This window comes from Takifugu rubripes, chromosome 7 (genome assembly GCF_901000725.2).
Source record: "Takifugu rubripes chromosome 7, fTakRub1.2, whole genome shotgun sequence".
Lineage (NCBI taxonomy): Eukaryota > Metazoa > Chordata > Actinopteri > Tetraodontiformes > Tetraodontidae > Takifugu > Takifugu rubripes.
The window spans coordinates 12661990-12899758 of NC_042291.1; the positions used below are offsets into that span (position 1 = coordinate 12661990).

The 237769-nt window shown below is 46.0% G+C and overlaps 21 protein-coding genes and 6 long non-coding RNA genes across 64 annotated transcripts in view; 13 read left to right on the top strand and 14 right to left on the bottom strand.

The window, feature by feature from the left end:
• Positions 1-3183, top strand: part of fcgbp (Fc gamma binding protein) — a 12624-nt gene extending 9441 nt beyond the window's left edge. Inside the window, exons 17-23 of the mRNA XM_029838847.1 lie at positions 1-224; positions 301-868; positions 950-1149; positions 1279-1659; positions 1757-2043; positions 2750-2790; positions 2892-3183. The exon at positions 1-224 is cut by the window's left edge and continues 375 nt beyond it. Of these exons, the coding sequence (XP_029694707.1) occupies positions 1-224; positions 301-868; positions 950-1149; positions 1279-1659; positions 1757-2043; positions 2750-2759 (1670 nt within the window). The 3' untranslated portion in view covers positions 2760-2790; positions 2892-3183. The remainder of the gene's footprint in view (positions 225-300; positions 869-949; positions 1150-1278; positions 1660-1756; positions 2044-2749; positions 2791-2891) is intronic.
• A 3633-nt stretch (positions 3184-6816) lies between these two features.
• LOC101063646 (FXYD domain-containing ion transport regulator 6-like) lies at positions 6817-11861 on the top strand. 11 transcript variants are annotated; one of them, XM_029839172.1, is made up of 9 exons: positions 6817-6946; positions 8333-8389; positions 8849-8875; positions 10024-10041; positions 10134-10157; positions 10333-10407; positions 11308-11344; positions 11456-11484; positions 11565-11861. In XM_029839172.1, the coding sequence occupies exons 2-9, from the start codon at positions 8335-8337 to the stop codon at positions 11567-11569; spliced, it is 270 nt and encodes an 89-aa protein (XP_029695032.1). In that variant the 5' UTR covers positions 6817-6946; positions 8333-8334; the 3' UTR covers positions 11570-11861. The 11 variants fall into 11 exon arrangements, with proteins under 11 accessions (XP_029695032.1, XP_029695038.1, XP_029695028.1 ...); XM_029839168.1 differs by having other exon boundaries at positions 6825-6946; positions 10021-10041; XM_029839170.1 differs by having other exon boundaries at positions 6880-7050.
• A 2658-nt stretch (positions 11862-14519) lies between these two features.
• Positions 14520-21171, bottom strand: nfkbid (nuclear factor of kappa light polypeptide gene enhancer in B-cells inhibitor, delta). Its single transcript, XM_011605790.2, has 12 exons — positions 21046-21171; positions 18027-18163; positions 17909-17942; positions 17482-17717; positions 17228-17406; positions 16856-16961; positions 16636-16782; positions 16384-16435; positions 16139-16296; positions 15858-15974; positions 15591-15755; positions 14520-15512 (listed from the first exon to the last, which is right to left on the bottom strand). The coding sequence occupies exons 1-12, from the start codon at positions 21059-21061 to the stop codon at positions 15441-15443; spliced, it is 1419 nt and encodes a 472-aa protein (XP_011604092.2). The 5' UTR covers positions 21062-21171; the 3' UTR covers positions 14520-15440.
• Positions 21172-24472: 3301 nt separating this feature from the next.
• On the top strand, positions 24473-28176 carry tyrobp (transmembrane immune signaling adaptor TYROBP). 2 transcript variants are annotated; one of them, XM_029839263.1, is made up of 5 exons: positions 24473-25386; positions 25465-25485; positions 25559-25693; positions 25767-25834; positions 25920-28176. In XM_029839263.1, the coding sequence occupies exons 1-5, from the start codon at positions 25350-25352 to the stop codon at positions 25974-25976; spliced, it is 318 nt and encodes a 105-aa protein (XP_029695123.1). In that variant the 5' UTR covers positions 24473-25349; the 3' UTR covers positions 25977-28176. The 2 variants fall into 2 exon arrangements, with proteins under 2 accessions (XP_029695123.1, XP_029695124.1); XM_029839264.1 differs by having other exon boundaries at positions 25770-25834.
• An 830-nt stretch (positions 28177-29006) lies between these two features.
• Positions 29007-33385, top strand: LOC101063201 (casein kinase II subunit alpha). Of its 2 annotated transcripts, XM_003966116.3 has the most exons (15): positions 29007-29148; positions 29902-29993; positions 30305-30381; positions 30518-30646; positions 30728-30839; positions 30929-31030; positions 31117-31167; positions 31248-31307; positions 31380-31463; positions 31548-31658; positions 31763-31864; positions 32038-32138; positions 32233-32381; positions 32451-32540; positions 32618-33385. In XM_003966116.3, the coding sequence occupies exons 4-15, from the start codon at positions 30546-30548 to the stop codon at positions 32731-32733; spliced, it is 1179 nt and encodes a 392-aa protein (XP_003966165.1). In that variant the 5' UTR covers positions 29007-29148; positions 29902-29993; positions 30305-30381; positions 30518-30545; the 3' UTR covers positions 32734-33385. The 2 variants fall into 2 exon arrangements, with proteins under 2 accessions (XP_003966165.1, XP_029694362.1); XM_029838502.1 differs by lacking the exon at positions 29902-29993 and having other exon boundaries at positions 29051-29148.
• A 502-nt stretch (positions 33386-33887) lies between these two features.
• On the top strand, positions 33888-37316 carry LOC101062836 (serum paraoxonase/arylesterase 2-like). The gene is made up of 9 exons (XM_003966114.3): positions 33888-34056; positions 34184-34254; positions 34326-34381; positions 35082-35244; positions 35931-36057; positions 36158-36361; positions 36432-36513; positions 36737-36865; positions 36949-37316. The coding sequence occupies exons 1-9, from the start codon at positions 33980-33982 to the stop codon at positions 37108-37110; spliced, it is 1071 nt and encodes a 356-aa protein (XP_003966163.1). The 5' UTR covers positions 33888-33979; the 3' UTR covers positions 37111-37316.
• Positions 37317-38111: 795 nt separating this feature from the next.
• Positions 38112-42036, bottom strand: LOC101066263 (potassium channel subfamily K member 5-like). The gene is made up of 5 exons (XM_029838501.1): positions 41605-42036; positions 40988-41099; positions 40559-40725; positions 40322-40490; positions 38112-40242 (listed from the first exon to the last, which is right to left on the bottom strand). Exons 1-5 carry the CDS (start codon positions 41788-41790, stop codon positions 39614-39616), a joined length of 1263 nt encoding a protein of 420 aa, XP_029694361.1. The 5' UTR covers positions 41791-42036; the 3' UTR covers positions 38112-39613.
• A 4541-nt stretch (positions 42037-46577) lies between these two features.
• LOC105416717 (vicilin-like seed storage protein At2g18540) lies at positions 46578-53112 on the top strand (the record flags this gene model as incomplete). Its single annotated transcript, XM_029839215.1, has 2 exons — positions 46578-46735; positions 52247-53112. A coding segment is annotated over exon 2 (858 nt), but the record flags the coding sequence as incomplete, so codon positions are not given.
• A 164-nt stretch (positions 53113-53276) lies between these two features.
• LOC101066037 (protein 4.1-like) lies at positions 53277-70451 on the top strand. 13 transcript variants are annotated; one of them, XM_011605755.2, is made up of 31 exons: positions 53277-53535; positions 54450-54728; positions 54822-54926; positions 55011-55129; positions 55283-55501; positions 55599-55686; positions 55992-56144; positions 56573-56670; positions 57028-57200; positions 57271-57387; positions 57972-58223; positions 58380-58511; positions 58612-59280; positions 59362-59580; positions 59661-59894; positions 59955-60188; positions 60312-60488; positions 60574-60798; positions 60909-61064; positions 61154-61348; positions 61471-61668; positions 62213-62418; positions 62601-62669; positions 62799-62840; positions 63442-63501; positions 64964-65143; positions 67342-67728; positions 68223-68351; positions 68531-68644; positions 68753-68833; positions 68928-70451. In XM_011605755.2, exons 1-31 carry the CDS (start codon positions 53488-53490, stop codon positions 68955-68957), a joined length of 5388 nt encoding a protein of 1795 aa, XP_011604057.2. In that variant the 5' UTR covers positions 53277-53487; the 3' UTR covers positions 68958-70451. The 13 variants fall into 13 exon arrangements, 11 of the variants coding, with proteins under 11 accessions (XP_011604057.2, XP_011604058.2, XP_011604059.2 ...); XR_003889055.1 differs by lacking the exon at positions 68928-70451 and adding an exon at positions 68026-68056 and having other exon boundaries at positions 53345-53535; positions 68753-68780; XM_011605756.2 differs by having other exon boundaries at positions 53345-53535; positions 59958-60188.
• A 47-nt stretch (positions 70452-70498) lies between these two features.
• On the bottom strand, positions 70499-73233 carry LOC101062616 (casein kinase II subunit beta). 2 transcript variants are annotated; one of them, XM_003966113.3, is made up of 7 exons: positions 72823-73233; positions 72460-72535; positions 71913-72015; positions 71596-71711; positions 71442-71517; positions 71144-71333; positions 70499-71049 (listed from the first exon to the last, which is right to left on the bottom strand). In XM_003966113.3, exons 2-7 carry the CDS (start codon positions 72529-72531, stop codon positions 70959-70961), a joined length of 648 nt encoding a protein of 215 aa, XP_003966162.1. In that variant the 5' UTR covers positions 72532-72535; positions 72823-73233; the 3' UTR covers positions 70499-70958. The 2 variants fall into 2 exon arrangements, with proteins under 2 accessions (XP_003966162.1, XP_011604056.1); XM_011605754.2 differs by having other exon boundaries at positions 72460-72538.
• A 152-nt stretch (positions 73234-73385) lies between these two features.
• On the bottom strand, positions 73386-74692 carry LOC101062397 (allograft inflammatory factor 1). Of its 2 annotated transcripts, XM_003966112.3 has the most exons (6): positions 74391-74534; positions 74239-74300; positions 74086-74152; positions 73953-73994; positions 73652-73817; positions 73386-73557 (listed from the first exon to the last, which is right to left on the bottom strand). In XM_003966112.3, exons 1-6 carry the CDS (start codon positions 74407-74409, stop codon positions 73470-73472), a joined length of 444 nt encoding a protein of 147 aa, XP_003966161.1. In that variant the 5' UTR covers positions 74410-74534; the 3' UTR covers positions 73386-73469. The 2 variants fall into 2 exon arrangements, with proteins under 2 accessions (XP_003966161.1, XP_029695076.1); XM_029839216.1 differs by lacking the exon at positions 73953-73994 and having other exon boundaries at positions 74391-74692.
• LOC105416711 (uncharacterized) lies at positions 74685-76333 on the top strand. Its single transcript, XM_029839213.1, has 7 exons — positions 74685-74918; positions 75004-75303; positions 75379-75681; positions 75748-75951; positions 76018-76056; positions 76141-76187; positions 76272-76333. The coding sequence occupies exons 1-7, from the start codon at positions 74762-74764 to the stop codon at positions 76296-76298; spliced, it is 1077 nt and encodes a 358-aa protein (XP_029695073.1). The 5' UTR covers positions 74685-74761; the 3' UTR covers positions 76299-76333.
• Positions 76328-78700, bottom strand: LOC105416710 (uncharacterized). 4 transcript variants are annotated; one of them, XM_011605749.2, is made up of 8 exons: positions 78562-78700; positions 78130-78402; positions 77764-78048; positions 77453-77692; positions 77113-77367; positions 76745-76849; positions 76640-76665; positions 76328-76564 (listed from the first exon to the last, which is right to left on the bottom strand). In XM_011605749.2, exons 1-8 carry the CDS (start codon positions 78653-78655, stop codon positions 76463-76465), a joined length of 1380 nt encoding a protein of 459 aa, XP_011604051.1. In that variant the 5' UTR covers positions 78656-78700; the 3' UTR covers positions 76328-76462. The 4 variants fall into 4 exon arrangements, 3 of the variants coding, with proteins under 3 accessions (XP_011604051.1, XP_029695071.1, XP_029695072.1); XR_003889057.1 differs by having other exon boundaries at positions 76336-76564; positions 76745-77007; XM_029839211.1 differs by having other exon boundaries at positions 76328-76665.
• Positions 78701-78872: 172 nt separating this feature from the next.
• cyp21a2 (cytochrome P450, family 21, subfamily A, polypeptide 2) lies at positions 78873-81480 on the bottom strand. The gene is made up of 12 exons (XM_029838965.1): positions 81372-81480; positions 81090-81281; positions 80912-81001; positions 80677-80831; positions 80496-80591; positions 80311-80421; positions 80132-80218; positions 79925-80005; positions 79730-79843; positions 79443-79609; positions 79255-79358; positions 78873-79181 (listed from the first exon to the last, which is right to left on the bottom strand). Exons 1-12 carry the CDS (start codon positions 81469-81471, stop codon positions 78934-78936), a joined length of 1545 nt encoding a protein of 514 aa, XP_029694825.1. The 5' UTR covers positions 81472-81480; the 3' UTR covers positions 78873-78933.
• Positions 81481-81739: 259 nt separating this feature from the next.
• On the bottom strand, positions 81740-89183 carry tnxba (tenascin XBa). Of its 3 annotated transcripts, none has more exons than XM_029839414.1 (16): positions 89048-89183; positions 86960-88209; positions 86755-86886; positions 85748-86682; positions 84550-85699; positions 84356-84478; positions 84114-84257; positions 83878-83997; positions 83642-83797; positions 83457-83569; positions 83248-83380; positions 83013-83164; positions 82839-82935; positions 82600-82761; positions 82224-82387; positions 81740-82137 (listed from the first exon to the last, which is right to left on the bottom strand). In XM_029839414.1, exons 2-16 carry the CDS (start codon positions 88149-88151, stop codon positions 82039-82041), a joined length of 4872 nt encoding a protein of 1623 aa, XP_029695274.1. In that variant the 5' UTR covers positions 88152-88209; positions 89048-89183; the 3' UTR covers positions 81740-82038. The 3 variants fall into 3 exon arrangements, with proteins under 3 accessions (XP_029695274.1, XP_029695273.1, XP_029695272.1); XM_029839413.1 differs by having other exon boundaries at positions 84550-85651; positions 85700-86682; XM_029839412.1 differs by having other exon boundaries at positions 84550-86682.
• A 1435-nt stretch (positions 89184-90618) lies between these two features.
• Positions 90619-101064, bottom strand: c4b (complement C4B (Chido/Rodgers blood group)). The gene is made up of 41 exons (XM_011605748.2): positions 100904-101064; positions 100563-100752; positions 100307-100487; positions 100161-100231; positions 99976-100064; positions 99823-99905; positions 99641-99728; positions 99339-99462; positions 99106-99247; positions 98920-99032; positions 98690-98845; positions 98445-98612; positions 98179-98370; positions 97843-97986; positions 97642-97765; positions 97035-97106; positions 96745-96957; positions 96556-96670; positions 96373-96443; positions 96159-96298; positions 95873-96088; positions 95414-95465; positions 95185-95274; positions 94872-95078; positions 94618-94696; positions 94349-94541; positions 94182-94277; positions 93863-94025; positions 93518-93711; positions 93294-93452; positions 93149-93208; positions 92990-93080; positions 92786-92927; positions 92620-92710; positions 92452-92526; positions 92277-92379; positions 92097-92186; positions 91900-92004; positions 91714-91797; positions 91507-91639; positions 90619-91423 (listed from the first exon to the last, which is right to left on the bottom strand). Exons 1-41 carry the CDS (start codon positions 100972-100974, stop codon positions 91282-91284), a joined length of 5112 nt encoding a protein of 1703 aa, XP_011604050.2. The 5' UTR covers positions 100975-101064; the 3' UTR covers positions 90619-91281.
• Positions 101065-102653: 1589 nt separating this feature from the next.
• Positions 102654-105602, bottom strand: LOC101065132 (macrophage mannose receptor 1-like). 3 transcript variants are annotated; one of them, XM_029838395.1, is made up of 6 exons: positions 105296-105602; positions 104844-105203; positions 104756-104770; positions 104432-104659; positions 104112-104360; positions 102654-104035 (listed from the first exon to the last, which is right to left on the bottom strand). In XM_029838395.1, the coding sequence occupies exons 1-6, from the start codon at positions 105330-105332 to the stop codon at positions 103674-103676; spliced, it is 1251 nt and encodes a 416-aa protein (XP_029694255.1). In that variant the 5' UTR covers positions 105333-105602; the 3' UTR covers positions 102654-103673. The 3 variants fall into 3 exon arrangements, with proteins under 3 accessions (XP_029694255.1, XP_011604049.2, XP_011604048.2); XM_011605747.2 differs by lacking the exon at positions 104756-104770; XM_011605746.2 differs by having other exon boundaries at positions 104432-104770.
• Positions 105603-105753: 151 nt separating this feature from the next.
• Positions 105754-110634, top strand: rxrbb (retinoid x receptor, beta b). 3 transcript variants are annotated; one of them, XM_011605745.2, is made up of 11 exons: positions 105754-105892; positions 107020-107087; positions 107179-107332; positions 107435-107614; positions 107705-107865; positions 107948-108077; positions 108426-108552; positions 108629-108670; positions 108753-108844; positions 108915-109020; positions 109098-110634. In XM_011605745.2, the coding sequence occupies exons 3-11, from the start codon at positions 107206-107208 to the stop codon at positions 109243-109245; spliced, it is 1113 nt and encodes a 370-aa protein (XP_011604047.1). In that variant the 5' UTR covers positions 105754-105892; positions 107020-107087; positions 107179-107205; the 3' UTR covers positions 109246-110634. The 3 variants fall into 3 exon arrangements, with proteins under 3 accessions (XP_011604047.1, XP_011604045.1, XP_011604046.1); XM_011605743.2 differs by having other exon boundaries at positions 105763-105901; XM_011605744.2 differs by lacking the exon at positions 105754-105892 and adding an exon at positions 105930-106139.
• Positions 109910-166907, bottom strand: fhod3b (formin homology 2 domain containing 3b). The gene is made up of 27 exons (XM_011605742.2): positions 166773-166907; positions 166412-166687; positions 162546-162649; positions 156716-156780; positions 131298-131365; positions 130732-130837; positions 122966-123060; positions 122275-122386; positions 121836-121930; positions 121527-121670; positions 121198-121448; positions 119819-119881; positions 119104-119202; positions 118864-118995; positions 118530-118580; positions 118020-118213; positions 117210-117707; positions 116220-117139; positions 115859-116017; positions 115251-115433; positions 114981-115100; positions 114279-114440; positions 114013-114203; positions 113744-113936; positions 112287-112473; positions 112047-112208; positions 109910-111967 (listed from the first exon to the last, which is right to left on the bottom strand). Exons 2-27 carry the CDS (start codon positions 166574-166576, stop codon positions 111885-111887), a joined length of 4602 nt encoding a protein of 1533 aa, XP_011604044.2. The 5' UTR covers positions 166577-166687; positions 166773-166907; the 3' UTR covers positions 109910-111884.
• A 328-nt stretch (positions 166908-167235) lies between these two features.
• LOC105416709 (uncharacterized) lies at positions 167236-168680 on the top strand. The gene is made up of 2 exons (XR_964678.2): positions 167236-167358; positions 168504-168680. It is a non-coding gene; the product is annotated as an uncharacterized lncRNA (long non-coding RNA).
• Positions 168681-169256: 576 nt separating this feature from the next.
• Positions 169257-173351, top strand: LOC101064473 (solute carrier family 40 member 1). Its single transcript, XM_029839082.1, has 9 exons — positions 169257-169364; positions 169692-169797; positions 169875-169942; positions 170055-170214; positions 170327-170442; positions 170629-170755; positions 170860-171120; positions 171258-171935; positions 172338-173351. The coding sequence occupies exons 2-9, from the start codon at positions 169695-169697 to the stop codon at positions 172595-172597; spliced, it is 1773 nt and encodes a 590-aa protein (XP_029694942.1). The 5' UTR covers positions 169257-169364; positions 169692-169694; the 3' UTR covers positions 172598-173351.
• A 2718-nt stretch (positions 173352-176069) lies between these two features.
• Positions 176070-189959, top strand: LOC101064245 (rap guanine nucleotide exchange factor 5-like). Of its 2 annotated transcripts, XM_011605741.2 has the most exons (18): positions 176070-176420; positions 179460-179590; positions 180210-180310; positions 182719-182797; positions 182931-183075; positions 183159-183256; positions 184539-184569; positions 184713-184791; positions 185377-185526; positions 185672-185769; positions 185852-185974; positions 186061-186254; positions 186448-186538; positions 186629-186679; positions 186831-186918; positions 186994-187058; positions 187142-187196; positions 187301-189959. In XM_011605741.2, the coding sequence occupies exons 1-18, from the start codon at positions 176241-176243 to the stop codon at positions 187417-187419; spliced, it is 1878 nt and encodes a 625-aa protein (XP_011604043.2). In that variant the 5' UTR covers positions 176070-176240; the 3' UTR covers positions 187420-189959. The 2 variants fall into 2 exon arrangements, with proteins under 2 accessions (XP_011604043.2, XP_029694941.1); XM_029839081.1 differs by lacking the exons at positions 176070-176420; positions 179460-179590 and adding an exon at positions 179602-179876.
• Positions 176284-181969, bottom strand: LOC115250465 (uncharacterized). Its single transcript, XR_003889014.1, has 4 exons — positions 181933-181969; positions 177593-177677; positions 176940-177127; positions 176284-176381 (listed from the first exon to the last, which is right to left on the bottom strand). It is a non-coding gene; the product is annotated as an uncharacterized lncRNA (long non-coding RNA).
• Positions 189960-190928: 969 nt separating the features above from the next.
• On the bottom strand, positions 190929-194588 carry LOC115250456 (uncharacterized). The gene is made up of 3 exons (XR_003889006.1): positions 194458-194588; positions 193385-193558; positions 190929-192698 (listed from the first exon to the last, which is right to left on the bottom strand). It is a non-coding gene; the product is annotated as an uncharacterized lncRNA (long non-coding RNA).
• A 7250-nt stretch (positions 194589-201838) lies between these two features.
• LOC115250510 (uncharacterized) lies at positions 201839-204925 on the bottom strand. 2 transcript variants are annotated; one of them, XR_003889077.1, is made up of 6 exons: positions 204826-204925; positions 204323-204446; positions 204080-204207; positions 203332-203462; positions 202512-202737; positions 201839-202440 (listed from the first exon to the last, which is right to left on the bottom strand). It is a non-coding gene; the product is annotated as an uncharacterized lncRNA (long non-coding RNA). The 2 variants fall into 2 exon arrangements; XR_003889076.1 differs by having other exon boundaries at positions 204037-204207.
• A 2327-nt stretch (positions 204926-207252) lies between these two features.
• Positions 207253-217644, bottom strand: LOC115250512 (uncharacterized). The gene is made up of 3 exons (XR_003889079.1): positions 217561-217644; positions 207495-207682; positions 207253-207414 (listed from the first exon to the last, which is right to left on the bottom strand). It is a non-coding gene; the product is annotated as an uncharacterized lncRNA (long non-coding RNA).
• A 9276-nt stretch (positions 217645-226920) lies between these two features.
• On the top strand, positions 226921-229645 carry LOC115250511 (uncharacterized). The gene is made up of 3 exons (XR_003889078.1): positions 226921-227048; positions 228741-228818; positions 228958-229645. It is a non-coding gene; the product is annotated as an uncharacterized lncRNA (long non-coding RNA).
• Positions 229646-237769: the final 8124 nt, after the last annotated feature.

The following is a 237769-nucleotide window of genomic DNA, read 5'->3' on the forward strand; positions in this document are numbered from 1 at the left end:
CTCATTACATTTCCTTTGATGGAAGACGCTTTGATTTCCAGGGTACCTGTGAGTATGTATTGGCAAAAACATGTGATATCGACCCAAACTCCCTGACAGCATTCACAGTCACCCAAAGAAATCAGAGATTTGGCAACGGAAGAGTGGCTGTTACCAAGACGATCACTGTGCAGGTCTTCGGTTATGAAATAACCATCAAGCAAGGAGTGCCATGGAAAGTCAATGTGAGTTTCAGACCTCTTCAGAAAACAGTTAGTCCTGAATGACTGTTACCTTACCAAAATTCTCTTTTCTTTTCAGCTGAATAATGAACTCGTAAACATTCCGCTCTCCCTCGATAACGGCCGTGTGCAAGTCACCCAACAAGGCCAAAACATAATTGTCCAGACAGACTTTGGGCTCAAAGTCCTTTACAACACAGTCTATTATGTTGAAGTGATCGTGCCCTCTACATACCAGGGGAAGATGTGCGGTCTCTGCGGTAACAACAACAACAATCCCCGTGACGACTTCAAACTTCCCAGCGGCCAAAACACAAGAGATGTCGATCAGTTTGGGAAATCGTGGGCATTGGACCAACATACCGATGAATGTGGAGGGTGTGGCAAACAATGCCCAGTATGTCCAAAGGCCAAGGAAACCTTGTTCAGTAAACCAGACTCATGCGGCATTATTAGCGATCCTAAAGGGCCATTTAAAGCCTGTCACACTGAGATTAACCCTGAGCCATATTTGTCTGATTGTGTTTTTGACGCCTGTGCAACGGGTGGCAACAAAGACACACAGTGTAATAATATCATGGCCTATGCGCTGGCATGTCAGGGGGCAGGAGTACAAATTGAGCCATGGAGGACCACCTCCTCATGCCGTGAGTTCCGTCCAACAACATGTTAGCTAAGCTGTCGTAACACATTCACTCAGCATCTTACGATGTTCTCTTCTCTCGTAGCTGCTTCCTGTCCTTCAAACAGTCACTATGAGCTGAGTGGCAGCACATGCGGAGGGACCTGCGCTAGCTTTATAGGCCAGTTTGCTTGCTCTGAAAGAAGATTTGAAGGGTGCCAGTGTGATCCTGGCTTTGTTTTTGATGCTAACAAATGTGTTCCCCTGGAAAACTGCGGTTGTGTATTTAATGGAAGATATCTGAGGGTAAAGTTGATTTTTAATTATTATTATTATCACCATTGCTGCTGTAACTATTCTTTTATTTCTGTTAGAAAAACAATATAATATATTCACTATATTCTTTAAAAATGCACAACACACAATGTTTTCCAGGTGGGTGAGTCTGTAATATCCAGCAAGTGTAGCTCTAAGTGCACTTGCAAGGCCTCTGGGATGACCAGTTGCCAAGAGGTATCATGTGCCAGTGGAGAGGAGTGCAGTATAAGAGACGGGACCAGAGGCTGCTTCATCAGACAGAAGAAATGCAGCATCAGCAGAAAGGGCCACATCACATCCTTCGACGCCATGTCTGGAGCAATAGCCAATAATGGAGCATTTGAGCTGGCATCCCTGTGTGATGAGAGTAACCAGCAGTGGTTCCGTGTGGTGGTGGACATTAGGGTCTGCAGCACAGGGTCATCCCCCACTGTCGCCATCTTATACGTTTTCTTCAAAGACACCACTGTGGCAGTGAACAGTCAACACGTAACCTGGGTGAGAAGTGCCGGGAGCCTTTAAATAGATGCACAAAACGGTTTCCAAGTGTGCTTTTTCGCTCATGTTTCTTTTCCTGGTTCTTTGTCCAATTCAGGTAAACGGCAAGAAAGAGTCTCTTCCCAGCAAAATGGCTAATGAACTTTCCATCCAGCTCTCAGAGGACACTGTGGTCATTGATATAACTCCTGCTGTGAGGGTCACCTACTCCAGGGCTCAGGAGGTTACTGTCATTGTCGACGATACCCTGACCAATAAATTGTGTGGCGCCTGTGGCAACGGCAATGACGACCCCAAAGACGACATGCAGACCGCAAATGGAAAAGTCACCAACAATGTGGCTGAAATTGTGGCCTCCTGGAGGGCCGGGGACTTCTCTAGATGGTGGGTCATTTAATCACAGTGGAAGAATTCCAACATTTTGTGCCATGAAACATTCTTTATTTTGTGGTCCCATCACAGTTACCTTTTAAAAACTGCAACTCTGGGACTTTGCTTTAACCCTTCCCTTCCTGCAGATGTGTTAAACCTCAACGTTGCCCTTGATTGTTCAAGCATCGACTTAATTTGAGGCAGAACTAATCGAGTACGGATCAGAAAGAGATGGGATGGCGTTACGTCTATCCAAGCACTTGTTCTCTTTACAGCAAGAACAAGATGAGGAGTCCATAGAATCCTTTAAAAGGAATGAGAATGTGGCTTTTAATTGTATTTGGTCCAATTTAATTAGGAAATTCCAGAGAATCTCCTAAGGTAATTACTGATTAAAAACGGGTAAAGCTGACAGCCATGGCCATAAAATGCTACCAAGCTTGTAATGCAATCATTGTTTGTCCTCCAAGGACATTTAAGGCTCATGGGGTGCAATATTAATTTCCGGGAAGTTCCATGTTCACATTTAAGGCAGTCCCTCTGAGAGAGGAGTTTAATTATACGCTGTTCTGTTTAGTTAAGACAGCGGGTAACACCGATTTTTCCCCAGAACCTGCTCTCCTTCCCAGAATCTCTCTGCTTCTTCAGTCAGTTGGGCCCGAGTGACTACAAATTTATTTAGTAAAAATGTCTAAACTACCGTTTCTTTTCATTCCAGTGGTCTGTAGAGAGACTTCGAAAAGAGCACCTGGGAATAAGGTAAAAATTGAAGTTTTTTTTCTCCAGGAAGCAACTGATGGTTCTCCTGAAACGGTTGCACAGACTTGGCTTACATTCCTGCTTTTTTTCCCCTCGAACAGAAAGAAGAGAATGAACTCACTCGGCTCAAGTTTCTTGTCTTCATCTTCTCGTAATCACCATTTTTGAAATTGTTTTAGCTTATTGATTCTGCTCATTTCTATCGTGACCTGGGTTAAAGGAGCCCATTTGTGGCCAACATCCATTAGAGGAGGAGGACATTATAACACGCATGAAGTTCTGTCCAGTTTCATTTTCTGAGTTTCCTATGTCTGTTACCACATTTTCATGCTTATTTCTTTAATTCTAATCAAAAACGTTGTGAATCAATAATAAAGAAGCAAATTAAATGTAGTGGCTTCATTAAAATTTTGGCTGCTGATGAGGAGTGGAGGGGAAACACTCACGCAAATTCCATGAAAGTTCTTCCTGTCAGCAGTCTGGGAAGATATTTTGATCAGAAGATGATAAAGATTACACTGCTCAGCTCCTTTGTGTGAGAATCTTTCCATTTCTGGATGCAGACAGAGTTCACTAGATCTCAGTGACACCCTGGTGACCATGAAAGAGCCCCGGTTTTCTGTCCTCAGCACATGATTTAGCACCAGGTGTATTTGCATGTTACTCACAAAAACATTGTAGTTAGACGGAAGTATGCAGAAAGTATGAATTAGTTACTCCTCACACACATACATCATTATTCAGCAGCGCCTCCTATTGGAGTGCCACTACAGAACACAATGTCCTGCAGCCCCTTTAGCGCTGGACAAAAATCCTTCATTGCACCATGTCAACACTGATCTTTTCTGGAATCTGAAAGGGTTGTGGTGGCATTTTGTCCTGGGTCAAATGACCCTGCAAGTGACCTGGGAAATCTGTGGCTCTGCCCGCTTCACCTGCAATTTGAAAGGAGTCCGCAGTTGTCCCACTAAACTCCTTGATGTTAATGTACCTGCCTGTCCTATTCCTGTCTTTGTCACCGTCATTGTGGAAGCTGCAGGGCTCCAAGAGCTGCTCACTTAGATCTCAAAACAAAAAGGTTGTGGTCCACTCCCATAAGATCAGTCTTCCTGTTGATCTCCCCAAAATGCGCATACATGAAGTCCATCATGCTTGGGTAATCCCACTGATCAGGGAATGTCGTTATACTTACAGCTTGTGTAGCCACATGACATGGTCCACCTTTTTATCAATCAGGGCAGCGTACTGGCAACTGGGATTAAATTCAGCAGCAGACTTCAAGCACTGTGTGGGACAGTTATTTATGGCCATATTTCCAACCTGTTGGACCTGCACTCGTTAAACACTATTCTCCCATAATTCCCTAACTAGAGATCCACTTTGACATCCTCCCACTGTGGAAAATATCCCAGACAGTGGCGCTGCTCTCCTGCTCACTGTTTAGAGAGTCAGTGTGGGACTTTGGCAGTTTGCTATTTAAAACTGGCCTTTGTGGAGCTTCAGCTGGCTCTCATGTGGCCCTGCTCGTGTTCCAAGTGTCGTATAACAGAACTGATGTGTGTGTAACCTCCCTACCAAACAACAATCCTGTAATACACACATCAGTTCTGTTATAGGACAGATTTGATTGATTTATCAGTTTGAAAAAATCCAATGAAATGCCTGTTTGGAGATTCCAAAAATAAAGCCTTTGTTATTAAAGTCGTTGCTCAGACGGCCACTCTAATGATGCAGCATTGTGTCTACCTCTCATGTGTTAATACTTCACTGGTAAAACTGGAGCGCTCCTGTATTGAAAACATGACATACTCTCACATTCTCACATTGCACCCGTGAACATCCAGGGTTTGGACATTGAGATCGTGGAGGAGTACAAATCCCTGGGTGTTCATCTCAACAATAAACTGGACTGGACTCATAACACAGACGCCCTGTACAAGAAGGGCCAAAGTCGTCTTCATCTGTTGAGGAGACTGAGGTCCTTTGGAGTGTGCAGGTCACTGCTTAGGACTTTTTATGACTCTGTGGTGGCATCGGTGATCTTCTACGCTGTGGTCTGCTGGAGCTGTGGGAGCTCAGAGAGGGACAGGAAGAGACTCAACAAGCTGGTCAGACGGGCTGGCTCAGTCCTGGACTGCTCTCTGGACTCCATTGACGAGGTGGGTGAGAGAAGGATGTTGGCCAAGCTGACATCAATTATGGACACCCCCTCTCACCCCCTACACGAGACTGTGGGGGCCTTAAGCAGCTCCTTCAGCAGCAGACGGTTACACCCACGGTGTAAAAGGGAACGTTACCGCAGGTCATTTATCCCAACTGCCGTCAGATTGTTCAACATGCACAACACTTAACTGTAGCACCAATAACCCAGGGTTGGCATATTTGCACTAACTAATCACCCTACCTCTGGAAGGTCTTATTTGCACATCTTATTTGCACCTTCATTTTTCTTCACACTGTCCGACACTCCTTCTGTACATAGTTTTAATTTCTGTATATACTGTACAATGTACATAGCAATGTACATAATATAAGAGTCTTTTTCTTTTTTTTCTTTTAGTACTTTTCTGTATTGTACACCACGGGCTACTGCTGTAAAGTGCAATTTCCCCGATGTGGGATTAATAAAGTCTTTTATCCTTATCCTTATCCGTATACAGGGGGAGACATGAGATGAGTTTTTCCACTGGTTTTCCACCGGTCACTTTGGCCATCCTTGTCACTGTCACCCCTAAAAGTTAATACAGTTCATGATTTAAAATAAGTCCTTATTGCTTCTGTTTCTGCTGTTTTTCTTTCAGATTACGGGTCTCTGAGAATTGGTGGCCTGATCTTTGCTGTTCTCCTCTTCCTTACGGGCACTGCAACATTACCGCAACCAGAGCGAGACAAGACTAAGATATTGGGAGGTCAAGATCCAGAAAAGACCATGATATGAAAGTAAAATCATAACAATATCAAAATGTGAGAAAAAGTTTACTTTAATAAATATAACAAAAACTGTCCCATGGCACAATGGGAGCCCCAGTCGAGTAGGTGCTAAAAAACTATTATTATTATAATTATTGTTATTCTGCACTTTCTATTAATCCACATTTAACAGTACACCAGAAGATTCAAATATTTTCCTCTATTCACCAAAAGTCCGTTTAGGAAATTTAATTTGTTTCAGTTTGTTTTATTAACTTTGTTTGCTTCAAGGTCTTAGGTACGTGTTTTGATATAACTCTGGACAATAAATATCTAAATCTATTTGTTAATGTATAGCTTCGTTGGTGGAGTTCGGAGAGTTTGTTTTCACTAATTGTCTTTGGATGGGGGCTGAAATGTGCCGAGACTAGTAAACTTTCCCAGTGGGGTTTTTAGCTGTTGGCCTGTGACACAGCAGCTTGGGTGGGAGTCATTACTGTACCCACGATTTTAATTTATTAATCTTTCTAGTCGGGATGGACAAAAAGCATCAGCGCTGGTCTCATTAAAAGGTCCTGAGTCCACCCAGACCAAGACCCTCAACAAAATTGTGTAATGGCGCCTGGAAATACGGTAAAACGGAAGTTGCCCACACGACCTGGGTCTGAAGGCCAACACCCCCACCTAGAGGAGGAGGGCATTATAACACGCACGGAGTCTGCTTTTATTATGTTTTCATGGCTGTTACCACGTTTTCATCGCTTGTTGTTGTTTTTAAATAATAAAGCAGCAAATTAAATGCAGCAGTTTCATTAAAAAGTTGGCTGTTGCTGGGTAGAGGAGGAAAACAGTCACGCAAATTCCATGACAGCTTTTCCTGCAGCCTGGGAGGATATTGTGATCACAAGATGATAAAGTTTACACTGCTCAGATCTTGGTTCCTCCAGGCAGACAGGCTTCTCTAGATCTCAGTGACAGACTGAGACCATCAAAAAGCCCCAGTTTTCTGTCCTCAGCAGCCGGTTTAACCATCCCCCAAACCCGCTGATGGCACCGGTGTGTGCTGCAGTTATCCGAGTGGTTCACCTCTGCACGGTCAGTTAGGGGAGCTGGTGTCGCCCACAGCAGCACCCTGCCCCCACCCTCCCCCTCATTCCTGAGACCAGATGAAGGAGGAGCGGACATACGTAGTAAAGGGGGGGTCGAAGCAGGCAGGGGAACTTTCCCACAGTCTTCCAGAGTTTCTGTAAGTTTAAGGAGGAAGGATTGTTGTGCACCGTGTGTGTTTGTGTGTTTGTGTCACCGCTGCAGCCGGAGACAGCAAAGTTGGGTTCACTGGGCGGAGAGACGGTAAGTTGGCGAAACGCGCTCCTCAGAACGCACGCGTGTGCTTGGACACATCTGAGCCACCCGCAGCCTAAACATCTTATATGAAAGCTGGCGGTGCTGTTTTGGTGATTAGGTTTCCGGTTTCACCCTCCACTTCCCGTTCAAATTCCTTGACAACACGTGCAGGCAATTACGCACAGACGCGCACTTGCTTCCACACAAACATGTGAGGATCTATTGATACGCGGGAGTGGGTCAGTGTTTTCGTTAGACTGGGAGACGCAACAGTGGGATGAACTGGGAAGTCTGGAGTTGTGTGGCAAACACAGGCCACAATGAAGACGTTCTTCTCTGGCGGTGGAGAGAAGCCTAAAGCCGCGGAATTACCCAAAACTGGGCCTTTGTTATGTCCTTTTCTTTGCTATTCATTGGTCAAAACATCGAGGTAACTAGATGCCCTTGGCCAGAAGAATTTCTAGGATTAAACCAGATTGAATGGTGATTCCTGTTAATCCTATTTCTGGAGTTAAAGTGTAGGTCTTTCTTTCCTCTTGCTCCCAGGTGTTTGCAACTGCATCGTTCGGCAAATTGTGGAGGTTTGAAGACAGAGGTCACAGAAACTAGAACCTCCCTGACCTGAGATCTGTTGATAGCCTGTCAAAGGTTTTCATTTGATTTAAACAATGTTACACTGCAGAAGAGCAGCAAGAAACCCCCTTTAAAAAACAGTGAAAACAAGGCCCCTGGGTCGTGAGAGCCCCCCCTCCCAGTATGATCCAGGAAAACAGTCTCAAGATGTTCATGTTCTAAATTGGATGACTAAAGCAACCCACCAGCCTTACATTCCACCCTGACCCTACCAGCTTTGATGTGCTGGGCCTGAAATAGCCCCCGTCTGACCCCAGAGCCAGAGGACGGTGTTATTCAGACGGATCCCCTGGGGCCCTCAACTGCACGTACAGAGGAGCTAACTTAGAGGGGGTGGGGTTGTTAATGCGGCTTATCCTGCGGCTAATTGAACAGAAACACTGCTGTAATTCATTCCACTTGTCATTAAGAGTCGTTAATCATCTGGAATTCAGTGTCAGTTCAGAGGAGCGTTGAAAGTTTTGGGGGAATGACTTCATTTATCATCATTCATCCGCCTTTTTCCGCTGGAAGAGAGTGAAAATTGGCTCAAAAAGCGGCACTAAAATACAAACACGGGCTTTCTATTGGCGTAACTGTTGTTTGTGTCTAATGCTCCGTGTTAATAAGTCTCTTCTGTGATATTGAGACTCATTTGGGTCTTTTTCCCCGACAGGTATGATGGATCTCGTGGTGTTGGTGGCATTCAGCTGCTGGCTGGCCCCTGCACTCGGTGAGCACTATTCTCCATAATTCCCTAACTAGAGATCCTCCCACCGAGGAAGAGTTAAATATCCCAGACAGTTCTGAGTTCTTTCTCTTCTCGTGCACGTTTATAGCATTAATCTCTGCTGGTCATTAACCCTCACAAATTAAACCAAATAATGGAGAACCCAACTAATGTTTTTACATCTAAATCACATCAATATTAGAACATTTTTTTGGGGGTTATGCTGTAATAAGTGTTGTAATAACGTTGTAATAACATTTATTTGCCCTATGGGGGTTCATTGCTGCGCAGCTGCACAACGTGCTGCTTAAAATCCTCTCCTGCTCACTGTTTAGAGAGTCAGTGTGGAGCTTTGGCAGTTTGCTATTTAAAACTGTCCTTTGTGGGAGTTCAGCTGGCTCTCGTGTGGCCCCACTTGTGTTCCACGTGTCGTATAACAGAACTGATGTGTGTGTATAACAGGATCAGCATTTGGCAGGGAGGTTTCCGGTAAGTTTCCTGCATCCGGGCGCAGCATGGCTACTCCAGTTATTGGTTCCGCTGCCTACGTTTGCTGTGGCTGCGTTGCTTGTTGGTGAAAGGCGTGCGACGCTCCCAGTTTCTGTTACTGGGGAAGTGTTCCTTTTCCACGTCGGGCTGCTCCTCATTTGTGTGTTTGGCTGTGACAAAAGGCCACATGTGACTGGTGGAAATGTTTCCTCGTCCGACGGGGTTTGAAATCCTTCGTTCAGACGGCTGCTGGGGGGTTTTTGTGCGTCCTGCCTGCATCAGCACACTCGGCTCAGGCTCTTCATCTGCTGAGGCTCATGTGCCTGCAACACTATGTGAAATCACTGGTTCCCTCATAAAAAGGCGGAAATTGCTTCAAAGGACAAATCCCGTTTAACAGATTTTGTTTAAGGCGTTTTACTTTCTTTTTTAAATGTATTTAATTAATACCTTTTCCTCGACCCTTACCCACAATGAAGTTGTTCTTAATCTTTGTTACATTTTACTGAAATTGTAAAACACCTCAGTCCTCTTTTAAATGATCAGTTTGACACATTTTCAAATCTGCGCAGATTGTGGAATAAAACCAACGAAATGTCTGTTTGGAAATTCCAAAAATAAAGTCTTTGTTATTAAAGTCGCTGCTCAGACGGCCACTCTAATGATGTGTCTACCTCTCGTGTGTCTATAATTCACCGGTCAAACCAGAGCGCACGTTAATCCTGCTCACATGTTTTCATTTTTTAGTCTCCATGTGACCTGAGAGGGCTTTAAAACAGCAAAGCTCGATCCATTTTTTCTGAACCTTAGGATGATTACCTTATTTCTAATTCTTGGCACCGTAGGTCACCACAGGTTTAACTTCCACTGAGGTTAAGAGATAGCCAGGATTTAATTAAAAACTCACAAAATGATGAACAGATTTTAAGGAAATGTTGCTAACGGCTGAAGGAAGAGCTCATTAAATATTGGTGAACATGAGAGCTGAGGGCTTTGATCGTAACCTTTGACTAGTGATCACATTGTGATCTGATGATGAACGTCAGCGTCTGAACCAGGTGTGCCTCCCCACCAGGGGTAGACGTGCTCATGTGGCGCTCAGACCAAAGCGTTAATGACTAACGATGTTTCTGTTGCTCCCACAGCAGCGTCGGCTGATGACAAAGGTGAATGTTGCTACCGCTGAAGCTTTTGGACAGACATTTCATCTCCCTCTTTAGTGTCTATGGCTTTGATTCCTCTCTCTTCTCTTCTGTAGACTACGACAGTGATTTTCACTACGGTGAGTCCGAGCGCCGTTTTCACCGCCGTCACCCCCCCCCCCCCCCCAGACGGGAAAGGCGTGAGACGAGTTGGCGTCTTTCACTCCCTGTGGATCCCGCCCCGTAAAAGTTAATAAAGTTGCTGATTCCAAATAAATCTTTAATCCTGTTCCTACTCTGTTTTTTTCCTTTCAGATTACGAGTCTCTGAGAATTGGGGGCCTGATCTTCGCTGTGGTCCTCTTCCTCATGGGCATTGCTCTCATCGTCAGTAAGTGTTTGTCTACCTGCCGCCGAGTGTGTGTGTGTGTGTGTGTGTGTGTGTGTGTGTGTGTGTGTGTGTACCTCGTACCCCTCCCCGCTGCAGCACAAACGGGCTCTGTGCGTCTCCGCAGCTCCTCCCGCGGCCTGGGCTCTCACACCAACCCAACTATTTGCCCTTCGCAACTTACCCCTTCCTCCTCTCGCCCCTGAGCCCGGGTTGTTGTTGCCAGCAGCCTTGAAACTAAAAACCAGACGGTAAAGAATCCACTGGATCCTATCCAAACGGGCAGATTCTGCTGGTCCTGGTCAGCGCAACCAAACGCTCTCAGCAGAAACCATGAAGAAATATGTCTAAGGTGTTTTAAGGAACATTTGTGGCCAGAATATAACTGCGGATTAGGATCAGCTATCGTCAGGAAATGAGCGGGTGGGTCACGAAACCGACTCACTGTTGCTTTTTCAGGCTCCAGGCTGATTATATAAGACACATTTTCCATTATAAACCGCTCGGACCGGGGGAAAAGAACTGCCAAAACAGGAAGAATTTATGGGGCAATTTTTAAAATGCTGCCCTTGCCTCTTGGGAGCGGGTGATTCGCTGAGCGTCAACTTTCAAAACGCTTGCATGTAGGTCAGTCTTTGCGGGCTGCTTCTGACTGGGTTTACCAGCTGTTTCGGGCACATGCACAACATAACACATGCTGCTGTAGGTCAGGTTTCGTGCACAGGATGTACCATTATGTTACTAAGTGTGTTGCTCTGGTTCTCGTCTTTGGCTCAAGTGTGATTTAGTGCACTTGGCTCCAAAACCAAAGCCATTCGGCTGGACCTGCTGCTCCATATTCATGTTTATTTTGATATTCATTATAACTGGCTGTCGTTCTTATTTCTCTCTCACCACAAACAGCTCGAAAATGCAACTGCTCCAAGAATAACAAGTCAAAGTAAGTTGAGGTTTTTCTCGCCAGCAAATACTCCTATTTAAACCGCAAAGTTCTAGTGAGTTTTGTCAGCCACCTGTGAAATTCTGTGAGTAATTGTGTTGTTTTTCTAAGCCCCAGAGGTCCTGATGCTGCTCAAAGAGGTTAATAGTTTTGGTTTATTCCTCAACAGAATAAGACGGTTAATGCTTTTTTTTTTGCTAATCTGTGACTATTTCCACAGTTTGATGAAACAGACGAGCGGAGGAGGCTGGTGGGTGTCTCACAGACCTCAGTGCTGCCTTTTTTGTGCAAACAGTTGCAAAAAAAAAGAACCTTAGCTTTCTTTCCCCGCAATCGCGTGGCGCTGCCAGCAGGAGGCAGCAAATATCGATCATCTTTTTCTACAAGCTCCTTTTAGAAACAAACTGTGATCCATTTCTTTTGTTTTTACTCTGTGTCTTTATTGGTAACGACAATCTGACTATGTGTGTGTTGTGCCGTTCAGATTACATAAAATAAAATATATTAAATCAAAAAAGTCATCATTTTGTCCTGTAAGTAAACACTGTCCCTGTGGTGCTGCATTATGCATGTGCAGATGCCGCAGTCAGCCCAGTCACACATCCTGCAGAAATGCAGCAGCAAGGCAGTGATGTATGTGCTGCATGGCGTCACTCCTGCAGAAGGTTGTTCAGTGAAGAACTGCTCAGTTGATCATCTTTGCTTCTGGTTTTATTGAGATTGTTGAGCCACGATGTCTCGGGCAGCCTCTGCAAATATAAAACCTGTGTAGGCTTTGTTGTCTAAGCAAAGAAAATAATCATGTTCTGCAGCTAAAACACGAAGCCTGGAGGAAAACGGGGAGCACAAAGTTGCATTTAGAATAAATAGTGTAGTTTTGGAAGACATAAATGCTTGTGTTCATACATTTTTAATAGTAGCATATATTTAGTGATCTTAAATTAGCTAAAGGGGCAACTCCTTGGCACAACTCCGCATCTCTAAATGCAACGTTGGGCTGCAGCCACCAGGGGGCGTCGTCTGCTGCGTCCAGCTGTTACCAGGCAAAGCCATCAGTAGGCTGCATTCAAAACCTGGAAATCAAGCTCCTCAGTATCTCTACAGTGCAGCCATGGCCACCACAGGTTTGATCATGTTTATTACCTTTTGTTACATTATTTAGGTTGTTGAATGCATTGATGTGTTTTAAATTGCCCTCATTTGTGGGTTTTCATTGGGATTTATGGCATAAATAGTTTTACGTGAACACACAGGTTAGTTCAGGCTGCTGCATCTCTGCTGCAGAGGCTGCTGATGCAACATTAAATGGGCGCTGCAGCCAGAGAAAGTTACAAACTCCACAATTTTACAAAGATGTTTATCGCTCAGAACAGCATCTCACTGACTATAAGAAAATAACAAACCAAAAAAGGACTGAATGAAAACTGCCAACTCAGCTTGGACGCGAGCGTTCAGCGGCATCGCTGCAGCCCCCATCGGGCTGGGAACCTTAAAGACGCTACAGGACGATTAGTTTACACCAGAGCTTGTTTCAGTCATTTTGACCTGCAGATCACAACATGTTTCAGCGTTTGGGCTCTGATGGGATGTTAACTGTCCTGTTCCAGGCTGCGAACCCACTTTTTGTGGGTGTCTTTTTCTGCTGAGCAAAGATGCTGCATTAAGTCTCAGTGGACACGCACACACACACACACACACACACTCCCACTCCCGAGATGGCAGAGCCTGCAGATCTGAAAAGCTGTTAAATTCTCCTGTCAGAGCCTAAGTAGCTCACTCCTGAAGCTCTTTTTCTCCCGTTCCTCCTGCAGAAACGATGTTTCCAGACCAAAGTGACTTCAATTACGGTGAGACTTCAAAATGTGGAATAATCACCATGATGCTCAGCATTCTTAAATAAAGTCTGGAACCCTTTTGTCCCCTGTAGACTACGACACGCTGCGCACCACCGGGGTCATCCTCGCTGCCATCATGTCCATCACTGGCATTGTAATCGCCCTGAGTAAGTGACCCCACGACCATCTCCGCGCCCCTGCTATCATGCACATTCCACATTGTAACTGATCCGTTGTCCCTCAAACAGGTAAAAAATGTACAAAATGTGTAAACTCCTCCTCCAAGTAAGAGCTGCAAGGCCTGATGGATGATCTGCCTGTGCATGCTGTATGACTTGAAGGGGATGCCCCACTTGTGTGGGGAAAACCTCTATTCCAGTATTGCTTTTTGAATAAAACTGAGTTTCCTCTTTTTTTTTTCTAACCCTCCCCTGGATGCATCTTCTGCATATAAACACATTTCCAACACATAGTTTGCAGAGAATCCTGGATGACAAATCCCACGTGGGTTGTGTTTTCATGTGCCTGCTCTGTGCCTTGTGGCTGCGTCACGCCCGGCGTGCGCTCCTGAAAGATCCATTTAATGAGATGTTTTCTGTCTGTTTTCTTCAATGACCATAACTGCTTGTTTGTGTTGCTCACTTTCTCTTTTTGCATTTCCAGCTCGTCCACTTCCCAAATTCCCAAAGCAGACAGTAAGTCCACTTCTTGTTCAAGTGTCGTCACATTCCTCAGCTCACGACTGAATCTGCTCGTCTTCTTTTTTCCCAGCACCTCAAACTGTATAGAAAATACAGAATATGCGGGAATATGGAAGGTTGCCTCAGGGGTCACGCTTGCGGCCCTTCCTGGATTATCAACAGCAGGGGGTCCCAGCCTGTTTCCCCCAGTCCTCTATTTTCCGTCTTTGGGCTGATCATATTTATTTGAGTTAAAAGAGTAAATTAAGGACAAGAAAATAAATGTCAGCACTCTACTTAGAACCAGGTGTCTCCCCTTCATTTTATTTCTCTGTAACAGTCACATTTTGACCAAAATGGGACAAAAATAAGTCGGAACGCTTCCATCAATCATCTGTTTTTAATAAGTTAACTGAGGAGAGTAAATGTTTCATTGTTCTGCCGAAAAAAAAGTAAAAACAAAAAAGAAACACACCCTGAAATAAATAACAAGGAAAAGAAAAACACACAATAAATAGCAGGGGTCATACATGTTTCACGTAACTTTAGAATTTGCCAAATGTAACAGATCAAAGCTAACATTGGTTGGAGGGGTTTTTACTCCAACAAAACAGAGATTTAAATAAAGGGTGACTGTAACCTTTCAGGGACATTGAAACAATCATCTGGATTATGCATTTTGCTGTTGTGGAAGAATGATGAAAAGAGAAATGCTTGTCTGATTTTGGAGGGCGCTGTCCTCGCCTTCCTGCTGGTTGTGTGGTTTTACTTTCTCCGGTGACTCACGACACAAATCAACCGTTAGTCAGACTGTTTATCATCTCTGTTGTGCTTCGTTCAGAACCAACATCCATTTTTACACAGTAAACTTTCCATATTTCCAAGTGAAAATAACACTGAAGGATGACACATATCTAAAGAAAGGTGCCAATGTTCTCAACGTGAGCTGGTCTGTCATCAGTCATCACCCGGTGTATCAATATGATAACCTTTGGTGATGGGGGGGGGGGGGGGGGGCTTTTGACAAGTGAGTCAAAGGTTTTCAGGGACAATTTCACAGAAATTAACTTAAATCTGGGATTGTAGCCTGTTAGAACTGTTGCTCTTTAATGTCTCTTTAATAGAAACTAAGAATGAAGTCTCTAGGGGATTTTTACATGACCGTAAAAATCTGATCAGAGTTAGAGATTATTCATCTGATAATGCAAACAGCAGAATAATATATGGTGGATTATCAGATTACCACATCAGGGTTTCTCTGCTGACTGTGGGCTGGGATTGAGACCCTTCTTTTGCAAGACTCGTGCGATGTACTTCAAAAGAAAATGCAAAATGGACTGAAACACATAAACTATAGGGGTTTTTTTTATTATCACATCATTGGAATTAGATTTTTTTTTTAAACTAGCAGGCCTAAATTGCACGGCCACACCTTTTTGTATAATCTGATTCAGATTAAACTGGGTCGGTTACGGCAGCTAAATTTATGAACACAGACTTCTAACGCCACAAAACTTTCAATCCCCTTTACAACAGAGGAAAATGGGTTTGATTCATTCCTTCCAAAAAAGGAAGAAAAAATTATTCCAGGTCCTGCGAGGACATGATACGACGACGGGAGGAGGTGCTGCGTCTCTTCAGCATGAGTTTGAGCTGGTAAATTTAAGGTAAAAGGTGAATTTAGGATTATACTGAGTCGGATAGGATCAAAAATCAAGTGGGGAAGCTCACCTGCTCCCCCTGGTGGCCGCCCTGCAGGAGGTGAGCCGCTTGGTCGTTCTCCAGGTTGCGGATGCTGGGGTCAGCTCCTCTGCTCAGCAGCAGTCTCAGGATCTCCTCCTGGTGGGGGTTACCATGGAGACCAGCTGCCATGTGCAAAGCTGTGTGGCCGTGAGCCTGTAGCACAATGGGACAGGGCGACGTGAGTCAGGTATGTAGAGAATCCTGGATATACTGAGGAACAGGTTTAAAAGCCAGAGGGGGGTGAGTGATTCTCACCTTCAGGTTAACAAAGTCCTTCATGTTGGCCAGGGGGGTCCTCAGCAGAAAATGGACCAGCTCCACGTTCCCCTCCTTTACAGCCAAATGGAGCACAGTCTTGTTACTTTTGAGTTCCTGGAATTGAAGAAAAGACACAAACTTGGTATAAATTGAAACCCACAAGATCTCTGGCACCATTAATTTCATGTCACATTCATCTCTTTGATACCTCAAGTTCCCAAATGTCCTTTAGGTGGTAATAATGTAAATGTGGCATATGTGGCAGAGAGCTGCGGTACCTGGCTGAGCAGCGATGCACCGCTGCTGAGGAGCTTCTGCACACAGGAGAGCTTCTCTACAGCTTTGCCCTGCAGAGCAACATCTGGAAGCCCACCGCTGGACAGAGCCTTCATGGTGGCACAGTGGGAAATGGCTGCGCAGTGCAGAGCGGTCATACCTGAGGAGATGGCAAAGGCACGTTTGGCGTTGAATCTTGTTTCTAAGCTGTCATTACCCTCGTTTCAGGACAGCGAAGCAAAAATACCTTCAAAATTCCTGGCCTCCAGGTTGACAGCTGGCTTGTTCGACAGAATTGCCTGTGAAAAAAACATATGCTCTTAATATTTAGGGCAGGCATGCCCAGACCAGGTCCTTGAGGGTCAAAATCCAGGCGGAGGCTCTGTCTGCCTGGTGGGACAGAAAACCCGGCTGGATTACGCCCCTCAGAGACCTGGTCTGGGCACGCCTGGTTTAGTGTCTTTCACTAATGTCACAGAATCCTCCAGTAGATATTTACCTGCAGGACCACAGGGAAGCCGTAGTGGGCAGCCAGGTGCAGGGCGGTCTGGCCATTAACGTCGCAGGCGTTGATGTCAGCCTCCAGTGACAGCAGGTCTTGCACGATCTCCGGCTGGTTGGCGGCCACCGCCACCAGCAGAGCGGTCTGCACAAACCCAAATCCATTACGTTTACAACAAGGTTAAACGGGCCGCTTTTTGGAGGTCGCCGCTCCGCACCTTTCCCTTGTGTTCCTTGGCGTCCAGTCTGCCCACGGCCCTCAGCCTCTCCGCAGCTGCGAACGCGTATTCTCTCAGCCCCTTGGCGGTGTAGATGTGCAGAATGCTGCTCGAAAAAAGGAATGACTTAGTCAGAAAGGGTGGAAAACATTCATAGACGTCCCAGTCGCAGTGGAATTTGTCTTTGCTTCTTCTAGTCTAGTGGGTTCTAATCAGAGCCTGACTCACTGACATCTTCCTCGTCATGCCAGAATTTGTGGTAAACGAGAGTCACAATTGTTGGTTACTACTGAAAATGAAACTTCTTTTGTTTACAATCTTCGGGGATGATTAAGACTCTAAAAGTTCTTTCATCCACACAGAAGCACCCACGTGTCTCCATCTTCATCCTGCTCGGTGGCTCGGCTGTAGTCTAGCCGGCTCAGCACCATCCTGGCCTCCTCCAGCTTGGCCATGTCCATGGGGGAGCCAAAGAAGACCTGCCCGCTTTGACTGGGACCCATCCGTGACCAGGATGAACTCTGAATACTGGGATCTGCTCGCTGGCACTCCTGCACAAATTAGCACGGGACGTCATGGGCAAGCTGTAAGGGGCAGAAAGATCTGCAGTGGAGGACTCTTCTTACATATGTATGACTGATGGCGTCTCCAAACACAGAGAGCTGCTGGGCGCTGTATTCTGGCGTGACCGGGAGGTCGTAGGCGGCGCCGTAGCCGGGCTCTATGTTGATGCTGGGGTAGTAGGCCTGTAACGACTCTGCCGCTGGGGCCCACTGCTCGTAGCTGACGGCCATGTCTGAGTAGCTGCTGGATGCGCCTGCAGGTGAGATGCTGGGCTGTGGGTGGTGGATCGCAGAAGAACCTGCTCCAACAATGATACAACAGAGTTGGTTGGCACTTGCTCCTGCTTTATTACCTTAGCAGCATTCAAATATGTTGTTTTAGGGTGTCATAGCGCAGAAGGATGCAGTTTTTGGACCCATTTTAGCCTCATTTGGCCACAAATACATTATCAGCCTATTGAAGTAACAAGCATGGTGCAGCTGCTCTTACCTGTGCAGGTGAAAGGTTCTGTAATGGAGAATTGCTGTGAAGAGGAGAGAACAGGGAAGTTAGAACCAGCCGAAAATCTGCCAACACTTGTGTCTGGAGGCAACTCTGTATCCCTGACCGGTGCAGTCGAGGTGTGAGCCGGGCTGATGCTGGCGGAGGTGCAGGACGGCGGCGCCGTGGACGTCTCACGCTTCCTCTTCTGTTCCAGGAGTTTCTTCACAGTGGGCAGAGTGCAACACGGCTTCTCCTTTGGTGCTGACGAGACAGAATATGTTCAACCACCGGGTCGTTTGAATGAGGTAGGTCAAACCTCACGCTCTATAAAAATACCACCGAGAAAAAAAAACAAAAAAAACTGACATGGTGGTGATCTAACGAATGACACTGTAAACTCTGAGCAACAAGTTCTGTTATGGTGATTATCTCATCTGCCATGAATGCTATGAACTTTTTCCTGCTGGTGCAGATTTATCATTTCCATTAATGGTATAAAGGTGATGAGAAAGTGAGGGGGAAAAAAAGACAAAACAAGAGCTCTATTCTTTCCCAGCCTAAAGGTTCTGACCACACAAGGCTGTTTCCTTAAAATCAACCTCCACCCCTCCACCACAGGTGACATTTCCACCTAGCTTGTGGAACCGGAGAGCAGAGATAAAGGCCCGCAGAACCTCCTCCATTGTGAACATGCGTTTTGCGGCCGTGCAAATCAGACGCGATCGTCAGAATAGGGTTCCGGAGAGGGACTGCCACTGAACATTTTCTATGACATCTTCCTGTCTCGCTCCGTTACGCTGAGGGTTTTGGTGAAGCTAACCACATCTTCCTGCCCTCGACATGTCGGAGCTGCGTCACCATCAACACGTGCTTCCTATTTCACATGCATGTCCGGGAGGAAGAGCAAAAGAAGAGAGGCTCGTGTCTTTTTGTAACTGTTCTGAGCGCAGGGCTGCTCTCTCTTCACAAAACTTTCAAATAAATAAATGAATCAGTTCCGATTTTGAATATTTAGCACAGTGGAGACGGACCTGCTGATGAGACTGAAAAAGTACCAAAATTGCATAGATGAGACTACTTAGAAAGAAGTGAAAGTCGTACATACTGTACAAAACATGGAAGGTGTGCTGGTAGCAGGAGAAGGTGCCAGAACACCGTCAAAGGACTGCCGAGGTACCTTTGAGCAAGGTACCAAACCCACAAATGCTCACATAGGGCCCTGCAATGAACTGGCAACTCATCCAGGTGGACCCTCCACCCAAACGTGCCCCCTCCCCGTGACCCCGAAATAGATGGACGGACGGACGGACGGACAGGCAGGCAGACATAAAGATAGATAGACAGACAGACAGACAGACAGACAGACAGACAGACAGACATAAAGATAGATAGACAGACAGACAGGCAGACAGGCAGACAGACAGACATAAAGATAGATAGATAGATAGATAGATAGATAGATAGATAGATAGATAGATAGATAGATAGATAGATAGATAGATAGATAGATAGATAGACAGACAGACAGACAGATAGACAGACAGACAGGCAGACAGACATAAAGATAGATAGATAGACAGACAGACAGACAGACAGGCAGACAGGCAGACAGACAGACAGACAGACATAAAGATAGATAGATAGATAGATAGATAGATAGATAGATAGATAGATAGATAGATAGATAGATAGATAGATAGATAGATAGATAGATAGACAGACAGACAGACAGATAGACAGACAGACAGGCAGACAGACAGACAGACAGACAGACAGACATAAAGATAGATAGATAGACAGACAGACAGATAGACAGACAGACAGGCAGACAGACAGACAGACAGACAGACAGACAGACAGACAGACATAAAGATAGATAGATAGATAGACAGACAGACAGATAGACAGACAGACAGACAGACAGACAGACAGACATAAAGATAGATAGACAGATAGACAGACAGACAGATAGACATAAAGATAGACATAAAGATAGACAGACAGGCAGACAGGCAGACAGACATAAAGATAGATAGACAGATAGACAGACAGACAGGCAGGCAGGCAGGCAGACAGACAGACAGATAGATAGATAGATAGATAGATAGATAGATAGATAGATAGATAGATAGATAGATAGATAGATAGATAGATAGATAGATAGATAGATAGATAGATAGATAGATAGATAGATAGATAGATAGATAGATAGATAGATGATTGTTGTTGTTGGGCGTTTTCTGATTATGTTGCTGAACCATAAAAATATAATAGTTGTAAATTAACTGCTGTCAGACAGGCAGAGACATTTGTAATAAATAATTAATTAATTAAATAAATAAGGTGCAAATAAAATGAGGGGAATAGATTTTTTAAAAGCCTTGCGTAACTGCTCCCTACACCTGTAACCTTTCACCTTTTCGAACCTGTCAGCACAAAAGTCCGTCCCGCTGGACTCACATTCAGAAAAAGGTCAACAGTAGTAGTTGAGGTCGGTCTGTCGGAAAACCCTGAAACGTGTCACCCTGCATTACTTGAACCTGACGCTCCAATCTGAGACCAGACAAGCGTAACAGTGCAAGGTGGGGGGGTGGGGGGGGGGGGGGGGGGGTCAGTCTCGGTTCACGCACGGTCCCACGTTACTCTTGCGACCTGTGGAAACCCCTGGACACGCGCGTCATGCGCGTAGGAGGCCGGGGATTCCGACGACCTTTCCCTTTCAACTCGGTCGAGAGCAAGAGTGCGGAACCGGGTTCCTCATTTTGGCTTCGAACAGGCTGGAATCCCAACAGAGATGTGTGTTTTTATAAGATGAAAACAGAAACGAAAGTTCCTGAATAAGGGTGGATGCACGTCTGGGCTTCCCCGCCGTGTGTCCACTGTCCTGGAGTCACTCACATCTCTCTCACATAAGACCCGAGAGAAACAGTATCAGTATCGCTGCATCACACGCGTCACAATGAATGAATGAATGAATGAATGAAAACACCCTTCATAACAACCAAAAAATAAAAATGCCACTCAGGTTCGGGGTCTAAACCCATCCAAACCGGCACAAATCTAACCGAATAATAAACTTGACATCAGCGAATAGCCCGGTTGGCTAAAGAACAGATCAAAGCAATCTCCGGTGATCTACTCACATTTATCAAAGTGCATGTCAGAAACGGGTTGTCGCTCTGGAATCCGTTACAGGTCCTCTTCTTGTGCTGAAATGATGTTTTGATCCTCCTCTCCGCCGCCGCTTGTATACACAAAGCACGTTGTTCCCCATCACCACGCCCCCCGCGGGGGGAGCCACACAGCTCCCCCCACTCCCCTGACCACAGGCCACGCCCCCCGCGGGGGGAGCCACACAGCAGCGACACCACTGGCTGAGCAGCAGCCGTCACCCATCTGGGCTCTTTTATCTTTGTTAAACAAATAGAAGCGACCTAATACGCGGGGGGGCTCTGAAAATATCAGCCTGACACATCAGTAGTTCAGGTATGTGTCATAGTTTGCTGCCTTTGCTGTGTAATTACGAGTCGGATTAACCCCAGATTATCCACTTTACAATTTAAAGTCAGGGTGAACTCTGCTCGGGTTGGAGTTTAGATGTGTTCCAACAGATGATCTACGTGAGGGGAAACACGCCAGTTAACTAAAGAAGCTCCTCTGAAGCTCGTTTGTATCTTCATGGCTTCGACCTCATCAGGACTTTGATAAACTGCTCAAATATCAATTGAATAGAACAGAATTTCTGATCGTTTGTTTCACGATGACCCAAAAAAAATCTCTTCAATTGTTCTAATTTCTACCAATGGGACAACCCATATCTTTTAACAACAATCATAATAAAAAAAACAATATACCGTAGTTTCATTTTCATTCGATTGTTTTAAAGGAAACATTATAGTTCCACATTCCATAACGGTGTTTTGTTTAGAAAGATCAAAATAACGATTCAATCAGTCAGTTTTTCCCCTTTAGGGCGGCTTAGATAACCCGTTTAACCCATTGATGCCTGGATCCATATACAGTCCCTTTGAAAGAAAACATGATTTAAGATTTGCTTTCAAGCAGATGCAAAATAAGTGGAAATTGTTCATTTGGGAAATCAGTGGAGAAGCCCGGTTCCGTTTGGGGGAAATTCAATATTTGGAATAGAGGTGGTTCGAGATGATATCTCAATAGTTGTCATGGGGACAAAAACTAACAGGCTTCTGTAGTAACTGGAGCTCTCTTTGGTGGACCACACAGAAAACCTGCAATAGTATTATATCATATCATAATCATACTCTGAGAAAAAAAGCAGGTCTGTGATTCGCCTGCCTGTTATAGATATGAGGTTTTTGATTTCTGCCGGTAGATGAAGGAGCTTCCACACTGGGGGGCTCCTCCATGGGCTCCTGGAAATGTTCATCACTCAGTTCTGTCAAAACACTAAAGTCAAGCGTCATTTTTACTCGCTGGAGGTGAGTCAGTTCCAAAGAAGCACCCATTTCTGGGTTGGATGACGTCACGTGCATGCCAACTGTCCCCCCTAATTTGTGGTTTCATGTCGAGGGTCCCTGCGGCTCTGCTGAGCCACCCAGTCTTTTTAAAGGCAGTGTGACAGCGCCCCCTGCCGGAGCTGCCAGGCTTGTGCGTGCACAGTCAATCAGGCTGGCTGAGACGGCAGGAAGGAGAATTTAAATGTTTTTTTTCTAACTATTTAATGTGATTGCGAGTAGGTTTGTTCAGTTGATGGGCAGTTTTAGTCAACATAGCTGAAAACATGTTCCAAACTTTACATTCTGGAAGAATTTCAACATTTGCCTCAGGTAAATACAGACAGTTGGCTTTTCAAATGTGTTTTTTGAATAGATGTGTGTCACCTTTTGAGTCACTTTGGTTGATTTAGAATTATGGAGGAGAATCTAGCCTCAAGCCAGTTTGTTAGATTTTAAGCCCCTGATGACACCAGCTTTGAAACAGACTTTCCACTGCCACCAACCCCACCGCCATGCTCTGCAGAGGCAGGAAGAAGCCGTGACTATCGAAACAGTTTTGATTGGAGTCACATCTTCTTTTGGACCCCAGCGGAGCAACAGCAGGTACGCACACAGCTCCTCTTACTTTCCCTCTATGTTGTAGCTGTCAGACGGGATCCTCTGTGACGGTTACTCACAAATAGATTTGTGTGTGATTTTAGTGACAAATGATGGATTGTTTCACTTTTGTATTTGTGTTTTTAACCCACCCCCACCCCCCCCCCCCCCCCCACCCACCCCAACTAATCAGTTCAGGATGCTTTTAATCTGTTCAAATCAGTGGTTTTCTGGTTCACAGTGTTTTCATGAAATACAGACCTAAAATAGTAGCAATTATCCAGCTGATTTGAATATAAAAGCGTAAAATTGTGAGACATAACTATAATTGGTTATTGTTAAGTACAGACTTTTTAAAAATCTTCTTTTTTCTCCCAAAAGCGTTGCATTGACAATGGCGCCCGGCAGATCTTTGACCAGTGCTTTTATTCTTTGCAACATTCTCGGTATGCATGTTATTCTGTATTTCACACCCACACTCACTCCCTCACACACACACAAACACACATACACATACATACACATAAATACACACCTCACAGACACACCGAGGGGGTCTGACAGGAAAATGCAACCACAGATATTTTATAGCACGAAGAAACCTAACTGACATCAGCAGAGGTGATGATTCTCTTTCCTTTCCCTTCTCGAAGGACTGGCGGCGGCGTCTACAGGTACGGTGACCCACAAAAGATGCAGTCGGCTGGATTTTAATGATTGATGTTTCAAAATAAAAGAACCAAGAGGCTAAGCCCTGATATTTTCCACCTGTCCGCCCCTCCCCCCCCAGACAGCTCTGTGTCTTGCTACAGGATTGAGCCGTGGACGGTAGCCGGCGTCATCGGGGCAGATGTGGTCCTGACCCTCATCATCGTCGCCATCACCTACAGATGTGCGAGCACTCGACAGAAGGCGATAAAGAGCGGTGAGGCCTGAGATTTGTCTTCCACGGGCGGCAACTTTGCCATTAAATGTGCGACCTGGTTTCTCTCCTCACAGCTGACAATATTTACATGAACACACGGGCCAACGTCAAGAAAAACAACAAACAACCGCCAAAATGGAAGAATTCTGCAGAAGAAGGGGTCAAGAGGTCAAGAATGTAGAGAGACAGCCCCATTTTAAGCAGAATTACACCATATTAATGCAGTTTTCCATCCGTATCCCCTCTCAGCTGTCTTTTTAGTTCATATAATATTATTAAATAAGAAAGTAGATTTTTATTTTATTTTTTTAAATGTAGCAGATAAAACATGAAATATCTTCTTATCGTCCTGCTTTTTAAAAAACTTTTATTTTGATGATTTTTTTTATTAAAAATAAATGTTTGTGCTTCTTGGCCTTTGAGAGCTCATAATTTAGAGCATTTCTGTGTTTTTGTCCTAGAAACATATTTGTGTGACCTTAGAGGTGTGTGAAATTATTGTGTCCTACAGCAGCAGCTGAGACATGTGGCCGACTGGAGCTTATTATGGGATGCTGGTCTAAACTGTTGACTGTTAAACTGTTTAACAGGTTGACTGAGCCTTTTTCATGTCAGTGGCTGATTCTGTGTGTGTGTGTGTGTGTGTGTGTGTGTGTGGGTGTGTGTGTGTCTGTGTGTGTGTCTGTGTGTGTGTGCTTATTAGATATATAAATATATACACAATAGGAAGTGGAACAGGAAATTCTCAGTTGGTTGATAGTTCCCATTTCAAAGAAAATGCTCTTCATATTTGACGCCTCCATGAAGTTTTAAAGGTTTTAAATCATTCTAACTACTTTTTTTTAGATTTGTATAGTGGTAATGGTATAGGATATAGTAATATATAGTCATAGTATAGTTTTATACTCTAGTAATATATATAGTAATAGTTTTCAGCACTAATTTTGCTGGACTTTTCCCAAGAAGATCAGAGACATTTTGAATTTATAACAGCAGAGTTTCTATTCACTAGAATAATTTTGTCAATAGACTGGGATGTATTCACACTGTGGCAGTTCAGGCTCAATAAAAAGTACCTTTTTGACTTCACATTACTTTTACAGCTGTGGTTTACCAATGGAGTGACCTAAATAGTCTGCACAAACCTTGAGACCAGGGGAAGAGGAGGAGGAGCACTGTCCTCCCAGAAGCATATCACACCTAACTCTCAGTGCTTTCATTTAACGCTGCGACAGTTCTAAGAGCAGGCCTGGATCCCAGTCTAGCTCTTGAGACCCCGAAACAGAAGTCACATCCACTTCTTCTTCTTCGCCGGACCCCCTCCAGACTCCCACCAGACTCCTCTACATCCAACATGTCGTATTGAGGAGGCGACGTCGCATCCACTTGAGAGAGAAGAGAGTTCTCAGCCTCCCCCCACCCGTTTCCACCAGGGAGCGACGCAGCGAACATGTCCGACGGCCTGTGTGTTGTGGGCCCCTGGTTTGGTGAGTGCCGTTGGGGCGACTGCGGGAGGCTCTGGCTGTGGGTGGTGTTGTCTGAGGTCTCTCTCTCTATCTCCGCAGGCTCTGCTGAAGGACATCCAGGCAGGTTCAGCAACTCTCGCTGCTGATTTCCAGCCTCTGTGCTGCAGTGTTCAAACGTCTCCTCTCTTCACAGCTTGTGGCCATTGTTATGTCATCAAAACGTGGGTACTGATGGCCGTTATGATCACCGATATCCTCCTGACCCTCCTCATCACCGCCTCTGTATTCTGCCTCATGACGAAGCTCAAGAGACGGAGGGACCCTGACAGTGAGCGCTGCCTTCCTCTTCCTGATGGCTCCATTTTACTTCACACACACATGAAAGTGGGTTTTTATTTAAGCAGGTAAAAGAACTGCCACATCAAGAGCAACGACATCAGGGTCAGAGGTCACGGAGTCACCCTACCAGGTAAAAACCCTCCTTCGTACATCCAGCTTTCTGGGTTATGTATCAATTGACTTCTTTTTGGGAATAAATTGCTTTTATTTTGTAGGCGTTACAGGGAGTCCAGTCAGACGTGTACAGCGAACTAGAAACTTTTAGCAAATGAATGAATCCATCCCATAAAGAAAATCGGGTACTTGTCCGTCAATATTTGATGGTAAGTTGTTGTGTCCCTGCAGCATTAAAGCTCAAGATCTGAAATGTGTAACACGGCTTTTATGGAATCTTTTTTTCTTTGCAATTGATTTTTACTTTATTTGCTGACTTTTTATGTCCTGTAGCTCTTAAACTTCCAGAAAATGTCGTTTAATTTATGAGGAAACTTACCAAATGGATACATTTAAGATGGTAAAATGAAAAAAAGGCTGCTTTTATTTTGGTTTTCTTATTTATTCGTTGAAGAGAGTCAAAACATTAATGAAATAACTGTATTCCTTTCTAAACCTGGGGGTTATAAATGGTCCGATTAACTCCACCGTCTCCCTTCCGTTTGTTCACACAACACACAAAGAAACATTAGGTCAAAAACATGAAAGAACCTCCCAGAGGGAAGTGTGGGTGGAAGGATCCGGTCACAACCCGATGACTCCACGGATGAATCGCCACTGAATCAGGATGGAGAGACGAAAGGAAAAATAACCAAGTCATCGCTCCCCTGAGCCCTGAACCCAGCTCGGTTAAATCCACCATCTTTTAATATAACAGCACCACAACGAGACCAAACACACCTCCGCGTCATCTTCAGGGCCTCTGGCTCTTGGTCGGACCGGATGCTCTCCGCTTGTTCTCCGGAGGAGCTGCACCTCCAAAGCAGACAAGCTCTGAAATAACATTCCGATCATCTCGGTCAGCGTGTTCCTCTACTCACCCGCCGGAGACCTCGCTGGGATCTCCAAGTCTCGGCCTTCTGAAGGGGAGAAGGAAGATCATTAGTGCTCAGAACCTGTTGGAAAGCCCTCCTGAGAGACCCGGGCCTCTTCGGTTACCCGCTGGTGCTGGTCTGCCGCAGTTGCCCTCCGGACTGTCCGGGTCCTGCAGGTCCCTGCTTTGATCATCACTGGCTGGTTCTGCCGTCCTGTCTGGGCAGAGCGCCTGAGCTCCTGAAGGACTGGGGTGTTCTTCGCTGTCAGGATCGTTCCTCTCCCTGCTGCCCCGCTCCTGCGCCCACCTCCTGATCATCTCGTCTACGGCTGTCCTCCTCTTGAATGGAGGTTTCCCTGCTTGCATGGCCTTGGAGGACGGGATCTCCTGACTGTCGGAATCTTTCAGGACAGTCGTTAGAACATCTGACCAGGAACTAAAGATAGATGATCTCCATGTTCTACATGAGGAAACGCCACCTACCCGTCATCTTCTCTTCCGATGCTGCTTCGGACACGTCTGTGATGAGATTTATGTTATTTCTAATGGACTCAGACAGGTTCTAACCCCTAACCTGGGCCTGCAGCAGGTCCCCAGTGGAGGCTCACGTTCTCACCTTCGGAGTCTGGCTCTACCTCTGCTTTATTGGCGGGGTTAGGCTTCCTGTACGCTGCAATAGCAAATATGATAGTCAGCAGCGCGTGAAACATCGACGACATCTGCTAGTGTGGATTTCAAGCACAAACCTGCAGGGGTCGACACCACCGTCTTCTCCGTAGTCATGGCCAGGGCCTCTAAAAGGACAGACGGAAGTGGGTGTTGATGTTATTAAAATGGGATTTGTAGCAATGTGTGTCTAGAAATGGCATCAGATGGATCCTCTCACCATTCAGCAACATCAGCACGCCTCTACGGGCTGGATAGCAAGGACAGAAAGGTGCTACGTCCACTGGCATATTTGAAAAAATAGCTCAATAGTTTGGAATATTTCAGGTAACTCACCTGTGACTGGCTCTGCTACCACTTCCCCCAACAGAATCAAGATGTATATGCTGAAAAAACAAAGCAAAGTCAGTTTCTACAGGTTTGAGGCAGGTTTAAAGAGATCTTTGACTTATTTCACATGTAAAAACCTACAGCCTCATTGCTGACGTCGGTCCAGAGCTGCGTGCACTGTTGGGAGGCTCAGCCCTTCCAGCTTATATCGACTCCTTATCCTAATGTTTCATCTCTAACAGTTCTCGCACTCTTTAATTATAGACCATTCTGAGCAGAAGTATTGGATTAGGTTGCGGCGAAGGGCCTGGCCTATTTCTGCATGATTAATAGTGCGTGACTCCCGAGCAGGGGAGCAACAATCAGGCTCTGAGAGTGTTTACAAGAGCCTATTCAGTGTCCACATGTTCGGAACGTGCAAATGCAAATAAAGGATGGCTCTTATCTTATCTTTGTCTTGCAATGATTACAGGCTACTTCAGGAAACTGTCCCTGACTTATCTGTCTTTCAAAATGCCTCCTTCCCCCCCGCGGGCCCTGTATTTTACCTAGACAAAGACCTTTTTTATAACTGGAAGGGCTTGTTTTGAAAGGCCATGAACCTATGGAACTATCCAGAGACAGAAAGCACAGTTTGATGCACTGCAGCACGTCGTTGTGGAACAAACCTGTGTGCTTATGACAGTGTTCCCTCTGTACATGAAATTGAATTATATTTAATTCAATCCATGTGACCATTAGGCCTTCAGTAACAAACAGATGTTGATTAGCAGATATAAGGATAAGGACAAGGATAAGGATAAAAAACTTTATTGATCCCACATCGGGGAAATTACACGTTACAGCGGTGTACAATACAGAAAAGTACAAAAAGTCTCTTCTTGTCCCTCTCTGAGCTCCCACAGCTCCAGCAGACCACAGCGTAGAAGATCACCGATGCCACCACAGAGTCATAAAAAGTCCTAAGCAGTGACCTGCACACTCAAAGGACCTCAGTCTCCTCAACAGATGAAGACGACTTTGGCCCTTCTTGTACAGGGCGTCTGTGTTATGAGTCCAGTCCAGTTTATTGTTGAGATGAACACCCAGGTATTTGTACTCCTCCACGATCTCAATGTCCAAACCCTGGATGTTCACGGGGGCAGTGAGAGAAGCCTTCCTACTGATATGTTGATTTAAAAAAAAAAAAGTTGGTAAATTGCGGTAAGTACAGCACAATAACTACTCAATGATTAAGTTTAAATGGTTTTAAACCGAAATAATTCCGTTGGGTGCACCTGAAGCACTCCCCACATTAAGCTCTCGGGCGCCCCCTACAGGATGCTCCCCTGAGCTCTCGGGCGCCCCCTGCAGGACGCTCTCCCCACATTAAGCTCTCGAGCGCAAGCGTCGCCATATTGACGTCCCAACAACGCTGAGAGGTAATCGCGTTATTTAACCACAAATCGTTCTTGATCGCGAACCCCCGCTGGATGTTTCTTGTGCGATGAGAGACGGCGTACAAGTGACTCCACCGCGGTATCATTCTACTGCTCGATCACAGCGTTTGTAGGCTGAAATTTTCGAGGCGTTGTCAGTCAGTGTGCCTCGACAGCCAGCAGGCTATTCACTCCCCGAGCCTGCTAGCTTAGCACTTTGAAGCTGGAGGAAATATGTTTCTTAAAAGCATATATACGTATGTGTCGCTTCGGAACTCGCGATATGGTGACACCGAGGGGGAGATGAGTCGTTTGGATTCGGGCGTGGCCTCATTTCATGCATTTATTGCGGTTTTAATCTTACAATTAGGCGACGAGCTAGTTGTGACTTTACAGCCGGCTTTTCCCACAGTCGATCACAAGCTAATGCTAACTAGCTGACCACCTTCCCGGTTAGCCGTTAGCTCCATTGCACTTGTTTAGGCCCTGCGCCATAGGGGTTGTGCGTAGTATAAACTAAGATTTTTGATTTAAGAGGTAATCCGGTAAACTCGCTACAAATGAACGGCTCGGTTTGAATAAAAGTGATTATTTGTCGATTAGCTTATTTTGCTTCTGATAAACCCATTCATTTAATGTAGCTCAATACCCTAGCCTAGCTATCTTGGCTAACAAACCTTTTTTCCAGTTTACGCGTGTTAGCTTATTAGTCTATATTGATTTTTAATGATCGGACTTTCTGTCTTGTTTCAACAGGAAACATTGCCGTGTTGTAGCCCCCAGTGATGACTGTATTGAACCCTGTACCTCCTGATTAGACTGGTTGGATGCCCCCATTTAGCATTCAGGTTTCTACATTTCACACGCTACCTTTATATATAGATACACACACACACAGGCACCTTTTAGCTGCATTCTGTGGCAGCTTTTCTTCGGGCATAAGCGTATTTCATCAACATTTTGCAGCTTTCATCCAGTGCACGTAGTATATTTGTGATTTCACTTGATGAAATCTAAGCTGATCACTCGGATCGATCGATATTCGGTATTAATAAGCATGGGAGAATGTCCTCCTCATTCTGTGATTGATATTCCACGTCCAGTGCTCACGTTAAGTTCACCTGATGACCTTCATGTGTGTGTTTCCATGTGCGTCTAGCTTTCACGTCACAAAGGCACCTCGGCTTGTCCTGTTCCGATTCATCCATCGCAGCGTTCCTGGAGGAAACCTCCCAGGTATCACGATGCCTCCTAATCACATTAGCTGCTTCCTTCCGCCTATTTTTAGCGGCACCAGCAGCCATTTTTGACACTTTATTGTCGTGGATTCACGTGAATTAACCCAATTTTCTCCTCCTGGTTCCGACTGAAGGAGATTTAGAGAAGATCTTGTGTAGAATATGTCTGGCCCTGTTTCAAGCCGCGCTCGAGTTTACCCAGATGTAAACACACAGAGACCTCGGGAGTACTGGGACTACGAGTCCCATGTTGTTGAGTGGGGGTGAGTCGGTCCGTTTGGTGTCTTAAATGTCCTCGTTATGTTTCCCGTTCAGTTTTTAACCCTGTTTCCGTTTGATGTCAGGAACCAGGATGACTATCAGCTCGTTAGAAAACTGGGACGAGGCAAATATAGCGAAGTGTTTGAAGCCATAAACATCACAAACAATGAAAAAGTGGTCGTCAAAATACTGAAGGTATGGAGATCAACAGGTCGATGCGGTGAAACACCACCGGGGACGTCCCGTCTGTTGGACGTCTCACTGACGAGTGTCTGTCTCCGCAGCCTGTTAAGAAAAAGAAAATCAAGAGAGAAATAAAGATTCTGGAGAACCTGAGGGGCGGCCCAAACATCATCTCACTGTTAGACATCGTCAAGGATCCCGTGGTAACTTTAGATTCCCTCACACACACACACACACACACACACACGGAGCTCTCCGGCATTAACGTCTCCTCTTTTCTTGTCTCCAGTCCCGAACTCCCGCTCTGGTCTTCGAACATGTTAATAACACAGACTTCAAGGTAGCTGCCGGTGATCCGCCGCCACCTTCTGGTAGATTCTCACATTCGAACCACTCACATTGTTGTTTTCAACCCCGCAGCAATTGTATCAAACCTTATCTGACTTTGACATCCGCTTCTACATGTATGAGATCCTAAAGGTAAGCGTGGCGTCGCTCCTCTCCGAGCGCTAATCCAGGTGTTGACCCAGTGTTTTCTGTGTTTTCCCGAAGGCCCTGGATTACTGCCACAGTATGGGAATAATGCACAGGGATGTCAAACCGCACAACGTGATGATTGACCACGAACACAGAAAGGTACCGCGCTGCTGGCGTGACCCCATCAGGTGACCCACGGCATCATGTGACTAAACGCTCAACACCTTCCCTCTCTGCTGGCAGCTCCGGCTCATCGACTGGGGCCTGGCGGAGTTCTACCACCCCAACCAGGAGTACAACGTGAGGGTGGCGTCCAGGTACTTTAAAGGACCTGAGCTGCTGGTAGACTACCAGGTACGGCCCCGCCCCCTTCCCCCCCGCCGCCGCCGCCGCGCGTTGACTGAGAACAGACCGATGAAGAGTCGGTTTCCTGCTCTAACGTCGCCTTTCGCCCGTAGATGTACGACTACAGCCTGGACATGTGGAGTTTGGGCTGCATGCTCGCCAGCATGATCTTCAGGAAGGAGCCGTTCTTCCACGGCCACGACAACTACGACCAGGTAAAAATGGCCGCCGCTTCGGCGCCGAAGGAAACGGGACGCTGGTTCTGTTCCCTGGTTACAGTTGTGAGGCCTTTTCTTGGCTAAAGCTTCCAGTTACAGCAGTTAACCACAGGAAATATGAAAGGTGAATTTAAAGGCTTAAGCTCCGCCCACTCTCATCCACCGTGCAGCTCGTGCGCATTGCAAAGGTTCTGGGCACAGAGGACCTGTACGACTACATCGACAAGTACAACATCGAGCTGGACCCACGCTTCAATGACATCCTGGGAAGGTACCGCCTCCGTTTTATGGCCTCGCTCTGTGAGCTAACGCGGCGTCTGCTAACGCAGCGGCGGCTAACGAGGCGTCTTCTGCTCCTCCTCCAGACACTCCCGTAAACGGTGGGAGCGCTTCGTCCACAGCGAGAACCAGCACCTGGTCAGCACGGAGGCTCTGGACTTCCTGGACAAACTGCTGCGCTACGATCACCAGGCCCGCCTCACGGCCAGGGAGGCCATGGATCACCCCTACTTCTGTGAGATCTCTTCCTCTAGAACGTTCCGTGTTCCGTCTCCAGATCTAACCGAACCTCTGGTTCTTCCAGACCCCATCGTTAAGGACCAGGGTAGAGGGGCCACTCCAGGAGGAATGGCGGCCAGCTCCACGCCCGTCAGCTCCTCGAGTATGATGGCTGGTGAGTCGCCTTCTGCACACACACACACACACACACTCACACACACACTTAACGAGACCCCGCCTCCTCTCTTGCAGGCATCACCTCCATGTCCTCCTCGCAGCCTCTGGCCAACATCGCCGGCTCTCCCGTCATCTCTGCTCCCAACACTCTGGCCACACAAGTCCCCGCGGCCACCGGCGCCCAGCCCTGAAGCCCCGCCCTCACCCGCGTCCGTGCGGCCACGCCCCGCTCGGCTCGCCGAGGGGCCGCGGCTCCTTTTTATGTTGAAGATAACAAAGATTTAAAGTTGCTTTTCACATTCAGTTATATTTTGACACCTGGACTTGACAGACACGTATTGCTGCACCTGTCAGGATTATTAGAATGAATTTGGGTGTGTTGACGATGTTTAGAACCTCTACTGAGATGTAGACATGAAGAGAATGGATAATAAACTTTATTTTGTATGTTCCAAATATTCAGTCTTGCTTGAAACTGTTTGGGGATCCTGCTGTAATACACTGTGAACCTTCCCACACCTTCAGGAGAGGAGCGTCGAGGAGCCCGCAGGACGCCGTGCACGGAGCCGCTGGGGCGTCCACGTTGGACGCTCTCAGTCTTGAATTGGACTTTAGATATTCTCCAGTTATTGGCAGGTTGCATGCACCAGAATGGCGGGGGTGAAGAGTTGCCAAGTCCATGTTGCTTTTCTCTTCTCTGTATGTGTTCATGTTTGTTTTTTATCAACTATCTTACATGAGTTTTCAATACAAACACGATTTTTGTAACTGTTTTATGTTGGGAGGCGTCATCACCCACGGATCCAAGTTAAGAAATAAACCATTTAAACAGGGTTTTCCAGACACTGCATGTGATGTGTTGAGTAGATGCGTGACCCCCCCACACACGTGCACAAGTCTATACATGAGCTGTGCGCTGGCGCGGCACTAAATGGGGAAAATGCGACAGGTGACGCGCATCTGGAGCCTTAATGGTGCCGTCTGAAACTTCTACTAGCCAAAATTGTATTGGAATTACCTCAATAAATCAATAGGAGCGGAGTGGAGGCGCATTTTTATGGTAACTGATGCGAAACGTGCAACAAAATCAGATTAAAGCGACTCGTCACGTGGTGTGGAGTGTAATGGCTCCAGTGGTACGTTCACTGCCTGTGGGAAAGCGCGCCATTAAACCATATCGTATCGAGTCACCCTGAACCCGAGTCCAATCTACACATTTAGAGTGAACCGCCTGTACATGCGGCTTCAATCAAACGTGAACGCGGAAGAAACCGCTGCGACAACTAGCGACGCTCAAATAAATCCAAGCGCAGAGCTGTTATTTCCGAGCGTTCTTAAAGGCGTCGCGGCTGCACCAGCACGCCCTTTACCCCGCGGGCGGCTGGAGTTGTCTGACCTGTTGGTAGTTTGCGCGTGTGGCACGGATCGTTTCTAAACATGGCAAAGCTCGTGTGCATCTCAGTTGTAATTGCTGCCTTGGCTGCTTTGCTCGGAGAGAGGACAGTGAGCTTCAGGTGAAACGTCGAAACTCTTCCCAACCGCTTTAGTCACACATTCTAATGTTTTTCTTTTCTACCCCCCCCCCCCCCCACACACACACACACACACACACACACACACAAAAAATAAACACCACTGCAGAAAAAGGGTTCTTGCGTCAAACGAGCTGGTCCAGAACCATCTACCCAACTGTGTCCTGCTGAAGAATGTGGGTAAGTTGAAATGTTTGCGTCAAAAATACGAGTTGGAGAGGAGATCGAGTAACTCTCGACTGGTGTTGCAGAGGACGGTGCAGAGGATATAACGATCCTTGGAAATGGGCGTGCGTTTATCAGCAGTGTAAGTATGAAGTCTGAGAGAAAGTGGCCCGAAATAAAACCTTCAGGTGAGCAGAACCCGAGTGTTGGATCAGGCATCGCGTGACGTTTTATCTCAGTTCTTTTTTTGGGGGGGGGGGTCCATTCCTTATAAGAACAACTTTTATCAGTTTGTAAAGTTCAGTTTATGTCAGTGAACCTGCATAATTCACAACGTTCGGGCCTCAGAACTCTTTGCCCTCTCTGCACCTTTAGGATTTGCTTTTTTCCTGTCGAGGTCAGGGGTCATGGACCTTTCTCTGCTATCACGGACACTAAAATCTGCTTAAATGAGGCGTTTTGGTTCTCCCACATCGCCGTGTCGCTCAGCGTTAAATGAGCCGTCCAGCAGGAAGTTTAAGTACGTCAGCGCGACCATTTCCTGCAGCACAGACCCTCACGGACGGACGTGTGTAATTTAGTCTAGACAACCAAGTCCAGGAACCCATTCAGAATTAGGGAATTAGATGGCGACATTTGCCGACAGTCACGGCTGCTCCTGGTGTGGATTTGTGTGTTTCCTCTTACCGGTAACTTGTGTAGAACCTGCGGCCTAAAGGTCTGTGACGCTTGTTTGGGAATGATCTGCTGTCTTTGTGGATCCCTCAGATCACAAGTTCATCACCAACGATTGACCTTTTTTTTTTTTTTTGTCCTTAACTTTAATTTGTTGTGATCTGAAGGGCCTGAAATATCCTACGCTTCCATTCTCGGATGTTCCGGGGAAGATCCTCTCCCTCGATCTGCAAGATCCCCGTTTAAAACCAGTGGAGCTCCGCATGCCCCGAAACTTTGATCTTGAATCGTTTAACCCTCACGGCATCAGTGTGTACGAGGATCAGAGTGGTGAGTCTCCAAACGTGTTGTCGTACAGCTTGAAGCACGTTCTGTAGCTCCACACCCTCCCTAGCTCCATACCCTCCCTAGCTCCATACCCTACCTAGCTCCATACCCTCCCTAGCTCCATACCCTCCCTAGCTCCATACCCTACCTAGCTCCACACCCTCCCGAGCTCCACACCCTCCCGAGCTCCACACCCTCCCTAGCTCCTTACCCTCCCTAGCTCCTTACCCTCCCTAGCTCCACACCCTCCCTAGCTCCACACCCTCCCTAGCTCCACACCCTCCCTAGCTCCACACCCTCCCTAGCTCCATCCATTTGGAGTTCATTCTCTTCACCTTGCTGCAGTTTCAGTTCAACTTGGCGTCTCTTTAAAACAAATAAACCAGCAGAACACGTTGCAAAACTTGCATTGCAAAAAAATAAATAAAATCCCGGACTGTTGGTTTTGGCGTAACTCGAGTATCGATCAATTGTTAACATCATCTCTAGCTCGGCATATTGCTGACTGGGGTGTGTGGGTCGTAAACTACAGCATTAATGACGACATTGAGTGAACTAAACAGGGAACAGCTAAGCTCCCTTATTGCGACAGCCCTATGGAATGGCATACACCTTAGTACACTATATAGGGTGTAAGGGGTTATTTTGGACAGGTTTTTTTTACATTTTTCACATTTGTCCTCCATCAGATGACACCGTTTACCTGTTTGTCGTCAATCACCCTCAGCACCAAAGTCAGGTGGAGCTGTTCAGGTTTGTGGAGGACGACCTCTCCCTGGTTCACTTGAAAACCATCAAACATGAACTCCTGCACAGGTAGAACCTCTTAACTGCCCCTTCCCCCCAGCTGCTGCACTCTTTGTAGGTCGTGTGATGAACATGGTCATCTTGTTCTCTCTCTGATCGGTCCCTCCAGCGTGAACGATATCGTTGCCGTGGGGACGGACTCCTTCTATGCGACCAACGATCATTACTTTACCCAGAAACTCCTGGCGTCTTACGTGGAGCCTTTTCTGGGCCTGGCCTGGTGCAACGTTGTTTACTACAGCCCCAAGGAGGTCAAAGTGGTCTCTGAAGGATATGACTTCGCTAATGGAATCAATATCTCGCCAGACAAAAAGTAAAACTGTAAAATAGTTATAACATAGTTATTACGTTTTTATACCTGCCTCATTTATTATTTTTTTCAGACATGTGTATGTGGTGGATTTGTTTGGCCACAATGTTCACGTGCTGGACCGGAATGAGGACAACTCCCTGGTCCCTGTGAAGGTCAGTGATGATGATGATGATGATGATGATGATGAAGTTCTCATATCTTTGCCAACATATATAAATAAACCAACATTATGGGCTTGTTTCCATATTCACGGGTTCAAACGGAGCGATGCTGCTAAATGCTAACAGGCTCAGTCGCGTTGTTGCTCATCGTTGTCCAACTGCTGATGGAAAGCAAAGCAGCATGATGCTAAACGCCGCGTCGTCTCCCCCCCAGCGCGTGGATGTGGGCTCACTCTGTGACAACGTGGAGGTGGACCCACAGACGGGCGACCTGTGGTTGGGCTGCCACCCCAACGGAATGAAACTCTTGATGTATGACAGCATAGACCCACCCGGCTCAGAGGTGGGTCCCGTTAGTGAATCTGATCTGGATCACGTGGATTCGGCCTCTTCTCTGGCTCCTGCTTAACCTTCCGCCTTCTCCAGGTCATCCGAGTCCAGAACGTTCATTCTGCTCAGCCGGAGGTGACGCAGGTGTACGCCGATGATGGAGGCGTGCTGGTCGGCTCCTCTGTAGCCGCCGTCTATGGTGGAAAACTGCTGATCGGCACCGTGTTTCACAAAGGCCTGTGTTGTGATCTGAAGTAGGCGGCGACCATTGGACGTCACGGCGAGATGATTGTCGTCAGCGCAGCGCTGATTTGGGATCTCGTGGGTTTGGGGCAGGAGGAGGTCGACCCGATCAGCTGTGTTTATTGTGATCGGATCAAAACCTCTTTGTTGCTGGTAACCTGAAAGCTGTAAACATGCACTATTTAATGTGTTTGGATGTGAATAAAGGAGTTGAGACTAGTCATGTTTGTGTCATAACTCTGGACCTTTGAACACATTCTGTGATGGAGGTTCTGTTTTTTGCACTATTTGGTGTGAATAAGGTAGATTTTGTATGTTGAGTGAGAAGCAGCTGAAAAATCCGAAAAATCTGTGATCCGGAGAGAACGGCCGACTGAACAGTTGCGTGTAGCAACAAGTCATATTTTGTTTCTCGGCCTACAAGAAAAGCTGGTTTGTTCAGTTCTGCGACACAGTGTTGCTGAATCTTATCTGCTGTTTAGACCAAAGTATTCAAGTTGCCCAAAAAACGTTCTGTGTCGTAGGGTTGGATTAACGGAGGCTGTAACGCTGCTTCCTGTTGTGCAGCCACGCACACACCGGCGTGACCTTTGACCCTTAAACATGGAGCCATGAAGATATCGCTGCTGCTGCTGCTTTTAAAACGTTTGTCGCACACAGATTCCTGATTCTGTCGCACACCTGACCTGTCGGTATCTGGAGTATCCTGGTAGGCCCGAGTGTGGAGCGGAGGATATGACGGTACTGAGAGACGGGCCGGCGCTCCTGAGCCCAGTATGTGACTGTTACTGGGACCAGAGAGGAGCCTCAGTCAGAGAACCAGTCAGCAAAGTGGCTTTTGGTCTCCACAGGGGTTAAAGTTCATTCTCAGAGGAGCCTGGAGGCTGCATCCCAAACCCAGTTCAAAAGAGCTGCAGGTCAGGAAACCTGGACCTGGACTCCTTCAACCCTCACGACATCAGCGTACACACTGATGACGCAGGTGACCCACGAATCCTGGAAAAATCCATCACTTCCCCTTCAGCAGCTTAGTTATATTTAGTATTTTCATTTTCTTTATACACACAATTTTCTATTGGAATAGTTTTGTTTATTCTAAAATATTGAGACAACAAAGATTGAACCACATGTCACACACATTAGACTGGTCTGAATCACGAGTCAGGCGTTATCATGCTGTTGTCACTTTGTTTTAAAGATCTGCACGTGTAAAGAAAGAAAGGCGAGACATTGTTGTACAGCAGACATCACACAAAATCACCATTGTGGGTTTCAGATACGGGTTTCGTACCTAATGAGGACTTTAGTCACTTTTAGCGGGCTGACAGTATTTTTCCGGACTGTGACGCTTCCGCAGGAACGTTCGGATCATCAGAGTTGCCGCCATCCCAGCAGAGGTCCCACTGAGAACCACCCAACGCGTCAGCGACGTGTCGGACGACTCCATCGACCTGTTTGTCATCAATCACCCTCAGCACCTGAAGCTCTTCGCCCACCCTCTGCTCCAGAGATGCCCACACCCTGCCCACGTGAGGAGCCCCCTCCCAACACGGCTGCTTTTCACTCTCTCTAAAAGTTTTCTGAACCTGTGATGCACCTGTAGGTACATTTATATTGACCAGGACATAGAGACAAGACGGGAGCGGTTAGCTTATCTCAAGCTAATGAACTGTTAAAAAACTGGCTACATTTCACATTGAGGGGACTATATATATACAGTATATATATATCCTCATCATTGATAAAGAGGCAAATCACCACCGGTGGGACGGTGCCACAGTGGACAGACGGGTGTCAGTTGTGCCAAAGAATTCTGTAAGTTGCTCCCAGTTTGTTTAAAATTACTGGCTGTAATGTTTGTGACCCAGTCTGTGTGATCATGTGGAGGTGGACCACAGGACGGGTGACTTGTGGCTCGGCTGCCATCCAAACGGCCTCAAATTTCTGAAGTACGATCGTGGGGATCCTCTGGGGATCCTCCGGGGATCCTCCAGGGATCCTCTGGGCTCAGAGGTTAGTGATTTCTTTGATTTTTCCTTTTGATGGGTGAGCTAATGTGGTATGTTCAGGTTGTAATGCGGAATTTCCCGACTTCTCCCTCCAGGTCATCCAGATAAAGAACCTTCACTCAGAGCGACCTCTGCTGAGCCACGAGCACGTCGATGACGGTCATGTGATCACAGCCGCCAGCGTAGCAGCTCCCCATGAGGGGAAATGGCTCATAGGCGCCAGTATCCACAAAGCTGCTCTGTGATCTTAAATAATCAGCATATTCAACCCGTTAACCAACGTATGGAGTCATGTGACCTCAGCTCAGGATTTGCAACATTTCTGATGAACGGTACCTTTGTAGCTCATTTTAAACTTAAGACCAATAAAGTGGGTTCGTTTTCTGTCTGATTCATCAAACCTGTTTTACCTTTGATCCTCCTCATCTGGCTCTTTTCTTTTGTCGTCTTTCGATTTGATCAAATCTTCCTCCGTCACCTTGTAAATTTGGAACCTGAGCGCTTTGCCATTAGAGCGCTGCACGCTTCTGTCCTCTCGCGCCTCTTTGGGGGGGGGCAGCAAGGCCGACGGGGGAACCCCCGTCCTCAGACGCACCGCCCTCCTTGTGCTCCTCGTGTTCCGTCCTTGAACACTCTGTAGTTTCAGTCGTGCCGCTGCTCACGCTGGTCAGACCGTCCTCCTCTTTCTCCTCGCGCTTGGGCGTGACGGAGCTCATGAACACCTCGCTGATGCTGATCAGGCGTCTGTGCCGGGGGGAGTGATCCAGGGTCAGGATGTTCGTGGACACGATGTCGCTGCAGCTCTTGGAGCGATTCATGTTGTCCTTGCTCTTAGTTTCCTGCGCCGCGGCTCCAATCTGCTTGATGATGGTGCTGTAGTCGACCTCCTTCGGAAAGTTGAAGATGTCTATGACGTCGGGATTCACCCCCTGTGTGTCCTTGTCCTCCGGGGGCTTGGGCTCCTCCTGGTAGAAGTGCCTGTGCCTTTGCCTCCGTCTTTTCTTCAGCACTTTGTGAGCTTCCACCACCATGTTGACGTTCCAGCTGAAGAACAGGGAGAGCCAGGCGAGGCCCATGTAGATCCACAACTCTGCAAATGCCCTGTACAGTCTGGGATAGTTCATCTTTGGGTTTACACCTGTAACAGCGGGTAGAGCGTCACCTTAACGACCTTAACAAACAACACCAGAAGGTTTGGAGCCTGAAATGAAACCAACCTGCCACATAATCCCCAAAACCCACTGTTGTCAGTGTGATGAAGGAATAATAGAGGCCTTCCAGGTAACTCCAGTCCTCCATGTACATGAAAACAACAGGAGGGAGCACCAGGTGCACCAGCAGCCCCCACAGCAGGAACAAGGCCGTGCAGGTTAACTGGACCCTTTTCTGAAAAACACACCCAAGGTTCAGCCCAGGCCAGCGTTTCACACCAATCACTTGAGTGGGATTCGCACCACTGAGACGCCTTTACGGATCAGGATTCCAGACAGACGTTTGGCTCGGTCTCCGAAGAATGAGCCCAGTTCGCTTATCCACACCAGACACAGGGGGATCCCGCACAGCCCGTACAGGATGCAGAAAACACGTCCGCTCTTAGTTTTGGGAGCAACATTGCCAAAACCTGCAGGTGACAGGAGACGTTAAGACGAATGACGGAGCCCTTTTACACCATTTTGAACTCACAACGCCTGAAGTGTAGAGAAAACTGTTGTTTACTGTCCCACTCCGACACAGTTCTGACTAATAACTTCTCAATTCCCTTTTGGAATAAGGTTTTCTTTATTCCTTCTACTGCATTCAGTCTTCAGTCATGCAAAAACTCACTCCGCGGGTTTCTCCCTTTTATCTGAAGCTACATGGAAATCACAAGAGCTCGTGCAAACCGATAGTCGTGACAATGGTTGATGCAAAGATGACGGAGTTCGCCCAGTCCCACGTGTTCCGGTGGATGTCCCCAGCGATGGTCACGCCTTGCCCCGCAGCCTCTGACACTGTCTGGGTAGAAGAGAACCAGTCAAGGACCCGTCTTGGGGCTTGCTCTAACCTGCACCATGTTTTTTTTCCCCCGCCAGGTTTCTTTTGCCAGTGACAGGAGCGGAGCCGTGGCACGCCTTGCGCAAACACGTCGGCTCTCACATTGTTTCAGTCACGAAGCCCAAACGGCTACAGCGTAAGAATGAGAAGAACTCTGTTCACACCGAGTCTTCCGATTCCATCCAAACGCAGGTTAAATTCATTTATTCCACGAGAATTTGCTGTTTCTAGGCGCGCGTAATTTCACCGAAGACGCAGACCCCACGTTCGGCCACCTCCTGCGTGTGTTTAAAATACATTTGTTGGAAAGACGAGAGAAATGCCAGCTCGTCTATGAGATATTATATATAAATAAATATATACAAAGTTACCCGAGTGAAGCTTAATAAGGACACATAATCTCAGTCATGACTTCGTGGCAGGATTAAAAAACCAAAAGCCAGAAAAAAACAAAACTCGCTCGTACCTCCAAAATCTCATCCAGGTCGGCTTTAGTGAGGCACTTGTACTTTTTCACGATGTTTTCTTTTTGAAGGGTATACCTGTCCCTGGCCGACTGCCAGTTCGGCTCTTCGAGAATCTGGAAGATCGCGGCCCCGATCGACAGGTAAAAAATAATACAGGAAGTTAGAAACGGTCCCTTTTCAGCCATATTAAAACCATAACTTCAGGCCAGGCGTAGAGCTGCTCCTGTCCTCCAGCGGACTGGTGTCACCCTCCTCTGCTGTCTTCCTGTTGCAGCATAATGGCTCGTTCTCAGGCACAGATAGAGCTCTATTGTTCGGGAGGATCATTCCCACTCACATTACGCAAATGTCCCGGAAAACCTGCCCTACCGCGGTGCCAATGGTAACTTCAAAATTCACCAAAGCGAATGTGTTCCACAAGTGAAATGAGGTTATATTCCCCCCCCCCCCCCCCCCCCCAAAAAAAAAAAAAAAAATCACTAAATGGTGCTTTCTTAATTAAAATAAAAACTATTCAAATCAATTTGCCTCGCTTCAGAAGTAACTCTAACTACTTTTTTTGGCTTTTGGTGGGTTACTGTTTCCTCACGATGGCAGAGCAGTTACATGCAATCATAGAAATACTCGATAAGGGAGGGGGTGGGGGGGGGGGGGGGCATGCCTTAGTTACCCCGGCTGGGGTGGGTTTTACGCCCTTCTGTCAACTATGTAGCCAACAGTTGCTGTTATCTTCAAGGGTGAGTCCAGACTGGGAGACTGGGAGGATCCTCGCTGCTCCGTGTGATAATGAACCAGAGCCATTATCTATCTATCTATCTATCTATCTATCTATCTATCTATCTATCTATCTATCTATCTGTCTATCTGTCTATCTGTCTGTCTGTCTGTCTGTCTGTCTGTCTGTCTGTCTGTCTGTCTGTCTGTCCGTCCGTCCGTCCATCCATCCATCCATCTATCTATCTATCTATCTATCCAGATGTTCCAGCTGTGGGTCAGGTTTCCATGTCACACACTTCAGGAAGTGTGTGTATCCTGAGGTGTGTAAACACACACTAACCCTGCAGTTTTGCACTCTTGTGGCACCGATAAGGAATTCCTCTTGCCAACATGCCGTTAAAGACGGAATTTGTTTCACTTTCATCACCAGCTGCCCTCTTGGCGCTTGGTGCGCTCGCGCGACTCAAAGAAATAGAATAAACTTTAATCAAGCATAGCAAAAAACAACAACAACAACAACAACAACAACAACCCCAAACCCACAAAACACAATGCATCTGTCTTTTTTAAAAACCTATTTACATTTAATGCTACTACTGCACGTTGCTTTACTACTTTTCCTGAATGAAAACAGAAATGAGAATGAAAAAGTGACGCCCCCCACCTCCACCTCCACCCCCACCTTTGCTCTCCACCCATCACTTTAGTGCTGCGTCACAGCTGCGACACCCGCCTGTGTGAGCAAACCTGAGCGACGCGCTCCAAAATCCACCCAGAGGGGAACCAAGTGGGATCATGGCGTCAGATCAGGAGAGACACCGCTGAGGGGACGTGTTGGCCCAGGTAGGACTCATGCGCTCACGCGTTGGCGTTGGGTCGTGGCGCACACCTTTGCGCGGTCGCATTATTAAGAAATCCGATATGTCTCCGGTGCTTGGGGCGCCGGGAGTTCACTGACTTTATCCACAGATTGTGTCTGATGCCGGAATCCTTTATTTAAAAACGAACCACAACGGGAAAAAAATAAAGATGAGTTGAAGGTCAAAACTGCCGGATTATTTGTGGTAATGAGAAAATTCTGCTGTGACTCTGAAAGGCTGCGTCTATTTTATTGGACAGAACAGTTTAGGACAATTAAAGCAACAGTATAAACACAAGATTAAAGCAGTTTATGCATTTTTTCGGTTATCTGTTGTACTATTAAGTGCATTTTTCCTCTTGGGGAGTTCTTTATGTTCTCAGGATACCTGAGCAGTGTGTAATATTACTTTTTAATGTTACTGTTTGTACTTAATAATGTTTTCTTTCTCATGTATGTACCATTTATCTTCTTTAATCTGGCTTGATCGTTGTGGATCTACGTGACCTTCTACCACCCTTTGATGTGAGTATCATCATTTTAATAAGTTGCATAGTGAAAACTATTAGTATTATTTATTTTGGATTTTTTTGTGCAGACCTGACCGACCTCATATATAAAAGGAAAATGCACAAAACAGGCCTCTCATAAGTTTGATCAGGATACAAACTGATCAGATAACTATTTATGTTGCATTTAGCCACACCATGCATTTCCTATGCAATGTACAATAACTCTGAAGATACTTTGCATTTCACTGTTACCTCCTGTTGGTAGTTGTTATCCACCTAGATGCAAATATAACCTGTCGTTTGCTGGCAGGTTTAATTATTGAGGGGAAAAACATGGAAAGGCAGCTTTCTTTCGACCTGTCGGCGTCCACATCAGGCTAGTTTTGGGAGGGGTAGTTTCAGTGTGTCACCCTGAGGCTCCTGGATGCAAACACCTCTTTATCTGCCACCAACACATGCTCTCAGCAGGCCGTAAGCAATGGTTTACGTAGATTAGTCCGCTGTGGGATTCCCTCTCTTTTTACTAAATACTACATTTTCATATATCATATCACACCTTTATGATGACGCTTAAAAAACACAAGTATCCTCAAAAAAAAAATCAATTAAATTTTGTAATCCAATATCATGTTTTGCTCCAAAGTCTGCAGCCATAACTGCTGTCGTAAAAAATACAACTGTTTTCTGAACCTGTGCCTAATCAACAGTAAAAAGATTTATGAAACAATGTCTCTAAAATGTACATAACATTTATTCGAATGCGCCTCGGTGCAGTTTGTAAACTTGCATCAAGTTAAGTTGTTACCTGTTAGCACGCCTCCTCGCCACCAGGGGGCAGTAAACACCAATAAACGTTAGTCTTTCCTGCAGCGTCGCCGCATGAAGCGCAGTGTTGGATGTAGTTAGGTGGCCCAGAATGTCCAAAACAATCAGCTCAAAATCCAGTGAGCTCCGAAAGAAATGCCTTTGCAAGAAACCTCGGATGACATCCAAGTGCTTGCATATTAATAAGGATTTAATCTCTACATGTTACTTCTACAGCAACTTCCTCAATGCAATTAAATCAGCCGCAACATTTTTTCTTTGTTGTTGTTGTCAGTCCTGTTCTATTTTCTGTACAGCAATTCAGGATGCACCTTGTATACGACAGGATGTCCTGACCTCTGCAACTTCAGGATGTGTAACGTAAATTCTCTCTGGTGTGTTGGAGAGAGAGAGAGAGAGTTCAGTCATGGCCTGGAACGGGATGGCCAGACAACATGTCTGCCTGCAAGAAAGGGCGCGGGCAGAAACACGGGACGTTCCTGCTTCATTCATAGTTTATAACTTAATGGTGCATCATGAATATTGATGTGCTGTTGCCATCCATGCCTTTAGTGCTTTTGAAAGCTCACATGTGCCGCTCAGATGACACACTTACAAGCTGTGCTTGTCTTGCATGCACGCGACGGCGGTATTCTGAGCCTTTTCAATGCTGCTCAGGTTGTTTTTACAGAAAGATGCACGAGGGAAGGCGGCGCGGCATGTGTCCGGTATCCAGATGCGGCATTCAAAGTCGCAGAGATGAATTAGGATGTGGAATGGGCCATTATGCAATCACTCTGTGATGGAGCCAGAGAGGGATAAAGCTGTTCCAAACAAACATAACCCCCCCGTGCACCCGCCAGTGGCGGCGCCGCTGCGTGTGCGTGTCTGCCCCGCTTCTGAAAAATGATGGAGAAACAAAGCGTGTGTCGGTGTTAAGGGTGTGTCTGGCCAGAGCCTGTGGTTTGGGTCTGTCACGGTCTCCAGGGACTGTGGTTCTGTAAGTGCTGCTCTTCTTCTCCTCCCACTCCCTCTCTCTTTTTCTCCCTCTCCTCTGTCTCTCCGTCCTCTCTTGGGTCCACCTCAACACCTGCTCCTTGCAGCAGGGCAGGGCAAGGCAGGGGTTTCCAAGCAACTAAAGGCTAGGCTAGCACTTTAGCCTGTTTCTCTTGATTATTTCTCATACATTTCTATTCCATGAGATTTTATTTTTTCCCCTCTGTCAATGAATTACAATGCTAAACACTGCAGCAGTTGTGCCCGCCGTGGCACCACTGTGTCACCACTGTGTACAGTGGCCAAAGTCCACCAAAGAAAAAGTGATTATCAGCTGTTATTGCACTAAAGGAAACGGCGCAATACTCATGAAGCCTCTGCTGAACTGTAAAACACGAGCTCGGTAGGTCCGTTCACTCTGGAAATCATTTTCTTTTTCTGTTTTCTGAACTGTTTGGCTGCTTAAAAATTATGTGAGACCGCTGTGCCTGTGAGACAAAGGTGGTGATTCTATTCGCCTGTGGGAATAATGAACTCCGCTACCCCCACCCCACTTCTCTTGGCGTATGAGCCGTATGGCCTTAATGGGGTCAGGCAGATGGGTGGGGACCGTGCCGGGGGTCCATAAAGACAGCTTGATTGGACGCACATGTGACGTGCTGGTTTGTTTTTGAATATGTAGATAAGATGTGTGTGCTGAGGGGGGGGGCATTAGCTTTAGCCTTAACTTTAATCGTTAATAAATAGGAGATTGCTGTTTATACAGAAGAGGACAGTATGCTGATGATTGTAGGCAGTTCTCTCCGTACCCCTGCCTTTTTTGTGCAACTGTCCTGTAACTGGACGTTGGACCGTGTTAATATTTGCCCACCTTATTCCATATCTGGGTTTTGTTTTATCTGGCACTACCGTGTTGTCCTGGACAGCGGACGTCCTTGGAATTAAACTTCAAGTTTTGTTCATCTATTCATGTATTCATCGTCCATATTTTCCCTGAATCTCGGGAAGAGGGAGCTCCCATATCGGACGTGTCCATCACCTCCACCTTGCCTGCCCGCGTGGGGCGTGGCCATCGCGCGGTGCCTCGCGCGGAGGCTCCGCCCCCTTTACGAGCATCCACCTTCAGCACAACAAAGCATGTGTCGCTGTGCAACGCTGTTTCTGCTCTGAACGTGGATCTTTTTCAAGGTTTGCTCGACTTTTGCGACGTTTGTTGACCCATTGATGCGCATCCTATCGCAGGTAAGGCGGATGTCCGCTCCTCGTCCTGGGGGTGACTTCATATTTATTTGTTTTGTCGGTCATTCGGCGCCATTTTTATACTCGGATTGTTTAAATACCCCGGCACGCTGGCTCGATTGTGTGGGCAAAAGTTGGACATTTGACTGTATTCTGAACTATTCCCACTTGCATAAATTCAGTGATTTAGTCTTCCAGCAAAATGAAATTGTCCATTTAAAATTTGTCCCGTTTGCGTTCGTAAAACACCCACTTATATTAAAAGCGGGCTCAACGTTACTTTCTTAAGATAGACTCAGTGTATTAGTAATAAACCTCTAAATTTAGCCTGAATCTAAAATATCGAATGGATAATCTTAAATGAGTGGTTTGGTGATGTTGAGAAAAATCTAGATGTATTTAGATAAATGGTGTTTAAATCGAAAGCTCGCTAACAGCGCGTTAAGATGAATCGATTTATCTGTTGGAAAACAAATCCACAAGAAGGGATCCGATGTTTAACATCTGACACATTTGCTTCTAAATCCAGATGCACTTGTTATTCCTGCATGTCCTGACGCTCCTAGTGCAGCTGGTTATCTGAGGACTGTTCCAGCTGTTTCCAGAAATGGCTCAAATTTTCAGAGAGCTTTTTTTTTTTTTAAATTTTTTTTAATTTTTTAATTATGCTGTCCGTGTTTTGATTTTTCTGCTTTAGAAGACTTCTCTTGCCCCCTTGTTCTTGGGGCTGCATGGTTACGATCTCCATCTTCCCCTGGAGGGCAGCAGATGTAAATGCCCTGCCCATAACGCACTTAATAGAAACCCATGGAGTAAGCCAGATCTTCATTGATACTGCTGGATAAATATAGTCCGATAATCTTTTATGAGGCGCTGCAGCTCTGACGCAGAGGATGGAGGCGATGGCTTTAATGCAGCAGAGCTCGCTGGCTCTCCAGACAGATGTTAACAGACAAGAAAATAAAGATAGGAGCAGGCTGTGCTGGGGGGCTCCTGTACTGCTGAATCAGGCACGGAGCTGCTAAAGTGATGGAGAAGGATGTTTTTGGCTCTGCAGTGTGAGAGTGAGGTCACAGAGGTCCTGGTAGAGCTCACTGGTGTTAATCCTCTTTTGGGAGTTATGATGCATTTGTGTTGTGAGTGTACCACTCCGTTGTGTGACTATCACTCAATAATCAACCGGATCTGTCTGTTTCTCTTCATGAACGACGGACTCTTGAGTTTTACTACCTCAAAAAACAAGCAAAAATAATATATTACATCACGATCATGCTGTAAAATTAAAATATTGGTATTAAAACATCATGAATCAGGTTGATGAAGATCTTGGAGTAAAAAAAAAAGTGTCTTTAATAGTGTCTAATCTTTAGTCGCTAGGCTCTGGCAGATGCTTTCAGAGGAAGCCACACTAAATCAATCAGGCTCCTTCTTTCTTTTCCCATGTCAGTTAATGTTACAGCACCAGGCTCGTGCACCATCTGTGCGTATTGATTAGTTTAGTGGAGGGTTTTAGGTTTTCGCAGGGGGCTAGACTGAAGAGAGATGTGTTCCGCATCACTCAGGACTGCAACAAAGTAGATTTTGCTGCCAATATCTCAATAAGTGCCTCAGAGACAGAGACTATTTTAATTTGTGAAAATTGTTTGCTGTAAGTGCCTGTGCACGCGAACAACTTCAATCATATCCATGGCCTATTTTAGACGTGCGCCATGTTGCTGGGCAGACTGATGTGAATTAACTGAACGTAGGAAGAGTTTAGCCACGCACGTGTTTGCTTGCGTGCCGGCATGTGTGTCTGTGTTTACTGAGAGGTTAATAGGAGCCACCGTGTGGCCACTCAGAGGACTGAAAACTGGCCTTTCAGTTCAAATCTGATCATTTTCAGGCATGTAGGTGGGGCTCCATGTAAACCATGACTCAGCACGGCAGATTCCAACTTGTGCAACTTTCTCTCTGTCCTGCACACACACACACACACACACACACACACACACACACACACATACATACATACATACATACATACATACATACATACATATAGAGAGACAGACATCTCTACCATCCATGCATAGATGGATGGTAGAGAGATCCACTAGGCAGGTAAATAGATAGAGATAATCTCACTTGGTCACTTGAGGGCTGATTAACTCTAAACTCCTCCTAATTCCTTAAGCCTGCTCCCTGTACCCAGGAAACATGCTTTCTTTTTGCCCGAGCTTTCCTGCCACCCAACAATATTTCAGAGCTCCCGTTGCTTGGATTAAAGTGAACGCACTTTATGCAAATTCAGTTTCTTTTTGCCCTTTTAAACCCGTGAAATGCATTCAGAGGCTTTTGTCTTTGCCCACGTGTCTACAAATGCGCATCAGCACACGGTGAACAGAAATAGATATTAGCGTGTCTGTGAAGGACTAATTAATGGCTCCCTGCACCTTGATGCTATTTATAACACACACCTCCTCCTTCTCTGCCAGCCCTTTCTCTGCCAGCCCTTCCACATCCACCACTCTTTTCATCACACATAGGCTGAACAGCACAGAAAGCCAGGATGGGATTTTGAGGCATTGGTATTAGTCGCTGTATTTCTTAGTTATCAGAGAAGCATCAGTTTGTGCTGGAAGTTAGTCAAACATTTAAACAAGCCACATCAATTAGTTCTACTTTTGGTTTCCTTCTACTTAAGACAGACATGGTTGCAAAATTGTGATAAGGGGGACTAAATTGGATTTATTTAAAAATCGCACCACAAGCACCCCTGTGGTGCCCAATTATCCGCATGACTGGCCGGTAATTGCCCGCGACAGTTAGCAGTCTGTAGCATTTGCAGTAGCAGGGGGCAAATCTCTGTGTTTAAAGGGAAAGTCCCTAAATGACTGCACAACAGCTACAGGACTTTACACACAAAATCAACTCAATACATGGACATCTGCTGCAGCTCCATCTTATTCCAATATGCCTTTTAAAAGTGTAGTAATGAGGGTGGAAGTATGCCTGAAGGTTCTCAGTTATCCATCTCAGGGTAATGCTGGCAGGCTCATCAGTTCTGACAGTTAGGAACTGATGAAGCCTCTTGGATGAGAGGAGACACGTCTTTGTGAAGCTCAAACAATCCAGTTGCTATGGTTCAGCTACCAGAATGAGGGTGGAACCTTTTTAAATGGTGCTAAAGAAGAATACATTTGTGTAGATTGGGGAAAAAAACACGATTGATTTTCAGTGTTTGCACTTGGTCTCACAGTCTGCTTGTTGGAGGGTGTCCCACTTCATTTATAATTTAGCTCTTTAAAGGCAGTAATTATGCAGGACAGAGGGCAGGTTTTTATATAACACAGTAGTAATTCATCTACACCTGTAGCCGTCGGGTGAAGCAGATTCCGAGTTATTGATAGTGTATTAGGAACCCCTCTAAAGTGGCGGCTGCTGCCGTCCCGGCAACCTCGGTGCAAGTCTGTCCAGCTTAACTGTCCGACAGACGAGATGTTAGACTGGACACAAAATGGAGGAGGCAGCAGACACAAGCTCAGCTGGTCCATTAGTGACATGTCTGTTTCCTGACAGTTACAATTGAGATGACGGAGCATTAAAAAGACCCAGAGGAGCCTGGGAGCACTGATGCATAGTGGTGTGTGTGTGTGCTGACCTAGGGAATACGCTGGTGGGGGGGGGGGTCGGGTGCGGATGGATTAGTTATAGTGTGCGGCACAGTTATTGGTCACTGGACACAAACAATGGGAGGGCTAAAGAGGATTTGGGCTGTGCACACACCCCTCCTCCTCCTCTCCTGCTGTCCTGTAGTGCCAGTATGAAGCGCATCGTATAGAGGGCTCTGCTGCACCCTTTGGGGGGGGGACATACATCTGGAAGATCGGCCTGTCTGCTTGTCTAGCAGTGCCCCTCCCCCACCAAATAAAAGGGAGGGTGGGACTTGAACTACATATGGAAGAGAGAAACATTTGTCACCATTCAGATGAGGTCGACTCCAGACATCATGTGGACATTTTCAAATAAATTGATCACCCCCCAACTTTGCAGAGAACAGCTTAGACATTTCTAAATATAACCTGTCCCCCTTTGTAGTCACACGAGTGAAGAGAATAAATCAAACAAAATTGGTGGAACAGAAGCAGCCCTGTTCTCACATAATTCCACAGCACCATCATCGGGCCCATCTTTCTGCCGGTCTGGACCAGGAATGAAAGATCGGTCAGAATCAAAATCCCAGTTTGGACTAAAGCTGCAACAACTGTGATGAATCGTGAAGTTCGTGACTACTGGCATGCAAACTCATGCATAAACCAGCATGCTTTGTCAGACAGTCATAGTTTCTGGGGAAATGGCAACAACAAAGGAACTTAGAAGCGTCACGCTCGGTTATTACAATTAAAATGAGCTGAATTTCCTTTTACTGACTTTGCAGGGTGTCGGGTTCCCGCTCCAAACAAAGCTCACTGCTATATCGTGGCTTTACCTGGATTCTAAACTTGCCTTTAGGTTTCTGTGATGTAATATGAGCACAGTGATACAAACAAGCCCCGTCTGGCCACAACCCCAGTGACCTCCAAACATGGTGAATCCTGGTGCAGCCTGTTGTAGATGCCGTGAATACCTTAGGTGACCCATGCAGGAGGAGCTTGTCTGACATGAAGATGCATGCAGTAATATGCTCGGGAGCAGAATGGCCTCTTTGTATGTTTAATGAGTGTGTGATTAAGCTGCGCTGTGATTATACACACATTATACACAATGGAAGTCTATTGTGTGACAATGGAGTGTTTGTGTGTTTGGGTTTGAACATCGTGTGTGTGGCCGTTGGCTCCTTGTTGTGTAGAGGAAATCTCATTCTTCTCAGTGGGCAGCTCACAATAACTTCAATTAAAAAAAATGTAATTTGTGATTTGTAACCTTAAACATTCCAAATCTGTTATTTAAATGAATTTAAGATTTGTGTCTACTGGTTATTATTTTAGCTTCATGGTAACTTAACTGGAAGTAATATTGTAATAACACATTATAATTGATAAATCTCTCCTTTTTGCCTAAACTTAACCTGCAGAATGAGCCGCTTTTCTGCATGTCGTTGCTTGTTTATGTAAAAACCCTCGTTATCAGTATCAAGTGACCGGACTCATCAGCAAACACCTCCACATGCTGCCTTTGTCCAAACGTGTTCCTTGATTAGCATCTTGCCCATCTATTTTAATTTTTTCCCAGCTGAACAATAGTGTGAATTTTTAATATCGTGACCCAGGAGTCATCTCAAATGTATCTGATGCATGAGCAGTACAAAGATGTCTCCATGTCTGAGGAGGCGGGTGCAGGCTAACAATTTTGACACACACTATTAATTGACATGGACAAAATGGTTGGAATAAACTCTGAATCTCTGGTTTGTTCCACACAGACTAACAGCTCACCCCTCCTGTTATTCTTTTATGCCTCAGGTTTAATGTTGCCAAATAGTGCAGCCTCGTGACCTTTCACCATCGCTGACTTTTCTGCTCTTATTCCCAGTGGCTACCATGACAACAGAAGCGAGTGCAGTGAGTGACGCGGATACCGAGGGCAAGCAGAAGGCCAGTGCTGCCGCTGAACCAGAGACGGAGAACAAGACTCCCGAGGCGGCTACATCAGAGCCAGAGGGAGAACAGACCAACAAGAAGGTCGAGGAGCCTGGGCCTGCTGATGTAGCTGCCTCTCTTGAGGAGGAACAGCTGAAGCCCCGTACCAGGACCTCTGCTGGTAAAGGCCTGTCTCGACTCTTCTCCTCATTCCTCAAACGGCGCTCGCAGTGTTCAGAGGACGACGGCCCCGAGGCGGAGAAGGTCAAGGAGGAAAAAGAACACGCGGACGAAAAAGCAGATGATAGAGAGGAAGAAGGGAAAAGTGAGCAGAAGGAGGCAAAAGTAGACGAGGAAAAAGCAGAGGTAAAGGACAAAGAAGAGAAAGAACAAAAAGAGGATAACAAGAAAGAAGAGGAAAAGATAGAAAAGAAAGGGAGTAAAAAGAAAAAGAAAGAGGCCAAGAAGAAAGCTGAAAAAAAAGACGAGGAGAAAGTAAATGAGGCAGAGGTGAAAAAGGAAGAGGAAAATGTGAAAAAGGAGGCGGAAAAGACAGATGACAAGGCAGAGAAGACTGTAGAAAAGGAGGAAGAAAAAGTAGAGAGAAAAGAAGACCCAAAGAAAGAGACTTGTGACGAGAAAGAAAAAGGATCAGAAGAGGGAAAGAAAGAGACTAAAGAGGAGGAAAACATCGACAAGAAGGTTGCCAAGAAAAAAGAGAAGGAGGATAAGATAAAGAAAAAGGAAGAAGAAAAAGCAAAGAGGAAAGCAGAGGAAGAAGACAGGATAAAAAAGAAAGAAGAAGAAAGGGCAAAGAAGAGGGAGGAAGAAAAGGCAAGAGAAGCAGAAAAAGCCAAGAAGAAGGAGGAGGAGAAGGCCAAAAAGAAGGAAGAGGAAGAGAAAGCAAAAGAGGAAAAGACAAAAAAGAAGGGAGAGGAAAAGACAAAAAAGAAAGAGGATGAAAAACTAAAGGATTCCAAAAAGAAAGAAGAGGAAAAACCAAAAGAAGTAAAGAAGGAGAAGGAAAAGGAGGTGGAAAAGCCAGAAGAAAAGAAGGAGGAGGAAAAGGGAAAGAAAAAAGATAAAGGCAAAAGCAAAGAAAAGAAGAATGTGAAGGAGGTGGAAGGCTTGAGTGAGGAGCAGCTTAAGGCACCGATAGCAGCTCCAGAACCGGAGCTTAAGACCGAGCCAGACATGGAGCAGGCCCCAGACCAGCGCTCCGTCAGCAGCGCAGAGATGCAGGTGAGAGGAGCTGCTGCACGCTCTCACCAGCAGAATCACATCTGCTGCCTCCAAGGTGGAGGTTCCAGATACACCACCACACCAGAACATGAGCAACATCTTCTCTGGCTGCCTGTCATGCCTCTAATTGGATCAGCATTAAATCACCGGGCCTGACAGAAAGCAACCAATCAGAGAAGGCGTCACTGATGGGGTGTCAATCATTTCTCGTGAGGGGGGGGGGGGCACAATCCTTGGGCTCCAGACGCCAAAACCATGGTGGAATAGCCATCAACTGCTTTTAGCACAGAAAGTTGCTGATTAATAAGCTACCAATCAGTCAAACGTAACGTACATGTCACTAACTTTGTAGCTAGAGTTGCCAGTTAGTTTGCTAGTTACATTAATTCTGATAGTGCCTTTTTAACTTACTAGTGTGTGCTGTCGTGTGCACCCCTGCCCTGATATACACCCTGTTAATGTTCCTAGCAACCCCTCACACAAATGAAACTCACCAGCATGCTAGTCCAATTCCCACAGAAATGGGATACGGCACACAGAAAGCTGTTGGCCCGGGTTCTGTTCTGTTACCAGTTATGAAGTTCATCGGCACCGGTGAACAAGACCTGACGAAGTTGTCAAAGTTAGATCTGGACACCAGACAGTGTGTGAGAAACAAGCCCGTGCTAGCGGTTTTAAAACCAAACAACTTTAAATTCAACAGAATCTGTACATTAATCAACATTTTCCAAACAAGCATATCAGTAAATAAAAGGCAACATCAGCCACGGAGCCTCATAAGAAACCTGCCGACATGAACTTGTGCAGCTGATTGGATTTTTTGATAGCTTATTCTAATTTAAATGTGGGGAAATAAGAATGCTGTCGTAACCTCGCACTTGTTCATCTCTTTTTGACCTGTTTTCAAACTCCAGCAGCCACCTCAAGAGGAGCAAAAAGAAGCTGAGAGAGAGGAGCCCAAGGAGGAGGCCGAAATTCAGCCCGAGGAGGGAGAGAAAAAAGAGGAAGAACCAGCAGAGAAGGAGAAGGAAGACCAAGGGGAGGAGAAGGTGCAGGAAGAAGGGAAGGAGAAAGCTGTGAAAGACAAGAAGGCTGAGAAGAAGTCAGAAGAGGCTAAAGGCTCCAAGCGTCAGAAGACCATTCAGTGCAAAGTCATCATGCTGGATGACTCCCAGTTCGAGTGTGAGCTCGATGTAAGACAAGTCTTGGATGAGAGTGTGTGTGTTTGACAGCTCTGAGCAGACTCATCAGCATCTTTTCTTTTTCCATCTCTCTTCTTAATGCAGAAACACGCTAAAGGACAAGAACTTTTGACAAAAGTGTGTGACCATATCAACCTGCTGGAGAAGGATTACTTTGGCCTCGCCAACTGGGACACCCCAACTAACAAGGTGGGCTGCTCGTGTTGTAACTTGGTGATGGAGCTAAAAACCTCGGAAACGAGAGCAACCCTAATCAGAGTCTCATTTGTCCAGACGTGGTTGGAAACCACCAAAGAGATCCGGAAACAGGTCCCGGGAGCTGTGTACGAGTTTACCTTCAGCGTGAAGTTCTATCCTCCCGATCCAGCACAGCTTTCTGAAGACCTCACCAGGTAAACGATGTCAACACAACAGAAAAAGTAACGGTAGCATTGAAATGAAACCCGTCACAGTGGCATAGGTAGAAGGATGTGACAGCTGCCCTGACTCCTGTTGTCTTTAAACAGTCAGGAGTTTGTAACTTGACGCATCTGTTCCTTCTTCAGATACTACCTGTGTCTCCAGCTGAGGAAGGACATCATGCGTGGGGCTCTTCCCTGTTCCTTTGTGACACTGTCCCTGTTGGGCTCCTATGTAGCCCAGTCGGAGCTTGGAGAGTATGACCCCGAGGTCCACGGGACCGACTATGTGAAAGACCTGAGCTTGGCACCTGGACAGAGCAAAGAACTGGAGGAAAAGGTGATGGAGCTGCACCGCACGTACAGGTAATCTGTCTATGGGGAGCCTTGGCTCTTTATTTTCAATCCATCTATTAAATATTATGTACACTGTCTCTGAGACACCAATTTCTGTGTCTTTTAGGTCAATGAGTCCAGCACAAGCTGACATGCTGTTTCTGGAAAACGCCAAGAAACTCGCCATGTACGGGGTTGACCTGCACCAAGCCAAGGTAGGTGTTGATCCAGGGTTTTAAATTAAATCTTACAAATGTCCAAACTTCAAACACGCGCTGTTTAGTGCTGGGTGCTCTTTTTTATTACATAAGGAGCAGAATTTAATTATAAAATTGCTGTTGACCACGCCTTTCAGAATCAAAAGAGATTAATGCAACATTTTTAAACTCCCTGACCTGAAAATCTTTGTCCTTGCCGGGACACTACGCCCCCCAGTGGCGCATTGTTGTAAGTGCGGGTCAATCGGACGGTTGCGCTGAACAACTAGACTAACTTTGTGCTCTTTCTGTTGTGCCTGTAGGACCTCGATGGTGTCGACATTACACTCGGGGTTTGCTCCAGCGGCCTGATGGTTTACAAGGACAAGCTGAGGATCAACCGATTCCCTTGGCCCAAAGTTCTCAAAATCTCTTACAAACGCAGCAGCTTCTTTATCAAAATCAGGGCATCAGAGGTATTTCCATTTATTTTTATTTGTATGTTGACGTGGGCTAGTATTTATTCATCTCCTATCCTTAACCAAATCCAAGATGCCATTTTCTTCGTTTTAATCCGGTAATAACTGTTAATTTTATTCAGGAACTCATTTTATTTGTTTCACTGGACTTGTATCACTCTCACACAAACAATTTCTGACATTAACAGTTGCAAGTTAATTTGTAGATGATTAAGTAAATAACTGAAATAATTTGTAATTGTACATTGCAGTTTTGTAGATTTGCAAGCTTATAAATTTTTTTTTTTTTCTTAAACTATGGAAACAAATTTAAATCATTTCTATATATTTCCTAAATATACATTTACACCGTATCATATTTGACTGTAAAGTTCAATATTTTATACATAGACTTCCTGTTTATTGTTGTTTTGCTTCACTTAAAGCAAGAGCAGTATGAAAGCACGATCGGCTTTAAGCTACCCCACTACAAAGCATCAAAGAAGCTGTGGAAGGTCTGCGTGGAACACCACACCTTCTTCAGGTAAGACAAGGTCATTTCAGCCTTATTCTGGTCGACCCCTGTCTGCTTGGAAGTGGAGGTCAGGCTCAAGTCCTGCCTATCTCCTGGATAATTGGCTAACTGCTCTCTGCAGCTTAAGGCCTATATCAGCTCCCTGGCACTTTATTCACAGCAGGAATGCTGCGTACCCTTGGCCTTGACCTTAAACTGACCCTCATGTCCTGTGCCTGCTCAGTCAGATGAGGGTCAAAATTGTTCTGATTTCATAACAATAATGTTTCACAGTAAATTTTAAAGTTGTGTGAAATGCACTAAATGAATTTGGCTATTTTGTCAATCTGTCGTGCTGTAGGTTTTCAAAATGTGCCTGTCTCGTAGGGTTCAGACAGTGGATCCCCCCTCATCGCGTCGCTTCCCTGTCTTGGGTTCCAAGTTCCGGTACAGTGGACGCACTCAGGTTCAGACTCGTCAGGCCAGCTCCATGATCGACAGGCCAGCCCCTCGATTCACACGTTCTGCTAGCAAGAGGTTGTCCCGTAACCTAGACGGAGGTATGTGTAAGTCTCTGATATGACGACGCACAAGTCCTAAGCTGCTTTCTGACGTGTTCCGACGTTGCAGCTGGAGATGAAACACTCCAGTTTCTGCAGCGACTCTCAGCATTGACCAGGTCTGAATGTGATGACTGGTCGATAATGCTAACCTCTGAGAAGCCTCAGGCTTCTCCGGCATTCTCAGGTATTCTCAGGCTGTGTGAATCTGCATTTGTGCTTTTTGACAGCATACTTATTTTACTCTTGCTTGCAAACCGCTTATTTTTTTTTCATATGTTCCATGCCCGGCGTGTTTGGCTCATTTGCTTGTCTCAGTTGTGAGACGGACTCTCACCTTTCTCTCAGTTGAGCATCCATGTTCAGTCTCAGCTCCGGGAGAAAACATTTAAAGACAACAGCAGTTTTCTTCTGTGAAATTGCTGTTCTTCTATTTCATTGTTTTCAGAAGCTTGATACTGGCTGCAGAGTGGATTAGCATGAACCTTATTGTCCAGTTCATCGTCTTGTTCTTCAGCACTATGCTGGTTGTCATGAAAATCTCATTCAGTCAACAAAAGCTCCAACATTCATTCTTATCTGCTCTCACTTTGAAGAATGACAGGCTTTTGCTTGACTACTAACCTCAGTGCACTGACCTTATTCTAGCCAAATGCTTGGCTTCTGACCTTCTCCACAAAACATGCTTGAGGCTGTGAAGCTTTCCCTTTGGCTGCTGTCTGTTTAACAGCACCGTTACATAACTGGACTCCCCTCAACATCTTTTCACAGCCAGAGGGCAGCCTAATAACCAGCCTTCTATTCAGCTCTGGGAAGAGGGCCAAACTGTTAACATTGTCACAGGAAACTGGCAGGACACTGATTCTGGGCTGCCTGGCTCCCAGACCATGGCCCAGACAGCCAGTCAGCCATGGCTGGCAACTGAGGAGCAGCAAAAGACAAAGAAGGATGAGTGGTCAAATCTGTTTCTTCGTTCTCCTGCTTTTCCATTCATCCCACCGTACAATGTGGTGAAACAGCCAGGTATGCCGAACCCTGTCCTCCACCTTTGATTATAGTTTTTTAGAAGAAATATATTCCTGTCCTAGTGAATAATTACATTTATTCTTTAATTTTTTCTACTAGCATGGATGTAACGGTTTAAGAATGCTTGTTCATGTGGATTTTTGATGTTGTTAGTTACGCAGAGATCGGCAAAAAGCCAAACTATGGACAGATTATTACAACCACCACTGAAATTGCAAGATGATTGGTACCAATACTTGGACAAAATCCTCACTCTGTCTTTACTTGGACAGGATGAAATCACATGTGAGTTGCTTTATGTGAACTGAATGAATCAAGCCTTTAGAATGGAACTTTCTACCTCGCCATTTGCTTTCTCATTTACTCTTTATGGTTTCTCCCATAGCCCCATTCCAGGATGAGGATGAAAATATAGTAGTGTCAGAGACGCCAGAAACTATTGAAGTCATCGAGAAGTTGCAGGAAACTGTGGCGCTGGTAGACATGCTAGGAGAGAGGGATGATTTGGAAAGGAGGCTAAGAGAAGTGAGAGATTTAGAGGAGAGACTCCAAGAGGTGGATGAGATGGCAGAAATACTTCAGGAGGTACTAGAGGAAGGGTTGGGTAAGGAATCGGTAGATCAGTTAAAAGGAGAGGAGGATGAAGAATCAGGTTTACAGAGACAAGCTGTGGTTATAACAGAAATGGTAATAAAAAGGGCCGTGCAGACTGTAGAGATGAAAGAGGATGAAGTAGATGAGCTAGAAGATGAGATTAAAAAGGTGTTTTTTAAAGGTTTGCTGCCTGAAGAGGAAGAGGTTGAAGCAAGCCAGGAGGGCAGAGATGAGGCGGCAGACAGCAGTCTGTTAGATGACGATTTGAAGATGCTGTATCAGATAGAAACAGAGGGGAACCTTAAGGTGGAGAACAGGACTGCAGTAGAGATGATAGTAGGAGAAAAATCAAGAAAATCAATGGATGATGAAGGGCAGCGTACCGCACAAACAGGAAGAGATGATGACTGGTTTGTGTTGCTGGATGTTAGTCCCAGAAGAAGCTCATACGTACCCCCAGGTATTCGAAATTCTTACTTTATTTTGTGCTTTGCTGCCACTGTTGATTAACTCCCGGGACTCTTACTGTGACTCTGCTCAGTTGCACTGAAGGGGACAGATCCGGTTGAGTCGGACGGGTTTTTATCTGATACTACAGCCAAAGAGTGGATTAAAGAGGTAGCAGCAGCAGAAGTAAAGATAATGGAAACGGCACCAGTAGTGCGTCAAGAAATCCTGCAGCAGCCTGTGAGAGACAGAGACGACGACTGGTTTGTTTTGCTGGATGTTGCTTCTAGAAAACTCTCTTTTGTCCCACCAGGTATTCCTCTGCTTCATTTGTGTTTAAAGCAACCATTTTTGATTTGTGTTTGATATTATTTTCATTTGCTTTCATGTCAGATGCTCTTTCACAAGGTGCCCAAGTGCCTGTGGGCGATAGTGTCCCCGTGGTTAAAACTGAGACCACTGAATGGAAAGAACAAACAATAGAAGCTGCGTTAGATGAAACTAAACTGGAACAAGAGATTTTTCTTCCTCAGACTGAGAAAGAGGATGTGTGGTTTGTTCTGCTGGATGTCCCAAAGAGAGAGTCGCTCTTTGTGCCGCCGGGTATGGAACCTTTGCTCATTCCAGGTGTGTTTTCTACTGTCTGGCATCAGTGTTGTGACAGTGGTTGATTGCTGTGTCTGACAGTAGTTGCCATGGCTGACTATGCTGAGGCTGATCCTGGTGAAAGCATTCCTGTGGTGGCACAAAGCGTGTCACCGATGCTGGAGGTTGTTGTTGAAGAGATGGTGGTGCAGGAAAAGGACCCGGTGCGTCCCAAGTCAGCTGTTCAGGAGGTGAAACGGTCATTCAGAGAAAGAAGTGATGACTGGTCTCTTCTTTTGGATGTTGTTTCCAGAGAAACAGCCTACGTCCCCCCAGGTATCTGCTTCCATCAGCGGTCTTTACTTCAGATGAAAAGTGTCACACAGTTGAAACAGGATTAAATGTTGATACCTTTAGCTGAAGCTGAAGTCCAGCTCAGGTTTTTACTTGTTTGTTTAGTTTCTCCGGCTGTTACAAGTGTCCAACCTGGAATTGACATAATAAGAATGGATCAAAAGTTGCAGCCGGTTGTTGCCCGACTAGAACTCAAGCCTTCCCGACCGCTGCGAGAGAGGGATGATGACTGGTTTGTGCTGTTTGAGGCTTTCCGGGAAGAGCCAGTCAAGTTCCCAGCAGGTATCTAGCATTCATAAAGAAGCTACTTTTAGGGTTCTGCATAAATCTGCTGGATCTAAGCTCAACACGTGACTGACTGTGCCAGGTACCTCAGAGATTATTACCAACGTGAGGGAGTCGTTTGAGGTTGAGATGACAACAGAGACAGCAACATGGACGAAGATAATTGGTGTGGACAGCAAGCGAGATGAAACTTGTCCGGCTGGAATTAGACCGAGCCAGGCTGCAGTGACGGCACAAAGAGAATTTGAAGAAGATTGGTTCAAATGGTTTGATGCCATTCGTGAAAAGCCTGTTGTCGTGCCACCAGGTACATCTGCTTGTTTGTATGATCTATAAAGCCCCAATTCAGCAGATGCTAAGCTGACCTATTACATCAATCTACCCCAACACTAATCGTTATTTATTTTTCCAAACAAGTTGCTGTAATTGAGCCTGTTGTTGCTACGGGTGGACCAAAGCTCATCGTGGAAGATGAAATTGCCCCTTTGAAAATGGTAGCAATTAAACCTCCAGGTCAACGCCAGGTGGATGATGACTGGTTTGAGTTGCTCGATGTTGCACCAAAAGCTTCAGGTATTTATCGTGTGGATTTTACTATAAGGTGGAATCGTGTAGAAATGGCGATGCTGAACACGGACGGCCTTCTGTGTGTTCTTCATTAGCAACTGTGGGACAACGTGTCCACCCTGATGTCCAACCAGCTAAACAGCTTCCAGCCATAGAGCAGAGAATCACAGTAGAGACTGAGACATGGAGGAAAGACACAGTATTCCAGGAGAAATCCCTTCCAGCAGGGAGAGAGCTGGAGGACGACTGGTTTATTCTTCTGGATGTGGCCACAAAGAAATCAGTTAGAAGTTAGTCTGTTTACGTACAATTTAATACTCACATATTAACGTGGTTTTCATCATCTATTATGTGCTCCAATGTCATATTTCTGCTTTTCTTTTGGAATAATATATGATATTGTATCTGTTAGTAATCCCACCTGAGAAGACCCAGTACCCAGCAGAGGTGAGAGCCCCAGTGGCTGTTGCCAGATTGGAGCCTATTCCCAGCACAAGACCAGCGTTTGATAGGCGAATCCTGCAGGAAAGACAGCCTCTTATGTACACACTCGCTGATGCTGATGATGATGATTGGTTTGTTCTGCTAGACGTTACACCTAACGAGTCAGGTATTTGCTTCTATTTTCCCGTGTGGGGGTTTTGCAGCTGTTTTTGCTCCACGCTTTCGCGGCTTGTTGAAGCGAAACGCCGAAGTCACTTTAAGGCACAGCGTGTCTACAGACGGCAGCGGTCATTCGCTCTTGGTCCATGGCCCAAGCTGTTCTCATCGAGTCTTGAAGCTTTATATTAATATCAAGCGTTCACCTGCTGAACCGCTCAAAGCTTTGTGAGCCACCTGCAGCCTAACATCATCTGCTTTTACATCCATTGGTTTGCAAGAAGAGCTAATGTGCTTCTGCTGTCACTTCACTTTGCGGAGTTTCACTCCACTTCTACTCTTGATCTTCGAAGAGAGACTACAGGGGTAGTATTTTCCTGAAAGTGTGGGTTCATCCGAACAAATCAAGGCGGGAGACTGTAAGTATGACGCGGCTTATTGCAGCTACGCCTTTGTATGTTATCCAACGTGTGTGTGACATCCCTCGCTGACGCCGACCTGCAGTAGGTTCTGTGTTACTCATGTTTCCATTTTTTCTGTTTTTTTTTGTCCAGTGGTGGTCACACAGAGAGGCACCCGTCCTGTCAGTGCTCCGGTCTTCTCTCAGACTGCCCTGGCAGAAGCAGGGATTCCCATGGCCCCTTTTGACCAGCCTCAGACCTCCACTCCCATCAAGACCACCCGCAAGGAGGAGAGAAAGCTGGAGGTCACAGTAGAAGCTGTGGAACCCTCAAAAATAGAGTCTGTGGGGGAAGTCAAGGTATTTATAACAGCTTTTCAGCTTTTTTCGTTTAATCTTTTAAAATGTAAGAATTTGTCCTGAAATTGTGTCTAGCTCTTGAGTGAAAACTAAATAATTACTTGGAGTAATCACTTGTGAAGGCAGCTATACCACATTGGTACTAAATTAGTGTTTCAACTGTGTCTCTCTTGCTGCTGTAGACAGCAGAGTGGAGGGACCAGCGAGAAATACACTCCTCGCTGGTATCCACCATCAATGGGGACTCCCAGGTTAGTGTCAGACGTGGACCTCTTGCACGTCACCACTCAGTAGACAGTTTCTCTGCTTTGGTCAGAACGTAAGTGTTAAAGCCATCAAGCAGAGGATGCTGACGTATCCTTCTCTCCTCCCCGTGGTAGCACGAGTCTGAGACCAGCACGGAGGTGGTCCGATTGCGCAAGGTCAGAGTTTTAGCCTCGTCTTTGTCTCTGTAGCCATTTTTTCAGCTCCTGGGGTCAGTCTTTCTCAAACAAATGGAGCTTCTGGTTTCACCCTCTTCTCATGTTGTGCTTCCATACAGCTAAGTCTTAAATGAAACCTCCTCATCAGGTCCGATGAGCAAACAACCTGTTTTGAGAGGTAGAATAGACAGAATATTCAAAAGTGAATATATCATCACTTTAACAGACTGTGCTTGCTTTACTATATGGTTTTTCATATACCGGTATTATGAACGATTATAGAAGGCAACCATTTCTTCTCATGCTTGCTAGACTCTGGAATGCACACGTGCATGTTTATAGAGTAAATGATCAGTAGCACTACTGTCCCTATTTTACCATATCTGTTGCTCCCACCTTCCTTTCTTTTTTTTTCATCGTTACAAAAATAAAAATCTTCCTTTCTTTATTAGTGCCCTGTATTAACGATGCATGCGTGTACTGCACTGTGTGTAACACTTACGGAGATATTGATGCATGTCCACGGTGTGGCAGTTAAATGCCAACACAAAGGGAAACTGAAACAAACCCACACTCTTTTTTTGTTCTTCATTTTTCACAGAAAAGAAAGAAAATTGAGGGTGACTCAATTTATATCAGACATAGCCTTTTAATGTTGGAGGTTTGTATCCCGTTTGGAGGCGCCGTTCTCCAAACGCTTGTTTACGTTTTCGTTCTCTTTGGCACAATGGCTTCTGTTTTAACACCACGCTTCCGTGTGGCCTGCTGCACATTTTATGCATCAGCACAATAAACGACTGCACATTCACATTGTGTTTGGTGTCGCAGCTCTGATTCAAGGAGAATGCTGTTGAACAAGTCACATCGGCCCTGCGGCTGGGCTGGTTATCCTTAGGAAACAAGAGTTTGAATTTCAAGCAGGCTCCATTAGTGGATCCATTTGTCGTCTCACAACACCAGTATTCTCCTGTGTCTGCTTTCTCTCGCTCTTTTCTAACCTGCTAGTCGTCATTCAGCAGCTCGCTAAAGCAAATCGTGGCCACAGAAGAGTAAAATCTCTGTATTGATGAATGATGTGGGCAAAACAATTAAAGGTGCACGATGTGACCTGGCATGGTGTCAGCGCCATTTCATTTGTAGGGTTGTAGGGTCGAGGACCCACTCCCCTCGATCCGCTAGCTGCCCGCACCTGAATACAATGTAAAAAAAACAAATGTGGACTTAGGAAGGGACACGGGAGTCGGAACAGGTGGCACTCCCAAGCGTAAACCCCAGCCAATCACACGTCCACTCTTGAGTTTGATGCACGTTCACGACAGTTACGGAAACATGGGGGTGGAGGACGAGCTTGCTCTCTCTACTTTTGTCTTTACTTCGATCGTCACTGTAAACGACACCATGCAAGATCGCCCAGTGCTCACTGAAGTTGCTCTGAAGCACCACAGTAAAGCGACACTTAACAAGACCTGATTGCTGTCTGCAGCACCAGTGGTCTAAAGTTCTACTAAAGGTTCTGAACAACGATCCACTCGGTGTTAAGTGTTGCCAGATGAGTGCTGCCACAGCTACTTCCATCCATTCGTGTAAAGTTTTCCGTTTGGACCAAGACTTCATGTTTGACGTGTAGCCTCGTCTGCTGTGATTTCTGTGCTGCTGTTTGATTTGCATCTGGTTTTTACTCCGTTTTGAGCCTAATAGCTCCTCGATGTTGTTTTTTTTATCCTTTATATGTCCTCTCCGCCCTCCGTAATCATCCTAAATGAATCAATGACTCCTAAGATTCTCTTGTCTTCTTAATTTAAAAAAAATCAGGACTTTTTATTCTAAAAAGGAGTCACTGATCACCCATCATTAATCAACATCGAATGGTCACCTCCATTAATGACCCCTCTAATTTGTGTTATCTGTTTAACCTGCTTCTGCTTGTTGATTTAACTTGCAGCAACTTGTACAGAGACCGAACGAAGCATTTTCTGACACTTCTTCTCCCTTCTTTATCTCTCCCGTTTTGGAACTTTCTCCATCTCCCCTTCCCTCCCACCAATGTTTCCGTTATATTTTCACCTTTGCCCCTTCCTTCACATCCCGTCTGCACAATCTTTTCCCCTCCTTGCTCTGAGCAGGACTTTGATAAGCCCAATGAGGAACTGGTGAAGCATCACGCTAGCATCAGCGAGCTGAAGAGAAACTTCATGGAGGCTGTTCCCGAGCCCAGACCCAGCGAATGGGAAAAACGTCTGTCCACACACTCTCCGTTCCGTAACCTGGGTATCAACGGCCAGCCGCTGTCCGGCGCAGACGGGGTGAGTGCACCGCTGAAGCTACTCTACTTGTTATGTCTCTGAGTTGATTATTTTGACTGTGCTAATGTGTCTTTAATGGAACATAGACTGAGTTTTTTGCACGTGACCCGAAGATCTGGATTCTGTTTTTACGCGACTGTTATATAGAATAACAGGATCGAGTGTGCATGGCAGTACTGGCTGCATGTGCTGTGCAACACGTGCATGTGATGAATGCAGAAGGACTCGACAAACCGGCTCTGCACATTTGTCATTTCCCACAGTCGAGCGATGTGAGGCGGCAACATTTGGACGTGTTGTGTACTCGTCCTGGCGTTTGACGCATGACTGACAGACCCGACGTTTAACTGGCAACTGCATGATTACAGACCATTTTGAGGATTCCTTTCTTTGCCTGTTGTGAGCAGAACGCATCATTCCCTCTTCTCTCCTGTCCATTCTTCAGTACTGAGCTGTCTTCCCCCTCCCTTGAACTTGCTCCCCCCACTGCTGTCCTCTGTCTGTTTGGGTGTTTTCACGCAGAAACCTCATTCACAGTTGTACCAGCAGTCCAGCTCTGACTAAAAGTGATCATGTGACAAGTCTTGAAGACTCAAAATCTGAACTCGCACATCATATTGTCAGGGCGCATTAGTGATGCAGAGAGATCAACGTTAAACTCGTCTGACAGTTCTGTCCGTAATGAGATGAGTCAGAACACATGTACCACAGCACCACACTTGTTAGGATGTCCTAACTGAAGTGGGCCCGAGCTGCTTATTTTCAGGATTACTGGCTGATTTCCCAGTGCAAAAAGGAATAGTTAGTATAAAAATTGCAGATGTTGATGCACATTCAAGGGCCAAAAAGCACAAGACTAGTTAATACTGGCAGAACAGGTATTATAAGTTATTTTATTACATTTTCTGTGATAAACACGGGGGAAACTTCATCTGTTGGTAGGATACAATTGTGGATGGATTTCTCTGTTAAGATGAAAGTAACCGCATGGAAAAGATGAAGCAAACGCATGTCAGTAATTCTTCCATGTCCCAGAAACCATCCTTGTCGTGCTGGTGCGTCTCTAACTGTAGTCTTCAGTCAGTTGTTGCACCAGAGTTTGGAACAAAAACAGAAGTAGAACATTGTCATTGCAAACATTTCAATATTCCTCCCTCTCATCTCTCTCCCCCCTCCTCCTCCTCAGTTTGTCACCCGCCTTCCACGCGGCCCCCTGCTAGACTTCTACTCCAAACGCAGCTGAGGGGCCGTCTTGACCCGGGGGAACCCCCCCCCACACACAGGTGTGAGCCCTGGAGACCACAGCTCTTCGTCTGTTTTAGCTTCTCTTCCTTCCTCCCTCCGCCTCCTCTTCAACATCACTGTTCCATTCCTCATCTTTCATCCGCTCAACCTGAGGAGCCTCTCTTTTTTTCCCTGGAATCTTTAGAAACGAGATTTACGTCCCATTTTTCCATCTGCAGCCCAGTTGACTCAGAGCGGTTCTCTAAAGACTGTTCATGACCCTGATTCTGGCGTTCCCTGTGATGTCACTTGGACTAGAAATGAACTCATCAATCACTGTTAAAGGACTGTTGACTTTCATGCCGACTTGATCCATATTGTCACTTTGAGTCTGATTTTATACACATTTTCGTGCATTTATATCGTCCGATGATACTGTTTTTGAGATCTGATCACTGTGTCGTGGTTTTTAAATCCAGATTTATTTCCTTTTGGCCTCCTGAAGTAAGCCGCACTTATACTGGGACGTTTCCTAATATTGATTCAGTTTTATTGTGACACACGGAGGCAGCTCTTATTACTCTTATTAATCCTCGTCTTCCACCAGTATTTTGCAAGAAGACGCTAGTTAGCAAGATTCCTTGTTGCATGACATTTTACAAACAGTTTTGACCAAAGAATAAAGAATGAAAGGAAAGATTAGACACTGACACGATTGTTCTTTCCACATTCCACCTACATCTCACATCAGCCGCTGAGGAATTTACAGTGATCAACTCCAAAAAATGTCAAAATGAGACAGAAATGAGAGTTTTAAAGGTAAAAAGAAGGATAGAAGACGTCTGTGAGCTGTTGTCAGACTAACTGCTTCACGCAGAAGAACGTGTCCATCACGAAAGAACACGTGCACACACACACACCTGACTGGGATATCACCACCGACCCATCTCATGACTGTCTTGTGTCTCTTTTAGAGTGTGTGCATTAGTCTTTTATGCAATGGTTCAGAGACAGAGGTGGCACACGAGGGACCCAGCAGCGCTCCGGCCGTCTCGTACGCGCCGAGCTCGACCGCGAGCCGCCAGAACCAGCCTGGTGGTGTTAAAGTCCAACACGCAGGTGCTCCACTGGCAGAGGAGTCACGCGATCAGGAAGAGGTTGTAGGGTCGAGGACCTTGCTGGTGCCGGTCGTGGAGGTGGAGCGGGCGCAGCTGCCTCCCTCCCCTCAACCCGGCTGTAGAGCTTTAGGTGAGACCCAGAGGGACAGAGGATCGAGTCCCGAAGCGTCGGAGAGGATAATTGGACCTTCACCTGCTGCGTATTTCAAGAGCGATGGTCCTCGGGTCATACGCTGCTTCCAGGTAGCCTCCTGAGCCCCCCTGGATGCTGCTGATTGTGTCTCTGCTTGGCCTCTGCATGATTTCAAGGCTGCCACACTTGCTCACTCCTTTGCAGCAGCATTTCAGATCCAAACATGTCAAACGTAGCGTAACGGCTGTCCAATGCGTCTGTCATTAAGTGGCTGCTGCAGAGGTGTTGCACAGTGGTGTGCTCAGCTCTCACGCCGTTGGGTTGCTCTGACACTTGGTTTTCTCCCCTCTACGAGACATATTCACTTTCTTACAGACACTCTTTTATTTCCCTTTTTTCTTGTACAGCACTTGGTGGTAGGGGAAAGGCAAAAAAGAGGTGATTTTTTTTTTTTTAATGCTTCCAACAATCATAACTAAAATCAAAAAGCACTGTTGCATTCATCAACATCCAAAAGAGCGAGAGCATGGTGGTGAGGGACGGAGTGATTGCAGTGAGCTGTCTGGTTCAATAGCTGCTTATGGGGCTATGCTCCCATCCACAGCCCCCTCTGGTGCAGACCCAGACAGTCACCATCACAGCAGAGACCAACTCCTTACCCAGTGGCACCACCACCACCACCACAGAGGTCCCTCTTGTACCGACCAAGACCATCATCTATGAGTCTTCCAAGGTAGGGGCTCTGGCACCTGCTCAGCCCAGATCTGTGAAAGCATGAGTGCAGAGAAGAGCAGGTCAGGGAGGACCAGGCCCTGAGGCTCCGGACTGGACCTGCCGCACGGCACCTAGAGCAGCGCAAACCGAGGGTCCCGTTCATTCAAGAAGCTTTAAATCGGTCGTTTTTGTTGGCAGGCGTCTGACGAGGGGACGGACAGAGACAGTACGACTATGTCCAGCTCCACAAGCGTCACCTCGGAGACCACCAGCGGCACCACCGTCACCACGACCACCACTCACATCTCAAAGGTGAGAGGTCAACTTTGAGAGGATGGATACGTCCGTGAGGGTTGACGTCATCTGGGGTTATTTCTTCCTCTTGTTCCTAAAATGACCAAAATATTCTGGACCTCGCAGGTTGTGAAAAGTGGCTCTACGGAGACTCGCGTGGAGAAGAGAATAATCATAACGGCGGACTCGGACGCCGACCAAGATAAGGTAAACACCGGACCGCAGGAACGTTCCCCGATGAGACAAGCGCCGTTGTCTTGGTCTCAAGGCTAATCCAGGTGCACGTCTGTCTGTCTTGCAGGGGAAAGATGGAGGATCGTCAGCTTTGTAAATGTCTCACCGGCCTGATTTATTGGTTTCAGTCAGCACCCCAGTCAGTGCAGGGTTCAGGGGGCCAGCTCAGTCCTCACACACACGCACACACACACACACACACACACACACAATTACAAACCTGCAGTTCAAGCCATACATCACCGTGTAGCTGACCTTAGTCTAACCCCTCTCTTTATTTTATTCTCTTCTTTTTGGGTGGGTGGAGGAGGCTTCCCCTTTGGTCAAGTGTAACCACCCAGGGGTGCAAACTTTAGATACAATTTTAGTTCAAAACGGCATTTCCAGTGAAGTGATCTCAGTTCTATTTCAAAATGCTTTTATGTTGCTAGTGGTTTTTACATAATTCTGCCGTTTTCCACAGTCCGCCCTGGTTTAGCAGCGTGTATCGTTGGGTGCTGCTGGGGGAACGTTGAGGCTCATTCAGGGGGAAACTGGTCATGGACCGACATACCTCACATCACGTGAACACAAATATTCTGTGCTTCTATTTGGACGGCTTTGTTCACTGCTCAGGTACAAAATCAGAAGGAGCGGAAGCGTTTCTTCCCTGACCAGCTCAGAACTCGATGTAAAGTTTGACTCAAAATGGATCTATTTTATAGAATCGATGCTTTTATAGTATTTGTACAAATTTGAAGTTTTTAAGTTATTCATATCCATCTGCACAGAGGTTTGTGGGGTGCCACTGTTGTTTACGGAGGTCTGAGGTCTGCGCTCGGACCCCAAATCGTTCTCGTTGCTCTCCACCACCGGGAAACGTGTTTCGCGTCGAGCACCACGGCGGAGCGCGCCGCTCAGGCCGCCGTTTTTGTTCAGTAGCATCGTGGTCGTGATCGCTTTGAATATACTTGGGCAATTGAGTTTTACAACTTTTTGGTCTGTTTATCTCAGGTTTAATGTTCTTTAAGACTACAGACCTCCATGATTGTATGAGGAATGTCCATGTATGTGTATCCACCCCGTCAAATGTACATTTCTGTTCAGGCAGTTCGTCACAGCAGACGCGTGTCAGATGGAAAGGCAGCTGTCCCAGTATATGTGGCTTCTCTCATAGGCGCACAATTCTTTTTTACATGTTCTACTATAAAGTCATTTATTTGTATAGTAGCAACTGTCTTGTGTGATTTGCGGTACTGTGATGTTCCAGCACGTGCAGGCTCCCACTAGTGACGTCACTCTCACACATTCTATCCACCTTCAGCCCAGTTTGTGAAGCCTTTTCTCACATGTAGCGCGCCCTCTGTATCTTCCATAGAAGTTTGAAATCTACGAACCTCTTTTTAGGTAGCATGCTCCTGTAGCTGACTCTTTTTTATCCCCAAACAAAGCCATTGATATTTTAGCTTTATGGAAAAAAAACTTCAGAAAACTCTCCTGCAAGGAAATGTAGAATTTCACATGAAAATAGTTTTTAGACATTGGAAACGTTTGTTGCTTTGTGACATGATCCCTGTCTTTTTATGTAAACAATAAAACATGCATTATTTTGCATTCTGGTCCTCTGTGTGATGCAGAAGAACAAAAGGAATCGTGGTAAGAAATAAATATTTAATGCATTCACTTATTCCACAGTAAATATTGCTGTTGCTTGTTCAGAACTAAGTTTCACATCTGAGTTTCAACACTAAAAACATGAAAATAATCCTTGAGATTCAACATGCCTTCACCTCCCATTTCTGGATTTCCTGAATAGCGCCTGACTACTTTCAAACATACAGCTCTTTAAAAAGTAAAAAAACCAAACCAGGAATATTCAAAGATCTATTCTGCAGCAGGTTAAAGATTCTATGGCAGATAAGTAAAAACCTGTGAGGATGTGACATTTGCATTTATTTATAAGGAAGCAAAAAACTGGATTTAACGTCATCGGATGAACCAGTGAACACCAATTATGATGGCTCTGGAAACATGGACAGCTGTGGGCTTACAATCATTCACTGAATTACATGAAGCTTGTGTCACTTTAAACAAGTAGTCACTAAAATCAGAGGCGGATTTAGCGGATTGATTTCACGGGGCTCTTGAGACTGGACGCGGCCTGAAGTTGGAGTTGATAAGCCATGGGGTGAATTTTAAAACCATATAACCTGAAACCAAAACAAACAGGGTTTTATCCAGATGTGTAAACGTGCAACCAAAAAAAAAGCTGATTATGCCAACAGTAGTGTCACGTTAACTCACCTGGGCACAAACTGGTTGGCAGGACGCTTGGAGCGATACTCTGGGTGCACCATGAACAGCATGTGGGGGAAACCCGTCCCAAAATACGCTCCATCCGTGTGGTGATGTCTGGATAACTTTGGGGTGTAAACGTCCATGCATTTTGGACAATAAAGCTTCACCATAGCTTCTCCTGGGATGTCTGATAAGCCTACAGAGAAAAAGACGTCATTGAGGTTTGGCGCGTCTTCATGAACATCTCAACATCAATGTGGAATAGCGTAGAAACGGGCTCGGGAATTCAAAATTCCCAACTTGCCTATCGGAAGCGTGGATTGATTCTCACAATAGACCCTGGGACAGCACCCAAAATCCCCTTGCTGATACTTTTCCAGCTACAGAGAGCAAATTCAGAAAGGATTGTTTCTGGAGAAGAATTCTGTAGATATTTGACAGTAAGAAAGTGGCGTTACCATCTGTGCAATGCCTCTGTTTGTCAGGATGTAACGTGCGTGTATGAGCCCGTAAAGCATCTCTGCTGCTTGTTCTATCAGGTCATTCTGGTTGGGGTTATCTTCAAGTTCCTCATCTGTCAAATCAAGTAATTGTATCAGTCATGATTTAGACAAAAATCATCTTTTTTTTGCCAGTTGACCTTCCATCTTCTCTAATAAGTAACAGACCACACTTCATCAGAAAACTATAGTGAAGCTCCTGAAACTAATAAAATGGCTTTAAAATATTGTTTTTTTTTTATTGACATGATGTGGATAGTATTTTATTTTTTTACCTGGTTCCAGGTCAAGGATCATGTCCAATGCCTGGCGATAGTGAGGCACCTGCTCATTCAGGCCCGTCAGGTTAAACTTGTCCTGTATGTAGTCTTCATCAACCTGTAACACAAAATCGAGGAAGCTAAAGCACTACTAATAGCATTAATTAAGGCTCACTGCCAGAGCTTCCAATGTGGAAGCATAACATAAGCACTTAAAGGGATTCCACAGATGCTGCTACTAATGAAGAAAGCGAGAAGTTATATTTAGAATCAGATTGCGTGAGTGCTATCCTACAGCATCAGACACAACTGCAGGTTATACATTGAGGTCTAGTATTTATATTTACTGCCCTGTTAAGCACCTCATGACTTAACGGAGCAGATTAAGTAACAGTACATTTGGGTAATGAGAAGTCAAGGCGCTCCAATCGCTCCAGAAATCAACCCATTACGTAATAACCCCCCAATGAAAATAGTGGGTCCCCGGGAAATTGTATAATCTGCAGTATAGTCATGGAAGGAATCTGGGACTTTAATGGCTTCACTGTGAAGCAGGACTAACCTCGCAGAACAACTCATTGCCCCTCAGACCACAGAACCAGGATATCCAGGACACTTCCTCTGAGCTGCTCATGGTCCTGCTAACCACAACACAGTCGCACCATCAGTTATTGAACATGCAAACTGCTAGGTTAAGAGCTAATACCCCCCCAAAACCATTTCAAAAACTCTGAACAAAAACGTTTTAGCGTATAACATTTTATTTGAGTTCTTTGCTAGCTCTCGAGTATGCGACTGCTTATTAATTGACATAATTAGCATAACCAAAGATGATGTGGTAAATTCTCAATGTAGCTGAGTTGTTATTTGTGAGTATTGTTTCCCTTATATTGTTTATTTTGTATAGAAACGTATCTTTACTCACCCTTTTCTATAAAAGTAAAGACATCAACATCTACGCTAAGCTAATGTGTCCTCTCTCTAGATGACAAATTACTTCCGGTAAACGCTTCTTCTTTTGTACAATAGCGTTGAGCAAAAAGACAGAATTATGTTGCTGCCACCCTCTGGACAAAAATGATATTGCAATACTTAAGTGCATTACCTCGTAAGTGTGCTGGTATCACATTTATTAAATAAAATAGTCTAAGATAAATTATTCCCTGGCCCTGTGTTTTGCAGAAGCTGCATATTTTATCATTCTACAGACCAAATAATCACGTCGAATCCTGCAGATCCTAGATGATATAGAATTTTAAAAAGAATTCAAACAACTATCCCTTTTAAAACCACTGACTACAGATGAAAAATAGCCTCTTGGCTAACTTTGGCTCATTTACAGCAATGTTATTAATGTACTCTGTTCCCGTTGAAAGAAGAAAAAAATAATTAACATATTCTCTTTAGCAAAGATCCGTTGTAGTTAAAAGATTTAATTTGCCTTTAACACTAAATGTGCACCATGGCAGTGACCTCAGAAGACTAAAATTCCCCTTGTTTCTATTTTTATTGAAATAAAAATGAGAAACATTTCATTAATTTACACAGTTTGTGGTGCAAATTGGATCCCATTCAGGGCAGGTCTGAAAAGGTTTTGCGACCAGGTGGACCAACGACTTTTGACTCCTGCTCCTTCCCCATTCCTTCAAACATCAGGATCCTTCAGTGAGAAAAACAGTAAAGGATATTATATCATGTACATGTCGTCACTAGAAACCCACAGCTTCTTTAAGGTAGATGGCGTTCGTACTCACAGTTTGAGAATTGCATTTCTTTTCCCCAGCATCATATTTAGGAAGTCGTGGTAGCTGATTGTGTCTTTCGAGGCCCCACCAATCACCTCTGACATCATCTTTTTCAGTTCTAGGTGAGTCTTGGCCACTCCAAGTTTTTCAAGCATCCGTTTTAACCCCATTATGTCTAAAACAGAACAAATGGATGTTTTTGTTTCCGACCTGGGAAGGCAGCTTTGCAAGTCAGTGAAGGTAAAAATGTAAACAGTAGCTGTGTTTAAAAATAGTCTGGTTGCTAAAAATAAGACGTGTGCACGCGTACCTATGTCTCCTTGATCATTGAGATCAAACTCCATGTATTTATCTGTAAAACAGGGAATTGTGATTCTAAAAGCTCTGCCTGAGCACCAGTTCTGAAGCACTTATTTAAAACACCAGTAAATTGAAGCGCTCACTTTTAAACATTTCAAGTTTGGAGCCAAGGTCCTCCTCTTCGGCATATTGAGGATCTGACTGAAAAGCCTTGAAAAATAATAATCCAGCAAAAAGATCACGATAAAAAGCATGTTTTGTTTTTAAATATTTCCAATAAACCACTGGAGTTTCACCTCATTGATCGAGTTCAGTTTCTCTTCCTGGTGACTTTTGAGAAGTCCATACGCTTTGCCTCCTGCGACACAAGGAAACATCTCATGAATCAAGTCCCAAATCACTCAGTACAACAGTAAAACACACACCCCATTTTAGTTTTTAGCCAAACCTTGAACATTTTTCTCCATTTCCACGCGCAGTGGCTCGCTAACACCACCTAGAACGTGCCAAAACAACTAATGGTATTTCTGTCAACCCTCAAGAGGAAATGAAGTGTCAAAAGTTTCAGTTACCTCTATTCTGGTTCCTCTGTAGGCTGCAACACGCACGAGGACAACGTAATTACCCAGAGGGGGAATTACATATTTACACTGAACAGAAAAAAGTGCATTTACACTGAAAATATAAAAAAGTGCACCTTATTGGCTAAGGGGCCTGTAGTGTGCTACATGACTACCTCACCTGTGCTGCTGTGACAGCTCGAGATCTCTACTGGCCAAAGGGAAGTGCTTTGCTGCCCTGTGGTTAAAAGGCAGGTTCATGCGGCCGTGGAGTGAGCTAAAAAAAGAGCTGCATATAAATGAAACTGCACACAGTTGGGTCGTGTTTAGGTTCCTTTTAGTTGGAGAGACAATGGAATGTTTTCCTCTGTTTGTTCTGGGGCTTATGGTGCTGGTGGCCAAATCGCAGGATACCGGTGAGTCAATAGGTCCGTTTTTCTCTTCACCACCTCCTTCTATGCCGACTGTCCTCTCTTATGTTTTTCTTGCTTCATGTCGCAGTGATTGCAGTCTTAGACAGAGACACGGTTCTTCACTGCGCTGATTCTGAGGTGAATCTAGAGAACTGCCACAGAGTCAGATGGGTTAAATATTCTAAACACGCCAGGCAAATCCTCCTTTCCAAGCCTAAAACGCTCAACTTCCCTGATGCTGAACGAGTGGAATGGAGGCCTGATGGAAAGAGAAACCTTTCTCTTTGGCTGACCAGGGTGCAACCATCAGACACGGGGCTTTACAGCTGTGAAATCTGGCGAGGCTGGGAACGTGTTAACGTCCGAAACACGTCTTTAACATTCAAAGGTCAGATTTACTGCAACCCTCAACACTCCTTTGTGGATAAACCATGCGCCTTGAAAAGAAACGCTCCCCTTCCAGAGTGCAGAGGCCTGCCGGCTGTGAGGGCGGTGAAGGGCGCCTCCGCCAACCTGACCTGCCCGCTGGACGACAAGATGGCGACCCTGCCAGGACCCATAAACGTCTCCTGGGTGATGCTGAAAGTAGCCAAACCTTTACCAATCGCATCAGAACGGGCCGAAGTCAACGGGATGTCGCTGTCCTTCAGGTCTGTTGTTGGGAAGGATGCAAGCTGGTATAGATGCAACTACACGCTGGGAGACGGTCACCGCTGCTATGACATTAATCTGCAGGTCCAAGGTCAAGTGCTGAGCCATTACGAAGGTCAGATCTCTTTATTTCAAGGCCTAACGAATAACAAAACATATTATCACTATGATCGTGCATCAGATTCAGAGCTCTCCTCAACGCCTGTGATGGAATCCAGGGAGCAGGAGGATGAGGAGGTGAAGGAGGTGCAGCAGAGCATCAAACCTTTGGCTGCCGCTCTGACCGCCATCGTGGTCGCCATGGCTGCCGCAGCGGCTGGATTTTTCATGTACCGCAGACGCAAGAGTCACGCAGCGGCACCAGGAGCTCAGGCCTTCGAAGCAGGTCTGAAGGCTTCACTCACGCAGTCGTGCGGCAACAGCAGCGTTACTGTGCGCTCTCTCCGCACAGGTGCCCACACCAGCTCATACGACGAGTACGAGAACGCGGGTGAGCAGAGCGCCGCAGCCCACTCTGCTGCCAATGTTCCGCTCTTTTTATGATCCGCTTTCATTTCATTTTTTAATCTTGCAGACTACACAGTCTACAAACACAGCAGCATATATCAAGAGGCTCCTCAAGTATCTTTATTAAAATACTGTAAAAACATCACATTTGGGTTCACGTCACAAGAGGTGTAATGTTGTTTTCTTCCTCTTTTGCAGGTTGGCATTAATTCTTTCAGTTACTGAAAAGGTTTCCCTCCTGAGCTGGACCCCCCCCCCCCCCCCCCCCCCCCCAAAAAAAAAAAACCCTGGCTTATACCTTTTGAATTGCTCTTCAAAGAATTCTGTGAATTTTCCTCTTGAACTTTGGTGGAAAAACAGCAAAACAAACTACAGTTATGGTTTGAATTCTAGTTGACAGGCTGCAATAAATGATAAAAACTCTCAGCGGCCTCTTGTGTTGGTGGTTCCGGTGACTCATTTTGATCCTGACAAACTTCATAAATGTGAACCTGCAAAGAGGAAACGCAGTTAGTGTGATTTTCAGATAAAGAGCAAAGGTTCAAACCAAGGGTGTCTCTTCTCACCAGTCCGAGATTCAACTGTGCGTCACCTAAAAAATGGAGATGGAGTTCAGGCTTCCTCATTTGCTGATGTGCGTAAAGGTGTACTCACTGATCCAGTTTCAGTACCGGATTCTGCGTCCTGCTGTCGCCTCCAGTGCACGTAGATTCCTACAGCAGCGGGAACCGTGAGCAGAGTGAGGGGAAGAAGAAGCCACGCGGGCGACCACGGGGCTGAAAACAGTCGGCTGTTAGGTTCAACTCTGCTCCTCTCCCCTGTGGTTGCCATGGTGATGATCTCTCCTGTTCTGTGCCAGATTGCGTAACAGGCTGCACCTCTAGTCTTCTGTGTCCTCATATTTTGACCTTGCTTTACCCAAACTGTGCTGATTCTATTGAAAAACCTCAAATTTGTAATTAAACGACCCATTTATGGTGGCTCCGGTCCACCGGGGGTTCCGGCTCTGCCCCTGAAGGCCAGTTGGAGGCGTACTCACAGTTAATGGCGCGCCACTTCGTCGAGGCCATCACGACGCCATCGCTGAGCACCAGGCAGGTTAGATGATCCGCTGCTGCCGATGAAACGGGCAGAACCAGTCGGTTCCTCAGGGTCCTGTTAACACTCACTGATGCGTTCTGCCAGCCGTCTGCCCCGCCTCCCCTCCAGGCCAAACTGGAGTCTCCCTTGCACTCTCCGGCACAGGTGAGCACGCAGGTCAAGGCGAGGTGCCCCCCCCCTGACTCGGCTCTAACTGTACGGACACACATGGGAGAAGATGTAAAAGGTGGGAAGGGCGGGGCTCAATTCTGGGTTCGGGCCCACGTTCTCACACTCACCCTCCAGGGTTTGCAGGCTAATTCTGTTAAAGACCCTCTGCCGATCAGCGGAGTCGAGACACCGGTACTCCCCAGCATGGACGGTGCCGACCTTTGCAATGATCAGGGACGAGGAGCCTCTGCTCAGCGCCTCCCCGCCCAGGTCCCACTCCACGCTCCCACCCATGCCAAGAGAGGAAGTGTTGTGACAGGAGAGTGACACTGACTCACCCACTGAGGCAAACACTTTCTCAATACCATCTGAAAAAGACACACGGCTGCTTAGGAGTTCATTCTGCCCCCTTTTGGGGGGTATTTCTGGACTTTACTACCTCTCACTGTTGTTGTATGAGTGATGGAGGCTTTCAGCGTCCCGTTCTGGTACATGCAGCATTTCCATTTTCTGCGATGGTCAGTCGGTTTAGTGTTGATGAGCAGTTTTGAGAAGCACTCAGAGGGATTTTCTATGTGAAATCTTTTCCCGCTTGACAGCGTATCATGTTCAGATCTCCACTCCACATGAAAACCTCTGTTAATACAGCGTCTGTAGCCCTGATAGGTGTTTAGGAAACATTGAAGCTCTATGGTGCCATCTGCTGGACGGGAGCTCTCTGTAACTGGGACGTTCAAATACATTATAAAAATATAGTTAGCGGCCTAATCAAAGATATGTTTTGTAAACAGGATATCTCACTCACTTTCAATAATATAAAGCGAAACATTTGAATGAATTCCGTTGCTGTGGCATAAATATGTGCGTGCATCGGTCAAAATCAGATCATTAATCTTCAGGGAGCAGTCCTTTAGGAGTCTAAATCTGGGCATGTATGGATCCATCACCGTTCCAGCGTTCACCACTGCAGATACGGACCCAAACTCCCCAATCACGTTCCAGCTGACAGAGGAGCAGGTGTTAACGGTTGGAACTCCGCACGGCAAGGTCACGTCATCTCCCCTTAACACAACCTGATCTGCGGGTGGTGACAGCAGAGCTTTTCAAATGTATTCTGTCGAAATATCATTTGATTAAAGACTATTTGGAAATGGAAGGAAGAGTACCATCAGTCCAGAAGTTCCACTAAAAACTGTACACTTAATAGAGGATTTTTTTAATTTCCCCCCATAATTACCTGATTTTTGTAATCCTGCCCGTGTCAAAGAAAGAAGACAGAGTAGCGGTAAAGACAGAGAAGTCGTCGTCCTCCTCCCTGAAGCCATCTTCATTTTGGCATTGATTGCTACATCCTCTTCCAAGCCCACTGCAGCAGCATTTGCAAAACACTTTTTCAGGAAATGAGAGTGATGCAACTCTTTTTCTCAGTGCACGAGTGGTACACTGCAATTTTTGCATTTCAATCATTTGAAAAACACTTTAGCCACACAAAACGCATGCGCGTCTGCAAAGAAACCATTCGAGATTTGGATAAGATGTATACTTTTTTTATTTCCAATGTTATTTACATTGTAACCTTGTTTATCTGCACACATAATGTCCAACAAGATTAAGGCCCAGTCCGGGGACGTGCTATGACTGTAAAGGACTTGATTTTAAGCACGACGCTAGCCACCCCCCTCAGGTCGGGCAGAGGTGCTTCACTGTCGGGAAGGACAAAGCAAAAATCTCTCAGCAGGTATGCAGTGAAGAGAAAGAGCTCCATCTTAGCCACAGTCTCCCCCAGACAGAGTCGCGCTCCGCCTCCGAAGGGGATCAGGGCGCGGGTGGAGCCCCCTCCTCCCTCCAGAAAGCGCTCTGTAACAGACAGAGTGGGTTTAAAGAAATACTTCAACAGGTATGAAGAACAGACCCCTGAAGAGAGTCGCACCAGGTTTGAAGCTATATGGGTCCGACCAAACTTCGGGATCGTGGTGAGCTCCAAACAGATTAGGGATGATGATTGTGTTTCTGGGGATGAAGTAACCTGCAATACTGAACATCAAAGTCAAAACAATGTTAACAGGAGAAGCTATTTTTAATAGTTTAACACATTCTGTGGGCCTTAGTCCTTCTGACCTGCTGTCTCTGATGGCTTTGTGCGGCACCGCCAGTGGGGCGACGGGCCTGAGCCTGAGAACTTCATGTATGAGCGAGCAAAGGATGGGGAGCCTCTGTCTGTCACTGTATTTGGGGTAACGTCCCTCCAGCACCGTGCACAGCTCCTCGTAGACCTTTGTCTGAAACTAAAGATGAGCAAGGGAGACGATGAGATCCAGCCCAGGGTGTGTATATATGAACGTGGTTGTACAGTGGGGCGGAAAGGGGTTGTGTGTGTGTGTGTGTTTTTTGGGGGGGGGTCGTACCTCTGGTCTGTGCAAGAGGAAAGCCACAGTCCAGTTCAGCCAGGCTGCAGTGGTCTCGGACCCCCCGATGAGAAGATCTACAGTTGCCATGTGGACATGCATGTCTGTCAGGACCTGGAGACATCGACAATGGCATCCAGGTCTTTAAGACCCCAACAAAGGAACACACACTGCAGCGAAGAACGGTGATCTCACCACTCCAGGTTCTGTCTGATGCCTGTCAACCCCTTCAAGGAGAGATCCTGTGATCACATCTGTCCTTCTGTGCCCCTCTGACTGCGCACAGCACAAAACACACTGGTTGATTTAACAGAAACACTCCCCAGTTCAAGTCTGATTTATTTTTTCGCTCATGCTCCCGAGAACCATCCAAGGAGCCTCGCTGATGGGTCTGAGCTTCACCTTGAACTGGTTGAGATGTTTCCTGATGATTTCATCTCTCCTGCTGACCTCCCTCAGGAGACGAGAAAACACGGGATTGGGGAATTTCTTGTGGAAAACAGACAACACAACATAAGCCGTCGTGCTGCAGCCAGTGTCGGCCTGTCCTAATACTGCACAGTGGAATAAACAGCACTGACTCTGAGCAGAGGGAACGTATCAAGAGCAGAGATCCAAGTGGAGCCCCAGAGAGCCACAATCTCATTCAGACAACGGTGCAGCTGTTGCAGCTCTGAGGAGCTTTTGTCGTACTGTAAAACACGGAGAGCAGTGTTTAAATCAGGATTCCTGGACTCGGAATGCCACGAGGACAACAAATACTCACTTCTTTTCCAAACACCAAAGTAATGATGACGTTACTGGCGGCCACAGTAAAATCCTCAGACAGATCCACGGCGCCGCCCCGATAGTCAACCAACACCTGTAAACAGTTGCATTCCGATATTTTATTTTATTTTATTTCCAGCTGTTGATCACATGATGGGAAGCTCCTCGTGTCCTGTCACCTTTCTCAGTTGGAGCGCTTGTCTCTCTATCACATTGTGCAACGAGTGCTTGCAACAGCGCTGCAGGGCGCCGTGGACGAGGCGGCGAAGGGCCTTCCACTCCTCTGTGTAGTCCCCCAGAGAGATGTTGCGCCCGCCGCCGGACACGATATCAGCTTACAAAAGGTTACGAAAGGTCATGAATGCCATCGTGCGGCTCACAGGAGCAATGCTTGGGCAAAATGAGTGGTTTTACCAGTGTATGAGACAGCTCTCCCAGCAAAGTCGGACCATTTCTTCACCAGCGCCTCTCTTATGATGTCGCTGCTGTTGAGCACAATCATGGCTGCAGAAAATCACAGAAGAGCATTATGAGGTTTATGAACTATAGAGGAGAAATCGCTCTTTCTGAATATGCAATTCCGTGTGATTACTTGTGTTTCCACATTTAAGGCGGTAGATGTTCCCGTACCGCTTTGCCAGGTTGGTCAGGTGTATCGGCAGGTGGTCGTGCATCAGCTCCGTCATGTTGCCGATAAGAAAGCGACAGGGAGGACCAGGGATGGGAGGAGATGAGGGCCGGAGAGGGAGCTGCCAGAGGGACAGCGGCAGGTTCCGTTTCACAGCTGGAGGAGCAGAGAAAGACGAACAAAAGAGGAAAGAACACATTCGATCAAGGTCAATCAAGTGCTTTCCAACCATAACTCAATACTCACTTTCCTCGTGGTATTTCTTAACACATTTGTCCCTCAGTAACATCAGCAGCAAAACAAGGAGGGCCGCAGCTCCGATAGCTGCAAGTACTTCCACTGACATGTTCCGTCTTCTTGCTTAATCCAAATCTGAAAAAGAGGCTCAACACCCTCCTTCCCTCATTTATAGTTCTCTCTTACACCACTGAGCTTCGTGGATTGTTGATGTTTTGACTAAAACCAAGGACATCCACATATCTACGTAGATTAAAACGGATGTGGCCTACATGTAACAACAGACGGCCCCATAAACACGGCGAAGGGCACGATAACATATCAGTGTGGTTGAGCATTGGCAGTCGCTATAGTTTATGTAACATTTAAGCATATCTGTGAGGCAACCAATGTAGAAAAAAAGAGAGACAAGCGTTAGACCCACATTAGCCACATTTATTTTAATACAATGAGACAGTGCATATTTCAATACAGTAGCTGTGAGGTGATGTACCACGACATCAGAGGCACAAGAGTAGAAATGTATACAACAGGGAACTGGGCGATGTGCCCCGTTCTGTTGTGATATTTCCAGAGGGAAAAAAAACATACAAATCGAGCTAAGGGTGCTGAAAGTGGAACTATGTGACAACTGTCAGGGTTTAAGGTTGAAAAACCCGCAAGGACTGCTGGGTGCTTAGCCATGAGTTGCAGGAGAGAACCTTGATGGTCTGACCTTCATCTCAGTGAAGGGAATGGAGACATCTTTCCCTTTCCAGTCTATCCAGACGATTCCCTGTGAAGAACACAGAAAGAAAAGGTGAGAACAATCACTGTTGTGGTGGGTGACAGAAGGTCACCTCTGCAGGGGATCAGCCGTACCTGATTGTCATGGTTGGCCCCGTAAATACCGTTGAGGTTGGTCTTGTAACAGTTCTTGTACCACCAGCCTCCCATGTAAGACCTGGCACAGTGGATTCCCAGAGGATCAGGGTTCTTGTCCCAAGATGAGAATGGACGACTGTTATGGTACCTCATGGAGTCACCTGACAGAGCAAAAGAAAGATTATTTCTCCTCTTCATCTTTCCTTACTTCCACTGTGGCTCATGTACGTGGGCAATAATGCATCAGTTATGTTCCAGAATATAAAGCTAACCGGACTTCTAACCAAGTTTCTGTTCAACAGCCAGGGGTGGTAGTGCATTACTTGGCCTTATTATTTCTACCATTGGGTGTCTTCCTCACTAAAATTGTCACCTGCATTTCCGGTGTAACCAGACACTGTCAGAGTGTAGTGCCTCTCCTTTGAATCGATGGAGAAGTTAGCATAGTGAGCATAAACAGTTTTATTTCCATATCGCATATCCACTCTCAGACTCATGGGGCCGACGCTGGTCAGGTTGTAGAGAACATCATTTCCTGAAATAGCCGAAAATAAAGATTTAAAAAAAGAAAATTAAAATGATTGAGATAAGAAAATCCTGCATCAACTTTACCGAGCCAGAATTCTTCACTGAGGTTTCCGAATCCGGCACTGTACTCAGTCCAGGTTCTGTAGAAATCCGTCCTTCCATTCATCCTCCTCTGGAACACCTAGGAACACACATCACATCGTCATTCTTCCACTTTCTTCCCATTCAAAGTTGAAGAATGCAGCAGTTTGTCCTCACTGTCCAGCCGCCTCCATCGGTCTCCATGTCACAATACACGCGGACCGACCGTCCCTCTTTTCCCTGGGGGTAGATGTCCACCTCCCCTGACTCCAGAGCTCCGTTTAGTAGCTCCTGGGAGCAATCAGTAGGGAAGGGGAACCGTAGTTTGCCTGAACGACAAAAAAGCAAACAAATGAAATATTACGGAGATACTGATAATTTAATTTTTAATTAAAAAAAAAAAAAAAGATACCAGTGATGAATTCTGTTGTGACTATAGATGTGTAGCGGCCATCTCTCTCTCCCTGAACCAGAACAATGTAACGCGACATTGGCAGCAGGCCTGTCAGCTTATACTCTGTCATGGTTCCATCCAAGATCACCTCCTGAAGAAACAGGAGTTAATCTACACTTCTTTCTATCCTTTACTGCACTGGTTAGTGCTTCTGCTTAGACCTTCACCTTTGTCTCCTCTCCAGCCACCTGGTAGATCAGCCTGTAGCTATGGTAGACGACTGTGGAGGTTCTCCAGATGATCACTGCGTAGCGGGCACTGACCTCACTGGCTTTGACCACTGAGGAACATAGAAGCAAAAGTGTTTAGCTGACACATCTGGTAGAAATGTTCATCTCTTCTTTGATCTTACAATTAGCAGTGGTAAATGTGGTTGAGACGGCCATGCTCTGGTGACTGTCCTTCTGACTCAGGACTTTAACTGTGTACATGGTGCCTCTCTGCAGGCCTCTCAGCTGGTGTTCCACCGAGTTCCCAGACAACATCACAGTCACGGTCACATTAGGAGCTGTGGTAAAAGGAGAGTTCATCAGACTCGGCTTTTCCGTTCACGTGTTTTCATTAACTCGTTTCATCGCCCACACTCACTCTTGGAGGACTCATAGCTGATGATGAAGCGATCTACTTTTCCCAAACTGGGGGTCCATTGCAGCAGAGCTTTGGTATCTGTCACGTTGACGACTCTAAGATGTGTTGGAGGGGCGGGTACTGCCAAGAGAAGAAACACAAGGCTAAAATTGTGCGTTGTAGCTACCTGACTACACAAGTACTTCCTGAGTAAAGGTTAACAGGTCTGTCTACACTGTAAACTCATGAAAGTGTACCTGTGGTTATGATGGATGTTAGAGCATCACTCTGGGTTCTGCCTTGTGTAGCCATGACAGAAACTATGTAGGAGGTTCCAACAGATAACTTGGTGAGAACCACATGAGATTGCTGAGAGCTCACGGTCACATAATGGTACTCTCCTAATCAGCACAGGTAAATAAAGACAATTAGTATTTGTTGATTGATCAATTATTGAGTGTTTTGTTGTATCTCGGGTACTGTCAGCATTCGAACAGACCTGTGACAATGTTGGTGTATGTGATCCGGAAGGCTGCGTACGTTGTCTTTGGTTTGGACCAGGAAACACTGAGGGAGGACTCTGTCACATTACTGAAAACCATCTCTGTGGCTGGTTCTGGACCTGGAGAGAGAAGAGGGGACTGTTTCCATCTGCATTGCTGACCTATAGTGAACAACATTGACAGACTTTACCTGTGACTGTGGTTACTCTGTGGATCTTTGACCTCCTCTGTGCTGCACTGCCGTAGATTTGAAGGACATACGCTGTGTTTGGCCGAAGGTTGCTGAACTCCACAGAGCGCACGTTTCCAGGGATCACCATGGAGATTCTTCTGGTTTCAGCTTTGCCTCTTGACTCAGACACCACAGTGGTGTTGCTGCTTTCAGTCGGTACCTGGACTCTAGCCGTTGTGTTCTTTATCGTGTAAGTCTTGACTTCTTCAAAAGTCTCCTCCTCAAACTCCTCATGATCAACCTGGGTACCTTCTGTCAACGATTCTGTCCTGATCAATGTGAAGTTTTTGAACATTCCTTGTGGTGCTGACCACATGAGAGTGAAGCTGTAGGAGGAGACATTGGCAACCTTCACCGAACCTAATCCAGATCCTCCCAGAACCCTCACACTGCCAGAGCCTTGCGTTGTTGTTTTGTCCCGCGTGTCCTGTCCCTCACTCAATATTGACACCCCTGTACCATTAACTAAATCCTGACTCCTCTGTAAAACTTTGTCTTCTGTGTCTTTTACAATTTTGATAACTTCAGTGCTTTTGTTGTCAGTGGATTGCGAAGGCATTGCATCTCCTTTGACCTTCTTGATGTTTTTCTGGCCAACTGATTGAACAACACTCTTCTCAGGTAGAGTAGAGTGCTCCGAAGACTCCTTCTCTACTTTGTTTTTTTTAGTTCCAACACTTTTGGACAGAGTTATCAAGGTTTTTGAGGAACTAGTTGATGTCTTTACATTACTCTGGGTTCTGTTTGTTTGAGGTTCATCTTTTAACTGTTCAGAATTAGAATATGTTTTGCTGGTAGTTCCAAGTTTTACTTCAGGTTTTTGTACCTTTTTAGAAGCTGTCACTGTTTTTTCTTTGCGGGATTCCTCTTGGTTTCCTTTATCATGCTTCACTTGAACCTGAGAAACAGTTGGGTGAGTGGTCTTTGCTGCTCCAGAGTCTTTAGTAGGTGTTTTCTTTGTCGAAACTTCTTGCTTTGTTTGTGTTTTACTGAGACTCAGTTTAGTGAAAGTTCCGGTAGTCACTTTGGGTTTAGCATCAGCATCTTTGATTTCAGTAACCTTCTTCTGTTCCTTTCCCTGCAAAAGAGTGCTCTCTCCTTCCATAACCTTCTTCTGTTCCTTTCCCTGCAAAAGAGTGCTCTCTCCTTCCATAACCTTCTTCTCCTCCTTTCCCTGGGAGATAGTGTTCTTTCCTTCCATAACCTTCTTTTCCTCCTTGCCCTGTGAGAGAGTGTTCTTTCCTTCCGTAACCTTCTTCTCCTCCTTTCCTTGCGAGAGAGTGTTCTTTCCTTCCATAACTGTTTTCTCCTCCTTGCCCTGCGAGAGAGTGTTCTTTCCTTCCATAACCTTCTTCTCCTCCTTTCCTTGCGAGAGAGTGTTCTCTCCTTCTGTAACCTTCTTCTCCTCCTTTCCTTGCAAGAGAGTGTTCTTTCCTTCCGTAACCTTCTTCTCCTCCTTTCCTTGCGAGAGAGTGTTCTTTCCTTCCGTAACTTTTTTCTCCTCCTTGCCCTGCGAGAGAGTGTTCTTTCCTTCCGTAACCTTCTTCTCCTCCTTTCCTTGCGAGAGAGTGTTCTTTCCTTCCGTAACCTTCTTTTCCTCCTTGCCCTGTGAGAGAGTGTTCACTCCTTCCGTAACCTTCTTCTCCTCCTTTCCTTGCGAGAGAGTGTTCTTTCCTTCCGTAACCTTCGTCTCCCCCTTTCCTTGCGAGAGAGTGTTCTTTCCTTCCGTAACTGTTTTCTCCCCCTTGCCCTGCGAGAGAGTGTTCTTTCCTTCCGTAACCTTCTTCTCCTCCTTTCCTTGCGAGAGAGTGTTCTTTCCTTCCGTAACCTTCTTCTCCTCCTTGCCCTGCGAGAGAGTGTTCTTTCCTTCCGTAACCTTCTTTTCCTCCTTGCCCCGTGAGAGAGTGTTCTTTCCTTCCGTAACCTTCTCCTCCTTGCCCTGTGAGAGAGTGTTCTTTCCTTCCGTAACCTTCTTCTCCTCCTTGTCCTGTGAGAGAGTGTTCTCTCCTTTGGTCTGGGCACTGCTTTTGTCTTTTTCTCCTTGCACTGTCACTGTCTTCCCTGTTGATTTGGCCTTTCCTTTGACAGCTTCTGAAACAGCATTAATACATGTTCCTGTCAAGGACTCTTTAGTAAATTTAGATGATTTTTCCCCCCACTTACTTTTGATGCACTCAGCTCCTTGGGCACAATTGCTGCAGTCTGGCCCCATGAACCCCTGCTGGCAGACACATTTCCCCTTCTGGCATTCCCCATTGCCACTACAGTCATTTGGACAGTTGACAGAACACGGACCTGCAAAACAACAAAAGTAAGTTATGAAATGATCGTATAAAAAGTTGGATCTAATAGAACCAGAATATCCTACAGTTATCCTTTAGGGAGGACATCTCTTTTTCCAAGCGGGCCACACGCTCCTTCAGGGCACTCATCTCAGTCTCACACCCCCCTGAACAGCCACCGGGCAACAAGCTGATCTTATGGGTCATAACCAAAGGAGCTCCGGGCTTCAGCTTCAACTCCTGCTCCTTAATGTTGACTGACTCACAGCCATCACTGATGACCACCTGGATCTGTTGTGCTGCGGCAGGCTTCTCTTTTGGAGTTATGTCTTTGCTGTTTGAAGCTGCTTGATTAGCAGATGTTACTGCAGAACCTCCAGCTGTTATGTTCTTTGTTGGAGCAGCTGGAACTGCTGCAACCTTCTTTGCGTCGCTGCTGGATGGAGATTTATCTACAACAGTCTGATTGACTGAGGGTGCTGACTTGTTTTTGGCAACTTTCTGACCACTGGCAGGGTCTGTCTTTGGAGATGTTGACTGAACATTTTGAACCACAGGGGGGGCGGGTTTGTCTTTGGCAGTCTTCCCATCACTGGTTGAAGAGGATTTGACTGTAACGGTCTGATTTAGCACAGGTTGGAGTTTGTCTTTGGTGGTTTTGATGCTGTTTGTTGATGCAGACCTTGTGGATGCTGACTGAAGAGTTGGACCTCCAGTGGGGGCAGTCTTCTCTTTTGGAGACTTCCCATCATTGGCCAAGGGAGGTTTGACTGTAACGGTCTGATTGAGCACAGGTTGGAGTTTGTCTTTGGTGGTTTTAGCACTGTGGTTTGAGGCAGACTTTGTGGACGCTGACTGAAGGTTTAGGGCTCCAGCGGTGGCGGGCTTGTCTCTGAGAACCTTCACATTAGTAGCTGAAGGGGATTTTGTGGAAACAGTTTGATTAACTGCTACTGCATGCTTGTCTTTGTTGGCGATGGTGCCACTGGCGGGAGTAGACTTTACTGCTACTGACGGAGTGGTTTGGATTACTGATGGGCTGGGTTTGCTTTTGGCGGTCGCAGGAGCAGGCAAAACTGTTTGATTGACTGTGCTTGGCTTTAGGGTTGTGGGAACGGCCTGTTTGGGGGGGGCCGCAGTGGTTTTCGGTTTCGACGGGGTGAAAGCGGCATTAAGTTTGGTCACATCGCTTCCTGTCGGGTTTCTCCTCTCATTGGATGTGGATTGGAATGATGGAAATGGGGTGAGAAGGAGGAGAAGTCCAAGAGTAAACAGCATCTCGGGCTCAGAGTGAAATCCAGAGACAGAAAAATTAGGAACTCCTTTCTAAAGGACTCTGCAGAAAAACAAACAAAAGAGACACAAAAGTGAGGTATGGGTGCATCAAGTCTATCAGATCTTTGTCAGGTCATCTTTTGTTGCTTTTTTTTAACAAAATGGATCCTGCTGTCTGCTCCTTCTCAACCAGCTTCACATTCACAAAGTTCCCATTTTTAATTAAATCTTGAAAATCAACATGACAAAAGCTTAGTATAATTAAGGCTTGCATCCATTTATGAAGCTGTAATAGAATCTAGAGTGAAAACGTGTTGAAACTGAACAAAATAATGGATAAAAAATCAAGTTGCAATGTTTTCAGTCAATGGTTTGACTTTAAACAGGAAGGAAGACGGCGACTCGAGTAGGAAGTACCAGGCGTCTACAGGCAACAGTGTATCACTGTATAGAACCGTGAGACACTGTATGTCTTTCACTATACAGAAACTTATATAATCCTCTCCACCCGCAAGTCATAAAACCGCTCACAAAAATATTTAGAGTCTGAGAGGAGTCAATCAGCGAGACTGCAGATGTATTCAGATGCTGCGTGTCAATTGCAAGGCAACTTTAAATGTGTTGCCTGAAATAACGGACTCACTGGCTGTGACAAAAACTGAGATATTAAAAAAGAGAGATAAAAATGTAAACTGTCGCAGTAGCATCTGTCTACCTGGACGAGAAAATAGTAGATGAATCAAAAGGATGTATCCCTTTTACCTGCCATTCGGAACCGTCCACTGCTGAACCAAACATCAGATCTTAAACACATTCATCACTGCTGAAGCATCAGCACACACAGAATTCCAGGTCCAGCTTAAACGGGTCAAGTTGACCACATCAAACCTTCCACTTACCAGAACGATACTCTGCTTCTCGGCTTTGTCTTCGTGTTTGTGTCCATCCGACTGCCTGAACAGCTCGAATAAATATGATGGGATGTGATCTGAGAGGAGAGATGTGAGAGAAAGGACGACACTAGAAAGGAGGAGAGTGATAAAGTGAGTGCCTACTTAAGACCCCCCACCCACCTCCCCACCCACCTCCACACCTACTGGCCCCACTCGCTCAACCACCAGGGAAAATATTTGCATTGAACCCACAAAAAGACTGGAATTTTACACGGATTTGCACGTAAAATTTAATCGCCGGCATGGTTACACCCTCTTCAGGTACCTGCAGGTCAGTTTTTTGACAAGTAATTAACAATTCCACTGGTGCAAACATTTGGAATCAAAACAATAAAAGGACTGTCACCAATATTAAACTGGGGTTTTATCCAAAAGTAGCTGAGACGTGTTCCTTTTAGGATCATAGAGTTTGAATGGTGCAGCTGTTGGTTCTGAACCAACTTGTCTCAACCTTGTCACGTAGGTGCAGTTTTGATTGAATCAATTCCTGCCTGAGAATCATGATTCAGCTGGAATGGCTCAACACTGCGAGTATTCAGCGCCAGTTCGAGTGGACGGGAACCTCTCGCCATATGAATCAGCCGTCTGTTGGAAGTAATGAGATGTAACAACATTGGAGTTATGTAAGTGACCAAATATCAAGCGGATTTAAGGAATGGTCTGTGAGACCTCTGGATCTTTGACCAGGGGGCCACCCACCATCCCACCTTTTGTAAACCACATGAGGAGAATAATATTAAGGGTTTAACGCAAATCAGGCAGAAATGCCATTTCACCTCAGCTTTCCTGCTGAAAAGACATCTATGAAAGCATTTTAAAGCTATATATACATACTGTATATACAGTACACCCAACAAATAAAACTCCTCTAGCAACATCAGTAGGAGGATTACGCAATCACATGTTGGATGACCTTTAGTACTGACTGCAACCATTTAGTTAAAAATGCCCAAACCTTTCAAACTTCTCTTCTAATGCACATTTATTACTTTGTCAACATGGTTGTGGGTCAATTTAAAAAGCTAAAGTAACTTCTTTGGTTAATCAGAATGCCGTAGATTTTTGAACCCCCGTCCTTGCATACGAGCAAATACTTCTTTTTTAATGACACCAACGTGGCTGACATTTTTTTATGCACCTTTTTCCTGCATTTTTCATTAAAGTTATAGCTGCCTTGGTATCAGGAAGAAAAGTGAGTGATTGTCAGGGTAGCCTGGAGCGGATATTGGGTGGTCCTGTTCCATCAGAGCCTCCATCTGCTGGCAGTTTCACTCCACACCTTCCAGCACCGTGGACCACCCTCAAAGGGCTGACCCTGCGCTGGCCTCTAAAAGAATGACTGGAGGTGCACCTTCTGCAGCTCAACCTAACAAAACACACCTGGTGGTGCAGTTCAGACTTCCTCAGAATGATGCTGAGCAGGCACATCAGGTCCGTCAGAGGTGGTGAGGCTGTGGGGCGTTGCTGTCACTGAGCGAGTAATAACGCATTTATTACAGTTCAAAAAGCCACCAGACTAGAAGGTAGAAAATCTTTTTTATTTATTTACTACATGAGCGGTTACCGTCAGCTGCTCAGAACTCACTAAAATGAGATTGTGTGGCTTTTTTTATGTTGCTGTAATGAACTGTCCAGATGCAGGAGCTGGAAACAGTGGCAGCACTGATCCGGCTGTGATTGAAGTGATGGTCAGTACTCCAGCGTTGCTTATGTTGGACCCGGCCTCAGAGATTGGAATAATATACTGTAAGTGCATAAGCCCTCGCCTGTTCCTCACCACCCCACCCTCACAGTATGAACCTCACCCCCACCCAAGGCTCCCTTCCTTCTCCTTTTTTTTTACCCCCTTTCCTTCAAAATTGTCTGCAACATGTCTAAGTGGAAAATCCAGCTCCTGTCCAACTGGGCTGCTTCGTTCGTGCATTTGGGAACCCCAAACTACTCAACCACTCATCTCTTATTCAACACAAGGATGTTGGATTACATAAAACAAGTTATGAGGATAGTTTTATTTAAACATGAATTATTAAAGGCACATTAATAGACTGATTGCAAATCACACTATCAATTGTGGGCTGGTAGGAGGAGGAAAAACACAGTGATGTGAGCACAGCTCAGTGCTGAATACAAGAAACAAGCTACAGACTGAAAAGGAAAGAGCAAATTCAGACTTCGCTGTCTCACTGTCTGCAGCCATTTAACTTGTACTCGGCTGTAAATGCAAAAAACTCTTTACAAGCTGGTCTGTGTGCCGATTTTCCGCAGTTGATTGGCAGAGGCTTCCTTTCAACCCAAGTGTTTGACTCCAGCAGATACTGGATCCTGCACGCAAAGGAGGGGGTTCAAAACCAGAACAATCGCTGTGCAAAGACACGAGATGTGTCACACGCGGAAGCTTCACTCACATTCCTCTGGAGTCCCTTGTGGAGCCATCTTTTCCCATGATCAGATACTCTTTCCCCAGGTCCAAGTTGGCTTTGCACTGACCCCTCTTCAGAAACACCCGGACAGAATCCACTTTCACTGAGACGTCTCCATCTGAACAGAATATTTTCATTCTGTAGTATGTAATTGCGTCAATGCTATAAGTAGCGTGATGGGAGTTTACTCACGGGTTCTGAGCACATCCTTTAACCTCGTCTCGTACACCTCAAAATTACTCTTCATGGAAATGTTAAAGACTTCAACGATATAGGCTGAAATGACACAAGAGCATCTCCTCATTGAAGGATTCTTTTGCATGTGATTTGAGGAGTAAGATGGGAAATTCCTATATTTTTTAAGGGCTCTCTTTGTACCATAATCCACAGTTGGTATGAAGCAAGCATGCTGCAACCGATCACTCTTCTTGATGCGCTGTCCACTTTGTGATTGGAAAGTGTTTTTTAGTTTATGACAAGGTCCTAAAAAATTGAAAGATATTTTAGATAAATCTGAAATTTGGCTACTCAGTTGGTTTCCCCCTCCCCCCCCGGTTTTAGGAGGGATGACTTACTTTCTGCACACTGGCACACATCCTCTGAACACAGTTTGGAGATCATCTTGCTTCGTTTGGGGGCAGAGTAGAAGACAGTGCACTGTATACCTGCAAGAAAAGCAGCCGCAGTCCATAAAGATGCACCAAAATGAGCATTTAAGCTTCCGAAAAATTGCCTAAAATGAATTGTGATCTTACTTGGTTCATAATAATCATAAAAAACAGCTGCAGCAGGCTGTAAGAGGCCGACAGGGACTGTCTGTTGCGCGTCAAAACTGATGCATTCCTCGTTCTGAAAGAGCTGCAGCAGAAGATGTAATTAAGTTTGAGCAACAATGATGACGTGCACACACAAACGGTGCTTCAGTCCCACCCGATTGAAGTAGATCAGCACTCTTCCATGAGAAAGCTCATAATGGGAAATGTATTTTTCAGGTTTTGCTTTCAGCTAGAAGGAAAGAACCAAAGACCATTAAGTTCCATCATATATTATTACTATTAGATCGTGTTTCAATATCCAAAACAAACGGAGGCCAGCTACCTTGTCCATGTCCTGAGTTTCAACCTCGAATCCGCTCAGAAGTGTGATGTCAGCAATGGCCATTCCTGAGAGGTTTCTGTGGACGCTATGACTGCACAACAGAGCAGAAAACATCCAGACACACAAACACAGCGTCGACACCGTGGCAGAGATCTCACCAACTAACCTGACACAGATGTGGTAGGTGACTGTTTCACCCGCGGCCACGCTGTTGTCAGCGTCCCTCCTGTTTCGAGTCCCCCCGCTTGTCTCTATGTTCTCGATGCCCGTGTACTCATCGTAATAGTTATAGTCGTCAATGATTTGACCTGTGGAGGAATGTTCGTGTTATTTCCTGTTTGTGATTAGTTGGAGTCTGTCGTAAACTCACCTGTGTACTGAACCTTCCCCTCCACCGTGACGCTGATGGACACCTTGTTACACTCACTCTTCGGTTGCATCAGATAGTAAGATTTTAAAACCTGAAAATTGACATTAATGGATGGGTATTTTCTGTACCTCTATTTTCCAGACATGAATTTCATCTTACTTTTAACTTGATGTTCCCATTTCCCGTCAGATGCACCTTAATCTGGTTCCCTGCAAATTTCTGCAACGACCGCCAGGGGAGGGAGGGAGAGAGGGATGAGAAGTTGAATAATTTAGCAGAGAACATTTTGGATGGTGATCGGTACCTTCAGGTTCGTTTCCACGCGGCTTTTCCTGTTCTCTAGCTCCAGCAGTATGACATCATTCCTTCCCTGGACGGTGAACTCTGCCACTGCGTTCACTTCGGGAGGGGCAGACTTCGTCAGCGAGTACTCCGCAAGAGCATCCAAAGCATTGAGGGTGTCCTGGACAAGAAGAAAGTGTCAGAATGTCTCTGAGGTAGTTGAATGAATCTCAGGTTCTTCATCACCTGAGACGATTTGAAACCTCCGAGATAGTTTTCCTGGGTGGTTAGCCAACAGGCTATTTGGTCTGAAAACTCAATCTTCCCAAGTTTCACTGCAGCTAGAAGGGCGTAGGACGTGCTGTCTACTGTAATGGCTGTGGCCGCCTTCTGATTGTCCAGGCTTGGGTCAGTCGTCCACAGGTAGCAGCCATTTTCCCCTGGAAATGAGAAAACGCTCAAGACGGTTCCGAGCGCACATACATGAGAGAGGACTAGCTAACAGAATGTTGCTCAAGTAGACGTCCAGTCTAAAACTGATCTGTGTTATTCTCGTGAGCAGTTCTGGTCGGTTGTTTCCATTTGACCTGCCTCTCATTGCCAACGCTGTGAGTTTTTCCCAGGAGGCTGAGTGATCCGTTTCCTTCGGTAGACAGACTGCGAGGCTATACACTGTTATGGCGACGGCGTAGGGATGGTTGAGCTTCTCCATTTGTGACAGGAGGTAAGTCGTTGCTCTTGCAATGCTTACATCCTTCAAACAAGTAAACACAAAGTTGGCTTTGTTTTGTGGAATGCTTGGTAGCAAAGGCAATAAAAGCATTGCTACATGGCGCAAGATGATTAGATTACAGCTGAACGCCAGACTGAGTGACTGGGGAAATCCCAGAACTCTTTTTTATCGTCTCACCACTTTATCTTTATCTTCAGTCGACAGGAACTGACGGGATCGGTGAAGAGCAAGGGCTATGAACGCCGTCATAGATGCTTTCCCATTTTCGCCATGCTGCGATGAAAAACCGACGCATTTAAATCAAATGTCATTATAAATGAAAACAGGTCAGGAGTGGCGATTACCAGAACTCCTATGTTTTTGACTGGATGCGGGTCACCAAAGGAGCCGAAGGCCTTCTGTACAGACAGAAGGTACCTGACTGAGTGTCTGATCTCCTCTAACGGCACAAATCTAGTTTTCCTGCCCTGCAACCCGATGGCCTCACCCTGACGCTCTGCTATCATTGAGAGAACTTTCACCATCAGTGCAGTCATCCTGTTAAACAGAAGGCATTTATGAGATACAGGCCAAGCTCAGGCCTACTTTATGGCTGGAAGCATTGAAAGCTCACCAGTTACTGTATGGCGAATCTGGGAATGTTCCATAAGCTCCAGATGTTTTGTCTTTCTTTCCTAAAATGTGTATGTAACCTGGTAAAGAAAGTAATGCTTGTTTAAAACACTGCTAGTTCACATCCACAGCACCATTTTAAATTCTGTTTGGTGTTAGAAAGTTATTTTTCCCTTCTTTGTTTGCGCTAACTTTATTCATTGCGTTTAACCTTTCAATATAAACAAGGGTTTAGCTTAACACCCGCTGGCCTACCTTTCTCCAGATTATCAAGGGCTTTATCTCTGGCGTTAACGGACAGTTTAGACCACTGATTACTCAGGTCAAGGTAGCGGATGGCTGAAGCTGTAGGAGCCAGCTTCACCATGGTCTGCTCCAAACATCCAGTCGGTAACACGATCAGTTTCGCAGCCTTCTCAGGAGACAGGAGGCTCATTGCACGTGGGAGGGTAAAGCCGTCCTCTGTCAGAGAGCAACACAAGGGCCCGTGAAGTGTGTGTGTATATATGTGTGTGTGTGTGTGTGTGTGTGTGTGTGTGTGTGTGTTTGTGTGTTTAACAGCACACACCTTCTGCTGTGATAAAGATGTTTGATTGAGATTCGGGGACTGTTTCATCTGGTATCGTTCCATCGAGGGTGATACTCTGGGCGTTCCTTCCTGAAAATACACACAAGCGAACATTTATTCAAAAGCAGACAGGAAAATAAAATAGCAAGAAAATCACAGTGCCACCAATTAATAGAGCAAAATAACATTAAACCATATAGTGTATTTAAAAAGCCCCGCAAAATCTTACCGTTCAACTTATAAATTCTTGTTTGATCTTCTCTCTTCTCTTGTCCTTCTGTCTGCAAAAAAATTGGAAAAAACTAAAAATACAAATCAATACCTTTCCTACATTTTGACATTACATGCAAAAACAGTCAAATGTCTACAACAAATAATGACAAATACAGGAATATTAATTTGTCACTTCTTCCATATATATAAAAGAAAAAATAGCAACATTTTACTAATATTATACACACAAAAACAATATCTGAGGTTTTGAAAACCTTATTTTAGTAGCCCCCAATTTCATTTGTTCTTAGTAAGTTGTACAGATTTTATTTAAATTCTTCAAATCCACTGTAAGATCTTGATAAAGTTGTGCAAAACCAGCATGTTTAAAGTCAATCTAAAGTTTTATTTAAGTGTCCACGCAACACTTTCATACTACCAAAAATGACCAGAAGTTAATTTAATACTCACTCACCCAGACATTTAAAGTCTTCTCCACTGCATCTATCCCCATGTTGTTCTCCACATCATAGAGGCGTATTTTAATGGGGATTGAGCCAGTAACCATGGGAACGGCAGAGAAGGAGACAAACTTGGAAGACTGCGGCTCCACGGCGACGTTAACAAAAGATGTGGAGGTGGCTGAACCGGGGGAGCAGAGCCCCTCGCTCTGTTCCATGTGAACTGCCAACTACAAGGGTGCAGAAGACAGATTTTAACCCTCTGCCCTTCAACTTCCTGTCGACATCAGCGGCGCTCACCTGTATTGGCTCCAAGCCATAGTTGTAAATAACTGGTGCGATGCTTAGTTGCTCATATTTCCTGACAGAATAGGGCAGTCTGAGACTGACAAAGGTATCCTTGAAGGCCCTGATATCAGTTGGCTCGGCTACACAGAAACCTGGAGGACAGAAGAAGGAAACTTGTTTAATGAGAAGAAAAACAAATCCATGAGCCACAGGCCATTGTTGTCACCTGTGGCTGCAGACAAAGTGATGACCTGAAGCTCCCATGTGGTGATGGAATCAGGTAGAGCCAAAGTGTACCTAAAATATCGGTTTTTCCTTTAATCAATGCAGCTTCAAAGGGAATGGGGAAAGGGGGGGGGGGGCTACAAATGGTTAGTTTCCAAGGTGGATATTGTGCATTTTCACTTGCCTTCCTTTGTCATTAACATCAAATTCCATGAAGGCAAAGCTTGGAGGGAAATATCGCCGGATGTACTGAGCAGCCGAGTCCAAAAAGAACTCCTCGATCTCATCGACACTCGCAGCTGTGAGCGAGAAAATAAAGTTTTTGTAATGTACCTCTGACCCCCCAGGTGCTCAAACAGGTATTACAGCTTACTCCTGCCCAGCCCCTTCCTGGCATCCTCCTTCATCTTCTGCTTCCGCAGATGCTCTCCTTTCCTGCAGCAATGTAAGAAGACCTCCACACAGGGAGACTGTCCCTCCATCAGGGAGATCCTCTGCGCTCGCTCCTCACATGTCCGCCTCATGGGGATGAGAGAAAACCCCTTGGCGCAGCATTCTTGGAGGCTTTTATCTGTATAATTGTACTCTGAAGGAGACAATGCATAGCAAAAGCTCATTGAATCATCTTATTTGTTATGTAGCCTTATAGTGATGAGGTCCTACTCAGGCTCAGCATTTCTTGCTCAAGGTCTATCGAGCGCTTGTGTCGGCCAGGTTGCAGTTTGCAGTCAAGACCTGGAAAAGTTGTGTAAAATATTTACAGTTGTTATACAGTAGTTTTTTGGGTTAATGCAGAAACAAAGGAATCAAATCTCCCTCATTACATGTGTACACTTAACATAGGACATGCAGGCAGTTGGTGTGGGTGTGAGGTGTGTTTGTTGTTTTGACAGATTCATTAACCTTGTTGTCATGGTGCCAGCTGGGGTCACAGTTCTCATTGATCAGACCCTAACATGACCACGAGTGTGGTCCAGCGATAGTAACAAGGACTAAATGGTGTCATTAAAGTATCTAAATTAAATGCGGTGTCTGAGAAATGTGCCTTAAGGAAGTGTATCCAATGCATCAGACGTGACTACAAGGCTGTTTATCAGAAAGCTTTGAAAAACTTCACTCGCTCCATCAGCGCAGCTACTGGGCATGATTGTCCTTTGATGTAAATGTGCGAGGCGCTTTATGCTGGTATTAAATCAACCACCACTTGTTATCTGCCTGCAAATGTAATCTTCTCTGTGTCTGGCCCCGCCAAAAAGCTAACAGCACTTACTCGCTTTCCATTCAGACTGAGAGTGAGTCACAAAAGACAAGCCGGCCTCTGTCAGGACACGTCCAGGGTCTGCTCCCCCGCTGTAGGAGCAGCCGATGTCATACGACTGCATGGTAGAGAAGACCTGCGCACGGGGAGCAACAGCTCGGGTTTACTGTGTTGTACAGAGGCATGTGAAGCAAGGGTAGGGGATGCTGTCACCTGCTTTGGGGTCAGTCTGTTGTCAGCATGGAGGCCGTAGAAGGCTTTATCTACAACCAGCAGCGCCACTCTGCTGCTCTGCCCATGTAAATCAAATTCCACCACAGAGTGTGTTGCAGGCCTGAAGGGCCCTTTCGGTTCAACCTAGACAGTGAAAACATTAATTTCTTCTGTACATCACCTTGATTACGATAAAATCCAATCTCAACTAGACGATATCTGTAAGACGTCCACTCGCGTCCTCACTGAATATGATTTAGAGCAGTGGAAGATTGTGTTATGCTGGTTTACTTCCTGTCTGCGCTGGCTGCAGTCTTATCTCCTCTGTTTACTCACCTTGACATTTATCTCACATTTGTCCCTGACTTCCACCCACACTGAGTCAGCAACGATGTTCCCGTTCTGATCGTAGTAGTACCCTATCAGACGGAAGGATGGCACCAGATCCACCGTTATCGGCAAGATGTTTCTGACTGAGAGGCCGATTCCGAGAGAGCCTTGTTTTCTCAGGACCCCGCGGCTCAGGACCTACACAACAGATGGGCTTAAAGGCTTTCTTCCCTAAATGGAAGTATATATGGATGCTCCCGAACATGCCTCACCATGTAGTATATAAAGCCCTGCGTTGGGGGGTTGATGCTGTTGTAATCTACAGTCAGTTGGTCCCCCACAGAGTAGATCTTGTTGGCGTAACTCAGGTAAAGGTAGCTGCTGCTGGGAGACTTTGCTCTTTCAAAGACTTTCCGCTGCTGAACTCCATCCGCTGACACCTGGTGAAGCCACAGTGACGGCGTTAAACTGGGTTTGAGGGAGGGAAATGTGCCGTTCCATCCAGTTCTCCTCTTACCTCCACGGTGATCTGGCTTACACTGGGGATGTTAAACACAGTCGACACTGCCCCCTGCTGGTTGGTAGGACCTTGCCAAGATTTCTTTGAAGTTGACACTGTGATGTTTACGGGAACTCCGGCTGCTGCGGAGCCATCAGGGAAGCGCAAAATGGCCTGCAAGAACCAAGTGCAACAGATTTTAGAGTCCAACCTGCCCCACTCGTGTGCACCTCTGTGTTCACACTTACCACCACATCTAGCGGATATCCTGGGAGGAAGTGAGAGCGAGTGCGGGAAAGGTCGATGGTGTATTTCTGGGACACGATAGGAAGGTAAACCTCTGCCTCCTGCATTTCACCACCTGGACCAGGACATACAAATGTTTATGGGAAGTCCAACGTTTAGTTTCTCGCAGGAAAGGAGTGCAACTTTACTTTGCACATTGGTGACGATGACTCTCAAATAGAGCTGCGACCCTCTTTCCTGCAGTTTGTTGAGCGTTTGGTTCATGTGCTTTCGGAGGTGCAGGTCTATTTCCGTAAGCAGGAAGGAGGCGCCTGCGGTTCCATCCTGAACCTGCAGGAAATCAGTGTGTGAAGTACATGTGAGGAGAGACAAGTTGAGTGGGAGACAAGTTTAGATCTGGAGACGTTGGACGGGCCCTCACCGAGCCAGTCAGAACCATTCCTTGGATGATGGTGGGCTTCCTGGTTTGACCAGACCCGGTGTCCTTGTCCACCACTCCAAAGTAGCAGTGGTAAGCTCCTTTAACAGTCTCACCATGGGAATATCTACAAAAGACGAATTTGGGGCCTTGTCAGTTTTTTAGTGCCTAATTGTGGAAAAGATTTGAAAACATTCTGTTTGAAGTCATGATGTCTATATCTAATGAGCTCAGTATCCTGGAGATGTGTTTGCTCTCACACATGGACTAAATGAATTTTGGGTTGTTTCTCTGCCAGAACTTACGTGGCCGATATGCGTAAATCAAAGTCTATTTTGGATAACAGGATGTAGCGCCCCCTCGTGGCGATGTTCACTTCAAAGCTGGGTAAAACTGGAATGTGTAAATAAATAAATAAACAAATAAAAAGTAGAATCAATGACACTTAAACAGGACATAACACACATAACTAACGGATTCCGCTCACCAAACTGTTGGACTTTAAACTCTCGGGACGCCACGTTCTCTTCGTCGTCGTCATAATGGGCTGTTATCTTCCAAATGCCCAGTCTGTGGAAACATCACGTCATTAGTGCACATTTGATTGATCTGTTACGTGCTTTAAGTCTGTCGTGCATACTTAGAGACTGCTGGAATTGGAAATGTGCCCTTGAGTATTCCTCCTCTTGCACTTTTAAGGGTCTTCATGATCTTATTTCCAGCTGCATTCTGTCATCATTATTAGTTATTTTAAAAAGGGGAAATGCAATTTCCTCTTGTTCCAAAATTCTCTTAATTCCCGCAAGTGAGAGGAGATCTACTCACAAACATGGATATGTGGAAGACTTCCTGAAGAGGTCTGAAGGTGTGGTCCAGGGTAAATATCCTGTAGTTCACTACAAGTGGAGAGCAGAGTAAATGACTTTTCACATGGATTTCACTTTCTTTTATTTAACATTTTTCACTGTAACCTTTCTGGTCGGGGTTGTAGATGGGCTGGTCGGTCTGAATGAAGATGCTGCCCCTGTGTTTTGACACCAGAACCCTGGTTTTCTCCCTCTGATTAAAGGAAGAGCTCTCTGCCACCAACGTGATGTAGGTGGGCCAGCGTTGGGGATCTTTTTGGAGGTTTGTCAGCCTTGTCCTATCCAGCTGGAAACGGAGAAAAAGATAAACCTCGCAGCACCTTTTGAATGATCATTATTCTGAGTGGAGGGGCCCTCTCACCATCAGCTCAGCGGTTTGAACCTGCCCCATCTCCGTGAACGAGACAATCTTCTTCCCGGACAGGAGGGCGTTGTTGGTTTCATGCTCCAGGTAGAGAGTGATGGGCCTGTGCAGATGAGACGGTCCCATCTGAACAAACACCTTCTCGTTCACCCCCACGTGGAAGACTCCAGGAGCCGAGATGAAGAATCTGCACGTCACAGGTGAAGAGTGGAAGGGAGGATGAAACGACTGTTCAGAATCCGGTCTGAGTCCATCGTTTAACAGGTTTCCAAAAGGTGCTGATGATACATTAGCTGTTCGCTTTGGAATTGCATCAAAGGAGCCGTTTCTATAGTTACCTAGCATCCTTTGCACACTGTGACTTCATGACCCCGATCAGCAGCAGCACGGGAACCGCCAGGAACTTCATGTTGCCGCTCAGAGCTCCGCTCCGCTCTGACCGGCAGACTGGCTGAAATCAGCTTATCCACCCCTTTATTTCTCAATCACTGGAGCCTTCTGCCCTCCCCCTGCTGTCCACCCGGTCACGTTGTTCTCAAAGGAAATCTAAAACATGAAACTCTTTTCTGCCGTCTCCAGAGTCCAACTCAGGCTGCTTCAGGACTTGAGTGCAACCGGGGGAGGAATTATGCGTGTTTTTAAATGCAAAAATATTAAAAAGAGACCTGCAGCATTAAAAATGGCAGCATATTTTAGCTGCTACCCCAGCTTTGTTTGTTTATATTTCACAATCACTTTCTGGTACCCATTGGCCAACGAACCTGCCTGTTTTCCCCCAGATCATGTGATTTCTGAGAAATCAAGAATTCTTTTTTTTGGGGGGGGGGGGTGGAGGGGACTGGAAATTGCTTAACAAAAACAAGTTTATTCTTCTTGCGCTTCTGGTTTGTTTCGAAAGCCCCAAAACAAATAATGTCGTGTGTGTTTTCCTCGCAGCCAAACTGAATAAAAACCAAAAGAGTGACAGAAAACCATGAGACAAACTCCAACTTTATTTCTTTCCTCGTTCACAGGTCGCAGGTCACAGGTCATAGGTCACAGCAGACGAATAGTGGTGATATTAACAATAATAACGATGCATTTTCTTTGTGAGGCACCTTTCAAAAAAATCAAAGACACTTTGCATTATAAAAGAGAGGAGAAACACTGAAAAAGACACTAAAACAATCAAATCTGGAAACAGATGTTGGACGTTAGTGTTTCACAAAGGTCACAAAGTAGAATAAAAATATTACCACATGTTTATCAGCTCGTGCCCCCCCCCCCAATAATACAAGGTTACGTAACACACAGGTGACTCTGTGATCAAAGCCCCTTTGAAGTTCGATTTGCCCTCTGGGCACCAGTGCAGTCTTCCATCACCACCCGTCTAACTCACAGTGAGAGGACGTCAACGAGAGCCGGGGGCATGATGTCCATCCACAACTCCTGGACGCGGAGTCACACAAGAATTGCGTTTGGACAATCAACACCAGACTTCCTGTCAAACCTGCGATGGGTAGCTCCCGGATGAAACCAGGAAGATTTGAGGAAAATCGCATCCGCTGGTCCAAAAACCTGCAAAAGACCTGCAACTGCTCCGAGACCAAAGACAAGGGTCAAAGGATGGTGATTAGACGGGTGTGTAACTACGCTACAATACACACAAACTTGTTTCTCTTGATCGTCACAGAGTTTGAACGTTTTATCTCCTAATGTGTCACATAAAGACGATAAGCTGACTGAATACTCACGTGACGAATCACCAATACTTCAATAATAATCCCAAATATGGTTTCTGCCCTTGTCTGCAGATTAAAGCTTGAATCTAAGGTTCTTTAGCTCAAGCTCCCTCTCTGCTGCGACCGTCCTCGTCCCTCGCTCCTCCAGATTGCACGTCCGTGTCCCCCTCTGCGTCTCTCTCTTCTGTCCATCTCATTTCATGCAGGACTGGGGTTACCTAAGAGACCCGGCCTCAATGGAGAAAATCCCTCCTTTTTTTTTCAATTAGCTGTGAAAGTGACAGAAGGGAAGAAGGGAGGGAGGGAGGGAGGGAGGGAGCCACCGAGGGGTGAAGGGGTGAAGGATGCAATCGGGTGTGACAGGCAGAGAGGACACAACTGCATTATTTATTTAAGATTAAATTCCACCAGTCATCAGGGTTAATAAACTAGGTTATTTTATTGTTCAGCATTGCTTCACAATGAAACTTGTTCAAAAAAGCTAAAGATGGACACGATAAAGCAACGTCCAGGAGCTCAGAAGACACCTGCGGCTGTGCCTTCCTGTCCCGAGCGCCTCCTAAACAGCAACTGCTCCACACTTGTGTCAGGGTGAGGCTGCGTTACACTGATCCCACTCATGGCTGCCGCCATGTTAGCTACAAATGCAGGAGGCAGTGACCAGCGGGGACGTGGCGTGGGAATGTCCTTGGGGGTCAGGAGTGAGGGCGAAAGGGTCAGAGGTCAGAGCCAGCTGGACAGCACACAAGAGGGGACGGGGCTGAGAAAAGACATTAACATTGAACCGATGGGAGAGGCCCTGGTCGCGCATGTGTAATGGCCCGTGGTAATTGACAGGTGACGGGACCCTCATTGTAGACGCGGACGCCGTGATCAGAGCGGCGGCGGGTTCTAAAAGACACACGCTCGCTGGCTTTTATGGTCGAATGTGGTCGCTGCAATCAGCAGTTTAAAATGCAGAAACATCACAAGAGGCCGAAACACAAGCCCGAAACCCGCTGGAGATACGTCGCTGAAATGATGTAAAGATGACATCATTCCCACGCTTTTAGGCACGGTGCGGGCGGGGGCGTGAATGTGCGTCCGGGCTGCTGCCAGTGAAGGTCAGGTCAGCGGGGGCAGCTGGCGGGGCCGTTCGCAGCGGCGCTCAGGTGGTCGAGGAAGGACAATCGGGGAGGTCGCGCAAATGGTGTGAGTAAGATGCAGATTCACGTTCCCATGAATGCACACGCCCGCGGACAGCATGTAAAAAACGTCTTTAATGAAATTCAGTTAGAACAAAGAGGAAGGCAGCTGTGTCCTCGCAGCGTTGGAACGCGGCCCCGTTCTGGGTCGACTGTCCCGAGTCACAAACGTCGTCCCAGAACAGCTTTCCGGGCGTCAGCGATCATCCAGCACAAGCGCTGCAGATGAAGTTCAGCCTCTCCCCATCAGGTAAGCCCACCCACTGCTGCCCCCCAGTGGCCTGAACAGCACCCGTCACCCGGCAGCCATAGTCCCGCTGGGGTCCCTGTCCTGGGGCCCAATTCTGGTAACAGCCAGGAGCCGAAGTGGCCCAGAACCAGAAGTTGAACAGGCAGGTGTAGCGCAGACCGGTCCACACGTGCGGGGAGGTGGAGTTCTTCACGATCGCGGCCACCTTCTCCTGAACGTCCCGGGTGGTGATGTGGACGAGGTCCACGTGGTTCTTCCTGCAGTAACTCAAGGCCTGGATCCAGGTCAGGTTCTCCCGGATCAATATGAGGTTCTCTTTAAGACAAGAGGGATTTTAGTGAACTTTACAACGGACCTTCGTTGCAAATGAGAAAAAAAAAAAGCTTCTCACCAGAGCGCACGGAACCGCCTGTTGGTTGAGAAGGTAGCCGCGCTGTTGTCACCTCAGGGGTCGGCGAACGGGTCGCCCCATCGGTGGCGTTTGGCGTGAGCTGGCTGACGGCTGCAGCCTCGGACGAGGCGTTTGTGGAGGCCCAGACGGTCAGGTGAGTCCATATCTCGACCGCTGTAGTGTTGCGGGTTGTTCTGGTGGGCTCCTGGTCGCTGGTCGCAGCTGTGGTGGTTGTGACGTATTTCCTTGCTGTGAAGACGAAATTCACCCCATGAAATCAGGAATGTTTCTAATTCAAGGTCGGGTGGACAGAAACTCACCCCCACGACAGACAAAGTGGTGCCTCCTGCCGCACCTCAGGTCGTTCCACTTCCCCTGGTCACTGAACACGGTCACCACGCAGTCCTGGCCCTTGAGGTAGTTCGGCTGGGACGGTTTCCAGTGGCGGAAGGACGCGGGGCTGCCGTCGGACCACCTCCAGGGGTCCTTGAAGAGGCCGATCCAGACAGTCTGGGAGGCCGACGCTCTCAGCGCGGCTTCGTTGGTCTCTGCTGAGCGCACGATGACCAGATCAGACAGAAGGTCCCTGCAGTGAAGCTGAGCGTCTCGCCAGGATTTGGCCTGGCCGACCAATGTGTACCCACCCGTCCCGCCAACGCCTGAGGGGCAGCGTTAAACCAGATTCAATCCCAGCATCCAAATGGACTCAGATCCCAGCGTGCTGCTACTCACCCTGGCAAAGGAAGCTCCTCAAGGCCGCACAGTCGCTCTCGAACCACCGGCCGCGTCCGTCCATCGCCGCACACCCGTCGCGGCTCTTGTTCTGGGGTTCCCCAGGCCCCCAGTTGACGTAGTCCAGTATCTGGTCGGGCTGGGACCAGTGCCACCTCCACACCCGTCCGTTCTCCAGGCCGATCCAGGCTCTGGTGGAGTCATTTAGAGCCGAAGCCATCAGATGGTTCATGTCGGAGAGGTTGTGAACTGTGGCTAAATCGCCGTAAAAGTGTCTGCAGTAAGTTTTTGCATCGTCATAGCTCTTTGGATGCGTAATGAGGTGAAAATCAGAAGAAATCAGCGCGACGGGGCACATTCCTGCAAATAAAATAAACATTTGTTACACACACACACACACACATTCATTGATTTATACAATTACACAACAAAAAGAATGAGATGAATCAAACCTGAGGTTATAAGTAGATAAAAATGGATCCGCTTCATCTTGATGGAGTTCTCCCCAGACGGGTCACATAAATATGAGGCTAAAATGAGGTTTCTCTGACGGAAACCTGCATGTGTGTGTGTGCGGCGCAGAGGTCAGAGCAAGAATGCGTCCTCAGAAACACACACGTCGAAGCAGTTTTTCAGGTTCCAGCTTTGCCTGTCTTACATGATCCACTGTCAGAGATGCGTGTGAGCAACTGTGTGCACATGTGCAGCTCCAGAGAGAAGCTGTCAAAATAAGAGAAAACTTCACCAAAATGCCAGAATATTCGGGGTCCCCCCTGCTCAAACATATATTTCGGGCCCCATCTCAGATGCACCCTGGATGTGATTAAATTAGAGGTCAGGCTTTCTTGCGGGAGTGTCATATGACAGCTGTGTTTTGGGTGGTTCTGGGAGGCTGAAGCCGTCCTGGCACCGCTCCATCATGGCCTGTAAACAAAAACAGCACCAAGTTGAAGTAAATCGGATTTAAGTGTCGCCCTCTCGTCCCCTGCTGATCTCCACACACTGAGCACAGCGACACGCGTTCACACCCCCCCAACAATGCGTCGAAGGTGTGTCTGGTAAGTGATTCCTGCCTTTAGATAACCGTGAGCTATTTAGTCAACAATTACTGCTTCGGACTATCACCGGGAGCCGTGCACAAATGCTAATGCTACCAAAGCATTAGCTTTGCTCGCCTTTTGCAAAGTTAGCCGTAATGTCCAGCTAAAGCTGCTAGCTCTGGTTTATAAGACGTTCCATGGCCGTCGAATTACCCAGCTCTTCGTTTCCTGGCGATTAACCTTCTAGGCACATATTGTGAGTTAAAACTGTAAAATTTGCATTAACTTTATTGACCCAGTTTGCTAAGCTTGTGGCAAGCAAAGCTAATGTTCACGGTGCTACGGGCTGCTAACGTACATGGATCCGCAGCTAGCTAGGTAGCTAACAAACCACGAAAGCCGAATCTGTGCGTTGTTTGTGCAGTGTTTTCAGTATTTTACAGTCGCAACTGTATAATTTGATCACGAAAAGACAAACGGAAGCTCTCTTTTCAAGTTTTGCAGACAAAGTTTCCGTAAAATCTTGTGAAGTTTGTCACGTTGCACAGTAACGAGCTACCGTCAACAAACGACCCGTGCGTTAAAATAAAATCAGAAACTGCATGTCGAACAGTTTATTATTGTGTGTTCACTAGGTTTCACATTCGTGTGCCTTTTGTTCGGCCACGTTAATCGGTGTTGGTGAACGACGCTAAACGTGCCATAAAAGTGGTTTAATGGGTAGCACGACTATAACTAGCTGCTGGGGGGAATTCCGTACACAACGTACCAGATCGGTTTTTATTTCATTAAAGTGTCACGAACAGCTGGAAACGGGCCAAGCTGATCCAAAAAAAATGTTCGGACAAAACTAATGAGGGAAAGGCTCCATTTTATTAGCCCCAAAGAAGAAAACCCCTACAGCTGTCTGACATATTTAGATGGCCGGTTACTGTATCCAGGCAGAAAAGTCGAATTTTTAATCGGCTTCATTCACTTGCACTTGAATTGGGTTGTACTTTGAGACAGTGAGGAGGTAAATAATTGAGCCTGCTTTGATTTCAGCCCAGTTAAGGTTGAGTTAGGGAATTCAGTGTTATCCAGTTTGTAGCCATGTCACCACAGCAGCCCACCAACATCTTGGCTTCTCCTTTCAGTTACCAGCTCCTCGCTTAAATCGCCTGTCTCGGCCTCGTTGGGATTCGGATCCATCAGCACCAGTCAGGTAAGGCCGCCCCGCGTGCACGTGGCTTGGATTACGTCCACGAGCTGGCGGATATGACCAGTGTTTCGCTGTGGCTGCGCTCTGTTTCCAGATCTCTTCATCCACGCCACCGTCAGGGATGCACTCAATTAGCAGCTCGGAAGATATCAAGCCTCCCTTCGGCTTGAGGCCCGTGCCGGCTCACAGCCCCGGCCTGATGATGTCTCAGAAGCGCATGTGTGTCATTTGCGGGGACCGTTCTTCTGGTGAGTGAGACGGTGGTCGGCGCCCGCGTTTCCTCCACGTTCTGCCCGGCGAAACGTCACTGACGCTCTCGCCCTTTTCGCTCGCCACCTGTGTCTCTTCAGGGAAACACTACGGCGTTTACAGCTGCGAGGGCTGTAAAGGTTTCTTTAAAAGGACTGTGCGCAAAGACCTGAGCTACACCTGCAGGGACAACAAAGAGTGTCTGGTGGACAAACGCCAGCGCAACCGCTGCCAGTACTGCCGCTATCAGAAGTGCCTGGCCATGGGCATGAAGAGGGAAGGTAACTGAGCCGGCGTCTTGATTCGGGTGGGTGCGTTTCTGATCCGGCGCCCTCCCTCACTGCCCTTTCCTCGTGTTTTGCCTGACGCAGCAGTCCAGGAGGAGCGCCAGAGGAACCGAGAGCGCGAAGGGGAGCTGGAGTTCAGCGTCAGCGTGAACGAGGAGATGCCCGTGGAGAAGATCTTGGCGGCGGAGACGGCCGTGGAGCAGAAAACCGAGCTGCACTCCGACGGCGTTTCCGCTGGCAACTCGGTGAGTAGATCAGCAGAGACGGGGACACCCGGATGTATAGAAATCTGCTTGTACGTTCGTCTGATGTGTTGTCTGCTTTCAGCCTCACGATGCCGTGTCCAACATCTGCCAGACTGCAGACAAGCAGCTGTTTGCTTTAGTGGAGTGGGCGAAGAGAATCCCTCACTTCTCCGAACTACCACTAGAGGACCAGGTCATCCTCCTCCGTGCAGGTGGGAGCCAACGCCGTCCGCGTCCTGCTCCAACAATCCTAAAACTTCACATTTTGTTGTGTAGCCTCGAGAGAAAACGGAATATTTACGTGTATAACAAGCCAGACATTCAGTAAAAGCAGATTTGGAGTGTTGGCTTTCCCCTGGTTGGACGTAGACGCGCTCGGATCCGTCCTGAGGTCGAGGGCAGCCGGACGGGAGCGTGCTTCCATTTTAGCGTGAAGTCCTAGCGAAATCTGTCACAACGCGGCGCTGGGGAAGCTGGCGTGCAGCCGCGGCGGCTCTGGCTTGACCACGTGTTTAGCGTTGCGCTGCCGACTGACCCGCGTTTGATTGCGTCATACCTAGGCTGGAACGAGCTGCTCATCGCGTCATTCTCCCACCGCTCCATCAACTCCAAAGACGGCGTCCTGCTGGCCTCGGAGCTGCAGCGGGACAGCGCCAACAGCGCGGGAGTGGGAGCCATCTTCGACAGGTACGGGCGCCGCGCGGAAGCACTTTTACACGTGGTGAAGCGGCGTCTTAAACGAAGCCTGTGTGGTTTGTGACAGGGAGAACGTGCAGAGCGCAGAGGTCGGGGCCATCTTTGACAGGTAATCGGCTTTTCTCCCCTTCAGCCCCGGTCGTATGATGAAGACTCTGACCTTTTAACCTGCTCCGTCTGTCCCCGCTCAGGGTCCTGACCGAGCTCGTCAATAAAATGAGAGATATGCAAATGGACAAGACGGAGCTCGGCTGCCTGCGGGCCATCGTCCTCTTCAACCCAGGTGCCCGCGCACGGCCCACGCCAGGCTTGTCAGCCAGAGATCGGTGCTAACCGTCAGAAGTGTTTTGCAGATGCAAAAGGACTTTCCAAATCCAGCGAGGTGGAGCTGCTCCGAGAGAAGGTCTACGCGTCGCTGGAGGCCTACTGCAAACAGAGATACCCGGAGCAGCAGGGAAGGTAACGCCCTGATGGGGACCGGCCGCCGCACCCGCGTCACCAGAGCTCAACGCCGCTTTTGTGTCCCTCCCTCACAGATTCGCCAAGCTCCTCCTCCGCCTGCCGGCGCTGCGCTCCATCGGCTTGAAGTGCTTGGAGCACCTGTTCTTCTTTAAGCTGATCGGTGACACACCTATCGACACTTTCCTCATGGAAATGCTTGAAGCCCCCCATCATTTGTCTTAGATAGGACCCGCGTACTGTGGTTAGGTTTAGACGGCTGAAGTCTGGGAAGCCGGAGTGGGACTGAAGTGGCACTTTAAGTTTTTTTTTGAAGATTTGTCAAATTGTCTCACCAACGCCTGTGCGAAGCCGCGTCAGCGCAGCACAGACTTGCTCTTTAGACCAAACCCAAGGCTTGGCACGATCCGATAGCTGGTGCTATGTGTTCAAAGTAATATCAGACCGTGGTTTTAAAGAGGTATTTTTAAAGAAAAAGGAGAAAAAAAAACAGCGTAAACTTGACGTTTTCCTCACAGAAGCTATAATCTGGACATCTGTTTTTATATAATCTTTTTAGACACCTTAAACTTCAGCCGTTTCCCCAACTGAAGCTGACCTCCGTGTTTGTGTTTGACAGGAAGGCGTTTGGGGGGAGTCGTCTCTTTTTATTTTTCTCTCATTTCTAATTTGAGCCAGATCCAAAATGCTATGAGTTGAGTGGGGAAGCGTTCTCAACCGCATCGCTACGTTTGTTCCCGTCACCCCGAGCGCACGTCTGCCATCAAAGGAGGCTTTTATTGGGAGGGTTCGGCCATAATTTCTGCTTTTCAAATCTACAAATCCAATCACGTTGTGGTTCAGAACTAAAACGCGCTACAAAACTGCCGCATCTTTGGGGGTTTTTTTGTGTTTTTTTTTTTTTTTTTTACTAAAACTAACCTTGAATAAACTCCTGACGGGTGACGTGTCAGGCGTTTGTACGTTGGTGCTATTTCTGAGCTAATTTGAGGTTATTGATGCTGACACCAAACCACACACCTAAAGAAAATATGCAAAATTTAAGAAAAAAATATTCCCTTATAAAACTTTTTATGTAGCAATATACAATGTAAACTGAATAAAGCTTTTTCTTGTCTCTCATCCAGGGCTTTTACTAAGTAAATCACGTCTGGTTGAAAGGGAAATAGTCCATTTTGTAATTTATACGATTTTGAGGTACTGTGCAAACAAATGTTCAGGGAGAATGTACATGAATGAATTAGAAATTGTGATCAGGAGATGCAAATTCTTTTAATTCCTCGTTTGTGGCCCTCGTCTTGAAGCTTGAGCTGGTCCGGAGCCAAGCGCGTCTCGGTTGCACTGGATTTGCTGGGACTGTTGAGCTGCTTTTTAACTTTAGTGCTTTTTGTGCTCGGTTGTGTTTCCCCACCTCGCCCCCCCTCTCGTGAGTAGCGGTCCGGCCCACCTTAGCCTCTGCAGTTTACCAAGGCCAGCCCTAATTGCAGCTCCGCCGCGCCCGTCGACACGCAGGAGGTCGGAAACGCCGAGGCTGTCATGAAGCGATCTGCTCTTCAGCGTAAAGTGACTTGAAGCTTTGGGTTGTGTGGACTGAAAATAAAGAGACTTGAGGTTTCCTGTTTCTCTTTCTTCCTCCCAATGTGTGACTTTGTTTGAGACAAACGACACGGCGCCAGAGCGGGTTTGAAGGAGCCTCTTTTTATTGTAGTTTAATGGGCAGAGGTGCAACAGAAGCTGCGGCGGAAGCGCGCCGTGTCCGTACGTTTGAGCGGCGCCGTCTGAAGGCTTGACTAAACCTCGCAATGAAGGTTCTGCAGGGTTGATCATAGACGTTTCATCAGTCTGAAGTATCAAAAAAGCCACTCCCGACCTCGCACCTCTGAATTCACGGCTTGCTCCTCTTAAATAACCTCGGAATAATACTGCTTTAGTCTATAATACACTATTCTACACACGGAGACGCGGACAGTCGTGGAAATGTGGCTTCGCTTCACTCCTCCTGCGAACGCCGAGTTCTTCGCCCCATAAATACTCGTTTTCATGCTACAGGTCGAGGCTAAGGTGCTGGAGAGTTAAAGTCTGCTGGTGCGCTTCCTGGACTGGAGTTCGACCACGTTCTCTTTAAAAAAAAAACAGGAGGAATTCCGACTCGAACATCAGTACGGCGTTCCGGGAGAAGGCAGCTACGTCATAAATACGCTAAAGTCACCAAACACGGGCGGGAACGTTTTGACAGGACACGTTAGGAAATACTGGATGAAGACGGGTCACGGCTCAGGCGGTGCGCGGCTTTCCTCACGTGCACATACTCCTCACGTGCACACCTGCAGTGACGTCGTCTCCATATGTCCCTGAAACGTCTGAATAAATAACCGCGGCCGGGAAAGGCACTCGGAAATGTGCGGCTGCACCTGCACACTGACCCCGACGGGCGGCGTCGCCTGGTTGTATCCATGGCAACCGAACGGCGCTCCTCTGAATGGGATGAGAAGTGTGCTACTGCGGAGATGCGTAGTGGTTCATCTTTTCACATTCCATCGATCCTCAGCGTCCAGTGCAATTGTGTCCCGTCGGAGCACCGTCTTGAGAAGCATCAGAAACGACCACAGTAGTAACGCCACGTGCACGTTTAGCCCTTCCGTTGGCGGAGGCCGCGGACGCCGACGCGCGTCAGACTTACAAATTTCGATAAACGGTTTGTGCAGGTTGGAAGGATGATTGCGGCTAAGCTTTGCGATGTTTTTCCCAGCGGCGGCGCTCCTCCGAAAACGCCGCTTTTGTCCGCTCTCCTGGAAGAGCAAAGCGGTGGGCTCGACTCGACTAAAATGGGAGTCGCCGGTCTGGACGGGGGCGCTTCCGAGGCTTCACACCTGCATCTCTGAGCCGCTGGACAAGCCCAGAGCGTTGGCCTCCTCCGGGGTCAGACCGTTCTTTAGCGTTCTCCTCACTGACGAGGGCAAAGAAACACACGTTACGTTGCTAATGTCCGCTCGCGCTAACGTAGCCAACCTGCTGCCGCCTCTTACGTGACTTGCGGTTGACCCGGGACCGTCTCCTCTCCCGAGGCTGCGTCCGCTGGCTGGGTCCCTGAGTGGCCGACCTGACGATCCTCTCCATGATCTCGTCGGCCGTGTCGTCGGCGCCGTTCAAGAGGTCGTCGCTGGCCGGGCACCACGGGGCGACGCGCGCTAAAACGACAAATTGTAGACACTGTTGCTTTCTGACCTTCTCAGACAACGTCAGCTGGTCTAAAGAAGGGGGCGGACCTCTGCCGCTGCCGGCGCGGGTGCGCGTGCGCAGGCCCGGCACCGTGGACGTCCCGCTCTCGCCCTCCCGCAGGCCGCTCCTCAACACCGCCTTCATGCTCTCGTGCTCGGCTGCTTCTGCAGCAGTCTGGATCCCCTGAGGCTGGTTCTCCTGTGCTTCTGACGAGGTGCCGCCAAATTTACCGCTCTGGGACGGAGAAGAAACGGGGTTTATAGATTTGATGGTGAAGGTGAACCTCGAGTTTCCACTAAACGAAGGCAGCTCGTTAAAACGATGCAGACAGGCAACGTTGCAAACACGCCGCTGGCACCAAACCCGTCAGTCGGGATCAGGCGCCCTTTGTTAAACGCACCACTTCCTGTTGCGACATCTCGGTCTGCTTGAACGTTAGTCACAGCAAATGTCACGCACATGCTTTTCTGTGCACGTAGTTACCTGACTATCATCCTCCTCACTCTAGATCCAGGAAGTGGAGAGGAAAAATGAGAAATATGAAGGGTGTAAGTACAAGACACAATAGCGGCCAAAGCATCTTTTATCAAACGAAGGATTCCTTCAACAGATGACAGAAGTGACACATTGCTGTTGTTTACCAGCACAAACGGTCGTAAACAGTTTTTTTTTTTTAAGGCGGAGCTGTTTGGTCCACTTTGACCCAGTTTGTGTCTCTGGTCCACCTGGAAGTGTGGGTCTCGGTTTGGTTCACAGTCTCGCTCTAAATGAACCATCCGGTGATCCAGAGAGGAAGTGAGGATGGAAAGCAATGCATTGTGGGTAGAAGGAAAAGTAATTTAATAGCAAAAGGCTGAAGAATAACAGAGGTAGACAGAGTTAAATGAACAGAGGACTATGTTGAGTATATTATGCTCATTTAGGGGCTGGATTTCCAGTTTTCAGTCCTGATCACTCAGTGAGCTGTTTTTTTCTTATTTCCTGTGGTGATTTTGGCAGTTTCATCAGTGTAAAAGTGAACTAAAGTAAATTAGAGTGTGAAATTAGGAGAGTCCTCCAGACTGTCGTAAAAGCGTCCTATTCGGCCCCTTTTCTCATTCTACGATGGTTCAAGCCGTGTGATAAGCTCCGGTTGGGTCAGAAGAGGCCTCCTGCCAGGCCTCCTGCCAGGCCTCGCCGCGGCGTCCTGCTCCTGGGGGTCTGAGGGACGTTAATCACACGGAAGGGTGTTTGTTCTGGACGTCTCTCAGCGCTCTGCAGCTACAGAACCAGATACACTCAAAACAAGCAGCTGCCTGTTGCTACTGTAACCCAGACGTGTGAGTATGGAGGTACGCTGCTGATGTCATCACAAATGCACGCGGATAATGACAGCAGGGCTGGACACACAGCCCCGTTGGGGGGGGGGGCTCACATTGCTGCACCGAACCCGGGGAAGTCCAAAGCTAAACAAAGAGAACATTATGGAGTGTGTGACTGGCTGCTGGTGGTGAGGAGGACTTACGTCTGTGATCATTTTCCCTCTGGTCTTGTTCCGCTCTCTGTGGTTGGCCCGCTTCAGTTTCTGCTGGAGCACGCGCTCCCTGGTGGTCCGGTACTCCAGGGCGAATTCGCTCAGGATTTTGCTGAAGCGGTGAACGCTGACCTCGCGCGCCGCGTACACCGGGTGGCCCAGGAACAGGAGGAAGGCGTGGAACCTGCGGACACGCAGCGATACGTCAGGCAGACCCGGAGAACCGCAGGAGAACCTGAGCAAAAGCCGGCATAGCGGACCTGTTGATGATTCTTCTGTGTACAATCTTCAGAATGATGATCCTCTCTGCGCAGTCTTTGAGGAAATCGGACATTTTCTGCTTCAACGCCGGCTTCATCTCGTGCTTGGCTATGACCTTGAGGTGATCCCACGATGCTTTGCACCGCCGCTCCATCTGGACCAGATTGTCCTGGAGCTGATCAAAGTCCACCTAAAAAAACCCAGTACAGTTCCTGTTACAGCCGAAGCTGCCAACAGACGTCAGAACCGCCTTTTGGAGGCAGACCTTGGTCAGGCGGGTGACGGCGCCGATCTCAGAGTAGAGGTCGCTGCTGTCTGGGAACTTCTCCACCACGATGGCGCAGACGTGATGCAGCAGCGACTGCTTGTGCACGGTGTCCTTCACCTCTGGGACCTTTTCCAAGTAGCTCAGCTCAAAGCCTTTAGCCTAGAATGCAAACACAGCCGCAGAGCGAGATTAGCTGAAATGACCAAAACTGGAGCCCAAAAGCCGTCTCCTCGCCCTATGAGTGTTCTTCTCACAACAAAGCTGCTCTCAAACGATCACGGATGATACGCTGTGATCCTTACGGGATTTCTGGATTACAAGGCTTTCTGAGAATCCTAAATACAGACATTGTGTATGAAAACTCCAATGGTCTTGAGGTTCCTTCACGCAGAGGAGGACAAGAGTCCCGTGGTCGGCTGCAGGGGGCTGAAACCCAAGCAATGGTGGGGGAGCAATCAGCTCCCCCACCACCCCCCAGACGGAGCCAGACTAAACAGAGGCCACGACGAACACTTTTACTGTAGAAGGACGGCGCAGACAGGCAGTCAGGCGAGCACATTCTCGTACGCACACAGAGCCCACTGTCATCCTCGCCAAATAAATATGTTGGCAGGGGAGCGGGAGAAGGAGCGTGGGAGGAAATGAAGCCAGTAAAAGAGACCTGGGGGGGCCGGGTCATTAAGGGGGCCAGTCACTCACGTCAGTGCTGTTGAGGAAGTTCCCTATAGCTAGCAGCGTGGTCAGGATGTAACGGAGGGTCTTGTTTTTTTCCAGCTGGTCCATCCCTTCCTTCAGGTCCTGCAGGGGCTCTGCCACCTCCTGCAAGAGCACGGAGAAGCAGATGAGCATCAATGACTATTCAATGATGTCCGGGGCCCAAGACAGCTCATAAATCCAGCTTTTACCACGGTCACTACAATGACTATCTGTGCTGTTCTATCAGATCTATGACTCTAATTTTTTGGTGACCTTCTCCATTAGCTCGTAGTCCATCTTGAATGCCCACAGCTGCAGGCGGGCCGACAGCTCCGTGATGGAGGAGAGGGTGAGAAGGAACTGTTCGGCGCTGCCCAGAGGAGTTTCAGGGTTGAGCAACTGAGCCTCCTGGATCCTCTGTTTCTCCTCCTCTGTGGGGATCATTGTCAAGATTTTCTATAGAAAGGAAGAAGAAGAATCAGGAAGTGATACTTGCATGAACAACGGGTTGCTTAGATTTCTGTGTAATATGCAAAGCAATTGACTCTGTGTGTGTGTGTGTGTGTGTGTGTAGAAAAAAAACAGCCAAGAATGTGCTGAAGGAGATTCTCTGAAAACTGCACAACAGCAAAATGAAGCAACTCTAATCACCATCTAATGTCCTTCTAAATTATGGGTTAGAAAATGAGCTGAAAATATGCACGCAGAGGCTAATTGGAATCACCGCTGTGCACGGCAACGGCCAAAAGAAATCTGGCCCGGCGCGACCGCAAGTGAGCGGCGCAGCTGCGTTGAACCGTGTGGTCTGCTGAGTCAGCGACGTTCAGGAGGAACGCGCGCGGCTAATATCGATTAGCTGTCCGCGTCTTGCAGATGAATACCTCAATGCCTTCTTTGTTCAGCGCGTACTCGTCGAAGTTGAGGATGGCGGTCTTGATGGTGCGAGGAGGGGGTAAGACGGTCAAACCGATGTTTATGGCGTTGCTGCGTTTTGAGTCCAGGACGATGATTTCTTGCCGTTTCCCATCGACGGTGGCTTTCTGTTAGAAATTATTAGAATGTTTCAGGCCTGTTCTTTAGCTACAGAGGATTTAGGAGTGATGTGACTTTTTATTCATGCGCGACATCAAGAGCGACACAAGTTTATTAGGTTTGGATCCTTTTCTGCAGGTTGATCCTTGTTTGAAGAAATGTAAGCTAGCCAAAAACACTCATGCTGTGCTACCCTCTGTGCCGGGTTACCTTGGTGACAGGCAGCTCCTTGGACTTTGACTCAAACAGCTGCTCCATCTTGGACGTGTCCAGTTTAATCGGCTCCAGTTTGGACCAGAGGGATTCCCGGCAGAACCTGTGGCTCTTGCACTGCCAGTCCACCTGGTGCACCTCTTTCCAGAAGAGCCGGATGGTCTTCTTCTTCTTCTGGAAGAGCGGCGCGTCCCCTCGGCTCAGCTGGGGAGAGGGTGGAGGGAAAGGTGCCATGAAGGGTGGGGGTGGGGGCATCATTTTGCCGAGCACCGGCGGAGGAGGAGGGCACCCGAACAAGGGCAGAGGCGGCGGCAGGGGAGTGCTGCAAGGAGGAGGGGGAGGTGGCGGAACCACGTCGCCGGAGCTGATCACGGTGTCCATATCTAAAAAGTCCACGTCGTCCTCCTCCCTCAGGTCTGTGAAATCCATTTCTTTGATGCGCAGCTCCCTGGGGGAGGCCATCAGCTGGTCCCAGATGTAGTCGGACTCCTTCTTCGGTGGCAGCGGCGAGGCGGCGGAGGCCGGCGATTTGTCGCTCTGCTGCTGCTCTTTCGCAGGCTCGGCATCAGCGGGAGACGTCAGGCCTTTGACCAAATCGCCGAACTTCTCGGCCACCGCCCGGACGTTGCCCTGGTTGTCCAGGTGTCCCACCTCCATTTTCTTCACGTTCTCCTCTCTGGCCTGCCTCTGAGCCTTGAGGGTGGAGATCCTGCTGGCCAAGCTGGCCAGGGACGAATCACTAGCCTCCGTTTCCTTCTTAAACAGAAACGCTTCTTTAGCCATTTCTGCTTCATTGTCCTCGTGGCTGCAGGTTGTCTTGTGAGCGTAGAGCATGTCCAGCATGAAGCGCTTGCCGTTGAGGATTTTGTTGCAGTGCTCGCTCACGTCGGCGTCTTTAGCGCTCTGGCTCCATTGGCCTGTCGGCACAAAAACGATGTCGTCATCTAGGTAGAAGCCCCAAACCAAACTAGCCTGTAGCTGACGTACCTGCTTCAGTGTCACTGGTGAATTTCTCCTCCCGTTCCTCCCTCTCCAGGGTGCTACTCGTGGAGGAGATGCTGGATGCTGAACAGTTGTCCTTTTCGTTCACCTCCTCGTTCTGTCTCTCCTTCTCGCTCAGCAGGACGCTGTCCTCTACGTCCCGCTCCGTCAGCTGCTCCTCCTCCATCTCCACATCCGCCCGTCCAACTGCAACGTGTGTCTCTTCTCTCTGCTCTTCCTCTTCTGTGCACTGCTTGTGCTCCTCCGGACCCCCCTGCTCTCGCGTCTCCTCCTTCTCCATATCAGTCTGGACGTCTGACACCACATTCTGGTCAGGCCGAGCCTCGGCGGCGTCCTCCGTCTCCGCGGGCGTCTCTGTGTCGGTGCGCCGCTGGACTGTCTCACAGGGAGGCGTGGGGGGAGGCTGTGATACGCTCGGCCCTGACAGTAGACTTCTGGTCCTGGTTTGTGGATCAAGGACTGGCTCCGAGATGTGTTCCGTTCCTGGACGTGAAATCAAAACATTATCTTCAGAAACACTCCATGTTTATAAGTAAAACAAGTTGTAATTATCTGGTATGTCACAAGCTAATTCAAAATTAATTGAGCTGAAAGACTGCCTAATCTCAACACACAGGTTTCGCACAGATGGCGCAGCTGGAGCACTGCAGACGTGCACGGATCTTTATTTCGTTACCAAAGACCATGTCCTGAAAACACACGGATGTGATGCTAAGCTAACAACAATAACATAAATATACAGAACAATCCATTATCTCTCCTTCGCTCCTTTTTTGTCTCATCTCGTGTGTTCACCTGGGGCCTCGTGCGCACCGGAGGCTGCTGGGCCTTCCTGCGTGACAGCGGGTGACGACGCGATGCAGCGGGACACTGAGCGACTTGCAGGGGCCGAGCTCAAACACAGCGTGATCTCGGTCCGCCCTCTGGTCGGCACTCTGGACCGCTCCCGTTCGAACTCCTCAGCGGCGAGCTTTTCCACAACCCTGTACCTGCGGCGGAGGAGACGTGTTCGGGCGTGTGTGGACGCAATCATACACAGACACGCAACACGACAGCGGTCACGGTCGGAGTTAATCCGAGCACATCCGTGCCAAAGCCCGATTCCACACCTGTCCTGTTAACTGGAGCACGTCTTAATGCTAAACAGGCCTAAAGGCCTTCTGACATCTATGCTTCAGCTGGAGCTGGGCTGCAGCGAACCTCCCATCTGCTGCTGATTTAAAGCAGGTTTTCGCCGGGTTGTTTGATCTGGCTTAACAAACGTTATTGTGGATCCACGTGAGGAGAAACAAAAAGCAGACTGACCTCTCTTCCCGGGCCTGTCGCGCTTCCTCCCTCTTTTCCGCGTAATCTCGACTGAGACAGAAACAAGTGGGGAGAGATGGAGAGGTGCGTTAGGACTCGTTTTGACGGCCAGTGTAATCTTGTGTGTTTCATTTTAACAGCGGACTGCGTGCATGTTTCCAGAGCTGGTGTGATAACAATAAAGACAAGTGGAGATGATAGAGGAGTATCTCTGATTTAAGATTAGGCCTGGAGCTAAATCTACCACAGATTTTGGCAGCACAGCTGCCTCCGCTTTGAAGCTAAGAGAATCTAAAATATTGTCTCTAGCGTGAGTGAGTGAAGTGAAGCTAACCTGAAACGGTTCCGCTCTTCTCTTTCGATTCTCTGCAAGCGTTCCTCTCTCTCCAGTCGCCTCCTCTCCCTGTCTGCAGACAGAGTGTCCTGAGGTCTGTAAGATGAGGACAGCATGCCCTCTAAAGCAGATCTACACAAAAACAGAAGACATGAGCTGGGTTCTGGGAGAATACCGGACTCTCAGCTGTTTTATTACATTTGCAGTGCATAAATGCTAAAACTAAATCAAGTTGTCAACCTGTCCAGCTGTTTGGAGTCTGCCCTGGATGCTGCCGAGCTCGTGAGATGCTCGACTGGCGTCTTCGTGTTCTGGTTCCTTCCATCAGTGGCACTGATTCTGTTAAACAATGAGAAATCAAGTTGGGGGGTTTTTGCCGAGTGAATTCCAGTGAGATCCCACTGAGATACGACTATGGACCCTTCAGGTTTATGGCTTAAACCACATCTGCAGTGTTAGTAAGTGTCATGTTTGTTTTATATTGCTGGTGGCAGCAGAGACGTCCTGCTTGACTTTATCTTTGTGCTCCATGTGCACAAAGGTTTGCTTCGTTGTCCACAAGCCCCTCAGTCCAAAAACCTCCATATGAGCGTGTCACAAACGCCACATTTCAGATAAACCTCTGTGTGGTGAGAAGGGAGTAAGAAATGAGCGTGGAGAGGGGCGTCGCTGCCAGATGCTGCCAGCTGTGCAGCATCGTGTGCAGGCAAAGTGGTTTCACACATGTGCTGAGAACAGATTCTGGCTCGTCTGAACTGTTCAGCATGAATGCACACGTGCCGACCAGGGCCTTAATGATAATGGTGCTAACGGTGAAACATCAGTGGTACAAGCTACAATCTATGAAATAGCGTTTCCTTGCTAATGCTCCCCTAACAATGGCCCACAGATGCCTGATTAAAAATGCCTGAGGGTATTAAAGCATTAAAAGAACTCTTTACTCTCTTGTTCTTACCTCTCAGCCCAGCGAGGCTGGTTAGCAGAGGAAGATGCAGGAGAGCTGTTTATGTCAGTCGGACTGATGATGAAAGTCAGGGGAAAAAAAGAACATTCTGGTCAGGCACAGAGTGGATTAAACATTAAATGTCAGTCAGAATCAGAGGAAGAACAGAACTGCTAATGCATGCAGTAATATCTGCTGACAGAGCGAGGTTATAAATCTAAATCTCATAAGCTTTAGATTCTTCCTACTTTTACCATCAGCTGCACAGAAAGCAGGAAAACGTGAATGTTAAGATGAAGAATAGATCCCCAGGAGCAGCTGCACGGGGTTTATTGCCACAGATCACTGCAGGATGAGAGTCAATGAATGACTCAAGCAAATATGTTTAATGTGTAGATTCCTTCAGCTAATTTACAGTCGTGGGTTGCATCAGCTTTAGGCACAATGGGAGCCAGATGAGCAGTAAATCTTTAACAACCCCAGAAAAGGAAGCAATCACGGCCTTTGCTGTCTTACTGCTTTGATGACAGATCCAATATAAATCAAGGCTGATGAGAAGTAAATTCATTTTCATGTCTGTCAGGCACAAGATGGCTGAGGTCTGACAACAATCCTACAGCAGGATGTGGGAGGGAACCGAGCTACATCTGGGTCACCACAGCTGGACTAAAGTACCTGTGGACACCCTGTCTAGAGGTCTCAGTGACTGGATGACTTTCATCCTCCTCCTCCTCCTCCTCCTCCTCCTCCTCCTCCTCCTCCTCCTCCTCCTCCTCCTCCTCCACCTCCTCCTCCTCCTCCTCCTCCTCCTCTTCTCTGTGGTTATAGGAAGAGCCAAGGGGATAAAAAGAGGAAAGAGGGGATGCAGGAAGGCAGGTATGCAAGAGAATTTGGACAGAGAGAACATGAGGACACAGCAAGCAAAATGAGAAAATGTTAAAGACTCAACAGACGGACGTTAAATGGGGACAGAGGTTTCACCATTAAGACACAGTCACAACGCTACAGCAGCAGCATGCACGCAAGACGCACAACGGGGGCGTGAGCGGACTGTCCAGAAAACACTGTCACACACAAAACTGTGGCCAGTTGTCCATTAGCATCCCTGGCAGCCTTCTGGATTTCATTGGCAATATGGGAACTAGTGGACTTCAAAGGCAGCTCGGATTTCCTGCAGCGAACTTGAAGAAGCTAGTCTGGTATCATATGACCTGCTGGTCTGAATTTAGGAACACCTCAAACGTCCGAGTGCAAGGATGAAGGAAAACAGGCCTAAATGAAGGCTTTATAATTAAATTCTCTAGTTGGCTCACGTCAGTATTGATCCTTTTCTCCAAGATTGAAATGTCAGGAATCCAAAGAAATCATCACAGAGCTGAAGATTTTATCACCTTTCGCTGATGTCGTCGATGCGTTGGCTGCTAAAGGGCACAAAGCCGCCGCCCCCCTGAGCGTGCGGGCTGCAGGGGGACGCCGGGGCGGACGCGTGCCCTCTGTGATTCTGCAGTGAGTGTCTCCGGCTGCGCCTTCTCTCCAGGCCGCGCCTCTCGTTTGTGCCGCCGACGCTGGCCCGCCGTCGGTCCTTTCGCCCGTTGGGGGGCAGCTGGGCGCCATCGTCCCCGTCCTCGTGGCGAAGAGACATCTAGGAAGGGGGCAGAAATGAGAAATAGATCTTTGCTGTGTGTAGTTTCCTCACTCTGGCAAATGAGGACGTCCTCACCTCGTAGATGTTGAACTGCTCTACGAGGTCCAGGTCGGTGCCTTTCCTGCTCAGATGTCTCTGTCCCAGCACCTCAATCCCCTGCTCCTCCAGCCCGTCCACCATATCGTAGTAGGAGTCCTGATCCAAGAGGCCGGCCAGAGTCTGAAACATGAGAAGATTTCTACGCGTGTCTCCAATATTTCACATTGTTCAGAAGACAGGAAAAGTTGAAGACAGTCAGATAAACATGTCAATTTTTCAACTGAAATCCTTTAAACAGAAACCAAACTGCAAATTATCTGTAAAGAGGAATAACCGCCGCCCGACCTTATTGATGAGAGTCATGCCATACACCAGCAGCTCTGTGTCCACCCCGTCCTTCTCATCCAGGATCTCCATGATGTTGGACCACAATTTCTGGCCTGCAGCAGGACAGGGCACATGTAAGAGCTTTGTCCATCTGCTCATCATCTGAGAGGCTTTTTCAGTCCTGACTAGGTTGGTGGGAGTTGAGGCTATTAGTCCAACCACTGTGTAAAGGGCTGAATGTCTGTTACTGGGGAGGTGGTTTCATGAATAGCTGTCGTTAAAGATCATCAGCTAGACAGAGGCCCATAGAAACCCATCAGGTGAGATGTTATGGTCACATGTTCCAGGAGTCTGTGTGGTGTTTGCACCAACCCCACCCCCCGTCCCACAGTACAACCTGCAGCCTTTCAGATGGTCAGCTGACTGAAACCTCCTGCAGACGGGGCTGAAGTCTCACCTCTTTTGCCATCCACCACATCCACAGCCTTTATGAGCAGGGTGGCGTTGGACTCGGTGTATTCCACGAACACCAGCAGCAGTTTTAGGGAAGTCTTCACCACCAAACGGAACTAGGAGAAGCAGAATGTTTTCACTGAGAAACCACAGCGTGGAATTAGCTCTGTGTGACAAGGAGCGGTGAAGGTGAACCACACACTGAAAAAAGGCAAACTTTAAAGTGGAGTCATTGCAAGAAACTATGGTTATGGAGAGAAAACCTGTTTGATTTCTATTTTTTAAGGTGGTAATGAGAGGTCTATATACTCCCTATATTATCCCTTATTAAATAAAACATCATGCAGGTCGCTGGTGCCAGAGTCCACAATGTTTGTTATATGTTTAATTGATTGACATTAAATTACACCAAAAACATATGAGTTCACTTTGAGTTAGAAGTTCTTTGTGAGAACATTGTGACTGATTTATAGACTCTCGATCTGTGCATTGACATCTCTGGCCACTAGAGGGCAGAGGCGGCCACGGTCAAACGGTTTGGGGGGATTTTTTTTATTTTTTTTGCTCTCTCCCAGGGTTTTTTCAAAACATGTGGTCATTTCAAATTTGTCAGGCCACAGATGGGGTTGCTGAGTTTATGTTACAGTCTGTCAGATGTGCAGATTGTGGTTTGGGCTAATGCTTGCATTCCTTACCTTCGATCCCGCCAGGGTGTACAGCCACTGGACCGTTTCATTGTGGGATATGAGGCCGTTCATCCCGTCCACGTACAGCATTATCTGACCAAGAGCTACAGAGGAAGAGACAGGAAGGATTATATATGCTTTAAAATTTCTATAAAAGCCATCCTCTTTGGTGCCAATTTCTGTTCTCAACCCGCAACATAGCGGACACAAGTTAAGGGAATGTACTTGAGCCCAGTGCCTCAGTACATACTGACATGACTTCCATCAGTAACAGGATACATAAATAAGAATATAATAAGAGCCGAGGGATCTCAGCGTGAGGCAGGAACAGTGCAGGGCTTCTGTAAGTTGGAGGTGGGGGAAGGGGGACCCAACCTGATGGACGAACAGTCAGGAATTCCTCCACATACATGGTGCTTTGAACAGAACTGCAGCTTTAGTCCATGCACGGGGAATTACAGCACAGAGAGCAGCTCCAGTGGGACTTTGGAGGGATAAAAATGTGTGAACACAAGCATTTTTCCTTCATGGGTATGGACCAATTCGAAAAGGTTGAATGAGAATTTCTCAAGTGCTGCAAAAGTCGACCCATCAACCCCTTGGAATTCCGAAAAAATCTTCCAAGACGTGGCATGAAAATATACAGAGGTCAGCAACTGACCATCTAGATAAAAAACAAAAACACACAAGCAGCGTCTGACACTGGCCGCAGCCTCTGCTTTCCACCCCTTTCCTTCTAAAAAAAATGGAAAATCTGCTGCGGAAGAGCCAAAATTCCCAGGTGCGGCTACTGTGTGGGCGGACGCAGGAGTGCATGTGCGCCGCCGCTGCCGTTCATCTTCTATCAGTCAGGGTTAATTACTCCCAACCTGTCAGGCCGGAGCATTCCTAACAGTCCTCCGCTGCTCCCCGCTTGTGTGTCGTGGACGAGCCGGCGAATCGGAGCGCGTCCCGTCGGCGCGTGTTTATGAAAACATGATTAACCCCCTCAGTCGGCAGGGGTCAAAGTGTCACCCTCATAGGCGGGATGACTGTTGACAGACTGGTGACAGCAGTAATGGCTGGGCATCCAGCTGCTCCACCGTGCTGCTTTAATGAGCAGCTCTACTGTACAAAAATGGAAAAGAACGCCTGGAAACGCATCAGTTATGAAGTAGATTCAATCACGGGTCAGGATTTATTTTACAGGAACAGCTGTGCCTCCTGCTTGGATGAGGAATGAGCTACATTTACAGCCCGGCTGAGCCGCCGCCTCGTCGTCGGCGTGCATGCCGTTATCTCCCACGTGCACCTGTGTATAGTATCTGTGCGGGGTTGGAGAAACGTCGGCGGGGAAATCAGGGGTGAGAAAAGATCGGCGGCAGTAATGAGGCCTTTAAAAGTGTCGTTAGATGATGTGAAGGTCACGGCCGCTGACAGATGGCTGTTCCCAGAAGTCGACTTTCAGATCACCCTGACGTGTTATGGTAAGACTTTAGAGATTTAGACTTTAAAGATGCTTTCGGCCAATCACGCGTGTCAGCCCTGGTCTGCTCCATTTCATTTAAGAACGTAATGCAGGTAGTAGCTAACATGCAAAAGTGGTTTTAGCACTTGAAAACCAGGCCAGAAACCATAATCCTTACATTTTTTTTGCTCTGATTTATTAAAACTGCTGCTTCATGGAATTATTCAGTGCCAGCTGCCATTTATGTACAATTTAACTCTGAGTAGGAGAAACCGCACAGACTGCAGTTACACTGTGAGCATTTAGGTAAAATGATACTGTAACTGGAAAAAAAACAAAAAAAACAACAGAAAATGCCTCATTATGGGAAAGCACAACCTTCAGAGGCAGCTCACAAAGGAAACATCTAATGGCCCTAAATGCAATTACCTTTGTGGACTTCAAATGGAACTGATTTCCACACACTTGCGAGTAAATTAGTCATGAAAATGTTCCGGAAGATGAAATATGGTCGGTGTCGGGAGAATTTGATCAAGTCTTTATGCCGCTGAAGGCTTTTCCAGGCTTGCACTGGTGGGAAACTGTGGCTGCAGCCCCCTCCCAGTCTGGGATTAACTGTTGACCTCTTTATAAATCAATGTGATTTCTAAATTCTCCTTCAAAGCACCACAACCAGGATGCAAATGTGAGCAGATATGGGAAAAGAAGAGGTCAGAGGTGTTTGAGAAGCAGCAGCTGCAGCATTCTCTTCCTTTTCTTGCGACCTGCAGTCCCCTTGAAAGGTGGATATGACCCCAGATGGAGCCGGGGTCCCGTGTCTCCAGCCGAAGTCTGACAAAAGTTGGAGAAAAAAAAACAGAGAGAGACTTCGGCGAACCGAAAGCTCTGCTGGAAGTGTTTCTCCGGGGCACCTCCCTCTCATAAACCGCAGCAATTATCTTCCACAGCCTCAGGAATGTGCAGGAAGGGCAGCGCCACGACCGCTGCCGAGGTGAGAAACGCTCTGAGGTCTGGGTGGCAGCGGCAACACCAACACTTACGCTGGAGTGAACATTTTTAAATGCATTAAAAAGCACATCTATATATGGACAATGGGCAGCACGGCGCTCTCCTCCAGCTCACCGCTGTGCCCCTCTGGTTTGCCTCACAATTTGGAATTTATCAAAACTGGGTCAGCCAAGCTGTCTGTCAGTACGCAGCGCTCATTTCTCCAGGACTTTTGGAGATTCGGGGGGATACAGCACCACTTAGAGCCCCTTATCTTGTCCTGCTGAGCAGTAGATGAGAGCTGCACAAAGGTCTAAGGTGTACCTGTGTGAGCTGGATGCCTGGCATTTTTCAGGACAGGATTCAGGATTCTTGATCTGGCGTGAAGAAAGTCTGTATGGCGATTACTACTTGTTCACTCATCAGCTATAATCTATAAATGCTGCAGTATTTAGCTATAATTTCATTTTCCAGGGCTAGTTACTACATTTAGCAACAAAAACAAGCCTCCAGATAACTGTGGATGTTGTGTAAAAATGACCATTTTCTTCATTCTTGACACTAACTAATTCAAAACTCTCCGCATTTATCATTTTACAGCTTGCAATAAACCTTCAAGGTGACCACTTCCAGCTCTTACAGGCTGCTGCTAATTCAGGAGCCCATTGGTTAATCAGCTAATCACTCTGATCATTGGAGCCAGACAAACCAGCCTGAGCCGGGCCGATGCCAGTCGCCGTGGCGACTGCCTCTGTGACAAGGGGAATGCTTGCATTTGACACTGTTTAGCGGAAACAGACTTCCCGCAGAAAAGCAAACAAACAAGCAGCCTGAACAAAAGTGCAGCGCGAGGGAAGCCTCTCCGGGCTGCATCAGCTGAGGGCTGACGCATTAGAGGTCCCGTTCCATAAAAGAAACCTTCCAGAATTGTTTTAGAACAAATGAGACGGGAGCCGTGGATCTGAAAGTCGAGCTGCTCTTGAGAGAACGGGCTTGCGAGTCGCTCTGTTCCCGGCCGGTGTGCCAAAGTCAGCCCCAAAACAAACACTCGGTGAAGGGATCAGACGTTCAGATGCTGCAGATCACTGCAGATCAGTGCAGAAGACCGACGGGGTTGACCCACCGTACAGCGCGTGCATCCCGGGCAGCAGGGTCAGGGCGACAGTGTGTGAAGCAAATGAAACATTCCTGGGGCAGAAGTAGACCGGAGAGGGAAGTACATGGACTTATGTTACAGTAAAGGAGGCTGCGGCAGGGGCCGCAATCCCACGACCAGCCGGTGGGCTGTGAAATGTCGACAGATGAGGGGGGGGGCGACGACGATGGTGAAGGAGAATATAGGTCAGGCAGGTGGGGTTGAGGCGGGTTCTGGGGGACACGCGAGGGGTGTCAGAAGGGGCCACTCGACACACTTCCAGCAGGAGCCCGAGCGTTTCCCTGATGCAGGGTTTATCTGCTCGTTTTGTTTTGCATTTCGGCTTCACGTTTCAGCTCTGCAGCGCTGACAGCCCCTTTATGGCTTTTTTTCTCAATTCAAGAAAAGTATAAACAGTATGTGCAGTCTGGAGAATGGCAGCGGGCTTGAAAGCTGGCGATTTAATTTAATAGTGAAGCCGTCCTCCAGGCCAAAGAGCAAATGTTGCCAGTGGAGCCGAGAGCGGAGCGCTTACAGAGTGAAACCATGTGTAACTCTCATTTCCTAAATTTCCTCCCACCAAATCAAATCATTTTTCTTTCGAACAGGATGACGGAGCAGCCTGGTGCCTGATCTTACGTGGATGAGGGTGTCAAAGCTGGATTAGTGTCTGTGAGCACGGACACCTTCCCGAGCTTCGGTTTCTGCTGCTGCTGCTGTGACGGGGGGGGGCATTCCTGGAGATCTCCCTCTCGCTCCGAACCCAGCGCGCGTCCACATGTGTGTCAGCAGTTCTGCTGTTTTTCCCTCTCAAATTTCACTCATCCTGCAGGATTTAATGGGGAATTTGCTTAACTTCCCCCTGCGCATCATTCTTACACGCCCCTGCCAGCGAGGAAGTGACTGCACCTCTAATAAACTGCACATGCGGCGCTGCGGCCTCACAACCAAACACACAGAGTGGAAAAATGTTTATCCCAACAATGGCGGCGGTAAAGTTCTCTGATGGGTTTTTTAACGTTATGCTCAGTAAAGCTAGCTTTTATGAGGTTATTAGCTAAACAAACGCAATAAAGATTCTAAAGAGGGAGATAAAAGGCTTTTCCCAGACATATCTGCCTTTCGAGCGCTTCGTCATATCACAGGAAACGTCGGTAATTAAAGCGAAAGGTTCCTGTGTTTCAGGTGCACTCGCAGCCGTTGGAAGGAGACTAAACCCTGGAATGAGTCCTCATTGAGCAGTGTTCCGCATCCCCGGCAGTTTAAGAGGAGATGAAACATCTGACCGGAGCACATCTCCGTTTCCCACGGAGATCTCGGAGGGTTCCCCGGGGACGCAGGAGGTCAAGGTACTTTTGCAGATTTGGCACCATAAGACCCAAATCCAGTGATGAGTTGGTCCCAAACTGTCCCAGGAATGACTCCTTAAATGGGCCAGAAAGCCCAGAATCTTCACTATTTAACTCATGTTAAAGACGGGAGTTTAATCCACTGGTAACAGGGTTGTCAGAGGTGAATGTTTTCCGACTAAACTGATTCTGCCAAAGCAACATGACGGGTGTGCGCACATCAATGAGGCGGTGAGAAGTGCAAACGGCAAAAGTGTTGCCAAAACAGCGAAAACAAAGCTCGGGGTGAGTAATATCAACAGCGAACATTTTGAAAGCTGTGAATAATTGCTTCAAGTTGACTGTAATTGGTTTGTCTTTAATCTGCCTGACAGTGCAGAGACCAACGCGGGAGCAGCTAGCGGGGCTAAAGAGGCAATTTTCTTTATTAGCCTTTCAGAATTTTGACCCAGAAAAGGTTCTGTCCAGTTTGAGACGTGCATAAATAAAGAGAAGGGTTCAGGACTGAAAGCTAATCATCTCAAAAATAACACTTAAGTAGGTTTTTGCATCAGCGCTAATCAGCGCTGTGATGATGAACAAGGAATGTGATGGCTGACCCAGTATCTCTGTGTTAGTCTTGTTTCTTAAACAACAGCATATGAAGTGAGTGTATGTTTGGAGGACCAGCTGGCATGTCCACAAAAATAAAGGCCTCACACCTTTCTCCACTGCTCTGGTGTTAAAGGGATACAAGAGTTCCCCTGGGCTAAAAACACAACCCTCTCAGGGGCCGAGTTCAGGTCTGGAAGCCCTTCCAGCCAGGTGTGAGGGGCCCACCGAGAGGCTTCTGACCCCATCCGGGTGGACCCAGAAAACCCCCACCTTACGGAGGGAGTGCTAACTAGCCACAGACACCGTGGGGGCTTGGAGAAGGTGGAATGAAGCAGGGGGAAAGTTAGGGACTCGCGTGCACGGTGACGGCAGAGGAGCTAATGCTGGAAATCTGCTCTTGTGAAACGCCTGCTTGCACACGTTACTGTTTTTGTCCGAAAAAGACACGTAAGATTGATTTTTACACGAGAGAAGGCAAGGTTGTGTCGCCGGGTTTTTAATCTGCACCAGGCAGACGAGGCCAGGGCTTAAAGTCACGAGCGTTTGGTATCAGATCGGGTTGATTCGTGGGTCGCTCTCAAGATTTCTGCTCGTCTCCCGAGACTTACGGACGACATAGCCCAACGCTGACGTCATGCCCAGGTCTGTGTGGACTCCTGAGCCGTGTCACAGCACATCCTCCTCCTGTTTACTCCAACACGTGGCTCACGTGGGGAGGTGATCTGTTATGGTCCGCTTCCTTGGCTGGTCGGGAGAAATTAGGTCAGCGGTGAAAACGGGTTAAAAGGCCTTTTGGGAGAGCGGCTGTTTGGCTTCAGTTTCTCCTGCACGGGTACATGAAGGGGAGCCGTGCCGGAGCGTGAGGAGATGGAGCAATAAATTAGCACGGGAGAGAAAAGCGTCCACGCAGATGTTTCAGCAGAATTCTCCGGGAGGTGAGGGAAAATAAGGGACAGCGCGGCCAGAAGGAGCGAAGACGCACGCATCATTCAGCGGGCGGCGACACTAACGGCCCTTACATGTGGTCGGCCGCGACATCCCTAAAAAGCTTGTTTTTGTCCTCCTCCGCCTCGTTCCGCTCGCTGATTCATCTGTGTGAGTCCCGAATCGGGCCAAGTTCAGATGAAGTATCAAACATTACACATGGTGGCCTGCAGGATTGTCCCACATAAGCGTCCTCGCCGTGTTTACGGCGTGGACAGATGTGCAATATCAGAAAATGAAACATTGTAAACACAAAGGGTCTAACGGAATAAACTCAGGAGTCTAATGTGCACTAATAAGAACACCCCGAACTATCGTAATATAAGACCACCCAGACCCAAACCAGACAGAAATGGAGCTAAGAAATCAAATGACATAAAGGCATCGCCATGACATCAGATTCCCCATTTTGATCAGAGTTAATCCGTCAGTCATGGTATTGAACATATTTACCCTTAAATTACCCCTTTTCTTTTGCCTCTGTCTAAAACACTGAGGGAGGAGGGGCTTATTCTCCGGAGGGCGATAGGGACGGTTCTTTCTTCTGGGAACACCCTTGTGTGTTTATAGCCGTTTTTGCATGCTGGTAATGAAGACATCACTGCAACAAAACTGTCTGGAGGAAGCATCTGCAACCCGACACCAAGCTTTTCCTCACTCCACTCGGATGCAGACATCTGTGTCAACATCCAGATTGTTCCGACAGATTTAATATACTGCTTTGGACTGACCGACAGAGGTGCAACAAATTTTGACGAAAGAAGGACGTGAAAACGGAACACGCGAGGGAAAAGAAAGGCAAAGCATAAAAGTGTGTGTGTGTGTGTGTGTGTGGGGGGGGGGGGGGGTCGTTTTATGATCTGCAATAACCTGCTAACTTTTATCGGCTACTTTAACATGTGTGACCTGCCCCTCCTAGCAGGCCGTTAAATGGCAACGACCTCAGCGAGGGTTGTGAACCCCGCGGCCTTCTGGTATTCTTTAACACAGTTAAAGAACCCCCCCACCACACACACACACACACACACACACACACACACACACACACACATACCACCACCACCAAACTTGGCTAAACATCCACATTATCCACGACACACATTTGAGCTTATGTCCCGTTGAGTGTGTGGAGTGCACGAGGGGCATCGGGCTGACTCATCAATTTGGGTGAGGTGTGTAAACACGTCTGGGCCTGGGTGGCTTGGTGGAAAGAAATGGACGACAGCGATGATGAATAACATCCTCCATCAGTGGGACATGTGAGAAAGGCAGGACGTACCCCTGAGAATGTAGTTCTGGTAGTTCTGGTCCGCTTCGGCCCCCACTTTGATGAGACACGTGAGCCCCTCAGCCACCACAAACTCGTGCACCAGATCTTTGTCATCCTGGAAGAAACAAAATAAAGGATTCGATCTGCTGGCAGGGTGTCATGGTTTCACAACCAAACTGCCCCTTTATATTCTTCAGTGGAGGATCATATAGAATCGGGCCACATTTGAAACATATACTGTTGTTTTCTGATGCTAATAACTAAAACCAGATCGACTTTGTAACGTCTGTCTCTCTCCATTCTGGTGTCTTTTCCATCTAACTGCGGGTAAACCCTCCTCTTCTATGGCCAGCTGCCCACCAGGAAAGCCCAGCCCCAGTGTGTGTGTGTGTGTGTGTGTGTGACCAGACTTGAACACAACACAGCTGCCACGAAGGCAGAGTCTCAGCAGCTCGAGAACGTCTCAGCAAAACGATGCTGACATCCCCGCGCTCGCCGCTGCGCGAGCACTTTGGTTGCGACGTCTTCAGTGGCTTTTTTTAATAGTCGGGCAGCAGATAAAGAGAATCGCCTACCTGGAAAATTTGCTTGAGGGAAAAGAGCGCTCTCCGCAGTTCCCGTCCAGTGGAGTTGTAAAGTTTTTCTGTGTGGAGACAGAAAACGTCAGTGAAAACAAACCCAGCAGAGTCAAACAGCCTTCCATTAAGCCGACACAGTAAAAGTTGGAGCATTTTAATTTATCACTGTTACCATCACAACATTACACACACACCCCCCCCCCCCCCCTTCAAAATCCTTTATCGTTGTCTCATGTCTTTGCATCCGCAGCTATTATCACTGACCACTAAACATGAAAGATATCCTGCGAGCGGACTACCGAGAGGGAGGAGAACAGTAGAAAAGACTCCGGAGCACATCTGAGGGGAGTTAGGGAACTGTTAATGTTTCCAGCTGACAAAGCCATATCTGCAGCTCACCATGAAACACAGTTAAGGCAGCAGCCGGAGCCAACGGCCCCAATGATGCTGAGGGGACACAGACATTAATCAGCCCTGGACAGCCCACAGACAAATAAAGGAAAGATGCGAAAAGAATGCTTTTGATGCGAGCAAACCGTCCGTGCACAGACGGGAATGAGCGCTCTCCAGCGGGCGGCCAGGAGGCGGCAGCACCGAGCAGATCGACTCCTGCTGCTGCTGCAGCCTCTGAGTCAGCAGGAGCTGCGTGCTTCTGCAGCAGGTACGTACAGCGCTGCAGAAGGCGTTAGGCGAGTTCTCCTCCCACTCTCTGCCTTTTTCTTTCTTACCAATGACCTCCTCAGTTAATGGGAGGCGGCAGCCAGAGGGCAGAGAGGACAATTCAAACTGTTCTGTTACAGGACTATGAGTTTAGAGTCATCTTTTTAAATCCAGAACTGGCTGTTATTGGTTCGGCATTTCTCTGGAAGTGCACGGAACATCATCATTACCTGCAAATGAGAAAGTGCGAATCAAACTTTGGCGGAATTGTCTGTCACGCATTCCTCAGTGTGTGGTACTCACAGCTCATAATGTTGATGCAATCTACACAAGTTCGGAGAGACGAGACACAGGAGACAGTCTGGGACGAGGCCAAATGACCCCCCCCCCCCCCCCCCCCCCCCCCATTCCACAAGGTCGCCTGAGCAAGGCGCAGCTCCTTATCTTTAGAAGATGCCTGGTTTTTAATTTATGACTCAGATGGTATTTGGTACGAGCGGAGCAGTGCCTTCTAGATGCTTCACACATTTGCAGCGTGCCGTACACGGATCGGAGGTATGAGCGGTCCCAGTGGATTTCTGGCAACAGCATCCACCAGGAAATAAATCTCTTCTGGTCCAGAGAAGGGAAACTGTGCAGCGTTGGTGATTTGTGTCTGTGGAAATAACAGGAAGGAACTGCGACTGGGCCTTTGAGGTTAAGGGTCCAGACAGTCGAGGTTGCCAAACACGTATTAAATCTAATATAAAAACTGGCACATTTGTTCAGATCTTCTGCATAAACCTACTTCTGGGTGCTTCAAAACAAAAACATTATTGATGTGTCAGCAGCTTTACTCTCTGGCCAAACAGGGGAATACAAAACAAAGGGCATTTTATTGTTTTTAGATTCAGTTGTGATGTCAGACAGCTGAAGTCCATAAAAGCAATTCAGACAGAGTGTGCTCAGGTCAGAGGTAAGAGGTTATTGAACATCTGCAGGTAGGACGATGATCACACCTTTAAATAATGGAATTAAACCGTAACAATGTTTCACCCGTGTGGGAAATACAGTACTCGTGTAGCGCATTAATATTTATAACACGGTCAGAAAGTTGTAAATGAAGCCCATCTGCACAACTTTAATGCTCCTGCGTACCATCCCAATATACCGACGCCCTCCCTCCCACTCAAAAAAAGAGGCCCATCTCTAATGAGAAATAGTTCAGAGGGGATTAGTTCCATACCATTTGGCTGAGAAAGTACGGAGCCTTTAGCCGTGAAACAAACAGGCCTTCGGTTGTTCGGAGGCCCGTTTGAAACCCGGCTGTCACGTCGGCATTTACCTCGGATCGACAGCTCTTCATGTCGCACGTGGATTTGTTATCGCGCCGTGACTAATCTACGGCTGCAAAAATGACACAAAAAAGAGAAGAAAGTAATTGAGCGACTCTGCTGCTCGGAGAGCATTTAGCTCTGTCTGCATTTAGGATTAACGTCACAAATAATTTGTCGATAAATCTGGAGTGTAGCTGAGGACAAACAGCCCGTTGTTTCCAGTTGTAAATACTTTTCCCCTGTGCTTTTATTGACATGAACCTGACGGAGGACTGACTCAACCGAGCGGACGTTTTTAGTGCTGCAAAGCGATGTACCAGCAGGAGCAGCTGGTTTTCTGCATCTAAAGAGTTGCAACGACCGAGCTGGCTGCAGGGACGCGCTGCTCCTTAATTCTAACGATCACACAAGAGGTAGCAGCGGTTCTGTCATCTGGAATGTTCTGCTCGACTACCTGGGCTGAGGGGAAAGCAGCTGCAGGGATGATGGATTCAGGGGCGAAGTCGACATGATGATGTTCCTCGCGGGTTCTGGTGTCTCCGTATTAGTACATTCCACTGATGTTGATTTGAGGGCGGGTTTTATTGACCAGACAGATGTTGCTATTTATGTCGGCCGCTCGCAACACAGCTGCTCCTGTCAAAGTTGTTTCTGTTCAGAGGGGAAGTATTGGTGACTTTATAACCATAAAAATTGAGTTTATTCGCCAGGAAATCCACAAAACCTGGGGTCAGACTGGGCAACCATCTATTTATGTGTCTGTCTGACGAAACTAGAACCCCTGCAATGCAGTAATGACTGTGAAATATGTTAACAATAGCTAATCAAATCACAGGCTAATATGTGGGTTTAGAAAAGACTGAAATCAGTCTGTTCACAGGGTTTATGGTAATGCTGAAGCAGGAAATGTGCTGCATATCTACTAACTCCTGCTGTAATGATGAAGTATGCTTAGGTTAGACTGGACTCCAGTCCCAGAGAACCTCCCATGTCTGGATTTAGCTCCATCTGAGAGTTGACCGGTTAGAGGCGACCACAGACTGAGAGGTGACGGCAGTCAGACTGAGCTCCGGCAAATTGCAGCCAACAGAGAGACCACAGACTTCTGAGAGCCACATCACTGCCTGCTATGTGTGAAGATAAAAGGAACCATCTTCCTTTTGTGTCCTCCTGCTAATTTTATGAGGAAACCTTGAGTTTACAGTCTTTAATGGTCCTCTGCAGTCGGGAAAGACAGCAGTATTACACCATCAGTGCGCTTCCTCGTAATGTTTTTCCTATTCTCCAGTCTGGGGCAGCCTTTTGGTGCAGATGTATGGAGAGAAAACAAAAGTAACTAAGGTGGAAGACCTCCAAACGTGTGCATGGGTTTGTCATACGCTATAGGCTGTGGTTTCATTCACCGATTTTGCTCCCAGAACACAAACAAGAGGTCAACGAGGGGTCAAATATTGTCACTTAGTTTGTAATCATGGGGGTAAAATAGGTTCATTTTCCATCCTTTAATATAAAATCTCTCTCCGTTTTTTTGTGTGTGTGTGTGAGTGTGAGTGAGTGACATGTGGGAGAAAGCACGCAGACCCACACAGGTAGTTTACGCAGTGGAAGAGAAACAATAATGAATTTGTTCCTGTTGCCCGGAGTTTGTTCGGATGCTTGTGGAAGTCCTGATGGAAGCCATGTGGACGCCATGGTTTCCATTAGACAGATCTCAGCGTGGCCACACACACCGAAGAAGCCTCCACCGTCAGGAGCAGGCCGCACATGAAGGTTTGGATGGACCCACAGGGCGTGAAAAGCTCTTGGCAAATGTCGCGGGACAAGACCGAAAATAAGCCATAAATACATCTTTGTGGGCTTTGCTGCCATCAATTATTGTCATTTCAGGCTGAGGTGCATTCCAGTTTTAAAAGTTGAGAGAGAAATTGTGGACGTGTTGTCCACCTGTGTTAGGATTGAGCAAATAAACCTCAGTAATTCATTTGGCCTCAGCGTCCCTGGTGGAAGTGGTACCTGCTGGAGCACCCGATGTGGCAGCGATGTCTGAAAGCTCACGTTTCTCCGCTGCAAGACTCCGTCCTGGCAGAGACATCCGATCCTGAGACATACCACAGCGCCGTTCCAATAAACAATAAAACAGGCTCAACGGCGTTCATTGTCCCTCCGTGCAGACGGGGAAATTGGACTGTTGTGTTTATTGACGTGCTTAGATGAGTTATGGTGAAAGTTTATGTTCCTCTCAGTGGCTCTTGTGGAAGGAAGCAGCAGAATTCGTCTCTTAGTTTTAAGTAAATAATTAGTTTTTAATAAAACTTATACCTAAACCTGTTCTGCGTGGTACTTTAGGGGCATCGCTGCCCAACTACTGTATCTTTTGGCCTCCTGAAGAAACTGTGTTGGTGAAGCCTTCCTCTTCCACTCTGGAGGGAAGAGAGAGTGGAATCGGCCGAATTCCAGACAGGCTGCGGCAAGGCCGATACCAGGACAGATTTTTCATTAATGCCTGCCTGTCTAATGAGTCATTCCTTAGCTAGCCAGGTGGGGGTGACCCTCACCCCCCCTGCTTTTCCCTCATCAGTGGGATTTCCCCAAAGCGGCCTGCTGCCGACACAGATAGATGGCAAAGCATAGAAACAGGGTACAACGGAGCTGACATAAACGATGAAAACCTCTGATTCCATATTGAGTTCTAGCGTCCTCTAAATCCTGACTTTTAGGTTTTTAATGTCATTTCATAAATGCTGTTTACACATATGTGCTGTAAGCACACAAACCTGCTGTTCAACTCTTTCACACGACTGTCAGTTAAGTTTTTAAGATTGTCAAGATCGTCCCTTGGTGGTCCAGAAACGTCTCACTGGAGGCTGGAGTGTCCCGTGTTGGACGGGTGACCTATCCGGGGTGCATTGCTGCCTCTCTCCCCCTACTGGGAATCCAGAATCCTCACCAATGACCATGACTAGGAATAGTGGAAGTTGAATAAAACGCATGATGGAGAACGACCTCGATGACACCGCCCTCCCCTCTTCATACCTCTCCTTTAGCATGGACACTTATTTTAAATGCCCTGACACGTGGGGAATCGCACCAATGCAAATTCTGCCTGATAAATTCAGCACGCTGACAACGTCTATTTCGGATTCTGCTCCACAAATAGGAAACCGACCACTGAGGAAGCGCCCACATCTGTGAGGGCACATTTCCATACAGCCCGCGGTACTTAACGGAAAAAAAAAATCCTCTCCCATCTCACACTCTGTTTTTCTGTCATAACACCTGCTATGTCCATTTGTGGGCCCCACTACGGTCTATTTCCAAGTGTTTTTACGCCAGCAAAAACGTGTTATCCCCTCGTTTCTCAATGGGGGGAATCGGGACCATCAGCGTCTGTGAACTGCTAAAGTTCTATTAAGATCTATCGTTATTATCAGCATTAGACACAACCCAGGATTGATGATGAAAGCTGAGCTAAATTCAATTAGTGCAGGCAGACAACTTCTAAATCCAGATCTGGCACCGTCAATGGGCTCAAACAGGGAAACGTAGCAATTTGCAGCATATGGGCGCTTACCTAAATGGCTGCTGATCCAGATTAAGCATGGACTAAAAATAACCTAAAGAGCTTCAGGTTAGCCTTTGGAAAACTTCAGAGGGTTTCAAGAGACACAAATAACAGAAAGCATCAAGTTACTCACACATATCTTCAAACACTACTCATTTTTTGGCTGTGGGAAATATATGCCATTATCTTTGACCCAGATCCACACTCAGGCTGGCTCAGACATTACCTACAGTACAGCCATTAAACAAGCCGGTGCACGGCGTTGCTTTCAAAGAGCGAGTAAACATCAAAGTGCTTTTTTCTTTTTCTTTTAATGAATCCACACAGGACCGGGAATTTGAAACAAAATCCTTCCAGCTTTCAAAGATGTAATTGCTCTTTTCTAGTATTAAACTGCACTATGCTGCTGTCGAGTGTGTAGCCTGTCAAACTGTCGCACCTCAACGCCGAGCTGAGTGTTAAGAGACGCCTGACCGCTGGCAGGTGGCAGTGCCTGAAGGAAGCGTGAACGCAGCACTAGAACCAACAACTAAAGGTTCAGATAATATGAACTCTGATTAGACAGGGCTGCTATTGCTGCTACAGGAGATCTGTAAACAGGCAGAGCGAAACAAGCTGAAACATTTGTGTCACTGAGATGAGTAAAATCCACACTTGGCAAAACAACAGGAGGCCTATTTTGTTTTCAGGGCCCAACCTGTTTGCCCGACTGGATTGATTTCACAGAATGACTGACTGTTTTCTTTTTACAGTCCAATGTTAGCATGCCAAAATACCGACGTGCTCTCTGATGTGTTCCCCATGGATCGTATCTTAAATCTCCCTCTCATTTTGACGCCGCCTGACAAGGATTTATTACGTGCTCGGCGGGCCAAATGAGTTGACACGAGCTCTTGCTCAATCTGCAATTCAGCGGATGAGATTTTTTACGATGTTTCTGGCAGTTTGCAGCAACAAAGAAGCCATTGGAGGTCCTTTCAACGTGCCCGGCGCTCATAAAAAAAATGGTATTTATGGTGATATTCAAGAATGAGACCCCCCTTCCCTGTCAAATTATTGGGGTCACTTCACTCACGCAAATATCATAACTGCAGGCCGGAAACTGTGCACCACATGGAACCAGTCTGGAAAAGGAGGGAATCTGCATGGCAGATCCATCAAACTCCAAAGAGGCCTCACACTCTGAGACAGAAACAAGCCTCTAATCCACGAGGGTCCGATGCTGCTTAGAGAAAACCAACAAGAGACGGGTCACCTTATTGCTCGAGACTCCTCGTCTGCATTTTTCAGGAAAGAAAGAAAGAGTTGGCCTCCTCTTCATTATTCATCTGTCAAATAATGGATACAGTATCTCCTCCACTTCCCAAAAAGTGCTTTCCCACTGGAATCCAAAATCTGCTTTACATCCTGAAAAAAAAGCCTTAATGACCTGATTATACCACAGACTGCATTGTTGGGCTTATGTAATGGTGTTTTAATGAAAAGTGGTTCAAAGTAAATGATTATGATGGAAGAATCTCATAAATAAGTTTGGAAAATACTCACTTTGCTTCCCAAAACCAGCAAACTCACTGCACTCACCCAATCTCTCACCTGACCAACGACTTTCCGGAAAGGCTATTTTCATAAATAAGCACGTTTGGACAATTAAACACAGCTGCTGATGGAAAAGTGAGATGGGACCAGGGCTGTTTCACCTGCTTTGAAGACAGGCTTCAAAGTTCCAGGGAAACATGTCCCTGCCACACAAACCACACGGAAAGATTTGGCAAAACCGCCATTAAGAGGCAGTCATGCATCCTCGGGACAGTGTTGTGGTGGGGAGAGATTGACTGGCACACCAGAAACAGTCTCCGATAGCATAAAAAGGCATCCGGGCTCGCGGGACGACTGGGAATCGCCCGTTGTTTGGCAAGAAAGAACACAAAGTGTTCCTTGGCCTTATTTAGCCAGCGCCGGCTATCATATCAAAATGTCTGCAGGAGAGGGAAAAAAGTGAAGACATAAAGCTCAGATTATGATCCAACGCAATAAAAAAGAATGTCAACAGCAGATCCCGAGGAGTAATGAAAAGATATTTGTGGTATGAGGATGACAGGATGTGTGCCCAGCACAACACACATTATTTAGGGAGGAACCACGTGTAGAGGGATAACATTTATTTAGCAGCGGAGCGATGGGGTGGTTATATGGCAGCCCGCGTTATTTCAGAGAGGTGGGAGAGTTACTCAAACATGAATCCAGATTAATGGAATCTGCCACTAAGTGCTTGAATACAACATTGTCAAACATGACAAGACATAAAGTGGATTCGATTGGCCACAAATGGTACATTAGATTAAATTCCAATGATAATGGCCGCAACAGCTTTGCTCGCTCTCCTCGCAGGCTCTGAACGGCTGTTTATACAGCACGGACCATAGATGTGAGAAATTCCTGACGCTCTTAAGGAGGAAATATATTGGATGGGCCCATAACATGTTAAATAAAAAGATTTATAATGATCTCTAAGGCAGTTACTCTGGCACTGGAGGGTTATAATGACGGATCTGTGTGAGGGTGTTTTTACCATTTTAACCCCTGGATGCCTCCATCTAATGTTTTATTTTAACCTGAGCTGGCCAATAAAGTTAACAGGTTTAACAATCTCGACAACACGGGAGGCCGGTGCAATAAAGCCCCGGAGAAACAAATGAGAAGGACCAGCACAGCGAGGGGGGGGGGGGATTTACGCATGGCTGATCCACTTCTATAGAGACACCCATGTGGACAAAAAGAGCTCTAACATAGTGTCAGGACACGGCTGGGATTTCAAACATGTCTGCTTAAAAAGTAAAGTCCAGGTTAGACTTGTGCTTTATCACAAGTCGGCCTTAACTTGAAAACTCATCTTCCCAAAATCTGCTGGTTAACCTGGAACCGTACAGACGTACGTAGACAGACGCAGATACGGGTTGCTTGGATCACCGCCCCACAGGGAATGTTGATGATTCCACTTTGGCCTGACCACAGAATAAACACCAATATTTAAACAACATTTATTGTTTGTGTTCTCACACTGGTGGACAATAGCACCGATGCACGCTGAAAGTGCACCACACTGGGGGTGGGAGGGGGATGCGGCACCACCCAAAACACCTTTTGGTGGGTAAAATCCACATTTAAGGTCACAAATTTAGAGATTCAATTTGAAAAAGGCACAAATAAAAGTGTTTTTTGTCGAATCTGAATATTTCTGTTGTCTTTTAATGAGAAAGGCTGGCAGCTATGGACTCAGTCCTCCATTGGCATAATGCTCAGAAGAGAATTTCAACTTTGTGTGAGCTCTAAGGATGCAGAATTGGACAGAGAATGACAACAACTGCTTGTTTAACAAATATAACTTGGCCCAGAGGGCCAGCTGTCTGGCCTGGACCACACATACCTCATCAGTATGGTTTGCACGAGGCCGGGAGTCTCAAACTTTCTGTTCCGTCCCCCACTGGGCTTGTTGTACAGACCATGACGTATTGTAAATCTTACAACTCACTTCATTTTTCTTTCATCCTGATGGACCGTGTTCGGCTCATAATCTCCTCCAGATTTAGGAGCCCATTCTTGCAAATATTTACAACTTTATACGATCCGCTTATATGCCTCTTCATCTAACCTCAGCCTCCTTAAAGAGGTTTCAGAAGGCGATGTTGGGGGGGTTTCTGAGTCCCTGTGAGAGAACATTTTAACAGGCAACAGCAGCGCCTGAGCACACGGCAACAAGTCGAGACGCTTCAGCCAACACTTTGTTACCAGATTCAGGCTGTTTGATGTTTTCGCTTTAACTCCATTCCTCTGATGCACACCCCTGGCTCGACCCCCATCCCCATCCTGACCCTGTGCCAGTCTCGCCAAAAAAAACCTTTCAAGCGCACCTGGTAATGTTTAGGCTCAATCACAGCCCCGGTTCTGCAGCACAACGTTAAAAGAGCCAACGAGCGCCCGCAATAGTGTATTCATGCCTCACGCTGCTTCATTATGGAGTCAGATTGAAGCCGTCCAAGTCATATTTTTTAATAAACGCTGTAACTTACAGCGACTCTGCGGGTTTATGTGTGAGTGCAGCTGGATTAGAGTCTGAAGTGGAGGTATGCACGGCTAATATTTTTTTAATTGAATGTAAATGGCATCAGCCCACAGTCGTTCCTCTTTGAGCAGGTGTTGGACGTGTTACCACACCTGCAAAGCTGCGCTCCAAAACCGCACAATGGGGGGGTTAATGTTTACCTGCAGCAGCTCTACCCGAGGGTTTCCTTTCACCAATTTGGCTCCGATTTCCCCGCAGATTCCAGAACCCTCCCTCGCCGTCTCCGACCAGTATCAGCAGGCACCACGGGTGAGGCGGGAATGAAAACAACTTCAAGATCATGGTGGTTGATCTGCGCTAATCTGCTTTCTACGACTTCTCGCTGATTTTACACGCCGCAGTTGATCTACGATCATCTCTGATCTGGTTCAGATAAATGCAGAAATGCTGAACCGAGTCGGAGGGCTTGTGTAAAGACCTGCAACCGTCCTCTGCACCTGCAGCCTTGAAGCAAGAGGTGATGCCATGCGAGCTCAACATAGTCTAAATAGTACAAGATCGGGAGGAAAGGGAAGGAAAAAGAAGGGAAAATATTACAAACACAGGCTTGGCCTGAGATCAGTGGAGGGTTTTAAATTAATGCTTTGATTGTTACCAAACTAGGAAAAGAACACAATTTACCAAATACTGAAACATTTCCTAATGGCTTTACGAGAGGAAACAGACATGTTTGTTTGCAATGTCGGGCTAATGGCCCGGCTATTTTTTGACTGCGAGTCTCTCCTTCAACTGACCCCTTGCTCTCTTTGATCTTTATTTCCTTCTCTTATGCAAGTGTGGACAGAGAGTTGACTATTAAATGCAGCACTACAATAACTACCAGATTACACAGAAATAAAGCATGGATGACATTTCAAAGAGTGGTGTTTCCTTCTCCACAGCGACGCTGTGTTGTGTTGTTAGTCCCACACGTTCTAGAAGTACTAAACAATCAGTCTGGCTGTGCAGGATTCCAGACGTTTGGATTTGATGTCCGTTTATAGAAGAAGAAACATTATTGTGACTGCATGTGGCACCTTCTACCTTATGTAGAAGAACCAAAGCAAGTTTTTAGTCTGAATCCATGTTGCGAACGCTTCAGGAAGGCTGCTTAGCCAACAGTCCTTATCAGTTATGAAGAAACTGTTTCCTGATGGTGCCGATTAAAAGTAAATCATGTCACAAGAGTAATGAGAAGAAGAAGAACACAGTGGGGGGAAAGAACAAACAGGAAACAGCTATGAAATATACTCTGTTTTCATTTCATGGGAATGTATTTATAGTTTTATACACTGTATTTAAGGGCTCTTCATGCCAGGGTTTGAACATTATTAGGTCAAGTCTTTAGCCATATTCCACAACATATGTGTAATTACATGTAATCCAGAGACAAACATGATCCTCTACTATGATCTTGTTATAAGCTCCACAGGTAAAACACATCTCACCAATGAGCATCTGTTTCTAATAGAACAAACTCACAGATCAGAGAGAAGCTGCTTATTTCCCTCTACTAGAGGAACAGGTCCGTGCCACTGGCTCCGTGACCTTTGCCACCCCGGTATCAACAAGTCCCCCAGGTCGACCTCGGCTGCTTCATCAGAAGCTAATTGTCCCCGTTAGGAAAACGTACACTATTTTGCCGACAATCTGGAAAATCATTTGCTGGCAGCCGTGTAAGTATCGCCCGTGTTTCATAGGATTTTAAAGAGTTAAAACTGATGTCTGTTTTAGTCAGGATGTGATTCCAAAGCAAAGTGCTTTACATTTCTAATCAAGTTACTGTCAGGATCAGAGGTTTTACTGAATGTTTCACTGCTACCTGAGGGCAACAGCAAGATCAAGCACGAGGTTACAATGAATGGACCTTATTTGCTTTATTCACAGATCTGAAACTAATGGCCCAGAAGCATTTCCTTCACTGCAGGCTTGGTTTTTCAGAGATCCATCCGGGTTGCCAGATGTGTGGCTTCAGTGTCTACTGTTGTGGGATAAAACCATATTTCTATCATACAGTAAATTTAAACATCTTACATCTCAGCGTATCAGCTCCCAATGCCACATACTGTTGCATCAACTCATAAATCTATGGGAATAAAAACCGTCTCTCCAGCTGCTCTTCAAACATATAGCAGCAGAACCAAGACTGTGTGTTTGCACTGCAAGAGAGCAAATCTGTACTTAGCATGTTGTTTTTAGCCGGTCGCCATGTCCTCCGCGTCTGGGCCCATTTGTCTCCTGGGCTGACGGAGCCACATCAGTGGGGAACGAGGAGAGAACTTATGTCTGCATGCGCCACAGCTGCGAGCCTACAGACAGAACCGCTGCGGTGTACTCAGTCGCAACTGCTAAAACTAGCCTAACAATTGATATAGTAGTTGCTGGAATCCATTAATATGGTGGAAAATCCAGCTGCCTTTCATTTAAATTCCTTAAACTATTTGCCAATAGCATCCAAACTGTGTTTATTGCTGAAATGCTTTTTGCACAAGCTTGGCTTGTGAGAGTTAAGAGAGGGAGCGAGATGCCATTGGAGGTGGAAATGACAGAGCGGGCTGGAAATGCTCCTCTAAATTCGAGGTGATCCATGTCTGCTTGTTTGACATTGAGGTCAGAGCAAGTCCTCCACTGTTTATCCAAACTGTCAGGCGGAGAGCTGGTGCAGGTGAACGCCTCGTCTCTCTTGTATACTGTTTCTGGGGGGTAAAGCTGCCCTGCTTGCTTTATTTCACTAATTATTATCATTCATTGTGATTATTTTACTGAAGCTTATTGTTACATCCGCTGATCCTCAAATTCCTGCGGTACATTCCCCGAGCTTCCCTGGCTAAGGAGCAGTGAGGTATTCCATCACTAACGGAGAGTTCACACCTGTAAGCAGTTGAGAGGGTCCACTTCATCTGACATGAGCTGTATATACAGTCCCAGAGGAAAAACCCACACAAATGCAGTGAGTACACACACCATTCTTTTCAAAATAAGCTACTATTCAGAACTGGCTGTCAACAATGTCATTCTTGCATTTTTGCATCAAGGTGACAACGCAGGATTTTGAGCGTCACTCAGCGATTGGTAAGATAAGATCTCAGAGATCAGAGATCATTCCAGTTCAGGCAATTTTTTTTCACTAGGCTTCGTCTCTGGGCAACGTCAGTTGGTGCTGATCATTGACTGAATCAGACAAAAATCTGTGTGGGAGATAGATTCACTGACGCCAAGACGCTTGCTTCTGCTGCAGCTGGTGCTGCGAGTAAAGCGCCGTCGGCAGTCACTCAAACATCTGCGAGCAACTCAGGAAGGAACTGCAATGGGAAAAGGGGACTACAGTACATTCACCGTCACCGTACACGGGTTAATAAGCTGAAATCAAAACTTAATCACCATAAATCATCATCACTGTCCAGTCGGACGCTGCTAGAGGGGAGGCTAATAAAAAATGCTGGTAAATGAGCAGACTTTAACTGTACTCTCCATTGAACATGAGCTCAGTGTCTTTCTGAAATGTTTTATTGCTCATTAGCAGTGGTGAAGTCCAAGGGAACTAGAGAATGGACATGAGCGGCACTGGGGGGCCAAAATCAGCCTCTTACCTCAGTCAAGAGCTGATGTCTGCCTGTAAAATATGGCGGTTAAAATTTGCATTTGAGGGAACGTAATCGATCATCAAATTTGGAGCTGATTGATTTACTGCAAGAGGATGGATATTTGGGACTGGATGTTAGCAGTGCTGGGTTTGGAGCCAACGTGTTCTCCCCGCTGGATACTGCTGACCGAACAGCTGTTCATGTGACTAAAGAAAAATAAAGGTCTCTTGTTATTCTGGGCCCCATGAGACACATTATCATCTGATTCTGATGACCCATATTTTGGTGTTACTGCATTGTTTTATCCCTGGAGTCGAACGCAGGGGCGGAGGAATCACTTTCCCATCCACATCTGTCCATCACGAAACACAAAAACGCAGACGCCAGTGGCTACAGTTTAGAATTTCCCATCACTGAGACAAGGCTGCAACCCAACAAATGCTAAAATTTCTTTTTTTTAACCTTTATCCAAATATTCTAATATTCAGACACCTGGGGGCGCTTTAATGATATTTGTATCTGACTCGGTCCAAAATAATCAGAAAATCATCAAAAAATCATCAGAAAACAACCTTAATATGTTTTTGGCAAATAATACCATTAGTGTGATTCATTAAAGTTGGAGGGAATAAAAGAATAAATTCACCAAAGGCCAAAGAGACCCCAAAACCACTAAGCTCATCTATAAAGTACCAGTAATGAGGATGTCAAATGTGCCTCAAAAGTGGTTGACAAGATCCTGTGGGCCGTGAGCAAGACCTTTACTTCCTCTGAGTCTGGACTTAAACCTCCTGCTGGGTCAAACCTCGAGAAAGCAACAGCCATCGAGTGTCTCCACTGAACCAGGTGCACATCTTCAGGCCGTTCCCTCGCCATGTTCCCAGATGGCAAAGATCTCACACACAACCAAACCAAAAGCAGTTTTCCCCGGAAGGCAGGTTGAATTTCAACACTGTCAACAGATTTCCTCATGTGCAGCACTCACTGCTCTCCTACAAGCGGTCTTTGGGGATTTGGGGTTGACAGAGAAGCAGAAAATGTCTCCACGTGAAGGTGATGTCAGCACAGGCTTTTTTGGGGTTTGTTTAGCTGTGAAACAGTGTAGAGAATTATGTTAGCATGAGCGTCGTTCCTCGTCACACTGTCATCACGGGATCACCCCTCTGGGTGTTGCTCGGGCCGGTTGAAAGGAAGCAGCAGGCTAATATGTCACTGAACTGTAAGGTTCCATACAAGGTTCTGCACGTGGGTTTAGAACTGTAATCAACACTTTCACAAAAGTTAAATACGGAGGATGTTACGGAACAAATGAGCCAGAGATCCAGCTGAAGTCACGGATGTGACGGGAGACGGTGGCCTTTCCACACCGAGAATATATGGAGGCCAGATGAAAATATAAATGTGCTGAGCCAGCTCAAATGGGCTCAGTAAATATAGGCGCACATTAAACCGGGAGGTAAAAATAATGCACAAGTGCTGGAGTGTCTAAACACCCCGCTAGCGCTGCTCGGCTCTTCTCTAAAAGGCAAGTAACACATGACAAAACCGCTGTGTTGGTAATCAGGTCAGCCTTTATCTTGCCGAGAACCTCTCCCGCATGGCGAGCGCAGCTGACGTGGTATTTTTGGTCACGCAGGCAGATCAAGTGACACAAACTATTGGGTCTGGTAATGGCAGCAGGAATAATAGTTGCCTATATCTGGCACCAACAATCTTTCTGCATGGATGAAGGGTTCTGAGTTGTTTTTAAACTGGGAAATCCAAACGGCAGCTTAGGTGTCGATTAAATCGCAATTATCTTAGAGAGAGACGCAGCTGGGGTCAAAGCATGTGTTATTTTCATATCTGCATCTGCTGGATTTGGACTTATATCGCTGAGCGATGAGAAACAGAGCAGAAACATGATGGTTTGTCACCGTTTTCAGAACCTATTGGTGTATCCTCATCTCCAAATGGGATGAACTTTACAAGAAAACTGCATAATAATAATAATAAGTCCAATTCCAGGCAAATTGCAGGGGAGCCTTTGGTGCTACTGATATAGTGTCCCTCAGTGTAAATCCCTTCAATGCTCTATTATACCAGAGCTTCCAGTTTGCCAAGTCAGGAAATGGCCATGCTGTTCTGATGAGACAAATATCCATAGAAATGTAGTATTTCTGCTGGGTGTTAATTTGTCATGCCCCTCCTCAACGTGCACATCGTATAGGAGGCCGTGAGAGCTCCCGCTGGGTTCACGGGGTCATTGTGGCTACAGGAAGAAAAAAGAAATCACCGAGATGGATTCCTGCATTAAATAGATGAGGCCCTAATCGCTGCAGGACCGGGCTCAGCTACAACCTTCATCACTAACAACCACAGCAGAGGGACCCATGCCTGATTCTGGACCATCTCACAGGTACCTTTGCTGCTCATTTTGCTCACTGATCTGCAGCCTAGTGCCTCCATCTTTGCTTAGCAGCCTAATAGTGAGCTTGGGACATCTTGCTGACACTGGACTCCGTGCTCCTGGGTTTCTGTGGACTCGACACTTTCCAAAGATAACATGGGCCAAACATTTCCACTCCCAGGCAGGCTGAGGCCCTGCTGAGGCAGCCGTACCGATGGGGAAGAGATGAATAAGTGCTGGCTGAAGACATCCATGCAGATCTACAAGGCTGAGAGCAAACACGTTTATTATTTTAATGCTAAGATGAAGAGAACTGATGATGATGTCACCAATACACTGAAGAATATGCTTTTATATTCTTTTCTGTTTCGTATAAATGCAAAAGTGTGTCACATTGACATTTTATTCAGAGTTAATGTATGTCAGAAAGGGAAATCCTGGGTGTGTATACTGACATTGCATGACGTCTTAACATATTCAAGTGTCTTTTCGTCCAACTTCAAACCAGATTTCCTGATTTGAAGGAGGAAGGGGGGATGGTTCAGTGCAAAAAAGAAATTAAAAATGGGGCAGATGAATGCAAAATGAAGCTGTAAAAACCTGACATGTGTGAAAAGTTCCAGACTGGGAATTAAATATCATCTCTCCCTATTTAAGAACTTTCCACAGGAAGAAATACCGAGGCTGGATTCCACTTAATCCCGATTTTCGGTGTCCCAATGAAAGAAAGGAAATATATTTGCGAGTTTTAACCTTTGCCATTACTGTGACCAAACACAATCTTTCTGTACGGCGCTGATGAGTCCAGGGACGACTTCGTGAGCCCCACGTTGACCCCAGCATTGACCCACTATTATAACATCAGCCTCCAGTGTGGCTTACAGGAGCTGCAATTGTGTCTCTCCTCAATAAATCATTTCATGGTGACAGGAGGTGGCCCTCGCGCCACTCAGCCCACCCCTGCCAGCTGACCTCGGTGTAGGAGGGGCTGACAGCTTCCCTTTAGTGTCAAAGTAAACAAAAAGAGGGTGAATCCTGCTCCAATACCCAAAAGTATGGGGGCCACAAGCCTGCTCCGAAGCAGCCCTGGCATCAGCCTTCACACCAACAGCGTCCGCTACAAACGTGCCAAAGACCACAAGAAAGACCGTAACAGAGGCATAAACGACCTCCGTGGCCCTTATTATCCTGGGATAATCCCAGTGAGCTGTTTAGCGGGGGGACTCCAGGTGGCCCATGGGGTTAAACAGGGTTAAGTTGGCCAGAAGTAGGGGAATCTTGCCTTTGCGTGGCATCACTTAAAAAATGAACACCCCGCTGTTCCATCTCGCAATATATTCATTTTAAAACCAATGTTTTTCTTTTCAATTTCTTCTTATTGAATTAAGATCTGGAAGAAACATACTGCTACGTGTTTCAATAAACACTAACAGTCTAATAGTCCCTGGCGCGTCAGGCTAAAAGACTCCTTTAGGAGATTCTGCAGGATGTAACAGCTGAGTGTCCGGAGTTAAAGGTCAGTCTAATTTTACTGATGAAGTGAGGAGAAATTCTTGGAACTACTGTTGCGTGCACTCGCGTCCAAGTTTTTGGAATTATAAGGAAGTTGACAGTAAAAGGTGTCCTGCAGCGGTGAGCAAAAACACAGTTATCGCATTGCGGTGTTTTATTTCACTCTATTTTCCCCTCAGTGAACACTATAATGAGTTCAAATAGGACACAAAGTAAGTCCTCCGTCCTCGTCACACCAAGCACACATGCTTGGTGTCCTGCGGTGAACCCCCCCTTGTTGTGCAGGAAAGTTTCCCTCCTCTGCTGCACTTCGGAGTCAAATATGTCTCTCCTGGGGACAAATGATCTGAATAGGTGTGATGCTATTCCAAACATCCTAAACATTTTTATTAGTCATCCAGACGCCTGGACTGGAGCTGTCTGATCAGAATTTGATGAATGCATTTCATGAAGTTTGGCCTTTCTCCTCATAAGGAAACGTGCAGCAGGCCGCCATCAGAGAGTAGGTGTGTGCAGAGACTCTGTGGGATTAATACGATCCTGGGATGGTAAAAGAAAATACTGCTTTGAGATAAGACAGGGGGGTTTTATTCACACCCAATCATCTGACAGTTTTCACGTGCTGTGATGAAATTCAGAGATAGATATTATCTTCACACGTGGCACCATTATAACCAGTACCGGAGGCATAGCTGCTGCTGGTGCTGCTGGTGCTCAGCTGCGAGAGTGGGAAGACGAGTCGGGGGCTAATATGTGGCCGATGACGACATGTGAGACTGCATTATTCTTCTACAGGCTAGCCAGTCGAAGTGATCATCATCATCTACTGTGGCACATAGAGCTGCAGCCATCTGTAGGCTGACACGTACAAACTGCTGAGCTCTAAAATGTGTAGTTTGTAATTGCTTGTTAACAAAGTTGCAATTAAACTGATACTATTTCAGTGTAACAACTCAGGAGGGTTTAAGCAAGGCCCTCTATCGTAGATGTTCCATTGAGGGTCCTGTGGTCTACACGCAGAACTGTGACACATCATTTGTTCATCTATTGCACTTTTTAGGGACGCTCTAATCAGCTATTGTTCACATTTCACACCATTAATCCCTCATTTTAATGCTTTCAAACCTTAGATCAATCAAGTATTTATACATGTATGTTATATTTTATCTTCCAGATGTTTAATCAGTCTAGATGTTTTGTTTTTTTTTAAATTAAGAAGAATTCCACTGACCTACCTAATACGACTATTAAGCCTTGTTTTGACTCTGCTCTTCATGCTGTCACCATTTTTTTGGCGTGATATTTAACGGAAAGAATGAGGGCTTTATCTATGGCACAAAAGAACTGTGTCAGCGGCCGTGCAACAGAATCTAGATGAGGTATCATTTTCTCCATTCCCAACAGTGGATTACAGGGAAGGAGCTCAGAAGTTTAAGCCCATAAAAGGGAATAAAAGGTGCAGAGAGGTGATTTATAAGAAAACCTCATGCATTTGTCAATTTAACACCAGTAACAAGTCCAGTCAACCAAGGTGATTTAAGTGTCTTTATCCTACTGGAGCACTGAGGTCAGCACGTCTAGGTCATACTTTTGCTGTGGGCAGCAGCCAGGAAGCGACCCACTATTCATGCATGTTTTAAAGGGTTAGATAAAAAAGAGTGGCAGAAGTCATTTTAAAGAACTTCACATGTACAAATAACAGCGCACAGAATAGGAGAGGGATACATTAGTTGGTGAATGTGGCTGTGGCTGTGCGCGTGATAAACACAAGCACGGCTCGCCCAGGTGACGATGCCTGATACTTGGTAATAACGTTCTTGACAAAAGATGAGATTCTGGGAAAATTCACAAAACAATCAAGCATTATGGCTATTTTAAACTAGAAAAAAGACATGAGCAACACAAATTTTGGAGTAAATAGAATAAAGTGACATTATTTTGCCAGAGTAACCTAAAAGATCTTTTAGCTCCTCAGGAGATTTAGATAACAGCCTTGTAATGTTGTTCTTCTTTATTCCACGTCTGCAACCAGCAGGTGTGCAGAATGCTTTAAAATGTTCTCTTTTTCCACAAGGTTAGCTTTAGTAAGCGTTCCTCAATAAAGGAGGCATTGTTATATGAAACATCACTGCTATCAGGTTCTCTTGCTCTGTGTCTTTAATCGTTTATTGCAAATTTCAGAAATGTCAGGTTTAGAAATGAGACGTATGTGCTTACAATTCACAGTCCTCAGGACTGCAAACTACCCTTTTATCACCCCTTTAACATGGGTTCAGAGAAATGTTATGACAGAAGGGGCGCCTGAAATGGTACATTTTTTAGTATCCTTACAGTCGAAGAGCACAAAACACACTTTACAGAGCTTCCTCTGATGCTCTCTGCTCATGCTGGAAGTAACAACTCCCCCATGGCCCATCCAACCCCCCCAAAGCCGGCAGCCTAGGGGAAACACTGCAATATGATACCACTTTTGAAAAACTTGGCTAAATTTGTGTTGAGAAAGGTGCACTGGACTACATTTCAGCACCCCTCCCCCACCCATATGTAGAAAACACACATAAAATAATGCAGTCATTTTGACCAGCGCCCCGAACTGTGTCTTCCCTTTTCAAGAATGCCGGATGAAACCCTAAACAGCATCTCTTAGCTCCGTGTTGAGCCTCACTAATACAAAAGGCATTCATTACAGAACATGCAGAGGGAAATAAAGACCCTGATGTCATTGAATTTGGAGGTTCAGACTTTGGGAGAGATTCAAACATTTTTCTCATTTCTAAACACTGAGATTAAAGGCTTATATGCAGGCTTTTATCTTATAAACAAGAGCTCTGCACAAAACATTCGATCTCTTTGTGTGTTCAATGATCCTTAAGTGACCGCTAAGACAACCGTCACCACGCTGCGCAGGCGACCGTGTCTGAATGGACGTATTCAGCAACAGACGAGTTTTAACGTTGGGCGGCGTCAAGCACAACAATGATGTAAACAGGGCCCGCTTTTCTCACAGCTTGAGGAAAATAGTAGTTCAAACTATACCAAGATATTTATATGTCTATTCCTGCGATTCAAGCTAAGCTAAAGCAGGCAGCATTTCCATTACCCTCACCACAAGCAAAGTGGGCCTGAGTTGTGTATTCAAATGAGATTTCCCCTCAAATTCAAGACAAATTGTGGCTCCATCTGAGAGAAATCTCAATTATGCCATTTCATTGGCACTAATAGTGACATTAGAATTACTGTCAAAGCTAATTTAGTTTGTATAAATGCTATTAGTTTGTAAAATGTAACAAACCCTTTTGGACTGGAACCAAAGCTCAAGGTGCTTTTGCCAACATTCACCTGTGGCAAACAGACCTCTTCAGCTCCACTGATCTGCTCTGAAGAATGAAACCAAGTACAGTTTCTCCTGAGAAGTTCACACTGATTGGGTCTCTTTGAGCTCCAAGTGGAGATTCTTCAGGCACTTTAGCTGTTTGTTTCCAGTCCTGCTCTTCAGTCAGCTGGCATCTCCATTAAAGGGGAGGGGGCTTGAAAAGGTGTGAATACCACATTTAATTCATATTTCAGGATAAAGTAAACTAATTTAATCATACTTGGCATTTATTACTGAGATATAGTTTTCTTAAAAAGGCTCTGCAATAAAAATAATTGTCGTTCCACTTTTACCCTAGAGTTTCTAACAAACCTGGTCCTGCTCAAGGTTTCTTCCTGTTAAAGGGACGCTTTTCCTGCCGCTTTTACTTGTTCGGGATTCTGGCTCTAAAGCATCTGAAGACCATGTTGACTGCAACAGTTGCTATATACAAAAAAAGCTCAAATAAACGGAATTGTTCAATGGCCTCAATCAAAGCTCAGTTTGATAAAAATAGCCAGGCTCATTTATCGCATCATAGCAACAAATCAATTGTGCCAGACTCTCTGGACCAAATGTTTGACCCTGACCATCCCAACCTCACAAAGAAACATCATTGGACTGGAGAAGCTGGAAAATACCAACGTAACGGAGCCCCGATGCAGCCGGAAATCAGAGCAGCATGAAAACGACAGTCCTCTAAATTCAAGCCGCAGCGCTCGTGTCAATCTTTATTTTCACAGCTGATGCCAGATTCGGGGCGAAATCATTCCGTGTGCCTGTGACATAAATCTAATAAAGCCTCCTTCAAAGTCAAACATCTCTGTTCAACGACTAAGAGCCAGCCAGCTGTGGCAACACGAAGCGATCCAAGGTGAGAGGGTGAATAACAACTGCTTCATAGAATAAAGGGGGAGTGACAGTCATGGCAACAGCAAACAGTTCCCTGGAGTGTCGGGTGAGGGATGTTTCCTCGCAGAGCCGCTGGCATCAGAGCTGAAGCAGAGAGAAGGAGCTGGCATGTGAGGGAGGATGTGAGGTGGAATATGGCTGCAGGCCAGCAGGTTTCAGTATACTAAATGCTAAAGATTGAAGCCACTTTTGATGGGTTTTTTTACGATTACATGTAAGAGCGGGAATAATTGGCTCTAAAATGATTTAAATATATGTGAGGAGATGTAACATTAGGTTGTAACATTAAAAAATATCAGTGTAACATTCAAAACAAGGAGACTGGTGGTCTGCAATGAAAGTTGGGGACCTTGAATCTGTTATTGAGAAAATACCAGCGGGCTGAGGTAAAGCTGATGAGAAAACCAGCTGAGGTAATTTGGTCATCTAATTGTGATCAATGAGACTTTTCCGTACCCCCGCAGGCATGTTTAACTGTGAGGGAAAACACAGGGCGCCCCCAGAGGTCAGTGACCCCGGGTCATTAATCTAAAAGGTCCACCGAACCGCCGGCTGGATTGAGATGGAAATATCTTCATGTATGGCTAAAATTTGCACTTAAAGGATGGCCGCATGAGCACGTTAGTAAGGTTTAAGTAAGGTTTCGGAATCACACCCTGGCTCCACACCATCCCGGTCCCAACAAAGCTCTGCAGGCACCCAACGCATGTTGGTTTGAGTAAAAATAAACTCCTTTTTCCTTCCAGATATTCCTGCCTGTTGACAGTCAGCTGTTTCAGGCCCGGGGCTGCTGACGTCGGACACCTGTCCGCTCCGACAAGGATGGCAGCGGTCACACAAACGGACCGTTTCACCACAGTGGAAACCACATCGGCCGACTGTCAATCTTCAACCGCGGTTTTCTAACGACTCGTTAAACGCGAGGACTGCGAGAATATCATTTACAGCGCTAAACTCAATTATGAGGACGTTCGATCCCAAATTACCAGCAGGATTATGGTTTTTGTCCCCTGGTCAGGCTGAGACTCCTCACCCACCTTCTATCCAAACACAGCGAGGAAATAAAAATACTCCCCTCCTGTACGTACACAGCTCACTTAATTTTTTGGATGGTTGAGGAGCAGCACTAAGGGGCCTTACAACTGGAACCAGATGGCCTTGTAATGCGTGCGTGCCTTTGCTTTACTGTGTGTACGGGAATGTTATCGCCACAGACTGCTTAAAGAGCCTGACAACATCAGAGCAGCACCAGTCGGATCAAAGCCTCTTGATCACCCCCTCATGGTGGGCTGCAGCACATTCACAGAGGGGGGAGCAGACGTCTGCCTTCACTCTTGACACGCTCCGCATACTTAAACGGGTCGTTGAACGGGTCTACAGATCCAGAACACAGCCAACAATAAGTACCGAGGAAAAATAAAATGTGCTCTTCAAGGAGGAGAAATGGTAGAAATACCATTTATTAATCAGCGTTATCTTGACAAGTTGATGAATTCGGATAGCTGTCAGCGTGCGGCTGTTGGCTTTTGCTCTTTAAATGCAATATACATGGAAAACTGAGTACAGGAAGGTGTGATGAATTATTCCAGAACCCCCTTCCTGAGCTTTGCTATCAGCTGTGATTGGAAATGCTCACTCCGCACTCTGCTCGCTGCCTCAAACCTTGCATCTTTAGCCAGCGGTTGTGGGTTAGACGCCTGGAACCGCTTAGCACAAACAGATGGAAGAACAAGAGATTCATTTTCCTTTATCTCAAAAGTGCTAAATGGAAAAAAAGTTTTAAATGATCTGCTGTTGCTAGATAATATCAATTTTCCGAAAAAGGAAGTCACTGACAAGTCGCCATAAATCATGGCGCTCTGCTGGGATTAGAAGAGACTGTGCAACACGAGTCACTTAATCCACTGAGAATGTGTCACCTCCACCACCCATGCTCGCCACGCCACCCCTGCTAATGCTCACAGAGGCGCTAAAGCCAAAACAATGCTCATAAAGTACGAATTATGAAGGACACGGTATTAGTTTTATTTAAATATTTAAAAAGAAATGACCACTGCTGGTGCGTTGATACTCCATAAATCACTCTATAGGAAGAACTTGTATTTATCATTGAGCCAGAAAATCAGAGGAAACTCAATTTTTGTATTGGTCTAAACTGGAAGATAATTAACAAATAGGTGGAGCTGATCATTCTCCATTTGGAGATAAACCTCAGTGTGGTGTCTGATCAACAAAAGAGCAGGGGGCTGCTTCACGTCACAACTATGACCAGTTCTGGACCTGTTAAAAGCAATTAAATAAACCATTTGCTCTTCGTGCAAGCGCTCTCCTTCCTCTACCTCCTAACCTGCTTTGGATCTCCAGCCGGTCTGTGCGGGACCATATGTTAAGGCTAATGACTATGATTAAGGCAGCCTGGATTAGGGCTCCCTGGTTTTCATTTGCACACAGTCGGACACACAAAACCTGAAAAATGGCTCTGCTGTGAGAAATCTAAAAATCACTTAATATGTATTGTAGGATTCCTTAAAACTTCCATCCATTCACTCCCTGTTGCCACCGATTCCCATTTTAGGGCCACAGATGGTGCTGGAGTCTATCAAAGCAGAAAGATTAAATTAAAAACACCCCCTTCCCTCTTTCCCAGGAGCCATTAATCATTAAATGCATTTATACTATAAACCCCCATTTAAGAAAAGGAAAAAAAGAAATGAAAAATCACTGAATCCCAGCAATCTTCTTGGGAATTTGGTCCTTTAGAATTGACAGCAGGGAAATTCTCAATCCCTTAATACAGGGAAAAGCCAGAGCCTGAAGAATACCGTGCCATTTGTCACTGCGAGACTAAGGAATTATCTCCTGTGTGAAGCAGGACGATCGCACAGTAATGCTGCGCTCGTGGGGCCGTGAGGTAAGCCCAACAGTCCGATAAAATTAGGCTCAAATGTCTGGACAACTTACAGTAACACTGACCACCTTGTCTAGAGGGGGGAAAAATACTCTCCGTGCACGCAGTCGTCGAGGAGGGGAAGAGAAGGGCAACAGGTGGCTGTCAACTTAGAGGAAGAGAGGGTCATCATCTACTTAGAGGAGAGCAGCATGACTGTCTGCGACTCCCCGGGCTGCACGGAGCTCAGCCAAGCACCGGCAGGAGGAAGAGCGTAAAGCACTTCAGCACGCCGCAGCGTGGCGACTCAACGCTTCAGGTCCAGAACAGGAATCTGTCTTGCATCAGACGAGGAGCGCAAATGTCTCACATACTGTATGTTCTACTGTCAGAACTGTGTTACACCAAATATAGGAGGAGGAAGGAAGCTGCAGGATCAGGAGAAGTGGTTTTAAATTGAGGCAAGTGTTTGTGCCGGAAGATTCTGACCATTTTATATCTTAAAATCTTTTTTACACTGACTTTTTTACACTATGGGATAAAAAAGATGGACCTATATCAGTTGGCTCAGCCCTATATTGGTAAAGAAATCCTACAGTTCACCATTAGAGGCACATCTTATTAGTATGTGTTTTAAAAAGTGCCAAATAATTAGCGCCAACTTATGATTAACATAAGCAAGACTGGAGTTTTTGCAGGCACTTAAACTGTAGCTCGCTTCCTCAGTTTAATCCCAACGCAACTTCTCATCAGCGCATTGTGTCGACGTGCGTGTGCGCGCCTGCAGCGTGCACGCATGTTTGCACATGTTCCCAATTAGCTCTTTGCGCTATTTCCCTCACATTATTCAAAGTCACCAGGAGGGCCAATAAAACAAAGTGACAGAACACAGTAACTCCACAAACATTTAATGTGCTCAGCCTCTGCTCCGCGCCAGGCCTCTGCTTTTAACACAGTGGCTGAGATGCAGATCATTTTCACCCACATTAAGATTCTAGGCCGTCTCCCAAAACTGCCACTGTGGAAGTGCGATTCCCTAGTAATTGGGGCAATTAAGGCTAATATCACTGCTGATGCCCCGTAAAATCAGGGAAGACAAACTATTATAAAGAAGTGTCGAGCAAGTGGTTTGAATTACCCACCGATGCAAGCATGGACCCGGATGGAGAGCTGGGTTCGAAGGACAATGCTGTGCTTTTTGCCTCTCCTGTGAAGAAAAAAAGGGCAAAAGTTAATCAGATGTGACGCCACACAAGAGTTTTCTGTTTTCTTTGTAAAGTGTGTTTCCTTGCAGGAGTGTGCGCAAAAAGACAGTAACGGCATCAAACATGGAACAAAGCAGAAAGTCAGCTTTGATCAAAAAGGAACCATCAGAGCAGCGATGTGCTGACATCAAAACTCAGCTGGCCAGTAGAGTTACTGTGAAAAAACGGAACAATGGCGTCCGCCCTGAGCTGGCGTGTCTGCAGTCTTTACTCAGGTCATGAGACAAACCTCTCCTGATGTAAAGGAAAAAATGAGGGATGGGAACGGCTCAGAGGTCAGCTCCGCCCCCTGGGTTAATGGAGACATGCCAAGACCCTATCACCATCCTGTCATCTGCTTTCAATGTCTGAATGACAGTCCCACACAAAGGTAACAAAGCGCCTCCGTTCCTTTCAGTGGTGAAAGCGAATGTGAGTCCAGCTTCGTTTGTAGTCACACAGACTATAAGATGGCTATTTAGACAGCCACGATCTAATTTGTGGATGGCGCGGCGGCTAAATTGGCCTTTTTAAAGGATGATGACGACCTCATGCTACGTTTTTCTTTCCCCAGTTTCAACAAATCCCGAGGCCAACAATGTCTCAGCAACGACGCCAGTTTTTACCCCTCGTTACAAACAGCCAGGAGGTTTCTTCATCTGAAAGAGTTTCTAGACAGATTTCAGAACTGTTTTGTTTTTACCGGAATCATTGGAACTGCAAAGCTGAATAGCTTCTGCGACGTGCACGTGGCTGCTTTCAGCCAGTATTGATGAAATATATACTGTATATTACTGCATTCGCAAGGTAAACAGACCCATGTTGCCGCGTCGCAGCTTTCTGTGCAATATCAACACAACTGTCAGAGGAAAGCAGTTTTGGCGAGGCCACTCTGGATCAGAACTGCCACCACTTCAACCCCCCCCCCCCCCCCGGCTGAATGGAGAAGTGTACACACACAAAACACTGGAGCTAGAACTGTAGACAAGTGCACAGCAGGTAGTGTTACCCAACAACATTAATCTGGCTCTCTGACAACGGCACTTTTGTGCCGCCTGCACAAAAGGCAGAGTGATTGTTCAGCCCAGCATTGGAGTGCTGTCCTCAGTGACAGTCAGGCAGCAGTGGGTCTGACAGAGAGAGGGGAGAACTCTTTCAGTACAGGAGACAGAGCATGCTGCTGCTTTGCAATCCATCCAATGGACATGGCAGACACACATGAAGTCTTGTATCTGACCAGTTATTTCTTTTCTTGACCGCTTCATTACTTTCGGGGGTCATGCGGAGGCCGCTGGAGCCTGTGGCAGCTAAGCCAAGGTACACTCCCTTTAGAGGAGTCTGTCTTATGTGAGCATTTGGAGGTTCGGTACCTTGCTAAAGGGGACCTCGGTAGGGCTCTGAATGTGCTCACTCCTCCTGCCACCAAAACACTTTCCATGTTTTGTCCGCATGAGTTAGGGAGATGTAAGTGGGGCCCGTGGTCACCGACGTCCAGTAGGACGAACATCACAGGACTCGCGTCTGTGGACATGAAGCTGGACTGCTGAGCTGAGACAGCAATCAGTAACTGAAGCTTCTACGCTGCCGTTGAGGCAAATAGGAAACCAGAGTGGTTTTGTCACAGACGCCTGCTTTCTCTCCGCCTGGCTGCAACAGGATCCCGCTGCTTAACCGAGACCTAAGTGGAGAGGCTAAACAGGCCAAAAGCTCGTTAACAAATTAAACAACCCCCCTCCCGCCACCAATTAGACCTAAAAATTTGACCCTACATCAGACAGTGCAGCAGGACAGTAAAAGTGGCGGGTGCCTCCACCACGGCGGAGCCAGGCAGGAGATCAGGTTTGTGTTGGCATCGGGTTGTTTGTTTGTCCCGCGCTAAGCAATACAGGTCAAAAGGGTCAGCATGGATTTGCAGGGATATTTTATCAGAATCCAAAAAAATAAAAAATTTAGGAGTGATCTAGGAATTATACAATAAATCCTTGAAGTACTTAGTCATCGTTTGGTCAAATGTCATCTTGTTTCCTTAGATGGTAACAGTGTCTAATACATTCAAATCAAGCTTCTGTAAAATCTGACTTGTCTTGTTGGAAAAATACAGTTAAATAACTGGAAAATACAGTTAAATAACTGGAACAGTCACAGTCACATTTAAAAAAAAACAACAAATCTCAGTAATGAATCAGCAAGTCTTTGGCCTAAAGGAATTACTCACTTCCTTTCCATAAAAAAGCCTTCAATCACAACTCAATGCAGAAGAAGTGATGCTCCACATGCATCATCCTTAGTCTGCAAATTAACACTAAAAATGCAGAACGCAGTTGTAATATTTTTGAGCTCTGCCATGCCAGATGCATAGCCTTCCTTATTTCTCCTGCCTTTCCCTCTATTCTTCCACCATTCCTCTGCTCCCTCAGCCCTCTCATAAAGCTCAGGCTCAATCTTCCACCCACAATAACAGCGACTGGACCACTTCATGTCTGCGAGACCCTGTTCCAGCTTTACCGGTGCTTGGTGGGAAACAACAAAATGCTGTCTCTATCTAACACACACAGACACACACACACACTCACAGAACTATTAATGTTAGACTTGGAGGCCTGATGGAGGTCTACTGACTCAGCACTGAAGATGAATGTCCTTGTTTGAGAGTCCAACATCACTCACTCACTCACTCACTCACACACACACACACACACACACACACACACACACACACACACACACACACACACACACACACACACACACACACACACACACACACACACACACACACATAAACACACACTCACACACACTTGCCCACACGCACACACTTTTGTATCAGTGACAGTGCTTATTATGCACGCCGTTGTTTATGCAAGTAAGTTTTTGCATATTTTGTGAGCTGAAGAACTCCAAAAGCAAATGTGGTGCTGCAGTACGCACTCACGACAGCTTGTTTTCTGACTCCTACCTTGCAGGCCTGGCCTCAGTCTCATGATGTATCAACCAAACAAACAAGGTATTTATTACTTTATGAGAAACAGAGAAATTTTTTCTTTCTTTTGGTGAAGAAAGAACAACATTTGGGGTCTATCAAACCCCTGATGATGAATGTCTAATCAGAAAACTGTTTTTCTGCGAGCCAAATCCCAGAAAGCCCAAGTCCTTGTTTTCTTACTTAGACATTCGGCTAAACCGAGTTTAAGATTTCCTCCGATTCTTTGGAAAGCTCTTTTTCTCTTGAAATTAAATTCTATTTTTATGAGCATCTACAAAACTGTGTCCAAGCGGTTCAGACCAAAAAGAAAGAAAAAAATTGATGGTGAAAGCGGAGCTGTCCTGAGAGAGATGAAAGGATATGATGTGAAAGCCTAAAGCCTGCAGAGTAAGAACAGTTGGATTTTGTTGGATTTGAAAATGCCAAACATCTAACTGGTCATCAAACACATCAAGGACACTCAATAAAAAATGGCACATTTACTGTAGCACAAAACGGTTGGATATCATGTGTGTTTTATAAAGACTTGGAGCAAAGCTTGGTCCCGATGCTCAGCTGCACGACCGCTGCAGTTCACGTCGTCCTCTGTGTCTGAGCACTTAATGTGGCTCCTATCTGCAAATCAATGTCACACACTGAGGAAAGCCTTGAACACGTTCCTGCAGGCATGAAACGGCGCTGCTCCCGTAGCATCGGAAACCGGTCCCAGACTTTACAACCGGCACGCTCTCCTCAATCCAGGTAATCCACCAAAAATATTCAAGGGCTAAAAACGAATGTCAGCAGACGTCAGGCCATATGATCCTAACTGCGGACGCTGCACTTACGCCTGCAAATGCAGAAACCTGCGCGTGTGAGTCATCCTCGTCCGTCATAGTTGGCCATTTAAATGACTGGCTACCAGAAAGTGCCAGCGTCTCTGCACAACGGAGCTGGAATGGTCAGTTTATAACTTAAATTGAGCCTATGCTTGAGATGGGACCAGGGAGTTATGAGTCACAGTCTCCTACAGCTGAGCTTCAAACGCGGTGTGGGAATGATTAGGGCCCTTAAGCGCCCATGACATGGATATCTGCCGGCTCTGTCGGAGGATCATACCTAAATCTGTTTGTAAAGACGCAAGGAATTACACAGACGCCTCAAGAATTCAACCTGTCATTTATATCAATTACCTGCAGATTCCATAAAGTCAGGCAGCATTTTGAAACGATTCCGGCTTTCCGGGGAAAGGTAGGTGACAACTCAAAGCAAAAATAATGAAAGCACAGTCAGAAGTGTTATGTAGGGTTGGCATGGCGGTGGTACTTGTAAACTTTTTCAACCTGCTTGTAAAATTCTGAAAAATAGAATCGGTTTCTCTGCGGTTCCAAAAAAATAAAAGGTTTATGAGCTTGAGTCTGATACTGACAGGTCTAGAGCGGTCAAAGGAGGGCGAAAACAAAAGTGAGGTAGAACAAGCAAAGGTGAAAATACCTCACCGGGCCTGTAATGAGCTCAGCAATCATCAACTCTACAACACCGAGCGCGGGGGGGGCGTAATCACAGGCACATCAGAGCCATAAAAAGCCAACAGGCTCCACTGCCCTATTTTTAAAAAATAATTGCCTAACCACCTTCACCTCCAGCACGCTCAGACAACGGACTGTGGGTTTAATGACACACATCCATACCATCCCGCGCCAGCTGGCCATACCCAGACCCTGGCAGCCTCGGCCTTCAGCGGGAGAAGACCACTTTAACCTCACAGCTCTCAATAGCTTCCAAAACCCTCCCAAAACTTTCAGATAGAAGCGGGAAAGGCCAGCCCCCGCCATGAAAACACAGAATTCCCAGTGAGTCAAACAAATCTATACGTGTTTGTGGTTCGGTTTCCCATGCAAACCTTTGCTTGGGGAAACAGGGATGATGCCGTCTTCATCCAGATTTTTAGAGGATAATGAAGGAATCCTAACGGACCTACATTACATACAAATGGAAACACTATGGCTAATTAGATAGCACACACAATGGAGGTGAGGGAGATTACTCATCAGACAGGTCTGCACCTCGTAAGTGGTTTAGATGACATCACCGCAGCCACTCACGACTGCGGAGGCCAGGTATTTTCAGGAGGTGAATGGATGAATGCCATGGAAAGTCTGAGGAGTTAACAGGGCACTAATAGCACTAAAGAGCAGCTAAAATAAATGAATGACTGACTTCCACATAAGAAACCTGCTCTACTAAACTCTAACCTCAGAAAATCAGGGCATATTCAGCCACTGGGATTGGCAGCATTGAGGGATTCACAGCGAAATACGCAAACCTACTGTAGAAATACATGCATTATTATAAAATCTATGAAAATTAATAGCCCGTCTTTGTTGTTGAGGTCTGCCGACGATATTCATTTGACAGAAGAGGCTAAGGCATCAGCTACCTTCCCAGACCCGAGCTTCATCTTTAATAATATTCATATCACATATGACTTTTTCAAGGAAGGGAAAATAGAGAGGGACAGAGAACAGGCATCTTTTTTAAAAAAACACTGTTTTTATTTGTGGTTTATAATGAGAAAAAGATGGATACAACTGTGTTTTCCATCAAGCCTCTCTGGAAACTGATCCAAATGTGACTTCTGAAGGCCTAAACTACACAAGGGGCTTTTAAAAGTGGTACCTGAGCGCTTTTGTTTTTACAATTGTACAGATTTTATTTCATTTTAGCGCCTTGTTTGGTTCAGACTGGCAATTGTCCTCTTACCCTTCCTCCTGAAATCCTTCCAGTTCATCTACCTGCTCAGCCAAGGTGGACTCCAGGTCCAGGTAGCTTCCATTATGGGACAGCTGAAGGGCACAGTCGTCCGGCTACAGAGAAGAAGAAGAAGAAGACGCCAACAGTCAGACACTGATCTGATGTGAGCACAAGACAGAATATCAAATATGAAGCCATCTCTGATCAGAAACCACAGAATCAACCACCCCGCTCACCTCTAAATTACAGACACCAACCTATTTTTAGTCTGGGCTCCACAGCATAGAAATAACAGAAATAAATGGGTCTGTACAGGTGTATTTTATGGCCACTCTGCTTTCTCTATATAATATTATACTTATATACAATGCATAAAAACTTTTGCTGTGTTAACTTGGAGGTCTTACTGCCAGGGTGAAAAGGAGAAAGTCTTGGAAAGACATGTGTCAGGCTGCACTGCAGCATTTACAACTGTGTCATATTTGAGATCTGAAGGGAAACATGTGGCCGGCCAGGACCATTAATCTCTGTCCAACCGCCTGAGCCATGGTGTCTGCTTCGCATGCATGTTGAACCAGAGAATTAACGATACTATATCTGCGATACGCGTGTTAATAAAACGGCAGGACTGAGAAGAAAGAAAGGCTAATGTATTCATCTTTAAGAGGATATTAGAGAAGGACTGGTATAAATGGGACAAACGAGTGAGCCGAAGCATTTCCTTGCAGGTTCTTCCAGGTCTTAGTCAGCGCTCGTTCTCTCTCTTTGTATGCTTTTTCCAGAAAAACAGGGGTCTGCTGCTTCACAAGCAAACATAAACATCCCATAATTTCAGACTCATGCGCAGCATTACATCATCATCTGTATACTTTGTGTCACAGTTGTGGGTCTTCAGATCACTGGATGACAGATATTCTACAGTTCACATGCTGAAACCACGCTTCCTGTTTTATTTTGGCGGTGCTTTCTGGCCCGTTTTGTCCAGGTTTACGCTTTGTGACATTTTCTTTCCTCCTTTTTTTTGCGATTCTCTTTTAACATGGATGTCTAACATGCAGTAGAGGGTAAATGATGAACTGGATAAAAGAAGCGCGCAAAAATGTGCTCTTAAATTAACACTGTATCACAACCTTAAATAGACAAAACATGGGGCTGGATCTGCCTCAGTAACCTGTAATTAGCTGTCTGAGCAGCCTTAGAATGTGTTTCTCCACACAAGGGTTTGTCTTATGGACGCGAAAAAATGCAGACAAATCTGAGATTGCTAAATCACAAGTGAGGCGGACCACTCCTCATCTTTTTATCGCTCTTGGCTGTGCTCGTGTAATCAGCCCGGCTTGTTGTCCGCAGGCCTGCTCGTTTGTGACCAGGCCAGCCAGGACGAAGACCATAAACTGCCTTTAATCCGGGAGCGGCACTACCAGATTACCGGTGGCAGAAGCTTCCTCGGACGCTCCCCACCCAGGTCTTGAACCCACAGTGGCCCTGCGATGGCTGAGACCAGCGAACCAACCGCCAGTGCACGCTCGCACACTGAGGTCTGGCCTCTCCCTTCAACCACCATACCGTGGTCCACTGACCAGGGAGCCAGTTAAGACAGAAGCGGCTAAAAATAAACTCCATTCAGCTACCAGTGAACAACTGCTATCTCAATGTAAATTTCTTTGTAATCCTTATAACCCATCTGGAAGCAGTCAGTCAGAAAGCCATTAGCCCAATTTTAACATTAATTTTGTGGCAGATGTGTGTGCACGCTGCGACTTATTTTTGTCAACATTCTTGCACCGCTCTAAATTAAACAAGGGGAATTACAGTGAGCCACTTAAATATAAAGTTTGGATGGTAAAGGTGTGGCTTTTTTCCCACCAGCCAGTGATTTAAAAGCCATTGAGACACAATGAGAGCGTGCACGCAGGCATGAGAACCACAAGAGTGATCCCGGATCTCTTTCCGCGCCGAGGATGAGCCTGTCCGCAAATTATGCATTCTTCCGAAAGGAGCCCTCGACGGAGGCCATCTTTCAAAGAGCGGAGGAAGGCGAAAACCTCAACTCTGCATAACAATGTGTATCAAAGGAGCTTAAAGAGGCTTGGAGGAACATTCACCCTACAGCCTTTAACATAACGTCTCATTACAGGATTCTGTTGGTTCTTTTAATGAAGCGAATTCTGGAAAAACAACCTGCACCAAAATTTAAAACTGCTAATGTGGCGGTCCGCCCTCGAAGCCACATTTTCCCTCCGTCAAATCCTGCTTTGCAATCCCACGTTCTGCCTCGGGTCAGAAGCTGAAACACACCGACAGAGATGTTGATTGGTACCACTGAACTGTGCTGCACGGACCAAAACGTGCACTTTGCCCCTCATCTGACAGGGATCATGTCGAGGGCTGTCACATCCTGGCTGAGTGCTGTTGTCTTTAACGCACGTGGTGGATTACATTACTCTAAACAGGCTAGATGCATGTGGACAAACAAACAACCCGTACGTGCACGCGCAGATGCTGGGAGTGTGGCAGGAACATCCCAGAGGGAGCATATGTTAACTTTGGACTCCCCTGCTGCTTGTGTGAGCAGCACTATTAATACCGCAGAGACGGAGCTCCAAGACAACAGGTTCGTCGTCAAAGCTATTTGAAGGGTCAACAAAGTTGCTTCTTCAAATTCTGTCCATGAAAAAGATCACTCAGGGCCCAGACTGATGGGTTTGTTTTTAAAATCCAAACCACAAGTGGTAGTCAGTATTCAGCCTAGTTTTGTGGTCCAACTGGGCCGCTGCTATACTGAGACCCGTCGACGGTGCAAAGCACAACAGCTCTTTGTTTGTGTTTTTAATTCCTCCCCGCTCTGAAACAATATAAAGCCTTCCCATCATCCCATCCCGCCGGTCGCACTGAGCAGGGAAGGGGGGTTGGGGGGGTGCAAAGGCAGAGACAGGCCTGCGGTGATCCGCAGCATCCTGAGGCTTCCGTGACCCATCTCACCAGCTCAGACGAGACGGGGTGCCACAGATCTGACAGAATGAAGAACGGGGACCCTAATTAAGGTTCTATTTGTGCGACTTTCCCAACCAGACTGGCACGGACGCTCGATGAAAGACTTCTTGCGGTTGTTTCATTTTAACAGTAAATGGAAAAAAAAGTCCTTTAAATATGTCATGTGATACCGATGTGGCCCAGTCAGAGACAAGGGACGTGACCTGGGAAGCCCCTAAAAGCAATGGGAAGCATTTGTGCAAACAGCTGATCAAGACCCAACAGCGCAGCGGTGCCTTCATGACCATGACGCACCTCCTCCGTTCTAGAGAGACCAACGCCATGATTGATAGCTGGGGGGGGGGGGAGTTTAATCCGTGGTGACACAAACTCTGGCCATCACTTTGCACGGTCACTCCTTTGTCTGGTTCTTTTCACTGCTGGCATAACACTTGTCTACAGTGCAATCCCCCCCCCCCCCACACACACACACACACACACACACAAACACACAGTCTGCAGCCCTGATAATGACAGAAAGCAGGTTAATCTGAAAGGGATTACTGTTGTCTTTCAGACAAACATTAACCAAAGACTGCCCCCCCCCCCCCCCCATTTAATGCATATGTGCACCCCTGTACTGTTTATTGAATAAAAACAACCTTCAAGGTCAGACTGTGGCTGCATTTTGCTGAAACAGTTAACTTGTCAGTTTATGACGCCGCTCCATCAGCATCATCAACAAACTGCAGTAAGTATGGCCCATCTCATGGTCCAGTGGGTTTGTTTGGCAGTCACCCCTTCAACACGCCCCGGTTAATCATTCAGATCAATTGTGACGTTAATTCTTTACTAGAAACACAGAAACCTAAACAAAAAGCAGAATAAACAGTGTCACAAACCCTGTGAGGAGCTTTCAGCAGCCGGTGGACTCCAGCTATTTGATTGATCAGAGGAATATCTTCCCTGAATGTGTACAGAGGCGGTCTGGTGGGCTCGGGGAAATTGGTGCTGTTGAATGGATCGGTATCATCCAGGAACTGGACCCTACACACAAACGTGGCCATGGTGCATCCATGCAAGGCGAGTTTGGATCAGGAAAACGGCGGATGCACCGCCGCAGCCTCCGAAAGGCAGGCAGGCAGGCAGGCAGCCCCCCCGGGCAGAGAACAGGTCCTCTGCAGTAGCAAAAAATCCTATTAGTCTTGGACCGTCTCCATTCGTTTCACGCGGCGGCGAAGTGAGTCCGGACAGTGAACGCACCACCTCAGAAGATCCGGGATACCTCCAGTCAGAGCGGCGTGGGAATGAGCCGGGCGGCCACGTCCGAGGACATTGCGGGTGTCTGATGCGCTGAGGAGCAACTGCAGAGAGTACTGCAACACTTGGATACGCGGCTCTCTCCTGAAGCAGGGGACGCCGCAGCCAGACCCCAGCACGCCGGACCACGGTGCGACTACTGCGCACGCAGCTGCGACGCCTAGTGGCCGGAGAGAGAAGTGCAGTGACTCAGCCTTTCGTGGATAATGTTTATTATAATCCCGCAGTGGGACTTAATCGGTGGCGTCAGGATGTCTCGTAAAACTTTTATATTCGGTGGTTACATCTCAGATTCTTTGTCCTGCTGTTGTCACAACAATTCGCAGCAATTTGTACATTATGATCTGCACCAAAATGCTGCCCATTATCAACCCATCCTGGTGACAGAGCCTTTACCAAACCGAGCCAGGTGGTGGTTTATTTTAAGTGATCTATTTTGGGAGTTCACGGAGCCATGTGGGGTCTGCTTTGGTGGACGAATGCGTTGAATAAAACAATGTCACCCGGCAGTTTGGAATTTCTCTCTTGTGTAAGGTTTGTTGTTGCTATGTTATGTTTAACAGCTTTTTTGGGGGGGGGGGGTAATTTTCAGTTTTGTTTGCAGTTTGTTTAGATTGAGGGTACAAAAGTTTAGAGCTTGGTGTCTTCTGCAAATGTAACCACGTGTCGGGGAGGTTTGCTGGAATGTGTGGGTGTTTAGGTTACAGCTCCTCTGTTGTTTCAGAAATGCTTTTTTCCAAGGTGGAATCTACTGAAGCCTGTCTGATCTATTCAGTCATGTGTGCATTTCTGATTAATCAAATGTTGCTCATGTTCACGAGTTGACCATTATACAATTAAGTGGCGAGAATTGTTGTGAAAGTATATTTTCCCTTTTTTGATTGGGAACCAGAAGACCACGAGGAGCCCTGAGGGCTCCTGGTCCTCCAATTATTAGCCAGGACACAAACAAATTGTGCAGTTTGTAACCCAGGAGGAGAACAAGATGTACAAATTAGACAGTAAATAAGCAGTCACAGTTTAAAGAGACAAAAAAGTGGAGGGGGGGACAGTACGTGCTGTCCTGTTAGGCCTGGGACTGGGACATGTCTGGGGGCTCCTCCATCTGAAGAGGCAAGGATGCTTTCACGCTTTGCTGCACTTTTTCCATATTCAGCTATTTACACAGTTCAGGCAGGGAATTCATACCTAATTATATCCAGATCTGCTGGAAAAGTTAGGGAGGATTAGGTATACTCCCATACATCTGTATTTACATTTCATCTGCAGGCATAATTTAATTTGGTCACAAAAGTTTGGGGTCTCCAGGAATGCACTATAGACTGCCTGTGTATAAAACAAATGGGTGGAAAAATGATTCGTTTTTATTCCTGAAGCCATTTAGAACATCTGACACTCAACATGGAAAAGGTCGATGCATGTCTCCCTAAAAAGAAAATCTCTAATCCTGTTTAAAAGGCAGTGAAACGCACCAAATGCTGATCATTGTTCAGTCTCCACAGCCTCGAAGCACCTCTCTGACTCAGGCACAGTTTCTCTGGGAGGGGATTTGGAGTGTTAATCATCATAACTTGAAACAAAATCACATTATTCTGCCTTCCAATATTGGCGGCGAGCTTTTATTGACACGCCAAACTTATCTTAATCTCGATCATCTTAACGCTCTGTTTCCAGCTGCAGCAGACCAAACATCTCCAGGCAGGCCCTCCGTCTTTCTGGTGACTTCCACCTCACGTATGCTCCCAGCCGAGGCCAAAGACTACTACGGACGAGACAAGACCCGGAATTTTGATCACAGAATAAAACAATCTGATGGATGTGGTTGGAAGAGAATAAAAAAGATGCTCACTTTCTCCTTTGTGACCTTGGTGGATGTGTCTCTTCCAGCCACGCTGTCTTTGAGTCCTGCGTCTCCTGCTGAGGCCGAGGACACATTGTCAGACTTTTGAAGGAGGCAAAACCCAAATTTACACACAAAAATTCAGCGGAGGAAAACTTTTCTGTGCGAGCCATTAAGGACTATAAAATAAATAGTAAATAAATAATGAGTATAAGATAATGTCGGCGTATTTGGTCCACATGAAGGGCTGTGCGTGAGCCACCCTCACCCGCCACAGGTGACGCACTGCTGCATCAGATGCCCTTTATGCAACCTTTTTTGACACGTCAACAGCGGGGGCAGTTGCTCGTGTACCTGAGCGTGCACACATGACCGTGCACACGTGTGGTTCCTGAGTTACGCGCTGGTCCTTTTTTTTTTTTTTTTTGTGGTGCGGGAGGGCAGTGATATTGTCCCCCCAGGGTCACGTGCTTTGGAATATGCTGGCTGCTTTTGTTGTCACCCTGCCTGTTCTGCTTTTCTGGCAATTTCATACAATGGTGCACTTGAGCGCCGTGATGTTATTAAGCCTTTGAAAGTACTACAGCTTGAATTCCACCTCTCAGGAAACACGAGCAGGCCAGTGTAAGGTACATGGAAGAAGCCGCACCGTGAGATCGACGACAGCGAGGACCAGTTTACACACCAGAACAAAGGTGAATGACTTTGTTTCCGCTTACCTGTCGGCGTTTTTAGACTTTTCAGTCTTATTGTCACTGCAGCTACACTTTTCTATTGCTCGCATTTTTAACATCAACATCATTTAGTTCCTGTTCCATCTGTTATGGTGTCTAAATGCTGAACAGGCTGTGGTAGGTTTTGCTGTTTAAGTCAGCTAGTAAGCAGAAATAGCCTAACTATCGTTGCACCCTGATAAAAGGTAACTTTATTGGTTCCTGATGATGCCGTGACCCGCACTGTACTGTCAACAATGGGCCAGGGGTGCGACAAGTTCAGTAGCTGTTTGACCTCTGATCCCGCAGGCGATGTCCCGGCGAGCAGATGCCTCCCAGTGCGGGGGGGTTGTGGTCGAGTTCGAGTCCGACAGCAACAGGGAGACGAGGGATAGAACATCTCGGAGTATTACAGGTAAACAGGTATCTTAGCGCCATGTAGAATTGGTGGCGTCCACGCCCTCATTTCAGTCCCATGCGTCTCCTCACAAGGTCCAGCTCTTATCTACCTCAGGGGTCCCAAGTTTCTCATCTATGTCAGTGGAGCGTTGTCCATGTGGGTAAGAAAGACTCTCCAAACCATCAGATTCCAGGAGACGCACGTTTAAGTAAAATCAAGGCGGGAGGAGGGAAGACGCTCAGCGGCGATTACAGCACGTTTGTGTGTAACAGGGTGACCGTATGTGGCACTTTGCCATCTCTGTGTTCCTGATTGAGTTGTACGGACGTAACCTGCTCTTGACTGCCGTGTTTGGGTTGGTGGTCGCCGGCTCGGTGCTCCTCCTTGGGGCTTTGATTGGCGACTGGGTTGACCGCAATCCCAGGAACAAAGGTACACGTAATGGTTTCGCTCTGATTTCAAAAATTGCACAGCTCGAGTGTAAATCGGTCTCTTGGTGCCTCTGTCTCCTCCTGAGTTATGTACTCCTTCTTCCTTCTTTTAGTTGCACACGCATCTCTTTTCATCCAGAACATCTCAGTGACAGTGTGCAGCATTGTGCTCATGTTGGTCTTCTTATATAAGCAGAGGATTGAGCAGATCTGGGATGGATGGCTCACTGTGAGTACACCCTTCCCTAACGGCCACGTTTCATCACTCGGTGCCACACTGACCCGTGAACAATGTTGAAATGCACAGTTTTAGCTGCTGTTGTTCTCTTTATCCTGTGTCCCTGTTGTTTTTGCTTCTGAGCTTGTGGCTACTCTGCTGTCATAGTAACATGTTGCATCGCAAAACTTACACAAGGTGGTTTGTTATACGGTGGTGATCGTCCTGGCAGATGTAGCAAACCTTGCAAGCACAGCACTGACCATTGCCATTCAGAGGGACTGGATTGTGGTTATAACAGGATACAACCGAGGCCACCTAGCTGGTAAGGAGATCTGGTATTGGTGTCGGCTTCTCTTTCTAAAAATCATCTTATGGAAGCACACTAACCCCCCTGTTGTTTTTTTATTACTACTATTTTAACAAAAGGTATGAATGCCACCATGAGGCGGATAGATCAGGTGACTAACATTCTAGCCCCACTAGCGGTGGGACAGGTCATGACCCTGGCCTCTAACGTGGTGGGCTGTGGCTTCATTCTGGGATGGAACCTTGTGTCTCTCATTGTGGAGTTCTTCTTCCTGTCACGGGTTTATCGTATTGTCCCGGCACTTTCGATCAAGCCACCCGTGGAGGAGGAGGAGCAGAACCCTGTGTGTGAGCAGAGGATGGAGAGGAGGTGGCCACAAGGTATCAGTTTATTTAACAAGTTGGGACATAGGTCATCACACGTATGCTGGCTGGACAAACCATGACGAAGATGCCACTCAATATTAAGCGCTACTTCTATAAACTGCTGGACTAAAATGATGTCTTATTCTTATCAGATGAAGGTAACACCACACAAGCTGAACCTCTGACAGAAGGTAACTGCGACACGAGCCTGCATCTCAAAGAAATCACCAACCTGCCTCTGTGTTTCCGGAGGTTCCGCTGGCTGGTGAGCACCTGTAAAGATGGGTGGAAGGCCTACTATCGCCAGCCCGTCTTCCTGGCAGGGATGGGTCTGGCCTTCCTCTACACCACAGTCCTGGGCTTTGACTGCATCACCACGGGCTATGCTTATACTCAGGGCATAAGCGGCTCGCTCCTCAGTCTGCTAATGGGTGTATCAGCTATCACAGGGCTGATGGGCACGGTGATGTTCACCAGACTCAGGAAGTCATACGGCCTGGTTAACACAGGCATCATCTCAAGCTGCCTCCATCTGGGCTGCCTGCTGCTGTGCGTGTGCTCTGTGTTCGCTCCTGGAAGTCCCATGGATCTCAGCCTCCTCGTGCCCTTCATCAACTCCTCTTCTCCTGAGCTTGGAGACATAGTCAGCCAAAGGAAAAAACACGCTTATCCTCTGAGAGGAGGCAGCAATCAGCCACTCCTGCCTGACCGCTCCTCGATCCATTGGACCAACAACACTTTGCTTTTTGACAACGTGCCCTCTGATACAGTGCCAGAGTCTTACATCTCCATCATCCTGCTGTTCCTGGGCGTCATCACTGCGCGGATTGGTGAGTCGTCAAAGTTGCAGCAATGGTCATCAAAGCTTTACATAAAAAATTAAAGGATTTATAGAGACTGTAACAAATACCATATCCTATTTTGTTATTTAAAACAATCTGAAATTGCTGCCGGAAATGTAATTACAGAGTGTGTCCACTAGATGGCAGTGTGTACAAATATAGCAAAGTATTCCACAATGAATTGTTCTCTTGCAGTTATTAACTGGCAATAATTCAAAAAATTAAATTGTACTTTTTTATATAATTAAGACCCCATTAAAGAACTAAAACATCAATTAAATTGATAGAATTAAACAGAATAGTATTATTCTGATTATTTTGGTTATAATCTATGAGCTTTGTAATCACCCCACTATCTAGGGCAACTTTTAAACTTAACCTGTGTTTTAGGTCTGTGGTCTTTCGACCTGACCGTCACGCAGCTCCTGCAGGAGAGCATCTGTGAATCGGAGAGGGGCGTGGTGAACGGGGTGCAGAGCTCTATGAATTACCTGATGGACCTGCTTCATTTCATCATGGTGATCTCTGCTCCTCAGCCGCAGCACTTTGGCATCCTAGTTATCATTTCTGTGCTATTCATCACCACCGGTCACACCATGTATTTCCTATATGCGCACAAAGCCAAGAAAAAACGCCGCCACAACACATAAGGGAGCGGGCGCGGCCCACACACCCAGGACTGAGATGCTGATCAGCGCTGATTCCACTCTGCACCTGTGAAATGAATGTCTGCCCCCCTCTTTCCTTCAGCAATCATATTGCCATAGTCCACTCCCAGTTTAGCCATTCATTTCAGCAAAACACAGCCTGTTTCAGAGTTTTCCTTCTGCCTGCAGGGCCATGTCCCAGAGTAGCAAACAGGAACCCAGGCGAGGTAGAATGGGGGACACGTTCTCCCAGGTGGCTATCAATTCAAATCCAGTGGTGCATGCAGGTGAAATCCCTTAATACCTTAATACAACTGTTATGAGCGCACCAGAGCATGCTTTTTGCAAACCCTGTAGGATAACTCACAACCAAGTCTGTTACCCCACACAGCTTGTTGATTGGAGAGGGTTTTCTCAGAAATGGTGTTGCATGAATGAAATACAAACAAGATGAGACCATACTTTCACATGTCGCGTCGCTGTTACTGATCCGTCCACTTGGAAATATTCCAGGTTGTCCTGAAAGGAACATAAAGGGAACTTGATGTAAGATTGTCAGAGAAAGGCAGCCCCCCCTTTTAATGGACAGAAGTGAAAGTATTTCCTGATCCTGGTTTGTTTCTCTGTGGATGAATCAAGCAAATATTTACCTTTCTGTGCATGTAACCCTGGCTAGAAAAACCACATCATGCCATGAACTTCGTAGGAAGTATTTTATTCTAACCGCTTGTGAACTTACATAAATAAACCTAGTTACGAAACTTTCTTTCCTCCGAGTATTAAGAGTGATATCAATAGTTTTATAGGAAAAGAGACAAAAGCAACTTTCTTTTTGTGACATGTTTTGAACTCAGTGGATGCCAGATGTTTTGTATGATATACTTTGCTTCATTCTTTTCTAGTTCTCAAGAATTAAACATGACCTTACCTCAACCAAGAACAAGAACACTAATGGGAATGTGCCTTGAGAAGTACTCTCAGCTACTGTCGTGTTTTTCATAAATCCTTCATGTACAGTTCAAACACAATTAAAGGTCAAACTCTAGTCACACAACCAGCAACACTCTATATATTTGTACAATTTTCTTGTGACTTTTCAGTGATGTATCTTGTCCTCATTTTACAGACTGATAACTATGAAAATAAAGATGACTGAGGAGAATGTTGTCATCTGTAAATGTTCAATATATGAAATTAGCTGTCCATGTGGAGCTTAGATTCATAGCATAATGAATTAGTAAGTCATCTAAACAGCTGTCAAAAGAACTCTGCTGAGCTAATATTACTATACATTACTATACATTAATTTCCACTTTATATGTAATTGCCAATAGTGGCCGGTAGATGGCAGTTTCACGTCAACAGTCAATGACACATCAAGAGAAGAGGTCTTTGGGTCTTTGTCATTACTATCAAAAGCACACACAGGTTTGTTTGTCTATCTTTATGATGCTCATAGACATTCTTCAGCCCCAGTACCTGTCACAACAAATCTCGAGCCCCAACCCTAAATGTAAAATCAAGTTTTAACCCTCGAACCACCAGGGCTGTGAGGATCAGACAAATGGTTTTTACTTCGAAAAATGACCTCGCTTTGCAGGTAAAATGCTCACACACACACACACACACACACACACATAAACACAGCAGGCAGGACTGCTGAAGAAAAATGTGGGTGGGAAAGAAGGCCACACAGCACCGCAGAGTTAAATTAGACTGCTTCTTCACAGGCTGCAGGTGAACATCCTCAGATAATGATCCTATTAGCATATAGCCTTGTGATGATTCCAGACTAGACCTGCTTTGTAATGAGAGGGTCTTTATTCTGCTGCACTGCCAGGACTACAAAGGACTTCATAGTCTGGAGGACCTGATGGTCATCAAGTAGAAACAGGTAGAAATATACACAATGTATAAACCAATGCATGATTATTAATGCTAAAAACACCTCACCACAACTAAGAATGATTACCCTTTTTAATCCAGTTATTAGCATTCTTTGGGAACCTATTACAACACATAAAGAGAAATTATATTTTAAACCATTCCACCACTGCTTGTGTCTCTTAGTTCTTCATAAACTTAAATAAAGGATGGGATTTTACATTATTGAACAGTTTTTTTAGAATCATGTCTCACTCAGGTTCTATAATACTATTGTCTGGGAGAGTCTTGCTTTCCCAAAACATTAAATTTTAATGATAAATGAAGTCATCCTTGGCTATTATCATAAAGCAGCAGCATCCGTGCAGTGGGCACGTTTTTGAACCTTGCACGGTGATTCCCTAACGGGCTCAGCAGGATTTCATCATGTTTGCACTCCTGCACAGCCGCAGGCCGACAGTTCCAGTCTTCCTCGCATGGCCGCCACGGCGGTCCCTGGTTAAAGACGCCACTAAAACATACGTGGAGCTCACTAACAAGTCTGGCCTCAGGCGTTTGTGCTTTGAAGCTCGTTTTACCCCAGAAACTGGGTCAGTGGTGGCAGAGTTGGGACCGAGTCGTCCTGATTGCTTTGTCCCACCAGGAACAAACAGAAAGAGAGAGATGCTTGTTTTTAGATACACACTCCCTCTAATGCCCTTCGTTCCAGTCTTCATGGGAAATGATGTGTAAACACTGGCTACCTAAAGAAAGAAACATACACTGTTGCATAATTGATGTGGTCTCCTTTTAATTTATACTGCAGTAATTGAGCTTTTCTGATTCTGGAGGCTCCGGGAAGCATTTTCCAGGGTTTGTTTGCTCATCAGGGTTCACAATCTTGACCAAGTCTGCTGACCCAATGCTAGAACTCCCGAACTGTGAGCTTCCGATCAAATCAATTCCATAAAACGAGTTAGAATGAAGGCTGACTTGTTGGTTTCAGTGGGGCTGAATATTTGTCTGAAATGGGAACTGATGGGATCTAAAGAACATCTGAAGGTGGAACCTCCTCTGTCCCTGCCGCGTTGCGGCGTCAGCGGTTTGCATGGCGTCATCGGCGAGTGGCCGTGCGCGGATCCAGTCCAGCGCCGCGCCGCTGCTGACGGAGCAGAAAAAGATGCAACGATAAATTAAGCGGGTTAACGTCCTTGCTTCATCTGGATGGAACAAGAGACCACAATTGTCTCACACTTCTGTAAACACACCGAGCTCCATGATGGTAGGAGAGTCTGCACTTTATTATTGTGTTTGCAGGTTCTGAATAAATCCTTTCAGTGTTCTATTTGACATTAATCAGCGTGTTCAGTCGTGCGAGACAGCAGAACAGGTACTTATCATTCAGCACTCGTGTTAAGGACCTTGTGTACTTCCTCACACACTTGACACTTCTCCACCCGAACAAGTGTTCGACCTTCCAAACCCACCCTGCCCATTCCTGAACCCTGACGTTCTCCCGCTTTCTGGAGTTCTCAAAACTTCCTTTTTGGGTCTGTCTAGCTCACCAGATGTTTCCTGAACTCACCGTAGCCGTAACTCTCTCTCCCCTCCCCGAGCGGTTAAAGGCGAGGGGAGGACACAGAGAGGGAATCTGTCATTCACTCTCAGTAAAGTTAAACACAGCGGAGAACCTGGAGTCCAGGCTGGTCTGCACGGAACGCTCTGAGAACTGCCTGAAGAACACGTGTTGCCTGTTGGATCAGCGTGAGCGGTGCCAGCAGCGATGTCATGGGACTGTGGCCTCAGATACATGTTCTCTGTGCCCCCGGCGCTGCAGCAGAGGAGCATGTGCATCCTTCATGATAAGGAGGACCTGTCCAGGCTGGAGATGGTCCAGAGGCTGGCCAAGGACGGCTGCCGCTTCCTGCAGAACCACAGCAAAGGCCCAGAGAGGCCATCAGAGGTGAGTCCGTGAATCTCTCACTCATTTTATCCTCAAAAGCTCCAAACATTGAGAGGACACTGATAAATCAAAGGATGGGGTGTCTGGTGGATTGCGACTCCTTATAATTTTGTGGATTGTTGAGTTTTCCTCCGAATAACCGCTGTGATTTCTTGAATTTCGCGCATTCTTCCATCGAAACAGATTCAATTTGGCCCCATACATTTGACGGAGCGGCTGTTTTTTTCTAAAGATGATCGCTGACACTTGGAATGTCTCATTTGTATCAAAAACAGAGAAATTTCGTTCTGCCAGAACATCGCGCCCCTCTGGGCATAATAACTGAGCATCGGGTGAAGCTGATCAACATATAACATCAGGGCTGTTTGCATTAAGATGCTAATAAATGCACGCCATACATCCACTGCCATCATTAAATCAGCATCAGATATTTACAGCCACAGTCTATTGTTGGCTTCAACCACCGCTGCTCTGCTAATCCTGAATACGTGCTCCAACTTTCTCAAAACATTACATCACCTGCGTGTTCGCTGTGAAGCAGGCGCTCCATTGGTCGACCCCAGGGTGGGCACGGTGCCTCCCATCCTGTCATTCGTCTCTGTGTGCTCAGCTGAACAATGGGAGGAAAAGTTGACGCAAGAGGGTCAGACGCTGCCAGGCCGGGACGCTGTGGCTTTAGGGTGGATTCCAGCATCCTGACGCCTGACCTTTGCCAAAAACGTAAAGCTAGATCACCTCTCGGGCGGTTATTTGAGCCCTCATCTACAGTATCAAATGTTATCACAGCTGTGACATAATAACTCTCTTCTGCTTTCACAAAAAACAAAAAGAAGGGTGCACTTTTAGTGTAACATTGCATATTTCAGAGTAACGTATTAATGGCGCATGTGTCATTCATGTAATCCTAACCTCAGCGGTCAGGAAAGGCCGACCTCGCACTTTACATGATCTACAAATATGAGGAATGAGGGAGATTATCTAGCAGTGATTCTGCATTATACAATGGATTAAAGTAACCCAATGAGGCCACAATATGCATGATGAATTATACATGGCTCGCACAGATAGCTTCAAAGTGCTGTGAAATGACCACTAATGGAAGCAGAGAATAACATCATAAAAGTGCTGACATTCAGTTGGGGTAGATCGTGACTGTTATGCACTCTCCTTACATTTAAGTTATTTTCCTTTATTTATGGGTAGGTCCATGGTTGTCATCCTCTTTGCTTTCTGAATCTTCTCAGAACATTGAGCTGCCTGCATGAAGGGGACAAATACATTTCATAAATGATCGCCATGTGCAAATCCATGTTATAGTAACACGATTGGATGCATTGGTTTCATGCATTAAACCAGAAATGCAGCAGAGCTGCATCGGAAGCCATTAAGTTACTGCGGAGGACAATGAACCGTGTTTCACAGAGACCCCTGAAAGCATCACAGATCCAGGCCTCTTCTTCCTCTTCTCTTAGCCACAGTTTTCTTTGCTGGTAGAATTGGACCAGGTCCCCACGGTGTCACGGGCGACACTTCCCAGCTCCTGTTGAGTGTTGCACACATGCATGCCAGACATTCTGCAAAAGCAGGCATGCAGAACGCAATACAGTATAAACCACTGCGAGGGACAGAGCTCTGTCCACAGGCCTGACAAGCGCTGTTTAATCTCCTGCAGAAGGTGTGCATGTTGACCTCCAGGCTAAAGAGGGAATTCTGAGACACCCGGACAACATCTCCTTAGAAGAATAAGTTCCTGAACCTCTGATTTTGTTGTCATAACTACAAAGTACTGGCTGGCAGCAGCCATGGCACCATCAATTATTCATCGTGAGGAAAAAATTGTCCTGTTTAAATTGAGGAACCTAATTAGTTATGTATTGATCATGCTGCTATCATGGTAAAAAAAACCTACATTTTTATGCATCTGGCACAGCCTGATGAGACAAGTGTCAATTTCAGCGTCCTGAGTCGGAGCGCTGAAGGAGCTGACAGTAAACATGGCCATTAATGGTCCTCCCTGAGGTTTGGAAAACATCTCTGCCGTTTATTAATGTGACAGCCAAGCTAAGTAACATTACTGCTGGACGCATTTGCATGTTGTGTTGCTGCAGCTAACCGGTCTGTGTGTGATGTGTCTCCTATGTCCCAGGCCTGGTGGTCCAGTCTAACTGTAAAGTCTTCGCATCCTTGTCTGCAAAAAAGGCAATTAGGCCAGAAAAGCGCAGCCACTTCTAGTCTGTGCGCCTGCTTAATTGCATGCAGAGAGGTTTTGGGCTGCACTGATGGCTGGCTGAGGAGGGGGCAGGGGTCGGACGAGCAGACAATCCAGGATACGGGTGCTATAGTGAACTCCTCATTAACACCAATATCTCTGATCCACTCTCCTTTGTCATGCAGCTTCCATCTTTACACAGAGAGCGCTAAAAGAAAAACAGACACATTTGTACTCCTGTGGCTTAATTTTTACTGAAATGTATTTAGGCACGATTTTATCTGTATATAAATGTGCACCACATATGTTTTAAGCTGCTGTTAATGTAGCTGAAGATCCCACCTAAGGATGCAAACATGCAGGAGAAAAAGTATGTCCTGTTTCATTTGGCTTATGACAGTTTCCAACAAACAAAGTGGTTCTCTCCCTATCTCATGGTCATCACAAGACAAAGAGCATCCATGTGAAAAGCCTAAACTGAGTCTCCAAACCACTAAACCACAGCTTTGATGTGAGTTTGACTCTGCGGCGGCTCGAAAATAGACTCTCTGAGCGCCACCCATAATTTAATAGGCTCTGCATAAAGATGGTAATTAACATTAGCATGAGTCTTTTATGCTAATCCCCTGAATGGGCTCCAGTGATAAGGGCTTAATAATGATATGTAGAAATTGTCTTTCATTTACAGTGCAGACTTTGACAGCGCATTATGATGGAAATCAGTGGTGATTTGTGTGAGTGGAGCAAAATTCAGGGGGAATCTCCTTGGTGATAACACTGCCTCTCTCTCCCTCCTCTCTCTCTCTCCTTCTCTCTCATCACCCCCCCAGAGTGACGAGGTGATCCGTGTGTGTCTGAGGGAGAGGGGCCACAGCGTTCTGGTCCTCCAGAGAATGTCATCAGAGCAGCCGACCCCCGCTGCATCGAGTGGAGCAGAGAGGGAGGAGGCGAGGGACAGGAGGTAAGCCTGTGCGCTCCCTTCCGTCCTAGATCCCCTCCCTCTCTCGCAATCTGTATATTAGCGCTCTCACTCACTCACACGGCACGCACACGCACTCTCGCCGGCATGCTGACATCATGAATCCTCAACATATAGATGACTTCAGTAAATAAGCGAGCGGCGCGGGACCGTGAGGCAGAGCTCTGCTGGCTGATTCCCCACTCAAGTCACTGGTCATTGCCGTGGTCGCACCAGGATACCTCAGAGTAACGGGCAGCACTGGACTCCAGATAGAGGAGGATATCATGTAAGGGGCAAGCGGCAGTAACCACGGCAACGTTGGGGACTCTGAAGGGATGGGGTCTCGGCCACAGCCCCAGATTCTGCGACGGGAGGAGGGAAGGCTGCTGCACGCTGCCCTGGTGGAGCAGGAGGAGGATGAGGACGAGGAGGAGGGCTCCGAGGACAGCGGGAGCGGCAGCATCAGCCCGGCAGAGCCGCTGACCATGCCCACGTTTGACGTCCCCTATTTCCGCTACATAGACGACGAGGGGACGGAGGGAGAGGAGGAGTGGAGCAGCAGCCGCTCTCTGTCCTCCATCGAGGAGGACTCTTCCACTGACTCTGCTGTGTCCGACAGGTTCGTGGTGGTGTCGGGGACTCCGGAGAAGATCCTGGAACACTTGCTCGACGACCTGACGTTGGAGGAGGATCAGGGGACGACCCATGGCAACGAGTCAGGTGGGCACGCTTACTTTCACCTCTGCACCTCCTCTCATTACTGTTGCTCTGTGAATGAGGGTGTTTTTATAGCAAAAAATGCAAAAATGGGGGGATTGTTTGCCCAGAAACCAGCAGATAAACACAGGAGTGCCTTGGTTTTCAGTTTTGCTCGGCTCCCCACCCCTCTCTGGCAGAACGTCGCTCCCCTCTGGGCATAATAACAAATTATATGCAATTATCTGCTGTCATTCACAAAGCAACTGAGTCCTTTTGAAGGCTTCTGACAGTCCTTACCCACATCTTTCTAGAGCATGACACTCAGTCCAGGCCGACACTGGCAACAAATCAACAGTTTCCTCTCATCCTCGCAGGTACACGAGACAGTGTCACTAAGGCGGAGGAGACTCTGTTTTTGAGCAACAACCAGGGCTTTGATGACAGATGATAGTGGCGATAGTGACGTGCCAGCAGAGAGAGAAAAGGATGGAACTGTTCAGATGGTCTCTAAATGGAGCCACGCTTCAATGACAATCATATTCCATAGTCCAAATTCCAAGTTTAAAGAGAAACTATTCAGTTTGAATCAGCATGGGAGTTTCATATCCAGGCAGAGTGGAGAAAGAGTGGTTAAGATGCCCCCACGGCATCCTTGCATCTGTATTTTTGATCTATTAAATCCTGTGGGGCGACGCTGATGACGCATCATTCAGCATTAGTTCATGTTTTTATGAGCGTATTGAGCGGAGTCGTCCACGGGGGAGCCGTGGATCAGAGCGCGAGGTGAGCGGTACTTCAGGGGGAAAGAGCTGGTTCAACCTCTTAAATAGGATCATTGGACTTCCCGACTCGTGAATTCAGGGAAGAGACGTGTTTCTAGCTGCCCTTAATTGTTCTCGCTCCTCTGGGATGGGTTTGACAGGATGTGCAGCATCATGACTAATTATTGCAGCAGGTTATTGATGCTGTGCTGATGACATTAGAAAGAGCTCAGGCTCATCATATTAGCGCTGCTCCCGTCTGTAATCTACACACTAAATTCACGCCCAGAGTTGTGCTATAACATCACAGGCTGCTCCAGGAGTGGAGCTCCTTAAATGAGCCAGAAGATGGGAAATAAATCATATCATTGGAGGTCAGTAAATGCAGAACAATATGCCGTTTTTATTAAAGAATGCCAGAATTTAAGGAAAAAAGGATTTGTGATGGGTCCAGAGCCAATAAGTAACGCATTACCATCCTGGAGTCAAAGGCATTGATTATTTTTAAGGGGCATTGGCAGGTTTATTGATTTCAAAGTAGATTAGGGAGCTCCTAAATCCATCAAACTGTTTATGAATTTCCTCTTGAAAGGACCAGACAATTTCTGATGTGATCCCGATGACAGCTGAGGAAACTGCAGGAGGACTGCACAGTTCTTCCCCAGAACAGTACTACAGAACAGAAATGTGCTCTGTGCTGCTGTTTCTGCTAAACTGTTCAGAATAAATACAGTGGGCAGCATCATTAAATATTTACTGTTTTCTGACTGGCAGCGCAAAGCCCAGTTTGTTAGCATTTACTCACCAGAAAGTACTGCAGTTTATCTAGTGTGTGTGTGTGTGTGTGTGTGTGTGTGTGTGTGTGTGTGTGGTTAAGCTGACCGTCTATTATTGTGTGCTCCTGTATTTTATGGTCGGGGGGGGGTTACACATGTCCAACCTCTCATAGGCAGTAAGTGATGCATCCACAGCTGCTCTGCATGGATTAACATAATGATGTCCTGTGGACCAGAACACACACACACACACACACACACACACGCACACACACACACACACGCACACACACACACACACACACACACACACACACACACACACACACACACAAAGGCCCGAGGAAGTCAGTGTGAAATTAAATCAGACAATTTACAATTCTGGGTGTGAGAGGGGATGAGAGGAGTTTGGTCTTAATAAGATTTGTGAAGCTTTTCACTTGTGGCCAGGCAGTGTGTCCCAGAGTCTTCTCTCACTTTTTAAAAGAAATTCTAAAGTCGCTGTGTGCATTACTGTCATGCGTTACTTGCATTATTTACTCTACAGTAAACACAGCAGAATGATGGAGATGGAGCAGACGGATGATCAGAAAGGCTCTTTGTCAACATCATGTTCATGATGATGAAAATAGCTTCAGATAGATTTTCTGTCTGTAAGACCAAAGGTCAAATGACACAAACCATAACTGCTCTGACTATACGGACACAGCCTGTGGGGGGTGGGGTGGGGGGGTTAAAATCCTACTTTTATAATAATGAGCTTTCTGATTAACAACAGAAAGTGTTTTAACACAGTAAAAACTGCATTCATGGAGCTTTAAAAATGCCTATTTCTCCATGTGATTGATGTCTCACCCTTTTCTTACTTTTTACTGAAACTTCTCTCTTGCAGACACACTCCTGGATGACTTTCTCCTTACCTACCCTGTTTTCATGTCCACCGGTGATTTGTGTCAAGCCCTCCTGGGACAATATCCTTACAAACGGAAATAATGTTTAATCTCTCCCAGCGCTCCATTTCCTGCGATCAGCATCAGCGTCTATTTCATTTATGCTCCATTTTCATCAGCAAATCCAATGTCCAAGCCTTAACCCCGAATCCACCTACTGTACCAAGCGCTGCAGGGTGAAGGAGGATGGGAGGGAGGCTCTGGAGAGGAAAAGGAAGGTCCTGTTCCTGGTGTCACAATGGATGGAGCTGTGCAACGACTTCCTGCGCGACGACGAGCGTGTCAAACACTTCATGAAGGTGAGAGACGCGGCGTCGCGCCCCCCCAAAATTCGGACGCTGAAGACACGAAGCGAGGAGTGAAAATCGATGTCTCCTGTCAGACTCTGTGCAGTTACGTGTTGGATGACCTTTATGAGCACCCGGCCCTGGAAAAGGACGTGAGGGAGCTGCAGAGACTTTACATGCTGCATCGCCGACAGTGAGTGACTGCGCAGTGTTGTCAACACCAGTCGCCTGATGCGTGGATGATTCCAAAGATAAATGATTGATACGACAGGATTTATCGATTTGGGCTCAGGAAGTATGACCTTTGAAGGTCCGAAAGAGCGCAGACACAGAGACAGAACTTCTTTTCTGTTCCGTCCTTATCAATGAATCTATTCAGAGGTTGAAGAGGAATCACTGTTCTAGGGGTGGAGGGGGTGTGGGGGTGGGGGGTGTGGGGTGTGGGGGGTGGGGGGTGGGGGGGGGGTTACTGTACTGTGTGTTACGCAATGAACTATGAATGCATGACTCTTTTAATCTCGAAGTCCTGGGAAACAAAAAACAGAAGCACGTCAGTGTCAAATACAGCCGAGAATGAAGGCTGGACTCGTCCCGTGTGTACATCTGAAGGTTGTTCCAGTCGGTTTTATCATGGAAAACAGTCTTCAGTTCAGTTTGCAAAACTGAGAACTTAAAAACACAATAGTAATATTTTCCCCTTCTAAAGCCCTTTGAGATGTGCCACCGCTCAGCAGCCATCAAATGAAGGAGCTATTAAAATGTTTCATGCTGCTTCCCCTCTCTGAGTGCACCCACTGCCACGCCCACCAGCCCCGCCCAAAGCCCCGCCCAACCTGGTCACGCCCACAGCCACGCCCTCTAATCGGATCCTTACCCTGAAGATGTTCCTTCCAACCAAAGAAAAGGCGCGTGACTCCCTGATATAGGCTGCTCTTTATGAGCCGTTCATGGTCGTCCTGTAGGGGGGGGGGGGCGGGTGGCTGGGGGCTGACTACTCTGAGGGGATCTGAGAAATGTCACTTTGTGTGGAGGACTCACCACCAACGAGCTAAGATCAAACCCGTCACATTCCCCGGATCCCAGTTTATTATCATCATTTTTTTCCTTTGACAGCGTGTTTCGGATCACAAGCTGTGTTCTGACACGGCAGAAGGAATCGGGCTTTTCATTAGCGCAGAAAGGCTGCTGGCGAGCGCCGGGATGATCCCTGAGGGCAGGCTTTGTGCCAACATGCCTATTGTGATGCAGAGCCCAGTAAAAGCTGAGGGATCATTATGGACATGCGGGTATCTGTCCATCAGTCTGGGCCTGTGGCCGGATGATTAAAGGAAAGGACAGGCAGGAAATAATGACTCGAAAATAGCCGAGAAGTGCTTTCATTCTTCTAATTCGATAACGCGAAGACACTGAAGCTCAGTTTTACTGGAGAAGCCACCTGCTGGTGCATTCTATTGATTTATTTCTTCCTCTTGCAGCACGACAGACGAATATTCCCCTCAAAGAAAGGTGAGTGAACTTTGCATCGCCTGGAGCTGAAGCGAGCAGGCCCTGCGTCATTGTGTTCTCATTTCCTGCTTCAGACACACACTTCGTGACGTTCTCAGACAGAATAAATGTGTGTCAAGGTGAACGTGTTTCCTCTGTTTTAGAGCAAAGCGCTTTTCCACCAGCTGAGCCTGAGAGACAATGGGCTGCAGTCCAGAGGCCTGCTGAGAGAGAACAAGGAAGGTAAAGACGCGCCGCTCTTCCACATTCCTCCCCTCATGCGTTGCTTCCAAAAAGAGAGAACGTGTTTCTGGAAGGGAACAATGGGGAACATTACAGGGAGAGAAATAGAAGGAATGGAAGAAGAATTTCTGAGTTATGAGCTATAAAAAGTCTATTTGAGGATCAGTTCTTAGTCCTTATAAAGGGAATGTCCTCTGTTATCGCTCTTAATATCAAACTCTCCGCACGGTCTCACAGACGATCACCCGCAGAGAGGAATCGTTTAAAGCACCTTCAGAAAATTGTTCCAATGACCTTTCACCTCTAAATCCACGGAGGAGTGGTGGTCACCGTGGGTGCCACTGATTGCTGAGCGGTTCCTCTGCTCAAGGTCACATTATGGGTAAAGGCCAGCCTCTGATATCCTGCTCCATTTCCTCCAGCTTCAGGGAGCCAAGAGTGACTCAATGAAGCCTTCCAGGGAAATGTGCACTAAACTGTGGGAAGCTGACTTTAATCTGAGCTGGGCAGTAAATCCATCACAGGAGGAGAGGGTCTAGAGTCCGCGCCCCGGACCCCACAAACATGGTGTTGTTTGTTTCACAGCGCTCTGCCATGTTTACATCACCATGGACTCGTTCCTCAGCATGAGGGTCCACGCTGGGGTGACGGCGCAGGAGCTGCTGCAGGCGGTGGAGGAACGGATGGATGTTCCACAGGGGGACCTGCTACTTGTGGCTGTCACATACCCCGGAGGTGAAAATACCCACAATCCTCAGCACAGCACCACCTCTGCTTCTGTTGAGCAACTGTACCCTGCTGGCCTGATCTCAGGCCGTGTGCACACGCCCCAGAACATGCTTCAATATTCTCTGCTCTGATGTGCTTTGCTCCCCTGCAGGTCGGCTTCTCCTGCAGCCTCAGGATAGAATCTTCTCCGATTGCCTCCGTCCGATAGGGAGACTGCACGTCTGCAAGAAGGACCTGGGGGAAATCTTGGTATTAAAGCCGCCGTCACCCAAAAACTAACTAGGTGACATCAGGATCCACGGTGCAACATGCTATCATCTTTCCTCTTCAGAACCCATTCACAGACAACTCAGAGCTGCACCAGAGAACAGCACGCATGCTCACTTTGAACACGTGGGACGTGGCTGTCGCCCTCACCCAGCTGGACTGGGCCATCTTTCACTCAGTCCACGAGGTTGGTCCCTTCAACTCGTTGGAATTATTTTGGTGCCTCTGGTGGGAATATCCGTCTCCTGATTGTGCTTGCCTTGATTCGTGCAGCAAGACCTCGTCTACTTCACCTTTAGCCGCCACAGCAGCAGCAGCAGCAGCAGCAGCAGCCGCACCGTTGGGCTGGAGCTGCTGCTGCAGCGCTGCAATGAGGTCCAGTTGTGGGTGATGACCGAGGTGCTGCTGTGCCCGCTGCTCTGCAAAAGGGTCCGACTCATCAAAAAGTTCATCAAGATTGCAGCACAGTTAGTAGATCACGTTCAGATGTACACGCACACGATCACATGTACGCTCGTGAGCTACATTTTGCCTGTTCTGTTTGAGATTATTAAATTTAAATGGGTATGTCACACCATCTAGCGGTGAAATGACGAACTGCATGCCATCAGAATTTACTGTTCATGGATTTAGTTCAATATATATCTTTTTTTTAAATAGCTGTAAAGCTCAGAAGAACCTCAACTGTTTTTTTGCCATTATTATGGGCCTGAACACTGCAGCCATCAGCCGCCTGAGTCAGACTTGGGAGGTACAGATACCTTTTTTTTTGTCACAGTTTGGAATACTCGGACAGCTAACACTCATCATTGCTAAAGAAATGTAACTTTAATTTTCACAGAAAATTCCTGGGAAATTCAAAAAGCTCTTTTCTGAACTGGAGGCCATCACAGTAAGTGAGACATTCTAACCTTTGTGTGAGATTGCAATAAAACAAGGAGAAACAGGTGTCTCACTGTGTGCATTGTTGCCAACTCAAAAAACATGCTCGCGTTCCTGAACCCCTCTAGAGATTTGCTCTCGTTTGATTTGAAAATTCGCAGGATCCGTCGCTGAATCACAAAGCCTACAGAGACTCCTTTAAGAAGATGAAGGCACCAAAGATTCCTTTTCTTCCACTGCTGCTCAAAGGTGTGTTGGAGTTGAGCTGCGTGTTCTCGGAGCTCTGACGCATCCGCTTAAGCTAACAATGTGTTTCTGTTGCAGACATCACCTTTATTCACGAGGGAAACAAGACCTTTCATGACAACCTTGTCAATTTTGAAAAGCTGGTGACTTTTTAAAGTGATTTATATTATTTTAACGGGGAGAAAAGTTGTATTTATTAATGAAGCCTGTCCATCTTTATATCCAGCATATGATAGCAGACGCGGTGCGATTCCTCCGGCAGTGTCAGAGAGATCACATGGGTCAGTCCACAAATTGTTATTACTATTCCAATTTGATATAAAATCTGTCATTGTATGACACACATCTGTTCTTTGAGTGATAAAGAAGTTTCCTTCCCCTCCAGGAAATGGCATCATCCAGAAGAGCAGCTCAGAGGCGCGTGCTCACATCGATTACCTTCACGTTATTGACAATCAGCAGACCCTGTTTGAACTGTCGCACAGGCTGGAACCTCGTACTTAAAGGACTGACCTTACTGCACTCTGTCAGCCAGGGGAGAAGCTTTCAGTCTCATCTGTCTCTCAGGACTTGGACACCACAGGCCAAGACCCTGTCGGCAGCAAATGGGGACAAACGCACAAACATTAGTAGCTCCAGGACAGTTACAGCTGTTAGCAAGAGAACAAAGAACACCAGCAACAGCTTTAGGATGACAAAGTTACACATCCGGCATTTATTGTACTGCACAAAACAGTAACTCCAAGTAGGTCCGAGTCCAAGTCAGCCACATTTCAGGGGTCTCCGCCTGTCCAGTTAGGAAGCAATAATGCATCAATTTCACCTGCTGTTGTGAAAATAGGACAGTTCCATGAGGGGAGAAGAGGCAAGACAAGCTCCACTAAAGAGCGGGTTCATCCTTTCTTGGCTAGTTTTACATTTTTCCTGAGATTAGTAGTAGAATAAGGGGATTCCTGCAGCCCACAGAGGTTTCCCAGTACTACAGCCACTGTCAGTGTAGATGCCTAAGCAGTGGACCTGGGGTCCTACTGGACCGTGACCCTGCCTGGTCTCATGTGTCTGGAGTGTGTCAGCAGCTCCTGGATGTTGAAGGCATTAATGCTATCCTGAATCCATTCAACCACCTCTGGGACATCGTGTTTCCCAGCATCCACCTCCTGGCACCGACTGACTGAGCTGATTCCCTAATCCAGTCTGGGAGCAGGCGCCCCAGGAGACCATCTGTTGCTGCGTCAGAAGCCTGTCCAGACGCTGTAGAGCATACTAGAGACCACGGACGGCACATTACAGGTTATCCTGGGGAAAGTTCCAGAGGCTGGTTAACGTATCACGTTATCACGTGATCTCTGTTTCCCTCTTTCGTTTTGAGCGTTATTCTGAATCCAGTCCTCGGTGGGTCGATGAATTTCCACTCATCATCCTTAAATCACTTTGCTCTTAATGAATTACACTATTTACTCATTTAAGAACTTCAACTGGAATATCTGGTGTGTATCATTTTATCCTTTCTTTAGTTGAACAGCTGTGAGGACTCGACGGTGCCCCCTTGTGGCGAATAGGCGTAACGTGTTCGTATTCTTCCAAATCAAATATATAGGCAACATTATACAAACCGGAGGGGGGGTCCTGCAAGACAAATTACAGCTACTATCATTATAATTGACATAAATGGTTCAGAGCCAATTACCGCACAAACCACATCAGTTAAATTGATCTCCAGATGCCCACAATGGTAGACATCTATTTTTAGATTCAGTGATTGTGGTTGTCAAGCAAGTGATTGATCAGATTTAACCAAAGAGCACTTCAGTCCTCCTCTGCACACCACGTTGCAGCCCACAGATATTTGTCAGATGAACCATCAACGAAGCCAACAGTTATTATCATGCTTTCATTACGTGTCATACTGCAGCGTAATCTGTGTAGAGGTTTGTATCGTTCAACCTTTAACTGTAACCAGTTGTGGCTTTGTTCAGTTGAGACTGAAAAAGAAAGTTTTGTCTTTTCTCTGTGTGTGAAATGTTCAGCATTGGTGCAGAACCATAACAAGTTCTAACTAATAACTGATTGTTATAACTAATAGGCAGGATATCAGGCAGGATATTACAGGGCCCGTTCAGAAAAGAGGGCTGGGTGGTTTAAAGTAAAGTGGTGTGAGATCCAGTGGCGACCAGCAACATGCTGATATTAATATACTGCTTCATTACATCAAATACTGCAACAAATCTTTTCCATCCTCACACTTTAGGCCAATACTAAAGTCCAAAACTAGGGCACCTTATGGTAAATTTTTTAAAAAAAAGAGTAGAATCAAGCCATTTGATCATGAACAGCACTGCAGCATTACAGAAGATACAGTATTTACTCTCTAAAATGCTCTAATCAGTACAAGATTAGGCTGTTTTATAGAGGGGTCGTGAAAAGTTGGAGATGAAATCATTTCAGTTTTCTCACCATCTGGTTTGGAGTGTCATGCCTGTTGTGTAGAATGTACTTATATAATTATAATGTATATACTGTATAAAGTTTGTTCCAAGAAGTCTGGGTTAAGATTTGTATTTCTTTCCAAACTATTTTTTGTTTGACAGAACTTTTTTGACAGGTTTGACAGGTCTCTGTGTGTTAAGGTAAAATATAGACTGACCTCAGTGTCAACTGTGCATACAGTCATGCAATAAAACTTTCACCACCGTGACCCAGAGGAAGCTAAAAAGTTAATCAGTAGTCATTAGTTTTAGTTCATTCAAAAAAAAAAAAAAGGTTATACAGGGTGACGATTTAATCAGTTTAATGCTGGCAGATGTAGAAGTGTAGTTAAATTGCCCTGCAAAGATTTACCAAGGCCATGACAAATAATTAATCTAATAAAATAGGTTTAAGTTCTATGAGTGTTTTGGTTTCTACGTCTCTGAACAAGGATGGACCATAAATGTAAAGTCAACACTGCCCTCTTGTGGACCAACTCGGAACCGACGGTTTAAAGCTTTTGTTCAAGATCGCTTTAAAAAAAAAAGTCTATTAAAATGTTTGCCATCAAAAGGAAATATGCTTACAAATACATGTCTCTTTTTTATTTACAACTGAGGTATTACCAGTAATCCTGCATTTGGTCCAGGTTGGCAGATTGGCCCCAATGATACCACAATGATCCGCTGCTCGAAGTGTCATCACACATTAACTCACCCTGGATAGAGAACAAACACAAGGGACAGTGAAAGTTGTAGGGATGGGGCACTCTGATTGAAACCTTAAGTGGAATCTTCTTGAATACATAAAGAAATGGTAAAAATCTCAGAACCAAGGGGGCATATTTTCCATTACTGGTCCATGGAGCTGGGATGTGGATGCCCTCGCTGATTTATACCAGGTGTCCCGCTTGGCCTTTTAACATGACTATCTGTGGCATGACCCCTGCTGTGCGGGGTCTCATACCCTGCCATTTCCTCCCAAACACTTGCCAGCACGGTATCATTTCCCTGTCACCAAATGAGCGGCTATCTGCTGCTGCATGTTAATGAGAGGAAGAGAGGGCAGATGAAGAGAAACTACAGGAAGACTGGAGCTTCATTTCCTGCGTACAATACAATGCGCCAGACCCATCCGCCGACCTCCATCGTCTCGTCTGCAGTCAGAACGGCTGCAGGGAGGAATTAAGAACAACACACCAGTTATTAGCAGCAGAGAAAATCTCATTTGAGAAGTGTTGTAATTTTGTAAATCACGTCACTTGTTTATCTTTGCAGATAATATCACTCCTCTCCTCTTTCTTCCTGGGGAAATTGATATCATTAAGCAGCTACTCAGATAAACAGGCTCCTTTCCAATAATAAATGCAGATTTTTAATCGAGAATTTTTTTTTTCTGAGACCTTTTTTAAAGATATGTATATAAAGTTAACATTAAATCTTAAGTCTTATTATATTTCATGGGAAGGGGGGGTCCAAACAGGTGAACCATCACTACATCTGCACCATCAGGCTTAAATACAACCATTTAGAAAAGAAAATGTTTCAGAGATGACGATGTTTTAAAGCTTTTGTGAGGTTTGCATGGCTTGAAATCAGCTGCTACCAGAGCGTGAGCAGAGATAAATGATGGGTTAATATAAAGGAAGCCGTCAGTGTCTTTCAGTGCATTTCTCCAACAGGCTCGGCCGGATGAATTACACCAGTCTGTTAGTATTCTGTTTCTGACGTACAAAAGGTCAATGTCAAATGCACCTCATTTAAAAGTCAATGGCGGCCGTGCACATCATCTCCTGGGAATTCTGTCCGGGAACCCTCCAGACGGCATTGTGTAGCATTCAGCTAGCAGAGGGCAGACGGAGAGCTTTTTTAATCTTGACCTTCCAATAAAATATGCTCCCGATCCAAAATTACATGGTCTTAAATGGAGACATAAGCTCCCAACAAATCACCTGTGGACCGACCTATCTCAGGGGACACGTTCGCCATAGATCCAGACACAACGCGCGGCACGCACCATCATCCTGCTTTAAGAACGTATGAGCACAGACGCAGGCCCGGTGAAGTTGGTAGTCCCAACGATGCGTCAACACATTGTGTGTTACACTGACAGCAGCGGTGCCACCCTGACCGTGACCCGTTAGGCAGGAGGCTGTTTAACATGCAGATGGAGGGCCATATTGAGGCAGGTCCATGTTGCCTAGTCTGGTATACTGCTGGGTGTTCTGGAGCCCTGGCCTTCCTGTTCTTCTTCTTCTCTGTTACATCCAGAGCCAGAACCGTCTTGAAACCATGTTGCATGGCAGCGCGTGGACTATCGGCCAAGGCATCTATGGCTGGAACTGTGAATAGAACCTGACCAGCGACAAAGGGTTGTGGGTGGGAGAAACCGGGGAGCCAAGAAGGAAGTTCCAAACCTCCCGTCCCAATGCCTGACTCGTGACAGCTCAAGTCCATGACATTAGTATTAAAATTGACATAACAGAAAAAAACAGCGATTTAAAAACACGTTGAGGAGTATTTTGGCCTTATAACCAGAGCACCAGGATTTAGTGGAGGGACACGCCCAACTGGTCGAGGAATCTGTCAAGATTCTGTGTCTGATTCAAACTCATCAGGAAGCTTCAGAAGCATGTTATTTATTTATTTACCAATTTGACCTGATGAATGCAAGAGAAAAGCTTCGCACTGCTCAAGATACAGCTGGTTTTGCTGCCCCAGGAACCCTCTCTTTGGTGCTCTGATTGGCCCCCTCTCCTCCCATCAGGGTCTTTCAGAGACTATCTGAGGCAACAGTGAGGCACATCAGTGTATTAATGGTAACCACTGTCGGCTGGGAAGGGAAGAGTGAGAGGTCAGGACAGAGCAGGTCCCTGCCAGCAAACTACACTTGAGAAATCAGAAACGAGCACATTATTTTACACCTGACACAAAAACAGTAGCTTGCAGTTTGGCAGAAATCTGAATAATCAATCTTCTGTTGGGAGGAAACGCAACAAATTTCAATAAAAGCATCCGAGAGTAAAAAGTATCGGGTGGAGTTCACCTATTGACCAACAGGGGGCAGCCTTGACTCTAACAAGAACTTCCAGCCTTTCTTGTTCTGTCTTCTTCAGGCATCGAAACTTTCGAGTACTATTAAAAAATACTAAAACTGTGAAATGTATCACACAAAAATAAAATAAAATAAAATAAAACTCCCAGATTGCAACATGGACACACTATTTTTGGTTGCTTGAATTCCTTCAGGAAGGCTGGACACAATCTTCCATCCCAGGTGTTGGTGATATGTCCTCCCTAAAGGTCCTCCCAGGACACCTGTTGGGACAAAAACAAATGAAAAGGCCACCTAAAGACTGGCAATGACAATAAATAAGTATAAAATACTTTCAAACTGTGCTTGAAGAAAAGAATTATTGCAGTATTCTAAATGTAATTTAAGATAAGCCCATTTTTCCTGTTTTTCTTTTGTCAGTTAAGTTCAAGCTGTGGCTACATCAGCTGATCCCAAAAGAGCGTTTGTGAGGATGATGAAGGTGGGGAAATGTAATAAAATGATGTTTCTTTATCCACGCCGATCTAAGGTAAGACAGAAGAGCCTCTTCCTCAGCGGGAGATTATGATCAGTGAGGGTGAAGGACCAAGAAAGGAACCTGTGATTCATAACAAATTACAAAACCTGGAGGTTCACAATCATTTGTACCTGTATTGTTTTGCAAATTGCTTCCTTCATCAACTCTAATTGCAGTGATCACTTATGTAGCGCCGTGAACTGTCACATCGGCTGCATGTAATTACATTTAGGATTACGCTTCATTGCCCACCTAATGAATTTTGTGTATACGCACATACAGGTTAGTGTTTGGTTAACATAATGAAGGACATTCGTTTTTGGAGGGCAGAATACCCAGAAGACATAATTGGTTGTGACCAGAGTAATAGGGGTTCTAAGATAAATGCATGAGTAGTTGTGGAGGATGAGACTCAAATTTGTGCGTCTAAACCTTTTCTAGGAGTGAAACAGAAGAGACGATGGTGCCTGTGGGAGGCGCCCTGGTGGTTTTCCAGTACACCACTGGGGAGTCCTCAGGTGTTGGGGCCGCTTCTCTGGTGGTGAACCCTGTCGTCTGGCTGTCAGCCCCCACTACAGTCGGCAGAAGATCAACCAAAGGAATGTTCTAAAAAGGAAAGAAAACAACAATAATTTAGAGGAGGTGTGGGATATTTTTGTGCCCACTTTTTAAAAGCAAACATTTTCCCAGGTTCTGATATAATGGGAATCCCCCCGGGCGACTCGCTCGGCTGCAGGCTTCCATCTCTTTACACGAGGCATTTTCCCAGCTAAACTAGCCAATTATGGTTTCTATTGAACCAAATTGAATTTGTTTCTCGTGCTCATTGGCTGAGATGATCTCATTAGGCTACTTTACAAGAGCAGCCTGGTGAGCAGAGGTGCTTCCTACCTGCAGAACAGCCCACTACACAAGCTCGGATGCAGTTTTTACAGCCTATTTACAACAGGCATTTGAGTTGTGGGACCGGTTGACTGTCGAGGAATAAAATTCTCCGACTCAGATAGATTTTACTTTAACAGCACTCCAGATGTTTGTGGTCAGTAAAGACACAGGACGGCGCTGGGTAGGTTCCACGGGGGACCAACAGCAGCCACTGCTGTGTCAAAAAGGCCCTTCTCGAGCAGAATCTGTGGGGACGAACCACAGGAAGTTAGTATTGATTTATGCTTACCGATAGTTTTCATCATAATTGGGTGAAGTTATCGGTTAAAGTCACGCGGCGCGTCACTTTCTGACATGAAGGACGGCTTTCACCGCAGAGGTGCGTCCACAGTGACAACAGTTGGCACAATGACAGATAATTGCATTATGCCATCAGAACCAGCCCCCTTGTCAGAACCAACTGTCTGAGCAGCAGAACAGGGGACGCTGTGAGGGATAATCAATAGCAGCGTATGGTCCTGCTGACTGATTTTAATTGAAGTTAATGTGGGGGCAGAAAAGTACTTTGATTGATGAAGATGACGGGAGGCCCCACCTCTGAGGTGGCCTGAGTCTCTCACCTGGAAGGCACCGTGTGCCACAGAGGGTAACTCGCTTCTCTCAGACTGGCGGGCAGGAATACTGAGCAGGTGACCACCTCGGTGAGCACGCTCTCATCGCCAGTCCTCTGTGGCTTTATTAAACTCGGATACACACTCCAAAAACACATATGAGGACAGTGCTCAGATAACTGAGGAAACACCAACCGGAATATGGTTTGAAAGACATTTTGAGCATCTTCGTGAGCATCTTAATTGGGCTAACGTCCAGGCCAAAGGTCTCACCTTGGGAGGAAACTGGTGCACGGGGTTGATCTTCCAGAGGTGGCTGATGATGATGATGAAGAAGAAGAAGAATGCTGCTCTCTCAGCTGATGGGCGGTATAGTTAGCCAACCTCGTTGATCTTTTTCTCAGTCCCGCTGGCCTCCACCACCTGTGTCCCAGTTGCACGTAATGAGTTATGAGGCTCTCAGTCATGCTCCAAAACACTCTCATTACACATATTCTGAACTCATAACTATCATTTACGGTTAATGCAATAAAATGAGGTTGACGCTACATGACATTTATAAAATTCTTGCTGGGGGGGGGGGGCAACTGAGAGAGGTCTGCCGGTGTAATAACCTCACCTTGCAATGAATGGTTGTTGCTGTTGATTTGGTGTTTAGGAGTTTCTCCACCAAAGTGACATCTCCTAGAAAATTGCTAGGGGCCGTCAGGAGAGATTCAACAGATCGCCCTCTAAACTCTCGAGTCCAATCCTAAACTGGTCCTGCTGCGTCGTCGGCTTCATCTTGGGAAAACAAAACAAAGTCAGCGCTCCACCGCTACTATGGTGGTTCAGATAAGTTGTTACTAACATTCACTCCTCCTGATCTTTTCTTCTTCAAATGGATCCAATTATTTGACCGATTGAAACTTCTCTGGCGACCTTATGAAGTCATGAAATTGACTTCCGTTATCGGATTACTGTAATCTGATTAGATCAACTTGATGGCTGAGCAGGTAACGAACGGTCTGATGAGGGGATTGTAATCAGTATTACTGTAATCATTCAGTTGACTGCAGTGTTTTATGAATCTCAGTGACTTTAAAGGTTTCACTGTTCCACTGTGAGCCTGGAACTTTAGAGCTTTAAGGTCGGGCCTTTGCGGGACACCACTCCTCCCAGGAGCTGTTCCTCCAGGCCCAACGGAGTCACTCTGACAATAACATGGGTGGTCTGTGCCGGAAGCTCAGGGGGCCAGTGGTGATTGGACAAACTGGTGTGGAAGCAGGAAGTGATCCCACCATAGCAGAAAAGGTCCACCCCCCCCCCCACCCCCCCATGCATCAGATCCCCGTAACATCAGAGACAAATAATTTCAAAATTATTGTCCACATTATCACCACAGAAGCCAATATTTATCTCTTCCTGCATTTCAATTAAATTAACAGTGGCTTGAACATCCTGGTGGCGTTTCATTTTCCTCTAATTGCCCCTGGATGTCAGACAAGGCCCCGGTTTTACAGCAGAGGTTCCTCGCGGTCCAGGCTTGGTTCAACTCTATATCTTCACAGGCCGGAATTAATGTACTATTGATAGAACCATTACTCCACCAAATTAAAGTCCGTGCTGATGGATTGTCTTGTAGTCCTCCGTCAGCCATGAAAGGAATAATTAGTATTCATTACTTCACACTCTCCAACATTCCAATTATTAATGAACTTCAGCCGTGGATCCCTACCAGATCCATCATGGCCGCCGGAGCGACTTGTATTAATCTTGGACAGAAACAAGTGTGTGGGTCATCTGCGAGGGATAAACTTATAATCAGATTTACGATGATGAATCGTTACGTCTCAACAGATGGAACTTCAGAGGAAGTTCAATGAAAATTGGCCCAGAGATTCAATATTCGCAATCAGAAGAAGAAAGATGTAAACCCATTTAAAGGGTGTCGATATGTGGTATTTTCTTTTCCGTTTGCTCAGCTGTTGGTTGTCACAAAAATATTCGCTAGTTTTGGCTTCTTGGGGGTAATTGGCAACTAATCAAAGGTAATTACAGAGCTGCTATTTTGGTGGCAACATTGTCTTTTCTGAAGTGGACAGCAGCAGCATGAAAATCAGACTGATTTCCTAATTAGAACATGTTACTAAAAACCTTCAATTTCAATAACAGTATTTATAGGATGATAATATGGAGGAAATATTTTTTAAAACTGCACTTTTCAAGCCTTAATATCATAAAATACACATACAACCGGATCCATTGATCTGCAAATAATGTCATTTTTAAATAATCTAAAGGCCAAACCTCATCTTAACCAAAATAGACGCTATTATTTATTACATAATTGTGCTGATTCAGTTATTTACAAGGGAATAAATGAGAAGGTCACCAATCAGCACGATGAAAATTTGGCAACCAAATCACAGTTTACCACAATGATGGAGGATCAATGATTTCGTCGGTTACAAGCCGTCCCGCTGGTGTTGCCGAGACTCCTAATACATAACCATGACTGCCCTCAGTTCAGCTTTTACATCGGGCCTCGGCTGCTGAATATTCATCACTTGACAGAATATGAACGCACAAATATACATCTATCAACCGTCTTGAGGGGCCAATCAATATGTCGACCTTGGGGATTCAGAACACGCGCCCCAAATTCATTTATAACCTAAAGAGCGGGGCGATAATAAAGCATTCGGTCATGTCTTACTAGTGTTTCAATGATCAGCTGGGTCCCACCACCTGGCAAATCTGCTGAGAACAAGAATTATTGCTAAGCTAAGGCTAGCTTTTATTATTTGCTGTCCTGATCTTTATGCTACCATTTCAATACTCACCTCCATGTTTAAATAGTATTCCTGCCCAGGAGAGGCTCCAGAAGAGGGATGACCTTTTCTGGCAGACTTTCTCTGGGAACTGTTGCTCCATCATATCAAGATACCCCCTGTGGCAAAAGGGCAAATAAACAAACGCGTTTATGAACACATTTTGTGCCCCTCAAGATATAGTTTGATATACAGACTCACCCTCTCTATCCCAGCTGCACCACCCTCAGATCTGTGTCGAGCCAGCTCCGAATCCGTTTGATGCCCTGTTGCTGTGGTCGGTGACGAGCGGCCAACGCTCACCGGTGGTCAGGATGGTAGTGTTCTCAATTGACATCCTAACAGTTGGCAGACCCTGGTTATGCCAGGCAGCAACAGTGGCTTCATCTGTAAGCACGAGGACTGGATCCAGGCCGTCTGTCAGGGGGACCGGGACCTGGAACAGAAACAAAGGAGAGTTGCCACTTTAGCTGGCGAGTTCATCGACTTACTCTCTCAACAAATGCTGTAAATAATGCACATTGTGGTGACCTGACCTTCATAGATAGGAAGAAAGGGATCCATGTGTGGTTAAACTCGAGGAGCTCCAGGCGATTCTGTCTGGTGAAGGATCAGCATCTTCTGCAGCTCTTAGTACCAATTAGTACTCAGACTGAAGCTGCAAAGAAGAGGGCAAATGATTTGGCTTTTTCATAGAAAAATAACACACAAAAAAACTTTGTACCATATACATAAAGTCAGCAAAGTGCGATTCACTTAAAATAGCCCTGGAAGTTTGGCTGCGGCGCTGCCAACCATTAATTCAGCATTAATCCAAGCTTTCAATACTAGAACTGTGACAGCAGTACGACAATAAATCATGCAAGGCATTTTCTTACAAGGGGCCGTGGATCCAGAATATGTCACATAATAAATTCCCAGACAGTTAAAAATCACTATAATTTTTCTCTAATGCATTATGGATCGCCTGTAATATCACTCAGTCTGGGACGAGACATTGTTAATTTCCAACAGCTGTTGAGGCTTTGAGGTAAGTTAATGATTAAACATAGATGGCCTGATTTATTAGTCCAAACACTATTGCTTCCAGGTCAATGCCATAAAGACAAAACATTTATCTTGATATGCTTAAAAGGCAAGCTGCTCCATGCAAACCGCATTTGTTTTCAGGAATAAGCACGTCAAACTGGCAAAACAGCCGCTGAAATAGCAATATTTTATATCCCATTAGTATTTATAAAGTTTATAGATCCTGTAGCCCCAAACAGGAAAGCAGATTTAACACAGCAGGATCTGAATACACAATATTCGATTAATTATATACACATTTATCTAATATTTTCCAAACCAGATCTGTTACAAAATGTCATGTTATAAACATTCAAATAATACACATATTTTTAATGAATTATTGTATTACTGCTCTTCACACACGTACAGTTAATAATGTACACGAAGACCAGCTGCCCGCTGCTTAAACTGAGAGACGTTATTGTAGCGTTCCTGTCATCTCTCTTCCACTTTACGTTTGGAAGCATTCAGCAGCCAGTTGCCCAGCTCAGCCATGCGTGCGTCTGTGGCCCAGCCCTCTCTACCTGTCTCACAATTCCCCCAGTATGATGCTGGACCGCTGATCGGTTCGCAGCGCCGTCGTGTTCTCTTCCCAGGACGTTGCGACATCTACTCCAGATTCCCGGTGTAGTTCAGTGACAGCTTGGCTCACGCCAAATCGCAATGACCCCGCTGCTCTCGGTCCTCGCTCACTTCTCAGGCCAGGACCGGTCGGTTGGCCAGCTCCACGATCTGGCTGCTACGTGTCACTTCCTCCTCACAGCTGAGTTTCTCGGCTGAAGCCGTTTCAAACTGGCATCGAGAGCCTAGAGGAAGAAATACGAGTCGTTCAAAGTGGTTGTTAGATTGTGGACAGTAAAACAGTTACAAAAACAATAATATTGCAATCATGTTCAAACTCTTGTTGGACGTTTGTTCTTCTAGTTCAGCACTAGCTCGGTTCAAAGCGCTCTTGGGACTGATGTTGCAATAAATGTACAGAAAGGAGACATGATTCATTGCGAAACACATAAATATCATGATTGTGCAGACAATACCCGGAAATATATTGACAATGTGGCGACTACAGCCCCATGGCCTCACTTCACAGGAGGTGATGAACTCTGGGTCGATCACATAATTTGGTTTTGGGGAGATTCTGCAGGAACACCTGACAGAGCAAGGATTTCAGGGCTGTGTTTTATGTCCAACCTCTTGTTCTTTTGTAACTATATTTGCAGTATTAGTAGCCAGAGCTTGAGCATCAGATGGAGACGCTTGCTTTGGTACCGAGTGATCATACTCACCGAGCAATCCAACTGTAATGTGAATGCTAGAATGATGGTGGGCAGGGCCAGGGTCAAGGCCCAGACACAAATTAGATTGGCATTAATCAAGCAGATGCGATTGACGTGATGACAACCTAACCTTGCTCATGAGGGCCCGCGCCGCCTTCCAACTCCGTTCCTCAGACACTCCGGCCCGGGGAGCGAGTGGACCCACGACAGCCGCTAACGCATTGGTCACCAGAGGGCATGCCTTTAACTCTGTCAGAACAAACAATACAACCAAAAGTATAATTCCCCTGAGCGAAGGTGCTTTGGAGTTCCTCAAGGCCTCCTCAAAGCCGGTGCATCGTTCTCTGAAGCTGCTCGTGACTCCTCTCTAGAAGGTTATTGTACAGTTTGATTTGCTCTAGAAAGCTCTTGGGGGTAGTGTGATCATACCCCTTCTCATTGCGCTGGTATTTTTCACTCGCCTTGTTGACACTGGCGTGAACGCGGGCCATGAAAGCACTGATGGATTCCTGGATGGCAGGCTGTAAAAATAAGCAGACAAGGGGTGAGATGTGAGAAGGAGGCATGCTGGATTGAGTAGAGTTTAACATCCTCAACCTGATGGGGCTGAATTATTATCTTCATAAATTTTGAATTCATCTCCAAGTTTTGCCGTGGTACTTGGCTGGCCCTGACTTACTCAATCTGGAGTTTAGGTGCAGCTAGCAGGAGTGATTAGGCTTTGAAACCTCTGTGAAAATAATGTGTTTACACCACGTACAGTATGTACGCCTTGTAAAACATGCACCGTTTACATTATCTCCGATGTCCTCCAACTGTCTCCAGCAGCTGTGCACTACGTATCCATCATATGGCGTTCAATGACACAGAGCGTCTATTAATCATGTATTCAGCAATCAATTTAAAAAAAAACAAATGAGCAGAGGAATATTATTATCAATCAAAGGCAAATGTGATATATGAAATATGTCCAAATTGATTGAATTGCTAGTTATAAACAAATTCTTTTGTCTGTTTGTTTGTACCAGAAGCTAAAAGCTAACTTACAACAGCAACAGCAAACTGTCACAGCTACTATTCGGACACAGCGTTTCAGTGTATGGGCATCCACAAATGGGCCGAGCAGTGCACACACGCCCACACAAACGGTGGGGGGCGGCGGCGGCGGCCTGGCACGTGTTCATATACGCACTGACACTTCTGGTTGTGACAGCTGTGCCTCCTCAGAGGGTCGTTATGTGCTTAATCACTCTTCTCTCATTAACATAAATGATTCTGGGCTGTGATCGTTCCGCCGCTATGATGGAAAACAATGATATGCCTCTCCTCTGTGAGTCTGCACGCATGTGCTCAGCGATTTGTCAGCACCTCAGCAGAGACCTAATGATGAGGGATCTATGGAGATGTTAATCCAGCTGTACTGCAGTAATTAAAAGGTGTTCATTAAACTCCAACTCAGTGCAGAATGAGGGGATATGTGTCAAATCTGGGGCAGATACTGTACAAGAGGTCACGCTAATGGACGACTCTCTGGCAGCCAAGACTGTCGTTTAGAATCATTTTGGAATGTTTAAATGGTATAAAAGTTAAATATATTAATTTTGTTGGATAATAAGAGAGCTGTACTGAGATCAACCAGAAGAATTCAAACTACTGACCACTCTCTGGCTGAGCGGTGACCAAGGATGGAACCTTTCAATGGTGGTAAACTGGACAAATGCGGGAAATGTGGGGGCTCTCAGGGAGCAGAGCGCTCCCCACAGGAGCGGTAGCTGCCCTCAGAACTGTGTTCAAATCCCACATTATCCGCACAAAATACACAAAAGAAACCACACAGGTGAGTGATGTCACACAGGCATCTGAAACCATAACTGGCATCCTCCCGCGGCCTCGATTTCACCAACTTGGCACGAATGAACGGGCGGCCGTATCCCCTGTCAGCCGGAGCAGACGGTGATGCCACCAGAGGTCCTGGCAGACAGTAATGAGCTGGATGGTCTACATACCGAGTGAAGAATTTGCTTCTATATAAGCCGTCTGGCTCTGTTGATTCAGCTTGTCAAACATATTTATTAACGTTATTCAACAGCTGCTCTTTTAATTACTTCAAACATGCTTGAGTGTTTGGATGGTTTGATCATTCATTTCTTGTCGGGACCGATTTGTGACGCTTAATCCCACCGCTGTGTAAATCATTCAGCATTTTTTATTTATGGATGCTACTCAGGGTTTTAGCGCGAGTAAAGGGAATCGGGGCTATTTGGCCGATTTCTGTAGAGGATATGTAGGCGGCCCGGCGGGTCAGACTCTGCTTGCCACTGCCACCAACTCCAACCAGCAAAGTGAGACTCCAGAATAAGACTGAAGCGCCAGCTGGTAATAAAACACACTTGAATTAAGATGAAACCAGTTTGTGCAGAATTACATCAACAATGCGTATCTCTAAAACTAGGAATAGCATTATAACATTAGCAGTGACATGCTCAAAATGTTCTCTTTACCTAATTTTGGCTTGATTTTGTTGGAAAATTATCTAATTATAATGTTCATTTTACTGTTACTGTTACTCTTAGTAATATAACAATATAACTTAGTAATATATAACATGCTGCCTTGTGTCTTCAAAAAGGACCATATTCATGCATTAAGTTCTTTGTAGGGCTCCTTTGACGTCCTCCAAGAAGCATAAATGTTTTAATGGTTATGTTCAATGTTGGGAACTGAGGGAAGACAATATCATTTGTGTTGGACCTCCTGGCCTTCATTCACACCCTCCAGCTGGAGCTTCTGGAAGCGCTGCAGGTATGTGCCGTTACACCTTTTGGGACCACCTATAGTAACAATGATAATGTACATTTTATGGACATTATAGAGCACAACACACCAGCCAACTTTCACTAACCTGTCAAGTGAGAAAAGATAATATTTTCCAGCATCAAAGAAGCAGAGTTGTAGTCACAGGGTACATTTTTAGCCATGTATGTCTCAGACTGTCCAACTTCTTGACAGGTGCAATTTTTCCCCCTGACTCCAGCGTTCCCCACAAGCACCGGTGGCAATTTCTTTTCCAGCAACAAGTCCGTGAAGTACTGAAGACACACGGTCTCTGCTGTGTGTACCAGAACAGCCTGCAATCATAGGAACAGCAGGAAAACAGAGAGCAGAAACATACATAGTCATTATGGCTTTCTCTGAGTGTGATTTATTGACAGACATGTGCTCAGTGAATTGTATGTGATTTATAATTTCTTGAATTTCCCCAGTACACCACAACTATTCTGTCATAATAGCGTCATTTGCTCAGAACAAAACCCTACTAATTACAGCTCAGCAAGAGCCTTTGAAGCATTCACAGCTGTACACAGAAGCATAAAGAAGGACAATAGAGCGTGGGTGATAGCTCAAGTCTTGTTGCTCATGGCTTCACCCCCACACAGTCTGGTATGGGGTGTAGTAGATGGTAATCAGAAACAGTGGAAAGCCCATCATCCACTCTAGCACCCCTGCCATAACCTTGTGATGTGACTTTACCCTCTCTTATTAAGTTCATTGAGGCAGACATACATTTTTAATATGCTTACATTGTTCTCTTTTTCGGGGGTTATTTTCCTTGAAGGACATTGCTTCTTGTCATTATTATACATGCAATTATTGATCAATCCACTTTAAAAGGTTGCTAGGATGACAGTCGTTTATATTTTCAGAAGTTTATATTTTCTTACTTGCATTTGGGTAGAAATCTGATGGTTTGTTGGTCAGTGTGGCAGTCAAACACAGTCCCCTGCGCTGCTATCATCTCTGTCTTTATTTCAATGTTCCACCACTGACCGAACTCTACCCGATAATCATGGAGCTGGAAAATGATAGGAGGTACAGTCCGATAAATTATCTAATATCACTACAATAAACAACCCAACTATTAAACCCAAAGACTGACAGCTAGGCGCTTGCTATTCTTGGACACTTTGGACACTTTGGACATGTGTCATTAAAAGTCTTCTTAGCCTGTATTTATACGTTTATGGCAGAAGAACTAAAAGAGGAAAGAAAGAGTGAAAGAAACCAAACAGTCTATTACATGAGCCTGAAATGTTTCTAGCAGCCTGAAAGCTGTGGAAAATAATCATAGCCATGACAGCAAAACCAACAAAGTAAAGTACATTTTAGATCCTCATTTAATCTAAAAACGGGAAATATGATACATCAAACAATAATCTAACAATATTGGCAAATCTCTAAAAAAAAAAGCCAGCACAATAAGTTAAACACACACACACACACGTACACACAGAGTGTTGTTTTAGAATATGTCAGGTACAAAGTCACCGTGAAACTTTTCTTTTTAACTGCAAAAATATCCCTGTGGTCACACTCCAGAAGCAATCCTTGGAGGATTCAGAAATAAACCATTTGTCCACCAATCCTACCTCAGGTGCTTATGGGTTTCATAAATGAACAGGAGGGAGGCACCTTGTTGTCATCCATCACAGTGTTGAGTGATTCAGTCCACATCGGATCAATGTCTCCATCCAACACAATCCACTTAGGACCCGTATAGAAGATATGTGCTTGTTCTCTCATCAGTGATGAAAACAGACCTAACGGGGGACGGAAGAACAAAGAAGGTGATTACAAAGAGAATGCTTTGTGTTTTCAGCACTGCTTCTCACATTCTAAAGATTTTTATTTGTGTTCTAACCCAGCTTTACTCACCTTTCTTTACACTCTCAGGTGGAACGATGGATGCAGCCAAAAAGGTCAACTCTGACCACTGAGATGGGATTGAGGTTGTTTCTTACAGGCTTGTTTTTCATGTTTACATAGGTATGATGATAATCTGTTCAGCATAAAAAAGTATATGTCTATATCCATATCTATATACCCATAGCTAGATAGATAGATAGATAGATAGATAGATAGATAGATAGATAGATAGATAGATAGATAGATAGATAGATAGATAGATAGATAGATAGATAGATAGATAGATAGATAGATAGATAGATAGATAGATAGATCGATCATTTCCTGTATAGTTTTAACTTGGAACAACAGACAGCACCTTCACACAGATCTGTGTCAGTTAGCAATGCTAATGTCTATTTCCCGACTGATATAGTATAATCGTGTAATCATATTAATTTAACCAATAGATTTTAATCCTTCAAGCAGATTATTATTATGTAATTATAGAATTTAATTAATTGCAGCTTCACCTTGACAGCGTGGCTGTTGCCATGATTAGAAGTAGGGGCTAGCATCTTGGAATCGTGCTCCCCATTTCCTGTTACTGCCAAGTAGACACAGAACCGCTGCCTGTTTGGTAAAACTGGACATTTGAACTCTATACACTCAGATACAAAAATGAGAACGTACAGTATAAGTCATTTGTGTAAAGTGTCTTCCTTTCTTTAAACCAGTTCAAGTCCAAGTTCCAGACTGACACGACTAGAACTAAATGTGCCCAAATTAAAGATCCTGGTTGTACCTGAAAGAAGAAAACAGGGAACTCTTTTGTGGAAATGTTTCACAAATTCACCAAGCTAAATCTAGAAAATACGGATATTTCACAATAGGAGGGCGATGACAAGGTGAGGAGCATGACAAAGACAAGTCTAAGCATCACAAATGTGAGCAAACCCCTGATTTTGTTTCTAGTATGGGGTGATAAGGAATGAGGGATGTCACTCGTGCATCTGATCATAATCGACTGCCTGCCACCTGAGCTCAGGCCCCCAAACAGGGTGCTGATTTCTAAAACTACATTGTCCCTGGATGGGCTCAAACCACCAACCTTTCAGTCAACGGCCAAATGCGCCAGCTGATTGCGCCACAGAGACACAAACTCAGAGTTTTGAGCCCTGAAATCAATCTACAACTGCCATCAGCCTCGCAGTTATTGAGTTATTCATAAATGATACATGAGGTGGGAGAGTATTATCCCTGGATGGACAGCTTTCGGACATCTTCGGGTCTTTCCAGCCTCGGATACACTAACCTATCACACAATTAAAGCTAATATGTCAACAATTTAACAACACATTCACTTTGGTTCAATCACGTCAGTATTAGAGCAGGAGGAGAATAGTGTCAGACAAAAAGGGGCACTAAAGTGGCAGGACTTCTAATTGCTGGCAACAAACCCACTAATGCATCTAGTGACGATGTCCAAAGGCAGCCGCGGTGCAACAATGCCCCCCGTCTTACTGCAGCCATAAATCTAAATACTCAATAGAGACCTTTTCACTCTCCGATGTGCTGTTAAGTCAGACAGACAGACAGTGCGGCCCCTCTCTGCACTCTAATCTCTATTCAGCACAATAACTTGGAGTGCTTTCCACAGACGGCTGATTGCCACAACTTGTTCTTGTGCTTTTTGGCCTCGACATGTAGCCACTTTTTACAGTTAGATCACACAATAATTGTTTTAACATCAGCCTGACGATCCTCCGGGGTTGAACATTTAAGCAATGGCACAGGTGTCTGAATACAAACTGTGAATGAAGGATTGTGACATTTCTTTGACCTAAACACAAAGTTGTGAGTGACATTTTGGAGATACGTTATTTAGGAATCTGGTTTGATGATTAACAACACTGTCTTGTGCCCTTTTTAATAAAAAACGAATTTCAGATCTTGACTACTTTTCTTCTTAGTTTGTAAGCATGTAAGGGAACTTGAAAACTACATGTAATTACTCAAGCAATCTGAAATACTTCATGTAAAGAACAGAGTGTTATCAGTACCAATGTGTTACAAAAAAAATAAGACCAAACTACTATGAATTATCTGCTGGAAATGAAAAAAAACAACGAGGAGGAACCTTTTCTGTGGCCATTTGCCTGACTGCTTTGTCCCATAAGTCATTAGATTTGTCTTCCAGCAGATGGAGCTTTTAGGATAAGAGGTCTTCAGGGTTTGGAAGGTCAGTCACACCATTTTCTATCTGTTCAACTTTGGCTTTGGTTAAAATATCACTTTTATTTACCGTGTAGCTGTAGTAAATTGCATCCGATGAGGCTCCTGTCTGGCTGTGTTCTCTAGAGCCAAGAGTGAATGTCAGCAGATTTCTTTACATGCATGTTTGACATATCTATGTGCATCTTTGAACATCTGTGAACCTCTGCCCTGTCAGCTTTTTCAATAAGACTGAAAATAGTGTCAAAATGTGCATTTTTTAATTGTCCAATTTATTAATTGAAAAAAAAATCATGAAAATGGCTTTATTACTTGATTTTATGCAAACTGCAAAGCTCCAGATGTTCCAGTCATAGTTCTCCACACTCCACTCTCCACCTGGAATTAAAACCAGGTGTCTACATGCTTACTGTCCACATTGCAGTGATTCCCTGGCTGAGCTGGACTTTAAGCAGGCAGTTACTGCTGATGCCTCCAGCTCCTCTCTGAAATACCTCTGCAGGAAACGTTGGGCCTGATTCACAGCTGTTTGTATCCTGATTCAATTGATTTTCAATTGAAATGCTTCAGTCTTACAAAAAGACTGCTGCATAATGGCTTGCTGGATTTTTCCGAGAATCAAAACAAGCATGTGATTCCATACTTTATGTTTTATTTATATTGTGTTGTTTTTAAAAACGTGATCCCCGAACAAAAGGAAGAATAAATATGATCTCACCTCCAGCTGCTGCATTAGATCAAAGAACCTGCTGAAACGTTGAGAAATCACGGGAAATCCGAGGGGATGTGTTTTTCTGTCTATAAAACATTCCTAGACTTTCTTTATATTTCAGAACAAGTTGTAGCTCCTCTCCAACTAGAAGATCATCAGGGATGTATGTGGATACCTAACAGAGACAGAGTGAAACTGATTACACAGCAACTGTGACACAAACATGATGAAATGGGTTTAAATGTGCATTTGTACCTGTTCAGTTATTAGATTGCACAACTCTTGCAGTGGGTCAACAATGGGTTTTGGTTTCTGCTGAGTCTGACAGCCGCTCTAAACCATGAAAGTTGTGTGAAACAGGACAGTTAAGTATTATTTTATCACTGAAGAAGTTCCTCATCTTCCAGGTGGGACTGCAGTGGCGTTAGGTGGACATTAAAACACTGCAAAAAGAAAACAAAGTGCAAAACAAAGTGTCATGATACATGATAGCTTAAATATCTTTAAAAAAGTTCGAAAATTAACAACAACACGAGCACAGTGGGGGATAAAGCTGCTTTAGAGTGCCATAAAGCAAACATATTATAAGGGGTTCCAAAAACCAAGTGAATAGATGCTGATTAATCAAAGATGGGGACAAACAAAACTTCTAACCAACAGGATACGTTAAAAAGTGGCCTCTCTTTAGCATTTCGAGATTTTGAAGGAGAAGTGACATTAATTAGGACTTTTGCTTCGTGCTCTTGTGTCAACTCCTCGACTGAACCTCGCGGTGAGTGAGTTGAAGTCTGTGGGGCTACAGGTGGCGCGACCATTTTAAACATAATCACCCGCACTGACAGGACCACCTGTGGGAGGAGATTGCCTGTTGCTATGGTGCTAATAACAAGGTGGAGGAAATGCATCCAAGCAGTCAGGATTGCTCCTGATGTAATCCACACATTCATCCCACTCTGGAAATCAGCACAGATGTTTAACATGCTTGAGAAGAGTCAAAAACCAGAAAATCATTACGGGTTAAATAGAGTCACCATATCTGTCATCAGGACAGAAAAGGAAGCAATTTTAGTTGAGTCTAAATATATTTACCTGTGTATGTATTTTGTTTTGTGCTTTTGTCACGGTTTGGACGTTTTACTCAAAGAAATAAATCTCTTTTTAACCATCAAATTCTTCCATCAAGCCTTGATAATACATGTGTTATAATATGTGTATTCACCAGGTTATTTTCTGGCCTTCAAAACGGCACCAGGACATTTGTAATATAAGCAGCTTGTCAGTGTTTGGCAGCGTCAACAGGGTTTTGTTGATGATGCTGTATTGATTTCCAAACTGCAGCACGGAGCAGCACTCCATCATGATAGGCCGGCCGATCCAGCAGCAAGACGCAAACAGGAAAACATGTTTGTTTGCTCTCAGTCTTTATTTGAAGCAGAAATGGAAATGTGCTTTGAGTGTGCTTATTCAGTCTGTGGCAGAATGGCCTCACACAACAAGCGCTTCATAATGGACAGAGGCAACACTATGCTCTTAATACACAGGTAGTTAATATAAATACAGCATGTGTTACGTAATCTGAAGTGTTAATGATGTAATAAATATGGAATCTGATCACGCAGTATAAGGTCACAAGTGTTTTGGAATGAATAACAAAGCCGTTAATATGCTCTTAATGCAGGTAAAGCAGGTTGTTAATGGTGAATTTGGTCCCCTAATCTAAAGTGTTATGATATATGATAAATGTTGCAGCAGAAACAAAGGCTGGTTTCACCTGTTGTCCGCGTGCATGGGTCTGCGTCACAAGGTCGCCCCCTACAGGAGTTGCTTGTCTTGTTTTCATTTATTCTGGAAAGTACAAAAATAAGTGGCAATCTGTCTCTCTCATTTCTTTTTCAGCAGATGATAAAGTCATTGGTATGAATTGAAACCGATTGGTGGTGGTGGTGTGTGTGTGTGTGTGGGGGGGGGGGGGGGGGGGGTGATTTGACAGTATGGAACCTACTGTGAAATCACTCAGAACCCATGTGCAGGCCATGTCAAAGCTCTCGGGGGTTTTATGTAAACCCCTGCACGAACAAATTTGTTGGCCCACACCCGAGGGCATCTGGTGATGGATACGTTGTCCCGGGGGACCGGTGGGCCGCAATACAACAGCAGGCAGCTTATCTTGAAAGGCTTGTTTTAAGTGCTCCTCTGCTCGGAGACAAAAGCTGTAAGGACACCCATTACCTTACAATTGTTGTAGCATCACCATTGTAGAGGCAGAGGTATTACAGCATATGCTCTGAATTAGCTGCAGGTTTTCTGGGTTAACAAAAAGCCTTTTACAGTCAGATCCAAATGAGGAATCCCCACTAGTCTTTTTAATAATTTCTTGTATTTTGATCCAGTCTAAAAAATGATGTCCTTCCTTTAAACAGCATGTGCGTGTGCTGTAGAGGAAGCTGGGCTGACGAGGGAGGACTCCCCTGAGGACAGCCGGGCCGCTGCAAGGGTCGGTTTATCCTTCTTAATCAGCATCCTGAGATACTGGCACTGCCCCCGTTGTCATAATGCCTGGGGTCACAGCGGGCTCCTGGAAATGAAGTGAAGCCCCTCCAGACAATACTGCTGTCAGTCAGCTTTAACCTGAGCTGGGCCTTTTATTTCCCATATCGTGTTCGAGTCTCATCATTCACTCCATAAATGCAAATGAGCTCATTGATGTTTTGACTTAAACCAGAACGTACAGAGAATGTTCTGCTGATCAAAGACAAAGTTCACATAAAGCACCTGATGTACTGAGACCAGGCTGCGTTCTTCATCTTTTTCTTTTTTTTTTTAAATGTTTGTGTGTGTGTCCCTGTCAGGGCTGCCCACCATAGCTGCTGCTGAATATACATCTATCTAAGCTAACAAGATAATGAAGGAGCAGACAAACACTTCCTGCAATTTGCAGAAGCTTGTCCGCTTCATTTAGCCCATAATTTGTACTTGTTTGGATGGCAGATACAGTCGGTGGTTTTAGGGTTTGGAGTGTCTCCGGGGAAAATGTCAGTCATGCGCCATTATAAATGACACAGCGGAGCGAGCCGCCGTGGCTCTTTCTCAACGCGAGGGCCTCCTTGGAGCATTTGCAGAGCATGTGCCCTTTTGATTTCCTAATCCCAGCACGAGCCGCAGAATTAGACGGGGCCCTCCGTGAGATATTCTGCTCGCAGGCCGTGATTTATGTTCTCGAGGCGCGCGGCTCAGCGGTGAGAGGATCACAGGTGTGGCGGAGCCCCAAGTCAAAACTTTTAATATGCACAACTCATGGTCACTGACAAGGCCCAGCACAAGGATCATTCATCTTACTGTAATGTTCATCTAAAATACAGAAAACGGATTAAATTATATATTCAACCTTCGTATTCTGCATATGCCACAAATAAGCAAAGATCTAATGATACTGCTTAATTGCTTTTGAATTCAAAAAATTATTTACATTATTTTGAAACCCATTGATTGTAAATGTCTACATTTTTAAAGCCACAGCGACAGGATGTGGAAGAACTGATAAATACAATTTCTGCTTTCTGAAAACATCTTTAAAATCTTCACAAACGCACGTGAAGAGTGTTTTTATGTCAAGATTATAAATCTGACGATGGAAACTGATGTAGTTCACTTTCAAATGCAATGACACTAATTATACTGTATACAAAATTCCATTCAGAGATTTATTTGTTGTGTTCCCTTCACTGCCAGGGTGCCAGAGTTTGCCAGGACATGTCAGCGGTAGCTTCATGTACAGCTTGATTTAATAACGGTGATCTGTGATCATTACCCACCCTTTTCCGCTTTTCACACATTGCCAGAGGGATTTGCTGGAAAATCCACCTGAACTGTAATGTCTCTCTCCCTCACACACACACACACACACACACACACACACACACACACACACACACACACACACACACACACACACACACACGCACACACACATGCGCGCTCACACACACACACACTTACAGCATCACCCCTGTTATCTCCTGGTGTAGAGGTCAGGGGCCCTTTCTCTCATGCAGCCAGATGTATGCTGGAAGTTAAGTGACCTTTTCAACTTCATTTGAACTCCTGAAGCTGTTGTGATTTGTTTTTTTCTCTTTCACTCAACAGTCTTCATATAGTCGGCCATATGTTGGTTAGCAGGTTTATTTCAACTGCTGTCAATTTCTAACTGAGCTTTTTCCCCCCCTTTAGCTTTACAGGCTAAAATGTGTTTTAAAAATGTGCGTAAGCTATGTGTATATAGGTGACAGTGGAGATAAATACAAGATAAATACAGTTTAAGATGATTCATTTGGATTGATAAATGAATGTATTTTGAAATTCTATAATAACCATACTTTGTAATTCTTGTAGCAATTTAGCTTTTTAAGCTTTCGTATGCTAACATTTAACACCGCCTCAACAGAATTTTTGCTAAAAAGCAAAACCTATCGACTCAAGGTTAAATGGTAGATCCATATAGCCATCATACTGTCCCCACCCCCACCCTCTTCCCCCCTCCTTCCAGTCTCCCTCCTGCTCTTCTTTCTTTCCCATGTCCATTAGACCTTGCAGACTAATCGAGCAGCGCCAATTGCTCCCGTGGTGAGATCATTAAGTAAATTATTTTAAGATCAAACGGTCAGCAGCCACAATGAAGTCCTGTGTAATGTTAAAAGCCCCAGAAGCTGCCACCCACCCCTCTCTCAAATTAAAGCTCTGCACCTCTCAGGTGGATGCCCCCACCATTAGGCCTTTTAGCTGGAGGCTAAGGTAGGACCCACTAATTGGTCCTTTGAACAAAACTAACCCACTGACAGGATCTGACTTGTATGCAGCTTAAAGTACAAAATTGTTCCAGGATAAAGGCAGCAGTTAGCCTATAGAGAAAGTCGGCAACATGTGGCCTGAAAACACATTTGAAGTAAGGAAGAACTTTTATTAACAATGCCAACAAAAATGGCTGCTGTTAAGTTTCCAAGGTGGTTTTAGAGCAGAAAAGCCTTTAAGAAAAGTGTGTGTGTGGGTGCTGTGCGTGTAATAGACCCACAAAGTGTGAAAGCCATCAGACAACAATTACTCACCAATTGCTGCTGTTCCTGAATGGATGGGTTAAAAACTGTTCTCTTGAAAGGTCACTCGGGCGGAGCATAACAAAGAGCACACACTCTATGTTCCTATATATTAGACCAGGACTCATAGGATGGAATAAGCATCTGCAGGTTACATTTGTTGTAAAGAATCAGAAAAGGATCATTACATATTTCAAGAGAGAAAACCAACCAGCATTTCCTGTGTTGATTATTCACCTCAGCTGAGAGGAAGTGTTGAACTTACTGTAGCTTCTGGTGTGGAGACAAGAGCCAATGCAGCAAAGTGACTGTGAGAGTGATTTATTCGGCTCTGGCAGAGGCTTCGGTGTCATCAATCACATGGTTTTAATTAGTGATGGCTCCCCGTTGGGGCTGAGAAATGTGCATGTAATTCAATTTGGGAGCCACTGCTGCCTCAAGGAGCCCACACAAAGATTTGCCAGTCCAGGATGAGTTCATGTGCACCGCAAACTGCTGAAACTGTCAAAAGACGACCCCCGAAAAATGAGGGGGGGGAGGCTTGTTTATTAAATGTACACTTTATGGTGCTATTGACAGATAATAAAATATAACTAATATAATTATATATGAAAGTGCATTTGTTTATGATAGAAAAGAAAAAAATCTTTGTGTATCTGCTCAGCTTCCAAAAAAGTCACCTGTTAGTTTTTCTTAGCCCATAAAGTGATTCATTGAAATGGTGAGTCAAGTGTTGCAGGACAAAAGCAGCTCCTTTTGGCTCATATCTCATTTAAATGTTGCTTTCTTGTGATTTCCTCTTCAATGGACAGGTCACCAAAGGCCTGAGCGTTAAATAAAGACAATGACAGCTTTGAGAGTTAAGGTGACCATTGAAATGCTAAAGATTCAGTAGCAGTTATTTAGTTCTGTAAGGACACTTGAAAGTCTCTTATCTGACACATGTTAATGCCGCTCACTGTAGTGATGTTTATTTCACAGCAGCCCTTCACTCCACCGCCCACCAAAGATTCTGTTTGCATCTCAAATCTCATGGTAAATTTGACCTTTGACCCCACCAAAGAGGGAAAAAAGACAACATTTTTGTCCGCCCTCGCTATGCTTGTAAATGAGATCACTTTAGATAAAGTGTTGACCTTACACACATATTTCTAGAGCGTAGACATTCTAAAGAAATTCTATGCATTTCTTTTAATAGATTCCTTATTTTTGAAGCTATAAAGGTGAGTTGGCCAAACTTGCCTCAATTTATTCCATGAGACTGTTTGCACTCTGTCACAATCACACCTAAATATTAGCTTTTACCAATATTGAAAATGAACTAGATGCTCCCGATGCGACGGCCTGATTGTGCCGAGAGGCAAAATGTCAAATTTAGGGCCGCTCGTTTTGTCCTTGGGACCCATCAGCTCTTTTACAAACACCCAGCCCAATCAATTCCTTGCAATGCGGCCGCTGCGTTTATATCTGATTACGCTGCCTTCCCAAATCCCATCTAACAACAACAAATCAACGCTGAGATTTGAACCGAATGGGCTGCGCCCAATCAGCTGTCATTCGGCCCGCGGAAATTTGGCCACTTCATTAGCTGATGTGCCGGGAAGATAAATCCGACACCTCTGTTTGTTTCAGATGAAATGTTGGTTTTGCCCCCAGCTGATTGACTCCAATCAGCCTCGCCATGTCTCCGTCTTTCTGAGCTGCAGCCTGGACACACTGGGGGCTGATTAGGTGGGTAACCGACAGAAAAAAGCCATAAATATTGAGCACGATGGGACGCATTTGTGTTTTACTTGTATTTTGCTCTCTCCGGTCACTACTGAAACAAAAACAGTGTCACAGTCAAACAAAGATTTTGCTACCCGCGGCAGCGGGTTGGCGGTGTCAAAATGCTTCTTGTCAGAGAGAGTTACTGCTCAACACAAGTATTAGCTTGTGTTTCAGTGTTCTGAACTGGTCCGACGAAACACCGCTGACGCCAAGCTCATGCTGCGCTGTCTGGGCGCACAACAGGTTAAAACACCGCAGCGCCACAGCTCCAGGCTGTTCTCATGCTACGCCTGCACGCTCCAGGCCACAGCCAGCCATGCTGTCTGCGTAGTCGACGCATATATAAGTCATCACGCACAGGCAGGACAGTCGTGTGCAGTGAAATGGCCTGACTCGATGCGGTGTCCAGGGGCTACGGGAGACAGGTACTTCCTATATCCTATGGTTGATGGTGATGGGCCTCACCTGGGCTGTAATCTGGGAGGACTGATCACAGGGAAGCCGAGGGAGGCGAATTCCGCCTGTCCTTCTTCAAACACAGCAGGACAGTAAATCAGACTGGTAGACGACACCAGGCGGCCCACGTATCCCATGCGCTCACTGCCTCTGCCCCCGAGGGCCCAGGCAACAAGAATGCCAACAATGTCACCTGACAACAAAGTGGAGCCATTTCAACCCGAAGCGATTCAGCAAGGCTGCAGCGAGGAGGAGACGAGCGCGGTTATGTAGCTCCGCAGCAGAGGTTACAGCACTCTGTAACACAACAGTTAGACTAGCTGGAGACGTAGAATAGTTTGACTATTGTGTGTGTTTTTAAACACTACAGGGCCAAACACAGAATCCATTCCAGCACACACCATTGCGTAACTAGCACATATTTACCTATGGAGGGACTAAAGTGATGCTGTTAGCGCAGCCGCAGCGTTCAACACCAGTGTGACCAATCTTGAAATGACTGCAGCTACCAAGTAAAAATCCCATCTGAGGATGCACGTCGGGGAAAAATGAATCAGGCGGGAGCGCCAAGGTCAGTGTGATATTTCAAGGCCTCTGCTTTACATGGCTGCATAGTAAACGAGGGCCTTCAATCAAGTCAGATTGGGTGAACTGACTGAAGTTATCAACACCAACACACACTGCAGAGAGTGATGACGAAGGAATAAATCCATCAAATAAATGTAAAAAAAAACAAACAACCTAAATGAAAGCGCAGAATGAAAGCATTCTTCTGAGTAACAGCAATTCTGCAACGCTCCAAAACAATTAACGTGTGTGTGGAAGGCTAACTTTCCACTTTTCGCTGCATAAAAATGACACGTGAAAAACAATTTGCAATCCTTATCTGAAATATGGGGAATAGAATGAGGGCATTTCCTGTGTTTTTCCAGCCGTGCCTCACCCCAAATTTCTTTCACGTAGCGAGAAACCAATCCTCCTCCAATGTGCCTGAGGATAAGGATACATTATAATGTCATACATTACTGCCTTGTCATTATTGCCAAATTAAAGTGCCATACAAGCTTGGCGCTTCTCTGTAGGTATCTCGTTTGAATTTAGACAGAGTGAATTTTTACACATGGTGTTTAGTCACATTCTTTTCTGTCAGTTGGGAATAAATGTAGAATATTAATAATATCAAACTTGTTGGATCCACTGAGATTCATTCATCTAAAGTTTGCGCTAACTGAAGATAAGCTACAAGTCCTCATCAACAGTGATTTAACAATCGATACATTACCTCATGAGCAAAGTCTAAATGTTCCCATTTTTCCCCTCAGTGTGTGGAACAAATTAAAAGCCCGAGCAGTCAGTAAAAGACCAATTCATAAAGGTGAAAGAGTGAGGCTGCGGGCTGTGACGGAGTGGACCAGTGAAAAATCTCTGCTGACCCTCTCATCCCTCCGCTCATCTATCTCTCACTACTGTCCACTGATAGATTTCCGCTCGCTGATTTATGGGAGAAAAAAAATGTCACAGTGGAATGGGCTTTTGATAAAATTGTTCAAGAGATTCTGGGCAATAAATCCTGATCTTTCCATCCAGGTTGTGAGCTACTTTCACATTCTGGTGCCATCAATAAACGGCTGCCAAACGTGACATGTAATCAATAACTTTACAATATTCCGAGCACTTTAGGGAAACAGTAACATTTATATTTCACAGAAATGTAGGAGTCACTCTTTTATTCTCAACTATAGATAAAACAATCACTGACACAAAATGTGGTTTTTTGTGTTTCCCCCTTATTTTTCAACTAGCAGTGAACAGAAATGTGCATTTTTCCAGCACGGTGATGATGTTTAAAAATATTTTGTACAACATTAGTCTAGATAAATAATAATAAAAATTAGGAATCAATAACATTATATTTCCCTATGATGTAATAGTGCAAGTACTACAATGGCCCTAATAAGTCAGTGTTCCTGACAGGAACTCTTCAGTCAGCCATGTGGCGCCAGGAAGTATGAGTGATTCAGCAAACCTGCCCCGGACCGTCTCGCTCGTCTCTCAATCTTTACGATGCAGCAAGAAGAAAAACAATGAGCCTGTTGCTCCGTACAAGTGTTTCTCAGAGGAGACGGCTTGTAAAAACAGGTAAATTTCCACTGAGACTCAGGATTGACTCATATAAAAAGGCTTCTGCTGCTGTAATAACTCACGCGCGAGGTCCTGGCTGTCTGCCGAGACGCCGAAATCTGAGCGCCGTTTAATTTGCACGACTCCTCGCAGGAGAGAACGTGATAAAGTCAGCGAGCAACTGAAGGCATCCCACCATGTTTGAGATAATGTGATCGTCGCTGAACGGTGAGAAATATCAGGACCCTCGCTGGGACAGACAAAAAAGAAGCCATTTAAAAAGGCAGGTTTTACACTTTCCAAAGGTCAAAAAAACAAAAGCAGAGCTTGAACTTATCAGACCTAAAGACAGGACTGCCAAGGGAGGAGGAGGCTCGAGACAAACGGAAAACAGGCGAGCGCTCCGGCTGACTTTGCCTTTGAGATTAAAGCCCGAGCAACGAGGGGCAACAGAGATGTTCCTGACAGGCTGGGGAAATGAAATGTTTACTGTAAGAGGGCTGATGAGTGAGGCCAGCGGAGACGCTGAAGAGCACTCGTTCGCACCGTCGCTTTCACCTACAGCCGAGCCGCCGCCAATATAAAGCAGAGAAAAATGGCAAGTCGTGCAATCCTCAGTGTAATTTACCCTATCTATACATCAAGCAAACCCCTACAATTCCGATTCGGCACAGCCTCGTGATCAGCAATTTCATTTGTCCTTTCAAACAACATTGCCTTTTGCGCGATGTTCCAATGATTCCCTCTCCACTACGAAAACAGGATTTAAAATATCTACATTTTACATATACTATATTTTGGTGGGGTTTAACAACATGCGGCGTTGTTTTCCTCTAAAATAACAAGGACAAAAGACCTCCAGATCTGAAGATATTTGAATTATTTACCCTGTTGTCACAGACTGATGCGATTTCTGTGCTCCCAGAGGTCCATTATCCCGCCCTTGTTCACGGTGGGAGATGAGACATTTCCTCGGCAGCGGGCCGCCTTTTTGATTCCTGCGGGGAGAAACACACCATGCTAATTTAATGTGTGCTGGCCCTACATGATACACTAGAGAAAGACGCTTGTTCCCATCTTTGTAATCACAGTGGCAGGAGCAGAGGGCACATGTCCCCCGTGTCTCATTCCAGGCCTAATCTTTCATTTCATAGCCCATCTCTCCATATCAAACAACACAAATGGCTCAATTTGCATGACAGGATTTGTAACATGGCGAATCAGGTGTCAGCCCCGATTAAACATTACACCAGCGCGCTATCATAATCAGCCGTCTAATGAGTGTGGCCGCTGGTGTGAGAAGCTTGGATGGATCAGGGAGAAGGGTTTCTCCACGCTGCACAGCGGGGGGCGAGTGACTGGAGGATTAAATCGGAGCTGCAGCGTCTCGCCGGCCCTGACAGAGGGGCTCCGCTGGGTGGCAAGATTGGAGCCTGTGATACTGAAGAGACAAGGCAACACGGGCCACACACACACACACACACACACACACACACACACACACTGGAAGCAAGCTGGAGCGCACAGACAGGCAGCATCTAAGCACTTCTTCCTCCTGTGTATCTTCAGCTTTGAATACTAATGCGAGGGGCCATTACAGAGGATAGAAGCCCTGACAGACTGACCCCCAGCCTGGGATCACACTGTGCTATCACGGAAATGAGGCAACAGGATCATTAACATGCAACAAGGCTACAGACGAGATGTTATTTATGTGATAGCACTCTGGTCATAAATATGTTTTTTTTTGTGCTTCTTGCATATATTTAGTGACATAGACTTGTTACTTGAAGCAAAAATGGTTAGATTTCAGTGTTTTCAGGTAAACACGAGATCACGTGATGACGTGCTGTCACTCAGGCCTTTTAGAGACCCTTCATCACACCCTCCCCATGGTGTTTTCAGCCCCAATACTCCTTGCGTACAGTTTGTCCCTCCCATTATGCTGCCCGTATTGTTTTATGTTGAATATATACTGATGCTAATTCTCCTGTCGATGTGCAGCTTTGGGCTCCTGGTCCACAGAGACTTCCCTTTTTTTTGCCACCATCCTACCACCCTCAGCATCACACTCCCCCTCCCCCTCGCGCCTTCCCCCACCCGCTGCCCTGCTCCCCATTTTGGGTGACCTGGGTGCTGTTCTGAAGGTTCCTCACACCCCAGAAGCTGTCAGCGGCCCCCTTCCTTCCCATGAGCGGAACACACAATAGAGAAAGGGCTCCGGCTGAGAGGTTCAGTAGCCATTAACCCCTACCAGCTGTTCCTGCCGAGGGTATTCTGTGCCACAATACGTGCCCCCGAGGGGGCCCTCACGTCCACTAATCTAGCCATTGTTGGAGAGGAATGCTGACAGAAGAAAAGAAATTTTTCTTGTGTCCATGCAAGCGTGTGTATCCATGTGTGAGAGCCGAGAAACGTAGGGCTAATTTCTATAGTTGCCCGCGAAGAAGGGAGACCATGAAGAATACCCCATTTAGCTGCTTGACAATATTCTTTTGCGTGAAAATAGAAAAACAGTGCCAATTGTTTTCAGGTGGGCTCCTTAAACTGTCTGCGTCTCGGAAAAATTATGACAAAAATCCTCATTGCCAACAGTTAAACTGACCTATGAAAGGCTTGACTTATTCTGTCATCTATTACACACAGACAAACACGCTGAAACGGCGAACAGTCCCAACGCCAATTTAAAATGGATTAAAATTTGGGCAAATTATTTCCATTTCAGTACTTTGCTCTCAGAATATATTAACAATTAGTCCATTTCAATTAACATGGAAATTAAAACAGCATTTTCCAGGCAATTTAACCGCGATGCAGCCATTAAGGGCTTCTGGTCTACTCCGCATGGTTCTTTCTTTTTTGTTCCAGGTGCCAGTCTACAAAATCAAGAAAAAGGCAGAAAAGACATTCTGTAGTTGATTTTTCTTACTCTTTTAATATTTCGAGAACAAATAAATTACTACTAGATTCTAAAGCCAGGACTCACAATAATGCAGAACTGTTATCCAGATGATATTTACAAAGCTTAACCAGCTGTAATCCACAGTGAAGGAGTGATAGTGTTTTTCTTCCCCAACTGAGGAAGGTCAATAGAAGCGATATCAACAGTGTTGACAGCAACAGGAAGCAGAGCTCCACAGCCGTCAGCAGGCCGTGGGACGCAACATTTGCATGCAGGAAGTAAACACAACAGCAGCTCTAATGTAAACTGTTAGGTGAGTTTATAAGAGGAAAGGTGCTTTTTTCCCCCCTTCTGCCGGTGCTTTGTGCTGCGTCCTGCGCTGTGTTGTGACAGGCGGGGGATCTGCATCAGTCAATTATATGTCCCAACAGACTTTTGTGCTAATGAGCTGGTCCAGCCATCGGCAGACTTCCCCTGTCGTCCAGAAAAGATCACTTTCATTGCTTGCAGAACTAATTCAGAGCACAAAAGTGGGAGCTTCACCATTGCAGCCTCTTTTACTGCTCCTTTTGTGGAGGCTTTAGAAGTGCGCTGAAGAGAGGGCCTAGCGCTCAGGCCTCTTCATCTCCAGTCCATTGCCTGTCATTAACATACATATCCATATGAAAAGTGGGGTAAGGCCGGAACAGCTGTCCAGTTAAGAGGCAGTGATTCCCTCTGCCCCGAGTGCTGACAGAAGCCTTCAACCTCCCTTGGCCAATAATAAACCAAACCATTTAATCAGTCTTTCAGGGTTTTAAGAAAGAGTCGGGGCCGTAATGCTACATTCAGAGGCATCGGTGGTCGTCACTGGTTTACTACAATCTGTGGTCGAATCAATAAAGTAGAAAAGGGCGTCATAAGACAACTGCAGACACCAGATTCTTTGGTGTATTTTTTCCTTTTTTAAAAGCATGTTTGCATGTTATTTAGGAATGAATTTAAATATCTGTCTTTCTTTTTGTTTGCAGATGATGATAAAATTGGCATCTTTGTTTACCCTTAAAGCTGGGGGCTTTTCACTCTGAGCAAAATGATTTGGTCTAAAGGGACTTGAGGAGTGTGTGGGGATGGAACTGAGCAATTCTCTTGTTTAAACTTTGGCGGTGGGCTTGAAAACAGAGGTTAAGTGACTTGCCCCAGGTCACATGGGAAGTCATTTACTTAAGGGAGATTTTCTCATTTAAACCCTCATCCACTTAGGCCAAGATTTTTCCATAACATTCCTTCACAAAGATCATTTATTCAAATCACACGGATCCATATTCAAATTTCTTTTTTCCCCCCCAGATTTACATTATAACAGTTTTTCTTTAAATAACATTATTTTTGGTGTAACCTTTGGGGGTTAATTCCTATAAACTCAAATAAATGCTGCCTTAGGTTAGCAACTATAATTACTATTATGAGTGCTATTTAAGTGTCCATCAGTATATCTTTATATGTACATAATAGGTATAGATTTACTATTTTTTCATCAAAAAACAGTAATTGCTGTTTATATATAAATAGATATATAGAATAAACTCATTAGGTATTTTCTATTAGGTATTTTACAACATTTGTTGCAGTAAAGAAAGTTCTAACTTACACACATACATTATTGATGTAAATTCTGAAATCATTATTATTTAATTAGCATCACTCTGTCCTGTATTTAGGGATGCTGCATCTATCATTATCATACGCTTCAGTTCAGAACTCTTGGATTATTATTTTATACACCAGAGTGGGTTTCAATGCTTGAGGTGGCTCAAATGCTGGAGGAGGCAAAGGGAGAAGCCAGAATCCGGATCTAATGAATAAGAAAAGCCTTTGGTTAAAAGGGGACTGGTTTGTCTCTTCGTGGGTCGCTTTTTATTCAGCTTTAGAAAGACGAGGAGTCCTGATTGATAAAACCCCTCCCTCAACCCCCCGACACCCCCCCACCCTCCCTCCCTGGTGCCTGTGACCTCAGAGTCATCAAGGACAATGCATGGCACCTTAAGTTTGGAAATCCTGGAATAGAAAAGAGAAGGAGCGAATTTGTGTTCACTGCGGGAGTTTACAGAGATGATTATTCTGAGGCTGTGTGCTAACAGGTATCAACAGCATCCTTTATGGAGGAACCCCCCTTCCCCCCACCCTGAGGACACTACTGTACTGGCACTTGTAGCAAGTGCTTAAATCCAGCGGAAGCGCGTTTGCATAGATAACAAGCCAACACCTCAGGCCTCTACCTATCAGACTCCTCCTCCGCTCTATCTTTTATTTATCGTGGTTTAGCTGTTTGTTCCACAATTCATTAAAAAAGGAAAAGGGGGTGTGGAGAGAGCGAGAGGGGCTGAGCGCACACAGGGGTAAAGCTGGGGCTGTTGTGAGGGAGTAGGGGGTAAAGGGGAGGGATTAGGATGACTTCTTGAACACATTTTCTCCCCTTTTGCCGCAATTAAACAAAGTAGGCCTGTGATTAGTGCAGCGCAGGGAGCAGAGAAAAAGACACCCTTGAATCCCAATGGAGGGACCTGACCGAGCATTATTGCCTGACAATGCCCGAGTTTATTGCTGAAACCTGCTTACCCTCCTGCATGGCAAACCATGGGAACTCCAGTCAGGTGGAAACTTTTTCTCCTTTTCTTTCCTCGCTCCTTGTTTTTCTCCCCCTCTGACCACGGAAGCCCTCCAGGAGCTCACAGTGCGGGTGAAGCCGCGCAACTCCCCCCTGGTAACTGAGATGTTTTGGATAAGCTCTGCCCGGGTTTTGTGCATGAGCTCACACTTGTCTGCTGTTGTTCGAACACAGTTAATGATGAGCTTCCTCTGTTTTTTCCACACCCCCTTCCCTCTCTCCTGTCCTCCTCCTCCTCCACCTCCTCTCTCTGCTCCTTTTCTCCTTTCTTATTTGAAGCTAAGCGGCTGTTTAAGTGGAGTACCTCCTCCCTCTGGCTCTTGGGAATGCTCTCAAGGGGCCCTTGCCTGGCACTGTGTGCATGACACATAATGAAAACAATTTTACGCTGCAGAGCAAAAGTATGAGGCAATTACGGATGTGACAGCCACCTGCAGACTCCCCCCCCCCCACACACACAGTTGCCAACTGCAGCCTCAGCCACTGCACGGTGTCACCAAACTGGTAACCCCCCATCCCCACCAACGTGCATGCTTCACAAATACACAGTCTCTACCATTACACAACTTCATGAATATGTGATGGCTTGATGATGTTGTGAATGGTAGGGGCAGGTGAGGAGGGGGTGAGAAAGACTGGGGCTGTAATAAGTCGCCCAGCTGGAGGTGGTGTTGTGTCCCTGTCGCCCTGTGGCAGTCCATAGAGGAATCTCTCCACAAGCGCTGACCCTGGGATCGGCCTCCTGAGGGGAGCCAAGGGATGACGTGACAGGGGTGTGCAAAGCGCCCCCTGAAATCTCTTGTTGGCCAATTTTACACATGAAGCTGGGCCCAAAAGCCCAAGTGGCAGCTCCAACAGAGCCCTGATTTAATTTGATAACCTGCTTAGTGAATGTGAATTAAATGAGTATTTCACATACAAATTATCTCCTTTCACCTCTATCATTTAAAGAATTACTACTCTTTTGCTTTGCAAAGCGCTGACGTCCCAGAACCGCACGGACATTTGCTTTGTTTTAATCAGGCAAACAAATCATGTCTAATTAGCCTTGCGTCTCGCAAGTTTATCTAAAAGACCGATAAAGGTTACATGCCGTCTGTCCGCGAGGTTACGCCTCCTTGCAACTGAAAAAACTTGACCAACACATGTGATGTTGGCGGTCTTCCATCTGTCAGGTTTCTGTCCTGCGCAGCTTTACGCAGGGCCCCCGTGACCTGAAAATTATTCAGAGTGAGGCCAAAGGGGTATTTTATGCCTGCCAGTCTCCAGGAGATAGCTGATGTGTCCTTAATGGTGCTGCTGAGCAGCGGAGACATCGGCGTGATGAGTGGATCTGCAGCAACCACTGACACATTAGAGACCAGCTGATAAAAGCAGCCGGGTCGAAGCGTGTGCGGAGAGGCACACACACACACACACACGCGCGCGCACAGGTCATGCAAACTCAGACAGTGATGTCCTACATGACATAAAGCGTGGGGTTATAAACAAAGACACTAGCGGAGGATGTGAGCGTAGAGCAAATCATGAGTGCTGATCAAGTGAAACACAGGTGGGCACTGGGTGAAATATGACCTGCTGAAAGTGACATTATACAATGGTTTCTGTAAACATCAATCTAATATGGCCGTGACGACTATATTCTCTGAGCGCCCCAAAGAAGTTTAATATAACAGATGAGAAGATCAAGGTGAAACTGGAATGAATAAGTGAAAACAGCATATCTATGCATGAAAAATATCACAGGAGACACAGCAGACAGTAAATGGAGGAGCTAAGAGATGAAAAGTGGTAAATTAATCTTCCTGCAATATCTGGAGGAGAAGAGAAAAGAGCACTGGTCCTTATTTCTTATAACAACTCAAGACAAATGACCGCAGCCAGTATATTAGTTCTTACAAGGGACATCCTGGAAAGACAATGGCTTTCAATTCCTGATTTAATCAACCTCTGGCATGATGTACTTCTGCAAATAACAAAATAGATTAATCAAGGATCAAGACGTGGTGGGGGTGCAAGGGCAAGTGTCTGATTTCTCTGCGCGGTCGAGATGAAATATACATAGTATAATCAAGGGCCTGCTGCTGCCAGGGTACAGCTTGAAGCAGTGGACACAGCGCTGCCAAAATACCCCAGCGCACTGTAATAATGAGAGCGAAGCTGCGGGCTGGGGACATCCAGGCCGATCTGGGGAGTCCTCATTTATTTTCTCTTTTCGACTCATCTGTTACAAAAATGGCAGAGTCCTCTTATCGATTTTACGCACAGAGATCAATCAGCTTTACTCTGACGCAGGGAAAATTTACAACCCCTCCTGGTTCCTCCTATTGAGGGAGCTCTAGACTTCTAAAATGACAGGCAGGGTCGGCGTGGACCCCTGCCTCCCTTCCACACACACACACACACACACAAACACACACACACACACACACACAATAGTCTGTCTGACCACATAGTTAAAATGAGCTAATTTACAAAAAGGGGGGGCGGGGGCTGCTTTCTTTTCCTGACTGGTTCCACACATCTTTACACCCCCCCCCCCCCCTCCCCAGGCAAAATCACGAGCACAAGATGTGACATGAGAGTTGTTTACTTGCCACAGTGACAACACGCAGAGAGCTGCCAGAGCGCCACTTAGCTGCGCCACAACGGTGGCTAAATGCAACACTATCCTGTTATGATGGGACGTATCTCTGTGGCCTTTGCCAACTTAGTCAAGATGGAGTCAGGGACAGAGAGGTCGAGTATTATCCCCGCCTGGCAGAGGCGCTCGGACGCCAGCTGTACGGAGATCATCACGCCGCTCAGACCGTGCTACCGGTGCCAGCTCGAGGCGATGGTACCTGGCACTGGTCAAACACAGCCATTAGCAAAGGCCATTACCTTGCACACGGGCCTGGGGGGTAAACCCAGGGTTAATTCTATTGGCCCGTCTGGCACAAGACATGTGAGCAGACTGACAGCACTTCGGTACGCACGATAGAGAAATACTAAGTCTGCACTCATAGGGAACAAGCTACCCCCTTTTTGGCTAGCAGGCTTTAGCCGCGGTTAAAAAATTTAGTTTTAGGAAACAAGAGTGTTTCGGTCCAATCTCAGGCTCGTGAATGAGCGCCATTGTGCATCAGTCAATCTACAGGCTACAGCTGTAATGCCTAAAACTGTCGCAAGTGTTTAAATCCGAACTACCACATCCAAAGATTTGCAAAGCCTTAGCAGTAGGTAAATGCTGGTGATTGGCAGTGTGGCACAATATTTCCACACTTAGCAAGTCTCTCACACAGACAAGGTTATTATAAGCTTATTACTGTCACACTGAAACGGACTCTCTTTTACCCTAACGCTTTTTTACCGAAAAACTCAAAACATTACATCAAATAAATGACACTTTATTCCCCGAAACCATAAAGTTCATCTACAAAAGACTGGCTGTTGCAATCACAGCTCTAATGTAGTTGCGTGGAGGGGGGGAAAAAGGGTAATTGGTTTGGTAAAGATTGTTTTCCATCGCACCATAAAGCACTACACAATAGAAAAGGTCGTCAATTAAGCAATCATGAATACCAAGTACCATAGCTGATGAAAATAGACCAGCGGTTTAAATAGATTTGCAAGCAATTTACCCTTTTCACAATGTTGGCAATCTGATGCAATTTGCTTGCAATTTTGTTCGCTTTCAGTAGCACTCTGGGCTGACACTACACAGTGCAAATGGCAACGAGGACCACATAGAAAATGTAAAACTATCTTGGCCACATCAAGGTATCAGAATGGGGCTTCATCAGGAAAATTACAACAATTAGCATAAGTGCTCCAAAATCAACACTTTAAATGTCAGCACCAAAGGTTAGGCCAGAGATGAGAAAGAGTGCAAGGTGTCCTCCAGGGTGGACTTACCGTGGAATGCAAAGCAATCACCCATCATCTCGTGCCAGTGATGGCCCCACAATTGCTGTGACATTCTCTCAGCCCTGTCATTCTTGGTCGCAGCCTTTTTTTTTTGTCCCTCTCTGCCGTGATTTGCTCGCAGCGCGGCCGCGACAGCCCGCGTGTACTTCAGAGGCTGATTTCTTTTTCCGGCAAATTTCTCCTTGTCATCTTCTGTCGACTCGACCGTCCGATTTAAAAGACTCGGGTCCAGGTGCGGATAGTTTAAATGTGGCGAAAATCATCACAAGGCCTGCAGAACAGCACCAAAGCTGAGCTCTATACATTGTTCTCATCTTTAAATAGAATTTCTAGTTACCAAATTATAAACCTATACTCTCTGCTCTCTTTACCCTGAGCTCCATTAGGAGCATTATCCCCTATCTCACAGTACTTACAGTCTAGGAGTGTTAAAGATTAAAACAAATGGAAGAATCATAATGTAACTTTCAGTTTGTAAATTTGAAGAACACACACAAAAAAAAGATTCTGATAAATTGATCCTACCAGGTGGGTCAAGATACACCTGAAAATTAGTCAGTCACCACAGGTTCTGAACGCTGACGTGCACATTAGCGCTCAGGAACCAACACCTAAGTGAACGTGTTCACGCCGTTTGTTCGACGAGTTGCGACTGTTCACAGCCAGATTAGACAGCTGCGTTTACGATGGGGTTTCCAGGACATCTCTTGTTGTGGTTAAGTGGCTTTAAGAACCACTAAACAGGATCTATGTCTCATCTCCTGCCTTGAGGCTCCACCTGAGCAGGACCTCCGACTAAGACTAGCATAACCGCCGCCTGTCTCCAGGCTCTGCAGCTGAACTTGTCAGAGACCGCCAAAAGGGACAGATGTGTACGCTGTCTGACACACTCATGACAGGGCCAGAGTCAGACTACGGTAAGTGGTTTGGGAAGAGGGTGTTTTATCGTAGTTTTAATCATCTGATGTCAGGAAGATGAAAAGGGTCAGCGATAAGTTAACTGCTACCTTTTTTTTTCATGTATTTTTCCTGCCGACATGTGTTTTGCTCACCCAACCTTAGCATTTATTTTGTGTGCTTTTATTGCGCTTTATAGCGGTGATTAAAAAAAAAAAAAAAAGAAGTTTTTTTTCAAATTCACAATCAATAATTATGGATTAGCTGCTGAGATTAATTATCTGGTAAATTTTGTAATGGCTACTACTGAAATTGACCTATAGCAATGACATTTTGTGTACACGGTAACGAGTGAAATAAAATGAATACAGATTAAAGGATCAGATTAATACTTAAAGATTTAAGAGAGCTGAATCTGATGGTAAAATCTTTACAGGATACGTGCTTTTAGAACAAGCGAGCCTCTGAATGAAAACACCATCAGTTCTGAGTGTCTCTTTGAAGCCGCCGTGTTTGTTAATTTGTCTATAGATTGCGGCTTGTTCCGTCCCTCTAATGCTGCATTTCATCAATAGCTGGTTGTTGACCACTCTTCACCGAGGGGCATTTAATATTTCAGCCTTATTGAAGCTAGATGAATTAGCCTGGTTGGGATGGATTTTCTTTCACTGCTGAGAGGGAGACGGCGAAATGGGGCAGCTAAAAGAAAAAAAAAAAAAGCAGGCAGAGTAAGAAAGTTTGTGAGCTCAAACGATCAGCATGTGGGGGCCCCCAGCTCGGGAGCGGCCCCCAGCGTTAGAGGAGCTGCGAGCGCGCTGATGATGGGGTTGCACAGATGGGCTCAAGCCTAGCTCCCAGGTTGCTCCTTTGTATGGACCCTGCTCCCTAATTACAGCTGATGAGTGTGTGTGTGTGTGTGTGTGTGTGTGTGTGTGTGAGTTAGTGGGAGAGGGGGAGGGAAAAGCGAAAGGGTGGGGGTGGGGGGAGGGGGGGTACAAGCAGGTGACAGTACGAGGAGAGGAACCTGTGGCAGATTCTCAGCACCATCAGGCAGAACGTAGCCGCAGCCTGACAGCTAATTAGAAATGACACGGATTTCTCCCAATGTAACAGATGTTGCCTAATCAGTCCAGCTCGGGAGAAACGGGCGCCAGCAACATTTCATGCACAATTTAACCATCTAAAAGGGATGAAATACTTAATGCATTGTAAGGCCGGCACAGCTGTTTCTCCGGTCTGAAAATTTCCCGGGTAAAAATATGCATGTTTTATGTAACTCTAACCGAGTGTTTATAATGCTATGATAGCCGAGAGAAGGGAAAAATGGCTGTCACACATCTGCCAAAGACTTCAGCTCTGCTGCCCACGGTGGCATCGGCAGAGCAAAAGAGCCAATCTGAGGGACTCGATAAAGATTCTCTGCAAACACTTTTGTATTTAATGTTTCTGACAGCTGAATATTGAATTATAATCATCTAAAAGTAATGTTTAAAATGCATTCTTCCTAGCTTTGGTGTTGCTAGTAAGCAACCCGTGTTTGTCTTCCCCAAAAAGTGTTAAACTACATGCAGATGACATAAACCACGCAGAGCACAAATGTGTGCACAGGGAGGAAACCATCTGTGATTGTGATGGTAATAATATGTTCTATTTGCTTCGCCATCAAACGAATGCAAATTTGTGTGCTCACTCTCCCAACGTTCTCTATCCAGATCTCTTTCTCCCGATCTTCCCCAGTATTGGCTACATCTCCTCAACTCTGCATTTTTATCTGATGCACTGGATGACAGGTAATCTAGCTGAAAGTTGCAACAATTGCACACAAAGAGCAGAGTGGGGGGTGGGGGTTGGGGGGGGGGGCACGGCTGATGAAATCTAAGCAGTTATCACACTAACCATTACCTGTCAAACCCACTGCTTCAATCTAAGGGCGCATCAATTTTCTGAAGAGGAAATCAAGGGCGAGGAAGAAAAGCAGTGCAGATAAACAGTGACAAAGGCCTCTTTTCTGCTGCTTTTATTTATGATGGGATGTTGCTGCGCCGGGACCAGAGCAAGGAAGCTTTATCAGACCAGCTGATACATCTTTGATAGCCACAGAGTCTTCACCATTGATGAAGTGTTGCCAAGGAAGATTTTCAAGTCAAATGACTTCCCCTTAAACACACACACACACACACACACACACACACACACACACACACACACACACACACACACACACACACACACACACACACAGATAGGGAGGTCCCTGAACGCCACACACCAGTACAGGAGTGAGGCAACAGACCACAGACACAAGCACAAGTTGCAGGAAATGATGATATGCACAATTTTTCTTTTTTGAAATGCAGATTTTGTGGATGATGCCAGATCAAAACGTGTGTTTATGTTGTGAAGAGGTTTTGAATGAATTTACCTTTTCAACAAATTAAATGCTTAAAGCATTAAAAAGGACATCAACCCGACAATTTGGGTTTATATATTTTTTCTGTCAAAGTGCAAATCAAAATTTAAGTTTAAAGGTTCTGCATAAGGAGAACATATTTAAAAGCAAAAAAAAAAAAAAAAAAAGCAAAATTCCTCACAACTTGTAAATCTAAATAGTTTTCCTATGAAACACTTACAAATGTATGTATTTATTTGGAGAAAAAATAAACTGTTGTCAGGGGATACAGCTGAAACTTCATTGTGTCTTTATGGTGGGGTGTTAAAGAAGGTGGTGAAAAGGAGGGATTCTAAGCCAACGGTCCTAAAAACTGTGTGTATGTGTGTGTGTGCGTGTGTGTGTGTGTGTGTGTGTGTGTGTGTGTGTGACAGACAACCTGGCCGTAGCCACTGAGGGCTCCCCTGCTGACAGTTAACCCAGTTGACAAAGAGGAAACATAATTAGATTCATCTCCTGCTATTGACAAGTGCGACAAGACTCCAGTCTGATCGATACACACACTCACCGGTTTGTTCCAGATACCAATAAATGTGAATATCCATCTTAACTGCATTAGTTACAGTCAAATAATTAAATCTGCCCTTTTGGGTTGAATCATCAGTTGTGTTAAACGTAGCAAAGAACAGCGATTCTAATATCAAGCAGTCCAACTGATGCACAAAAACAGATCCTTCTGAAACAGTCTCAGTCATTTTAATAGAACCCTCAGGGATCATTTTCAGCATTAGAACTTTGTTGTTTTTAAAGAAAAGGAAAATCCATTTCTAGCCAGTTTTCCTAAAATAATACTAATAATAAAGAAATGCAAAATGACGACCCAGAAGCCAGTGTTCTCCTTCATGTTCCTCATATTTCCACAGATAAATCGTTCAATTGAACCACGTGCTGGCTTTCTACGCCAATACTTGCACTGCTGACTTTGACCCACCACATCCCGCCCATCCAAAGCTTTTTTCCTGCAAATATCCCACCCTTGAGTGCAGAAACAGACAATACCACTCACTCTCCTACTCCCTCCCATTGACATATGACCCTCGCCTAGTTTTTTTTCTCTATTTAGAATCACTGATAGCTTTCTGCTCACCATAACTACCTCAATTATGTCCAAAGCTGCAGTCCTGAATAGACAAACTGAAGAGCAGCGGTGCGAAGCTGCTTGAAAGTAAAGTCCTTAACAATGCTGGCAACAGTGACGATATCTCACAGCTGCTGTCATAAATGTATATCTTGCACAAACGGAGACGGGGATCTTAAAGTAATTACGGCACACCTAAATGAGAGACAAGTGATAATTGAGCCTAAATAACCAGAGATTAGCAATGTCCTTATGCAAGCGAGGCTGGACATGCTGCTATTTATTCCCAGTGATTAACTGGTTCCTTGGCTAATGACTGAGACGTGCACCCGTACATGAATCTCACAAACTGCCTGTCTGACTCTCTGTTATCCCCAACTGTCAAACAGCAAGAGATCTGAAAACATCAAACTTATATAATGCCCAACTACCGTTACAGACCATCAAGTTTTTATTTACACTAGTCAAAAGAGATTAGTGAGTAAAAAAAGGGAAAATCAAGTGATTAAAAGTATGAAACTGCCGCAAACCAGAGGGGGCGTGAACGCAGACAATTTGGACTTTGATGGTTTGCAATTTGTGACAAGCGATTCTAAGGACAAGCTGGGAGCATAAGACGCGTTCATGTTTGATGAACAGCTCCAGCGTATTTTAAATTTGCTCGTCCTCTGACCTCCAGGGCAGGCCAATGTCTTTAAGGTCAACTTCCTGCTCTGTGACGGACAGATGCTGTTCTCAGCGTGATTTACAATAACGTGGAAAATAAACTGTATTCCTTTCACCGGCGTCTCTTCGTGTCGACAAACACGCTGCCGTTCAAGCCCGGAGGCCCCTGTCGCCGAAGCGCGTACACCTTTTTTTCTCTTCTTGACATTCAAACACACTGGGGCAGGGGGCCGTCTGAGTCACAGTTAATGGGATTACCCAAGCAGTCCCGAAGCATCCCTAACCTCACCTCCTGGTCCCACTGTGGCAATCAGAGGCATCAGCATCTTTAACGCATCATGGAGAGTGCATGCGATACCACGCTGGGGGGGGACCTCTGCTCTCTAACCTCTTAACACAACAGCACTCTAACTGAAGTGACCTTTGCTGCTTTATAGAGCTACCCCCAGAGGAGACCTAAATGCAGCATCCAGCGGGTCGTGGCGTAAGACGCCATTAACCCGAAACCTCCGGGTTGGCCTCGGCGCGTTTAAAAATCTCTCCGTGAGCAATCACAGCGGCATCAACACCTTGCAGGTTGACCCTATCGCACAGCAGTCCAGATACTTGATCTTAGAGGTGAGGGTCACATCTCTAATGGATCTGTACTTACAAGTCTGAGTTATATGTCCCTGACAATAAGAAGACATGATCATTTTTATGCAGCTTTGATACTGAAAACACAAGAACGGGTACACATTCTTTCCCATCCACACTCCCAACGCGATTACTTCGAAATGAAGCGGAAAATGGAAGCGATTTATTAACGAGACATTAGAGGCACTTTTAATAACCTTCCCATCCTGCTCAGCGGGGAGCTGCGGATTACACCACACAGGTTTCGGTGACACCAGAAAGGAAGTTCCCCGCCGGGTGTGTGAAGAGCGCAGAGGGACACAATACCCAGCCTGGGGTTCTCACATCCCGCTCTGGGCCCTCACCCCGGGGGGAAGGACAATGGGTTAAAAAGGCATGAATGTCCTGCCTATCCAGGATATAATGTAGGTGGCTGCCACTGGGTCTGAATGGGCTGACAGAGCAGCGGAGGGAGAGGCACAAAAGCCCGTAATAAAAGAGATTCCTCGGGTCAGTAAAGCATTGCATTCGCTTTGGCCTCCACAGCTCACAGCCTCTTCTCTCACAGTCACCTTTAGTCAAAACTGCAACAGCTATAGAAGTTGTGTGAAAGAGCAAATATATCGGTGGGGCATCTTTTTATTGTCCAGAAATGAATCAAAGGTGTATCACGAGCAGCAACGGACGACGTTCTTTGCACAATGGCAACGGAACCGCTGCTACTTTTGTCACTATTGTTGTTAGCGGCCGTCGCAGCAGAAGACGTCCAGGTACAAACTGGCCATTTCATGTTGGAGAGGAAACATAAGCTTGCCACGGGAGCTTGTTTGAATGCGCCTAAGAAAAACGGATCCAGCTTAAAAGGGAAAGCGTCACAAAGCGAGAAGGATTAAAAAAATTCCACAATATCGGGTGACACATGTTCGTGCAGACGTGTGAGAAATCAGCCACGTCTTTTTTTCCCCCCTCCTCTTCTTTTTTAAGCCGACCAATGTGCTCAATCCGTACACCGACGTGGCTAAAAATACTCCTTCCGGTGGTAATAGTCCGAAAACTGATTCAATTATCTTATTACGAAACATCAAAGAGCGAAAAATAAAAACACTTTTAATATATGCGAGTCTCCCTTGAATGAAAGCCTGTGCACAATCACTAAAAGGCATAACCATTGTCCAATTCACAGGACGGGACAATCAGATAATGCAAGGAGACAAGGGATGATGGCCACACATGTCTTTACTGCACCCTTAATCTAATTAAAGTAAATAAACTTATAAATGATCTGCTGGCTGACAAAAACGGCACCGAGGAAGCTAATTTGTTTCCTTGTTGGGGCTCCAGAAACAGATAATACTGTTTTATTACACAAAGGTCACCTGGGAAATTAACTTCTGGGCCAGCAAATAAAAGAAAGGCCCAGCACTCAGAATAACAAGTATATACTGATTACATTCAATCACGAGGGTCCCAGTTGGATAGGAACACTGACCTTTCTGCCGCCGCGACAGGAAGCTAGATATGTAAACGGATGGGCGACGGAAGCGTCCTCCTGTTGTATGGCGGAAACAATCGAGTGCGGCAGCATCCACATGGCAGATCGTGCAAGTCATCCATATGGAAAAAAAAAAGAGAGGGAGAAAAGTTTAATTTTAACAGCTGAATAGAGACTCATTGCTTTTTCAAACAAGAAGAGCACTTATTGGATTAAGCGCACACCAGTGAGTTCACAGTGAGTGAACAAAATCAAACTTCCAGCGTCTTTTCTCTCATTTGAAGCCTGGAATATTACTCACACCCCATTAATTAAGAAAATCGGAGCCTTCCTTATTATTTACCTTCACTCTTTAAACCTGCAATCACTCGCTGATCATCCAGATGATTTTCTTGTATTATTTATTCCCCGACAAACACCAGGCTGGATGTATCTTTTACACTTTTCATTTCATTTTGTGCCTCTCACGCCGGTGCAGTTAGTCACTGTCTGCATCGCCACCCGTGATTGATGTTTACAGGTCATAGCAATACTCTTAACTCATTAGTTAGAAAGGGAAAGATGGGAGCACTTGCTGGAGTGAGATATTGAGGAGCAACAGAGGGAGCTACTTCAGCGGGGAGACACAGAAAGTTAGCGTCAGTGTGATAATAGCTCCTGAACTATTGCATGTTTCAATCAATGGAGACAGAAGTAAATAAAAACCAGAGGGGAAGATTCACTGGCATCGATCCCAGCTCAACACAGACCTTGCTGACAATCTATGGTCTGGCCCAGAAATGTTCCCAGTCATCCACAAAATCAATGAAACTCATCCTTTCAATAGCATCCAATTATTAGCACAAAGTAAAGGTAGCCTTGCACAATAAATCAGAAAACTTCATTGAAAAGTGATGTGGACAAGATAAACGCTAACTGGGCTGTTGATAATGTGCAATCGTAAAAACTATATTTAAGATTTAAGGAAGAAAGAGGCCGATGTGATGGCCGGCGTGTGCTTTTTCATCAGCGTTTGCTGAGGCTTGCAGGACATCCAGGGTTTGTTTGTGCATGTCTCGCTGCAGTTTGCATGAAGTGAACAAATATCCAATGTTCCCCTCTGCTGGGCTCTAAGTAATAACCATTAACTTCCCATCATAGTTTGTGTTAATTAAAAGAGCCACAGGTTTAATTGCCATTAAATCTAATGATGTTAGATCCCGTGTTCATGTGCCTGGCTCCACCTATCACCGGCTCGTTACTCAGACATGCTGCATTTAATCGGATGAAGGAGAAGGACCTGTCTCTAATTATCTGCTCCGTCTCATTATTTAATCTTACTAAAAGAGCTCCTCACGTGTGCTACTGCCTGAACTTACGATATTTCATCATCCCTCTTAGTGCTGATGATGGAATATTGAAATAAAGTGCCCCCCCGTCTTTTTTTTTTACCCACTTTAATTTATATCCCACATGGCATTACTCCAAAAAAAAGGAGACTGTCACCGTGTTTTGTCATGTATGTTTGGTAGATTACAGCGTCATAAATAGCTGCCTTAAACAAGGGACGTGATGGATCACCAGCTCCCTAATCAGTCATGTCTTTTAAGACGTGGGTGACCATGACCACGCCGAGGACGTATTTGCACTGATAAAGACAGGTGGCGCATAAGAAACCAGCCGCCTCGTGTTTGTACTAGACCAGAGATACACCTCACCTAAGATGAGGAGTCCAGGGTTGTGTAGCAGTTGTGTAGCATATGCTGATCTATGTTTTTATATTATACAACTAAATGCTGTCCAAAGGCAGCAATAGATTTCCTGCTGTCAATAACCTCACAGCAACAGTTGTGGCCTCCTCCACTGCTTTGTTAAGGGTGCTGGTGGAGCACGCGTGCTCGTAGTATGAAGGAGAAGAAAATCTGATTAAACAATTAGTGTCAATTAGCCCCGACCAAATCATTCTACAAACAATTGGTCTCTAGTGCCCGGCTTAATTACAGGCGACTTTCAGCTCCTTATCATGAGCCCTGTCACCCGTGATTCATGTCCGACTCATGCCTGTCCCTCAAGCACTATCAATTATCCACCAGTAAACAAATCCAGCAGGCCTAGCTTCCAGAGCCTTTTTAGCATACCTCGGTGCTGTGGAACTAAAGCGATTGTGCTGGTACTGAAGACCTGAAGAACGTTTCTCAGTGTTGCTTTAAATCGCAACATTCTGCAGGAAGTCCGTATTTAAGCACTGTAATGCTATATTTACTATATTCACTGCTAGATTTTAGTGTCATGGACCTCAGAAAAGCTGCCTGAAGGTGCAAGTACAAAGGAAAACAGGCACAGCGAGAGCCTGTAAGGTCAGCGCTTGTGTTGTCGACACACAAAGCCTCACACATGTACAGCAAACATATACACACACAAAAAAGTGTGACGGCAACAGCAGGCGCGATGACATGTTAAATTACCCCGGTGATGTATGGCTTAATGAACCCCTTGTGTTGATCACGCTCCACATTAATCAACAGCCATGAACAGATTCCCTTATTTCCTCAATGCTGCCTTGATAAACTGCAATTTCATTTAACCTTGGACAGCAACTTTAATGGCTTCCACAGGACAACTGTCAATACTTCGCCGGGTATACGGTGATTAAATTGCAAGGCGAGAAGTGTGTTCCCTGCTTCCTCCTCGTACTCATCCCCTCTTCAAACCCCCCCCCCCCCCCCACACACACACACACACACACATACACACACACTTTAAATCACAATTTGTTCTTTCACACTCACACAAGCTGCACTTGAAAATCAAAGAGCAACTATATTTTTTTTTTTACACCAGCAGCATAACTCTGACATACACACATATATACAGTATGTAAATTGTCAACGCGTCTATCTGTGAGTTTTGTTGTTGTTGGTAGGCTGGGGAGACAGGATAAAACAAGATGGTGACAGGCAGTGACCTGAGCCCTGTCATAATGATTTTCTGTGATATCCTCCACCCTTGTCAATTTAGCATAAATTACCAGCCATGAAAGACCTGCTGCCTGATTAAAACCAATTGTCTGGATGGGGAAGGACAAGGCAACCTCTTTATTATATGATAAACTAAGTTAATGGAAGAAGACAATTTCCCCTCTGGGAAATCGGAGCAGCTCTTAATTAAAGCCCTGTGTTTTCTTTGCTTGTGTTTTCTATTACACCAATGTGCACTTGAAACTTTACGGCAAAAGATAAACTGATGTAACACGTAAAGATTGGGGGTAGGTGGCATACAGTTCTTCCTGTGTGAACATTTGAAGAAGAGAGTGGAGGAAAATAAAGGCTTGTGCACTCATACGGCTGGCAAACGTAATCAACGCCAGTCAGGTGGGGCTGGTGCTCGACAAATAACTCAACAGTGTCTTTTAACAGATTTGTTTATCAAAAACACACGCCTGACACTTGGTAATTACGCTGGATCTCGGAACACATTAGCACCTTTTGGGAACATGTTTCATTATCACATCACACATGGCTGGAAGGATTGCGAGTCGACCCGTGTTGCCGCGCAGCTTTGGCTCTGGTGTTGTGCTCCTTAAATGACATAACAAGAAAAGCAAACATTTCTCTGTCCCAGCACCTCTCGTGGGTTTCCTCCACCCACACTTGAGAGGTGACAGGCGTACACCCGGACATCCATTATTATCCAACACGGCAAGAATGCCCGCAGGAGGATAATTGCTGAAACTTGAAGAGCCAGGGCTAATCCTAAGTACTTCACTTTGTATGACTGCCTCGCCTGCTTGTCTCTTAAACTGCCTCTCACGCTGACAAAGTGCAACGCTGAGCTCTGCGGAAGTCAATAAGAAGATCTCAAGGCCCACGGATGAAGGACACAAGTCAACTGGCATCAGAAAGTACTGCTGACTATGTTTATCATAAACAGCCTGTGTTTGGACTCTATCACCTCGGCCAGCCAACACACGGCCGGTGAAACAGGCTGTAACACAGCCGACCAGGATATTCACCGGACGCCTTTAAAATGATTTTGACAGAGGTTAGACAGGAGTTGAAGAAAACCAATGAAGCAGAACTGCAGAAGGCCCTCAGAGAACATTCTTTTGCTGACATGTGCTGAGATGGACCATTATCAACCTGTCTTGGCTTCTTTGACATATATGACACCTCCTGCAATTTAACATACAATTATCTTAATACGGAAAGACAAATTATGCCCATCTGAAGACCCATTTACAAGTTTTTTCCCATAAACCGACTACGGACTTGAACAAAAAAGTCAATGCATTTAAAAAAAGATATGTAACTGAAGCAAAACAAGGTTGTTTACTGGCTTTATTTGATATGAAAGGCATAAATATAAAGGGGGCAATAAACACCAAGAGGAAGAGTTTTTTGGTGGCTCCATCCATTCATCCCAGAAGGCACCAGAGGCTCCTGTGCCGCCAGACAAAGCCAGG

Coding starts and splice junctions, on each gene's coding strand:
- LOC101064245 (XM_011605741.2), top strand. CDS start 176,241: ATGTCATGGGACTGTGGCCTCAGATACATGTTCTCTGTGCCCCCGGCG. Junction 179,591..180,209: donor GAGGAGGCGAGGGACAGGAG/GTAAGCCTGTGC, acceptor TGTGTCCGACAG/GTTCGTGGTGGTGTCGGGGA. Junction 183,257..184,538: donor TACATGCTGCATCGCCGACA/GTGAGTGACTGC, acceptor TTCCTCTTGCAG/CACGACAGACGAATATTCCC.
- fhod3b (XM_011605742.2), bottom strand. CDS start 166,576: ATGGCCACGTTTGTGTGTAGGGTCCAGTTCCTGGATGATACCGATCCA. Junction 119,203..119,818: donor CAGCCTCGCTGGGCTGAGAG/GTAAGAACAAGA, acceptor ATTGTTTAACAG/AATCAGTGCCACTGATGGAA. Junction 114,204..114,278: donor CCGTCACCCGCCTGACCAAG/GTCTGCCTCCAA, acceptor GGGTTTTTTTAG/GTGGACTTTGATCAGCTCCA.
- LOC101062616 (XM_003966113.3), bottom strand. CDS start 72,531: ATGAGCAGCTCAGAGGAAGTGTCCTGGATATCCTGGTTCTGTGGTCTG. Junction 71,712..71,912: donor GATCCTTGACCTGGAACCAG/GTAAAAAAATAA, acceptor TTGATTTGACAG/ATGAGGAACTTGAAGATAAC. Junction 71,050..71,143: donor GCCAACCAGTTTGTGCCCAG/GTGAGTTAACGT, acceptor TTTTGGTTTCAG/GTTATATGGTTTTAAAATTC.
- LOC105416711 (XM_029839213.1), top strand. CDS start 74,762: ATGCGGCCGTGGAGTGAGCTAAAAAAAGAGCTGCATATAAATGAAACT. Junction 75,682..75,747: donor AGTGCTGAGCCATTACGAAG/GTCAGATCTCTT, acceptor ATCGTGCATCAG/ATTCAGAGCTCTCCTCAACG. Junction 76,057..76,140: donor CGACGAGTACGAGAACGCGG/GTGAGCAGAGCG, acceptor TTAATCTTGCAG/ACTACACAGTCTACAAACAC.
- cyp21a2 (XM_029838965.1), bottom strand. CDS start 81,471: ATGTCAGTGGAAGTACTTGCAGCTATCGGAGCTGCGGCCCTCCTTGTT. Junction 81,002..81,089: donor CCTTAAATGTGGAAACACAA/GTAATCACACGG, acceptor GATTTTCTGCAG/CCATGATTGTGCTCAACAGC. Junction 79,844..79,924: donor ATCAGACAGAACCTGGAGTG/GTGAGATCACCG, acceptor CGATGTCTCCAG/GTCCTGACAGACATGCATGT.
- LOC101062836 (XM_003966114.3), top strand. CDS start 33,980: ATGGCAAAGCTCGTGTGCATCTCAGTTGTAATTGCTGCCTTGGCTGCT. Junction 35,245..35,930: donor TGTGTACGAGGATCAGAGTG/GTGAGTCTCCAA, acceptor GTCCTCCATCAG/ATGACACCGTTTACCTGTTT. Junction 36,866..36,948: donor TAGACCCACCCGGCTCAGAG/GTGGGTCCCGTT, acceptor CGCCTTCTCCAG/GTCATCCGAGTCCAGAACGT.
- LOC101065132 (XM_011605746.2), bottom strand. CDS start 105,332: ATGAAGCGGATCCATTTTTATCTACTTATAACCTCAG. Junction 104,361..104,431: donor CCACTTTGTCTGTCGTGGGG/GTGAGTTTCTGT, acceptor TCGTCTTCACAG/CAAGGAAATACGTCACAACC. Junction 104,036..104,111: donor AGGCGGTTCCGTGCGCTCTG/GTGAGAAGCTTT, acceptor CTTGTCTTAAAG/AGAACCTCATATTGATCCGG.
- LOC101066037 (XM_011605755.2), top strand. CDS start 53,488: ATGGAGCAGGCCCCAGACCAGCGCTCCGTCAGCAGCGCAGAGATGCAG. Junction 63,502..64,963: donor ATAGCCTTTTAATGTTGGAG/GTTTGTATCCCG, acceptor TGCTCTGAGCAG/GACTTTGATAAGCCCAATGA. Junction 68,834..68,927: donor CGGACGCCGACCAAGATAAG/GTAAACACCGGA, acceptor TCTGTCTTGCAG/GGGAAAGATGGAGGATCGTC.
- tnxba (XM_029839412.1), bottom strand. CDS start 88,151: ATGCTGTTTACTCTTGGACTTCTCCTCCTTCTCACCCCATTTCCATCA. Junction 86,887..86,959: donor GTCCTCCCTAAAGGATAACT/GTAGGATATTCT, acceptor GTTGTTTTGCAG/GTCCGTGTTCTGTCAACTGT. Junction 83,998..84,113: donor AACATCCATCATAACCACAG/GTACACTTTCAT, acceptor TTCTCTTGGCAG/TACCCGCCCCTCCAACACAT.
- LOC101066263 (XM_029838501.1), bottom strand. CDS start 41,790: ATGGCTGAAAAGGGACCGTTTCTAACTTCCTGTATTATTTTTTACCTG. Junction 40,726..40,987: donor AACCATTGTCACGACTATCG/GTTTGCACGAGC, acceptor TGTCACCTGCAG/GTTTTGGCAATGTTGCTCCC. Junction 40,491..40,558: donor TCCGTAAAGGCGTCTCAGTG/GTGCGAATCCCA, acceptor TGTGTTTTTCAG/AAAAGGGTCCAGTTAACCTG.
- LOC101063201 (XM_003966116.3), top strand. CDS start 30,546: ATGTCTGGCCCTGTTTCAAGCCGCGCTCGAGTTTACCCAGATGTAAAC. Junction 30,840..30,928: donor TGGTCGTCAAAATACTGAAG/GTATGGAGATCA, acceptor CTGTCTCCGCAG/CCTGTTAAGAAAAAGAAAAT. Junction 32,139..32,232: donor TTCAATGACATCCTGGGAAG/GTACCGCCTCCG, acceptor CTCCTCCTCCAG/ACACTCCCGTAAACGGTGGG.
- tyrobp (XM_029839263.1), top strand. CDS start 25,350: ATGTCCGACGGCCTGTGTGTTGTGGGCCCCTGGTTTG. Junction 25,486..25,558: donor CTCTGCTGAAGGACATCCAG/GCAGGTTCAGCA, acceptor CTCTCTTCACAG/CTTGTGGCCATTGTTATGTC. Junction 25,694..25,766: donor GAGACGGAGGGACCCTGACA/GTGAGCGCTGCC, acceptor TTTTTATTTAAG/CAGGTAAAAGAACTGCCACA.
- c4b (XM_011605748.2), bottom strand. CDS start 100,974: ATGAAGTTCCTGGCGGTTCCCGTGCTGCTGCTGATCGGGGTCATGAAG. Junction 100,065..100,160: donor TCTTCCACATATCCATGTTT/GTGAGTAGATCT, acceptor TAATGATGACAG/AATGCAGCTGGAAATAAGAT. Junction 95,466..95,872: donor AGAAGACTTTAAATGTCTGG/GTGAGTGAGTAT, acceptor ATTTTTTTGCAG/ACAGAAGGACAAGAGAAGAG.
- rxrbb (XM_011605745.2), top strand. CDS start 107,206: ATGCACTCAATTAGCAGCTCGGAAGATATCAAGCCTCCCTTCGGCTTG. Junction 108,553..108,628: donor GTGGGAGCCATCTTCGACAG/GTACGGGCGCCG, acceptor GGTTTGTGACAG/GGAGAACGTGCAGAGCGCAG. Junction 109,021..109,097: donor TACCCGGAGCAGCAGGGAAG/GTAACGCCCTGA, acceptor CCTCCCTCACAG/ATTCGCCAAGCTCCTCCTCC.
- LOC101063646 (XM_029839168.1), top strand. CDS start 8,335: ATGATGGATCTCGTGGTGTTGGTGGCATTCAGCTGCTGGCTGGCCCCT. Junction 10,042..10,133: donor AGCGTCGGCTGATGACAAAG/GTGAATGTTGCT, acceptor TCTCTTCTGTAG/ACTACGACAGTGATTTTCAC. Junction 10,408..11,307: donor GGGCATTGCTCTCATCGTCA/GTAAGTGTTTGT, acceptor CACCACAAACAG/CTCGAAAATGCAACTGCTCC.
- LOC101062397 (XM_003966112.3), bottom strand. Junction 73,995..74,085: donor CAAACTTGAAATGTTTAAAA/GTGAGCGCTTCA, acceptor CCTGTTTTACAG/ATAAATACATGGAGTTTGAT. Junction 73,818..73,952: donor CAATGATCAAGGAGACATAG/GTACGCGTGCAC, acceptor GTTCTGTTTTAG/ACATAATGGGGTTAAAACGG.
- LOC101064473 (XM_029839082.1), top strand. CDS start 169,695: ATGTCCCGGCGAGCAGATGCCTCCCAGTGCGGGGGGGTTGTGGTCGAG. Junction 169,798..169,874: donor AACATCTCGGAGTATTACAG/GTAAACAGGTAT, acceptor TCTCCTCACAAG/GTCCAGCTCTTATCTACCTC. Junction 170,443..170,628: donor TCTGGGATGGATGGCTCACT/GTGAGTACACCC, acceptor AACTTACACAAG/GTGGTTTGTTATACGGTGGT.
- LOC105416710 (XM_029839211.1), bottom strand. CDS start 78,655: ATGAAGATGGCTTCAGGGAGGAGGACGACGACTTCTCTGTCTTTACCG. Junction 78,049..78,129: donor TTCGCTTTATATTATTGAAA/GTGAGTGAGATA, acceptor TGAACGTCCCAG/TTACAGAGAGCTCCCGTCCA. Junction 76,666..76,744: donor ACAGCAGGACGCAGAATCCG/GTACTGAAACTG, acceptor TCCATTTTTTAG/GTGACGCACAGTTGAATCTC.
- nfkbid (XM_011605790.2), bottom strand. Junction 16,783..16,855: donor CCAAGGAACACAAGGGAAAG/GTGCGGAGCGGC, acceptor GGGTTTGTGCAG/ACCGCTCTGCTGGTGGCGGT. Junction 16,436..16,635: donor GCTTCCCTGTGGTCCTGCAG/GTAAATATCTAC, acceptor TTTTTTTCACAG/GCAATTCTGTCGAACAAGCC.